Here is a 207,394-nt window from a genome sequence, read left to right as displayed (position 1 = left end):
ATCCTGCTTTCTCCCACCCCATTTACTCGTTTCATTACCTAAATTTTTCAACAAACTCGGTTTGCTGAACCGAATTTTTTTTTCTTGATATGATGTTGGGGGAGAGGGCAGTTTTCCTCAGGAATATTCCCTATTTCCATCTGATGGAACCAGATCTCCAATGGCCGAGCTTCTGAAAGGCACAGACCATCATGAAATCCTGATATATTGTCTTAAATAATTCATTATGAGGCCGGGCGCGATGGCTCACGCCTGTAATCCCAACACCTTGGGGGACCGAGGCGGGTGGATCACGCGGTCAGGAGTTCCAGACCAGCCTGGCCAACATAGTGAAACTCTGTCTCTACTAAAAATACAAAAGTAGGCCGGGCATAGTGGTGCGCGCCTGTAGTCCCAGTTACTCGGGAGACTGAGGCAGGAGAATCGCTTGAACCCAGGAGGTGGAGGTTGCGGTGAGCCGAGATCGCGCCACTGCACTCTAGCCTGGGCTAGACTAGAGACTATTACTGAGACTGGGCTAGACTAGAGACTATTATTGAGACTCTGTCTCAAATAATAATAATAATAATAATAATAATAATTCATTAAGAAAATCTGCGCAAGTCATCTCATTTTTATTAGATTTGAATACAAAACGGTGGTAGGCGGCAACAATTTAATAACATAGATGAGAGTAAATTTCAATATTGGGGAAATTCCATCCATTACATTTAAATATTTCTGTAAGTTTGAAAAAAGTATCATTATTTTGTTTCCTGGGCAGAACATCACAGTCCAGCTTTGCGATTTCAAAACCAAAGCATAGTTTGAGACGTAGGTGACAACTGATAATGAACCGATAACTAGACTTTATAAAACTGATGACCTCAGCCACCATGTCTCATATTCTTAAAGGCAAGTCCCAACAAGATGCAGAATAAATCTATCAGTAATGCAATTCTCCAGGGATCAAGTGGCAAATGCACTGTAGTTAAATTATGGTACAATAGAATGCCACGAAGCCACTAAAACTGATAAGCGTTTTAAAAAAATTGATATAGAAAAAAATTCCATTTATGTAGAATTGCGTCCGAGTATTTCTTTTGTTTTGTTTTGAGACGGAGTCTCTCTCTGTCACCCAGGCTGGAGTGCAGTGGCCAACATAGTGAAACCCCGTCTCTACTAAAAATACAAAAATTAGCCGGGCATGGTGGTGGTGGTGGGCTTTTCTTTTTTCTTTGTTTTTTTTTTTTTTTTCCCCAAGACGGAGTCTTGCTGTCACCCAAAGCTGGAGTGCAGTGGCACGATCTCAGCTCACTGCAACCTGCGCCTCCCAGGTTCAAGCAATTCTCCTGCCTTAGCCTCCCGAGTAGCTGGGATTGCAGGCACGTGCCACCACGCTGGGCTAATTTTTGTATTTTTAGTAGAGACAGGGGTTTCACCATGTTGGCCAGGCTGGTCTTGAACTTCTGACCTCCTGATCTGCCCTCCTCGGCCTCCCAAAGTGCTGGGATTACAGGTGTGAGCAACCGCCCGCAGCCGGTTGTGGGCTTCTGTAATTCCAGCTATTTGGGATCTGAGATAGGAGAATCGCTTGAACCCAGGCAGCAGAGGTTGCAGTGAGCCAAGATCATGCCATTGAACTCCAGCCTGGGTGAGGAGAAACTCCATCACACACACACACACAAAAGTAAGTTATTCCTCAAAAAAAAATTTTTTTTTAGAGATGGGGCATTATGTTGCCCAGGCTGGTTTCAAATTTCATGATTTTCTATATTGCTTAAGTATGTATGGAATGAAAAAAATCAATAAAGTTATCTTTATTAAGGAAAGAGGCCGGCCACGGTGGCTCATGCCTGTAACCCCAGCACTTTGGGAGGCTGAGGCGGGCGGATCACCTAAGGTCAGAAGTTCAAGACCAGCCTGACCAACGTGGTGAAATCCGGTCTGTGCTAAAAATAGAATTAGCCAGGCGTGGTGACACGTGCCTGCAATCCCAGCTACTAGGGAGGCTGAGGCAGGAGAATCGCTTGAACCGGGGAGGCGGAGGTTGCAGTGAGCCGGGATCATGCCATTGCACTCTAGCCTGGGCAACAAGAGTGAGACTCCGTCTCAAAAAATAAAAAGAAAAGAACTATGCCATTAACCCCAAGCCTTCAGAGAAATGAAAAATATTTAATTGAATTAAATGCATATCTTTTTTTTTTTTTTTTTGAGACAGAGTTTTGCTCTTGTTGCCCAAGCTGGAGTGCAGTGGCCAATCTCGGCTCACTGCAACCTCTGCCTCTCGGGTTCAAGCGATTCTCCTGCCTCAGCCTCCCATGACCTTGTGATCCGTCTACCTCGGCCTCCCAAAGTGCTGGGATTACAGGCCTGAGCCACCGTGCCTGGCCTCTTTTTTTTTTTTTTTTTTTTTTTTTAATGCAGAGTCTTGCTCTGTTGCCCAGGCTGGAGTGCAGTGGCATGATCTCAGCCCACTGCAATCTCCACCTCCCGGGTTCAAGGAATTCTCGTGTCTCAGCCTCCCTAGTAGCTGGGATTACTGGCGTGCACCACCACACCCGGCTAATTTTTGCATTTTTAGTAGAGATGGGGTTTCGCCATGTTGGCCAGGCTGCTCTCAAACTCCTGGCCTCAAGTGCTCTGCCCTACTTATCCTCTGCCCAACTCATCCTCCCAAAGTGCTGGGATTACGGGCTTGAGCCGCAATGCCTGCCCTATCCTTTCTTTATTTCCAAGACTTTAAGGGTCATCCAATGTTCTGTTTACATTGATTGTTCTCACCTTTGCTCCGGGACTATTGTCTTTTAACTGTGCCGGCAGGCGTGGCTCACACCTGTAATCTCAGCAGTTTGGGAGGCGGAGGCAAGAGAATCGCCTGAGCCCCGGAGTTTGAAACCAGCGTAGGCGACAAAGCGAGACCTCTTCTCTAAATAAATAAAGTTATAAAATAAAAAAAGCCGGGCGCTGTGGCTCACGCCTGTAATCCCAGTAGTTTGGGAGGCCGAGGAGTGCGGATCACCTGAGGTCGGGGGTTCGAAACCAGCCTGACCAACATGGTGAAACCTCGTCTCTACTAAAAATACAAAAAAAAAAAAAAAAAAAAAATCAGCTGGGCATGGTGGCGTGTGCCTGTAGTCCCAGCTACTCAGGGAGGCTGAAGCAGGAAAATCGTTTGAACCCAGGAGGCGGAGGTTGCAGTGAGCCGAGTTCATGCCACTGCACTCCAGCCTGGATGACAGAGGGAAACTCTATCTCAAAAAAAAAAAAACACTGTGCCTGCTAGAAGGGTAAAGGCCACCAGAACAATAGCTCCTTATTGGGTACGGGGTGTTCTCTCCAGGCTCCCTAAGGAATGTGAATATAACCTGAATATGGCTCCATTTATTCAGATGTGTATTAAAGTCTTGAGCAAGCAGGCATCAAACAATTCATGTGAACAGTAAGCTCAATGAGGTCCCAACTCTTTGACCTTTGAGGTGCTCTGACCACCGTTGTGATGAAATGTAGAGCTCTCAAGGTGGACTCACCACTATTACAGAGGCAGGATTCTGTTGGCCTTATAGCCAATATCAGGGAACTGGAACCCTCAGAGTTTATAGCTGGACACAGGACAGTTCAGAGGTTTAGCCTAGAGTATTATCCTGAAGGAAACAAGCTTCGGACTTGCTAGATTCTTTTTTTTTTTTTCTTATTAATTGTCTGTATGACAGATTTTTTTTTAAGAAAGATTCTTATACTCTTTTAATGCAAAAGTGAGGAGAGTCTCACATATTTTAAACAATGCATATATCTTGAATATCCCTGAGTTCACTAATGTGAGCCCATTCTAACGCTGTTATTTTTATTTTTATTATTTATTTTTGGTGACAGGGTCTCACTCTGTCACCCAGACTGGAGTTCAGTGGTGCCATCACGGCTCATTGCAGCCGCCACCTGCTGTGCTCAGGTGTTCCTCCTGCCTCAGCCTCCCAAGTAGCTGGGACCACAGGTGTTCACCACTACACCTGGCTAAATATATATATATATATTTGTAGAGATGGTGGGAGGGTGTCTCCCTATGTTGCCCAGGCTGGTCTCAAACTCGTAGGCTCAAGCGATCCTCCCGCTTTGGCCTTGTAAAGTGTTGGGATTACAGGTGTGAGCCACCATGCCCAGCCTCTAATGCCTGTTATACTAGCTAAAGCTAATAAGCTACTAATTTCACCTATGAAAACCCATTTCTGGCCTGGCACGGTGGCTCACACCTGTAACCCCACCACTTTGGAAGACTAAGGTGGGTGTATCACTTGACTCCAGGAGTTCGAGACCAGCCTGGGCAATATGGCAAAACCCCATCTCTGCAAAAAATACCAAAAAATTAGCTGGGTGTGGTGGTGCACGCCTGTAGTCCCAGTTATTTGGGAGGCTGAGGCAGGAGGATCACCTGAGCCTGGGAGGTGGAGGTTGCAGGGAGCCAGTATTGTGCCACTGCACTCCAGCCTGGGCGATAGAGTGAGACCCTGTCTAAAAAAAGAAAAAAGAAAACCCATTTCTTTTTTTTTTTTAGACGGAGTTTCGCTCTTGTTGCCCAGGCTGGAGTGCAATGGCGTGATCTTGGCTCACTGCAATCTCCGCCTTCTGGGTTCAAGCCATTCTCTTGCCTCAGCCTCCCAAGTAGCTGGAATTAGAGGCATGTGCCACCACGCCCAGCTAATTTTGTATTTTTAGTAAAGACGGGGTTTCTCCATGTTGGTCAGGCTGGTCTCGAACTCCTGACCTCAGGTGATCCGCCCGCCTCAGCTCCCAAAGTGCTGGTATTACAGGCGTGAGCCACTGCGCCTGGCAAGAAAACCCATTTCTAACCTTCATTTTGCTACTTAAGAAAGCCTCTGTTATTGGTTGAGCTATGGCTAACAGAAGCATCTGTAGTGGCTAGAATAGGAAATATGGACTCCTTGACTAATACTAGCTGACCACCCCTGGTGTATAAAGTCCTAAGTGGGATCATTTCCAGCTCTTAACACAACACACTCCTCCTCCACCTCTTCCTTCTCTATCTTTGCTGACAGTAAATTACAGGCCTCATCATACCCTATAATATGATCACAGATATTAACATATCTAAAAAAGCAATATGGGGCTGGGCATGGTGGCTCATGCCTGTAATCCTAGCACTTTGGGAGGCCGAGGCGGGCGGATCACCTGAGGTCGGGAGTTCGAGACCAGCCCGACCAACATGGAGAAACCCTGTCTCTACTAAAAATACAAAATTAGCTGGGCGTGGTGGCTACTAATCCCAGCTACTTGGGACGCTGAGGCAAGAGAATTGCTTGAGGCGGAGGTTGCAGTGAGCCGAGATCGGGCCACTGCACTCCAGCCTGGGTGACAGAGCAAAACTCCGTCTTGAAAAAAAAAAAAAAGAAGAAGCAATGTGGCTATAAGAAGAGTGGAAACCTAGAAACCTAGGGAGAGAGTAACGAAGGCCAGGCTGCCAAAGCCCATCTAAGCAATTTTTGGAAGACAAAGAATCTTGGTCAAAACGAGGACTTCAAAAATGATCATCCTATTTGTAAAGCTATCCTTTACGTGGGGATGGAGGCTCCAGTTATCCTAACACCTTTGATCAATGGGAATGGATTTGATTTCTTACCTAACCACCTTCCCATTGTAATTGTGCTTCCTACAATTGAAAGCAGGTCTGTGGTCTGACCACAGAGAGAGAATGTAGACGTGTACCTTTAAACTCCATGAGACACTTACATTTGCTCATTATTAATAAAGGGACATTTTGACTTTATTATTATTTTATTTACTTATTTATTTATTTTTTGAGACAGTTTCACTCTTGTTGCCCAGGCTACAGTGCAATGGCACAATCTCGGCTCGCTGCAATCTCCGTCTCCCGGGTTCAAGCGATTCTCCTGTCTCAGCCTCCCAAGTAGCTGGAATTACAGGCTCCCACCACCACACCCAGCCAATTTTTGTATTTTTAGTAGAGACGGGGTTTCACCATGTTGGGCAGGCTGGTCTCGAACTCATAACATTAGGTAATCCATCCACCTCAGCCTCCCAAAGTGCTGATTTACAGGCATGAGACACCACACCTGGCCATTATTATTTTTGAGACAGGGTCTCACTCTGTTGACCAGGCTGGAGTACAGTGACACGACCTTGGCTCGCTGCAACCTCCGCCTCCCAGGCTCAAGTGATCCTCTCATCTCAGCTTCCCAAGTAGCTGGGACTACAGGAGTGCACCACCATGCCTGGCTAATTTTTTGTATTTTTGGTAGAGATGGGGTTTCACCATGTTGCCTAGGCTGGTCTCAAACTCCTGAGCTCAAGCAATCCACCCACCTCGGCCTCCCAAAGTGCTGCGATTACAGGCATATTCGACTTTATATAGCAGGCCTGGTTAATGTGTACCTATCCCCTGACAGAGAGTGTACTCTGGGTGATCCCTCCAGGAAGCCCCACTGGTCCCAGGGTATCTTAATTGCCCGTGTTATGCACCCCTAGCATACTGTACTTCCCATACCAGGCCAGTCCCCACTCTTCAAGGCAGTGGTTTGTCTAATTGACTCTTTCCCCCAGCCAGATGGTAAACAAAGTGAGGGCAAGGACTGTGCCCATAAGACTCCTATATTCCCAGTGCCCAGCAGAATGCCAGGCACAGTCTGCACACGGTGGTTCACGCCTGTAATCCCAGCACTTTGGGAGGCCGAGGCAGACAGATCACTTGAGGTAAGGAGTTCAAGACCAGCCTGGCCAGCGTGTTGACACCCGCCTCTATCAAAAATACAAAAATTAGCCAGGCATAGTGGTGGGCGCCTGTAATCCCAGCTACTACGGAGGCTGAGGCAAGAGAATTGCTTGAACCCTGAAGGTGGAGGTTGCAGTGAGCCGAGATCGCGCCACTGCACTCCAGCCTGGGCGACAGAGCAAGACTCCACCAAAAAAAAAAAAAAAAAAAAAAAGCCAGGCACAGAGAAAGCTCTCCACACATACTTATTGAGAAAAACAGCCCCTGAATAGATAACTGCATTAATAAATCCATTTTCTGAATCTGTTCAGATGAGGACCAAACCTTCAATTCCCCAAGGTGATATCCTATCCCTTCTTGTGACATCTTGGAGAGTTTTCTGACAGCAATGTTCCTCTGCAACACTGTGTAGACCCTGCAGCAGCCAAGGGACCAAGGTCATCTCAGGATAAACTTGGTGGCAATAGAAAGTTTTCATTCATCAGTTAAACAGGAGCACTGTATTAGCCACTGGGCATACCTTGATTTAGAATAAGGGGCACCCAGGCCAACACTGAACACTCACATGTACAACAAACAATAAAGTAATTTATAAAATGGAGGTATTGCAGGGTAACCTCTTGAGGGTTATTTTCCACTGGTGGTGGGGAGGTTTAAGGATGGTTTAAGGTGACATCTGAGCTGTGTCTAAAGGATCAACAGAAGTTAAATTAGCCACACTAGTCTGACTTGTCCACCTCAGAGTACTTTCACACAAAGAAAAGCTCCTACTAACTTTTAAATCAGCCAAGAGTATTGTTTCATCAAAAGGGTTGAATTTCATGTTTGTTGCATACTATTGGGGTTGTAGGTAGTGAAAAAGAGTGTTTGCCTCTTCATAGAACAAAAAGCTTATTGTTTAATATGATTACACAATACCATCTTTCTGAGCTAACCCTGATTTTAGTCCTTGTAGGAATTTGGCCAGTTTCTGCATTTGCTATAGATGTCCACATTTCTGGCAGACACTGAAAGATTTAGAAAATGATTATACTTTATACACAGATCACTCAGGCATACTGATAGCAGGCTACGGAGTGTACTATTAGATTGGCGCACACCAGGGTGCCAGCTCTAGCAGAAAGAGGATTTTTAAAATAAAAACTCTTCTCATGTATGGACTATTGGGAGAGAGTATGTGCATTTCAAAAATTTGAATACGTATATTGCATATTTCAGAGTATTGGGATTCATTCATTTTGTTTTGATATACTTCCCCAAGTCTTGCCTATAATTATAGACTTCAAGGACATGGAAACAACATTCATGTATAGAGACAATGGAAAAGAAAAATACAAAATACAAATAGGTTTAGGCTTTATTGAAAATCACGGGGCCAGGCGTGGTAGCACATGTCTGTAATCCCAGCACTTTGGGAGTTCGAGGCAGGGGGATTGCTTGAGGCCAGGAGTTCAAGACCAGCCTGGGCAACATAGGGAGACCCCATCTCTACAAAAAATAAAAAATTAGCCTTAACCAAGTGTGGTGGTGTGCACCTGTAGTCACAGCTACTTGGGAGGCTGAGGCAGGAGGATTGTTTGAGCCTAGGAGGTTGAGGCTGCAGTGAGCTGTGATCATGCCAGTGCATTCCAGCCTGGGTGACAGAGTAAGACCCTGTCTCAAAACAAAACAATTTTTTTTTTGAGACGGAGTCTCGCTCTGTCACCTAGGCTAGAATGCAAAGTGAGACCCTGTCTCAAAACAATTAAAACAATTTTTTGTTTTGACAAACTGAGACCCTGTCTCAAAACAATTAAAACAATTTTTTTTTTGAGGCGGAGTCTTGCTCTGTCACCTAGGCTAAAGTGCAGTTGGCACGATCTCGGCTCAATGCAACCTCCGCCTCCCGGGTTCAAGTGATTCTCCTGCCTCAGCCTCCTGAGTAGCTGGGATTACAGGCACAAGCCACCATGCCCAGCTAATTTTTGTATTTTTAGTAGAGATGGGGGTTTCACCATGTTGGTCAGGCTGGTCTCAAACTCCGGACCTCGTGATCCACCCGCCTCGGCCTCCCAAAGTGCTGGGATCACAGGTGTGAGCCACTGCGCCCAGCCGAACAATTTTTTCAAGTTGGTTTTTTTTGTTTCGTTCATTTTGTTTTAAGAGACAGAATCTCTTTCTCTGTGTTACCCTGGCTGGAGTGTAGTGGTTTTCATCCCAGCCCACTACAGCCTCGAATTGGGCAACAGAGTAAGACCCTGTCTCAAAAAAAAAAAAAAAAAAAGAGAAAAGAAAAGGGCCGGGTTCGGTGGTTCACGCCTGTAATCCCAGCACTTTGGGAGGCCAAGGCAGGTGGATCACCTGAGGTCAGTAGTTCGAGACCAGCCTGGCCAACATGGTGAAACCTCATCTCTACTAAAAAGAAAACACAAAAATTAGGCCAGGCACGGTGGTTCATGCCTGTAATCCCAGCACTTTGGGAGGCCAAGGTAGGCAGATCACTTGAGGTTGGGAGTTCACGGCCAGGCTGACCAACATGGAGAAACCCCATTTCTACTTAAAAATACAAAATTAGCCGGCCGTGGTGGTGCGTGCCTGTAATCCCAACTACTCGGGCAGCTGAGGCAGGAGAATTGCTTGAACCCTGGAGGCGGAGATTGCGGTCAGCTGAGATCGCACCATTGTACTCCAACCTGGGCAATAAGAGTGAAACTCCGTCTCAAAAAAAAAAAAAATTAACTGGATGTGGGGGCGCGTGCCTGTAATCCCAGCTACTTGGGAGGCTGAGGCAGGGGAATTGCTTGAACCTGGGAAGCGGAGGTTGCAGTGAACTGAGATCGCACCACTGCACTCCAGCCTGGACGACAGAGCAAGAATCCGTCTCAAGAAAAAGAAAAAAGAGAAGAGAAGAGAAGAAAAGAGAAGAGAAAAGAAAGGGGAACCATCCTGGCCAACCTGGTGAAACCCTGTCTCTACTAAAAATACAAAAATTAGCCAGGCATAGTGGCGGGTGCCTGTAATCTCAGCTACTCGGGAGGCTGAGGCAGTAGAATCCCTTGAACCCAGGAGGCAGAGGTGGCAGTGAGCTGAGATTGTGCCACTGCACTCTATCCTGGGCGACAGAGTGAGACTCAAAAAAAAAAAAAGAAAAAAAGAAAAAAGAAAAAGGAAGAAATCAGCATCCAGTTTAAACCACTGTAATTCTGGATTTTTCTGTCACTTGCCATCAAGCTGATTCTGAAATCACAGAAAGATATATATAGATTTGCTTCTAGTGAAGAGGGTCTATGCTTTTTCACTCACAGTCACACACACACACACACACACACACACACACACACAGAGATGCTCACTTCCTCCCATCATCACCCTCTCGAAATGGTTGTTTTCATTTTGTTAATTTAATATCTTAATTTTTTTACATTATTTTCATGTAGATATTATTCACAACCTACTTGTATAGTATCCTATTAATAATTTCTTTTTTATGTTTCTTTTTTCTTTTTTTTTAATTGAGATAGGGTCTTGCTCTGTTGCCCAGGCTGGTCTCAAACTCCTGGACTCAAGTGATCCTCCCACGTCAGTGGGAGCCACAGTGCCCTGCTCCATGTTTCTTATCTTTTCTCTTCTATTTTCCTATATCCTGTTTTGCTACAGACAGTTCCAGGGTTACAATTTTTGATGTTGCGATGGTGCCAAAGTGATATGAATTTGACTTTGAGTACCCATACAACCATTCTGTTTTTCACTTTCAGTACAAGTATTCAATAAAGCACATGAGATATTCAACACTTTATTGTAAAACAGCTTTGTGTTTGATGATTTTGACCAACTGTAGGCTAATATAAGTATTATGAGCTTGGCCAGGCGTAGTGGCTCACGCCTGTAATCCCAGTACTTTGGGAGGCCGAGGTGGGCAGATCACCTGAGGTCAGGAGTTCGAGACAAACCTGGCTAACATGGTGAAACCCCATCTCTACTAAAATACAAAAATTAGCCGGGCATGGTGGCTGGCGCCTGCAATCCCAGCTACTTGGGAGGCTGAGGCAGGTGAATCACTTGAACCTGGGAGGCAGAGGTTGCAGTGAGCCGAGATCATGCCACTGCACTCCAGCCTGGGCGATAGAGCAAGACTCCGTCTCAAAAAAACAAACAAACAAAAGTATTACGAGCTTACGTTAAGGTAGGCTAGGCTAAGTTATGATGTTTGGTAGGTTAAGTGTATTTTTTTTTTTCCAGGACGGAGTCTTGCTCTGTCTTGCCCAAGCTGGAGTGCAGTGTCGCCATCTTGGCTCACTGAGGCCTCCGCCTCCCAGGTTCAAGCAATTCTTCTGTCTCAGCCTCCCGAGTAGCTGGGACTACAGGCATGTGCCACTACACCTGGCTAATTTTGTATTTTTAGTAGAGAAGGGGTTTCACCATGTTGGCCAGGCTGGTCTCGAACTCCTGACCTCAGGTGATCCACCCGCCTTGGCCTCCCAAAGTGCTGGGGTTACAGGCATGAGTCACTGCGCCCGGCCAGGTTAAGTGTATTAAATCCGTTTTCCACTTACGATATTTTCAACTTCTGATGGGTTTATTGGAACATAACACCATCATAAGTCAGGGAACATCTGTACTTTGTAGATGATCTCAACTTTGTCTTCTAATACTACTAATGAAGTTTTGATCAATGTCATTATATTTTATTTATTAATTTGTGAGACAAGTCTTGCTCTGTCACCGAGGCTGGAGTGCAGTGGTGTGATCATAGCTCACTGCAGCCTCTACCTCCAGGGCTCAAGTTGAGGCAGGAAAATAGGATCTGGAGGCAGGGAATATAAGGCCGATTCATACTTCAGCTATGACAGGAAATATCCTCTCCATAGGGTGTAGGCCAAGTAAATGATTGTAACTTTATCCTCTTCATTTACATAGGGCATACCTCAAGTAGAGGTTATTTTTAAACTCCCAAAAATTCTGAAACAGGGCCTTTGAGCTATGCTTGGGCCCGCTCGAACCCTGTGGAGTGTACTTCCATTTTCAATAAATCCCTTCATTCCTTCCTTGCTTTGTTTGTGCGTTTTGTTTAATTCTTTGCTCAAGACCCCAAGAACCTGGACACTCTTTCCCGGTAACAAAGTGATCCTCCCACCTCAGCCTCACGAATAGCTGGGACTAGAGGCATGCACCACCATGCCTGGCTAATTTTTATTTATTTATTTATTTCATTTTATCGGTAGAGACTTGGTGTTACTATGTTGCCCAGGCTGGTCTTGAACTCCTGGGCTCAAAGGATCCTCCCTCCTTGGCCTTCCAAAGTGCTGGGATTACAGGTGTGAGCCACTGCTCCGGTCTGCAGGACAATTCTTTTTTTTTTTGTTTTTGTTTTTGTTTTTGAGACGGAGTTTCGCTCTTGTTGCCCAGGCTGGAGTGCAATGGCCCCATCTTGGCTCACTGCAACCTCTGCCTCCTGGGGTCAAGCAATTCTCCTGCCTCAGCCTCCCAAGTAGTTGGGATTACAGGCATGCACCACCACCACGCTTGGCTAATTTTGTATTCTTAGTAGAGACAGGGTTTCACCATGTTGTTCAGGCTGGTCTCGAACTCCTGACATCAAGTGATCTGCCTGCGTTGGCATCCCAAAGTGCTGGGATTACAGGCGTGAGCCACCACGTCAGGCTGACAATTCTTGAAGAGTAAATACCTTTTCCCATCAAAAGGAATAAAGATTCCTTGAAGAGATGCCTGCTTCCAGGTCTGAGGAAAGGAAATGTAAATTATTACCGATTTTTCTTATTTTTTCTTACTATGTTAAGCACAGAAATTTCCAAAAACATAACCACAAATAGTTAAAAAAAAAAAAAAAAAAAAAAAAGATGGCCAAGCGCGGGTGGCTCACGTCTGTAATCCCAGCACTTTGGGAGGCCAAGGCAGGCAGATCACCTGAGGTCGGGAGTTTGAGACCAGCCTGACCAACATGGAGAAACCCCATCTCTACTAAAAATACAAAACTAGCCAGGTGTGGTGGCACAGGCCTGTAATCCCAGCTACTTGGGAGGCTGAGGCAGGAGAATCGCTTGAACCCGGGAGGCGGAGGTTGCGGAGAGCCAAGATCACGCCATTGCACTCCAGCCTGGGCAACAAGAGCGAAACTCCGTTTCAAAAAAAAAAAAAAAAGATATAGCCGCCATTTTGGTGTAAGCCTTCAGAGTCTTTTTTCTATGCATATGAGGCAGGAGAATAGGGTCTGGAAGCAGGGAACCTAAGGCCGATTCAAGCTGGCTTTCTAGAACTAAGTCAATGGCCGGGCGCGGTGGCACACGCCTGTCATCCCAGCACTTTGGGAGGCCGAGGCGGGCGGATCACCTGAGGTCCGGAGTTTGAGACCAGCCTGACCAATATGGAGAAACCCTGTCTCTACTAAAAATACAAAATTAGCCGGGCATGGTGGCGCATGCCTGTAATCCCAGCTACTCAGGAGGCTGAGGCAAGAGAAGTGCTTGAACCCGGGAGGCGGAGGTTGCGGTAAGCCGAGATCGTGCCATTGCACTCCAGCCTGGGCAGTAAGAGTGAACTCCGTCTCAAAATAAATAAATAAATAAAAGAACTAAGTCAAAAGGAACACCCCAACTTTCCACAGGTAAATAACAAAAGGATTGGAAGCTACTCCCTTTGCAAATCCACCCCCCCCACCCCATCTTTTCTGTGCGGCAGATGGAAAATTGAAAGCATTTCTGATTGGTTGCTTTCTTTCTTTTCTCTTTTTTTTTTTTGGGAAGGAGTCTACCTCTGTGGCCCAAGCTGGAGTGCAGTGGCACGATCTCGGCTCACTGCAATCTCTGCCTCCCAGGTTCAGGCGATTCTTGTGCCTCAGCCTCTCAAGTAGCTGGAATTACAGGCACGTGCCACCACGCCCAGCTAATTTTTGTATTTTTAGTAGAGATAATTCATCATGTTGGCCATGAAACTCCTGACCTCAGGTGATCCACCCGCCGTGGCCTCCCAAAGTGCCGGGGTTCCAAGCGTGAGCCACCACGCCCAGCCTGATTGGTTGCTTTCTGTAGCCAATCAGACGTTTGCATAGGAGTGAGTGTAACTTTGTAACTACACTTCATCCTCTGATTGGTTGCTTTCCACAACCAAACAGACTGATTGCAGGCCGCTATTTCATTTACATAGGGTGTACACCATGTAACCAATGGGAAACCTCTAGAGGGTATTTAAATCCCAGAAAACTTTGGGGCTCTTGAGCCCCTGTACTAGGCCTGCTCCAGCCTTGTGGAATGTACTTTTGTTTTCCGTAAATCTCTGCTTTTGTTGCTTCATTCTTTCCTTGTTTTGTGCGTTTTGTCCAACTCTTTGTTCAAAACGCCAAGAACCTGGACACCCTCCACCGGTAACACAAAAGCATGCCCAACACATACATACACGGGCATTTTTGGAAGAAAAAGTAATCGTATTAAATATTTTTGTAAATTGCCTTTTATATTTCATTTAACATTATATTGTGAACCTTCTCTTATGTCAAATGTAGCGCTTTGACGTCATTTTTTAAAGCATTCAAGAAATCCTTTATCTAAAGGAAATCACAGTCAGGGCATTGATGAACAAAACAAATTGGTTGAGTTTCCCGGGTGGACTCTGGACTGGGCCTTTTCCCTACCTTGCAGGCTGCAGCCATGCTTAGGAGCTACAGCATTAATCTAAAGGGCAATGACTCAGCTTCATTTGCATAACCATGGTGCACTGCATGCAATATATTTACAAGTTAAAAGCCGTAGGTGTCCTTTAAACCTATTGTTTTGAAGAATGATACTTTTCTTTACACATTCGCCTGAAAGAACTGCTGTATGTATTTGAGCTGAGCTTAATTTCACCCTAAGTGTACCAGAGGTGGCTGTTACCTGGCAATTGCCTTTCCAAGGTTGCTGTCGTTGTTTTTTCTTTTTAGATTACTGAAATTACTCACTTTTTTTTTTTTTGAATTTTATTATTAATTTATGAGGCAGGGTCTTGTTCTGTTATCCATGCTGGATTGCGGTAGTACAAATATGGCTCGCTGTAGCTTTGGCCTCCTGGGCTTAGACCATCCTCTTGCCACAGCCGTAAATGCCCAGCTAATTTTTTATTTTTACTTTTTATTTATTTGTTTGTTTTTTTTGAGACAGTGTCTCACTTTGTTGGTCAGGCTGGTCTCAAATTCCTCAACTCAAGTGATCCTCCCACGGTGGGGTTACAAGCATGAGCCACTGTGCCTGGCTTTGCCTTTTATTAAAGATTTAAGCAAAAATAAAATTAAGTAGAGTTTGTTGGGGGTTTTTTTGTTTGTTTTTTGAGACAGTCTTTGTTGGGTTTTTGTTTGTTTGTTTTTTAAGACAGTCGCCCAGTAACCCCGGCTGGAGTACAGTGGTGCAATCACAGCTCACTGCAACCTTGACCTCCCAGGCTCAAGTGATCCTCCCACCTCAGCCTCCCAAGTAGCTAGGACTACAAGTGCATGCCACCATGCCTGGTGAATTTTTTGTATTTTTATTAGAGATGGGGTCTCACTATGTTGCTCAGGCTAGTATAGAACTCCTGGGCTCAAGGGATCTGCTAGCCTTGGCCTCCCAAGGTGCTGGGATTATAGGCGTGAGCCACCAGGCCCAGTCAGTAGAGTTTTAACTGGGTGTTTTATTGAGGTATGTAATGTTGGGACCTGTCTTCTCCTTGTTTTATGTAGCTGTAGTTTCTTGATTTCTCTTATGCTATGTAATATCTGACTTTTATGGTAGCTGTTTCTTTTAGTTCTACTACATATGTAGTACAGTTGTACCTGTATTTGGAGTTTACATAGGTCTTCTCTCCAATCTTGCATTTTCTGTTTAACATTACATTTATGCGATTCATAGATTCACTCACAGCACTGTGCACAGCTGTTATTTTTTCGTGTTCTTGGCTCTTCGCTATGGTTATCACATTGTCATTATAATTCCATTCTACTGTTGATGCACATTTGGGTTGGGTGCAGCCTGAGGTCACTAGAACATCATCACTTTTATTGACAGTCGTGCATGTGCCACCTACTAGCACATGCCATATGATGTTTTTATCTTCCACTTTACTAAGTAATGGTAGTTATTTTCATAAGTGGTTAATACCATTTGGTACTCCCTAGGAGAGGAACTGCTTGCTGGGCAAAGAGAAGTACATATTCAACTTTTCATTGAAGTAATGCCAGTTTTGGCTTACTTCCAAAGAGATTGTGCCAGTGCATAGTTGCACCAATAGCATGTCGATGTTCCTGTTGTTTCACATGCTTACTAACTCTTGATGTTTTCAGACTTCTACTTTTTTTTTTTTGAGATAGGGTCTCACTCTGTCGCCCAGGTTGGAGTGCAGTGGCACGATCTTGGCTTACTGCAACCTCTGCCTCCCAGGTTCAAGTGGTTCTCCCACCACAGTCTCCCAAGCAGTTGGGACTACAAGCGCGCACCACCATGCCCAGCTAATTTTTGTATTTTAGTAGAGATAGGGTTTCATCATGTTGCCCAGGCTGGTCTTGAACTCCTGAGCTCAGGCAATCTGCCCACCTCAGCCTCCCAAAGTCTTAGGATTACAGGCGTGAGCCACTGCGCCCAGCCTTCAGACTTCTACATTTTTGATCATCTGGTGGGTGTAAAATGTATCACTTAAAATATTTGCACACAATTCCATCGTGTGGATGAACCATCATTTGTTCAAATCAAGATTCTGGTGTACGACATATAGTTACCTGCCAATTTTTCTATTGTATACTCAAAGTAGTGCTTGTCTAATTGCTTCCTTAGCATAAATTCCAAGAGTAGAAATGTCGGGTTAAATGTTCCTCACATTTAACATTTTGATGCTTATTACCCGACTGCCATTTGGAAAGATTTAACAATTTTACACTCCCATCTACAGTATTTTTATGCTTTTTCCCCATACCCATGTCAAAATTAGGTATTAAAAGAAATCTACAAAAATTAGCTGGGCATGGTGGCAGGTGCCTGTAATCCCAGCTACTTGAGAGGCTGAGACAGGAGAATCGCTTGAACCCTGGAGGCGGAGGTTGCAATGAGCGGAGATCGCACCACTGCACTCCAGCCTGGGTGACAGACCGAGACTACGTATCAAAAAAAGAAAAAAAAAAGTCTAAAGGATGCATGTCCTTAATTTTAGAAGTCAAATTACACAAGGCTTTTAAAACAACGGACACCCTTGACCAGTGCTTCTCTCTTTGTAACTACCCAGTGGGTTCATTTTGCCCACTGCCCAGATAGAGCCAATTTATCAAAACAAGGGAATTGCAATAGAGTTTAATACACACAGAGCTGGCTGAACAGGAGACCAGAGTTTTATTATTACTGTGAATAGAAAATATCTTGGGCCCCCAAAATCACTAAGCTAAAGGGAAAATTCAAGCTGGGAACTGCTCAAGGCAAACTTGCCTCCCATTCTATTCAAAGCCATCCATCTGCTCACTGAGATAAATGCATATCTGATTGCCTCCTTTGGAAAAGCTAATCAGAAACTCAATGCAACGGTTTGTCTCTCACCTACCTGTGACCTGAAAGCCCTCTCCCTGCTTCGAGCTGTCCCCTTTTGCTTCCAGTTGTCCCGCCTTTCCGGACCACACCAATGTTCATCTTACATATGTTGATTGGTGTCTCATGTCTCCCTAAAATGTATGACACCAAGCTGTGCTCTGACCACTTTGGGCACACGTTGTCAGGACCTCGTGAGGCTGTATCACGGGCACACATCCTCAACCTTGGCAAAATAAAGTTTCTAAATTAACTGAGGCCTGTATCAGATTTTTGGGGTTCACATTACTCAAATCAGTCTCCCTGAAGATTTGGAAACTGAGGTTTTTAAAGGATAATTTGGTGGGTAGGGGGCTAAGGAGTGGGGAGTGCTGATTGGTCAGGTCAGAGATGAAATCCTAGGAGGTCAGTCGAAGCTGTCCTCTAGCAATGAGTCGGTTCCTGGGTGAGGGCCACAACACCAGATGAGCCAGTTTATTGATCTGGGTGGCACCAGCTAATCCATGGACTGAAAAATATCTTCAGCACCTAATCTTAGGTTTTATGGTAGTGGGTAGTGATGTTATCCCTAGGAGCAATTGAGGAGGTTTAGAATCTTGTGGCCTCTAGCTGCAAGACTCCAGAACCATAATTTCTTTATTTTTTTTATTTTTTATTTTTATTTATTTATTTATTTTGAGACAGAGTTTCGCTCTTTTTGCCCAGGCTGGAGTGCAATGGCACGACCTCGGCTCGCTGCAACCTCTGCCTCCCGGGTTCAAGAGATTCTCCTGCCTCAGCCTCCTGAGTAGTTGGGATTACAGACACCTGCCACCGTATCTAGCTAATTTTTGTATTTTTAGTAGAGACAGGGTTTCACCATGTTGGCCAGGCTGGTCTCGAATTCCTGACCTCAGGTGATCCGCCCGCCTCAGCCTCCCAAAGTGCTGGGATTACAGGCATGAGCCACCGTGCCCAGGCTATTTTTCTTTTATTATTATTATTATTTTCTTTTTCTTTTTCTTTTTTTTTTGGACGGAGTCTCGCTCTGTTGCCCATGCTGGAGTGCAGTGGCGCGATCTCGGCTCACTGCAGCCTCCGCCTCCTGGGTTCACGCCATTCTCCTGCCTCAGCCTCCTGAGTAGCTGGGACTATAGGTGCCCGTCACCACGCCCGGCTAATTTTTTTTTTTTTTTTTTGTATATTTAGTAGAGATGGGGTTTCACCATGTAAACCAGGATGGTCTCGATCTTCTGACCTCGTGATCCGCCCGCCTCGGCCTCCCAAAGTGCTGGGATTACAGGTGTGAGCCACCACACCCGGCTATTTTTACTTTCTTGGGCTTTCCAGTAAAGACCAGAAAACCTGCTAGATAAATTCTAAAACAGCTGTGACACTAAACCATAATATTGTGGCTCATTTGTTAGTCCTACAAAGGCAGTCTGGTTCCCATGCGAGAGTGGGGTTTGTTTCAGGAAAGGGCTGTTACAATCTTTGTGTCAAAGTTAAAGTTCTTCCCAAAGTTAGTTTGGCCTATGCCCAGGAATGAACACAGAAGCAAGATGGAGTCAGTTAGGTCAGATCTACACACTGCCATAACTTTCTCACTGTTACACTTTTTGCAAAGGCCATTTCACATCCCCAATTCCCACTTCCCAGGAGCCATTTAAAACTTAGCAGTTTCGTCTGTTTGCGTCTATGTCTCATAACAATATGCTTACGCCACTTGCCCTTGATTTTCAGTTGTAGATTGTGGCAGACTGCAAATTGCCCACCCTGATATCAACTTTTCCTCAGCCGTCAGAGTTACTGCACCTCCAGAATTCCTGAGCATTTCCAGGCTTCTGAAGCATGAAAGTGTTCTTGTTATCACTTGGCTGTTGCTGGCCCTTCTGTTTTTGTCACTATGAATGTATAGCTTTTCTTTTCATTCCTTTACTGTCATTCAGTGGGGTTTGTGGATGGAGTGGCGATAAATGCATATATTTATGTGAGAACCTAAGATTCTCACATTTCAGAAAACTAAAAAACAAAACCCCACTTTGAAAACAGAACTAAAACAGTATTTATTTTACAAAGGCCTCTTTAAAAATAGGATGACATTTTAGACATAGGTTGTTAAAAAACGTGCAGTCCAACCCTTTCATTGTACTGATAAAGAAGCTGAGTGTGTCAGGCTGAGTATTTTCACCAAGTCTCCTGACTTTCCACTCACGTCTCTTTCCCCAGGCCCTGTGGTTCTCAATCTTAGCTGCTGTTACAAAGTCTGGAAGAGTTTCAAACAACCCTGTACCCTCAGGGTTACATCCCCGGCCAAATAAATCAGTATCTCTGCAGGGGAGCCTGGGCATCAGTAGCACCTGGACTTGCCAGGAAGTCCTATTGTGCGGCCACGCTTGAGGATGACTACCCGCTGCCAGGAGATTGACTGGTTTAGTCCATTTCTAAAAGCATGGTAATGTGGACATCAAGACATCCATCACAAGCTCATTATTATTTATTTATTCGTTTGTTTGAGACAGGGTCTGGCTCTGTCGCCCAGGCTGGAGTGCAGTGGCCTGATCGTGGCTCGCTGCAATCTCCTCCTCCCGGGCTCAAGCCATCCTCCCACCTCAGCCTCCTGAGTAGCTGGGACTCCAGGTGCCCGCCACCACGCATGGCTTTTTTTTTTTTTTTTTTTTTTTAAATTGAGACAGGCTTTCGCCCTGCTGCCCAGGCTGGTCTCAAACTCCTGGGTTCAAGTGATCCGCCCACCTTGGTCTCCCAAAGTGCTGGGATTACAGGTGTGAGCCTCTGTGCCTGGCCTATTTTTATTAATTACCTTTGTGTGTTATCCAGATTTTTTTTTTTTTTTCGAGACGGAGTCTTGCACTGTCACCTGGGCTGGAGTGTAATAGTGCGACCTCGGCTCACTGCAACCTCTGCCTCCCGGGTTCACACGATTCTCCTGCCTAAGCCTCCCAAGTAGCTGGGATTGCAGGTGCATACCACCACAGCCAGCTAATTTTTTGTAGTTTTAGTAGAGATGGGGTTTCACCATGTTGACCAGACTGGTCTCAAACTCCTGACCTTGTGATCCACCCACTTCGGCCTCCCAAAGTGCTGGGATTACAGGCGTGAGCCACCACACCTGGCCCCAGATTTTAAATAGTATCTATTTTCATGCCTCAATTTCACAAGCATGTATTCTGTTAATCCAATTAACAATGAACATTCAACAATTTTGTTAGCGGCATCAATATAGTGTTCTTGTGCCACACTCCTTTGATAGTGGCATATTATTTAGCTCAGTTCTCACATGCCACTTATACCCTAAAGTAAATCTCCATGAAACAGTTTAAAATTGCCGAGTGACATGGTCATTTTGCTATATCAGGATTTTTTCATTGTCTAAGTGCAGTAATGGCAGAGAACATTACGCACCTTATTGCTATTATGCTGATTATTGTTGGACACTGGATACTGTAGGAGTAGTCACTCAAAACCTCCATTATGATGAATTGATCTATTATCTCTATTTATTAGGTCATAGGAGCTGGTTAACGTCGCTGAGTTTTAGCTCTGGCTGGTAGAAAGCATAGTCACTGTTCATTATGGTTATCAGGGAAGAACAAGAAAAATCACTATATATTGTCACTCCTTGGGGGCAGGTGGCAGTGAAGGAAAAATCCCACAACAGCTTTGGAATACCAGAGCTCCTGACCGTGGGTTAGAATGGTCTATTATTATGAAGGACAACCCATTGAATTTGAGAAGTCTACAGTGAAAGCAAAATGTGTTCTTAAAATGCAATACTATCTCGAGGCAGTTTTAATTCTAACAATAGGAGCCTACATACCAGATGGCTTTGAAATATTTACAGGTCCTCTTTGCCTGAATTTTAGTTATCCAGGAACAACCATTATAACTTATACCTTGCCACTAAAAGTAAGGTTTATTTATTCAGAAAAAAAGGTAACATAATTTTTCATTTTGAAATAAATCAGGATGCACTGAATAAATGCTGTTTAAAAAGCCACACTTTTAACAACTGAAATCACAGGTGGCTTATCTAAGTAAATCCCTTAGTGTGAAGACCAGATAATTTGATGATTTGTGAGAAGTATATAACTGCATGTGATTAAAGCTTCATGTGTATTTGTCATGTCGTGACTCGGTAGTTTAGCCAATAGAAATAATCATTCATTAAAATGGCCCATCTTCCCCACAATAAAACTGATTATAAACCATATCAAAATTTCTGCCACTTTTGGCCAGGTGCAGTGGCTCACGCCTGTAATCCCAGCACTTTGGAAGGCCGAGGCAGATATATAACCTGAGCTCAGAAGTTCAAGACCAGCCTGAGCAACTTGTGGAGACACCCATCTCTACAAAAAATACAAAAATTAGCCAGGCATGGTGGTGCATGCCTGTGGTCCCAGCTACTCGGGAAGCTGAGGAGGGAGGATCCCTTAAGCCTGGGAGGTGGAGGCTGTAGTGAGCTGAGATCCCACCAAGGCACTCCAGCCTGAGTGACAGAGCGAGACCCTGTCTCAAAAAAAAAAAAAAAAAAAAACTACCACTTTTATTTTTAAAAGTTGAAAAACTGGCTGGGCATGGTGGCTCATGCCTGTAATCCCAGCACTTTGAGAGGCCGAGGTGGGTGGATCACCTGAGGCCAGGAGTTCGAGACCAGCCTGGCCAACATGGTGAAACCCTGTCTCTACTAAAAATACAAAAATTAGCCAGTTGTGGTGGCACACGCCTGTAATCCCAGCTACTCTGGAGGCTGAGGCAGGAGAATCACTTGAACCCAGGAGGCGGAGGTTGCAGCGAGCCGAGGTTGCCGCCACTGCACTCCAGCCAGGGCAACAGAGTGAGCCTCCATCTTAAAAAAAAAAAAAAAAAAAAAAAAGTTAAAAACCAAATTTGCTAAAATTAAATGTGCCTAATTTTCCTAATTAAAAAATGTTTATCTTTACTTAAAAATGGAGGGGGGTATCTATTACTAGAAAGAGTAACTATATAAAATTATTCAAATTATTGATGCACATTCAGAGTCCTGGTTTTTAATACCAAAAAGCCGTTAAGACTGGGTGCAGTGGCTCACGCCTGTAATCCCAGCACTTTGGGAGGCCCAGGCGGGCGGATCACCTGAGGTCGGGAGTTCAAGACCAGCCTGACCAACATGGCGAAACCCTGTCTCTACTAAAAATACAAAAATTAGCCGGGTGTGGTGGCGCAAGCCTGTAATCCCAGCTACTAGGGAGGCTGAGGCAGGAGAACTGCCTGAACCCGGGAGCCGGAGGTTGCAGTGAGCTGAGACTGCGCCATTGCATTCCAGCCCAGGCAACAGAGACTGTCTCAAAAAAAGAAAAAAGCCATCAAAGAGGCAAATAAAATACTGCAAGTCAGACATAATCATAAGATTTCTGCTGAAACCTTTTAAATGTCCTGAAATCCTATTTTTAACAATATTTTGATTAAAGCAATCATCTTGATTACAATAGTACATCTTAAATCACTGGGAGTACAAGTGTAATTGCTGCTTTATCTCTGAAACGATGTTTCTCTAGTTTTTTTTCAAAAATTACCAATTAAGGTCGTGGCTTACCCCTGTAATCCCAGCACTTTGGGAGGTCAAGGCGAGTGGATCATTTGAGATCAGGAGCTCGAGACCAGCCTGGCCAACACGGTGAAACCCCATCTCTGCTAAAAATACAAAATTAGCTGGGCATGGTGGCAGTTGCCTGTAATCCCAGCTACTCCGGAGGCTGAGGTGGGAGAATCGCTTGAACTTGGGAGGCGGAGGTTGCAGTGAGGTTAGATCAAGCCACTGCACTCCAGCCTGGGTGACAGAGCAAGACTATCTCCAAAAAAAAAAAAAAAAAAAAAGAAATGCCCGATTTACCAAGAATATTTCTCATCCCCCTAAAAACTTGCCGCCCCCCCCCCCTTTTTTGAAACAGGGTCTCTGTCACCCAGGCTGGAGTGCAGTGGCATGATCACGGCTCACTGCAGCCTGGATCTCCTGGGCTCAAGCGATCCTCCTGCCTCAGCCTTCCAAGTAGCTAGGACCACAGGTGTGGGCTACCACACCTGGCTCATTTGTATTTTTGTAGAGGCAGGGGTCTCCCTATGTTGCCCAGGCTGGTCTTGAACTCCTGAGCTCAAGCAATCTGCCTGCCTCAGCCTCCCAAAGTGCTGGGATTCCAGGTGTGAACCACCACGCCCAGCCCTTGGGTCTTTTTAATTTTGGTAGTATAGAAATAACTGGAACCTCAGAGGAGACACCTGTAATGCCAACTAGAAAAACACTGCTGCAAAGGACATCTAGTGGAAGGGTAAAAAGTAAAAAGCAGTAGAAACCTCAGCTTCCCTGAGAGCATATTAGACCAGTGCTTCCCAAACTGTAAATAAAGTCCATTCTCATCCCCTGGGGGTTCTTAGTAACATCAACTGGTCTGGGGTAGGCATTTCCAACATACTGCCAGGGCATGGCCAAGCTACACTGGTTCCTGAGCCACACTCTTTGAGTAGTGAGGCATAATCTCCATAGTGTGATGTTCATATTTTAGCATTTTATTAAGTTTTACAGGTTTTCATGCTTGGTATATCTTGTTGGCTAACCCCTAGGCATGTAATAAATACTTAGAAATTTTCCACCGAACATGGTGATACATTATTTTGCTCTTTAAAGGAATAACACTTCAGTTACCTATAATTTACTAAAGCAGAACATTTTACTCCTTGATGAATCCATAAAAATACAGCACAACTGTATTCTTACAGTATGTACAAAATCTTATTTTATCCTTTTATTTTCACAGGGCAATGCATAATTAGGTTGTTTTTAAATGAGATATTATGTAAAATTGATAGCAATAATTGTCACACACCTCTATTGTCATTGTAGGGTTTTTCTCTTTCTCTGATACTTTTTTATGTGTGTTTATTCAACATTTATCAATAAGAATGTTAGTGCATTCACTAAGAGCCAAGCACTGACACATCCTGATATGCTTCCATCTAGGACTTTTAGCTGCTTAAAAACATTTAACATGTTTCTTTTCCTCCAGCAAACTCTTAAAAAAAAAAAAATGAAACTCTTTCCTTCAATGAGATTATTTCAGAAGTTGCCAGTCATCTTGGAACCCAAACTCAGTAATAAGCAACTGTGGCACCACAAGTGGAAACCTTTTGATGATGGGCCCAGTGGTTTCATGGAATACACGGTTTACTGCTATAACCCAAGAGACTCCAGTTGAGACAGTCTGGCTCATTCAGACACATGCATCCGCAACTATGAACAGGAGTAATGCCTGGACCCATACCCAGTTCTCTTATTGACTATATCTTTGCCAAAGGACTACTGACTAGTTTTAATGGGGCCAAGAACACAAATATGTATATTTTTCTTATAAAGAAACATTTTAATTCTATTCCCCTTTATGTAATAAAGGCTTCTTGAAAAACATGAAAGGTTTGGGGAGCAAATGCTTAGGAGGTTTTCTGACATTAAACCACCTTGTTCGTTCGTTCATTCATTCATTTTTGAGATGGAATCTCTCACTCTGTCACCCAGGCTGGAGTGCAGTGGCGTGATCTCAGCGCACTGCAACCTCCACCTCCCAGGTTCAAGCGATTCTCCTGCCTCAGCCTCCTCACCCTGTTCTTTAAAAATAATCATATTCTATGAACATGTGTCTGCTGGTATAGCAGAAAGAGAAGGATTAATCAATAAAGTCCTAGAAGGTGAACTCGGAGGAACACAATTTTATGAAGACTCACAGTTTAAGACAAAGCTAAAACATTTATATGTGGTGATGATTAAAACAAGAACAACAGACTTTAAGGGGAATGGGCTTCTGAAGGTTATTATAATACAAAAAGTACGGAAGGTCCTACTTTGTATAAAAACTGTGATGTAAAATTTCTGGTATAGTTTAAAAAGAAAAGAAAGAAAAGGCCCCAGAGAAAAACAAGTATTTTCACGCAGCTTTTTTTTTTAATTTTTTTTGAGACTGAATCTCACTCTATCGCCCAGGCTGGAGTGCAGTGGCGCGATCTCAGCTCACTGCAACCTCTGCCTCCTGGGTTCAAGAGATTCTCCTGCCTCAGCCTCCCTAGTAGCTGGGATTACAGGTGCCCGCCACCATGCCCGGATAATTTTTGTATTTTTAGTAGAGACAGGGTTTCACTATGTTGGCAAGGCTGGTCTCGAACTCCTGATCTCCGGTGATTTGCCCACCTCGGCCTCCCAAAGTGCTGGGATTACAGGCATGAGCCACCACGCATGGCCTGCGCAGTATTTCTTAATGTAAAATTGTGTGATGCTTATATCATTAAAATCAACTTATTTATTTTATCTTTTGGCTTTCAGGTGGAATTTTAGAAAATACCTAGCAAGTGAATAGTTCTGAAAATGCTTCCTCTTAAGTTCTTTGGTATAATTTGGTCATTTTGATAGTAATCAACCCATTAAGTAGGTACTTTAACACCCTCATATCAATTAAAATGGAATGTGGAGTACAGATATTTACAAAACCATGACTGAGGAATAAATTATATTTTTGACCTCATGGAAAACAGAACTCTAAAATTTTACTTATGTTTCTGTGGCAAAGATAGCCATACTGCCTACGAAGACATCTCTAACTTTATATTAAAGAAATGTTCTACAAAACATCTCTTTCTGATTATTAGAAGTAACTGTCCTATATACTTTTTTAAAGTAGAAGAGGCAAGTTTCAACTTGAAAAAAGAATAATTTTGAATTTCATAAAATTATACTCTTTCATGCCTTCTGATTCAGTAAGTTAAGTGTCAACATCTAGAATTTAATGTCAGTTTGCAGACTGTTAAGGATTATTCTTCTATTTCAGGAACAGCTAATTTTCCTCTTGAAGCATTTTCTCTATTTCCTTATCCCAGTTTTCATCTCGTTTTTCAGATTCTGTCACCACTTCATATTCTTGAAGTTCCTGCTGCAGTTCTTTTTCCCAATCTGCAGAATCCTCTAAAAGAAACAAAGGAGAAGAAAAAGATTCTCTCTGAATTCATAATGCTGGTGTTCACAATTCGGTCCATCTCAATTACCTACCAAAGTCCTAGCTGCTGTAATTTTTAGTATCTCAGGCTTCACTACTATGTGTGCTCAGAAAAACTCAGTAAATTTTAACAGTGACCAAGGATAAATATGATTAGAAAGATAAATCTGTTAATGTAGACGCAAAGGCATCAGATGTCATCAATATATTTTGGGTGTTATTTTGCTTTCCCTATGCCTCTGCTTTTCCTTTTATTTAAACGGGTAATTGATAATTAATACTTGGTTGCAAGTTAATTTTTACCACTACCAATGATGATGATGGTAGCAAAAGCAGCTAATGTTTATTGAGCACTTACTGAGCTGGGCACTGGCCCAACTGCTTTCTATGTATCACGCTTTTCACCCTTGGAACAGTCCAGGGACAACGTATTACTATTTGCCACATCTTATAGATAGGGAAATGGAGACTTAGGAGAGGTTAAGCAACTTGTCCAAGATCACACACCGTTTGACAGCGATAGATATAAGGAAAGAACCACATCTGCAGGCTCCACAGTCTATGCTTAACCACTATACAGACAAAGAGCTGTCTCCTTAAGAGTGGAGACAGACACCGGGGTCTGAAGTCAGCCTGGACTTTCTCATAGTGTTCTGACTGGAGCTCTCACACTGGTCTTCCGCGTTGAGATTTAGAGCTGCAACTTTCTACATGAACACTCAATATACCTCTGTGTGTGTAGGATAATGAATCTGCTATGTAATGTTATAAAATGGTGAGAAAACAAACTGGCTATTTAAAAAGTAAAGCTAAGATTCATTTTTGTCTCTCTTTTTTGTTTTTTGAGACAGAGTCTCACTCTGTCGCCCAGGCTGGAGTGCAATGGTGTGGTCTCGGCTCACTGCAACCTCTGCCTCCCGGGTTCAAGCAATTCTCCTGCCTCAGCCTCCCAAGTAGCTGGGATTACAGGTGCCCGCCACCACACCTGGCTAATTTTTGTATTTATGGATTTTTTTTTGAGACGGAGTCTTGCTCTGTTGCCCAGGCTGGAGTGCAGTGGCATGATCTCGGGTCACTGCAAGCTCCGCTTCCTGGGTTCATGCCATTCTCCTGCCTCAGCCTCCCGAGTAGCTGGGACTACAGGCACCCGCCACCACGCCAGGCTAATTTTTTTTTTTGTATTTTTAGTAGAGACGGGGTTTCACCATGTTAGCCAGGATGGTCTCGATCTCCTGACCTCGTGATCCGCCTGCCTCAGCCTCCCAAAGTGCTGGGATTACAGACATGAGCCACCGCGCCCAGCCTGTCTTTAAAAATAAACCTTAAACTTAGCTATAGAGAAAACAAAAATGAAATGCTTTAATCGTTCTACAGCAGCAACCTCAAAGGAAAAGACACCCTGTGTTGTGCAGGAAGCCACCAATTTCACAAATATTTATTAGGGTGCTTACTGAGTGCTAAGTTCCACATTAGGTACTGTAGGGGAACAGAAAGACAATGTGTAACTGCCCTTGGGGAGCTTACAATTTAGTCCTGGAGCCAAGGCATATAATATATAAAAGACTATTGGGGCCAGGCATGTTGGCTCATGCCTGTAATCCCAGCACCTTGGGAGGCCAAGGCAGACAGATCACCTGAGGCCAGGAGTTCGAGACCAGCCTGCCAACATAGCGATACAAAACATACAAAAATTAGCCAGGTGTGGTGGTGCGTGCCTGTAGTCCCAGCTACCTGGGAGGCTGAGGCAGGAGAATCGCTTGAATCCAGGAGGTGGAGGTTGTAGTGAGCCGTGACTGCACCACTGTACTCCAGCCTGGGCAACAGGGTGAGACTCCACCTCAAAAAAAAAGACTGTTGGGGTGGTGGCACATACCTATAATACTAGCAGTTAGAGACACTGAGGTGGCAGGATTGCTTGAGCCCAAGAGTTCGAGATCAGCCTGGGCAATCTGACAAGACCCCACCTCTACAAAAAATTTTAAAAATTAGCCTGGTGTGGTGGCACACGTCTGTAGTCCCAGCTACACTGGAGCCTGAGGTGGGTGGATGGTGTGAGCCTAGGAGTTTGAGGCTGCAGTGAGCTATGACGGTACTATTGCACTTCAGCCTGGGTGACAGAATGAGACCCTATCTCAAAAAGAAAACTGGTTTTTAAAAGCAGCCTGCTCCTTCCCAGAGCAATGCTCTTTTGGCATGCAGCAGCTGGGAAAAGAATCCTCCATGTACATGTCTACAGTCAAGCAGAATGCCAGCTTTTAGAAATTTATTATTATTATTATTACATTATTATTATTTTGAGATGAAGTCTTGCTCTGTCACCCAGGCTGGAGTGCAGTGGCGTGATCTCGGCTCACTGCAACATCCGCCTCCCGGGTTCAAGTGATTGTCCTGCCTCAGCTTCCTCCCGAGTAGCTGGAATTATAGACGTGAGCCACTGCACCAGGGCCAAAAATTTATTATTTATTTATTTATTTATTTATTTATTTTTGAGGCGGAGTCTCGCTCTGTCGCCCAGGCTGGAGTGCAGTGATGCGATCTCGGCTCACTGCAAGCTCCGCCTCCCAGGTTCATGCCATTCTCCTGCCTCAGCCTCCCGAGTAGCTGGGACTACAGGCGCCCACCACCACGCCTGGCTAATTTTTTGTATTTTTAGTAGAGACGGGGTTTCACCGTGTTAGCCAGGATGGTCTCGATCTCCTGACCTCGTCATCTGCCCGCCTCGGCCTCCCAAAGTGCTGGGATTACAGGCGTGAGCCACCGCCTCTGGTGAGAATCAATTTTGATGCAAAATTTACAACACATTTTTGTGCACTGGCTTCAGAATAACAATTTTCTACAATTAGCTTTGGAATTAGGGAGATGAATATTTTCTTTGCTTTGATTTGTTTTGTTTTTTACCTTCCAGTACGGCTGTCTCCTCTTGCTTTTTGTCAAGCACTAGTTGCTCCATTTCTTTCCTTAGATCTTCCTGATTTAGGTTACATGCATCGAAGGCATCACTGACAAACTCAGAAACACCTGGGCTAGTAGAAATTTCTTCCTCATCCTGAAATGCACAAATGAGCTCTTGAAATGGTTTGCTAAGTGACATTTGTGTTATTCTGGTTTGCTATTGTCTCACAATTTAATGCCGTGCTATTTTTATTTCTTTTCTCTGCGAGCTGTAAGACAATGAGCACTGCTCTCCAACCTTCTAACTTGCAGTTGCTTGGTAACTACATGAGTTACCACCTGAGGCTATTATTCTCCTTCACAGTTTGAATCACTCCAACCGTTCTCTCCAACCCCTGATGAGCACATCTAGAATTACATATGCCAGTAAATCGTCCTCAAGTCTCAGCCGTAGTTCCTTGACTATTCAAGTACCAGATGCTGCTTCTTCCAAACCCATATCCATACATAGTTTTAAATGGTATCAGAAAGAGTTAACACAGTTACTTTATTTCCAGATATGAACTACTAGGTACAATGTAAAACTGGATTACCTCTTGAGTTTTAAGCTGAGATTTGATTACAACGGGTGGCGTTTTGGGCCGTACTGCCTCTAAGAAGTGAGAATAAGAGAGACAATAATTGCTTGGTTCAGTTCTGAATACATGTTATAATCACAGTAAAATATCCACAAGTATTATGATACTAAATAATTTTCAGAAATGAATTTTTTTGTTATGCTCTCAGCTTTTCTTAAGTTATAAGAAACAGCCATGGTGAAACCATCTCAACCTCTTACTTTGGGGATATTTTTATCTATCTATCTACCTACCTATCTATTCATTTATTTATTTTTAGACATGGGGTGTCACTATGTTGCCCAGGCTGGACTTGAACTTCTGGGCTCAAGTGATCCTCCTGCCTCAGCCTCCTCGGGATATTTTTAACATGTCATCATATTCAATACATATCCTTATATAAAATTTCCAGCAGGAAATAATTTTTAACTACAGTGTTAGCAAAATTCATTGAAGAATAGTTCTGTACTTTTTTAGAATAATGAGAATTAAGTTATTTATCAAGTTTGCCTGCTGATATGAGTGCTTGAAAAAGGCAGTCTTTATGGAATACTGTCATAAGTCCATTTTGTTAAACAAGGCAGTATTTGGCAAAATGGCATTTTCCAACAAAATTAACATAAATGCTAAAGAATGACAGACAATTGGCATGCATGTTAACATTGATATACAAAATGACAAATTTTCCCGCGTAGAGCAACTTCACTCCATTTCCCTGACACTAACAGCAGTGTCAGATCCTGTCCTAGTATTCTGTATAACCTGTACCTCAGGACATGCTGTTTTGCTTAATCATTTAAAATTCCGTGAATTAAATCACCCCGCTTCTTGTGGGATAAATGTCCAGTTGTAATGAGTACCTACTATACACAGCAGGTACTCACTAAAAATTTAAAATATGACACAAAATGTGTTTCTTATTTTAATTATTACAGATTTCAAACAGCTGCCCTTATTATAAAACACATTCCCACAACCAGGGGTAAGTTAGTGTCACAATGAGTCCAATGTTCATCAGTGCCTAGCTCAGAACTAGATAGATCCTTGTAACTTGGGAGTGGAATGGAGCTTTGTTCTGCTCTACAGACTACACACACTGGAGAAACATCAGGTTGAAACAAACAAAAAGGAGGCGGACTGAATCAGGGTGGAGGACAGAAGTATAAAGAATCACATGGTTAAGGGCCAAAAATGAGAGGTGGGGAAGATGATGGATGTTTGAGAGAGAAATAAAAAGAAAAAAAAAAACTCGCCAGGCACAGTGGCTCATGCCTGTAGTCCCAGCTACTTGGGAAGCTGAGGCAGGAGGATCGCTTGAGTCTAGGAGTTTGAGGACAGCCTGGGCAACATAGTGAGACCCGTGCTAAAAAAAAAACAAAAATAAAAACAAGGAATGAGAAAGGAGATAAGCAAAGTAAAGGAAAGCTTGGGGAAGACATGTGTGAGTTGGGTGAGAGAGAAGGCAGTAGGAGAAAAATGAAGATTTCCTCTGGGAGGAAAAGAATTTTTCCCTAAGGCAATGACATTTCTGGTATGTATAAGAGGTCAAGCTCATTTGAGTCTCTAAGAACAACTTCTTCTGTAGAGTGCTGTCTTCTACCCAGAATGTACCTGCCAGCGGCAAATCTTGCTCTCTGCCATTGCTCTTCTCCTCCTTCCCTGCGGCCTGCTGTTGGGCAGCCAGGGCCGTGAGCTGGGCTGACTGCTTAATCAGGGAGACGCGGTAAAAGTAGTTCCTCCAGAACACTTCTTCCTTCACACTTTTAAAGAAAGGCAAATTAGAACAGTGGAAAAAGGCAAAGTTAAAAATGAATAAAAAGCAGACAGACAAGAACACATTTGAGAACGCACACAGACAAGTGCACGCAGGGGTTATTTGTTGTAGAGGGGACTGGAGTAGATGATTTGCAAGAGCACTTTCAAAGCTGAGTGAGGTTCAGAGGGGGTTCATATTGGCTTTAACAATTTTTTTTTTTTTGACACGGAGTCTTGCTCTGTTGCCCAGGTTGGAGTGCAGTGGTGTGATCTCAGCTCACTGCAACCTCTGCCTCCTGGGTTCCAGCAATTCTCTTGCCTCAGCCTCCCGAGTAGCTGGGATTACAGATGCCCGCCACCATGCACAGCTAATTTTTGTATTTTTAGTAGAGACGGGGTTTCACCATGTTGGCCTGGCTGGTCTCAAACTCCTGACCTCATGATCTGCCCGCCTCGGCCTCCCAAAGTGCTGGGATTACAGGCGTGAGCCACCGCACCCAGCCCGTATTCACTTTAGAACTGAAAGCTAACAACAGGATAAACCTAACAGCTATCTTCCCGGTAGCAGCAAAATACAAGTTACAGAATACCAATGAAACCTCAGCATTTCTTGGTATCTTAATGATACCAATACTGCTCTCAGTAGAAGAAAACATGGCATTGTTGTGAAACTAGCATAATCAACCTGGGAAACCAGAAGCAGAGCCAGGACTCCACCAATCACTTGCTGTTTCTCAAGAGGATTAAATGCCTTCTAGCAGTGAGAAGCAAGCATTGTGGCTGTTGTTCCTTATGAAAGAGAATGTTTGGCAGCTTGCTAATAACTAGTAACCAGTAAGAGTTAGCAATGGGGTGGGAAATGCTTGATAAAAAGACTGAAGTGCAGTTCAACCTGAAAACTCTTGGTGGTTCTCAAACCTGGCTACCTATTAGAATCACCTGGTGTGATGTGTTGGTGCCCAAGTGGGTAAGTGTCCACACAGGGGGGTGGCCTGGAATGGAGAGTGAGAACCAAGCAGGGAGAGAAGGGTGTTTGAGCAGAGGAGTGAGTGGCAGCAAAAATGACAGATCAGCCACATGCATGGGGAATAAGTAAAAATATTAAAGATAGTAGAAATCAGGTTTCTCACCATCAGAGAGGAGAGTTACAAACATGAAAAGGGAAACAATGAAAATGACCCCCGTCATGAGGTAGCACTGTGAACACATGGTTTTCATTCCACACAGAAATGAGCACACACACATTCCCTGGCTGTGTCCACTGACAGCATGCAGAGCAATGGCACCCCAATGGCAATGAGCACACCTAGCATCCAGATCTTGCTTTCTAAATACCAAGATTTAGACTTTCCACTAAAAGGATCCAGAGCTCCGTGGGGAAATGGCTGATTCCAGGGTTAGAGCAGAGGAAGAACACTATCTTGTGCCAGAAAGCAAGGAAACGTGTGAAGAAATGATGGGGACAAGTTAGAAAGACACAAGTCAGCTTGAATAGTCTCCCACTGGCCAAATTGGTAATTATTATTATTATTATTTTTGAGACAGGGTCTCACTCTGTCATCCAGGCTGGAGTGCAGTGGCGTGAACATGGCTCACTGTAGCCTTGATCTCACCAGCCCAGGTGATGCTTCTGCCTCAGCCTCCCAGGTAGCTGAGACTACAGGCACATGCCACCATGCCTTGCTAATTTTTTTGTTTTGTTTTTTTTTTTGAGATGGAGTCTCACTCTGTCACCCAGGCTGGAGTGCAGTGGCGTGATCTTGGCTCACTGCAATTTCCGCCTCCCAGGTTCAAGCAATTCTCCTGCCTCAGCCTCCTGAGTAGCTGGGATCACAGGCGCCCACCACCACGTCCGGCTATGCCTGGCTAATTTTTTTTAGAGATGAGGTTTCACCATGTTGCCCAGGTTAGTCTTGAACTCCTGGGCTCAAGTGATCCTCCCAACTAGGCCTCCCAAAGTGCTGGGATTACAGGTGTAAGCCACCATGCCTGGCCTCAAATTGGTGACAATTTGAGCATCAAAATTACAGACCACTGCATGAGTCTGTACAAATATAAATACATGGAAAGTCTGATGAATAGAATATCCACAGTATCAAAGCACATCCCAGCAAAATACTAATTACATTCAAAGAGGAAAAGAGTAACTTTACAGTCAAGAAACCTGGCAAACACCACCTGCATCAAATGACCCAAGTATGAACAGTAATGGGACAAATGGCTGCATGTGCCACCAGACAGCATGCAACAGACAGAAGGAGACTGATGAGACATGAAAACCAAATGTAACCTGTGAGTGTGAACTGGGCTCTTTTGCTAAAAAGGACATTATTGGGATGGATGGAAAAACCTCAATAGGGTCTGAGAGTGAGATGGTAATAATGTATAAATGATCATTTCCTGATTTGGATGGGCGCACTGCGGTCATGTAGGAGAATGTCTGTAAAACACTACAGCATTTGGGAGTGATGCAACATTAGGTTTCAAGTGATTTGGAGAAAAGTTCTTTATGTTGTACCTCCAATTTTTCCGTAAGTTTGTGTTTCAAAATAATAATAATAATAATAATAATCCATTGATAACTGTGCTCGCTTCAGAGAAATTACATAAAAATCTTGAGGGTTGAATACAAAAAACAAAACTAAATAAAAGCAAAACGGGCCAGGCATGGTGGCCTACGTCTGTAATCCCAGTGCTTTGGGAGGCCAAGGCAGGAGGAATGCAAGGTCAGGAGTTTGAGACCAGCCTGGGCAATATGGTGAAATTGCATCTCTGCAAAAAATACAAAAATTAGCCGATGTGGTGGCATGTGCCAGTAGTCCCAGCTACTTGAGAGGCTGAGGCAGGAGAATTGCTTGAACCCAGCAGGTGGAAGGTGCGGTGAGGCAAGATCGCACCACTGCACTAAGCCTGGGCGACAGTAAGACTTTGTCTCAAAAAAAAAAAAAGGCCGGGTGCAGTGGCTCATGCCTGTAATCCCAGCACTTTGGGAAGCCAAGGTGGGCAGATCACCTGAGGTCAGGAGTTCAAGACCAGCCTGGCCAACATGGTGAAACCCCGTCTCTATGAAAAATACAAAAATTAGCTGGGTATAGCGCATGCTTGTAGTCCCAGCTACGCAGGAGACTGAGGCAGGAGAATCGCTTGAACCCAGGAGGCAGAGGTTGCAGTGAGCCAAGATTGTGCCATTGCACTCCAGCCTGGGCGACAATAGCAAAACTCCGTATCAAAAAAAAAAAAAAAAAAGAAAAGAAAAAAACATTAAAAAAACACATACACATGCACACAAACATGTACACACCCAAGGAATGGCTTTGGTGACCTGCAGGGTGTGTGAAATTGTATTTTTGTTTGTTTTTGCCTGGAAGAGTGGCTCATTTTATGTTCTAATTTTTATTGTTGTTGTTTTTTTTTTTGGCAAGTAGAAATGACAAAGGGTGGGAGAATGCCTCTTTATCCCCCCCGCCCCCCCCCCTTTTTTTTTTTTTGAGACAGAGTCTCGCTCTGTCACCCAGGCTGGAGTGCAGTGGCATGACCTTGATCTTGGCTCACTGCAAACTCCATCTCCTGGGTTCAAGCAATTCTCCTGCCTCAGCCTCCTGAGTAGCTGGGACTACAGGCACGTGCTACCATGCCCGGCTAATTTTGTATTTTTAGTAGAGACGGGGTTTCACTGTGTTAGCCAGGATGGTCTAGATCTCCTGACCTCGTGATCTGCCCGCCTCGGCCTCCCAAAGTGCTGGGATTACAGGCGTGAGCCACCACGCCCAGTCTATCCCCTGTTTTTTAGAAGGGATGCAAGGTTCTTAGAATGGGGGGAAAATTGAGAAGAAAGCCTGACAGAAAAAGACTTTGAAAGAACAGAATACGATCAGTGAGTGCTAGGTGCGGTGGCTCATGCCTGTAATCCCAGCACTTTGGGAGGCTAAGGCGGGCGGATTACCTGAGGTCAGGAGTTCGAGACCAGCCTGGGCAACATGGTGAAACCCCGTCTCTACTAAAAATACAAAATTAGCCGGGCATGGTGGTGCACACCTGTAATCGCAGCTACTTGGGAGGCTAATGCAGGAGAATCGCTTGAACTGGGGAGGCAGATGTTGCAGTGAGTCAAGATGGCGCCATCGCACTCCAGCCTGGGTGACAGAGTGAGACTCTGTCTCAAAAAAAAAAAAAAATCAGTGAGAACTAGCAGAGAACAATGAGACTCAGGCTTGTGAATCTGGACAGAGCTTATCTTACATGAGGCATCAGAATGCACAGTTGTCACACCTGTGAATGGAGAAGCTAGGCCTGGAAGCTAGCATGTAAGTGATAGAGGCAAAATGCACGATTACCTATACAAGCGAGTACAGGTAACAAGATGGAATTTGCTGCCAGACACAGCCCCACTTTTATTAATGCCACCAACATTTACCAGTGGAATTATGGTGCCATGTGCATCAGGCACTATGCTGGGTGCCGGGGGAATAAGACAAGTTGTCTGCCATCATAGATGGTCACAGGAATAATAACCTCTCACTTGTTAAGTTCTTACTACATGCCAAGCAGCATTTCCCAAACTCATGTGGCCACACAACTGTTGTAACATTTCTTGGAAGTAGTTCAGCAAGAGGGATATTGGGCTTCATAGCAATTCATAAGGGATTATAGTTGACCACGAGTTTAGCTGAGCAAACCACAGTATGCTACAGCTGCTAAAAGAGCTCATGAAATCTTAGGCTGCATCAAAAACATACAAGATATGCTATGGTGTGCTTTCTGCAATTAAGACAACGCATTATATTCACTACTGAGGACTCACTTCAACGATGACATTGACAAACCAAAGGGTATTTACAGGCAAAACACCTGGATGGTGAGGGATTATAGAGACTAAGACATTTGGGGGAACTAAGAACTGGGCCTGTTTGTCCTGATAAGTTCCAGGGTCTCAAGCCATAACACTCGAGCCAAACAAAAGTGAAATGAGCCTTCCCATGAGGTAGTGGGCTGCCTAAATATCTTTGAAATCACTTTTTTTTTGAGATGGAGTCTCCCTCTGTCACCCAGGCTGGAGTGCAGTGGCACAATCTCGGCTCACTGTAACCTCCGCCTCCTGTGTTCAAGTGATTCTGCCTCAGCCTCCCGAGTAGCTGGGATTACAAGCACACGCCACCACGCCCGGCTAATTTTTGTATTTTTAGTAGACACGGGGTTTCACCAGGTTGGCCAGGCTGGTCTCGAACTCCTGACCTCAGGTGATCCGCCCGCCTCGGCCTCCAAAAGTGATGGGATTACAGGTGTGAGCCATCGCGCTCCGCTTCAGCAAGCATTTCTAACAGATAAGGACTTATAAATAAAAACTATAATTTCTAAGTAATCCTCAACAAAATTAGTAGAAGGAAACTGGAGTCATATTGAAATATTTGATTGGCAGGTTGCCCTGTGACAAATTAGAAACACTAATTGCCAAATACCAATTCTCAGACGGTTTCAAAAAATCTAAAATTACTGTCAACAGTGAGAGGGGGCGGTCCACAATTGTAAAGAACCAAAACTGTGGACAGCTACATGCCTGCTATGAGCACCCCAGGCCACAGGCCTCAGGCTCCAGCCACTCAGGGCCTCTTGCTGGTCTTGAGAGCCACAGCAGGAGCCAAGCATGTGGCTCAGGGTGATTCAAAAGGTCTTCAAGTTGATGGAGGCTGCAAGTGTAAAGGGCACCTGCACCCCGGAGCTTGGGTACCCTTCCCTCAGAGTCAGTTACTCAGAACAGGTACAGCCTCAAATTCTGAGGGAAGAGCTTGAAACACACACACACACAAGCACATACGCATACAAATTATATATACAAACTCTTCAAAATTCAATTCTACCAGGAGCGTGGGTGGCTCTCGTCTATAACCTCAGCAACTTGAGAGGCTGAGGCAGGAAGACTGCTTCAGGCCAGGAGTTCAAAACCAGCCTGGGCAACATAGCAAGACCCTATCTCTAAAAAAGTTAAAAACAGTATTAGGCAGGCGTAGCGGCACAGGCCTCTGAGCTACTTGGGAAGCCGAGACAGGAAAATCACTTGAGTCCAGGAGGTCAAGGCTACAGCAAGCTATTGTGCCACTGCATTCCAGAGATCCTGTCTCTAAAAAATAATTTTTAAAATAAAAAAGTCAATTCCTATGATTTTGTGAACATATGTAGTAAAAAACAGATTAGATGGTACATTTTAAAAATATCCTTAACTAGGCTGGGTGCGGTGGCCTGTAATCTCAGCACTTTGGGAGGCCAAGGAGGGCAGATCACCTGAGGTCAGGAGTTCAAGACCAGCCTGGCCAACATGGCGAAACCCTGTCTCTACTAAAAATACAAAAAATAGCCAGGCGTGGTGGCATGCGTCTGTAATCCCAGCTACTCGGGAGGCTGAGGCAGGAGAATCGCTTGAACCTGGGAGGTGGGGAGGTGGTTACGATGAGCCGAGATCAAGCCATTGCACTCCAGCCTGGGTGACAAGAGTGAAACTCCGTCTCCAAAACAAAACACCTTAACTAAAAATATCCTTAACCACAGCTATTTTAGACAAAGTCTAGCTGGGCGCGGTGGCTCATGCCTGTAATCCCAGCACTTTGGGAGGCCGAGGTGGGTGGATCACCTGAGGTCAGGAGTTCGAGACCAGCCTGGCCAATCTGGTGAAACTCCGTCTCTACTAAAAATACAAAATTAGCCGGGTGTGGTGGCGGGCGCCTGTAATCCCAGCTACTCAGGAAGCTGAGGCAGCAGAATCACTTGAACCCAGGAGGCGGAGGTTGCAGTAAGCCGAGATCACGTAATTGCACTCCAGCCTGGGCGACAGAGTGAGATTCCATCTCAAAAAAAAAAAAAAAAAAAAAAAAAAAAAAGAAAGAAAGAAAGAAAAAAGACAAAGTCTAAAGATGAAATTTGTAATGAGATTTTTTTTTTTTTTTTTTGCCATAAAACATACTTTTCTTATGGGAGGGTTGGGGAGGGCTCTAGAAATTTACCACTAATATGTTAATAATTATGGAGGGAAGAGTTTCACTACAAAGAAAAAAAGATTCCATATAACTTTTATTCTGAGTCTGGAAGAACACTTCCAGAGTGGTGTTTTCACAGACAGAAAACCTGTGCTGCTGTGTGAACCAAAAGGCTAGCAAATATTTGTTAAAACCGCTCTGTGGCTGGGTAAGCATAGCAAAACAAACATGTGTTCATCTGTGCTCCCTCTGAAGATGCCAGGAAAGTAACAGAAAAGGAATTACATATGTAAAAACACAAGGACAAAGAGAATGAGAGAGGAGAGGACAGTGGAAGCTGTCAAGGGCAGTCAAGTGGAAAGCTGTCAAGTGGAAATGTCAAGGGCAGACAGTAATCTTTTTTTTTTTTTTTTTTTTTTTGGAGACAGAGTCTTACTCTGTCGCCCAGGTTGGAGTGCAAATGGCACGATCTCGGCACACCGCAACCTCCGTCTGCCGGGTTCAAGCAATTCTCCTGCCTCAGCCTCCCGAGTAGCTGAGATTACAGGCATGTGCAACCACACCAGGCTATTTTTTTGTATTTTTTTTTTTAAGTAGAAACAGGGTTTCACTATTTGCCCAGGCTGGTCTCGAACTCCTGAGCTCAGACAATCTGCCTGCCTTGGCCTTCCAAAGTCCTGGAATTACAGGCATGAGCAACCGCACCCGGCCTAGGCAAACAGCAGTCTACTTTGTTGACCAGAGAAAACTGTACTGAGTTGTCTGCAGCAAGGGTGGAAGCCCAGAGAGCCCCTGGGCCTCCCATCTTGCCCTGCCCTGCTCTGCCCATGTGGGGAGGGGAGCCAAGCTGCTCCACACTCAGGGACCAGTGGCACAGTTGAGACTGGGGGTGTGACATCAAGGTCAAGCCACAGGGGTCAAGGGATAGTCTGCCTATCAACTGGCTCTTCCCATTGTCTTGCCTGCAGCCAGGCAGGAGGCCAAGGAGTCCTCTGCGGGCAAGCTACCTTCCCACAGCTACTGAGCCTCTCCAGGCCAAAAGGCTTGTCCCCACATTCAGTGGCCATGTACCCTTTCAGTATGGCACTGCTAATGCGAAGGGACAGGTAAGGAGAGCCTGCCACATAAACGACAGATCCCCAAACAAACACAAGAGTCCCGAGGGAGGGAACAGCATAAAAAAAGGAGTCTGTCTTTTATTTGAGACAGGGTCTCACTCTGTTGCCCAGGCTGGAATGCCAGTGGCGTGATCATGGCTCATTGCAGTGTCGACCTCCCAGGCTCAGGTGATCCTCCCGCCTCAGCTTCCTGAGTAGCTAGGACTAAAGGTGCACACCACTACGCCCGGCTAATTCTTGATTTCTTTGTAAAGATGGTGGTCTTGCTATGTTGCCCAGGCTGGTCTCGAACTCGGCCTCACGTGATCCTCCCACCTCAGCTTCCTGAGTAGCTGGGACTAAAGGTGCACACCACCACGCCCAGCTAATTCTCGGTTTCTTTGTAAAGATGGTGGTCTTGCTATGTTGCCCAGGCTGGTCTCGAACTCAGCCTCACGTGATCCTCCCACCTCAGCCTCCCAAAGTGTTGAGATTACAGGCATTGGCCACTGCACCCAGCTGAAAAAGGAGTCTTTTGAGAGAACTGTAACTAATATACTCAGGGAACAGTAAGATACTGCACCCATATGACAAGGTTAAGAGAAAGGGAACACTGACAGAATAAGAAGGAACGCTGACTCCAAACATGCGACAGCTTCAATACAAGGGACTGGACTGGAGAAGGCACGGAAGAGCTTGAGACAGAACACCCAAGGGAGGCAGCAGCGGGGAAGGTGGCCACTGCTGGCCGCACCACCAAGGCAGGCTTCCAGAATGCATCATGCATGCGCTGGAGCCTACAGGACAAGCTGAGATTTGTGGAGCCCAGAGGAGCTGTTGGAGGAAAAGCCTTAGCAAAGAGAACAGGAACACTGCCACTGGAGGGCAGAGCCTGAATGGAAAACGCAGTCAGCTTGGAAAAAAGATCCCGATGAGCCTCAGAGACCAGAATGTGATTCAGGGTGATGCAGCATGTTTGTGGTTTCTGTAGGGAAATGTGTTCTACCTTGTAACTGGGATAGAAAAGCACATTTCATCTCTACCCTGTATTTCCTGCCAAGTCAGACCTTGGTTTTGATTCCAGGGTGCCCTGACCAGGGGAGCTGCCAAAGGGCTGTGGAGCCTGCTTTTATGAACAAATAGAGACCCTTTTGGCCCCTTCCATCATTATGTGCTGATACTGAGCACATAATGGAGGCCACGAGGAAACGCTGGAGAATACTCTGCTTACAGTTTAGGAACGAGGGCAAATCTCATCTTGCTTAGCAGTTCATCCTCCTGGAGCATGACCAGGGCCACGGGGTACATCTGATCAAAGTCGAAATTAAATTGCACGCCGGCCGGAGGGTCACGAAGGAAATTCCTCTTGTCCTTTGATAAAAACAGAAAAAAACACAGGGTATTCCACAAAATGTGATTAATATATAACAATTTTTTTTTTTTTGAGACGGGCTGTCGCCCAGGCTAGAGTGCAGTGGCGCAATCTCGGCTCACTGCAACCTCCACCTCCTGGGTTCAAGCAATTCTCCTGCCTCAGCTTCCCGAGTAGCTGGGATTATAGGCATCTACCACTGCGCCTGGCTAATTTTTGTATTTTTAGTAGAGATGGGGTTTCACCATCTTGGCCAGGCTGGTCTCAAACTCCTGACCTCGTGATCCACCTGCCTCGGCTTCCCAAAGTGCTGGGATTACAGGGGTGAGCCAATGCGCCCACTCTTTTTTTTTTTAATTTTATTTTTGTTTTGAGATGGAGTCTTGCTCTGTCGCCCAGGCTATAGTGCAGTGGTGCAATCTCAGCTCACTGCAACCTCTGCCCCCTGGGTTCAAGCAATTCTCCTGCCTCAGCCTCCCGAGTAGCTGGGATTACAGATGTGTGCTAGCACGCCTGGATAATTTTTGTATTTTTACTAGAGATGGGGTTTCGCCATGCTGGCCAGGCTGGTCTCGAACTCCTGACCTCAAGTGATCCACCCACCTCGGCCTCCCAAAGTGCTGGGATTACAGGTGTGAGCCACTGCACCTGGCCTACTACATAACAATTTATCATAGACTGGAGAAGTATTATATTCTTTCTTTATTTTGAGACAGTCTTGCTGTGTTGACCAGCAGGAGTGCAGTGAGACTCTCAAAAAAAAAAAAAAAAAAAAAAAAAAAAATAGAAGCGGGCAGAGTGTAGTCGGTCATGGCTATAATCCAGCACTTTGGGAAGTTGGGCAAGAGGATCACTTGAGGCCAGGAGTTCAAGACCAGCCTGGGAAACATAGTGAGAACCCATCTCTACAAAAAATTTTAAAAATTAGCTGGGCATGGTGGCTTACGCCTATCGTCCCAGATACTTGGAAGGCTAAGGCCGGAGGATCACTTGAGCCCAGTTCAAGGCTGCAGTGAGCCATAATTATGCCACTGTACTCTATCCTGGATGACCAATTGAGACTGTGTCTCTTAAAACAAAAACAAAACAAAACAAAAAAAATTAAATTAAAAATTTTGGCAGGGCATGGTGGCTCACACCTGTAATCCCAGCACTTTGGGAGGCCAAGGCAGATGGACTGCTTGAGGTCAGGAGCTCGAGACCAGCCTGGCCAACATGGTGAAACCCTGTCTCTACTGAAAACACAAAAATCAGGCTGAGTGTGGTAGCTCACGCCTATAATCCCAGCACTTTGGGAGGCTGAGGTGAGGGTGGATCATGAGATCAGGAGTTCGAGACCAGTCTGGCCAACATGGTGAAACCCCGTCTCTACTCAAAATACAAAAATTAGCAGGGCGTGGTGGCGGGCACCTATAATACCAGCTACTTGGGAGGGTGAGGCAAGAGAATCGCTTGAACCTGGGAGGAGAAGGTTGCAGTGAGCCGAGATCGTGCCACTGCGCTCCAGGCTGGGTGACAGAGCGAGACTTTGTCTCAAAAAAAAACAAAAACAAAAACAAAACACACACAAAAATTAACTGGGCATGGTGGTGCATGCCTGTAGTCCCAGCTACTCAGGAGGCTGAGGCAGGAGAATCATTTGAACCCGGGTGGTGGAGGTTGCAGTGAGCCAAGATTGCACCACTACACTCCAGCCGGGGTGACAGAGCAAGACTCCATCTCAAAAAAAAAAAAAAAAAAAAAAAAAAAAAAAAAAAAAAAAATTTATGTGTACATTTTGTTAATGTACACATCATGTGTTAATGTGTACATTCCTAACATCTCAAAATATTTTAAAAACTGTATAGAAAAATAAATTCTACTAAAGTCATATCAACAGAGATATATCATGACAGGAAGGAAGTATGTTCCATCTGGGGTACCACAAGATACTTACAGCTGATAAGGCCAAAATTTGTTGTTGAATTGTTTCTTCATCGTTAGTGTCAACCCATGGGGGCACAGCTGCTTCTATACAGTTTTTAACGGCAAAGAAGAAAAGAGAAAAAAATAGGTCATGATGGTTACACTGCAGTCTATGGTTTCAAAGCATGAAAGTTTCTGCATGACCACTAAAAGTAGCAATTTACCAATAAGTTCCAAATATGAACATGAACCCTAATAACCAGACTTATTATTATGAATTGTATGCACATATGCATTTGGTAAAAAAAAAAAACTCTACTTGAGGCCAGGCATGGTGGCTCACACCTGTAATCCCAGCACTTTGGGAGGCTGAGGTGGGTGGATTGCTTGAGCCCAGGAGTTGCAGACCAGCTTGGGCAACATGACGAAACCCTCTCTCTAAAAAAAATACAAAAGTTAGCCAGACGTTGTGGTGCATGCCTGTAGTCCCAGCTACTTGGGAGGCTGAGGTGGGAGGATCACCTGAACCCAGGAGTCGAGGCTGTAGTGAGCTGTGATTCCGCCATTGCATTTCAGCCTGGGTGACAGAGTTGAGACCCTGTCTCAGAAAAAAAACAAAAACCAAAAAACTCTACTTAAATGATACAGTGGAGAAACCGGACAACACCTTAATCAGGTGATCAAAATCAACAATGTGGGAGAGATGAACATCATGGCCCTCCAGATGTGGTATCTTGAGGAGGACATCATCACCTATGTAGTATTCTGGCTAAAAATGGACAATCTGAGTCTAGTTATGAGGAAATATCAGATAAAGCCTGAATGAGGAAGAATCTATTTAAAAAAAGGAAGAGAAGTATTCTTCAAAAACATTAATATCATAAAAGACAAAGAAAGGATGTTGGAATGTTCCTGATTAAAGAAGGCTAAGAGACATGACAAAGAATACAATACCTTATCCTCAACTGGATCCTATACTGAGGGGGACAAATGTTATAAAGGATATCACTGGGTCAACTAACAAAATTAACTGATGAACAGTAAAGTATTGCATCAAGGTGAAATTTCCTAATGCCGTTAACTATACTATGATTATGAAAGAGAATATCCCTAATTCTTAGGAAATGTGTACTGAACATTTGTGTACACACAAGGAAAAAAGGGCACACACACAGACAGCAAGAGCTGGAGAGAGGGCGTGAATAAGGCAAACAGAATAAAACTAGAGCAATTTAGGTACTGGTATATGGGTGTTCTCTGTACTATTTTTATTCTTGCAACTTTTCTGTAAATTGAAATTTTTTCCAAATAGAAAAATTTTTAGAAAGTTACTTAAAAAAATGAAAGAAAAATGGGTAAGTATATTTCTGGAGTAAAAAAAAAAGAAAGTTACTGTACTTGATTCATGATAAAAGGTGATGTTGTAAGGCAGGTGATTAGGAATAAAAAGAGGGTTTTCAGGAGCTAAAATAAAAAAAAAGAAAGAAATGGACAAGTTGGAGGCAGTAAACAATAGGGCTGGAATCAAATCCTCAATGAGCCGTTAGAAGCTAAATGCTGGGAATGCCAAGATCTAGCCCACGTTTTTCTGGGGCTCACAAGATAGAGGTGATTAGAATCCAGCACTGTAAGTGCCGTGCCAGCTGACAAATGACAACCCTCTGGAGAGGTGAGAACTACAAGATTTTCTGGTGACCTGGGAGCCCAATCTTGGACTAGGAAGAGGAGGTCAGTGGTGGATGGGGGTGGGGGTGTTTAGAGTGGAAACAAAAACAATGGCAAGCTCGTCTGAAGATCTCTCCCATGTAAGCAGCACGGAGCAGCTAGAGAGCAGAGTGAAGGCTGCAGATCTGCGTGATCGGCACAGAAGACACACAGGCAGGGGGCCCTTAATAGTCTCATTCAGCAACCCACAGCGGCAAGATTAGGATGGGAAGCAGAAGTCACAAAAATGTGGACTAATTCATAAGCCACTCAATCACTCCTGCTGCCTTAACACTAGATTCTAGCCCTACTGGTCTTGCAACACAAAGTGAAAAGGCAAATCTTGCAAAACGCATGGTGCTTCACAAAGTCAAAGTGACATGGGATAGCTGCCTGCATCACCACAAAGCAAACAATAAGGAGGACCTGGCAGTTAGGGCACCTATGCCTGAAGGAAACACAAGGCTGGTGACCCAGCAAGTGCTTTAAAAGAGAATGATTTGATCCCAGCTACTCGGAAGGCTGAAACAGGAGAATTGCTTGAACCCAGGGGGCAGAGGTTGCAGCGAGCTGAGAAGGTGCCACTGCATTCCAGCCTGGGCAACAGAGAGACTCCATTTCAAAAAAAAAAAAAAAAAAAAGAGAGAGAGAGAATGATTTGAAAACCAAAGGGGCAATTAAGGCAGGCCCTTGGAGAGCAAATGCTTTGCTGTCCTGGAATATTTTGGCAGAAATAGTCCCTTTACTATTATGCTCTGAGTCAGAGGGAAGACATATCATATCACGAGCCCATTGAGAGAAAAGTTACATGCATGTGTGGATGGACACAGGGATGGATAGGCAGATGAGCACATGCTTCATTCTTTGGCTTATCCCAAGTCAGCAAATGGTGGCAATTATAATCCAAATTCTATTAATGATAAGATAATCTAAACATATTTGCACATTTTAAAGAAAAAATTAGGGTAAAGCCCCCAAAACATTTTTTCTCGCACACTTTAGTCTCCATTCCAAGTCTCTTCACCTTGGGTAGTCTCTCCTGGTGCTATTTATGCTCAGATAATGAGGCCCTCCTAAGATACTTGTATGAGGAGATGCTCCCCACCCCAAGTTCCTGAAATTATTTTTTTAGAGTGACCAAAACCTCTTGGTTCTCCAACCCCAAGGACACTTCTTAGTTCTCTTCTCTCTAGGCCAGTTTCCTTATCTGGAAAACGGAGGTAACAGTAAGTACTTCATAGAGTTACTGTGATTATGAAGTGAAGAAATGCATGGAACACATTTCCAAGGTGCCCTTCTCATGGTCACTGTGAGTGGACCTCTTGGCCCTGCCTCCCATGGCTGACTGCTCTCCTGGAAACTCTCCCCTCTCTGGGCTTCTGCTACTTCTCTCTCCTAGTTGTCCACTCTCTTGGGTAAATGGGCACTGTTTTTATTTTCTTTTTTGAGATGGAGTCTTGCTCTGTTGCCCAGGCTGGAGTGCAGTGGTATGATCTTGGCTTGCTGTAACCTCTGCCTCCCAGGTTCAAGTGATTCTCCTGCCTCAGCCTCCCGAGGAGCTGGGATTACAGGCACATGCCACTAGGCCCAGCTAATTTTTGTATTTGGTTTTGAAGGCAAATTTCAGTTTCATCACTTACCAGCTGAGCGACCTTCCGCAAATTACTTACCCTTGCTGACTGCATCTTTATTATTTATTTATTGAGACAGAGTCTCACCCTATCACCCAGGCTGGAGTGTAGAGGCACAATCTCGGCTCCCTGCAACCTCCGCCTCCCAGGTTCAAGCAATTCTTGCGCCTCAGCCACCCAGACAGCTGGGATTACAGGTGTGTGCCACCACGCCTGGTTAATTTTTGCATTTTTAGTAGCGATGGGGTTTCGCCATGTTGGCCAGGCTGGTCTTGAACTCCTGGCCTCAAGTGATCTGCCCACCTCAGCCTCCCAAAGTGCTGGAATTACAGGCATGAAGCTACCACGCCTGGCCCTGACTGCATCTTGAAATGAGATATTATATATAAAATGCCTGCTGCTCAGCAGGCACTCAGTGATGTCAATTCCTTCCCCTCCTCCCCTCCCTAAACACTGTGGAGCTTCTGCTCATCTCCCTTCATGCTTGACACACTTTCATAGAGGAGCTCATCTACTCTCACGGTTTTTATGTGACTTGATAATAATCTATATCACTAGATTGAATTCTGCTTCATGCTTCAAACAGGAATAAACTGCTGCAGGAGCCTGCTTATTTAATTCAGAGCCACAATGAGCAAACGAACTTTCTGCAATGACAAAAATGTTCTGTATCTGCATTGTCCAGTGCGGAAGCCATTAGCCATATGTAGTTACTGGGGACCTGAAACGTGGCTGATGCAAAAAAAGAAGGAAATTTTCCCCAGATAAATCACTTGTGTTCCCTTTCCTGTCTTTCTACATGTTCCTATCTCCGGGATGTCTAACTCACTTCAAAACTGAAGTTGCCTCCAAACCTTCCATCTCCATGCCCTCACAGTTCGTATCTCAGAGGCATCAGCTCCTACAGCAAGTACCCAAGCCAGGATCACTTTTGCTGCTTCCAAATAATCACTAGTGATGGTAACTTGTATACCTCACTTGTCTAAAAGAGTTGCCTCATGCTTTTGAGTTTACCTAGGTGCAAGAATGCCTGATGGAAATTCACCATGGGATTAACTGTGGCACAACTCGAACTGAATTGTTTTCTACTACTTTTTTTGAGATAGGGTCTCACTCTGTAGTCCAGGCTGGAGTACAGTGGCATGATTATAGCTCATTGCAGCCTCAAACTCCCAAGCTCAAGTGATCCTCCTGTCTCAACCTCCCAAGTAGCTGGGACTACAGGTGTGCACCACCACACCCATCTGGCTAATTTTTTATTTTTATTTTTTTGTAGAGATAGGGTCTCACTATGTTGCCCAGGCTGGTCTCGAAGTTCAGGCTCAAGTGATCCTCCCGCCTTGGCCTGCCAAAGTGTTGGGATTACAGTTATACTACTTTTGCCAAATCTAAAGATACGAGGCTGGTTTTGTGTTTGGGTGCTACCAAATGGTAAGAGTAGGCATGCTGAGGCCTTATAACTTCAGAGGCATGTGTCAGCAGTAATGTATTGAGTACGTTCTCCAAACACCCGTGACTCTTTACGGCCCTCTGTCACTGCAGGTGCGGTCACTCGCCTCCCTCGGAAGCTCTTCCATTTTTTCTCCTGAAGACAGCAGGAAGGGAGCCACCACTTGCTAAATGCCGGTCATGTGCATACTGTGCACTGTGCTGGGCATGTGGTAGAAAGTCAGAACTGAGGCCAGGCGCGGTGGCTCATGCCTATAATCCCAGCACTTTGGGAGGCTAAGGCGGGCGGATCACGAGGTCAGGAGTTCGAGACCAGCCTGCCAACATGGTAAAACCCCATTTCTACTAAAAATACACACACACAAAAATAGCTGGGTGTGGTGGCTCGTGTCTGTAATCCCAGCTACTCGGGAGGCTGAGGCAGGAGAATTGCTTGAATCTGGGAGGCAGAGGTTGCAGTGAGCTGAGATCACGCCATTGCACTCCAGCCTGGGTGACAGAGCAAGACTCCATCTCGGTGGGGGAAAAAAAAAGAGTAAGTCAGAATTGGAAGCTTACTTGCCTCTTTCACAGCCAGCTCCCCAGTGGGGCCGGCACTGGCAGCCCTCACCCAGAAACAATCTAGTCCCTTCCTTTAAATCATGGAAGTTTATGGGTTTGTCTCCCTCACTAGTCTTTGTGCTACCCAAAGGATGGGGCCATTGCATATGCATTTTTGTGTTCTCAGACCCTCAGTGTGGTATCTAGCACATAACAGGTGCTCAATAAAACTTGGCAGGTTAATTAAGACAAACCTATACCATACCTGACTTCTTTGTATGTTGCTCTTCAACAAATTTTTTCTGTTCCTTGTGAAAATCTCCTATAATTGTCTGTTAAAAAAAATACATAGTCAAATTAAATAGCAATATATCTAAGGTTTAATTGATGACTTCCTTACTTCAAATATTTACCAACATAAACGAAATGCTATAGGCCCACTGCAAAAAACAAACTCACTCCTTAGAGTCTTAAAAGGGTTGTTCCTAATGGGCTAGAACCTTAGTCGCATGATGCAAAGGCATAAATATATCCTCAAACAGTTATAAAGTTAAACTCACAACATGAAAAGTTGGCCAGGCGTGGTGGCTCATGCCTGTAATCCCAGCACTTTGGGAGGGTGAGGCGGGTGGATCACTTGAGGCCAGGAGTTCGAGACCAGCTTGGCCAACATGGTGAAACCCCGTCTATACTAAAAATACAAAAATTAGCTGGGTGTGGTAGCGCATGCCTGTAATCCCAGCTACTTGGGAGGTTGAGGCAGGAGAGTTGCATGAACCCAGGAGGCAGAAGTTGCAGTAAGCTGAGATCACACCACCACACTCCAGCCTGGGTGACAGAGTGAGACTCCATCTCAAAACAAACAAACAAACAAACAACATGAAAAGTTTAGTATAACCCCCAAGTATCAATGTATTGATTGTAATATATTAAAATAAAAACAGCTATTTAAATCAAGTACTGTAATTTATATGATACTTACTTGTTATACAAAGAGAGGAAAAAACCAAAAATCTCAACAATTAACATTTTTGTCAGAATATGATATTCTACTTAGGTTAAAAAATGTTCATAAGAAGAAGAAACAATCAACAAGAGGAAACAATGAATTTCATACATTTCATACATTTCTACTTCCAAAAGATAATTGAATATACCTTGTCAATGATGCCATCTATTTTTCCTTCTTCTACGGATTTCTTTATTGTTTGTGCTGTTTCAGCAACTGATTCAGTTATCTTTTTTGTGGCAGCAGATGCAAAGTTAAATAAATAGTCTTTAAAGAATAAAAAGAATCTGTGGTTATTATGTTTGAGATTTTTCCCTTAAAGAGATCTTATGAGAATCTAAAGCATTAGGGCATGTTCCTTGTTCATAAGGAACTGAAACAAGGAATGAGAAGCACTGACAGTGTTGAAAAGCACCACTTTCTTGGTGGACTGGCCAACCATACTGGGCCTTTCATTCATCTCTTTTTTTGTTTGTTTTTTTTTTTTTTGAGACAGTCTCACCCTGTCACCCAGGCTGGAGTGCAGTGGCGTGATCTCAGCTCACTGCAACCTCTGCCTCCTAGGTTCAAGCGATTCTCCTGCCTCAGCCTCTCGAGTACCTGGGACTATAGACGCCTGCCACCATGCCCTGCTAATTTTTTTGGTATTTTTAGTAGAGACAGGGTTTCACCATGTTGGTCAGGCTGGTCTCGAACTCCTGGCCTCAAATGATCTGCCCGCCTCAGCCTCCCAAAGTGCTGGGATTACAGGCGTGAGCCACCATGCCTGGCCTCATTCATCTCTTTCAAAGACCCTTAGCATACTCTTCCCAGTAGCTGCTTCAAAATTTTCTTGCTCAAGTCTCTGGTTCTAATTTATCTCAGTAAATAATCTACCCTCCTACTTTGCCAGTAAGAACAAGGCTCCTTTATACTCTCCTTCCTTTCTAGATCTCATGTATGCCATCTTTATTTTCTCCTCCTTCCCTCCTGTGCAAAGAAAAAATGCCCCTCCTTTCTCAAATTAACATGTCCCATGATAAATCTGGGGGAATTTTAAATAAGAAATAGAAATCTTGGCAAGCCCTAGTAGAAACAGAAATCTTTTTTTTTTTTTTCTTTTTGAGATGAAGTCTCACTCTGTCACCCAGGCTGGAGTGCAGTGGCGTGATCTCAGATCTCAGTTCACTGCAACCTCCACCTCCCAGGTTTAAGTGATTCTCATGCCTCAGCCCTGCAAGTAGCTGGGATTACAGGCGCCCGCCACCACACCCGGCTAATTTTTGTATTTTTAGTAGAGATGGGGTTTCACCATGTTGGCCAGGCTGGTCTCAAACTCCTGGCCTCAGGTGATCCACCCGCCTCGGCCTCCCAAAGTGCTGGGATTACAAGCGTGAGCCACCAAGCCTGGACTAGAAATCATTCTTAATAATAATGAGCAAATAAGTAAAACAAGATTAAAAGTGGAACCCACAAAACTTCCAGTTTTTACAAAACAAAACCACAGAATTAGCTTTCTGGAAGACGTGAAAAGACATATGTGTCAAGGTTCTATTGCGCTATAAGGGCTCATTTGTTGTAATCCCAGCACTTTGGGAGGCCAAGGCGGGCGGATCAGGAGTTCGAGACCAGCCTGACCAACATGGTGAAACCCCGTCTCTACTAAAAATACAAAAAAATTAGCTGGGCATGGTGGCGTGCGCCTGTAATCCCAGCTACTCAGGAGGCTGAGGCAGCAGAATCGCTTGAACCCGGGAGGCAGAGACTGCAGTGAGCCGAGATTGCGCCACTGCACTCCAGCCTGGGCAACAGAGCGAGACTCCGTCTCAAAAAAAAAAACAAAACAAAACAAAAAAACGGCTAATTTGTAGACAAATATCATTTCAAAGTCCACATCCTACAGAATCCAGGCTGCTGAGAGACCTGAGGCAGGTCTTGAAGCTGGACCTGCTGGGGGATGCTCCCAGGCAGTTGACGTCCTCCTCTCGTGAGAAATAGCTGGCACATTAGGGCAGTCTTGCCTCTCTTACTTACACCTGTTGAAGGGGCAGGCAGGTGGAGAAGGTCCCATAAGAATGGCAAAGAGAGCTCTGCACAACAGATTCCATCCTCATTCTGTGGGTGGTATTACTTCCAGGAAACCAGCAGACTGTATAGGTGTCTGGGAGCCAGTAATATTATCACTCCATCTGAATGATCCTTTCACCAGCTTCCCATTTAACAATCTACTTCCTCCCATTGTGTCTGGTAGTGTTTATCTGTCAACCCCAACAAAATACCCCTAGGACATACCACAGGAAGCTACTTGCTACTTATCTCTGGTCTAGTTCTCATCTTTCTCCTTCTTCCCAGTCTACAGTCATATGATCACATGGAAATTCTTCACTACCTCCAAGGAGGCCTCCTTGGTTTGAAACATTTTTGTCTGCTCTCTCTTTATTTGGCTAACTCTCCATATGCTGTGTGTCTCCACTTAAATATCACTTCTCCTTAGGAAATATTCCCTTGACTACGATGGATGTCCTGAGATGTGTTCCCTCCGTACATCCCGTGTTTTGAAGACTGTTGCCTGATCAACAATCTTCAAAATACTCTACCGATTACTTGGTGAATGTCTTCTCAGCCAGACTGAAAGCCCATGCTGAGCCCCATGAGTGCAGGGACCTGGGCTGTCTGATACCCCACTGTATCCCCAGCGGATGACCAGTGACCAGTACGTACTTGTTGAATGGATGAATGGGGAGTAACAGAACAAATGCTGAGCTTGAGTGAAATCACTCGTTTCTCTTTAGTTATGACTACTCTACTTGTACAGAGTGGTATGATAAAATGGGTAGACAGCCACACTAGTTTGTAAAACTGTTGCAGGCCAGGTCTCACTAACATAGGCCTTCATCACAACTGTTTCAGTACTGACTGAGTGGTTAAGTTAAATATTAAAAGCCAGTGACTGGGCCGGGCGCGGTGGCTCACGCCTGTAATCCCAGCACTTTGGGAGGCCAAGGCGGGCAGATCACGAGGTCAGGAGATCGAGACCATCCTGGCTAACATGGTGAAACCCCGTCTCTACTAAAAATACAAAACATTAGCTGGGCGCCTGGGCGACAGAGCGAGACTCCGTCTCAAAAAAAAAAAAAAGCCAATGACCTTATGCAAAGGCTGGAATGTAACAAAAGCTCAAGAGTTTTGCCTAGGCCTTTCCTGAACCTTAAAGCATGACTAAACTATTTCACTACTGAAAATATATGAAAGAGTTCTAATTATTTGGCTCACAGAAAAATAAAAGTGCTTAAATACTTTAACAGAAAAAAAGAAAGACTAGTCAAATGCTTTTTCAAGTTTATATGACTTAAGTAAAATCTTTAATAAATAAGCTAGCTTTAAAAATTACTGGTAAAGTAATATCAGAAATGTCTTCAGAGTTGCCAGCATATATTTTTGTTTGCATTTATTGATCAAGCAATTTCATGCTTATCTCTGCCAAATACTATAAGGTATCAAAATTTGGCATAGAGGCTACAAAACGATAACTCAGCCCAAAACAGAGTGATCTTTGCTGTGTAATTTTTTTTTTTTTTTTTTTGAGACAGAGTTTTGCTCTTGTCGCCCAGGCTGGAGTGCAATGGCACAATCTTGGCTCACTGCAACCTCCGCCTCCTGAGTTCAAGTGGTTTTCCTGCCTCAGTCTCCTGAGTGGCTGGGATTACAGGTGTACGCCACCATGCTCAGCTAATTTTTGTATTTTTAGTGGAGACAGGGTTTCACCATGTTGGCCAGGCTAGTCTAGAACTCCTGACCTCAGATGTTCTGCCTGCCTCAGCCTCCCAAAGTGCTGGGATTACAGGTGTGAGCCACCGTGCCCGGCTGCTTGTGTAATTTTTAATAAATAAAACATTGATATTGGTTTAATAAAGATAGCTACATCTTGAATTATTTAGTAAAATACCCTAACTTCTGATCTTGTGGCCTTAGGCAGTCTAGTCCACAGACATAAAGGAAGTTTGTTCTGGGAAAGGATGGTTATCATCTTTGTTTCAAAGCTAAACTATAAACTAAGTTAATGAACACGAATAGCTTGGAGGTTAGAAGCAAGATGGAGTCAGTTACGGCAGATCACTTTCACTGTCTCAGTTATAATTTTGTAATGGCAGTCTCATAACTTTCAATGATGACTATTACAGTTTTCATAAATTAGGTAAATGATTAAAATAAATAATTAGATAAATGTAATGGGATACTCATAAACAAATGTCATAATTTTGAATCTAAAGTTATATTAAACAACAGATATTTCATTATTTGGGTATTTTCCAATAAAAATATATTGTAGGAAAACATTCTTTCTAAACATTGTGTCCTTTTTAAAGGGTAACTAATTTTTGTCTAACTCAAAGCTTATTTAAAGGTTATATATAAAACATGGTAAAAGAAACCAGGAAATAAGAGAGATATAAAGAAAGTTATAAAAATAAAGAGAGTTTTAAAGATTACTGGTGAAATAAAATATCTTCAAAATGTAAACATTTGGTCTAAATTATGCAGGTCAAATATTAGGTTTGCTAAATGCTTTGCGTCATAAACTGCTTCTTTGACTTAAACATTGTTTGATTTATTTTGGAGCACATTAGATTCTAGAAAAGGCCTGGAGACACGTGAAATTAGCCATGCCCCCTAGCTATGCAAAAGGTATTAAAGAAAAGAGATTTTATATAAGAAAGGATCTTGTATGGCAAATTCTTGTCCTAAAGTAAAGTAACTGGATGTTTAAAAAGAGGGATGTTTAGGACAAGTCAGAAAGTCAAGGTATGTCATAGCTTGTCTGTGTAAGTCGTGAAAGAATTTTTGAAAGGGAATTTATGCAACAAATATTGTACAATTTAAAGGTGATTAGGTCTCTTAAATGCTTTATAAAATGCCACTATGACTCTCAGCTATACAACTTGCCTGCTTTACAGCTAGATAAGGCCTGGGACACATGGAGTTAGATGCTGGAATAAGTCAGACTTTATCTGCACTTCTGTCTAGGTCTTAGGCTCCACACCTAGTACATAAAATTCCAAACTTACCAAGGTTTTCACCAAAAGTAAAGGTTGCTAAGAGTTAACAGTGTAACATGTATTTAAGATTACTGAAGAAACAGATTTTTTGTTTGTTCGTTTTTTTCTTTTTCTAAGACACAGTTTCACTCTTTCGCCCAGGCTGGAGTGCAATGGTGCGATCTTGGCTCACTGCAACCTCCACCTTCCGGTTTCAAGCGATTCTCCTGCCTCAGCCTCCCGAGTAGCTGGGATTATAGGCACCTGCCACCATGCCCAGTTAATTTTTGTATTTTTAGTAGAGACGGGGTTTTACCATGTTGGTCAGGCTGGTCTTGAACTCCTGACCTCGTGATCCGCCCGCCTTGGCCTCCCAAAGTTCTCGGATTACAGGTGTGAGCCACTGTGCCCAGCCTGAAGAAAGTTTTACATGGAAAAGTAAAATATGCATATTTACAAGGAAAGTAAAATATGCTTTTGGTAAAAAGATTATAAGGAGGCATGAGAATGTGGATTTTTGCCTAGATTAAAAGGTTAAAGGATTGTTTTAAGTTGGATAAAATAAAGATGAAGGTTTAAGCAAGTTGTGGAAGGTTGATCGTAAAGGAAATTCTGTGTGTAAACATACTGGCTAAAGTTAAAAGGGTATCATCCAGTTTTTATGTAAATTGACTATTAAAATAAAAGCACATAGGCTGGGTGCGGGGTGGTTCATGCCTGTAATCCCTGCACTTTGGGAGGCTGAGGTGGGCAGATCACAAGGTCAGGAGTTCAAGACCAGCCTGGCCAACATTGTGAAACCCCGTCTCTACTAAAAATACAAAAATTAGCTGGGCATGGTGGCATATGTCTGTAGTCCCAGCTACTTGGGAGGCTGAGACAGGAGAATTGCTTGAACCCAGGAGGCAGAGGTTGCAGTGAGTCGAGATCACAGCACTGCACTCCAGCCTGGGTGACAAAGCGAGACTCTGTCTCTAAAAAAAAAAAAAAATCAATAAAATCAATAAAATAAAAGCATAACAGGTTTCTTTGAAAGCACTAACCTGCTCTTTAACAAAAATTATAAAGGGTTATATAAGATGTATAAAAATATTACCTCATGGTCAAACATTAAAATTGGGTCAATATGTCTATGAGGTTTTAATAAGAATTGGGTTTAACATTAATAGTACACTAACGTAAAGGTGAAATTTGGCTTATTTAGTACCAAAAACCATACAGGAAGCATTGCCAAATATAAAATGGGGTTTGGCTTTCTTTGGGCCATATATGTGTAAATATCTTATTGGTATGTGTTCCAAAATCATGTGAAACTCCTATAATTCTAACAGTGTACATTTTATCAGTAATAATTACAATTATGTTAAATTATTGTGTGCCACAGAGGTAACAGATTTTGTCAATTGCGTCTTTTTTTTTCTTTTTTCTTTTTTTTTTTTGAGATAGATGCTCGCTCTTTTTGCCCAGGCTAAAGCGCAGTGGTGCGATCTCGGCTCACTGCAATCTCTGCCTCCCAGGTTCAAGCAATTCTCCTGCCTCAGCCTCCTGAGTAGCTGGGATTACAGGTGCACACCACCATGCCCAGCTAAATTTTTGTATTTTTAGTAGAGACGGGGTTTCACTGTGTTGCCTGGGGTGGTCACGAACTCCTGAGCTCAGGCAATCCACACACCTCAGCCTCCCAAAGTGCTAGGATTACAGGCGTGAGCCACCGTGCCCAGCCTCAATTGTGTCTTTATGGCTACCTGAAAACTTTTTGTCATCCATAAACAATTGTTGTCTTGTTTTGGTCCTCCTTTATTTTTTTTTTTTGAGGTAGAGTCTCACTCTGTTGCCCAGGTTGGGGTGCAATGGCATGATCTTGGCTCACTGCAACCTCCGCCTCCCGGGTTCAAGTGATTCTCCTGCCTCAGCCTCCCAAGTAGCTGGGATTACAGGCACCCGCCATAATGCCTAATTTTGTTTGTATTTTTGTAGAGATGAGGTTTCACCATGTTGGCCAGGCTGGTCTTGAACTCCTGACCTCAGGTGATCCACCTGCCTTGGCCTCCCAAAGTGCTGGGATTACAGGCATGAGCCACTGTGCCCGGCCGTTTTGGTCCTCTTTAGAAGTTGGTTTTATAATCAGCTATAAAGCTCTAACATGTGCTCTTGAATGCAGGTTTCTGATAACTTTGGAGATTGTGACATCAGAATAGAGGAAAAATGTTCAGGACTCCTGAAGAGCTAAAATGTTCATTAATATCAAGCAGGACAGGAATTAACTGCATGAACCAAATAGGAGACTGGAGTGATCTTTTTGAGTTTTTGCTTAAAATATTGCTAATCCTTTGTTTTGCTTTTCAGAGTCAAGGAAACTTTTCTTTTGAGCTACTGACAGCTTTTAACAATTTAGTATACTACCATGAACAAAATGTGGAGCATATTTGTTTCTCTCTACCCGATTTTCTCCAGAATTTGGAAACTATTTGTGAGTATTCTTAATTATGGCAATATAGTTATTTGCATAAGTTCAATAAGAATCTGTTTTCATTTGTAACAGGACACAACTGGAAAAACTGGTTATTTTACCAAGGCTTTGACTGGAATGGTGTGTTTTCCTTTAATGAATCAAAATTGACTTATGGAGCCAAGAAAACCCTTGGAGAACTGCCCTCATATTTTGTGTACACAGTCCCTGTACAGGGTTTCTGATCTGTGGTAAGAATGTCACCTTCTGACAGGCCGGGAACCTTAAGTTATCTTGGGACCTCAAGAGGAGAGGAATTCACTCAAGTCATAGGTATTTGATGGTACAAATCCACGGCTGGGCTTGGCCTTAAAAAGGTCTTATCTTGCCGGGTATGGTGGCTCATTTCTGTAATCCCAGCACTTTGGGAGGCCGAGGTGGGCGGATCACCTGAGGTCAGGAGTTCGAGACCAGCCTGACCAACATGGAGAAACCCCGTCTCTACTAAGAATACAAAATTAGCTGCACATGGTGGCGCATGCCTGTAATCCCAGCTACTTGAGAGGCTGAGGCAGAAGAATCACTTGAACCCGGGAGGCGGAGGCTGCGGTGAGCCGAGATCATGCCATTGCACTCCAGCCTGGGCAACAAGAGCAAAAAACTCTGTCTCAAAAAAAAAAAAAAAAAAAAAAGTCTTATCTCAGATTCCTTCTATGGAACAAAGTTCCATCAAAGCCTGTTTTTTTTTTTTTTAATTTTTAAAAAATATATTAAATAAAAAATTTTATTTTAAAAGAAAATAATTTTTCTTGCTGCACTTCATACAAATAATCTGGCCAAGTACAATAAAGCAAATTGGTCCTACCATGATTTGTCTTCTAATAAAAATAGGAAACTAGAGAGAGAAAAATTATGTTTCAAAAACTATAGTACACCTATTGTTAAATTCTAATCTTGCCTGATGTTTTTCAGTTTTTATTTTTTTCCACAGTTTGGATTAAATTCTAATTTTTCTGGCCACAGGTCTTCAAAATAATGTTTTCAATTTTTCCTTTTCCTTTTTCCCCATTTTTCCTAATTGGAAATCACTGAAACCTAAGCTGTGCTTTCTTAAAGCCCTGTGAACTTAAGACTAGACAACTTAAACTTCAGAAGAAAACAGCAATAACCTATTTATATGTGTTGCTGTTGCATACTATTATGTTTCAGCAGGTGCTGCCTCTAAGCCTCTGAAACAGAGAGTGCTACCGGGAACAAGTCGACCTCTTCTACTTCAGTGCTGCATTCAGTGCCCTATAATGATGAGCCCCTCTAAGCAAGAAGTAGCCAGAAAGATTATGATGCCCCATCTCCCTATGATTCTCATGATAAATAAATACACGAGCATGATAGAAATCATGCACAAATTGACAGTGGGGATTGTGGCAGGCCAGGTCTCACTAACATAGGCTTCCATCACAACTGTTTCAGTACTGACTGAGTGGTTAAGTTAAATATTAAAAGCCAGTGACCTTATACAAAGGCCGGAATGTAACAAAAGCCCAAGAGTTTTGCCTAGGACTTTCCTGAGCCTTAAAGCACGATTAAGTAAATTTTACTGGGGGTCTGAAGAGACTCCCCAGGCCTCCACAAACAAGTTGATTGGGAGTCTGAAGGAACTCCCCAAACCTCCATGATTTAGCTGGAGACAAGATAAGGGTAATCACCTCAGCAACTGGACCCAGTTAGATAAAGTAAATTTACTGAGGCTCCAGAGGAAGGTCTTCAGGACTCAGACCTTAGTTATAGATTAAAAGAAGTTAATCACTTATGTCTTTAGATGAGTGCACACTTAACACGTAGACATATAGCTTAGAATGTTTATAAGCTCTGGAAAACTTTGTAATTTTGAGTTGGTCTGGTGATAATTTCCAGGCCTTCTCCCTGTAACTGGTTACAGAAATAAAAACTCTCTTCCTTCCCAGTTGATCTGCATCTTGTTCTTGGGCCACGAGAAATAGCAGCCTGACCCTCAGTTTGGTCCAGGAACAAAACCATGCTTTGCAGTCAGAGAAACAAATCTAAAGTTTCGAAAGAAGAGGGTTCTTTTGGAAATAAATTCCTTTTATCCTTTCCTCAGAAACATATTTTGAATTCAAACAATGATTTTTATTCCAAGGGAGAACTGTCATTTAAAAACTGGTATTTTAGCATAATCATTTCATTCCTCAGATTTTAATGACTCCATGGGTGGAGTTTACTGAACACACTGAATATCTGAGAAAGCACAAGTTCTTGCCCTCGAGGAACGTCCATCTCTAAAGCAAAACAAATAAATAGAGAATCTCAAAGACAAAAAGAGGAACAAGATTATTCATTAAGCAGATGTGGCAGCATGGAGGGAGAACTGTCTCCAGAGAGTTATTAGAGTGGCCTGGGAGTGAGATGCAGAGCATGACAAGAGATTTTCAGGGAAGAAGTCCATAAAGACAAGGAGTGATTTATTAATTTTGCAAAGAGATCAGCTGACACCACGTTAAAGACAGTTTTTATTTTTATTTTTATTTTTTATAGAGATGGAGTCTCACTATGTTGCCCAGGCTGGTCTCAAACTCCTGGGCTCAAGCAACCCACCCGCCTTGGCCTCCCAAAGTTTTGGGATGACAACTGTAAGCCACCGCACCTGGCTAAAGACAGTTTTTATGAACTGGCTAGGAAAAAACTGAAACTAAGATAGGAGTTAACAGGAAGTAACAGGAGTACAATGTCCACTTCAGTCCATAAAGTGAGGGTCTGAAACGAAGTAGCGCCAAAGAAAAGGAAGTCAAATTCAAATGTATCTGAATATGACTTAGCGACCTCCTGGAAGGTGGGGGCCGACAGCTAACATTTAAAGTAGTTATTTTACTTTCATTTTAATTATGTCATTTTTTATTCTCATAACCTTCCTGGGACAAGGAGAAGGAATAATCTGCCCAGTTCAAAAAAAGGGAAGCTGAGGCTCACAGAGGAAAAATGATTTGTCCTATGTGATAGGGGCAGATCTTGCTGACTGCCCAGCCAGTAGCCCATCTCTTCTGCCTTGGCAAAACCACCCCAATTTTGATGGGTGCCCATGTGGCCAGCCCCAGAGAATGAATCTTGACAAGTCCACACCAACGAAGGTAATGGCACTACCTCTGTCAGGATCTCTGCCACATACTTGCTGAGAGTCCCGTGTAGCTTAGAAAAGCCATGTGACAGCTCCACCCCAAGAAATTTAAGGGGACACCTGCAAGGTGGCATCCAGAAAGATTTTCTTTCCTAATAAAAAGGGAGCTATGGGGAGTCCTCATCCTCCCTTTCTACTGCAGTTGCTGTCTTGTGAGCCTGAAGTGACCAGCCTGAGGATGGAAACCAACTCACTGTGAATGAAGGAGAGGAAGCGTGGAAGAGATTGGTTCCCTGATCACATCGTTGAGCCATGGAACCGACCCTGGGACCTCCCTCCCATCCCCACACTTCTTGGAGATTCTGCAGAAAAGCATTAACATGGCAGGCCTGAGACTGCTGTCCTTGGAAAGTCTTGCTTTCAAGGCTGGCCACTGGCTGGGTGTCCGGGAACTTAGATTTCGGGAGGGCTCCCACCATTTCTTAAACTGCTAAGAATGCCTCATTGTGGTTTATGCTGAACTTCCGCTTTCCTTGTGGGGGTCTGGAATTTGGATATGTGGCAGGCAGAGGATACCTATGCGACCAGTCCCCAGTAAAAGTCCTGGGCACCGAGTCTCTAATGAGCTTCCCTGGAAGACAGCATCTCACACGTGTTGTCACAACTCCTTGTTAGAGGAATTAAGCACGTCCTGTGTGACTCTACTGTGCCTGCTTACCCCTGGACTTCCACCCCATGTGCCTTTTTCCTTTCCTGATTTTATTCTTGTACTCTTTCATTGCAATACATCACGTCCATGAATACAACTATATGCTGAGTCCCATAAGTCTTCTTAGCCAATCATCAAACCTGGGGATGGTTCTTGGGGACTCCCTCACACAAAAATAAAGTTCCTTTCATTAAGCCTCTGATCACTGGACTTTCTGTAATTTGCAAATGATATAACAATAAAGACAGTAAGTAGTGTAGGGAACTCAAACACAGGCTATCTGCCTCTAAATCCCAAGCTCATGCTCCAATCCCACACTGCCTCAGGTCAGTTGAGCAAGTTGACAAGGGCTTGAAGAACTGAAAGGAATGGTAAGAATAAAGGAAAGTAGGAAGAGCTTCAAAGGTCAGAAAAAACATAAATTTGTTAAAGTAAACACAGAGCAAGGTAGAGTTTAAGGCTTGCCGCAAGAATAGGAAGAGAATAAGCATACAGTGGCAAAGTCTTAGGAAATTAATATTCTTATAAAGTAGTTGGTTAATTTTTCAAAGATACTATATTTCATACAATTTTAGAATTTCAGCATCTTAGTGTGGGAACGGACCTTCCTATCCAGGTAGCCCCACTTCCAGGGGTAGGGAGCACAGGACTTAGAAGGGCAGCCAGTAATTACTGTTACTCAACTCTAATCAGAAAATTCTTCTCACTTCTCTAGTCATTTCTACCTCACAGCCTCAGATCTATCCTCATAAGGAACATCTACAACTTCTTTTCTGCAAAAGACCTTTCAGATTTTCTGCAATGTCCCTAAGTTTCTTCTTCAAATCGAGATCCCCAATTTTAAAAAGTATTGTTCATAAGCCCTAGGATCCAAGCTATTGACTGTTTGCATTGTAAACCTGGGTGTGTTATCAGAACTCAATTAGATATTTTACTTCTACATCAAAGCAGGTACATAGTTACCTCTGTACACTCTAACTTTAGGAGTCCTCTTAGTTTGCAAGTTAGGCAGCTGGAACTTGAAATATACTTTCCCTACAGAAAAAAAAAGGAGGACCGTCTAACACAGTCCCACTGCAATACTAATAGCACTTTTCAAAGGAGGAGGAGGAGGTGGCCCTTTCCCCATTCCTAGGCATGGAGTAGTTTTAGGGACGGCTTAGAAAAAGCCAAAGATCACAAAGCTCATCTTTGGCCATCCTCCCACTGATGTAAACTGTGTGACTGATTCAGATATTTAACATTCTCAGAGGTACAGATTTTCTTTTTATTTATTTATTTATTTTAGAAAGAGTAGAGGCAAAGCTCTAATTTGGTTGACTTTAACAAAAACCAACCAACCAACTTAATGGCATGGGGCCTTGAGGGAGGTAGGGAGGAGCTCTTAAGTGAGTTCTCCTATAAATTGTTCCTTCCTTTGGAGACAGTGACAATAGGAGGTTGTAAGTTTATCAGGAGGGAGGGCCAAGAATCAGGAGACCAGGAGGTTTGGTTTTGAGTGAGGGAGTGGAATGCAGGCCTGGGTGTCCACCACTAACTGGTGAGTTGCCTAAATGTATAAATAGGTCACCAGGAACCAGGAAGTATTTAGTGTCCAGTCTTGAAGGTAGGCACTCAACAAATATATGCAGAACAAATGGGGCTCCCAGGAGATTTTTTTTTTTTTTGAGATTCAGTCTCGCTTTGTCACCTACGCTGGAGTGCAGTGGCGTGATCTCGGCTCACTGCAACCTCCGCCTCCCGGGTTCAAGCGATTCTCCCGCCTCAGCCTCTTGAGTAGCTGGGATTATAGGCGCGCACCACCACGCCCAGCTAATTTTTGTATTTTTAGCAGGGACAGGGTTTCACCACGTTGGTCAGGCTGGTCTTGATCTCCTGACCTCATGATCCGCCTGCCTCGGCCTCCCAAAGCTGCTAGGGTTACAGGCGTGAGCCACCGCACCCGGCTGATATTTTATGTAGATTTCAAAAGACTTAAGAAATGAATCTACTCTGGGAGTCAGGCTCACAGATGTTTAATTCCAGTTTTCGAAACATAAATGGGTCTTCTTAAAGACAATATACTTCTTAGGATCAATATGTAGAAATAAAAAAATATCTGATCATCTCTCTTGTCTCTCACAGTTTGTATATGAACTAGAACCTTTACGACTTTCTAAAATCGCATAAATTTCAGAAAGGGAAGAATTCTCATTTATTCTAAAGCTTTAAATTCACAATGTGTGTGTGTTTGTGGGTACTTTCATCTAACCTCAGCTTCCATAAATATCAAAAGAGAATCTGGTGGGCAGAAAGATGGCAGCATTAGCTCCAAAGTACACATCCATATGAAAAATGCAGTTATTAGAAAATATTCAGAGGGGCCAGGCGCAGTGGCTCACGCCTGTAATCCCACCACTTTGAGGCCAAGGTGGGTGAATCACTTGAGATCAGGAGTTTGTGACCAGCCTGACCAACATGGTGAAACCCTGTGTCTATTAAAAATGCAAAAAAAAAAAAAAAAAAAAAAATTAGCCAGGTGTGGCAGCGCGTGCCACACCTCCCAGCTACTCAGGAGGCTGAGGCAGGAGAATTGCTTGAACCCAGGAGGTGGAGGTTGCAGTGAGCCGAGATCGTGCCATTGCACTTCAGCCTGGGCGACAGAGCAAGACTATTCTATCTGGGGGCCTTGGGCTGAGATTATATACTGTCATGGTTTGAGATTATGTGTTTTCCCTGTCCTTTCATCCCACAGTAAACTTTTAAACGTTAGGGCCCAGCCTGCCCAACATCATGAAACCCCATCTCTACTAAAAATACAAAAATTAGCTGGGCGTGGTGGTGCATGCCTGTAATCCAAGCTACTGGAGAGGATAAGGTAGGAAGATCACTTGAACCCTGGAGGTGGAGATTGCAGTGAGCCAAGATCGTGCCACTGCACTCCAGCCTGGGCGACAGAGTGAGACCCTGTCTCAAGAAAAACTGTTAGGCCCTTTCTTACTCAAATATGTGCTTATCTACTCTCAGGCTGCTCTCCACCCCCATCCCCCCACCCCCATCTTTTAGTAGATTCTTCAAATGTTGCTGAACTTAGTATCTACCTTTGTTGCAGTTCTCTCACTTGTACTGCTGGGCTGCTTTAGGGCTCACCTCCTCAAAGATGCTTTTTTGTTTTGTTTTGTTTTTCTGAGATGGAGTCTTGCTCTGTCACCCAGGCTGGAGTGCAGTGGTGTGATCTCAGCTCACTGCAACCTCCACCTCCCCAGTTCAAGCGATTCTCCTACCTCAGCCTCCTGAGTAGCTGGGATTACAGGTGCCCGCCACCACGCCCGGCTATTTTTTTCTATTTTTAGTAGAGACGGGGTTACATCGTGTTGCCCAGGCTGGTCTCGAACTGCTGACCTCATGATCCGCCCACCTCAGCCTCTCAAAGTGCTGGGATTACAGGCGTGAGCCACCACATCCGGCCTCAAAGATGCTTTCTCTGATCATTGAAGCCCACCATGGTCTCTCCAGAAATGAGAATTACTACAGCATGTGTTTACTCCACGTCTATTATCACCCGTACCCCAACCCCTGTAGACTGTAAACTTGGAAAGAGCATGGGCTTTAAAATGAGACAGATCGAAGCTCAAATTCCACTTCTACCACTCACTATCAGTATAACTTTGGCCCCCAATAACTCTGGGCTTGTTCCCCCAACTCACTGGGGGTGTTTAACAGATGAAATGGGATATCTTTCACAAAGCATCTAGTACTGCAACTTGCGTATAGCAGACAGTTGGCATTTTCTCTCCCTCCTTAAGGAAAAAGGTCTCTGTACTTAAAAAGCATTTGACCAGGGGCAGACATTGACATTCAGTAACTGTCAGTTTACTTCAGACAACACGTTCTGACCTAGGGGCAAAAAAGTATTTTTTCAACCAATTCAAGCTCGCCAACGATCCCCGATCTGGGGGGTGTAAATGAAGGTTTTCGAGTTGAACAAAAAAGATTCCTTGTTAAACCTGAAGACGTCGGGTCACACTGCTTGACTGCATACCTGATTCCAATGTCCGCAAACTTTGTAGACTTGTCACCAGGAACTTCAGGGACAGGACCTGACTGCTAGATGAAGCTCTGGCCTCGTCCAGATCCTCACCAATCTCTCCCGACTCGGAGAGGACTGACCGACAGACACATCTTCCTCCCCTACCTTCCACCTCGGCCCCCTCATACCCCAGCCAGTCGGGCCCGCGCCCCAGGGGCGTCCCAGAGGAGGAATGCGTCCCCCCCCCCAACTTCCCGGTCCCAGGGCCAGGGTAGACTCACTGCCGAAGTCTTTGGCCTGGTGGAGGAGCTCCTGGTCTCCCGCTTGCTGCAGCTCCTCCTCCGCGGACTCAGCCACCGTCTCGGACGGCTGCTCGGATGCAGCATCTCCATTGGGCTGCCCACCGCCTGCCGCCGGCTGCTGCAAGCCCAACCAACTGCTCAAGCCCCGGAACATCCCGCCCGCGGGGCCGCCGCCGCGGTCCCGATCCCCAGAGACCGCAGCGAGCACTGGTGGCCTCTGACTCCACTCTGCACGACTCTCAGGGAGATGTCCGGAAGTCGGAGGAACACCGCAGCCGCCGCAGCCCCGCCTCTATGACGACTCCGCCGCGGCCGCGCAAGCGTCACTTCCGTCCAAAGGCTCCGCCCCGGTGACGTCAGTTGTGACAACTGTTTTGTGCGCGTGGATAGGGGACAAAGAGCTTTCCCAGCGTAGCCCCGCCTTCCCTCTTTTCCTCATTCGCCAGCTTTGTAGGTGACTGACCTAGTAGGCGTGTGGACGGTGTCTTTGTCACAGTCTTAGCAAGTCTCATTTTAAGATTGCCTCTAAGCAGCTTGGCTGGTGACTTAGCCTCGCCTTTTCAGGTCCCGCAGGGCTGCGTTCCCGCAGAATTGGATATCTTTAGCCGCCTCCTGAGCCCAGTTCAAAACTAACCCAAAGCCGCCAAGCCCAACAGGGAATAAGAGGATAGAATGAGGTGTTAAACAACACGATGGGATGCTGTCAGCAGAATCTAGACTATGAGAAGCCACAGGACAGACAACCTTGTTTCTTCAAATAAATTGCAAGGAAGAGGGGGGGTGTGGTGGGAACCTATAGATTAAAAAAGACTTAAGAGATGTAACCCATGGCCCCTTGTGCATTTTATTAGGACCCTAATTCAGCAAACACATTGAAAAAAATAGTATGATACTTATTATAAGAACTGGAAAGTTGGACACTGGGTAGTTGATAAAATTGAGGAATTGTGAAATTAAAAAATTTTAATTGTGGTAAAATACACAAAATTTACCATCTTAATATGATTTACCATCTTAACCATTTCTAAGTGTACAATTCAGTACTGTTAAGTACATTCACATTGTTGAGCAATCAATCTTCAGAACTCTTCATCTTGCAATTAAAAGAATGAAAAATAGGCCGGGCGCGGTGGCTCACGCCTGTAATCCCAGCACTTTGGGAGGCCGAGGTGGGAGGATCACAAAGTCAGGAGTTCGAGACCATCCTGGCTAACATGGTGAAACCCCGTCTCTACTGAAAATAGAAAAAAATTAGCCGGGCGTGGTGGCGGGCGCCTGTATCCCAGCTACTCGGGAGGCTGAGGCAGGAGAATGGCGTGAACCCGGGAGGCAGAGGTTGCAGACTCCATCTCAAAAAAAAAAAAAGGAAAATAGAAAGAACTTCATCTTGCAAAACTGAAACTACCTATTAAACAACTCCCCATTCCTGTCCTTGTCATCCCCCTCCTCCCCACATTCTACTTCTTGTCTCTATGGGTCTGACTAGATACCTTAATATAAGTGGAATCATTCAGTATTTGTCTGTAACTGGCTTCTTTCACTTAGTATAATGTCCTCAAGGCTGTGTCAATTTCTTTTTAAGATTGAGTAGTATTCCCTTGTATGTATACACCACGCTTTGTTTATCCATCTGTTTATCCACCGCACATATTGAGATTTTACCAGAGAAATGATACCATATCTGGGCCAGGCGCAGTGGCTCACACATGTAATCCCAGCGCTTTGGGAGGCCGAGACAGGTGGATCACCTGAGGTTAGGAGTTTGAGACTAGCCTGACCAAAATGGTGAAACCCCGTCTCTACTAAAAATACAAAAAATTAGCTGGGTGTGCTGGCGGGCGCCTGTAATCCCAGCTACTCAAGAGGCCGAGGCAGGAGAATCACTTGAACTCAGGAGGCAGAGGTTGCAGTGAGCTGAGATCCTGCCATTGCACTCCAGCCTGGGTGACAAGAGCAAAACTCCGTCTCAAAAAAAAAGAAATGATACCACTTCTGGAATTTGCTTCAAATTAATACAGGATGGGGGTGGGGGAATGGGTGGGGATATAGATGAAACAAGCCTGGCCATGGGTTGAAGCTGGGTAATTAAACATTTGCCTTTTCTATATTTTTAACTTTTCCCACAATAACATGTAAAACTAACAAAAAACTAGTGATGTGAATAACTACCCCTTCAGAGCAGGGAGTTCATGGACGCATTTCCCAAGCACAGTCTTCAGTCATTAATTGTGGAAGGACATCCATGATTCCTTGCTCCCCAGCTATTTTGAGAAGAGGAGGACAGTTCCGGTGACCTGAGGGAGTACATGAGGAATTGATTACAACTCTGATTTCCCTGCTGTCCAGTTTTCCAGCCTGACTTATATTTACATTTTATTCAGGTCCGGGATTTTAGGTTATCAAGCCCAACCTGTTTTTTTCTTTCCCTCAAACAGCTTTCTGAGATTTAAACAATTCACCTGTTTAAAGTGTACAATTCAATGGTATATATTTTTGGTATATTACACTATTAATATTTTAAATTGAAGTAAACATAAAATTTTTTTTAGTGTACAATTCAGTGGCATTGATGACATTCCAGCCTGTTTTTAGAGTCCAAGTATTGATTCAGCTTTGAAGTCAGGAGATGTCTTAGGATCAATGCCTTTCTAGGCTTTATTAAGTCAATGAGAACCTGAAAGTGGTTGAGACTTTCGGGAATAGGATATTTGCTTCAAGTATGATTGAACAGAGCCTGGAATTTGAGTGAGAAGCCTAGGATGGGCTTCTAATTCCACCATCTAGTAGGTGAATAAACTTGACTTTTTTTTTTTTAGACAGCGTCTCACTCTGTCTTGCCCAGGCTGAAGTGCAGTGGCACAATCTCGGCTCACTGTATCCTCTTCCTCCTGGTTCAAGCGATTCTTCTGCCTCAGCCTCCCAAATAGCTGGAATTACAGGCACCTGCCACCACACCTGGCTAATTTTGTATTTTTAGTAGAGACGGGGTTTCACCATGTTGGCCAGGCTGGTCTTGAACTCCTGATCTCAGTTGATCCACTCACCTTGGCCTCCCAAAGTGCTGGGATTACAGGAGTGAGCCACCGCACCTGGCCTAAACTTGACGTTTTACTCATCCTTTTGCTCCTCAAGTTCCCTCACTTGCAAAAGAAGTATAGTGCTGGTCCTTCCCACACAAGAGACAGGGCCCAGCCCTTTCAACCTTACTCTGCTTTATCTTAAGATACACTCAAAATCGTGGTGAACGCTGTGGTCAGCAAGGGATAGACAGTTTTACAACTCTTCTGAAAGGTAGAATTCTTAAAAATAAGAGATTAGGCTGGGCACAGTGGCTCATGCCTGTAATCCCAGCACTTTGTGAGGCCGAGGTGGGAGGATTGCTTGAGTCTAGGAGTTTGAGACCAGCCTGGGCAACATAATGAGACCTTGTCTATACAAAAAATAAAAAATGAGCTGGGTGTAGTGGCTTGCACCTGTCGTCTCAGCTACTCGGGAGGCTGAGGCAGGGGGATTGCTTGAGCCTGGGAGCTGGAGGCTGCAGTGAGCTGTGATCACGCCACTGCACTCCAGCCTGGGTGATAGAGCGAGACCCTGACTGAAAAAAAAGAAGAAAAAAAAAAAAGATTACAAAAGAAGAACATAAGCAATCAACTTAATGATGGGCTTCATTTTCATTTTTAAAAAATCATCTGGCACGGTGGCTCATGCCTGTAATCCCAGAACTTTGAGAGGCCAAGGCAGGTGGATCACCTGAGGTCAGGAGTTCGAGACCAGCCTGGCCAACATGGTAAAACCTTGTCTCTACTAAAAATACAAAAATTAGTCAGGCGTGGTGGTGGGCGCCTGTAATCCCAGCTACTCAGGAGGCTGAGGCAGGAGAATCACTTGAACCCGGGAGGTGGAGGTTGCAGTGAGCCGAGATCGTGCCATTGCACTCCAGCCTGGGCGACAAGAAGGAAACCCCATCTCAAAAAAAAAAAAAAAAAAAAAAATCATCTTGTGCGGATTCAGCAAAATGTTATGCTGGTGGTGGGCCATGAACTGACACTTGTTGAATGAGGATACATCCTTATCCCACACAATTCAGTCAATCCGCACCCTGTTATCAAATTTGTTTTCCAGCTCATTATTTTTCCCATTTGAGATTAATAATACAATAGTTATTATAATGAGCCCTTTGTATATACAGATTATCTTTTATCCATTAGCCTCATGGATGAATAGAATAGGACAATTGGATCAGGCCTCACATCATGTGGTGGAGTCTGGCTGTGCATTGATGTCCTGGCTTTGCCACTCATATTAACTAATGTACCCTTGGTCAAGACATTTCACATCTCTGAACCTCAGGTCCCTCATTCTAAAAAGGGGATCATAACAACTGTCCTGGTTGTAAAAAGATAATGAGAGATGGAACTGTGGAAGGAAACCTTACATATGCGGCAGGTATTAAGTATTAGCACCCATACCAACCCATTTCACAAACATTCTTTCCCCTGAGCCCTCTGGAAGACTTGTTTATGCCTCTAGCCTTTTGACAAGGTGGTTCCTTGTCCCTCCCCTGGACCCCCCCAACACCTATGGAGACCTGGATCTCCCCCAAGGATACCCTGTTGAGTGAAGCCTCTGCTTATTTTCCCAGAAATTGACATAATTATTCCAAGATCCTTACTGCTTCCTCCACAACACTGTTCTTTCATCCTTGGTGGGGAAAACTCCATTGCGTTTATTTTATTTTATTTTTTTTGAGATGGAGTTTCACTCTTGTCACCCAGGCTGGAGTGCAATGGTGCGATCTTGGCTCACTGCAACCTCCGCCTCCCGGGTTCGAGATTCTCCTGCTTCAGCCTCCTGAGTAGCTGGGACTACAGGCACATGCCACCACACCCGGCTAATTTTTTGTATTTTTAGCAGAGACAGGGTTTCACTGTGTTAACCAGGATGGTCTCGATCTCCTGATCTTGTGATCCACCCACCTCGGCTTCCCAAGGTGCTGGGATTACAGGCGTGAGCCACCATGACTGGTCGTGTTTATTTTTTAAATTAATTAATTGATTTTTTTTTTGAGACAAGGTCTCACTCTGTCATCCAGGCTGGAGTGCAGTGGCACGGTCATAGCTCATTGCAGCCTTGACCTCCTGGGCTCAGGCGATCTTCCCGCTTCAGCCTCCCCTGGGATGCACGCCAGCACACCTGATAATTTTTGTATTTTTTGTAGAGATGGGATTTTGCCATGTTGTCCAGGTGAGTCACCAACTCCTGGACTCAAATTATCTGCCTGCCTCAGCCTCTCAAAGTGTTGAGATTACAGGGGTGTGCCATGGCGCCAGGCCTCCATTGTGTCTTGAAAGGCACTGACATTTGTTCTGCAACCTTCTCCCTTTCCTTGTCACAGTCATCTATTAGTTTCAGGCTCACTACCCACCCCACAACCCCAGTTCTCTAAAGTTCCTTGACCTCGATTGACTCCTCCACCTCCTGCCATTCTTTTGGGACCCTTGATGTCCAACACACCAGCCTTGTGGGCACTAAACCCAAGGCCAGTGATGCCCATCTCACTTTTCTATTCCATTGTAGCTGCTACACCCCCAACTGTCTCATTTCCTGGAATATCCATTTGAAGGCCTGAACTCTAGCACCACACTCTCTGCTGCCAGTTTGCCAGTCCTCTCCTCAGAGGTCCTGGCCTTGGAGCCCTTCTCTCATCTGTCTCCCAGTCCGTCAGCTCCCCGCTGGTTTTATTAATAGTTCCTGTCCTCTAGGACTAGAGCTCTGGCCCATCACTGCAATCGCAGTCTTTCTGTGCCCTCCGCCTACTCACCCTCTTGTCCTTCTACTCTATGCAAGCAGGAAACTTGGGTTTCATAACTAAGAGCTATATTTCTGTAGATACCTTGCCAGATTATAGCTGGACACCACTACACGATGATGATTTCTAAACTCCGCTAGGTCTTCAGTGACTCTTGTCTAACTTGTCGCTCTAGCGTCTCACACTGGTTATGCAAAATTTCCACCACTTTCCTAAAACCTTCCATCTCACTTCAGACCCTTCTGTTGTCCATGTTAGCTTCCTTCAGTGGTTTGCTTCTTGCCTTCACCCAAAAAACCTCCTGTATCCGTTCCCAGCACCAATCATCCTCCAATACTTTTTTTTTTTTTTTTTTTTGAGACAAAGTCTCCTCTGTTGCCCAGGCTGGAGTGCAGTGGCCTGATCTCGGCTCACTGCAACCTCTGCCTCCCAGGTTCAAGCGATTCTCTCTGCCTCAGCCTTCGGAGTAGGTGGGATTACAGGCAGGTGCCACCACGCCCGGCTAATTTTGCATTTTTAGTAGAGACAGGGTTACACCACGTTGGCCAGGCTGGTCTCGAACTCCCGACCTCAGGTGATCCGCCTGCCTTGGCCTCCCAAAGTGCTGGGATTACAGGCGTGAGTCACCCGAAGAGTGACTTTTTAGAGTATTTGGGCGGGGTGCAGTGGCTCAAGCCTGTAATCCCAGCACTTTGGGAGGCCAAGGCAGGCGGATCACCTGAGGTCGGGAGTTCGAGACCAGCCTGGCCAACGTGATGTAACCCCGTTTCTGTTAAAAATGCAAAATTAGCCGAGCGTTGTGGCATCCGCCTGTAATCCCAGCTACTCCGGAGGCTGAGGCAGGGAGAATCGCTTGAACCCGGGAGGCGGAGGTTGCAGTGAGCCGAGATCGCGCCATTGCACTCCAGCCTGGGCAAAAAGGGCGAAACTCCGTCTCAAAAAAAAAAAAAAAAAAAAAAAAAAAAAAAGTCACTCTTGGAAGCCTTAATTGCCTTCCTCCCCTCACTGCACCCCCGCAGCTCTTTGCTGCAGAAGTATTGTTCTAGGGAACCTTACTGGTTCCAACAGACGGGTGGACTTCCCACCAGACTGTGACCTAGCTCCTCAAAGGCAGGCATTCTCTTTCCTTTTCCTTCTCTCCTGAGCGCTCCTGCAGTTCCTGGGGCGTAGTAGGGGATCCACAAGCGTTTGTGACCAGTGAAGTTCTTTACAAGGGTGAGATCTGCACGGGAGGACCCGAGCGAGGGTCTCGGCTTGCCAGGAAGCCGGGGTTCTCCGGGAAGCGTGGAGCTCACCCGCGCACTCGAAGTGCCTTTGCAAAGTGAGCCACGGGAGGGAGGAGCGGTCCCCGGGCTGGGCGAGGCCTGGGGCCCAGTGCGTCCAGAGCGGAGGGTGACGGGAGCTGCCTGTGCTGGAGGAATCACTTTTTAGGCGCTTGTTTTGGACCATTGCACAAACCTGGGTGCAAACCCCAAGCTCACCAGCGTGAGTCAGCTGGGCCAGCAGCAGGGAGGAGAGGGGAAGGTGGGCAAGGAGGGCGCCGCGCACCCCGAGGCCCGTGTGGGCGGTGGGAAGATCCCGGGGGGCGGCTTTGGACAGCCCCGGCAGCGACCCCTTCCCCAGCCCGACAGGTGAGCGCCAGGCCAGCCGCGGGGTGGAGCCCGCCGTGCCCACCGGCCACCCTCCCCGGCGCTACCACCACCGCGCAGGTAACTTCCCTTCTGGGCCTGTCCCAGACCCCCAGGGCCTCGGCGCCCGGGCCATCCCTCGTCCCCAGGGCCTCTCCGCCCTGCACCCCCAGCCCCGGTGCACTTGTGGGGCCGGGCTCCTTTGTCCGCTCTCTGATGGCGCCGGCTCCCTCCCCAGCGCTGAGTCGAGTCCGGCCGCCAGCTCCGCGCGTCCCGCACCCCGCGCTCGCAGACCTCGCCTGCCGGGTGTGGCGCGGCGACTAGGGGGAACGCTGGCCCGTGCCCAGTGCGGTCGGAGACTGTCCCGCGCGTCCCCGGGACGCGCTTCTTCCCGCCTCCGCCCGCGCCAGCGCCCGCACCCGGATCCCCACTTCTTCCGGCCCTCGGGAGCCAGGAGAGTCCTGAGATGGCGTTGGCGGAAGTGAAGCCCCGAGCGGGGGTCGGCGAGGCTGGTGATCAGCGCCGGTAACATGGCCTTTCTGTCCTCTCCCCGGTCCCAGTGCACCCCTTAAACAACGACCCCCGCGTTTTCCCCGTACTAGATGGTTAGGGCGCATAGTGCCGAACTACGCTGCTGCTACAAAATAGCTTTTTGGGGGCAACATAAAAAAGAATTGTATGTGTGGTTTATATACAACAAAATGTCCCATTTTCAGTGTGCAAATCGACGGGATTTGACAAATTATACACTCCTGTAACCATTATCCCAAAGTGAATATTGACCATTTCCTTCACCCTGCAAATTTCCCTGGTACCTCCTTTCTGTAAATTCGCCCCAGGCCCCGCACTCTACCCCAGTTCTGATTGTTATCATAGCTTAGCTTTGCCTGTTCTAGAACTTCATAGAACAAGATCATCAGGTAGGTACTCTTTTGTGTCTAACATTACTTTTTAAATGGCCATCACTGAGAAGGTGTCTCTGGGTGCTTCCGGTGCTCTAGGCCTGCCTGGTTTAATGTGGGAGCCACTGGTCACATGTGGTTATTGAATACTGGAAATGTGGCAAAATCCATACTGAGATGTGCTCTGAGTATAGGCACCTGATTTCTGAAAGCTTAGTACACAAAAAAGTTGTAAAATATCTCACTAATAAATTCTTACATTGTGCGTTAAAAGTGATAACATTTTTGGCTACATTGGGTTAAATAACATATATTAACATGAACTTCATTTGATTCTTTTTACTTTTTTAATACGGCTACTAGAAACTTAAAATTACGTACCTGGCTGTGTAATATTTTTTATTAGGTAGTGGAGACAGCACAGCTCTACACTGTGCTATCCTATAAACACTTGGTTCTGCTCACTGCATGTAAGAGTAAATGAAAAACTTGTCTTGACACCAGAAACCATCCTCAATGGAGGAAGTGATCTAAAACAGGGCCAGCCTTTCTCTGCACCTTTGAAACTTTGTTAAACTTACTTGTTTGCTTAAAAGAAGTAGAGGGCCGGGCATGGTGGCTCGTGCCTGTAATCCCAGCACTTTGGGAGGCCGAGGCGGGCGGATCTCGAGGTCAAGAGATCGAGACCATCCTGGACAACATGGTGAAACCCCGTCTCTACTAAAAATACAAAAATTAGCTGGGAATGGTGGCACGCACCTGTAGTCCCAGCTACTTGGGAGGCCGAGGCAGGAGAATTGCTTGAATCCAGGAGGCGGAGGTTGCAGTGAGCCCAGATCGTGCCATTACACTCCAGCCTGGTGACAGAGCGCGACTCCATCTCAAAACAACAACAACAACAACAACAACGAAGTAGAAAGAATTAGGTGTCTCCTTGGTATTAAGTTGCATTTTTACAAAAGGTCTCTAAAATATCCAAGGTGCTTTAAAAAGGTATCTTGTGTTTTTGAAAAAACAGAAAACGAGTAATTGCTTATGTAGGGGAGGAAAGAGCTGATATCATAAGGGTCATGGCTGACAGCCTTAAACAAGAGACAGATTAACAAGAGAGAAGCATAACAATTTATTGAATCATAGGTTTATGTGACATGGGAGCCTTTAGAAATGAAAACCCCTTAAAGATGCAAGGGAAATGATCTGATTTTATGCTTGGAGTCCATGAAACAGGAACAGATGAGCTGATGGAAATAGACTGAGTGGAGAAACCCAGCAAAGTCTGTCCACATTCTTCTTGGCCTCTCTGTTATAGCGTTTCTTCTTCCCTGGTATGGGGTAGGACCTCTTTGGAATGAGGGTCTTAATTTCTTTATGGCCAGCTGTTGTATAGAAAGGTGGCTGAGAGGAAGGTTAGAGTCATATTTTTTGGCTTTATGGCTGGCTTTGGGGGGAAAGGGGTTCTAGTTTCTATGACTTGCCTTGGGGGAGTATGAGGGGTGAGAGACAGGAGGGCAGGAGAAGGTCAGAGAGAAACTTTGCTTCTGAGGCCTTCATTTTGGGGTTTTGTTTTCTGAGCCCCAACACATACAACCTAATCACCTAACTATATTAAGACATAACATGGTGTATCTTTGACCAAATTAAGATAGAAATCTTTTTTTTTTTTTTTTTTTTTTTTTGAGACAGAGTCTCACTCTGTCACCAGGGTGGAGTGCAATGGCACTATCTTGGCTCATTGCAACCTTCACCTCCTGGGTTCGAGTGATTCTCCTGCCTCAGCCTCCCGAGTACCTGGGACTACAGGTGGGTGCCACCACGCCTGGCTCATTTTTGTATTTTTAGTAGAGACAAGGTTTCACCATGTTGGCCAGGATGGTCTTGATCTCTTGACCTTGTGATCCGCCCGCCTTGGCCTCCCAGAGTGTTGGGATTACAGGCGTGAGCCATTGCACCTGGCCATAAGATGGAAATCTTAATGGTGACAATTAAAATTTAGATCTTAGTTTAAAAAAACATAGTCAATAATATATTCAATTTTATAGTCTGCTCTCTCTTTTTCAGGTAACATAAGCATTTTCTTTCTTCCTTTTTTTTTTTTGAGACAGAGTTTTGCTTTGTTGCCCAGGTTGGAGGGCACTGGCACAATCTTGGCTCACTGCAACCTCCACCTCCCAGGTTCAAGCAAGTCTCCTGCCTCAGCCTCCCGAGTAGCTGGGATTACAGGTGCACGCCACCACACCTGGCTGATTTTTTGTATTTTAGTAGAGATGGGGTTTCCCCATGTTGCCCAGGCTGGTCTTGAACTCCAGAGCTCAGGCAATCCGCCCGTCTTGGCCTCCCAAAGTGCTGGGATTACAGGCGTGAGCCACCGTGCCCGGCCACATAAGCATTTTCTTTTTTTTAACTTTTTTTTTTTGAGACGAAGTCTCGCTCTTGTCCCCCAGGCTGGAGTGCAATGGTGCTATCTGGACTCACTGCAACCTCTGCCTCCCGGGTTCAAGCAATTCTCCTGCCTCAGCCTCCCAAGTAGTTGGGATTACAGGCGCTTGCCACCACGCCTGGCTACTTTTTGTATTTTTAGTAGAGACAGGGTTTCACCATGTTGGCCAGGCTGGTCTCAAACTCCTGACCTCAGGTGATCCACCTGCCTCAGCCTCCCAAAGAAGCATTTTCTTATATAAAAAATTATTAGGCATAATGTGACTTGTACGAATGTATGCCAGTTTTCTTCACCATACCTCTACGGCATTTTTCCATTTCGGTCACTTTTACAAAGAGAGTCATTTGAACAGTATAACAGTGCCAGAATAAGGTATAATTAAAGCACAGTTTATTTGCCCCTTAATCCTGCAGGAAAGGTGAAGTCCAGTGGAACATAGACCTTGTCTTTTTATCTCCATATTCCTAGGACTTGGAAATATGTCATGCATGTAATAGATATTCAAATAAACATTATATATGTAATATATGTATATATGTAATTTATTTATTTATTTATTTGAGACGGAGTCTCACTCTTTTGTCCAGACTGGAGTGCAATGGTGTGATCTTGGCTCTGGGTTTGGATTGAGAATGTTTTAAGCTATAAACATAGGTCAGATAGGTGGGTGCCCCGGTGACAAGTGAAGATGTGCAATGGCATTGAATGTGATCAACTGTGTTGTGTAGAGAAAGGTAGGCCCGGGGACTTAGGGAGGCCATCTGGGATGGAACATGTATATTTTGAATAGCTTCAGTTTACTCAGCCTGACCATGGTCAGCTAGTTCAAATGGAATTCACAGCTCTGATGTGTGATAACTTTAGTTAAGATAGTTTGTTTTGAAAGGTAAGCAGAGGAAACCACAAAATCAGAATGGGCATTCCTTTGAGGAGGACAAATAAGAAGTGGGTAACTGAAATTGTTCCTACCCGAATGCATTTGTGCTGAATTTCCAAGTACTTAAAAAAATTGTGAAATTATAAATGAAAGTGAAATTTATAGTTATTACCTTTTGTTAGCTTTTGTTAGTTACTGTCTCTCTCTCTCTCTCTTTTTTTTTTTTTTCTGGTACTGAGTCTCGCCCTATCGTCCAGGCTGGAGTGCAGTGGTGTGATCTCAGCTCACTGCAACCTCCGCCTCCCGGGTTCAAGTGATTCTTCTGCCTCAGCCTCCCATGCAGCTCGTGTGGCTGGGACCACAGGCGCACGCCACCACGCCCTGCTACTTTTTGTATTTTTGGTAGAGACATGGTTTCGCCACTTTGACCAGGCTGGTCTTGAACTCCTGACCTCAGGTGATCCGCCCGCCTTGGCTTCCCAAAGTGCTGGGATTACAGGCATGAGCCACCGCACCTGGTCTCTCTTTTTATTTTTGAGACAGGATCTTGCTTTGTCACCCAGGCTGGAGTGCAGTGGCACAATCACTTGGCTCACTGCAGCCTTGACTTCCTGGGCTCAAGCAATCCTCCTGCCTCAGCCTCCCCAGTAGCTGGGACTACAGGTGTGTGCCACCACACCTGGCTAATTTTTTATTTTTCTTTCGTAGAGAGGGAGTCTCACTATGTTGACCAGGTTGGTGTCGAACTTCTGACCTCAAGAGATCCTCCTGCCTCAGCCTTCCAAAGTGTTGGGATTACAGATGTGAGCCACCATGCCTGGCATTATTTTTCTTTTTCTATAACTGTAATTTTATATTGTGGTCCTACTCAGTTGCCCATTTGCCTGCCATGAGTACACAAATAATACTGTTTATGGTCTACTTTCACATACATGGTGAAATTACAAGAGCAGAAGGCCCCTGTACACACTCAAGGGAAAAACAACAGTACTCAAAGTAAAGAAAATCAAGAGTTATTGGGCTTCCTATAAAACAAAAGGGTTTGAATCAGAAAGCAGCAGAAAAGTCAAATAAATTTTCCTTATGACTGTCAACTTAAAAATCACAAGATCTATAAATTTAGAAAGGAGACTTTCTTAAAACATTTTCTTTTCTTTTCTTTCTTTTTTTTTTTTTTTTTTTGAGACAGAGTCTCACTCCAGGCTGCAGTGCAGTGGCGTGATCTCGGCTCACTGCAATCTCCGCCTCCCAGGTTCAAGTGATTCTCCTGCCTCAGCCTCCCGAGTAGCTGGGATTACAGGCGCATTTGAGATAGAGTTTCGTTCTTGTCACCCAGGCTGGAGTGCAATGGTGCGATCTCAGCTCACCGCAACCTCCTCCACCCAGGTTCAAGCAATTCTCCTGCCTGAGCCTCCTGAGTAGCTGGGATTACAAGTGCCCGCAACCACGCCCGGCTAATTTTTGTATTTTTAGAAGAGATGGGATTTCACCATGTTCACCAGGCTGGTCTTAAACTGCTGACCTCAGGTGATCCACCCGCCTTGGCCTCCCAAAGTGCTGGGATTACAGGTGTGAGCCACTATGCCCGGCCTAACTTTTGTATTTTTTGGTAGAGACAGGGTTTCATCATGTTGGCCAGGCTGGTCTCAAACTCCTGACCTCAGGTGTTCCGCCTGCCTCAGCCTCCCAAAGTGCTGGGATTACAGGCATGAGCCATTGCACCTGGCCAAAATTTTTCTTACCTTTCGAGTCGGAGTCTCACTCTGTTGCCCAGGCCGGAGTGCAGTGGCACGATCTGGGCTCACTGCAACCTCTGCCTCCCAGGTTCAAGTGATTCTCGTGTTTCAGCCCCTCAAGTAGCTGAGATTACAGGTGCCTGCCACCACACCCGGCTAATTTTTTATTTTTAGTAGAGACAGGGTTTCACCATGTTGGCCAGGCTGGTCTCGAACTCCTGACCTTAAGTGATCTGCCTGCATTGGCTGCCCAAAGTGCTGGGATTATAGGCGTGAGCCACTGTGCCTGGTGACTTTATTTCTTTTCTTTTCTTTCTTTCTCTTTTTTTTTTGAGACGGAGTCTTGCTCTGTCACCCAGGCTGGAGTGCAGTGGCACGATCTCGGCTCACTGCAACTTCCGCCTCCTGGGTTCAAGCCATTCTCCTGCCTCAGCCTCCCTAGTAGCCGGGATTACAGGTGTGCACCACCACGCCCAGCTAATTTTTGTATTTTTAGTAGAGACAGGGTTTCACCACGTTGGTGAGGCTGGTCTCTAACTCCTGACCTCGTGATCCACCTGCCTCGGCCTCCCAAAGTGCTGGGATTACAGGGGTGAGCCACTGCGCCTGGTTTACTTTATTTCTTTGCAGGCTCTAACAGCCTGCAAAGGGGCCATCCCACAGGCTGGGAAGCACACGTTTTAAAGAGACAGGGTCTCGCTATGTTGCCTAGGCTGTTCTCAAACTTCTGGCCTCAAGTGACCCTCCTACCTTGGCCTCCCAAAACCAGAGGCAGGCACTCTGAAGGAGGGTTCAGTTTTATGCTGAATGGGTTGGCTAAACATACATATTCAACAGGTTACAGGAGAAGCTACGAATATTCATGAAGGTGGTCCTGACTCATGTGTATTGAATAAACATGCAAATAGCATATGACCCCTGTTCACTTTGGGGTGGAGACTTAACATTTAAATGAATTTCAGTTAAGCCCTATGCATCGAAAGATCTTTCCAGGACATGAAGGCACGCAAGTCCACAGCCTCTGTAAACTGGCCAGAGCCAGTCCATGGTTGGTGGTCTTATCAGGAGAAAGTTACTGAAATCAGTCTCTTGTCCAATAAAAGCTGTAGTTTTGACTGGTGTAACAGGATTCAGTCAGTCAGCATCTGTGAGCTGGATGAGTTGTAATTGTTTTAATATTGCTTATTTAAAAACAGTTTTTATTTTTTATTTTTTTGAGACAGAGTCTCGCTCTGTTGCCCAGGCTGGAGTGCAGTGAGCCACTGCACCTGGCAAGACTTTTTTTTTTTTAGAGTAATTTTAGGCTCACAGCAAAACTAAGTGGAAAGTACAGAGTTCCCATACACCCTTTCCCCCACCGCTATGCCCAGCCTCCCTGACTATTAACATCCTGCACCTGCAGAGTGGTACATTTATTATAATCAGTGAACCTACATTGACGCATCATTTTTGCCTAAAGTTCATAGGTTTTTTGTTTTGTTTTTTGGAGACGGAGTTTTGCTCTCATTGCCCAGGCTGGAGTGCAATGGCGTGATCTTGGCTCACCGCAACCTCCGCCTCCCGAGTTCAAGCGATTCTCCTGCCTCAGCCTCCCAAGTAGCTGGGATTACAGGCATGCGCCACCACACCTGGCTAATTTTGTATTTTTAGTAGAGACGGGGTTTCTCCATGTTGGTCAGGCTGGTCTCGACCTCCCGACTTCAGGTGATCTGCCCGCCTCGGCCTCCCAAAGTGCTGGGATTACAGGTGTGAGCCACTGCGCCCGGCGGAAAGTCCGTAGTTTATTTACATCAGGGTTCGCTCTTCCTGTTGTCCATTCTATGGGTTTGGATAAATGTGTAATGACATGTATCCATCATTACAGTATTATACAGAATAGTTTCACTGCCCTAAAATTCCTTTGTATTCTGTCTGTTCATCCCTGTCTCCCTCCTACCCGCTGACAACCACTGATCTTTTTACTGTCTCTCTAGTTTTGCTTTTTCTAAAATGTCATATAGTTGGAGTCATACAGTATGTATCTTTTTCAGATTGGCTTCTTTCACTTGGTAACATGCACTTGAGATTCCTCCATGTTTTTTCGTGGCTTGGTAGCCCATTTTTTTTTTAAAACCAAATTATATTCCTAGAGATTGGTGTATTTTTTCCACTTTACAGATGAAGGAATAGGCACAGAAAGGATAAATAACTTGCCCAAGGCCAGACATGGTGGCTCACGCCTGTGATCCCAGCATTTGGGGAGGCTGAGGTGGGTGGTCACTTGAGACCAGGAGTTCGAGACCAGCCTGGCCAACATGGTGAAATCCCATTTCTACTAAAAATACAAAAATACAGGTGCACGCCTGTAATCCCAGCTCCTTGGGAGGCTGAGGCATGAGAATCATTTGGACCGGGGAGGTGGAGGTTGCAGTGAGCCGAGATTGTGTCACTGTACTCCAGCTTGGGCAACAGAGTGAGACCCTGTCAAAAAAAAAAAAAGAACTTGCCCAGGTACAGTTTGTACAGATCAGTCTGACACTGGAGTCTGAGCTCTTAAACATTTTAGCATGCCTGTGAATCCTAGAGAAATTTGGTTTATCATGATGAAGTTTGTTGCATGATAGAGTTGAGGTCTTTGGAAACCCAGGGCAACAGACCTAAGCACTTTGCTTGCAGAAGGTATCCACAGCTTTCTGTATAGTGACAACAATAAAAAGCCTAGAAGATAAGACTTTGTTTAAAAAAGTTCAAGTATTTAGTTTAGACAGAAAACTGCTGTGTGCTTTTGAAATTTTGGTGAGACGAAGCATGGTGGCTCACTTTTGTAATCACAGCATCTTGGGAGGCCAAGGCAAGAGGATTGCTTGAGCCCAGGAGTTTGAGACCAGCCAGGGCATCATAGTAAGAACCTGTCTTTACAAAAATGTTTTAAGAATTAGCTGGGAGAGGTGGCACGTGCCTGTAGTCCCAGCTACTCTGGAGCCTGAGGCAAGAGGATTGCTTGGGCCCAGAAGTTCAAGGTTGCAGTGAGCTATGAAAATGCCACTGCACTCCAGCCTGGGTGACATAGCGAGACACTGTCTCTTAAAAAAAAAATATTCTGAGCTAGGTGCGGTGGCTCATGCCTGTTATCCCAGCACTTTGGGAGGCTGAGGCAGGTGGATTGCTTGAGCTCAGGAGTTGGAGACCAGCGTGGGCAACATGGTGAAACTCCGTCTCTACAAAAAAACCACAAAAATTAGCAGGGCGTGGTGGTGCTCACCTATAGTCCCAGTTACTAGGATGCTGAGGTGGGAGGATCGCTTGAACCCAGTGAGCAGAGGTTACAGTGAGTCATGATTGTACCACTGCACTCCAGCCTGGGTGACAGTGAGACTATGTCTAAAAAAAAAAAAAAAACAAAAAACAAAATTAGTTCTGGTTGAATGCACTGTCTGCTTTACTAGTTTCAAATATTTCTCTTTACTTATCCATAATTTTATTGCCTTTCAGATTATATCTGGGTATTGGCACCCAGCCACTATTCTGCCAATGAAGTACATCCTGGTCACGGGTGGGGTCATCTCAGGCATTGGTAAAGGGATCATTGCCAGCAGCATTGGAACGATTCTAAAATCATGTGGACTCCGAGTTACTGCCATAAAAATCGACCCCTATATTAACATCGATGCTGGCACTTTTTCACCTTATGAACACGGTACGAAAGTGAACCACTTCCCCCTTATAGCACTAGGCTCAACTGCATTCTTTCTTCCATTTTGGGTAATTTCTTTAGGATGTAGTTCCAGATTTAGAGTGACTAGATCGTATGCTATGAATATGTGAATTTTCTCATGGTCATTGACACATTGTTCATACCTCTGATGACATTCCAAATTAATCATCCCTTTTGGAAACATAGTACCTTTTGCACTATGGATTCTGTTTTATTTTTATCATAAAGGTAGTGTGTTTCTCTTAACATTTCCCACTGCCTGGAGTAACTCTTATTAATGGTGACATTTTGATGTATGAGTATATTCGATTTATTTTTAAAATGGCATTAGCCCTTACATGCTATTTTTAAAAAACTTTTTATAAGACCTGGTGCGGTGGCTCACGCCTGTAATCCCAGCACTTTGGGAGGCTGAGGCGGGTGGATCACGAGGTCAGAAGATCGAGACCATCCTGGCTAACATGGTGAAACCCTGTCTCTACTAAAAATACAAAACATTAGCTGGGCGTGGTGGCACGTGTCTGTAGTCCCATCTACTCAGGAGGCTGAGACAGGAGAATCACTTGAACCTGGCAGGCGGAGGTTGCAGTGAGCCAAGATCGAGCCATTGCGCTCCAGCCTGGGCGACAGAGCGAGACTCTGTCTCAAAGAAAAAAACAAAAACAAACAAAAACAAAAAACCAACCCCAAAAAACACCTTTTTATATACAAGCAAAAAAGTGCATAAATCATAAGTGTACAGTTGGATGAATTTTCATTAAATGAACACACTGTGTAACCAGCCCCTGATCAAGAAACAGAAATGTTCATGTCCTGCCGGGCACGGTGGCTCATGCCTGTAATCCCAGCACTTTGGGAGGCCAAGGCGGGCGATCACCAGGTCAGGAGATCGAGACCGTCCTGGCTAACACGGTGAAACCCCGTCTCTACTAAAAATACAAAAATTAGCCTGGCGTGGTGGCGGGCGCCTGTAGTCCCAGCTACTCGGGAGGCTAAGGCAGGAGAATGGCGTGAACCCGGGAAGCGGAACTTGCAGTGAGCCGAGATTGCGCCACTGCACTCCAGCCTGGGTGACAGAGGGAGACTCCATCTCAAAAAAAAAAAAAAAAAAAAAGAAATGTTTATGTCCCTTGTTGCTATGCTGTCTTCCTGTTTTTGTTTTTTGAGACAGGGTCTCACACTATCACCCAGGCTGGAGTGCAGTGGCCAAGATCTCAGCTCAATGCAACCGCCACCTCCTGTGCTCAAGTGATCCTCCTGCTTCAGTCCCCTGGGTAGCTGGGATTACAGATGTGCACCACCACACCTGGCTAATTTATGTATTTTTTTATAGAGCTGGGATTTTGCCATTTACTCAGGCTAGTCTCGACCTCCTGGGCTCAAGCAATCCTCCTACCTCAGCCTCCCAAAGTGGTGGGATTACAGGCATGAGCCACTGCGCCAGGCCTTGAATATTTTGTTTTAAACTTTACTAACTTGAGAATAAAACAAACAAAAAGAGGGTATCTTATTGTTTTAATTTAGATTTCTTTGATTTTGATTTTGTTTGTGAATGACTTATTCAAGTCTGTGGTAGATTGTATTTTTGCTTCAAAATGTCACCCACCATCGCTCTGTGGAGTACATTTCCCTGCCCTTTGACCTTGGAGTTTGGCCACGTAGGATAGTTAACTTGTCCTGGTTTGTTTGGAACATTCCTGATTTTAAAACTGAAAGTCCTGTGTCCTGGGAGCCCTCTTAGTCCTGGGCAAACCAAGCAGGTTGGTCACTCTATTTGGCCATGTGATTTATTTTGTCCTATGGGATGTTAGGGAATATTAACATATGCCTTGTTGAAGCAGAAAATGTCAAATGCATCTGTGTGGTTTGGCTCAGTGTGTCTTGTACTTCTGCCCTCTACCATGAGAACAAGCTGGTTTTCAGAGATTTCTCGTTCAGTCTGGGTCCTGGAATGAGAAGACATAAAGAATAGACTCACAAGTGACTCACAGCCCGCATGTAACATGAGGGAGAAAAATAAATAAATGTTTTGTAAGTTGCAGAGATTTTGGGGTTGTTTGTTGTGTGGCACCATTGACTAATGCCATGTGTTACACCAAATTTTCTTTGGATTTTTTTTTAAATGATTTTTTTTTTTTTTTTTTTTGAGACAGAGTCTCACTCTGTCACCCAGGCTGGAGTGCAGTGGTGCGACCTCGGCTCACTGCAACCTCTGCCTCCCAAGTTCAAGCGATTCTTCTACCCAGCCTGACAAACATGGCGAAACTCTGTCTCTGTTTAAAAAAATAATAGGCCGGGCGCGGTGGCTCACGCCTGTAATCCCAGCATTTTGGGAGGCCGAAGCGGGTGGATCACGAGGTCAGGAGATGGAGACCATCCTGGCCAACATGGTAAAACCCTGTCTCTACTAAAAATACAAAGAAATTAGCTGGGCGTGGTGGTGCACACTTGTAATCCCAGCTACTCAGGAGGCTGAGGCAGGAGAATCGCTTGAACCAGGGAGTCAGAGGTTGCAGTGAGCCGAGATCACACCACTGTACTCCAGCCTGGCGATAGAGTGAGACCCTGTCTCAAAATAATAATAATAGTAATACAAAGATTAGCCAGGCGTGGTGGTACATGTCTGTAATCCCAGCTACTTGGGAAGCTGAGACATGAGAATTGCTTGGATCCAGGAGGCGGAGGTTGCAGTGAGCTGAGATCGCGCCACTGCACCCCAGCCTGGTTGACAGCGAAACTCTGTCTCAAAAAAAAAAAAAAAAAAAAAATTGAAAAAAAAGTATTGTGATATCAATTTGCTTTTTTCCTTAAAATTAATTTTCTAGACCACAGTTATGTACCTTAGAATGGATAAATAAATTAGGATATAAAAGGTTTCTGATTAAATTTGTAAGTTAATCAACCTTTTTTCCTGTGGACATCTAACAGCAGGAATAAATGATAGTTCCCTTAATAGGGGAAAGGTTCAATTCTTACAAGGTGGCTTTAGAAACATACTACTCTCAGTCCATGCCCTGAAGTGACAATAGAGATCTACAGAGGTGTCTAGTAGTTAAAGTGGGTACTCCTCTTGTGATGAAGTCTGCACCTGTCTTTTATGACAGTGCATTGTGCACGTAGCTTATGGCACACACAGGCTTTTTCCCTCACTTTCACCACGTTGCCTTATGGGTTAGCTGTGGCCTTGCTTTGTCATCTACTGTGTAATTATGGCTTTAATCAAGATGAGAATCAAGTAAAAGTTTCTTATCGCAGTTCCAGAGTCCAGGATACTGATGCTTTGAAGTAAAATGCTGTTTGTTTTTAAAATTTCTGTTTTCATGTCTTTTTTATGTGGCATATGTTGAGTTTGGAAAAGCTACATATTGAAGACAGAATTTCAGTAGATTAAAAAAAAAACCACAATAGAATACTATAAATAGAATTTTCTGATGCATTTTCTTGGATATAATTGAATTGTTAATATCTCCACCAAAAAGGAGATGGTGATAGAATATGGCTTAGAAATACATCTTTTACCAGCTTTTTAACAAAAATATGTCCATCTTTGAAAAATCTACTGGAAGCAAAGTTTTGATTTTTCCATTGCCTTTTTAATCCTAGGTGAAGTCTTCGTCTTAAATGATGGTGGAGAAGTTGATTTAGACCTTGGAAATTATGAAAGATTTTTGGATATTAATCTTTATAAAGACAACAATATCACCACGGGGAAGATATATCAGCATGTGATCAATAAAGAGAGGCGTGGTGATTACCTGGGGAAAACAGTGCAAGGTATTATATTCCACAGACATTATGGAGCCCTGTGTGCTGAATATCTTTGTGCTGCTCAAAAGTAGAACTGAAGGCCAGGCATGGTGGCTCACGCCTGTAATCCCAGCACTTTGGGAGGCCGAGGCCAGTGGATCACCTGAGGTCAGGAGTTCGAGACCAGCCTGACCAACATGGTGAAACCCCATCTCTGCTAAAAATACAAAAATTAGCCGGGCATGATGGCGCATGCCTGTAATCCCAGCTATTCGGGAGGCTGAGGCAGGAGAATCGCTTGAACCCAGGAGGCAGAGATTGCAGTGAGCCGAGATCGTGCCACTGCACTCCAGCCTGGGCGACAGAGTGAGACTCCATCTTAAAAAAAACAAAAAACAAAACCAAAAAAACCAAGTAGAACTGAAAATGTCACAGTCCCTGCGCTCTACAACTTGTAATTCTTTTAAAATTGTTGCGTTTTTTTCTTTTCATTTTCCAAAAATACGTCAGGGTAACTTGCCAGGTGACTTTCAGGTGGTTGGGGAGGCCTAAAGCACATTCTTTTCTTATGAGCATGGAATAAACTTTTGTATTAATACTTCTTTCTACAGTTGTCCCTCACATTACTGATGCTGTCCAGGAGTGGGTTATGAATCAAGCCAAGGTGCCGGTGGATGGTAATAAGGAAGAGCCCCAAATATGCGTTATTGAGGCAAGCATAGAACTTTCTTTATAAAATTATATCCTGCTGGGTCTTTGAGCATCTGATCTTCATTTATTTGACAAATACTTACACATGCCCTCCTGAGTGCTGGACACTGGGCTAGGAGGTGGGGTCACAGCAAGAAACAACATAGATGGCTTCTATCTTTGTGGTCACAAGTGAGTGGGCAAGATTGGCATTAGACAATCACACATACTCCTGGGTGGACGTGCAGTGATCTGCTTGTGGAGACTGATCAGCTGCTGAAAAAGTCAATGTGAGGGCCTCTTCTGTGCCCGGGCCTGGGATGGGCACAGTCTCTGCCCTTGGGGAGCTTGCAGACAACCCTGTCTACACACAACAGACTGCATTCTAGTGCATGCTATTTGAAAAGTATTTCCGAAGTGCTTTGGAAGTGTAAAGAGACACTGGGTTAGGGAAGTCAGATGGTAGAGGTGATAAGTGATTAGTATCAGCTGTTTAAAGAAAGAAGCCTAGTGGCTGCGCGAGGTGGCTCATGCCTGCAATTCTGGCATTTTCAGATGCCAGGGTGGGAGGATTGCTTGAGCCCATGAGTTTGAGACAGCCTGGGCAACATGGCGAAAACCCGTCTCTACAGAAACTACAAAGATTAGCTAGGCATGGTGGTACGCACCTGTAGTCCCAGCTACTTGAAAAGCTGAGATGGGGGATCTTTTGAGCCCGGGAGGTTGAGGCTGCAGAGAGCCGTGATTGCACCAGCACTTCAGCCTGGGTGATGGAGCCAGACCCTGTCTTAATTAAAAAAAAAAAAAAAAAGTAGTATTTGAACTTGCCACTTGTTTACTTCCTTCACTTTGTTCCTTTCCTCTCCACGTGCAGAATGACAATAACATCCATATCCTCCTCTAAATGTCAGTTGGCTTAATTGCCCGGCGAAAGAGCAGAATAATGACCAATTTGGTTCTTAGAGTCAGGTTGCCTCAGTTCGTATTTCTGCAGTGACCCCTGAGCCATGTATATAGCTCAGTGATTAAGAGTCTGGAGGCAAACTGTCTGGGTTTGTAGCCTAGCAAGGTCAGTTATGGGGAGGAAGGGGTGACCTTGGGCACGTTTGCTCAACCTCACTGTGCCTCTTTAACTCATTTAACTCGTTTGTAACTCATTGTTTTGAAGATTAAATAAGTCTCTACACTTAGTGCTTGGAATGGTGTCACAGATATAGTAAGTGCTTAAAAATTATTAGCTAGTATTAAGATGCCTGTATGACTTTTGGAAAATTCTCACAGTTTCAACATCCTCATTTGTAATAATGTGGTAATAATATAATATTGTAATAATAAGATAATAACAGGATTGTTTGGGGATTAAATGCAATGTATCAGAGCACTTTGCAATGTCTGGCATTTAGAAAGTGCTCAGTAAACATAAGTTAGCTATTATTATTGTCATCAATGTGTTAGCAGATATGATATGTAGAAGATCCATTTTGTTAATAGTAGAACTGATAAAGTTACTGGTTATTTATTTTTTATAGATAGGGTCTCGCTATGTTGCCTCGGGCTGGAGTGCAGTAGCTATCCACAGGTGCGATCAAAGCCCACTGTAGCCTCAAACTTCTGGGCTCAACCAATCATCTTGCCTCAGCCTCCCAAGTAGCTGGGACTACAGGTGTACCACCACTATGCCTGGCAAATTTTTAATTTTATTTCTTATTCTACCCTTGAATTGACTTGTTTGCCTTCACAATGATTAATTTAGCACTTAATATGTACTAGCCCTGATGATAGCTGCTAGGGATGTGAGGTTGAGTGTGATCTGACTCCTGCTCTCCAGGAGCTCATTGGCTGGATTTTAAATTTCATGGAAACAGGGAAACTGACAAACAGAACCCCTCCTCCGTTATAACCCTGATGTTTATATTTGCTTATTGGATACTAGTGGTCAACCATCCTCTTTGGTTGATTGTAAGTTGTGTTCAACAGTTGTGTCTGTGCACCATTTAAGCTTTTGAAGAAGGACTGCCAAAGCTGATTTTTAGTTTTAATCATAGAGGAGCTGTTGAAATGTCTTCAAAGCCATTTTTATGAGTGAGACCTCAACTTCTCAGACCAGTGGAGCTGACAGGTTTTATTTATATCAGTACAAGTTATCTTGGCATGAACCTGAAATAATTTATGCTTGTCTTAAAGGAATAACAGGTTTCTTTCTTTCTTCTTGTTTATTTTCCAAAAAAGAAGACTCAGCCAAGTGTGGTGGTGCAGGTCTGTAGTCCCAGCTACTTGGGAGGCTGAGGCGGGAGGATCACTTATACCCAGGAGTTGGAGGCCGCAGTGAGCCATGATCTCACCACTGCACTCCAGCCTGGGTGGCAGAGCGAGACCCTGTCTCTAAAAAAAATTAAAAAAGGGCCGGGCGTGGTGGCTCACGCCTGTAATCCCAGCACTTTGGGAGGCTGAGGCAGGTGGATCACGAGGTCAGGTGATCGAGACCATCCTGGCTAACACGGTGAAACCCCGTCTCTACTAAAAATACAAAAAATTAGCTGGGCGTGGTGGCGGGCGCCTATAGTCCCAGCTACTGGGGAGGCTGAGGCAGGAGAATGGCGTGAACCCGGGAGGCGGAGCTTGCAGTGAGCCGAGATTGCACCACTGCATTCCGGCCTGGATGACAGAGTGAGACTCCATCTAAAAAAAAATAAAATAAAATAAAAACAAATAAATAAATAAATAAAAATAAAAAAAGAAAAAAAAAAGACTCATTAAAGACAAAGGCAAAAACAACTTTGCACATCTCATAAATTTGCTGCTGCTTCCATTTCAGCATAAAGTATTGTTATGGGTGATATTTTCCCTTTTATTTGGGGCAACAGTTAACTTCAAATTATTCCAATAGTAATATTGAAGGTTTCTGAACACGATAATGATGGTGACCTAGAGGTATGGTAATGGGAACTTCTGAATTAGCAGAGAGAATGTAGTACCACTGCTGACCACGTGAGGGCAGAAGCGGATAATGTTTAAAGTTGGCCTCCTTTTCGCATTCACTATTATTGACCCCCCAGAGAATCCCCATCAAAACACAGGATGGAAGCATACGGTTTAGTTTAAGTGCAGACCTCTGTTTTTCCTTAGAAAAAATAAATAATTTTCAAAAATTAGATTTTGGTGCCTTGTATTTAGTGGATACTTACACTCACTTCACCCCTGCCAAGTTCCTAATTGCATGTGATGTTTTCATTTCGTTGTTGTTGTTGTTGTTTTTTAGAGAGACAGTGTCTTACTCTGTTCCCTAGGCTGGAGTGCAGTGGTATGATCATGAGTCACTGCAGCCTGGACTTCTCCAGGCTCAAGTGATCCTCCCACCTCAGCCTCCTGAGTGGCTGGGACCATAGGCGCCGTGCCACCATGCCCAGCTACTTTTTATGCTTTTGTGGAGGCAAGGTCTCACTTTGTTGCCCGTGCTGGTCTCAAACTCCTGCGCTCAAGTGATACACCTGCCTCCCAAAGTGTTGGGATTACAGGCATGAGCCACTGCACCCAGCCCTGGCTTTGGTTCTGCTGTAATTTTGGTAACAGGTACTAGAACACTGTTCCTTAGGGCTTATATTGAATTTCAGGACCTTTCTGTCCTGGCCTGACTACTAAACTAAACCTCCAGTGCTGCATGCAGGGTACTGGGCTCATGCCCTCATGGGGCTTACAGTCTAGTGGGATAGAGAGCCAGGAAACAAAGACGGAAATGAAATAGAGGCAACTTGTGCTGAGTTCCTAGGATGGGTACAGTGCTGTGACAAGGGCTAGTGGGATGTAGGCTGCTTTAGGTGGGGGGTCAGAGTCCGCCCTCCAAGGAGGATGCATCTCTCTTGGACTGGAGGATAAAGAGAGGTTGCTGTAGATGAAGAAGGAGGGTAGGAGGGCTTAAGGAGCAGGAAGGAAGAGCATGGAGTACCCAAGAGGCCAGCGGGGAGGGGACCAGATGGCATTGGAGACTCAGTGCAAGGGCCAGGTCCTGAGAGCCTTTTGTTGGCTGCATTAAGGAGATTTGATGCTAGTTTTTTGTTTTTTGTTTTTGTTTTTGTTTTTGTTTTTTTGAGACGGAGTCTCGCTCTGTCGCCCAGGCTGGAGTGCAATGGCGTGATCTCGACTCACCGCAACCTCTGCGGGTTCAAGCGATTCTCCTGCCTCAGCCTCCCAAGTAGCTGGGACTACAGGTGTGCACCACCACGTCCAGCTAATTTTTGTATTTTTAGTAGAGACAGGGTTTCACCACGTTGGCCAGGATGGTCTCGATCCCCTTACCTGTGATCCACCCGCCTCGGTCTCCCAAAGTGCTGGGATTACAAGCGTGAGCCACTGCGCCCGGCCTCATTGTTAGTTTTAATGAAGCAGTGGGCTACTGAAGAGTATACACGTGGAGAAATCTTTTATGAAGTTTTATTTTTTATTTTTATATTTTTTCAGAGAAACGGTCTCGCTCTGTCATCTAGGCTAGAATGCAGTGGCATGATCACGACTCACTGCAGCCTTGACCTCCTGGGCTCAAGTGATCCTCCTGCCTTGGCCTCCCAAAGCGCTGGGATCATAAGTGTGAGCCGCCACACCCAGCCACAATTTAGTGATTTTGAACGTATTTATAAACCTCTGTGTAACCATCAAACTTTAGTTCTCATGCTCGGTTTATTAAGAACTCTTTTTATTAGCTTGTGTACTGTGGGAGATGTGTGGTCATTTGTGTCTTTTTTTTGTTTGTTTTCCATTCCCAGCTGGGAGGCACCATTGGAGACATCGAAGGAATGCCGTTTGTGGAAGCATTTAGACAATTCCAGTTTAAGGCGAAAAGAGAGAATTTCTGTAATATCCACGTTAGCCTTGTCCCACAGGTGGGCTTTCCAGATAAGTATGTGGACAGCAACTTTGATAAGTTTTCCTATAATATTCTATGTGTCCTGCATTTGAAAGTGGGGCACCATTAATCATCCATAGGAGCTAGTGTCCAGTGTGCTGACGGGACCCCATTTTTTTTCAGCTCAGTGCTACCGGAGAACAAAAAACCAAACCCACCCAAAACAGCGTCCGCGCGCTGAGGGGGTTAGGCCTGTCTCCAGATCTGGTGAGTTGAGGACAGTGGGTAAGTCTATCCTGAAGGTCTCTGGGAGCAGGCCCTTCACTTCTTTTTTTTTTTTTTTTAATTTGAGACTGAGTCGTGCTCTGTCACCCAGGCTGGAGTGCAGTGGTGCAGTCTTGGCTCACTGCAACCTCTGCCTCCCGGGTTCAAGCGATTCTCCTGTCTCAGCCTCCAGAGTATCTGGACTACAGGCATATGCCACCACACCTGGATAATTTTGGTATTTTTAGTAGAGACAGAGTTTTGTCATGTTGGCTAGGCTGGTCTTGAATTCCTGACCTCAGGTGATCCGCCCGCCTCGGCCTCCCAGAGTGCTTGGGATTACAGCCAAGAGCCACTATGCCTGGCTGCCCTTCACTTCTTTATCTTTATCATCATCTAAGTCCTTTCTCATTCTCAAACGGCTCCTGTGACAATGAGGATTTTCTATCTGGGAGCCGGAAAAGGCTTATTCCCTTAGCCTCAAGTGTTGCTTCAATTTGTTCTTCCCTAGGCTCTCATTTGATGGGCCACATTGATAGTTGGGCAAGTGTGATGTCCTGTCATTTATATGATTCCTGGATTCTTTAGAATGAAGGTGAAACCTTGGGATTTTCCTGTGACCCTGCTATCAATGATAACCCTATGATGGGTTATCACTGCTCTTTTTTTCTTTTTGAGACGGGGTCTGGCTCTGTCGCCCAGGCTGGAGTGCAGTGGTGTGATATTGGCTCACTGCAACCTCTGCCTCCTGGGCTGAAGTGATTCTCCCACCTCAGCCTCTTGAGTAGCTGATACTAGAGGTGCATGCTACCACAGCACACTAATTTTTGTGTGTGGTGTGTGTGTGTGTGTGTTTGTAGAGACAGGGTTTTGCTATGTTACCCAGGCTGGTCTCGCACTCCTGGGTTCAACCAATCCTCCTGCCTTGGCCTCCTAAAGTGCTGCGATTGCATCACGCCCAGCCCACTGCTCTTATTTTTAGTCTAAACAGTGATGTGTCCTTATAGCAGGTGATCCAGTCATCACCAGTAGTCTCTGTCAGAGGTTGACAAATAACAGCCCACAACTTGCGTGCCTGTTTTTGTAAATAAAGTTTTGTTGGCATTGCAGTCACACCCATTCATTTACATATTGTCTGTAGCTGCTTTCACACTGCACCTCGATTGAGGATCAGGACAGTGACTGTGTGACCTGCAAACCTAAAATATTTCCCATTTGGCCCTTTTGAGAAAAAGTTTATTAACCCCGATCTAGCTCTTTTCTTGTAGTTAATGAAGCAACACTTGTGAGCCTGGACTCTGTTCACTAGAGACGTCTCGATGTTTCGAGTTCTTACTGATACACTTATGCTGAATTTGATTATACTTATATTAGTGCTCAGACCAATTTCTAATAGTCCAGTAGAATGTCCAAAGTGAACAAGTACATACTTGGCCAAGTTTCTTGTAAAAAGAAATGAATGTGGCATCCTGCTGAAAGTGAATCCTGTTTGCTGAAGCATAACTGGCTTTGACAGATTGTCTGCCGAAGTTCAACGCCCATTGAGATGGCCGTGAAGGAGAAGATTTCTATGTTTTGTCACGTGAACCCTGAACAGGTTGGTGCTGCTCTTTAGATTTTATTGTCTGGCAGGCACTTCTGCTGATGCCAGTGTTCTGTGCCTCTTCAATGATCATATTACTTTTCACGGCATTTATGCAAGCACTGGGGAACCCTGATCCAACCATGATTCCCTAACCCTTAAGTGAGATAGGATGCATGTTTCTTTGCATGATCACTCAACTTATGTCACAAAACCAGGGTGGGCTTTATTTCTTTTCTTGAGACAGAGTGTCACTCTGTCACCCAGGCTGGAGTGCAGTGGCACAATCTCAGCTCACTGCAACCTCTGCCTCCCAGGTTCAAGCAATTCTCTTATTTTAGCCTCCTAAGCAGCTGAGATTACAGGTGCCTGCCACCACGCCTGGCAAATTTTTTTGTATTTTTAGTAGAGATGGGGTTTCGCCATGTTGGCCAGGCTGGTCTCGAACTCCTGACCTCAGATGATCCACCCGCCTTGGCCTCCCATAGTGCTGGGATTACAGGCGTGAGCCACCGTGCCCAGTACCAGGGTGGGCGTTTAACCCACAGTCAAACCTCTAGAGAGAGAACCACATGAAGCCTTCTTATCATCTCTTTATCTTGTGTTTCCTTCTGTAACACTTACTGCTTTCACTCATTTCTCCTCTCTACCTGTGGCAGCTTAAGTCACCCCAAACACACGAGCACGTTGACATTCGCACTAGCTCTTCTGACTCCATCAGTGGGCTCAGTTGACTTCATTGGTACAGAAACTGTACTGTGATTTGGGCTTAGGTTCTCTGCTCTGTAGGGCTTTCCACCTTGGTATTCTGATAATTCGCTTTTCTTTTTTCTTTCCTTCTCTTATCTCTGTCTCTTGATTCCAATAAGGCTTGGGTATAAGGGATTGGAGTTGCCTATAGTTTAAAGAGAGTGATATAAATGGCGCTCAGGAAAAGGGTGAGGTTTGGCAGAAATCTTTTCTTCAGATTATAACTCTGGGTTCTCTGAAGTCTAAAAACGATCAAATTGAATTTTGGCATCTTGGAAAATAGTCTGATGGAGAGCCCCCTGCCTGATGCCTCAGAGTCATTGCCGAAGTCTGAACTACTTTGAAAAATGTGTTGGCAGATTGAAGGGACACTTCTGCATCTGTATGTTGGTATGTTGTCATGCCATTTTGTTTGCGTCCAATCTTTTTTTTTTTTTTTTTTTTTTGAGACAGAGTTTCACTATTGTCACCCAGGCTGGAATGCAGTGGTGCACTCTCGGCTCAGTGCAACCTGTGCCTCCTGGGTTCAAGCGATTCTCCTGCCTCAGCCTCCTGAGTAGCTGGGATTATAGGTGTGTGTCACCATGCCTGGCTAATTTTTGTATTTTTAGTAGAGATGGGGTTTCACCATGTTGGCCAGGCTGGTCTTGAACTCCTGACCTCAGATGATCCGCCTGCCTCAGCCTCCAAAAGTGCTGGAATTACAGGCGTGAGCCACCACACCTGACCTGTCCAATCGTTCTGTGTACACTTCTTTTTTTTTTTGAGATAGAGTCTTGCTCTGTCGCCCAGGCTGGTATGCAATGGTGCGATCTCGACTCACTGCAACCTCTGCCTCCTGGGTTCCAATGATTCTCCTGCGTCAGCCTCTTGAATTGCTGGGATTATAGGTGCATGTCGCCACGCCCAGCTAATTTTTGTATTTTTAATACAGGTAGGGTTTCACATGTTGGTCAGGCTAGTCTCGAACTCCTGACTTCAGGTGATCTGCCCGCCTCGGCCTCCCATAGTGCTGGGATTAGTTTTCTAATTAAATGAAGCTAACCTTGTGCAAATTCTGATGCTAGCTTTGGTTGCTGAGTTTTTGTGTGTGCGTGCGTGTGTGTGTGTGTGTGTGTTATATCAGTGTAAATAAACTGCCAGTCTCTGCTGAATTTTGTCTCATTCTTATGGTGGCATATTTGAGTAGATCCATCTAAGTATGGTGATTTCTCATCATCACTTAGGTCATATGTATCCATGATGTTTCTTCCACATACCGAGTTCCTGTGCTTTTGGAGGAACAAGGCATTGTGAAATATTTTAAGGAGAGATTGCATCTGCCCGTTGGTGATTCTGCAAGTAATTTGCTTTTTAAGTGGAGAAATATGGCTGACAGGTAAGCGAAAGGAATTACTTGTATAATCTTTAATAATTTTTGAGTTTGGGGGTAGAATTAAGACCTACTTGAAAGGGTAAGCATGTGTATTTGACATTTTGCATGTGCACATTTTGGTCTGGATACGTCTAAAGATGGAGCATACTGTTACGGTGCTTTGCTGTATTATTTGAAGATTTCTGGAGCCTTTGATTTTGTTATACATAAACCAAAGTGAATTAAAGGAATTCGAATTCTGGAAGGAATGTTTTTTTAACTCTGGAAGGATTTTGATTTATTTGACTTATTTACTAGTTCATTTTTTAGTTTCTGAATATTTTAAATGTTTTTTTTTTTTTTCTTTTTTGAGAGTCTCGCTCTGTCACCCAGGCTGGAGTGCAGTGGCACGATCTTGGCTCACTGCAACCTCCACCTCCTGGGCTCAAGTCATCCTCCCACTTCAGCCTCCTGAGTAGCTGAGACTAGAGGCACATACCACCACACCCGGCTAATATATGTATATTTTTTTTGTAGAGACGGGATTTTTCTGTGTTACCCACGCTGGTCTTGAACTCCTGGGCTCAAGCGATCTGCCCACCTTGGCCTCCCAAAGTGCTGGGATTATAGGCATGAGCCACCATGCCTGGCCTTAAACAGTTTTAAACATCGCAGGTTTTTTGTTTTGTTTTGCTTGTTTTTAAGATTTGGCTAACTTTTCCTAAAGAAAATCATTTTGGATGGGAACTTTTGGCTATGCTAATTTTTGTTTCATCCTGCATTCATTAACTGTTCAGCATAATTATTAAAACTCCTGATGGATTCTAACTTTCAGACAACCATATTATTTTAAGCAAAGTTTCTCTAATTTGAAGTTATATGAAAATTAAGCTGTATGCAGTGGCACTTACCTGTAGTCTCAGCTACTTGGGAGGCTGAGGTGAGAGGATCACTTGAGCCCAGGAGTTGGAGGCCAGCCTGAGCAACATAGCGAGACCCTGTATCTTAAAAAAAAAAAAGGGAAATTAAGTCCCTATCACTTGTTTTCTTTTTTTTTTTTGAGATGGAGTATCACTGTGTTGCCCAGGCTGGAGTGCAGTGGTGCGATCTCAGCTCACTACAACCTCTCCCTCCCGGGTTCACGCCATTCTCTTGCCTCAGCCTCCTGAGTAGCTGGGATTACAGGCGCCCGCCACCATGCCCAGCTAATTTTTTGTATTTTTAGTAGAGACGGGGTTTCACCATGTTTGCCAGGCTGGTCTCGAACTTCTGACCTCACGCGATTCACCTGCCTAGGCCTCCCAAAGTGCTGGGATTACAGGTGTGAGCCACCGTGCCCGGCCCTGTTTTCTTTTACTAAATGTAGTTGAGATGGGACTTCTTGGGCAGCTTAGGTGAGCGCCAGTAGGTGCAGCTGTTACATGTGTAGGTTCTGGACTCAGATCCTGGCTTCTTCTCTTACCAGGTGTGTGAGTTTGGGTGATTACTTAACCTCTCTAGGCTTGTTTTCCCTTCTGTATGTAATAAGGGGATACCAGTGCCTACCTAGTGGCAATTGTGAGAGGAAACCTTAAAGACTTAACATTGAGTCACGTACTATAATAAGTATCGGTTGCTGATGTTGGTAACCATAATTAAAATGATGGTGACAAAATTACTGACCCTTGGTAGATGACTAATCAGATTGAGGCTCTCTTGCTCTTTCATTTACAATTTTAAAAAATGCTTTAGATTTTCTGGGGCAAGTGGAATCAGGAAGGAAGAGCAGTTTCTGAGCTTAGATTCTCTGAAACCCTTGCTCTCTAGAGTGCTTAAAGTGCCAGTCATTTCATAGGAATTTTCTAAGTAGCCTGGGGCTGATACACTTTAAGCACTAGAAGTTTTAATATTTTAACTCTTTTTATTGGAAATAGCTCTAAATTATACTCTATGCATTTGTGCTTTTTTTTTTTCTTTTTCTTTTCTTTTCTTTTTTTTTTTTTGACACAGGGTGTTGCTCTGTTGCCCAGGCTGGAGTGCAGTGGTGCAATCTCAGCTCACTGCAGCCTCGATCTCCTGGGCTCAAGCGATCCTCCCGCCTCAGCATCCCCAGTAGCTGGGACCACAGGTGCGCTCCACCACGCCCAACTAATTTTTGTATTTTTAGTAGAGACGGGGTTTTGCCATCTTGCTCAAGTGATCTTCCTGCCTCGGCCTCCCAGAGTGTTGGGATTACAGGAATGAGCCATGTGCCTGGCGCTTCTGTGCTTTTTAAAGCCACATGTTTGGTCTTTGTATTAGCTTCCTGGAGGCTGCCATAACAATGACCACTAACTGGGCAGCTTAAAAAAACACAACAGGAATTTATTCTCTCACAGTCCTGGAGGTCAGAAGTGCAAAATCAATGCATCCACAGGGTTGGTTCCTTCTAGAAGCTCTGCAGGAGATTCTCTGCCACACCCCTTCTCTTGGCTTCTGGTGGCTGCCAGCAATCAGTGGTGTTCCTTGGCTTGTGGCCGCATCACTCCAATCGTGTCCTCCATCTTTTATTTCCTTTTTTTTTTTTTTGAGACGGAGTTTCACTCTGTCACCCAGGCTGGAGTGCAGTGGTGCAACCAGGGCTTAATGCAACCTTGAACTTCTGGGCTCAAGTGATCCTCCTGCCTCAGCCTCCCAGGTAGCTGGGACTATAGGTGCATGCCACCATGCTTGGCTAATTTTTGTGTTTTTTATAGAGACAGGGTTTCACCATGTTGCCCAGCCTGGTCTCAAACTCCTGAGCTCAAGCAATCCACCTGCTTTAGCCTCCTAATGTGTTGGGATTAAAGGCATGAGCCACCATGCCCAGCCTTTGGCCTCCGGGCCTCCATCTTCACATTACCTTCTCACTTGTGTCTTCTTCCCTTCTCTTCTTTTGTAAGGATGCTTGTCATTGGATGTAAGGCAGGCCCTTACATCCTGTTGCCCAGGATGATCTCATCTGGAGAGCCTTACTTATGTCTGCAAAGACCCTTTTTCCAAACAAGGTCACATTCACAGGTTTTGGGGACAAATTTCTTTGGGGGGCCACCATTCAACTCACTACAGCCTTTTTTATTTTTAATTTTTATGGGTACATAGTAGGTGTATATATTTGTGGGGTACATGAGATATTTGGTACAGGCATATAATGCGTTATAATCACATCATGGTAAATGGAGTATCCATCACCTCAAGCCTTTATCCTTTCTTTGTGATATAAACAATCCAAGTATACTCTTTTATTTATTTAAGAATGCACAATAAATTGTTGACAATTTTCAAGCAAGGAGATATTGTGCATGGGTGCCTCTGTAGCACTGGGCCTCCCTCTGCATCACATTGGTGGTGACATTGTTAATTGATGCAGAGTGTCCATTCTTTAGCTTTGGTCCTCTCAGTATAGCCTGTAGAGAGGTGCAAGGAGCCAAATGGAGGCCAAAGGAACAGCCTCTATCATGGAGGCCCAGTGCTGCTCAGAGGCCAGGGGTCCCTGATTAAACAGGGACAGCTTGCCTGGGACCCGAAGTCAAGGTGGGCACAATTCTCCACCTCCTCCACTTCATTGTCTTTTTTTTTTTTTTTTTTTTGAGACAGAGTCTCGTTGTGTCGCCCAGGCTGGAGTGCAGTGGCGCGATCTCGGCTCACTGCAAGCTCTGCCTCCTGGGTTCATGCCATTCTCCTGCCTCAGCCTCCCGAGTAGCTGGGACTACAGGTGCCCGCCACCATGCCCTGCTAATTTTTTTTTTGTATTTTTTTAGTAGAGATGGGGTTTCACCGTGTTAGCCAGGACAATCTTGATCTCCTGACCTCATGATCCGCCCACCTTGGCCTCCCAAATTGCTGGGATTACAGGCATGAGCCACCACACCCGGCCCTCTTCATCTCTCTTGAGACCCGACTCTTGGGGGTGGCCCTGCAAAGAGGACTCCCCTCCCCCTCCCACAGCAGCTTGAAGTAGTATCAGATGCTTGCCTCACATTCGGTGATGGCTGATGGCTGACTGGGGCACATGAGGGAGACCTTGGTTGCTCTCGGAAGTACAGGTCCAAGGGGGAATGAGAGCTCCCTGGTAGGTGTGACCCAGTGGACTCACCTGTACCACTTGCTGCCCAGTGACTCCTCCCCTGGGAAGACCAGCTGTGAGTGAGCCGAAGGAGGAACCTGTGATACTGACCCCAGTGCTGCTTCCTTCCGGGGGCAGAGCTGATGTTGTCTCTTCCGTCTATGGAGGAGGGAGAAGGGGATGAAGCCAAATCTGCTGTGCCCAAATGCGGCTGTGCCTGCCTGCCTCTGACTTCATCTCTGCTACTTGGTGTGCTGTCATCCTGCTTTCTGTTACCTGCATCCTTTTTTTTTTTTTTGGAGACGAAGTCTGGCTCTCTCGCCCAGGCTGGAGTGCAGTGGCGTGATCTCGGCTCACTGCAACCCCCGCCTCCTGGATTCAAGTGATTCTCCTTCCTCAGTCTCCTGAGTAGCTGGAACTACAGGCATGCACCACCATGCCAGCCTAATTTTTGTATTTTTAGTAGAGACAAGGTTTCACCATGTTGGCCAGGCTGGTCTGGAACTCCTGATCTCAAGTGATCCGCCTGCCTTGGCCTTCCAAAGTGTTGGGATTACAGGCGTGAGCCACCACGCCCGGCCTGTTACCTGCATACTTTACGGAGAAGTGGTGTGAGACTATGGAACCTCCAGAGCAACATAAAATAAAGTAGTGAGTTCAAGGGTTAGCAGTCTTGTCTCAGCTATTTTAGTCACCTTTCTAGAAAGTTACCTTCCATGTCAGTTTTGATTTCTTAGCTTTTTGTGCATTATTCCTACACATAGCCTGTTTGTGATCAAGTTTCTCTTGTACTCTTTACAGATATGTGTTCTTTTTGTTTTTGTTTTTTTTTTTGGAGACAGAGTCTCGCTCTGTGGGCTAGGCTGGAGGGCAGTCGTGCGATCTCAGCTCACTGCAACCTCCGCCTCCTGGGTTCAAGTAATTCTCCTGCCTCAGCCTCCTAAGTAGCTGGGATTACAGGTGCGTACCACCACGCCCAGCTAATTTTTGTATTTTTAGTAGAGACGAGGTTTCACCATGTTGGCCAGGCTGGTCTCGAACTCCTGACCTCAGGTGATCCACCTGCCTCGGCCTCTCAGAGTGCTGGGATTACAGGTGTGGGCCACCGTGCCCAGCCACTCTTTGCAGATGTTGATATTGAGGAGGGATATTCATCATCATGGTAACATTTTTCTAAGGTATTTGGGGAAGGGTTTGCTTCAAAGCCCTAAAACATCTTCAGCCCCAAGATGACATTTCCACATACCTAATACCAAACCAGATATTTTTCATGTTCTTTGAACACATTTCCTGACAAAAGCAACACTAAAAATTGTGTCTCTGATGGTAAAATGTGATTGAGTGTCTTCTGTAGAATGGAATTTTTCTCATAAAAATGATCTAAATGGCTAGTAATATTTTAAATCGTTCTCTCAGCACCATTCTTCAGGCATGCCATGAATAACCAGACTTTTGTGGGTCAGCTGGGAATGTAACCATTTTAAATGTAGACACTTTGAATGCATTTTCTTACACAATGTCGCCTTACAAAGTTAATATTGGAATGTTTCCTATTGACACGCAGAATGCATTTTCTGATACAATGTCACCTTATTAACCAATGTAAGAATAGCTCATGTTTATGAGATTGGGATAGCTTTTCAATTTTTACTTTTAATGCTTTTAACTTTTTCTCTGATATACTTGAATTTTTATCTGTACCTGCTTATGTAAAACAACGTTGGGATTTCTGTTTTTGTTTTATGAGATAATGTCTCACTGTGTCGCCCAGGCTGGAGTGCAGTGGTGTGATCATAGCTCACTGCAGCCTTGATCTCCTGGGCTCAAGTGATCCTCCAACCTCAGCCTCCTGAGTAGCTGGGACTATAGGCATGCCCCACCACGCCTGGCTAATTTTTGTATTTTTTTGTAGAGACGGGATCTAACTATGTTGCCCAGCCTGGTCTCAAACTCCTGGGCTTAAGTGATTCTCTCGCCTCAGCCTCCTGAGTAGCTAGGACTACAGCTGCTCCTAAGGTTTTAAAAAGTGCCTTGGAGTAAGAACAGCAGCTGCCATTGTTCTGTTTGTGATGTTCTGTTACGTGCATATAACCTTTGAGTTTGTTTTCTTTCCCAGGTATGAAAGGTTACAGAAAATATGCTCCATAGCCCTGGTTGGCAAATACACCAAGCTCAGAGACTGCTACACCTCTGTGTTCAAAGCCCTGGAACACTCAGCCCTGGCCATCAACCACAAGTTGAATCTGATGGTGAGTCCTGGCCTGGTCTTTTGGCTATCTCAGTAATTCATGCCAATAGCACATGTTCCAGAGGGGCAAGTTTTGTTAAAGGGTCCCTGAGATCACCTCCAGGACTTATGATTCACCAGAAGAACTCACAGGACTCATCATATAGTTATACTCATAGCTAAGATTTATTATAGCCAGACAATGCAAAGCAAAATCAGCCAGGGAAAAGTCGTGCAGGGTGAAGTCTGGGGGTAACCAGGTGCAAGCTTCTAAGTGCCCTCCCCTGGTAGAGTCCAGCGAGTTGTGGTAATACATGCAAACTGCCATCTACTAAGGAAGCTCATTGAAGACTTGAAGCCCAAGGTTTTTACTGGGGCTGGTCACATAGGCACCCTCTGCTTAGCACTTCCAAAATGCCAGCCTCCCAGAAGGAAAGCATGCAGCAGAAATCATGTTGTCTGTACAGACACTTTCAGTACAGTGAGCTTCTCCTCCTATCAGTTCTTGGAATGATGGGAACCCTCCCAAAATCAGAGTTTCCAGAAGCCAGTCAAGGCTCAATCTTGTAGCAGGCCTTTTCAAGGGCAGCAGCCAGGCTTGCTGTGTAAATGGTTTTCTTTTTTCCTTTTTTGAGACAGAGTCTCCCTCTGCCGCCCAGGCTGGAGTGCAGTGGCATGATCTCGGCCCACTGCAACCTCTGTCTTCACCGTTCCAGCAATTCTTGTGCCTCAGCCTCCTATCTGGGATTACAGGCTCCCGCCACCGGGCCCAGCTAATTTTTGTATTTTTAATAGAGACGGGGTTTCACCACGTTGGCCAGGCTGGTCTTGAACTCCTGATCTCAGGTGATCTGCCCGTCTTGGCCTCTCAAAGTGCTGGGATTACTGGCATGAGCCACTGCGCCTGGCCTGTGTAAGCTGTTTTCTACATGTAGGTTTAAGGCACATTTCTGAAATTAGGCTTTGCACATTCAGATGAATGAGCATGCTTGTCATGCTCATTTAAGTACGTCGTAATTGCCTAACAAGAAAATAATAGGACATTTTTTCCCTTTAGCATTGGAATGGAATCTAGATTTTTAAAATACTATATTCCCCTCTCTAACTTGGTGGAATGATAGCTAGCAAACAGTGATTATTTGTTTTGGAAACTCAGTATTGTGCAATAACAGAGGTGTAGTTATCTTATATAGCTTGAGTATATTCTTCCATATAAGAACGGAAGTAGTACATATTTAGAGTAAAACATTTAAACAAAGCATAAGCCAGGCGAAGTAGTTCATGCCTGTAATCCCAGCCCTTTGGGAGGCTGAGCCAGGTGGATTGCTTGAGCTCAGGAGTTGAAGACCAGCCTGGGCAACAATGGGAGACCTCATCTCTATAAAAAACTTAAAAAGTTAGCCGAGTGTGGTGGCATGCACCTGTAGCCTCAGCTAATTGGGAGGCTGAGGCAGGAAGATCACTTGAGCCCAGGAGTTTGATACTGCGGTGAGCTATAATTGCACCACTGCACTCCAGCCTGGGTGACAGATTGAGACCCTGTCTCCAAAAAACAAAACAAAACAAAATAAAGCATAAATCTAAAATGCAAAAAGCAGATTCCTCCTCCCTGAAATCCCACGTTACCAGTTGGATACGTATATTTATATATCTGTCTCACATTTATATTTAATGATATTCAGTATGAGTATATTATTGTTTAAGCAAGTCTTATCATCTTGACTTAAATGGCAAAAACTTTGTATAACGAGTAAAAAGATCCATTTATATGTTAAAGAAATTTAATGGCTTCCACTTTGACACCAGCTTAGGAGAACTAGCTACTGTTTCTCTCTCCTCTTTTTAGCCTCCTTCTTTCCTAATCACTTTTTAAAAATTTTATTTTATTATTTTTTAATTAATTATTTTTTAGACGGAGTTTTGCTCTTGTTGCCCAGGCTGGAGTACAGTGGCGCCATCTCTGCTCACCGCAACCTCTGCCTTCTGGGTTCAAGTGATTCTCCTGCCTCAGCCACCCAAATAGCTGGGATTACAGGCGTGCACCACCACACCCAGCTAATTTTTGTATTTTTAGTAGAGACGGAGTTTCTTCATGTTGGCCAGGCTGGTCTCGAACTCCTGACCTCAGGTGATCCACCTGCCTTGGCCTCCCAAAGTGTTGGGATTACAGGCGTGAGCCATTGTGCCTGGCCTATTTTTTAATTTTTATAGAGACGGGGTCTCGCTATGTTGCCCAGGCTGGTCTCCAACTCCTCAAGCAATTCCTCCTGCCTTGGCCTCCTAAAGTGCTAGGATTACAGGCGTGAGCCACCACGCCCAGCCCCTAATCACTTTTTATTTTTGGCTTTCTAAGGAATAGTTTACTTCCCATTCCTCCCACCCCTCCAAGTCACCTGCCCCGTTATATAAAAAAAGAGAATGGCAGTGGAAAAATTGCCATGACATATACATTTTATAAAGCCTTTAAAAGTTTGTATATTAAAGTTTATTTGGATAGTCTTTTTTTTTTTTCTTTTTTTTTTTTTTTGAGACAGGATCTCACTCTGTCTCCCAGGGTGGAGTGCAGTGGTATGATCTTGGCTCACTGCAACCTCCGCCTCCTGGGTTCAAGCAATTCTTGTGCCTTAGCCTCCCGAGTAGCTGGGATTACAGGTGCCTGCCACCACACCTAATTTTTGTATTTTTAGCAGAGACAGGGTTTTGCCATGTTGGCCAGGCTGGTCTTAAACTCCTGGCCTTAAGTGATCCACCTGCCTCAGCCTCCCAAAGTGCTGGGATTATAGACGTGAGCCACTGCGCTTGGCCAGGAGAGTCGTTTTTACAGAAGAAATACTAAACTAATATAGATAGAGAGAGACTGTTATATACATAAGAATTGGTGCACATGATGCTTCATCTGATAGGATTCATTGACATTAGCTTCTCCTAAGTACTATTTGAATCGTGGCCTTGTCATCTTCCTTCTAAGGTTGGGCTGCATCTGTCTATCTCTCCTGGTTTGCTGCAGCTGCAGCGGCTTCCGGGCTGGTTTTCAGCTTCCAGTCTTCCCTGCCTTTGCCACACTCTACCAGAGTGATCTTTGTAAAATCTTTCTCGGTTCTCTCTGTTCCTGTCATCCCTTTACTTAAGATCTTTCAGTGGTGTCTCAGTCTGTTCAGGCTGCTGTAACAAAGTACCATAGACCAGGTGGTTTACAAACAACTGCCATTTCTCTCTCACAGTTCTGGAGGCTGGAAGTCCAAGATTAGGGTGCCAGCATGTGGCCGGGTTCTGGTGAGGGCCCTCTTCTGGGTGCAGAGGACCAACCTCTGGTTATATCCCCATGTGTGGAAGGGGTGAGGGAGGTCTATGGGGCCTCTTTTATAGGGGCACTAATCCTATTCCTGTATGCTCTGCCTTCTTGACCTAATCATCTCTCAAAGACCCCACCCACCTCCTGATACCATTCCTTTGGGAGTTGGGATTTCAACATAGGAATTTTGGGGGAACACAGACATTCAAACCATTGCAAGTGGCTTCAAGTGTCAACTCTGTGTCATGGCTTCTCAGCCTCGTCCCTTGCCTTCCTCCAACCAATCAGGTCTGTCCTCTCGCTGGGTGGGGCTTTTTTTGAGGGTCCCAGAGTGGCTACCACTTTCTCTCTTTTTCCTCTGAGGTTTCATATAAGTGGTTCCTTTGCTGGAGATTTCTTTTTTTTTTTTTCTTTTTTATTTTTTGAGACGGAGTCTCACTCTGTTGCCCAGGCTTGAGTGCAGTGGCACAATCTAAGCTCACTGCAACCTCTGCCTCCTGGGTTCACGTGATTCTTCTGCCTCAGCCTCCCGAGTAGCTGAGATTACAGGCACCCGCCACCATGCCTGGCTAAATTTTATATTTTTAGTAGAGACGGGGTTTTGCCACGTTGGCCAGGCCGGTCTTGAATTCCTAACCTCAGATGATCTGCCCACCTTGGCCTCCCAAAGTGCTGGGATTACAGGCGTGAGCCAATGCGCCCGGCCTGCTGGAGATTTCATACCCTTCTCCCCTCCTCTCTTTGTCTCCTGCTGCCTCCCATCACACACGTGCTTATCTTGCTTCTGCTCTCCTCTCGGCTGGCTTCTTGAACATCACCTCCCCAGAGCTCTTCCTTGACGTCGATCCTTCCTGTCTTTCCTCCAGTGTTCAGTTCTAGTGACCTCCTAGTTGTTTTTTTTTTTTATTTTTTTTTTTGAGACAGGGTCTCACTTTGTCACTCAGGCTGGAATGCAGTGTCACGATCAGGGATCATTGCAGCCTGGACCTCCCAGGCTCAAAGGATCCTCCCACCTCAGCTTCCTGAGTAGCTGGGGCTACAGGCACGTGCCACCCCACGCAGTTGACCCCAAGTTACTTCTGCATCGTTCTCTTCTTTGTCTTTCATAGCCATTATCACAGTATAGTGTGGATGCCTGTTTATCTGGTTTTGTAATCTTTCTGAAAGATTATAAGAGCTGCAAAACAGAGACTGTTTTTCTATCCCTAGTGCCTAGTACAGTGTTTGCATAATAAGTAATTATTGAATAATGTGTCATAGTATTAGATGGCTGTAGTGTTTTTGAGTGTTTATTTTTCTTAAATACTCTTTTTATCTGTTGGATGTTTTTTAGTACATAGACTCCATTGATCTGGAGAAGATCACTGAAACCGAGGACCCTGTGAAATTTCATGAAGCTTGGCAGAAGCTATGCAAAGCTGAGTGAGTACTAGGGCCCATGCACAGCAGTTAGGATAGGACCACTGTATTTTTTCTGTAATGATTCAGTTTACCCTAATTGCTAATTTTCATGCATTTTGAAAGGTAGTTTGGAGTACTTGTGGTCTTTGCAGGTGGTTGTACCACGATCATACTGCATTGATTTGAAATGTGCCATGTTAATGCTGGTGGCATGTGCATAGAAATGGTTTTATTTGGGGAGGATGGGGATACTGTGGGAAAGTGTGTTGATTCTCCTGAAAGATGCAGAGGGAAAGTGTGTTGATTCTCCTGGAAGATGCAGAGATGAATCTTACATATACAAAGTTAAAGTACAAGAATGACAGCTTTTTTTTTTCTCTCTCTCTTTTTAAAAAGTGAAAGCAAGTTATTAGGAAAGTAAAGGAATTAAAGAATGGCTACTCCACAAGCAGAGCAGCCCTGAGGGCTGCTGGTTGCCCTTTTATGGTTATTTCTTGGTTATATTCTAAAGAAGGGATGAATTATACATGCCTCCCCCTTTTAGACCGTATAGGGTAACTTCCTGATGTTGCCATGGCATTTATAAACTGTCATGGCACTGGTGGGAGTGTAGCAGTGAGGATGACCAGAGGTCACTCTCATTGTCATCCTGGTTTTGGTGGCTTTTAGCTGGCTTCTTTATTGTAACCTGTTTTATCAGCAAAGTCTTTATGACCTGTATCTTTTGCTGACCTCCTGTCTCATCCTGTGACTTAGAATGCCTAACTATCTGGGAATGCAGCCCAGTAGGTCTCAGCCTTATTCTACCCAGCCCCTATTCAAGATGGAGTTGCTCTGGTTCAACATTTCCCCTCTCCCTTTTATAAGAGAACTCTTAATACTAAGGGTTGCAGAGGGACAAAGCTCCATCTTCTGTAACTTCTTCGTGTTGAATAGGGGCAATGACATTCCTCCCTAACTATTAGAGTCTCTTGTATTTGGGGTAGGGAAGAGGTCAGTCAGAAAGCGTCAGATGGTGAGGGCCATTCATAACTCTGAGTTCCAACAAAAGGTGATATCTGGAAGATTAATAAATGTTTAATTTAAGAAAACATTGAGTAAGCTTATTCTGCATTCCTACACGAAGAGTACAATAGCAATATATTCCACAACAGTAAAGCAAAAAATTATCCCAAGTAAACTAAATTAGAAGGCTTTCCATGAACTGGGCAACTGTTGGAACCAAGCTGATATGCAGTTGCTAGCTGATTTCAATACATGCCCAGAATTAGAATACTGATCCCAATTTTTACATTACCCATCCCTCTTGTTTTTTTTTTTTTTTTTTTCCGAGACAGAGTCTTGCTCTGTTGCCCAGGCTGGAGTGCAGTGGCGTGATCTCGGCTCACTGCAACCTCTGCCTCCCAGGTTCAAGCAATTCTTCTGCCTCAGCCTCCCAAGTAGCTGGGATTACAGGCACGCACTACCATGCCTGGCTAATTTTTGTATTCTTAGTAAAGACGGGTTTCACCATGTTGGCCAGGCTGGTCTTGAACTCTTGACCTCGTTATCCACCTGCCTTGGCCTCCCAAAGTGCTGGGATTACAGGCGTGAGCCACCACGCCCAGCCCTGCTCTTGTTTTTTTCTGAGCTGCAGTCACAGATCACTGATTGTTTCACAGGAATAAGCAGGGTCAGTCTAAATTGCAGAAAAAAACTTCAAAAACAACCTATAAGACTGGAATTTATAATAATAACAGTTAGACCATAGTTCTTGAAACATAATTTTTTCTCTCTCCAGTTTCCCATTTTCACTAAAGACAAATCATGGTAAGAACAATTTGCTTTATTATACTTGGCCTGATTATTTGTATAAAGTGCAGCAAGAATAATTATTTTTCAATAGGCTTTTAAAATTGGCTTTGATGAAATCTTATTCCATAAGGAATCTCAGATAAGACCTTTTTTAAAGCTGAGCCCAGCCATGGGTTTGTACCCTCAAATACCTATGAATTGGGTAAATTCCTCTCCTTTTGAGGTCCCAAGATAACTTGAGGCTCCTGGACCTGTCAGAAAGTGACATTCTTTAGTTACCACAGGTCAGAAACCCTGTATAGGGACTGTGTAGACAAGGTATGAGGCCAGTTTTCCCAAGGGGCTTGTATTGGCTTTACAATTCAAGTTTGATTCTTTACAGGAAAGCACACCATTCCAGTCAAAGCCTTGGTAATATAACCAGTTTCTCCCTCCAATTGTGTCCTGTTGCAAAATAAAAAAGATTCTTATTGCACGTATGCAAATAACTATATTGCTGTAAGTTAAGAATACTCAGAAATGGTTTCCAAATTCTGGACAAATCAGGTAGAGAGAAACAAACATGCTCCAAATTTTGTTCACAGGAGTATACTTTACTCAATTGTTACAAGCTGTATATAGCTCAAAAGAACAGTTTTCTTGACTCTGAAAAATAAAACAAAAAGGATCAGCAACATTTTAAGCAAAGTAAAAAGTATTAATTTTTTATTAGTTCATTCCATGGAGCTAACTCCTGTTCTACTTGATAGTCATGAACATTTCAGCTCTCCATGAGAGTCATGAAAGAGTTTCCTCTATTCTGCTGTCACAATCTCCAAAGTTATCAGAAACTTGCATTTAAGAACACCTGTTAGAGTTCTATAGTTGATTATTAACTACCTTCTAAAGAGGACCAAAACAATACAATTGTCTGTGGGTGACAAAATGTTTTAGGGCAGCCACTATTAAAGCCACAATTGACTAGGAATTTGTTACATCTGTGGCTTACAACAATTTTGCATAACAATGATAATTATTAATAACATACACGAAGTCATATTAGAATTATAGAAGTTTCTCATAATTTTGGAACATATACCAATAACATATTTATACAAATACAGCCCAAAGAAAGCCAAACACCATTTCATATTTGACAGTGCTTTTTGTATAATTTTTATACCAAATATGCCAAACTTCACCATTGCATTAGTGCATTAAATTGATGTCAAACCCAATTTTTAATAAAACCTTATAGATAAATCTATCCAATTTTAGTTTGACCATAAGGTAAGATTTTTACAAACCTTCTATAATCCTGTATAAGTTTTTTTTTTTTTTTTGAGACACAGTCTCTTGCTCTGTCACCCAGGCTGGAGTGCAGTGGCGTGATCTTGGCTCACTGCGACCTCTGCCTCATGGGTCCAAGCAATTATCCTGCTTCATCCTCCCGAGTAGCTGGGATTACAGGCACCCGCCATCATGCCTGACTAATTTTTTTTGCATTTTTGTAGAGATGGGGTTTCACCATGTTGGCCAGGCTGGTCTTGAACCCCTGACCTCAAGTGATTCGCCCACCTCAGCCTCCCAAAGTGCTGGGATTACAGGCATGAGCCACCATGCCTGGCTCCTTTAGAAGTTTTTGTTAAAGAACAGATCAGCACTCTAAGAGAAACCTGTTGTGTTTTTATTTCAGTGTTCAATTTATGGAAAACCTGAATACGCCTTTAACTTTAGCCAATGTCCACATGCATAATTTCTTTTTTTTTTTTTGAGATGGAGTCTCACCTTGTTGCCCAGGCTGGAGTGCAGTGGCTCAATCCCAGCTCACTGCAAGCTCTGCCTCCCGGGTTCATGTCATTCTCCTGCCTCAGCCTCCCGAGTAGCTGGGACTACAGGTGCCCGCCACCACGCCCGGCTAATTTTTTGTATTTTTAGTAGAGATGGGGTTTCACCGTGTTAGCCAGGATGGTCTCAATCTCCTGACCTCGTGATCCGCCTGCCTTGGCCTCCCAAAGTGCTGGGATTACAGGTGTGAGCCACCGCGCCCGGCCTGCATAATTTCTTTTATAAGATTAATCCTTTGCAAATCTACAACTTGCTCAAACTTTCAGCTTTATCTTATCTAACATAAAAGAACTCATTAGCTTGACGCGGTGGCTCACGCCTGTAATCCCAGCACTTTGGGAGGCCAAGGTGGGTGGATCACCTGAGGTCAGGAGTTCTAGACCAGCCTGACTAACATGGTGAAACCCCGTCTCTACTAAAAATACAAAATTAGCCAGGTGTGGTGGTGCATACCTGTAATCCAGCTACCTGGGAGGCTGAGGCAGGAGAATCGTTTGAACCCAGGAGGTGGAGGTTGCAGTGAGCCAAGATTGCACCATTGCACTCCAGCCTGGGCAACAAGAGTGAAACTTTGTCTAAAAACAAAAACAAAAAAGCAAAAAACAATCCTTTAACCTTTTAATCTAGGCAAAAAAAAAAAAAAAAAAAAAAAAAAAAAAAATCCACATTTTCATGCCTTCTTATAATCTTTTACTAAAAACACATTTCACTTTACTTATGCAACTTGCATGTAAAACTGTTTCTTCAGTAGTCTCAATTACAGATTACACTGTTAACTCTTAGGAACTTTTACTTTTGGTGAAAAACCTGGTTAGTAAGCAATTTTAATTATATACTAGGTATGGAGCCTAGGACACTAGATAAGGTCTGACCTTTTCCAGCATAGCTAGGGGGCATGGCTTTCAATATGTCCCCAGGCCTTATCTAGAATCTAATGCTCCAAAGTAGGTAAATTAAACAGTTTTCAAAAGTCAAAGCAGTTTATGACCTTAAAGCATTGAGAAAACCTAATATCTGACTTGACTAATTTAGACCAAATGTCTTTATTTTCCCAATAATCTTTAAAGCTGTTTTTATTACCCAAAGATTACTAAAGTTATGTGAACTAAAAGTCATTACAATTTTTACTTTTCTTACAAAATACTTGATTTAAGCCTTACTATTTTTAAACCAATTAAAGCTTTTTTTTTTTAACATCACACCCACAACACATATAAATGCACAGACAGAAAGAAGATCCAGTAGTTGTAAGCACCCAAATATCAATCAGAAAGGCTTATCCCCTAAACTAGGAATTGAACCCTGAACCCAGGTCACCATTGTGATGATGGAGACCAAGAGAAAGTACTGCCACATGGTTACAAGGTCAAGCTCCCAAGGACATGAAACAAGATGAGAGGGAACCCTTATCCAGTTTTTCTTCAGGGACCTACGGCAAAGTTTGTTATTGACCAGTTTGCTGGGATGGCTTGAACAGCAGGCTGACAGGGGTCCTAGGCCCACTTTCTATCCTAAGGTATCCCTCATTATGACAGAACAATACAGGAAGACACACAAAGCATACCAGATTCACTGTAGCTTAAGAGTAGCCTCACAAATCGTTTTTACCATTAATCAAAACTTTACACAGGAGACAAACAGTGATTTTTACCATTCATTCAACCAGTTTGCACAGAGAGAGAGAGAGAGGCCAGAAGTCTGACTGGTAAGAAATTCTTACCCTTTTGTCGGTATGCTAGGCTTCTGGGTTCCCTTTCCTTGAGCAGCCCTAGTGACCCGGCTGGCTGCACCACAGCCCTGAGGGCCAAGCTATAACACAAAGGAAGATTATCTTTTCCTGTTCTGGCCAGAGCAAAATATGTGTGACAAAACATAGACATTAGCCACTCTGCCTAGCACCCAATATCTTACTGGCAAGGCTCAAACTTGCCCCTGGTTGGGCCCCATCATCATTAATCCAACCTCTGACCAGGAGTTTCAACTTGTCTCTGGGCAAGATGGTCGCCTTGAGTAACAGGAAAGATAAGAAAAGGAAAGGAGAGAAAGGGAGAAAAGCATTGCCCGCAGCATTCTGGGGAAGGCAAAGAGCTCAGGGAGGCCAGAGAAAGACACACCCATTGCAGTGACACTGAAAAGTTCAGGTGGCCGCTTGTCGGTCGTGAAGGGATCTTTTCCAGGAGTCTCATCAACTCTCAAGTTTCCCCTTTTGGGGAGGAAAAAGCTCCCCATGTCCCATGGTCCTGTACATGCCTAGTTCTGTCACCCATAGCTATCAGCAAAGAGTGCAACGCAGAATAATCCAAAGAGAATAGCAATTAACATCCCATAGTGCCAAACCTATTCTTAGCAGAGAGGGACTTTACTGAGAGAGGCCTCTAACCCCCTAAACCTTAGGAAGGACTCTAACCTTCCTAAGTTGTGCCTCGAACCCAAGGTCAGTCAAACTTCCTTGCCTTTTATTGAGAGGAGCCTTTGACCCTCTCTGTCTTAGGAGAGACTCCCCTAAGTTGGGCCTCTAACCCAATCCCATCCTTTACCTGGATATATGCACCCCATTTACCCAAAGTCAGCCAATTGGTGCACACAAATGATTTTCCTTTGGGTCCGGGGTCTCTTCAGTATTATTCCTTCCGTGTTTCGCTAGAAAGATGTTACTGGAGGCTGGGCATGGTGGCTCACGCCTGTAATCCCAGCACTTTGGGAGGCTGAGGCGGGCTTATTGCCTGAGCTCAGGAGTTCGAGGCCAGCCTGGGTAACATGGTGAAACCTCATCTCTACTAAAATACAAAAGATTAGCCGGGCGTGGTGGTGTGTGCCTGTAATCCCAGCTACTCGGGAGGCTGAGGCAGGAGAATTGCTGGAACCCGGGAGGCGGAAGTTGGAGAGGGCCGACATCACGCCACTGCACTCCAGTCTGGGTGACAAGAGCAAGACTCTGTCTCAAAAAAAGAAAAGAAAGAAAGAAAGAAAAATGTTACTGGACCCCACCACGTACTCAGTATTGTCCCTTCTGTGGTCGCTAGAAAGATGTTACCAGAAACGGGTCCCAATCCAGACCCCAAGAGAGGGTTCTTGGATCTCAAGAAAGAATTCAGGGTGAGTCCATAGAGTAAAGTGAAAGCAAGTTTATTAGGAAAGTAAAGAAATAAAGAATAGCTACTCCATTGACAGAGCAGCCCTTTCTCTCTTGATTATATTTTCCACATATCTTAGATTTTAGGTTTTATTTTGTAAGTAATTGACAGAACTCTTGGGGGCAGCATTGCGTCATGAGGTTAGCATGATCCTCCTGGGTTTTCTGTTGAACTGTGTTGCTGCTGTGTTTGCCTAGGTCTGTAAAGTCTTCTAGCCAAGAAATTTTCATTTGCCACTACTTAATTAGCATTTGAAATCTTAGGCTGATTTTTCCAATTTAACTCTTTCTGATGATGTAAGAGATCTTAACATTTTTATGATAGTTCTTTGAAAGAACCTTAACCTATTTTCATTCAGTTTCTTTTCCCAGTGGCATTCTTAATTGAATTGGGTTTCTCAGTTAGTATGCTCTGATGCCACAAAGACTTATCATAAAATATATATTGAGGTCAGTTGTGAGAAATTGTCACAATTTCTTCATAACATTGGGAAGATTTGAGAAAAAAAGTTCAGGGTGTGAAGTCATATAATTGGTTCTGAAAATAGAGCTTGAGCATAGTCACTAGTGATCAGACCAAGCATTGCATGAATGGCTGAAAACACTAGTTTAAAAAAAAAAAAGGATAGTCAAGTTTACCTTCATTTTGTGTTGATTTCAGTGGTATTCTTGTGCCTGGAGGCTTTGGAATCAGAGGAACATTGGGAAAACTCCAGGCGATTTCCTGGGCAAGGACAAAGAAGATTCCTTTTCTGGGTAAAACTCATGTTTATTGACCCTAACTATGAGTTTATTAGATTTTTGACACCTAGGAAGGGTAACACTAAAGGTTTGTTATGGTAAAGGTGTGAACTCAGATTTGAAAGTTCAGGTGCCAAAATAGTCTGCTATAGGGTCAACAAACTATATTCTAAATTTGGCCCACAGCCTGTTTTTATGAATAAAGCTTTATTGGAAAACAGCAACACCAATTTGTTTACATATTGTCTATGGCTGCTTTTGTGGTCCAACGTCAGAGTTTCAGACCCTACGGCCTAGAAGCTTTACTATCTGAAAGAGGCTAGAATCTTTACTGTGTGACCCTTTACAGAAAACGTTTCTCATCCTAGGAGAACTTGCTGCTATTCTGGCTGGGTAGCAGAGGCTGGGAGAAGGCTCCATCTGCAACTGTGCTTACCTTCTCCAATTCCCACCTCAGTCTCCAGAGTAGCTGGGACTACAGGTACACACCACTGTGCCTGGCTAATTTTTGTGTGTGTGTGTGTGTGTGTTTTTTTTTAAGAGATGGGGTCTTGCTATGTTGCCCAGGCTGGCCTCAAACTCCTGGGCTCAAGCAGTCTGCCCACTTCAGACTCCCAAAGTGCAGGGATTACAGGCTTGAGCCACCATGCCCGGCTGAGTTGAGCCTTTTTAATGCTTTTTTTTCAAATTGCGAAGTACGGCTTCTGTACCAAGGAAACCAGAGGAATTGAGACCTTGATGCGGGCGAGGCAGCCCTGTAGCTGGGGACTCAGGCAGGAGGGGGAGTGCAGAGAGGCTGTGTTTCCCACTGTGCAGTGGACGGCTGGGTGGGTTTATGAGCCCATTGGACAGGCTTTTAGTGCCAGCAGACCATTTATGTCCCCCCATTACCTGCTCTTTGATTAGCTTCTTAGACTCTCTCCTCTTAGGATCCATTTTCAAAATAGAAGCCTGGAGTAGTTACCTGGATACCTTGTTTTCTTTTACTGGTCTAAGCTCATTGGGGGCCATTGTTTTTTTTTTTTGAAGTTTCTATCTAAATGTGGGTAATGTTCCTCAGATTATTTTAATGGTATGGAATGGTTTGCAGGTCTTTAGCTTTCCCTCTAGCATAGCATCTCTTTATGTCCCAGCCATATGGAACTTTCTGAAATCTCCCTCACCGCCACCCCCACCCCCCAGCACTCAGCTGTTTCCTGCTTATTGACTTCTGTTCTGGTGTCCCTGATGTATTGATTGCTCCCTTCTTTGTTTCCCCTGTGTACCTCTTAAGTATCTATCGGAGGAGCATCTGGGATGCTCTTTGGCATTTGTTTAGTGGAGAGAATTGGTGGACTGCAGTGAAGGTGGAGCTGGGTCTGGGAGCATCCCTGTGGCAACAGGCTTGGGCGACACAGGTCTGCCTTCCTTCATCACCGAGCACTCTGTTCAGGCCCATCGTGTCTCCTTCCCTGCTGCCCACCATGCTCAAGCCCACTGTGGAGTCTCCAACCCCCCCCTCCCACTGCTGCTTTTCCTTACAGTGAAGGTTATGGGGCTGTCCTGTGGGTTAGCAGCCTGACGTCCTGTAGGCGCTCACCCTCTGGCCAATCCTGTGTTTATGGCTCTGAAGTCACCATGAGAAGGAGTGGGAAATCTTAGCCCAGGAAACTCCCTCTGAGTTGGGGTGTTAGATGTTCTCTGAAGGAATCACGCACTGCAGCCCACTGAGATGCCTCAACTCAGGGACAAATCTAGAAGGTGGCAGATTTGTCTCATGGACCCTGCCTCTTTCTTTCTTTCTTTCTTTCTTTCCTTCCTTCCTTCCTTCCTTTCTTTCTCCCTTCCCTCCCCTTCCTTTTCCTTCTCCTTCCTTCCTTCTTTCTTCCTTCTTCCTTCCTTCCTTCCTTCCTCCCTTCTTCCTTCCTTCCCTCCTTCCTCTCTCTCTTTTTATTTTCTTTTTTTTTGAGACAGAGTCTCGCTCTGTCGCCCAGGCTGGAGTGCAGTGGTGCGATCTCTGCTCACTGTAAGCTCTGCCTCCCAGGTTCACGCCACTCCCCTGCCTCAGCCTCCCGAGTAGCTGGGACTACAGGCGCCCACCACCATGCCCAGCTAATTTTTTTTGTATTTTTTGTTTTTAGTAGAGACGGGGTTTCACCATGTTAGCCAGGATGGTCTCGATCTCCTGACCTCGTGATCCGCCCACCTTGGCCTCCCAAAGTGCTGGGATTATAGGCGTGAGCCACCGTACCCAGCCCCTCCTTCCTCTCTTTCTCTCTTTCTTCTATTTCTTCCCTTCCTTCTTTCTCACCCAGGCTGGAGTACAGTGGTGTGATCTAGGCTCACTGCAACCTCTGCCTCCCGGGCTCAAGTGATTCTCCTGCCTCAGCCTCCCAAGTAGCTGGCATTACAGGTGCACGCCACCACACCTGGCTAATTTTTGTATTTTTAGTAGAGGCATGGTTTCACCATTTTGGCCAGGCTGGTCTCGAACTCCTGACCTCAAGTAATCTGCTCACTTTGGCTTTCCAAAGTGGTAAGATTGCAGGCCTGAGCCATTGCGCCCGGTTGACCCTGAACTTTTCTGACCTCATGTTCCTTCTTTGTCAACTTTGGGACTTAGGCGGCTTCTTGATAGTCTAAGCCCCTGCCCTGCTCTCTGTCAGGGATTGTTCTGAGAAGACAGCAGGGAGCAAAACAGGCAGAGTCTTGCTCTCTGGGAGTCTGCATTCTAGATAGGGGAGACAGGCAGCCAACAAATGAACAGAAAATGTGAACAAATACAAAGTGAGTTCATTTGCTTTGCATATGTGCTTTTTAAAATAGGAGTTTGTCTTGGGATGCAACTAGCAGTGATAGAGTTTGCAAGAAACTGCCTTAACTTGAAAGGTAAGTTCGAGGTTTGCTAATGACCATTTATTTAAAAAATTTTCTCTCTTCAAATATTTTTCAGCACCATTGGTGAATTACTGAACTCTTTTCTTAATCTTCAGATGCTGATTCCACAGAATTTAGGCCAAATGCCCCAGTTCCTCTGGTAAGTGACTTGTTTATCTTTCTGGGTCCAGTCATTGTCACTTGGGTCCTGGCTCTTGCCTAAATTCATAAGGGGCTATTGGCTGGGTGCCGTGGCTCACCCCTGTAATCCCAGCACTTTGGGAGGTCAAGGCGGGTGGATCACTTGAGGTTAGGAGTTCAAGAGTAGCCTGGTCAACATGGTGAAACCCCTGTCTCTACTAAAAATACAAAAATTAGCTGGATGTGGTGGCAGATGCCTGTAATCTCAGCTACTCGGGAGGCTGAGGCAGGAGAATTGCTGGAACCCGGGAGGTGGAGGTTGCAGTGAGCTAAGATCGTGCCACCGCACTCCAGCCTGGGTGACAGAGTGAGACTCCCTCTCAAAAAAAAAAAAAAGGTGGGGGTGGGTCTATTATTATTTTTTCTTTACAGCACCAGAACATTTTAAATTATATTATTCTTATATTAAATTCCTTTGTTCTTGATAGTCCATCTTCTCAGCTATACCTTAAAGACAGTCACAATCCTGGACTAATTTCTCTTTGTCGCAGCTTTCAAGCTTAATGTTTAGGAAAGGATTAAATCGGCTGTGACAACAATTTATAACATCTACTATAAATAAATGAGCTGTCCTGTCTCCAGACTCATCGCCAGTCTGCCTATTTTCCACACTGGTGGTCATCTGTCTTTCTAAAACAAAAGTGACAGTGATTCTGCTGCCAGTCCTCATCTTCCATCAGTTTCTTTTCCCTTAAAATATTCAGTCCAGGATTCTGGGCTGGGTCCCAAAGCCATTGTGCTCTGTCACCTGCTGGTTTGCTGATTCATCCCATGGCATCCTGATTCCTCCCAGGCTTTGAGTTTTTTTCTTTTTTGTGTTTTTTTGAGGCAAGGTCTCACTCTGTCACACAGGCTGGAATGCAGTGGCATGATCACAGCTCACTGAAGCCTAGACCTCCTGGGGTCAAACAATCTTCCCACCTCATTTTTTGATTTATTTGTAGAGACAAGGTCTCACTATGCTGCCCAGGCTACATGCTTTGAGTTTTACGTTTGGACAGTCTGAACTAGTTTTTCAGATGCAGCCTGAGGTTCCCTATACCTGAGATGTCCACCTGCCTAAAATCCCTCTCCCTCTGGAATCTCAATAAAACCGTTGAAGAATTTAACAACAACTCAGTTACCAACAACTTCCTATTCATCTGAGGAAACCTTTCCTGACCCCTTTTCTTTACCTGCCTCTGCCTTCTGCCCCATGCTACTGTGCTCACCACTAACAGAGTGAGCTCTGCAAGATGATGGTTGGCCTCCAGTCAGCCTGTTTGCCAGCCACCCATGCACACCCAGTCGTATCCCTGCTGCTGGGCACCTACTTCTAATGGAACTCGCGCCTCACAATCGCGATTGGTTTTTTAAATAGCTCTATTGAGATATAATTCATATACCACAAAATTTAGCCATTTAAACTGTATAATCTGGCCAGATGCGGTGGCTCACGCCTGTAATCCCAACACTTTGGGAGGCCTAGGCAGGTCAATCACTTGAGGTCAGGAGTTCGAGACTAGACTGGCCAACAAGTTGAAACCCCATCTCTACTAAAAATACAAAAAATTAGCCGGTCGTGGTGGTGCATGCCTGTAATCCCAGCTGCTAGGGAGGCTGAGACAGGAAAATTGCTTGAACCCAGGAGGCGTTGGTTGCAGTGAGCTGAGATCGTGCCATTGCACTCCAGCCTGGGCAACAGAGTGAGACTTTGTCTCAAAAAACAAACAAACAAACAAAAAAACTGTATAATCCAATGGTTTTTAGCATATTCACAGATCTGTGCCACTCTCATTACAAGCAATTTTGGGCCATTTTCATTACTCCGAAAAGAAACCCCACACGCCTTAGCTGACACCCCCAAGCCTCCTATCCCCAACAGCCCCAGGCAACCATTAGTCTACCTTCTGTCTTCATAGATTTGCCTATTTGAATCATTTAATATAAATGGAATCATCCAATATGTAGCCTTTTGTGACTGGTTGCTTTTACTTAGGATAATGTTTTCAAAGTCTGCCTATGTTGTAACACATATCAGTACTTTGTTTCTTTTTATTGCTGATTAATATTTCATTATATGGACATGCAACATTTTATTTATCCATTGATGAATATCTGCATTGTTTCTACTTTTTGGCATTGTGACTAATGCTGCTGTGAACATTCATGTGCAAGTTTTTGTGTGGACATATGTTTTCATTTCACCAGGAGTGGAATTTCTGAGTCATATGGTAATTCTGTGTTTAACCCTTTGAGGAACTGTAGGACTGTTTTCCAAAGTGGCTGCAACATTTTAATTTCCTGCCAGCAACGTATGAGGGTCCTAATTTGTCCATATCCATGTGAACATTTGTTATTTCTGTCTTTTTGATGATAGCCATCCTAGTGGATGTGAAGTGGTGTCTCATTGTGGCTTTGATTTGCAGTTGCCTGATGGCTAAGGATGTTGAGCATCTTTTCATGTGTTTATTGGCCACTTGTATGTCTTCCCTGGAGAAATGTTCATTCACATCCTTTGTCTATTTTAAAATTGGGGTATTTGTATTTTTATTATTGAGTTGTAACAGTTCTTTTTATATTCTAGATATAAGTTCGTTATATATAATCTGTGCTATCGACATTTGGGGACACATCATTCTTTGTTGTGTGTGGGAGTGTCTGCCCACTAGGTGCCAGTATCACTCCCTAACCCCTGCCCAATTGTGACACTAAAAGTACCTCCAGATATTGTCAAATATCTCTTGGGGGCAGGGGCAGAATCACCCTGGTTGAGAACCACTGATTTAGAGAAATCTAGTTCTATTTCTGTCCCCTGTAGCCTGTTCACTCCCTTCCCTTATGACAAGCATTCATTCTTTTTTTTCTTGGTTTATCTTCCCATTTTTTAGATATAAGTAAAGCTGTATGTCTTTGTAATCCACTTCCCTTCTTAGGGAAATGGTAGCATACTCTGCACAGTTTTTCCTGGCTTGCATTTTTCGCTTAACACTGTATGCTGGAGATCACCCCACAGAAGCACATAGAAGCATTCTTCACTCTTTTTTTATAGCTTGTAACTCAAACCATAATGAACCATAACTTACCAGCCAGATGGTACTTTTTAGTCTTATGCTTAGAAGGCCTAATATCAATGAAGGGTTCCTTATGAGCCTTTAATATAAACATATTTCCTGACTAACAGCTGAAATGGCTGTGCCAGGAAAACTATGGATTTTCTTTTCTAAGATATACTTTGGGATAGGAAGTGATTTCACCAGTAGGTGCCACTGTTAGATAGTGTTGGCAAGGTTAATTCTTTGATGATTATTCTTTACTGGGGGTGTGTGTATGTGCATTAAAAAATTTTTACACACGGCCGGGTGCGGTGGCTCACGCCTGTAATCCCAACACTTTGGGAGGCCAAGGTGGGTATATCACAAGGTCAGGAGATCAAGACCATCCCGGCTAACACGGTGAAACCCTGTCTCTACTAAAAATACAAAGAAATTAGCCGGGCGTGGTAGCACGCGCCTGTAGTCCCAGCTACTCGGGAGGCTGAGGCAGGAGAATGGCATGAACCCAGGAGGCGGAGCTTCCAGTGAGCTGAGATTGCGCCACTGCACTCCAGCCTGGGCAACAGAGCAAGACTTTGCCTCAAAAAAAAAAAAAAAAAATTTTTTTTTTATACACAGGGTAAAAAAGTTAAGCCCTGCAGAAAAGGTACAGAACTGTCTCTCCTTTGCCCCCACCTCACTTCAGTTCCCTTCCCCAGTGGCAACTACTATGATCCATTTCTTTCTTTTTTTTTTTTTTTAATTATTATTATACTTTAAGTTTTAGGGTACATGTGCACAATGTGCAGGTTAGTTACATATGTATACATGTGCCATGCTGGTGTGCTGCACCCACTAACTCATCATCTAGCATTAGGTATATCTCCCAATGCTATCCCTCCCCCCTTCCCCCACCCCACAACAGTCCCCAGAGTGTGATGTTCCCCTTCCTGTGTCCATGTGTTCTCATTGTTCAATTCCCACCTATGAGTGAGAACATGCAGTATTTGGTTTTTTTGTCCTTGTGATAGTTTACTGAGAATGATGATTTCCAGTTTCATCCATGTCCCTACAAAGGACATGAACTCATCATTTTTTATGGCTGCATAGTATTCCATGGTGTATATGTGCCACATTTTCTTAATCTAGTCTATCATTGTTGGACATTTGGGTTGGTTCCAAGTCTTTGCTATTGTGAATAGTGCCTCAATAAACATACGTGTGCATGTGTCTTTATAGCAGCATGATTTATAGTCCTTTGGGTATATACCCAGTAATGGGATGGCTGGGTCAAATGGTATTTCTAGTTCTAGATCCCTGAGGAATCGCCACACTGACTTCCACAATGGTTGAACTAGTTTACAGTCCCACCAACAGTGTAAAAGTGTTCCTGTTTCTCCACATCCTCTCCAGCACCTGTTGTTTCCTGACTTTTGAATGATTGCCATTCTAACTGGTGTGAGATGGTATCTCATTGTGGTTTTGATTTGCATTTCTCTGATGGCCAGTGATGATGAGCATTTTTTCATGTGTCTTTTGGCTGCGTAAATGTCTTCTTTTGAGAAGTGTCTGTTCATATCCTTCGCCCACTTTTTGATGGGGTGGTTTTTTTTTTCTTGTAAATTTGTTGGAGTTCATTGTAGATTCTGGATATTAGCCCTTTGTCAGATGAGTAGGTTGTGAAAATTTTCTTCCATTTTGTAGGTTGCCTGTTCACTCTGATGGTAGTTTCTTTTGCTGTGCAGAAGCTCTTTAGTTTAATTAGATCCCATTTATCAATTTTGGCTTTTGTTGCCATTGCTTTTGGTGTTTTAGATATGAAGTCCTTGCCCATGCCTGTGTCCTGAATGGTAATGCCTAGGTTTTCTTCTAGGGTTTTTATGGTTTTAGGTCTAACGTTTAAGTCTTTAATCCATCTTGAATTAATTTTTGTATAAGGTGTAAGGAAGGGATCCAGTTTCAGCTTTCCACATATGGCTAGCCAGTTTTCCCAGCACCATTTATTAAATAGGGAAACCTTTCCCCATTGCTTGTTTTTCTCAGGTTTGTGAAAGATCAGATAGTTGTAGATATGTGATGATCCATTTCTTTCTTTCTTTTTTTCTTTTTAAAGAGATGGGCCGTCTCACTATGTTGCCCAGGCTGGATATTCACAGATATGATCATAGCGCACTACAGCCTCGAACTCCTGAGCTCAAGTTATTTTCCCACCTCAACTTCCCAAGTAGCTGAAACTACTGGAGCTCAGCTGATGCATTTCTTTAGTTATTTCAGAGATTTGTGTGTGTGTTTGTGTGTGTGTGTACCCACTTAGCCACACACGTATGAATATGTATTGCCCTTAAAAAAATCTTGGCTGGATGCAGTGTCTCATACCTGTAATCCCTGCTCTTTGGGAGGCTGAGGCGGGAAGACTGCTTGAGTCTTGGAGTTTGAGAGCAGCCTGGGCAACATAGTTACACCTTGCCTCTACAATAAATAAATAAAATTACCTGGGCATGGTGGCATGCACCTATAGTCCTAGCTACTCGGGAGACTGAGGGGGAGGATTGCTTGAGCCTGGGGGGGTTGAGCTGCAGTGAGCTGTGATCGCACCGCTGCAATCCAGCCTGGGTGACAGAGCGAGACCCTGTCTCAAAACAAAACCAAACAAAACAACTTCGTAGCATGCTCCAGACACTGTTCCCACCTTGCTTTATAAACTGGTCACTCCACATCAATGTGCAGGGATGTCTTCGGTGTGCTTGCTCTGCTGTATGCTATATGGCTGCATCCTTGTTTATTTAACCAGTCTCATATTTAGTTTGTGTCCATTATTTTGCTGCTTTAAATTATGCTGCAAATTAGTATCCATGTACATATATCCTTGCACCCACGCGCGAACATATCTGCAGGGATAAATTCCTAGAAGGGGAGTTGCTAAGTCAGAGGATGTGTGCATTTTACATTTTGATGGCTCCTATACACATAAGTGAGATGAGAACAATAAAAGCTAATTGCTATTGAACATCTTTATGGCCTGCAATCAGTTTGTTGGAGAAAAATAGCCTTAAGAGCTAGCATTTGTATCGATGTGAGAAGTCTTATTAAAAAAAATAAAAGACTAAGGAGATAGAATCATAAGGCAGCAAGCACCATGAAGCCTGCAGAGTTACTTAAGCTTGAGCAAATAACAGTTACTTTGTGGGGATTGGTCATTCTGGCTCTTCTAGCTAGGAAAGTAAACAATTTGGAAACCTGGAGCCTTCTATAGGGAATATTTACTCCTAAAATCTGTTCATAGGTCATCATGACCCTCCTTTGGCATGCATGATTAGTGCTATGGCTGATGATGAAATCAATAGAGACACTGGCATCCAGAACAGTTCAAGAGAAGGTGTCTCTTATACACATAAAAAGAGAAACAGATTTTTCCCTAAGGGTTAAGGTAGACTCTTTCTGCATCTCAGAGTGCCCAGGAGAGAATGAGTAAAATTTATTTTATTGTGTCATTTCTCTGCTTAATCTACAAGGTGAAATTGAAGGCTCTGGGACTTTGCAGAATACTTAGGGTTCTATAGCAACTCTGGTTTTTTGCCCTGCTTCAAAGTAGTCTCAGCTGCCTTCTAGATGGTACATAACCAGGAGCATAGCTGTTGCTGACTTATATTTTAACCCTATATCAATCACATGGCTGCTGCTGATATCCTTGACCTTGAATTTGGCTTCAGATCTCTCCAGTTCATCTGCAGGGTAGTTCACAGCACTTTGGACTTTATATTTTGAATATTTTCAGCTTTTGAGGCATATATATATATATATATAAATGAACAATCTCAATCTAATGTGTAGGCATGTGAATGTGCTTAACTCTAAGCATTTCTTTTCTGTTTGTTGAAAAAGGTAACTAAAAATTCTGAATTTACATAAGATATTACACCCTGAAGACAGAATTCATGTTCCACCTTCAAAAGACATCAGCACACACATGCACACTTGGATGGTGGTATTGGAAAGGAACAGGGAGAAATTCAAAGCATTTTAACAAGATGCAAATGGATATTTGAGATTTTGGTATTTGATATTATTTCAGTTTTCATTATTTATCGTAGGTATGATGTCATTTATCCCTTTTTGATCCAGGAATTTTCAGGGTTAAGTGAATTTTACATCTACCGTAGTAGATTTGTGGAACAGTCACATAATTAAAAGCTGATTTGGGTGAAAGTTGATTTTTGTTATACATTAAGTATAATTGATTAATGCATAACATTTTCCTGCCTTTAGTTGAAGCCCTGTTTAAAATATTTTCCTCATCTGTATTATTTTTCAACAACTTCATATGGAATGCAAATTAAGAGGTGTTGAAAAAAACCCACATGGCCCACTTACAGTTATCTTTTAGGCAATTTTGATTACTTTGAGGATTTGCTTGCATTTAGAGTATTGAAGTAAGCATCTCCTGACTATTACAAAGATCATATAGAAATCACTTGGAGGTTAGTTAGGGCTAAAAATCCTTTTTCCCATAAAAGTAGTCATTAGGAATACAGCTATAGCCTGGGTGTGGTGGCTCACACCTGTAATCCCAGCACTTTGGGAGGCTGAGGCTGGTGGATCGCCTGAGGTCAGGAGTTTGAGACCAGCCTGGCCAACATAGTGAAACCCCGTCTCTACTAAAAATACAAAAAATTAGCTGAGCGTGGTAGCGGGTGCCTGTAATCCCAGCTACTGGGAGGCTGAGGCAGGAGAATCACTTGAACCCGGGAGGTGGAGGTTGCAGTGAGCCAAGATCGCGCCATTGCACTCCAGCCTGGGCAACAAGAGTGAAACTCTGTCTCAAAAAAAAAAAAAAAAAATGCAGCTATAATATGGGTTAAATAGCTTTTTACAGACCACTCTGGGAGCCTAATACTCCTTTGATACTGTCTCTGTGTGGATAGTAGGTTTAGAGTTGACATCAGACTGTTGGCTGAGGTAACTTTTTTCTACTCAGAGAAAGAAAAGTTCTTGCCTGGGCACGGTGGCTCACACCTGTAATCTAAGTACTTTGGGCAGCCAAGGTGAGAGGATTGCTTAAGCCCAGGAGTTCAAGACCAGCCTGGTCAACATGGTGATACCTCGTGTCTACAAAAAAATAAAAAAGTAATCCTGGCACTTTGGGAAGCTGAGGCAGGTGGATCACGAGGTCAGGAGATTGAGACCATCCTGGCCAACATGGTGAAACCCTGTCTCTACTAAAAACAAAAAAGTTAGCCGGGCATGGTGGCACATGCCTGTAGTTCCAGCTACTCAGGAGGCTGAGGCAGGGGAATCGCTTGAACCCGGGAGGTGGAGGTTGCAGTGAGCTGAGATTGCGTCACTGCACTCCAGCCTGGTGACAGAGCAAGACTGTCTCAAAAAATAATAAATAAATAATAAAAAATAAATTAAAAAGTTAGCCGGGTGTGCTGGTGTGTACCTGTAGTCCCAGCTACTCAGGATGCTGAGATGGGAGGATCAGCTGAGCCTGAGGAGGTCGAGGCTGCAGTGAGCCATGATCATGCCACTGTACTCCAGCCTGGGTGACAGAGTAAGACCTTGTCTAAAAAAAAAAAAAAGAAAGAAAAATTCTCCTGAAAGTGAACCCTTGCACACTCTTGGTGGGAATGTAAATTGGCATTACTATTATGGAAAATAGTGTGGAGATGCCTCAAAAAATTAAAAATAGAACTACCATATGATCCACCTACCCCACTACTGGGTATATATCCAAAAGATATGAAATTATTGTGTTCAAGAGGTATCTGCACTCATGTTTGTTGCAGCATTATTCATAATAGCCAAGATACAGAATCAACCTAAGTGTTCACTGATAGATGAATAGATAAAGAAAATGGAAAATGTGGGGTGTGTGGGAGAAATGGGGAGATGTTGGTCAAAGGGCACAAACTTGCAGTTATAAGATGAGTAAGTTCTGGAGATCTAATGTACAGCATGGGGACCATAGTTAATAATACTGTAATCCCAGCACTTTGGGAGGCTGAAATTTGCTAAGAGAGTGGATCTTCATTGCTGTCACCAGACACACACAACAGTAACTACGTGAAGTGATGAATATGTTAGCTTGCTTGTGGTAATCATTCCACAGTGTATATACATAGATGAAAACATCTTGTCGTACACCTTGAATATATACAATTTTTTTTTTTTTGTCATTCTGTGACTCCTACACCTTCTTACTCCCTTTGTGACCAAAGACTTTCATGATCTGAAGCGGGTGTGCCCTCTTCATTCCTCATACTTGACATTCCACCCCAAACATGGTGTGCACATTCTTTAAATGGCCTTGCATTTGGGCATGATGTGTTTGCTTGGGCTATTTTCTCTCTTTCTGAATGCCCACTGCTGCCCCTTTCCTGCATGCTCCCCTCAAGGTTCTTTCTACAGAGCCCAGTTGAGATGCTACTTTTTTGATGAATCCTTCCCCTGACCTGGTCCCAAACTTACTGACTTAGAATCTCAGAGGTCTGGAAATTTGTATCTCTCATGGCATCTTGTATAGTGCCTTGCCCATAATAAGTACTTTATATATGTTGGAGTTGAAATAGATAATGTATATTAACTCTGCCAGGGGCTAATTGATACCTAGAACGAACATAGGCTAAAATGAGAAGCTAGCATGAGCTAGATATCAGAACTGAACAAAACACACACCACAAATAATAAAGACTCAAACCATAGACTAACATTGGTTAGGAATGAAGATGTGAAAAATCTCAGATAAAATATTCGAACATCCAATTTAACAGCATTAAAGAATGATCATGACTGGGTAGTGTGTTTATCCTGGGAATTAAATTAACACATTATATTGATTGAACGAAAGAGAGAAACCGTGTAGCACCATATATGCTCAACATCGAAACCTGGTGCTCACAGTCTCATAATGAACTGGGAAGACACCAGTACTTCTTAAACAAGAAGAAGAATATCTTCCACAAAGCAGTAGCCAACAGTAAAGTTCATGGTGAAATAGTAAGGGATTCTTATTACAACCAGCAACAAATAAAAAATGTGCACCATCGTGAACAAAACAGTTGTTAAAATGAGACCAGCAAATGCTCTCTGGGGAGTGGAGCTGGCGTTCTCCTTCCTGCCTGTAGAGTTATGAATCCATACAACCTTTTGGGAAATCAGTTAGATGGTCTGTTTGACAAACCATACAAATATCCATACCCTCTGACTCAGACATTTACTTCTCAGAAATTCTCCTAAGGAAATCGGAAATGTTGACAGAAATATGAATATGTACTCATTACATTTAGAAGAATTAGAAATGACAACAATCTACTCATCGTAACATTTGGAAGAATCGGAAATGACAACAATCTAAATGCCCCACAATGGGGAAATAGTTAAGACTATTATGGGGTATCTGTACAGTGGAATGTAATGAGTCGTTAGAAATGTTTAAGAGTTTTAATACCATGAGAATGCTCTTGTGTTGAATTAGAATGATACAAATTGTATTTAAATGGTCCCTCAACTGTTTGTAAAAATCTCCTCTGTTTCTTGGTGGGTTAGAAATCACCTTTTTTTTTTTTTGAGATAGAGTCTTGCTCTGTCACCTAGGCTGGACTGGAGTGCAATGGCACAATCTTGGCTCACTGCAACCTCTGCCTCCCGGGCTCAGATAATCCTCCTGCCTCAGCCTCCCGAGTAACTGGGATTGTAGGTGTGCACCACTATGCCTGGCTAATTTTTGTATTTTTTGTAGAGACAGGGTTTCGCCATGCTGCCCAGGCTAGTCTTGAACTATTAGACTCAAGCGATCCACCTGCCTCAGTCTCCCAAAGTGGTGGGATTACAGGCGTGAGCCACTGCGCCCAGCCACCTTTCTATTTTTCTGGTTAACTTTCTAAATGTTTGAAATGGCTTCCAATGAATTTCATTTTATTATTGGGGGAAACTTCCATACTTATTTTCTTTCTTCCCAAATCTCCGCAAGTATACTCTCCTCCCAAAATTTAGATAGTTGTATTTTTCTGATTATTCCAAATAAGAGTGCTGAGAGGCTAATCACAAAGAGCAGCAGCCGGAGATTTACAAAGTGTTCTCTTACTATTGAACATTTTCATTTATTATTTTTGATAGGACACACGTCCACATGGCTCAGAAATCAAAATGTCCAAGAATTTGTCAAGTGAATAGTGGCTCTCTTATTCCTGCCCCCGCATCTGCCCAGTCCTCTTGAAGCACGTAACCAATGATAATAATTTCTACTGTGCACTTTCAGAGATTTTCCAGGAAATTTCAAGCACCTTGCCTTCCAGCTACTCATCTCGTGCCCAGTTCACTTTGGTCACCCTGTCCCCACCATCCCTGTGCTTACATCAGCCGGTGCTTCTCTCTCTCTGAGCTCAAACATCCCAGAGAGAAGCCTGGCTCTGCCCAGCGTTTTATGGGTAGATGAGGTGGGATCATGGGTGTGTGTTCCTCTGCCCACCTCGGAGAGTCATCCAGCTTCTGGAAAAATGACAACAGCCAACTTGACAGAAGAACCCAGCGTACACATTCAAGTTCATTGGATTGAAAAAAAAAAAAAAGGCTGGGCATGGTGGCTTATGCCTGTAATCCCAGCACTTTGGGAGACGAAGGTGGGTGGATTGCTTGAGCCCATGAGTTTGAGACCAGCCTGGGCAACACAGGGAGACCCCTGTCTCTACAAAAAGTAAAAAAAAAAAAATTAGCCAGGCATGGTGGCACATGCCTGTAGTCCCAGCTACTTGGGAGACTGAGGTAGGAGGATCGCTTGAGCCCAGGAGGTCAAGACTGCAGTGAGCCCTGAAAGTGCCAATGCACTCCAGCCTGGGCTACCGAGCAAGACCCTATCTCAAAAACAAAACAACAACAACCAAAAAAAACACAAAAAACCCCTAAAACTAAAAATAAGTCAAAGGCAGTACTTTGCTGGCAGTGATTTTCAGCTTGAGGGTAGAGCCGTATAGCAGAATCTTGGAGAGGGCTTATGTAGTTTGAAACACCTTCAGTATCGTCATTTTCTACACTTTGAAAGTGGAAATGGGCCGGGCGTGGTGGCTCATGCCTGTAATCCCAGCACTTTGGGAGGCCGAGGTGGGCAGATCACAAGGTCAGGAGATCGAGACCCTCCTGGCTAACACGGTGAAACCCTGTCTCTACTAAAAATACAAAAAAAAAATTAGCTGGGCGTGGTGGCAGGCGCCTGTAGTCCCAGCTACTCGGGAGGCTGAGGCAGGAGAATGGTGTGAACCCGGGAGGCAGAGGTTGCACTGAGCTGAGATGGCACCACTGCACTCCAGCCTAGGCGACAGAGCGAGACTCCATCTCAAAAAAAAAAAAAGAAAAAAAAAAGAAAGTGGAAATGATCCCATATCTTTCTGATGTTAACTACAGAAAGTATAGTGTGGCAGTCTGGGCGCTAGAGCACGAGGTAAAAATAATAAACGGCTTGAAGAACATTGTTCAAAGGCATATCACGTACAATTGGGTTTTTGGTGGGGAGGGCAGCAGTGGGGCTAAAAAAAAATCTTCATGTCTAAAGCACAGATATGCACACAGCACATAAACAGATGCACAAGACATCTCTGGAGTTAAAATTTCCTGGGGAGTGGCGATTAGAGACAAGTGTTTAACAAGGCTCCTTAGGAGGGTGATAATGGCTTAAGAAAGGTTGAGAGAGGCCAGGTGTGACCTGTAATCCTAGCACTTTGGGAGGCTGAGGCGGGTGGGTCACCTGAGATTGGGAGTTTGAGACCAGCCTGGCCAACATGGTGAAACCCCGTCTCTACTAAAAATACAAAAATTAGCTGGATGTGGGGGTGCACGCCTGTAATCCCAGCTACTTGGGAGGCTGAGGCAGGAGAATTGCTTGAGCCCAGGAAGCGGAGGTTGCAGTGAGCCAAGTTCGTGCAACTGCACTCTAGCCTGGGTGACAGAGCAAGACTCTGTCTCAAAGAAAAAAAAAAAGAAAAAAAGAAAGGTTGAGAGAGACTGTTCAAATGCAATGGGACCCAGTACTGATACTTTGATACTTCATGGGTGTTTTGCAGAGGAGAGTTGTGAAGATAAAGAAGAAATAAAAATCTAGCTTCCGGGGCACTGCTGTGACCAGGCTATTAGGGTCAGCTTGAGCCATTGGTAACTTGGACAAACTTGAACGTTAACATTTGAACTCTTATCTGGTAAGGGGTAGCAGAAAGTTCCCTTCCCTCCTCTGCACTTCTTGCCTCCATATTCCCCACTGTCGTCACTTTACCCCCTGCATCCCCCAGCTGGACGCAAAAAGTGGAACTTGAACTTGAGGGCTGGCTGTTTTCTCAGAATACAGGATGCCAAGAGTTGAGAGGGCCCAAGGTCTTCCTGTGATCTTTTATATTACACGTCACATGCCAGTATCATGGCGTTAGGTTGGTAGACCCGAGGCCACCCGGTCAGTGATGAGTGGGGCCGCTTCTAGGTCCTGTGTTCCTTCTGTTCCCCGTCGAGGGCCATTCATTAAGAAAGCACAGTGAGTGCTGGGAGATAGCATGACGTCAAGTGTCTGTTTGTAAAGTGTTTTTCTTGCTCGCTAGTGGATAGTGTGAGATCAGAGTGGAAAATTGGAGATGACCCGAGCACTGAGGAGTTAAGGAAGGAGAGCAAGCAACAGGGTGATTCTGGTGGAAAAGTGGAGCAAGGGAGTTGGTTTGGCATTTCTGGATTCTTTTCAGGTCTCCCACACCATCTTTGTAGTTTTGGGCAGGATCACAGAGCTATCTTGGCCGTCACTTTTTTTTTTTTAGATGGGGTCTCCCTCTGTAGTCCAGGCTGGAGTGCCTTCCTGCCTCAGCCTCCCTCTCTCTCTCTCTTTTTTAAATCTATAGAATTAGTTGAATCAGACTAAGGTTACTTTCAAGTCTATTATGTTATGAGGGTCAGTACTTAACAAAGTAAGGTATGTCTAACAATTTCTTTATTAATAATAACTGAACCTCACAGCCAGATCATTATAATTGCAAAGAATTAAACCAGAGTCTTTGGGGGATTCCACATAGGATAAGACCACAGCACAGGCGCTCTTCCTCCAGTGCTCAGGGTTCTATTTTGTTTTCTCCTTCACTGGGATATCTTTTTTACTAATACTTGGAATTCTTCAAAACTAACTTCTCCGTCTCCATTCTTGTCCAGTTCTTGAAAGAGATCATCTAGGGTATTTGGACCCTGTTTTAGATAAAAAAGGATGGGAGAAGGGAGGGGAGAAAAAATGAATCAGTTACTGCTACACGTTCTCAGAAATTAGAGGCCTTGGGTCTGTGTGCCAAGAAGGCAGCCCAGGTTTCCAGTGACATGCATCTAATAGCTAACAGAGAGAAATCAGCTTTAGCTGTTGTATTGCTCTGTGTCATAGAACTGGCTACCTTTTTGTCCTCCATATCACACATTAGTTACTTTAATACAATGTGTATTTTAATACAGTTGTTTTCTTATGTGATCTTGGGTCTTTTTCTTTATGCCTCTAAAAACATTCTTCTGAGAAGGGATCTGTGGGCTTCACTGGATTGCCCACGGCACACAAACTGTTGAGGACCCCTGCCCCAAGGTTTTCCTGGGAGCTGGGTTTGTCTCCTGCTCCAGGACTAGGGCTGACATATTACATGAGGCAGCAGGCTGGGAGGGCTCCTTCTGTAATCCTTCCAATCACCCTATGAGGGAGATCTACTTTACAGGTGGGGAAACAGGCTCAGAGACAATCAGTCACTTACTTGAGGGTCCACAGCTGGTTAACAGAGGGGTTGGGGTCCACACATTGACTCCAGAGCTCAACCCCTTAACTAACCACCGCCCAGTTTTTCCCAAACGTTGAGCTATGCAAAATGACTTTGGCTCAATGGTTCCCATGCTTTAGCATGCATCAGAATCACACGATGGACTTGCTGACCTTAGTAAGTACAGACTGCCAGCCCCACCTCCAGAGTTTCTGATTCACTAGGCCTGGCGTGGGGCCTGAGAATCTGTACACAAGGTCTTGCTCTGTCACCCAGGCTGGAGTGCAGTGGCATGATCACAGCTCACTGCTGCTTCCACCTCCTGGGCTCAAATGATCCTCCTGCCTCAGCCTCCCGAGTAGCTGGGACTAAAGGCGTGTGCCACCACACCCGGCTAATTTTTTAAAATTTTTAATAGAGACAAGGTCTTGCTGTGTTGTTCAAGCTGGAGAATCTATATTTTCAACAGCTTCCCAGGTGGTGCCAGTGCTGCTGCTCTGGGACCACACTTGGAGAACCACTGCTTGAGATGTCATGTGAGATCGTGTGCAGGCTTTTTGACTACTGAACTTCCTGCAGTGTCTTAAGCGGACTTAATTTTTGTCTCTACCATAAAACTCTAATCTTAAAGCCATTACTACTTGGACTTTCAGGTACTTGGACTTTCAGGTAGGAGTCTATCTGTGCAAAATACTACTTAGAAAACCGATTGAAATAACAGTTCAGTTTGTCAGTTTCAAATTAGACTATATTATATATATATATGTATATATAAATTGTGGTAAAAAACACATAACATTGAATTTACGCTCTTAATCATTTTTAAGCATACAGTTCAGTAGTGCTAAGTAGATTCACAATTTTGTGCAACACATCTCTATGGAAGATATATTTTAACCCCTAAGATTCCTATAAAAACACTTAGCACTTTGCTTTAATTACAAGACCAAACTGTAAGTTACTTATTCAGCCTTTGATTTATGAATATGAAACACTGTTTTCCTGAAGCCTTACTAGATTCTAAACCATACATGGTGATGATATATGTAAACAGAGTATGGCAGAAAACCTTAGTAATGGAAACCTTATGGAAATATAATCAGGTACATGTAAGCAGACTTTCAGAACTTACCATTAGTCTTCCTACCTTCTTCCAGATTATGTCTTACATACTTTTTGTAGGAAAGACATAAAGTATAGAAAAAGTTACCCATGTTACCTTTTGAAACAACTTGTTTGAGTACATGGCCTAGGTTTTCCTGTTAGATGATTATTTTTCTTCCTTTTAGAAAAAATAAAGGGCTTTTTAAAATTTTAAATTTTTTCACTAACTTGTTTTGCTTTTTAATTAAAAAGTCCCTTTTTCTGCTAGTGACTTTAACTGTTTTTACAAGTTCTTCTATATTTCAACTATAAGAAAATGAGAAAATATCAGATTATGTGGTCATTGAATTCAGCTTTTTTTCTTTTTTAGTATTAAAAACAGAAGTCTTTCCAATTGTCATATTGGCAGAAGGGACATTTCTGGTTAAAATCTGGAGAGCTGGTTAAAATATTTGAAGAAATGTTCTCTCCTGAAGTTAGAGCTAAATAGTGACTGAGTCATACGAAATAATTGCATAGTCACTTCTGTTGTGAAGATGGTTTTTAATTGCAAAATGACAATGACTCTCTCCTTTGAGTCCTCTGCTTGACTAGGCCCGACCTTGGGCTTCCCTCTCTGTCCTTGTATCTGACTACCCTTAATATTTGATCACCTGGCCTGCCTTCAGCTAGAATCCTGTTAAGGCAATTTAGCCAGAATCTCCTTATCCTGGATATTTCCTTGGTAATTTTCCATCCACTGGCCCCCCATCCTGCTCCATGGTCATAAACCCCCACTTGTCCTTTTTGGAGTTGAGCCCACTCTCTCTCCCCATGGCAAGAACCCGTTTCAGTGGTCCCTATATGGATCGCCATGGCCCTCCTGGAGTAAGTTGCCTTACCATCTTTAGCAAGTGTCCTGAGTCAGTTTTTCCTTTAGCAAAAGGAAAGGAAGTACTGTATATTGGAGCGAGGAGGATCAGCTCTTCTCTGCACTCTGTTGCCTTGAATGCATTTTGATTTTGACAACTCTGGGGTGATTTTGATGTGAAACTTTATGGCCCAGGAAATTTACTCCTTTCTTGAAAGTTGTTTAGAAATGCATGGTTGCCTCATTAACACAAATTTAAGTGATGAAAACAAATTTAAATGCTTTTGAAATATAAATGAGTGCTGACAAGGCAATTTGTCAGTGGGTTTTCCTAACAGACTGCTAAGTGTTGGTCTTGTTGAGGGATTTTACATATAGAAATGAAGCCTGTCCAAGGCCAGCTAACACTATTTTGCAGTCTTCTTTGTTTTCCTAAAGCCTGGCACAGAAGTACTGAATCCATGCTGAAGGCCTTAGTGGGTTTGCTTGGTGACTTGTGGGTCTTCCAGGCATAGCTTGGCATTGCTTCCATTTATCATGGCTAGTCCTGCAGAGTCCTGTGCTGAGGTTGCAGGAGGGATAGAAGGCTTGGCCCTTGTTTTCTGAGAGCTTGCCTTCTGAAATGTGGCCTGACTTAAGGGGAAGAAACCCCACCTGCATGTGTCCTCCCTCAAGCGACGGTCCCTATAAGGCTCTACCAGAGTCCTCTCCCCTCCCTCCCCTCCCACCATCAGTCCCATTAAGCGGGCTCTGCGGATGGCCACTTACTTTGAGTAAACTGGGGAATTCAGCCTGAATCAATAGCTTCAGTTCATCCTTTGACAACTGGTCTGGATCACCTTCTTTGGCTGCATATTTTTCAAAAATCCTCTTTAGTTCCTCAGGAGACTTTTTAGTACTCATTCTGGTGTCCTATAAATTGTGAAGAAAATAAACTTACCAAAAAGCTGAAGTAGAGTTTTGTGCTGAGGGTTGTCTGCAGGATTTTGGTGCCATTGGGCCATTTCCTTGGCATAAATGGGGGAGAATAAGGAAAAGAGAATGTCGGGGTTGGAACGGCACCAGTAACTACCAACATGTTTTAAAAATAAGCATCTTAGGCCGGGCACGGTAGCTCATGCCTGTAATCCCAGCACTTTGGGAGGCTGAGGAGGGTGGATCACTTGAGGTCAGGAGTTCGAGACCGTGGAAGCCTGGCCAACATGGTGAGACCCGGTCTCTATACAAAAATTAGCCGGGCATGGTGGTGCATGCCTATAGTCCCAGCTACTTGGAAGACTGAGGCAGGAGAATCGCTTGAACCCGGGAGGCAGAGGTTGCAGTGAGTGCGATGCCACTGCACTCCAGCCTGGGCGACAGAGTGAGCCAATGTTGCAAAAAAAAAAAAAAAAAAAAAAAAGACATCTTAGATAGTATGTTAAATGTCTGTTCTTAGAGTACATCTGTTAGGAGATGGTCCCTGGAGCCAAACATTTTTATTAGTAATTAAAAACATTCTACACTTTTTATGTACCTGATCTGCACTCTGCAGGCTGTGGTCTTGAAGAATACTTGACCACAGCTTCTAGCTTCTAAGTTACAGGGAATATCTCCAGATGGCATAAACTCACATTCTCTCCAGACCATTATCTTTCACACCATTCTAAAAAGAAGCAGAGTATTAATGCAAACAGAAGGAGCTCTAGGTAGTACCAAAATCACACTAACCTGGTCACCCAATAGTGAAACAGCTAGAAGAATCAAAGAAGAGTTTGAAAAGCTGAGCAGAATCATGACACTTTTATAGTCTTTACGGGCACACCACCCTGATTATGAAAATTTCCTTTTGTTGGCCACTTAAGGGTAATTATTAATGGTTTTTGAAACCCAGGTTTAAGACTGCATGAACCCTATAATTAAGGGCAAGATCCAGTAAAGGTCCATCTCGACAGTTGCTTCATGGTTCAGAGTCCTAAGCTTGGATTTTTTTCCCCTGAGATTATATTTTCCCTCCAATGTAGAATTATATTTGCTCACAGTTCACATTTCATAAAGCTTAGATATAGAGGATTATTTTCAATTTAGTTGCATATTTAGGCTTTAAAAAATAACTTTCTTCATATCCAGAAAAAAAAATGCTGCCCTGTGCGGTAGCTCATGCCTGTAATCCCAGCACTTTGGGAGGCCGAGGCAGGAGGATTGCTTGAGGTGAGGAGTTTGATACCAGCCTGGTCAACACAGCAAGACATTTCTACTGAAAAATTTAAAAAATCAGCCAGGTGTGGTGGTACATGCCTGTAGTCCCAGCTACTGTAGAGGCTGAGGTGGGAGGATTCCTTGAGCCTGGGAGGTTGAGGCAACAGTGAGCCATGATTGTGCCACTGTACTCCAGCCTGGGTGACAGAGTGAGATCCTGTCTGTAAAAAAGAAAAAATGCTGTCATAGAAGGACAATATTACATAGTTTAAAAAATTACAGTATGGCCATTGAAGTCCTTCTGATGTCTTTACATATTAGCAGCTTAAATATTTGAATACATGAATGAATGAATGGAAATATTGCTTCAGAAGTAGGTTTAAGAAGTGGAAAGAAGATACTCAGTAATTTGTGGTTTTATTTGGCAAATCAATATTGAGTAACATGGTCATTTTTTCAGCTCTTTCATTATTTGTTGGTCCTGTGTCTGCTTTTTATTTCTCATTATCCTTTTCCTTACCAAATATATTTTGTTATCATTCACAAAACTTGTGAAAACACTCGACTTACTCTTCTTGTTCAGTTGGAAATACTTCAAACTTTTTGGAACTGCCATGAGTTAAAATTGCCAAGGAAATTGATTTCTACTGGAAAGAATTCCATGAAATAAGTAGGACATTTCCAAGGGACATTGATCTAATGCTGATTGTAACTCACAGGAAGGGGTTCCAGGTGGATTTTAAGACCACTTTACAGCTTTGAAACACTTGTACACTTCCACACTTACAGAATTTTCTCTGACTCTGCCTTATATCACCTACAAACTAAGGACTGAACTATTGGGACTGTATTTCTCCCTGATGTTTCTCAGCTCTAAAATTCTAGGGCCTTATTTACATTGGAGAACAAATGGGAAATCTAATAGAATTCCTTAAAAGCTTCCCGCCAGTCTTGAGCATTTATCATTCCATGTGTCTTTGCTGTCTTGTATATATTCTTCTTGTTTTTATTATGGATTCTTTGACTTTGCTATGCACCAATATAGAATATGTATTAACTCACTGGTTGGAGTAAAGACAGGCATTTTATTTTTAGTTATAAGATTTTACAAAAATATTCTGATTTTGGCAATGCATTTTAATCAAGATTTTAGAAAATTGCCAGTGTTTTTACACATATGTTCTGTTTTCCTGGGAGGAAGTAGGCTTTTGTGCTTAATCATAACAAGAACTATCTTTTTAAAACATCCTTTAAAAAATATTTCAGATCTACAGAAAAGTGGCAAGAATAGTGCAATGAACACCAGTCTGCTTTTCGACTAGATTCACTAATTGCGAACATCTCCACATTTGCTTTCTCTTTCTCTGGACAGATACTTTCCTCCACCCCTGAGTCATTTGAGAATCAATTACAAACATCCAGATGCTTCCCCCCGAACACCTCAGCATCTGTCTCCTAAGGACAAAGACATTCTCCTACGTAACCACAATGCCATTATCATAGCCCAGGTCAAATCTCTCCAATTGTTGAATAGCATCTTAAATCATCTTTTCTCTCAAATTACCACTTGTGAGCTAAAATCAAATGGGATGTTTATTATATTTTGCATCTGGTTTTTTTGTTTGTTTTTTTGAGGCAGGTTGGATTGCAGTGGCGTGAACACAGCTCACTGCAGCCTCAACCTCCGTGGGCTCAGGTGATCCTCCTACCTCAGCCTCCCGAGTAGCTGGGACTACAGGCATGTGACACCATGCCCGGATATATATATATATATTTTGTATTTCTTGTAGAAAAATACAACATGGGTTTTGCCATGTTGCCCAGGATGGTCTCCAACTCCTGGGCTCAAATGATCTGCCCGCTTCAGTCTCCCAAAGTGCTGGGATTACAGGCGTGAGCCACTGCACCTGGCCTATTTTTTGCATCTGTATTGAAGAAATGATTTTAATAACTATATGTCATCTTAGTAACGATATAGGATGAAAGATAACATGTTCTATATATACACCCATATATTACATATGACGTGTGTATGTATATATAAAAATTATCTCTAATAAAAACTTTTGGAGCAGTATTTGGTTAATAGTCTTTTAGGCTACAAATCTCTTCTTTCAAGGGACAAGTTCTGATTAGAATCAGCCCAATGTGGCCGGGCGCGGTGGTTCATGCCTGTAATCCCAGCACTTTGGGAGGCCGCGGTGGGCGGATCACCTGAGGTCAGGAGTTCGAGACCAGCCTGACCAACATGGAGAAACCCCATCTCTACTAAAAATACAAAAATTAGCCAGGCGTGGTGGTGCATATTTGTAATCCCAGCTACTCGGGAAGCTGAGGCAGGAGAATTGCTTGAACCCGGGAGGTGGAAGTTGCGTTGAGCTGAGATCCTGCCATTACACTCCAGCCTGGGCAACAAGAGTGAAATTTTGTCTCAAAAAAAAGAAAGAATGGGCCCAATGCTGCCTATTGTCAGAATTTATACTTGTAGTGAATGCTAGCAAAACTTGAACTTGAAAAACAGCCTGTGGGGCTTCTTAAGTTTTTACTTGCTCACTTCTACCAGTCATATCTCTTGTCTCTTATTTTTCTCTTTACCCATAGACTTAAAAACATGAGGGTAAACTTGCACTTGGAAACATGAAAAATCCACTAATAGATACTCTTGTGAAACATTAACTAAAAATATATGGAGACAAGTGATAAATACAGGGTGTGTTCACAAGAGTGCGTTTTGAAACTAGAGAAGGGGGAAATGACAGGCACAAGGGTGGTAATGGAAAAATGGAGAGGCAAAGGTTATTTATCACCTCACTGTTCAATTGTTTGATCTTTGGACAGACTTAACTTTTCCTAGGAAAGCCAAGAGTAACATATTTTAAGAGCTCTGGGCACCACAGGCTTCTATGGGTTATTCTGCTTGAAGGTGACAGCATGGAATGTCTTAAAAAGCACCTTCAGGAAGAGGGTACAGTGTTAGTACCTGGTCCCTGCAAAACAAAATGGGTGTGAAATGCTATCCATGGGTTCTTATTATCTTTGATCCTGAAGTTTAAAAGAGACCTTGAATACTCAAATGCTACTTTCCCAGAAAGTATAGCTTGCTTGTCACCTGACCTGGTATCTACCTTCCCTGGACCTTCAGACAAAGTTCACTTCCAACCTTTGCCTGGGCTGTGAGGCTCACTGTCTTTTGGGTCAGCCTGTGCTCACCTTCAGCAGTTGAGTTCCCAGAGGTCTCCTGACCATAGCCTGTGCTTCTTGAGGGCGTATTTTTACCATGGGCAGTGTGCTGACCTAGGCACCCAACTCCCACAGCCTCCTTAAATCCTTGCTGCAACTTTATGAAGTGGATGCTGTTGGTCCCCCCAGTCTGTAGAGACATCCAAGGACCTGCTCAAGGTCACATTGCTGGTCAGTAGTAGAGCTGGGATTCAAGTTCAGGCCCAGCCTGCACCCTCAACCACCGTGCCACATGCCCCTCCCAGGAGAAGGGCTTCTCTGAGGACAACCATTGTATATTAACATTAGGACCACAGGTAGTATCACACTTAAGTGTTATGTTTACATCTGGAGGTATAAGAAGGTTCTTTTTCTGAGGTGTAAGAAAGTTCTTTTCCTGATGAAAATGATATAGGCCTTTGTCTGTTTTGCACTGTTATAACAGAGTACCTGAGACTGGCTAATTTATAAAGAAGATAAATTTATTTCCTCACAGTTCTGGAGGGTGGCTGGGAAGTCCCAGATCAAGGTGCTGGCATCTGGTGAGGGCCTTCTTGCTGTGTCATCACGTGGTGGAAGGCATCAAATGGGTGAGAGAGAGGGAAGGGGACTGAACTCATCCTTTTACCAGGAACCCATTCCCATGATAACTAACCCATTCCAATGATAATGGCATTAATCCATTCATGGGGGCAGAGCCCTTATAACTTAATTGCTTCTTAAAGGTTCCACCTCTCAACACTGTTGCACTGAGGATTAAGCTTGCAACACATCAACTTTGGGGAATGCATTCAAACCATAGCAGCTTTCTTTTACTGGTGGGGAAAAAAACAAGTTTAAAAGACTGGAAAAATACATATGTACTTATGGGACTGCTCATTGATTTCCTCATTGTAGATTCCATTCTCACACTACTTGGTGACACAGCAGCGCAGGTTGGAAGCCAGAAATGGGAAATAAACTGCTTCAGGTTAGAGGCAGGACTCTGTCAGGCAGGACTCGGCATAGTGTGTACTCAGCCTCTGAGTAGGGCACTACCCCTCCCTTCCCGTCTGCTGAAGAGACTCACCTGCAACTTGGGACATCCCTGAGTATCTCAGACACCCCTCTGCTACTCTGTGGCCCACTGACCCGTCTCTTAGTCTCCTCTGTTAGTTTTTAATACACTTAAAACACTGGGAGATTCCAGGCCGGGTACAGTGGCTCCCGCCTGTAATCCTAGCACTTTGGGAGGCTGAGGCGGGTGGATCACGAGGTCAGGAGATAGAGACCATCCTGGCTAACATGGTGAAACCCCGTCTCTACTAAAAATACAAAAAAAAAAAAAAAAAAAATTAGCTGGGTGTGGTGGCGGGTGCCTGTAGTCCCAGCTACTCAGGAGGCTGAGGCAGGAGAATGGTGTGAACCCGGGAGGCGGAGCTTGCAGTGAGCCGAGATCGTGCCACTGCACTCCAGCCTGTGCGACAGAGCGAGACTCTGTCTCAAAAAAAAAAAGAAAAAAAAAAAACACTGAGAGATTCGATTATTGAGTACTTGATCTGAACTTGACACTGTGTCGAATTCCTCAGTGGAGACGGAAAATAAAAAGATCTAATCCTTGTGCTTGATGAGCCTACACTTAATTTATGAGAGGAGATGCATTTATGAAATAATACAGGAAGTTAAAGCTGTTTTTAGTAAATAACGGTATTAGATTCCTATGGCTGTTGTAACAAATTACCACAAACACAGTGGCTTGAAACACATATACATTTCTTCTGGAAGTCAGAGATATAAAGTGGGTTGGCAGGGCAGTGTTCCTTCTGGAGGGTGTAGGAGAGAATCCATTTCCTTGCTTTTTCCAGCTTCTAGAGGCCACTTGCCCATGGCCATCCTCCATCTTCAAAGCCAGCAGCATAGCATCTTCCAGTCTCTCTGATCTCTGCTTTGTGGTCATATCCCCTTTTCTGACCCTGACCCTTCTGCCTTCCTCTTTTAAGAGCCTTTGTGGTTACACTGGGCCCACCCTGATAATCCAGAATCTCCCCTTCTCAAGAGCCTCAATTTACGGGCTGGGCATGGTGGCTAATTCCTGTAATCCCAGCACTTTGGGAGGGCAAGGCTGGAGGATCATTTGAAGCCAGGAGTTCCAGACCAGCCTGGGCAACATGGCGAAACCCCATCTCTACAAAAAAATACCAAAAAATTAGCTGGGCATGGTGGCATGCACCTGTGGCCCCAGCTACTTGGAAGGCTGAGGTGGGAGGATCACTTGAAGCCAGGAGTCAGAGGCTGTAATGAGCTGTGATCATGCCACTGCACCCCAGCCTTGGAGACAGAGTGAGATCCTGTCTCAAAAAAAAAAAAAAAAAAAAGATCCTCAACTTAATCACATCTGCAAAGTCCCTTTTGCCACAGATTCATAGGTTTCAGGGACTAGGATGTGGATATCTTTAGGGTGGGGTAGGCGTTATTCAGTCTCCTACAGTGAGTTAGTGAAAATGAATTGATAATGTATAGGTTATTTATTTGGTAGGCTGAGCATAACAATGGCATTAATTATAAGGCAGTAAGGGGAACTGGAGGGGGCCCCTAAAGCATGAGGAATGGGAGGGAGAAGGTATCTTGGGAAAAGTAGAGAAGGAGGCGGTCTGTGTATAGTATGGTGATGGGTAGGAGAGTGCAGGTGCCATTGACAATGGCCCCAGCTAGCTGAGGTAGAAGCTACAGGTTTGATTACATGAGGAGGGCATGGCTAGTCTGGGTTCCTGTATGAGGTAGGACCTGAGAGCCACCTAGAAGAGTTTAGGTTTAGTCTGTAGTGATGGAGGCTGCTGGAGCTAGCAGTGTAACCCAACATTAGGGAAAGTAATGCTGATGTAAAACTGCTTGATACTTTATGTACAATTTGAATATGACTTAGAATCAAAATCAGAATCAGGCTTGAAAACCTAATGAGCAGTAGGAAAGGAATGAATTGGAGAATACTTGTAAAGAATACTAGAGGAGGCTGGGCGTGGTGGCTCATGCCTATAATCCCAGCACTTTGGGAGGCTGAGGTGGGCGGATTGCTTCAGCCCAGGAATTCAAGAACAGCCTGGGCAACATGATGAAACCCCGATGCTACAAAGTGGAAAAAAAAATGGTAGAGGAAATTGCTGTGTGTTGCCTAAGACTCTGGAAATAGAAATAGCTGCTGGTGAGTAGGCTTTCCCTTTGTCTCCAGGTGAAATATTCAAAGATGAGGAACAAAAGGAAAGCTGGGCTTACCAGGGTAGGTCAGGTAGGTCCAGTCAGGAATTTCACTGTTGCTAAGAGAACCTAACTCCTGTAGACTTTGTTGTTTAAGGCACTTGGGATGCTGTAAAGTCTTGAACTCATTACACTTTTATTATGGGCTGCAGAAAACATCAGTAAAGGTTAATTAGTGCCATATTTATCCTTACATGCTGATTTTACATCTCCTAAAGCTTTATCACTTATTGATCCTTTTTTATTTTTCTCATGCTATATGGCTTAGTTCCAAGAGAGGACAGATCTGGGGATCAGATGACAGCCAGTATTTAGGCTGAATTAGAGGAAGCAAAGGCAATCCTTTTGCAATGGAAGATGCGTTTTCCTTTCAGATGCAAAAATCTAGAGTATTTTGGAAATGTTGGTGTTAAATCTAAAGCATATTTGAGATATTTTCTTTAACCACCCCAGTAATGATAAAATAGATATGTTTTGAAACTGTGATGTTCTCCTGTCTGTCAGGCTTTTAGTGGAAGGAATGCAAGGAACAAAGACATTTTTGTTAATTTTTGCTGCTGAATCAGGTTGCTTATAACCCAAGAGGCAGCCACCCATCAACATCTTGTAGGATCATCTGATAACTCTGCAAGGCAGCTGGTGTGTCAGGCTTGGGCACCATAGTCTCTGCCTTGCCCTGACCTTCCGCTTCCTGAGTGTTGGGGCTCCACCAGCTGGTGCCTGGCAGCGTTCTTTGCCTGAGTATGCGATGGTGATTCCCAGATGAGACCTCCTAAGCTAGGCCCACACAGAACCCTCCTGTTCCCTCCCTCCATCAGCGACTTGCCTGTCAATTCTCTTCCTGCTTTTCTCCTTTCACTGATGTTCAGGGCAACATTTGGTACTGGAGACCTATTTTCACCTGCTTCCCACCTCTTCTCTAGCATTTTTTGCCTTCTCCACTGGTTCCTACGCTAGCATGTTTTAATCAGAGGATCACAGTGGCGTTTATACCTTGGATTTTCTTTCTGTGCTATCATTTCAGGAGAAGGAAGTGTTTATTACTTCTGAAAACAGCAGGGATAATGTGAACTAATACCCTAGTGTAAGGCCTAAATATTACATTTTACTCACGATGACTTAAACTTGTATTTTCATTAGTAAAATACTATGTGCAAAGTTTAAAAAGCCAACAGTTCTGAAAAGCCTATAATGACAAAGTCATTAATCCTCACTCCCTCTGTCCCACTCTTTAGCTTCTTCTAGCTCTTTCTCCTGGTGTTTGTCTCCATGTTGCTAAATAATCTCATAGTATTCTTTGAGGACTTTTTAGACTTCTCCCACTTTGTTGAAGGAGTTTTTAATGCTCTTAGGCAGCCCCTATGCCCACTGCATTTTCCTTCTCTCCCCACCTTCCACCCCTACACTTGACTTTTGGAAATATTTTCTGGTCTTCAAGTGTTTGTCAAGTTCATCCCAAGTAAGCAGTAAGGCAGATTTCTTGTTCTTTTTCTTTCCTTTTCTTTACATTTTTGAGACAAGGTCTTGCTCTGTCGTCCAGGCTGGAGTGCAGTGGTGTGATCATAGCTCACTGCAACCTCCGCCTCCTAGGCTCAAGCAATCTTTCCACCTCAGCCTCCTGAATAGCTGGGACTGCAGCCTGTGCCACCACACCCAGCTAATTTTTGTATTTTTTGTAGAGACCATATTGTCTGGGCTGGTCTCCAACTTCTGGCTCAAGTGATCTGTCTGCCTTGGTCTCCCAAAGTGTTAGGATTGCAGTCGTGAGCCACTGCACCTGGCCTCCTGTTCTTAGTTGGCTAATTTTACTCTAATCTCAATGCTTCATACCAGAATATTTCTTGAATACCAACCTTGCCAGTAACTGAACAAACTACATGTAAAGACTCTTCTTGGGTATTGGGTATTGGGACCCAACACAGTGAGGAAGACTGAAGAGTCGTAGTGCACTTCTATCAAGAAATTAGGGGAGGTTATCCCTGTAGTCTGCCTAGATGGTTCAGGTTGTCTGAAACTTAAATGGAAGTTGAGGCTCTGAATACACATAGGACTTCTGAATCTGTGGCAGATGGTGCAGTCTTACCTGATATAGAGAATACATAGAGAGGCCAGGCATCTATGTGCAACTCAGCTTCATCAACCAAAAGCGAATGCCCTCTCTCAACTCACTCCAGTAATACTTAACCTAGCCATAATTAGCCAACCAAAGATAGGAACAAGATGCCAAGGCCAAGAGCACTTGAGAATTGAGCAAGAGAATTGAGCAGTCCATCTAACAAGGGAGGTCATTGAGTTTCTTCACCCTTTCCCTGAAGTAACTCTTGGAGTGAGCTTGGGACACTGGGTTCAGATGGCTTGGAAAGTTCTGGGGCACTGATAAGATCAGACATTTTCTTGGGAATTTTTTACCTCAGAAAATTCCAGTTGTCAAAGATTCCTGTAGAGCAATATGTGGCAATTACAGTATGGGGAAAAACAACAACAACAAATGAAAGGTTTTATGAGAGGGAAGCTCAAGCAATTCCATTAGAACAGGTTGACTCACCCAACTGTAGTCTGTTCTAACAACTTTAAAAAAGAAGATGAAATGAAACCATGAGATCGTAGTGAACAGAACTGAGAAAACAGATGAATTACGAGACTCACCAGGATAGGCTTTTCATAAAAATCACCTGTTTCTCAATTTCTGCAGTGTGATTGTGATCATAAACATAAAGCCACTCCGGCTCTCAAAGATTGACTGTCTCTTCCACAAAGCACTCACCAGACACAAACTGAGAGAAAGGCAGGGATGGGGAAGAACCTCGTTCTGTGAGGGCACAGAGAGAGGAGGACCCTGACTCGGCTATGGCTCCCAGAAATACCAACTCCTGGAGTGGCTGATGTTGGATAGTGGAGCTAAGATTTCAGGGTTAAGGATGGTTTCATTTAGGAAAAGAGGGCAGAGGAATGGGAGGAGATTGTCCAGGCAGAGGGCGCAGCGTGGGCCAAGTCGCCATGGCGGGAGGAAAGGAGATGCAGTTGAAAAACTCAAAGAACCAGCACTCAGGGTGAGAGGGCCAGGGAATATAAGATAAGGCTGGACGGTTAGGCTGGCCTGATACCATGAGGTCAAGGGTTTCAAGCAGGAAAAATGCCGCACTAAGATTTGCTGTGTGAATAGACCACTCTGCCTGCAGTAGGTGGGGTGTGCTGGGGCCATGGGAATGTTGAGTGGCCAGTGAGTGAGCCATTGCTCTAGCCTGGGAGAGGGCTGGAGAGAAGTGGATGGATGTGGGAATTCTGGAGGGGATAAATCCACAGGACTTGACAGAGTGGCTATGAGGGAGAGGGAGCGATCAAGGGTGCCACTTAAGTTTCTGACCTACAGAGTGTGCTAGACTGGATGATACTTCTTTTCTTTTCTTTTTTCTTTCTTTCTCTTTCTTTCCCTTTCTTTCTTCCTTCCTTCCTTCCTTCCTTCCTTCCTTCTTCCTTCCTTCCTTCCTTCCTTCCTTCCTTCCTATCCCTCTAATGGTTTTCTATAAATAGGTTCTTTTGGTATACCTTTCCACAGTACAAGTAGTGATAGATTTGCTTATGGAAAATCTTTAGGGAATGCACTGGGCAGTGGGAAGAGGGTTATCATGAAAGATGTGAACACCGAAGTGGGAGGCCTCAGCAATCCAGATCTTGAAGTGTGAGGACTACTTGGAACTGACGGTTTGAGTAATGGCAGGAGGGACATCATCAAGATGCTCCTGATACATTGTTTTATAAGTGATATAAATGAAAGATGAGAAGCAGATGGAAAGGAAGTACAATGTGCGGTGTGTCTGTGTCATGCCTGTATTTGAACATGATTGTTGGAAAGACTGATCAAATGTTATAGTTTAGGGACCATGCTTACCCAATGATCATTCCTTTAAACGTAAAGCTTGAAATTTGGGAAATGACATTTTTACAAGATGGCAAAACTGGACTTGTTTTGTTTTCTAAGGTGATTGATATGCCTGAGCACAACCCTGGCAATTTGGGAGGAACAATGAGACTGGGAATAAGAAGAACTGTTTTCAAAACTGAAAATTCAATATTAAGTAAGTTTCCCATATTGTTTATTTTACAAGATGTCGGATGTCGCTCATGTGACTGCAGGTGCCCAGCACTCTGGGTGGTGGAGACTCACCCCTGCCCCTTCCAGCATCCTCGGAGGGCCCTGATTCTTCCTCTTCCCATCTCCCCTGCCCTCACTGACCCTCTGCTCTGGGCATTCCTCTCCCTAGTAAGCTTGTCCCTTGGGCTGGCCTCAGTAGAACACACTGAATGCCCCTCCGCATTTGATCTGCGTGACTCCCTGTTCATTGGGCTGTTTTGTGAGTTACTGATGCTCCTGGAGATGAACTTGGACTGGGAGAGAGAGCCCTGATTCACACTCAGTTCTTTTGAATCCACGGTTCTCTCCATTACATTTGAACTGGTTCCCTGTTTAATATCTGTTTGCCTGGTCTTAGTGACTCACAAATGAACTTCCGAGTAGGACGGCAGTTGTGCACCTCAGACGCGTATTTCTCTGTTCCCTGGCAGCCCCAGTGTGGGGAGATGGCTCACCATTTGATATTTGCTGATCTTTCCACTCCCCATAAGGTTAATTCTAATTTCTGTGGAACTTTTTTCATAAATTAGCATATTATATAAGAATAACTTATTGTTTAAAACAAACTAAAGCCTTTAATTCAATTTAATAAATGTATCTTGAGTGCCCACTCTGTGCCATGCGCAGATATAATAGTGACCAGGACAGATACCAGCCCTGCCCTCCTAGGGCCTCAAAACAAGCAGAAGAAATGTGACAAAAGGGGAATGCAGATTGCTAAGGGGACCGGATGCAGAGAGGGAGCTCAGGAATTGTGAGTGTTCAGTGTCATTTTCGTGAAATTATAAGAATCCCTTAGAATCCTCTGAAGTTATAAGAATTCTTTTTTTTTTTTTTGAGGCAGAGTCTCGCTCTGTTGCCCAGGCTGGAGTGCAGTGGCACGATCTCGGCTCACTGCAAGCTCCGTCTCCCGGGTTCATGCCATTCTCCTGCCTCAGCCTCCTGAGTAGCTGGGACTACAGGCGCCCGCCACCACGCCCAGCTAATTTTTTGTATTTTTAGTAGAGATGGGGTTTCACCGTGTTAGCCAGGATGGTCTCTATCTCCTGACCTCGTGATCTGCCCGCCTCGGCCTCCCAAAGTGCTGGGATTACAGGCGTGAGTCACCGCACCCAGCAAGAATTCTTTAGAAAAATGCCTTCTTAACTCAAGAAAGAGTAAGACCAGAAATATGAGCTTCTCCTTTAAAGATGAATATAAACCTTCTAAGGAATAGAAAGCTTCCTAGCCAGAATGAAATTTAAAAAGGAAAGGCTTCAAAGTGAATACAGTTTCCTTCTTTCTCTGCATAAAAAGTCATTGTTCTCTAAGTCACTAACATTTTTCCTTACAAATACTATATAAGAACTTTTTTTCTTCATGAATGTTAGCAATTCTGTAGCTTTCAGGTGTCTTCAGATAACTATGAAACTTTGTTCAAATAATTGCCTACGTGACAAAAAATGGTTGGTGAAAAATTAATGTCCTAAAATTATATCTATTGAGAAAGATTCAGTGATAATTGTACTAAGTTTTTAAGAAGAGCATTGTACTCAATATAGTTAAAAATTTGATAGATGTAAGTCTGATTTAGGATTTTTCTTGGCCAGTCACACTGGCTCACACCAGCACTTTGGGAGGCTGTGGCCAGCAGATTGCTTGAGCCCAGGAATTCAAGACCAGCCTTGGCAACATGGGGAGACCCTGCCTCTACAAAAAATACAAAAATTAGCCTGGCATGGTGGCTCATGCCTGTGGTCCCAGCCACTTGGGAGGCTGAAGCGGGATGATCACCTGAGCCCAAGAGGTTGAGGCTGCAGTGAGCTGTGATGGTGCCACTGCACTCCAGCCTGGGTAAAAAAGATTTGTTTTTCTTAGTGCTTGAGCCCAGGAGTCGGAGACCAGCCTGGGCAACATAGTGAGATTCCGTCTCAATTTAAAAAGTAAAATTTGTTTTTCTTGACAGTAGACATAAAAATATTGATGATTTGATGATTTTCATGAATCTTAAACACAGCAGCAAAGCTTGTTTTGAAAAATTTTGAAAACAACTTTATTGAGATATAATTCATCATATAATTCATTTATTAGTAGTGTACAATTCACTGATTTTTTTTTTTTTTTTTTGAGATGGAGTCTCACTCTGTCGCCCAGGCTGGGGTGCAGTGGCGCAATCTCGGCTCACTGCAAGCTCTGCCTCCCAGGTTCACGCCATTCTTCTCCCTCAGCCTCCCGAGTAGCTGGGACTACAGGCGCCTGCCGGCTATTTTTTTTTGTATTTTTAGTAGAGATGGGGTTTTACCATGTTAGCCGGGATAGTCTTGATCTCCTGAGCTCGTGATCTGCCCGCCTCGGCCTTCCAAAGTGCTGGAATTACAGGCATGAGCCACCGTGCCCGGCCCAATTCACTGATTTTTTAGTGCATTCACAGAGTTGTGCAACCATCACCACAATTTTAGGACATTTTCATCACCTCCTGTAGAAACCCTGTACCCATTAGCTGTCACCATCCCTACTTCCCGCCAGCCCCTGGCAACCACTAATCTACTTTCTGTCTATAGGTTTGCCCATTATGGACATTTCATGTAAATGGAACCAGATGATTTGCGGTCTTTTGTGTCTGGCTTCTTTCTTTCTTTTTTCTTTTTTTGAGATAGTCTCACTCTGTCACCCAGGCTGGAGTGCAGTGGCACGATCTCGGCTCACTGCACCCTTCACCTCCCAGGTTTAAGCGATTCTCCTGCCTCAGCCTCCTGAGTAGCTGGGATTACAGGCACCTACTACCACGCCTGGCTAATTTTTGTATTTTTAGTAGAGACGGGGTTTCGTTGGTCACGCTGGTCTTGAACTCCTGACCTCAGGTGATCTGCCCACCTTGGCCTCCCGAAGTGTTGGGATTACAGGCGTGAGCCACCACGCCTGGTCTGTCTCCTTTCTTCTAGCATAATGTTTTTTTGCTACATCCACATTGTAGCATGTATCAGTACTTCATTCCTTTTAATGGCCAAATAATATTCCATTGTATGGATAGACCACATTTTGTTTATCCATTCATCAGCTGGTGGACATTTGGGTTGTTTCCAGGCAACAATTTCTTTAATTTTTTCTCCTTAATTTTTTAAAAAGTCCTTTTTCTAAAGGGAAAGAAAAGTATGTTGCCTTAAATTTAAGTTGTGCTTCATAGTTTCCAAGAAGCATGTGATATGTGAACTTGTGCCCTCCCACTTGTGCAGCACTGTCTTCCACAGGTCTCCAAAAAAGGCTGTGCCAGAGATAAGAATGTGACCACTGTGCGAGGCTCTGCTGAGTGGCATACAAATATCAAAACATATAGCATAATAGTGTTTTTTTTGTTTTCGTTTTTTTTTGTGACGGAGTTTCACTCTTGTTGCCCAGACTTGAGTGCAGTTGCGCGATCTCGCCTCACTGCAACCTCCGTCTCCCAGGTTCAAGTGATTCTCCTGCCTCAGCCTCCCAAGTAGCTGAGATTACAGGCATGCGCCACCACGCCCGGCTAATTTTATGTATTTTTAGTAGAGACGGGGTTTCTCCATGTTTGTCAGGCTGGTCTCGAACCCCCAACCTCAAGTGATCTACCCACCTCGGCCTCCCAAAGTGCTGAGATTACAGGCATGAGCTGCCGTGCCCGGCCGATAGTGTTTTATGGACCTTTTGTTTTCTCCTAGTCAACATATTTCTTTTGTAGAATTTTATGTATTTATTTATGTTTTTATAAGCTGGTACATTTCTTTTGTAGGATTCCCCCATTCCGTATTGGCATATTTCTTTTGTAGACTTTTTTCCAAGTCAGCACATTTTTGCAAGAATGCTATGAACAAAATACATTTGCCTACATTGCCTGTGAAAACAGTTAACAATTTTGATAGAAAGCATTGAAATGCTATTCATTTTTTTCATTTAAATTTGACTTACAGGCCAGTAGTTACAATGCTTGGATTAAATAGAAAAACAGGAAAGTAAAGAGTCCTCTAGTAAAAAATAATGCCTTGAAATAGGGTCACAGCCTAAAGATATTGATAGCCGCAGTGGATGGATGACTAGAGTGAGCCTTTTTTTTTTTTTTTTTCTTTTTGAGACAGAGTTTTGCTCTTGTCGCCCAGGCTGGAATGCAGTGACACCATCTCGGCTCACTGCAACCTCCACCTCCCAGGTTCAAGCGATTCTCCTGCCTCAGCCTCTTGAGTAGCCGAGAGTAGAGGCATGCGCTACTATGCCTGGCTAATTTTTTGTATTTTATTTGAGGTGAGGTTTCACCACGTTGGCCAGGCTAGTCTGGAATTCCTGACTTAGGGTGATCCTCCTGCCTCGGCCTCCCAAGGTGCTGGGATTATGGGCGTGAGCTACTGCACCCAGCCGAGCCTAACATTTATATTCAAGAACAATTCCTCTTTTTTTCTTAATAACCTGTTAATTCCTTAAGGGTTATGAAAACTATGAATTTACTTTTTCTGAAGTGGAGATTATAGGTTTGAATTGATTTGGACAAAAGTACTGGTAATGATTATTTGCCCTGCTTATAAGCAGTGTGTTCCTAGAAGTTCCCTTCCTGTGTTCTATGTGTTGTCTTCATCTGCAAAGGCCTTTTCCTATAAAAGGGCTAATGACAGTGTGTGTAGAATTATCAAAGCTGATTCAAGGGTCCTTAGAAATGAGACATTTTGAGGAAGATGGAGAGATTTGTTAAAGGATTCAAAATAATTACCCTGATTTGATCACTATACATTATATGTATTGAAACATCACTATGTGCCCCATAAATATGTACAATTATTGTCAATTAAAAAAAGAAGATTTTTTCTAAACTATATTATCTATAATCCTGTACCTGAGTATTAATTGCATATCCATGGTCTTTTCCAGACTTCATCAAGATTAGTTTTTATGTAGTCTTTTCTGGTAGCGTCACTTTTTCCTGTATCTGGTCTTCCTGTCTATGATCTGTGCATATAGTATTTAATTGCGTTAAGGAGCCATATTCTGCTGATTCATTTCCTACTGATAAAACACGTCACATGGTTTCTGGCATTTTGTTAGAAAAATGCTGAATTGAACATCTTGACACAGTGTTTTCGTTCTTTTGAATATTTCCTTAGGATAGATTTCCAGGAGTTGGATTATTAGGTCAAAGGGTATGAACACTTTTATGACTGATAATTCTGCTAGACTGTTGGAAAGAAGGGCTGAGCAAGGTCATAATGACATTCACTGTACTTGTGTTCCTGCTTTCTCTAGTCTTTTTGGTAGGATTATTTTTCTTCTTGCTCTATTAACGGAAACAAAAAGAGCCCTATTTCTGTTCATTGCTAAAAAGTGAAAACGTTTTCTACTTCGAATGTTGATTTACTTGTGTATATAGTGCCCAGGTCTGAAGTCTTTATTAGGACTTAATTATGGGTTGGTAAACTTTTTCAATAAAGGGCCAGTTAGTAAATATTTTTGGCTTTGTAGCCATTGTGGTGTGAAAACAGCTACAGGCAAATATGTGAGTGAACGAGCTCGGCTGTGTCCCAGCAAAACTTTATCTATGGGCGCTGAAAGTTGATTCCATATCATTTTCATGTGGCATGAAATAATAATGTTTGATTTAATTTTTTCAACCAATTTAAAATGTAAAAACCATTCTTAGTTCAAGGGCCAAACAGAAACAGTCAGGGGGATCCCATGACTGTGGACTGGGCCATAGTCTGTTGAATCCTGGTCCAAACAAGAATCTTTCAGCCTGGGCAACATAGTGAGACCCTGTCTCTACAAAAAAATTTTAAAAAATCAGCCAGGTGTGGTGGCACACACCTGTAGTCCCAGCTACTCAGGAGGCTGAAGCAGGAGGATTGCTTGAGCCCAGGGAGTTGAGGCTGCACTGAGCCATGATTGTACCACTGCACTCCAGTCTGAGCAACAGAGTGAGACCCTGTCTCAAAAAAAAAAAAAAAAAAAAAAAAGAAAAAGAAAAAGAACTCCACGGATGAGGCAGTGAGCTACTCCTATCCTAGGCAGTTGAAGGACATCATCTCCCCACTTCTCTTCTGGCTTGCATACATATCCTATTTTATGACAGAGAATAGGACTAAGGGGGCTTTCAGAAGCCGTTTGATCTAACCTCCTTATTTTTCAGAGGGCTGAGAGATGAAGTGGCACACAGTTGGGAGAGTCAGAACCAGGGCTTGGACCCTCTTCCCACGTTATTTTCTAGTCTTCTAATAAAACATGCTGTCCTGGCTCCCCCATCTAGTGTTATAATCACTCTCCAAAATGTAACTCTTGGCCAGACATGGTGGCTCATGCCTGTAATCCCAGCACTTTGGGAGGCCAAGGCGGCCAGATCACTTGAGGTCAGGAGTTTGAGACCAGCCTGGCTATCATGGTGAAACCTTGTCTCTACTAAAAATACAAAAATTAGCCGGGCATGGTGTGGTGTGTGCCTGTAGTCCCAGTTACTCAAGAGGCTGAGGCAGGAGAATAGCTTGAACCCGGGAGGCGGAGGTTGCAGTGAGCCGAGATCATGCCACTGTACTCCAGCCTAGGTGACAGAGCGAGACTCTGTCTCAAAAAAAAAAAAAAGAAAGAAAAAAAAGGTAACTCTTGAAACACCCAATTGTTAGACTCCTTGATGCTCTACCTTCAGGTCTGTATATTTAGTTGCATGTAAATTATACCTCGATTTTTAAAAAACTCATTTTTCTCCTTTTTAAAAAGTTTTTAATTTTAAAAAATAGAGACAGGGTTTCTCTTTGTTGCCCAGGCTGGCCTTTAACTCCTGGCCTCAAGCAATCCTCCTGCCTCAGCCTCCCAAAGTGCTGGGATTACAGGCATGAGTCACTGTGTCTGGCCTTAAAAAAGCTTATACTATCTGGAAAGTTAGATAGTAGGGCTTGTCTCCTTATAGTGATGCTATTAGTTGATTAATTAACTCATTAGACGATTTTTGAAAAACAGGGAGAAGTGGCACAGTGTGGGTAAGTCTTAAGTGGGGTACTTTGAAAAGTAAGAAATGTAGAATGAGGAGTGGCTAAAGATGGAGGGATCAGGCTCAGGTGAGAGGGGAGCCAGGGGAACACTGAGGAACTAAGTTAATAGACGGTTTTAAGACTCCAAAAATAAACTTTATTGTTTTGCTTGTGGCTCTCAACTGAGAGCACAAGAGATGGGAACATAATAAAGCACAAAGAAATTCAGATAAGGTTCAGAGCTCATTCAGGGATGGCCAACAACTTGATAGTGTCTCTAAAATATTACAAGACCCTGGCCTTAATTTGCTTGGTCAAGTCCCAGATGTGTTGCCAAGACATCCAGCGAGGGAGGCAAGACTTTGTCTTTGTTGAATGTGGTTTCCAAACCAAACTGCCACCTACTAGAAAGAACATGTTTTTCAGACCATTTCAGTTCACGTGTTTGAATACTGCACAATCTGGTGTGTGTGCATTTAGTAGGAATGCTAGCCCCAAACTTATTTATTTATTTCTTTATTTTAGAGACAGGATTTCGCTGTGTTGTCCAGGCTGAAGTGCAGTGGTGTGATTGTAGCTCGCTGCAGCCTCAACCTCCTGGGCCCAAGCAGTCCTCCTGCCTCAGCCTCCCGAGTAGTTGGGACTACAGCCACATGCCACCACGCCTGACTAATTTCTAATTTTTTTTTTTTGTTTTGAGGCAGAGTCTTGCTCTGTTGCCCAGGCTGGAGTGCAGTGGCATGATCTTGGCTCACTGCAACCTCCACCTCCCGGGTTCAAGCAATTCTCCTATCTCAGCCACCCGAGTAGCTGGGACTACAGGCCCCCGCCACCACGCCTGGCTAATTTTTGTATTTTTAGTAGAGACGGGTTTCACCATATTGGTCAGGCTGGTCTCAAACTTCTGACCTCAGGTCATCCGCCCACCTCGGCCTCCTGAAGTGTTGAGATTACAGGCATGAGCCACTGTGCCTGGCCTAAAATTTTTGTAGAGATGGGGTCTCTTTGTTGCCCAAGCTGGTCTCAAACTCTTGGCCTCAAGAGATCCTCAATGGCCTTTTGTACACTTTTTCAATAAGGGACCAGATAGTAAATATTTTTGGCTTTGCAGCCATTGTGGTGTGAAAGCAGCTACAGACAAATATGTGAGTGAATGAGCATGGCTGTGTCCCAACAGAGTTTTATTTATGGGTGCTGAAAGTTGATTTCATATCATTTTCACGTGGCATGAGATGTTATTCTTCATTTTGTCCAGCCATCAACCTAATTTAAAGCTCCCAAATTCTCTATGCCCTCCAAACCAGCACCCAAACAGTTAGGGAGCACTTACCCTTAGAAGCAGGGGAATGCCACAAGGTGGAAGGGTGCAGAGAAGACCCGCAGGCTCGAGGAGAGAGAGGCGGGAAGAGGTGGGCCTTGAGCACGGGGTTGTACTGTGGGCTCCCTATAGGGAGGTGTATCTGGTCCGGTTAATAATGCAACACAACATAGGGCCGGGCGCAGTGGCTCACGCCTGTAATCCCAGCACTTTGGGAGGCCGAGGTGGGCGGATCACCTGAGGTTGGGAGTTTGAGACCATCCTGACTTACCTCGAGAAACCCCGTCTCTACTAAAAATACAAAATTAGCCGGGCGTGGTGGCGCATGCCTGTAACCCCAGCAACTCGGGAGGCTGAGGCAAGAGAATTGCTGGAACCTGGGAGGCAGAGGTTGCAGTGAGCCGAGATCGCGCTATTGCACTCCAGCCTGGCTAACAAGAGCAAAACTCCATCTCAAAAAAAAAAAAAAAAAAAAGAATGCAACACAACAAACTTGAAGGAATTAGGAGCCCAGGGCAGTGCAGTTTATATAACTGGAGACTAGGACCTGGTGATTTCCAGAGTTCTGTGAAGCTGGCCCTCATCCTCAGAGCAGATGACATGGGGACAGTGAGGTTTGATGCAGGCAGATAACAGCTGGCAGAGGAGACCAGGGAGAGCTCCTCAGGTTGATGCCGGCGGGAGCATGACACGACTCTGGCATGCAAGACACCAGTGAAGCCTTCTGGACCCGGCAGGTGGAAATGGAATGCTTTAAGAAAAGGCTTCATTCCTTTCAGGGACCTTCTCTGCATTTCCTCATATTAAAGAAGAAGAACTTGACTAAAACGACCAGTTCTGCTTTAATGTAAGGGAAAAAGGGTTTTGTTTGGAAAGAACAGAGGCACGAGGCCCATTAAAAAGATATTGAATGAGACCCAGTGCTGGGAGTCCCGGTACAGTTTATGGCATTGCAAATGCAGAGTGGTTAAATCTAAAATTTGAAAGAGCTGAAAGAAATGGGTAGAAGTTTTCAGGGACTAGAAAAATGGCTTTTGCTTTCTTGTCTCTTATCAAAGCATTGATATGGAAAAACAGCTTCTGGCTCCTGGTGTGGTTAGATTAGGAAGTTTAAAAATTAAAACCAAAGCCAACACTGAACGTTCGTGAAACATTAGAGCAGGGGAAAAAAAAGAAAAACCATGTAAAAAAAAAAATCCTCGACTGAGTTAATGAGGTAATTTACATAACAGTTTAAAAGAGGTCGCCAGAGATTTAGGGACCCTGAGTCCATGCCTTGGTAATTTGTCATTGTGTTGAGACACAAATTCCAGAAGAGCGTGGCAGGGCTTCGTGAGAGCTGCATACCACTTGGCGAGCCTCCCCGCCTGCCCCCAGAGCCCAGGTCCACACTGCAGGGTGGCTGTCTTCTTACTGCTTCTTGCCTTTTACTGGGGAAACCATTCGCTAAAGTGTGTTTGTTAATATGGAGGTTCATAGGTCTGGGACATAGCACCTTTAATCCTAACAACAGATGGCATTGCTGCCCCCTCTCTAGATAAGCACTTGTCCTCGTCACTTCACCGAAGGGAACTAGTGGAGTGGTTAAGAACCCAGCCCTTGGAGCCACTGCTCACCAGAGGCCCGTTGGGCCTCAGCTCTCAGTCTCTGGCTGTGTGGAGCTACTTACCTGCACCACGCCTCAGTTTCTGCATCTGAAAGACAGAGATAAGAGCGCCGCCTCATGGGGTTCTTGTGAGGGTTAAATAAATGATATGCAGGAGCCCTTAGAACAGTGCCTGGCACAAAAAAGGCACTGTTTAAGTGTGGCTGATGTTTGAGAGCATTGACCTGTGATCTTCTCAAAACTTGGGGCAAATGTCGGTTAGTGACCTGGCATTAAGAATGAGGTCCCACTAGGGGAGTGGGAGGGAAGAATAGGCTTTCCCTTGCTCTTGCAAGGTTATTTCTATTCTGTCTTTCTTGGCTGCTAGCTCCCCACTTGCCAATGCATAAGATCTAAGAAAAGAGACGCCAAGAATGAGATAAGAATACTAAATAGAAAACAAGTGAAAGTGATGAAAGGTGGGGTGTGGTGGCTTACGTCTGTAATCCCAGCATTTTGGGAGGCCGAGGTGGGTGAATCACTTGAGGTCAGGAGTTTGAGACCAGCCTGGCCAACATGGAGAAACCCTGTCTCTACTAAAACTACAAAAATTGGCCAGGCGTGGTGGTGCATGCCTGTAATCCCAGCTACTTGAGAGGCTGAGGCAGGAGAATCACTTGAACCCAGGAAGTGGAGGTTGCAGTGAGCCGAGATCGCACCACTGTACTCCAGCCTGGGCGACAGAGTGAGACTCCGTCTTAAAAAACAAAACAAAAACAACAACAAAAAAAGTGATGAAAAAGAACGTAATGCTATCATATAGAGTTAAAAGCAAAGACACATTTTTCAACTCAGATGTTTTATACTAGAAAATTGAGATAAAAGCAGATCAGGAAGATAAAATTAGGGAAGGGGGAGGAGTTTAGATACTAAAAGAAATGAAATATTTTATAAAAATTGGAGAAATGACATTCTAAAATCCAAAAGTAAGAAATAAAGGAGAAATATAGGAGAAAGTAAAGGAGAAATAAAGGAGCCAGCTGTGGCTGGCTGCAACTTGATGCTTTCTGAGCACCAGTAATTAAGACATTGCTCTCATCACCCCTAGGACCCAGCCACCATTTTGCACAAAAGAAAGGAATCTTAGCAAAGTTAAGTCACTCATCCAGGTCACTTGTTAGAAAGTCATTGAGCTGACTCTTTGACCACCTCACTGTACCAAACGGCTGGACCTTAATCAAAGAGGAGGCAGAAAAACCCAAACAGCTCCCAGAGCTGAATGCTGCCCTCACTGAGAATCCTGAGAAAAGGTTTTGCAGGTTTCAGGGGTGTCTTGTGGGTGGAGAGCAGGGGGTGCAGAAAGCGAAGACCCTACCCCAGGCCTCTTCTGAAAGCCAGTCTGAAACCACGGGTTTAGCTTAAGGATAGACACAAGCACTGAGTCAGTTTTGCACTGAGTCAGTTTTGCACTGAGCATCTGGGCCAGTAGGGCATGCAGACAGGCGGGTCTGAGAAATGCCACAGCTTAAGCTCAACAATCAGCAGCAGCTACACTGAGCCTTAGAGTTAGAGAGGCAGTAAGGGGTGGTAGGGACTGTGGCAAATCAGCAAGCATGTGCCCCATCAAAGAAGCGACTTCCACAGCTGATAGTTGTATCAAGAACTGTGGATTCACTGCTGCCAGTCTTCTAAATTTTCAAGAGAATCTGGAAATCTGGAGTTTTATGTAAAATCTCCTGACGTGTAAATGTTGGCAACTTATTTACATTTTTACGATATTGTGTGTTTGCCAGCACTCTGCAAGTGAAATACAACAAATATCTGCACCCTGGGCAGCCTCTTAGGATCTTTGAATTAGATAAGCACTGAATTAGATAAGCATCAGCAAATTCTTGCACATACGAGAGGGCTCTGATCCTTAAAATGCCTAATTAGCAGAAGGCATGGTTGCGGGTAGTCTTAAAAGTGAAGTAAATTAAGACACTGGTGCAAAAAAGACATTGTGTAAAAGCAAGGCAGTTCTACCAAGAAAAGAGGTAATGAAGCCCAGCAGGTAGTGGTTTTACTTTTTTATTAGGTTGGTGCAAAAGTAATTGCGGTTTTTGCCGTCGAAAATAATGGCAAAAACTGCAGTTACTTTTGTACTAACGTATTAGATGCTGTGGGTGATTGCCTTTAGCCCCCTGGAAATAGGAGATATGGCACCAGGGGAAAGATAAGGATCAGAAGGTATAGAATGGGAGTGGACAGCTGTGTGGGTGATAGCTTCCAGGGGAGTGAATATGGGAGAAGAAAAGAGGGTACAGTCTTGAGCAGGGGTCCCCAGTTGAGGATGACGAACAGGTAGATGGGGCAAAAAGTGCCTAGAGGAGCAGAGGTCACAGAAGGGGAAGGGTGGCAGCTGAAGAGAGACCTGCTGGATTTTAGAGAGCAGTTCTGTAAAGTCACAGGAACATAAGCCAGGTTGCAAAGGGTGGGAGTGGGAGGTTTGAATAAAGGGTGAGTCAGAGCAAGAGGGCATCATAGACAAGAGTGGGGCTGGATGATTTTTGTTTTTTATTTAAAAAATTTTTAATTGTGGTAAAATATACATAACATAAAATGTACCATCTTAACCATTTCCTAGTGTACAGTTCAATTGTGTTAAGTACATTACATTGTTGTACAGTCTCCAGAACTCTTCTCATCTTGCAAAACTGGAAACTATACCCATTAAACAGCAACTCCCCCTTCCCCTGGCCCCTGGCAACCACCATTCTATTTTCTTTCTTTTTTCTTTTTTCTTTTTTTTTTTTTTGAGACAGAGTCTCACTTTGTTGTCCAGGCTGGAGTGCAGTGGCATGATCTTCACTCAGCGCAACCTCTGCCTCCAGGTTCAAGTGATTCTCCTGCCTCAGCCTCCCACGTAGCTGGGATTACAGGCGTCCGCCACCACGCCCAGCTAATTTTTGTATATTTAGTAGAGATGGAGTTTCACCATGTTGGCCAGCCTGGTCTCGAACTCCTGACCTCAAGTGATCTGCCCCCCTTGGCCTCCCAAAGTGCTGGGATTACAGGCATGAGCCACTATGCCTGGCCTCTATTTTCTGCCTCTTTGGGTTTGACTACTCTAGATGATATGGACAGGAGACCGGGAAATACTGGACAGAAGAGGGCGATTCTCTAGCAAAGGCCCGACCCTCAAGCCTGGAAACCTGTGGCCCTAAATAAGAACAAGCATTCCTGTTTTCACACCCAAATGTTGCCTTTTGGCCCGCCATGCCCCCTATCCTGTACTATATAAACCCCAAACCCCAGGCTCCATGAGCAGAAGAGTGGTGTGACAGAGAAGGAGAGAAGAGAAGGAGAGGAGTTCGGCTGGGGACCATTGGAGAGGAGATCGGCCGCTGGACCACCAAACTCCAGGGGAAGATCATCTTCCCACTCCATCTCCTTTCCTCCTCCCCATCCATCCCACTGAGAGCCACCTCCACCACTCAATAAAATCCCCGCATTCACCATCCTTCAAGCCCATGTGTGACCTGATTCTTTCTGAATTCCGGACAAGAACCCAGGCACCAAGAAGGCACTGAGCTGGTTAACACTTAAGCCATCTATGGACGGCAGAGCTAAAAGAGCACTGTAGCAAGCCCACTGGAGTTTCCGGAGTCACAGGCACCCACTCCTAGACACTACTCTGCGGCCGGAGCCCAAAAGTGTTTGCCCTGGATCCTGCACCTGCCCGTCTGTGTGCTCCCCCTCCCATAAGGGATTTGAGTGCACACAGTGGCTGAACAGATGAGCCACACCTCTGTTGCACATCCTGTGAGGGGGGTCAGGGAACTCTCTCGTTTTATCGATACCTCCTTTAAGTGGAATCGTACAGTATTTGTCCTTTTATGAGTGTCTTATTTCACTTAACATATTGTCTTCAAGGTTCATCCATATTGTAGCATGGGACAGGATTTCCTTCCTTTCGAATGCAGAATAATATTCCATTGTGTGGATAGATATGCACATTTTGTTTATCCATTCATCCCTCAGTGAACATTTGGGTTGCTTCCACCTTTTAACTTGTGTATCTTTTTTGGGGGGATATTTTGGCTCTCAAAAGGACAAAGGAAAAAATTAGGTTCAGTTGCTAGGATTACTCACATGAGGGTAGGCATGGGCAGGACCATTAAAGGGGTAAAAATATATTATGTATGAGGCAGTATCTACCCAGTAGCAAATTAGAGAAAGAGATGGTATAATTTGGAAAGGTGGTTTTTGTTTCTGATAACCCTTTTATCCACATTTTTGGTGTCTTTCTGCCTGCATTGGGAGTGCTTTATAGGTCCTAAGACTTTTGTTGGTTTTCTTTCTCTAAAGCTTTGCTGACATTTACTTCTTAAGTGAACATTTTATTTTGTCTCTAAAAAGACTAGGACAGAAAGAAAGATTGAGTCACTTTGTTGTTGAGATTTTCCCCCATTCCTAGGATCATTGCATGGCACCTGTGACAGAGGACTGCTCTTAAGAACGTGGTGTGTATACCTCTCAGTTTCTGACTCTTCTCCTAGATACATTTTACATTCAGCAGTATCTAGCATTTTGCCTTGTCATGGAATGTTCTTATACTGCACTTTCAATGATGGTGTAGATTAGTTGATTCTAACCAGAAATGCACGTCAGGGTGACTTGTGGTGCGTTTTTAAAACCCACGTGGCCAGACACTCTCCTGAGAGTAATCAAATCAGAATCGACGGTACTGGGGTACCCGGGCTCCAGATGAGTATTCTTAGTTTTATTTTGTTTTCAGGATGTTCTCAAATAGAATTTCATTGGTAGCATTCTGAACTGATTCTCAACATAGAGTTTTTAAGGAAATTTTAATTTTTCCTTTTTCACAGGTATAGCAATGGATTAATTTTGTAAATTCATTTCTGATAGATTTGTAAGCAATGAAGAAAGATTTTGAATGCACAAAATAAAATTTCCAAAGTTCTGAAAACATGTTTCATTGTATATCGTGTCTGTTGTATGTTGATTTCATTCAACAATTCGTTATAGAGTACCTGCTTATGTGCTAGGTGCTGGTCTTAAGAATTGAGGGGATGGGCCAGGCGCAGTGGCTCACGCCTGTAATCCTAAGGTGGGTGGATCACGAGGTCAGGAGATAGAGACCATCCTGGCTAACACGGTGAAACCCCGTCTCTACTAAAAATACAAAAAATTAGCCGGGCATGGTGGCATACACCTGTAGTCCCAGCTACTTGGGAGGCTGAGGCAGGAGAATTGCCTCAACCTGGGAGGTGAAGGTTGCAGTGAGCTGAGATTGTACCATTGCACTCCAGCCTGGCGACGGAGTGAGACTTCGTCTCGGGAAAAAAAAAAAAAAAAAAAAAAGAATTGAGGGGATGACTGCTGGGTATATACCCAAAAGGAAGGAAGTCAGTATATCAAAGAGATATCGCAGACCCATGTTTGTTGCAGCACCAGTCACAGTAGCCAAGATTTAGAAGTGACCTAAGTGTCCATCAACAGATGAATGGATAAAGAAAATGTACTTTTACACAATGGAGTACTATTCAGCCATAGAAAAGAATGAGATCCTGTCATTTGCAACAGCACAGATGGAACTGGAGATCATTATGTTAAGTGAAACAAGCCAGGCACAGAAAGACAAACATCGCATGTTCTCACTTACTTGTGGGATCTAAAAATCAAAACAATTGAACCCATGGAGATAGCAGAAGGATGGTTGCCAGGGGCTGAGAAGGGTAGTGGGGGGCTGGTAGGGAGCTGGGGATTGTTAATGAGTTCAAAAAGTAGAAAGAATGAATAAGACCTACTATTTGATAGCACAACAGGGTGACTACAGTCAGTAATAATTTAATTGTACATTTAAAAATAACTTTAAGAGAGAGTAATTGGATTGTTTGTAACTGAAAGGATAAATGCTTGAGGGGATGGATACCCCATTCACCATCATGTGATTATTACGCATTGCATGCCTGTATCAAAACATCTCATGTACCCCCTAAATATATATACCTACTGTGTACCCACAAAAATTTAAAGTAAAAGATTTAAAAAAATAATTGAAGGGTCAGGTCCCTATTTTGTCTGTTACCTTGTATAGCTTATGTTCTAGTTCCATTCATTTGGATTTTATTGTCTGGAGATAACAATATCAATCACTGAAATGGTTCGCTTTCTGTTCTCAGTGCTTCCCATACTTTGATTTATTTAATCCTTACAACTCTATGAAGTAGGAACTATCATAATCCCTATTTTATAGATGAGGAAACTGAGGTAGAGAGGTTAAATAATATGCCCAAGCCACACATCCATTAAATAGTAGAGTGGAATTTAAAGCCAGGAAGTCTGACTTCAGAGTCACTACACTCCCCTACCCCTTTCTGTCACCTCTGAGATATCTTAGCAAATACAGAGTCTGCCTTAAGCCAGGCAGCAGTCAGAAACCATGCAGTTTCAAACGTTCTCATGATATCCTGCTAGTCCCCTTGACTCGAAGATACGATTCCTTATATCCTAATTTGGAGATTTGTGCCATTTTCCCCATCATCTCGAGAAATGTTGGCAGACTCTAGTATTGGATTTACAAATCACCTATTGTAATGAAGGGAACAGAAAAGAAATTTTGGACTAAAGGAGGAAAAGATCAATGTCAAAGTCAGAGGTCATAGGACACTTAGTATCCTCTGAAGCAACTTCCTGATGCTTCTACGTTTTCTTTCTTTTTTTTTTTTTTTTGAGACAGCACCTCGCTCTGTCACCCAGGTTGGCAGGTTGGAGTGCAGTGGTGACATCTTGGCTTACTGCAACCTCAGCCTTCCAGGTTCAAGTGATTCTCATGCCCCAGCCTCCTGAGTAGCTGGGATTACAGGTGCGCACCACCACCCTGGGCTAATTTTTGTTTAGTAGAGATGGGGTTTCACCATGTTGGCCAGGCTGGTCTTGAACTCCTGACCTTAAGTGATCCTCCCCCTCTCAGCCTCCCAAAGTGCTGGGATTATAGGTGTGAGCCATCGTGCCTGGCCTTCCTGATGCTTCTGTGTTTTCTAACTGTATGTTATTGTGCTTTATTTCCCATTTTTCTTTTAATTTTTATGAAGCAATTGTTTTAGTTTAGGCTGTCCTGAATGACCCCTGCCAGTGGTATGTTGGCATTCTCTCAAAGGAACTCCCTGCCCCCACTATTCCCCTTTTTCTAAAATACATACCTTAAATATTCACTATCATTCATATCGTCACCAGGGAGCTCAGTCTATATGGACAGAATTGCAAATAGAAGTTCAGCTGTGATCATTGATCGTACAAAGTTATATGAGAATACAACCCATTTGTGTTTGCTTGATCCAAGTCAAAAGCTCAAACAAGACACAAAGAAAGCATTTATTTGGTTTTTCTTGGTTGAAACATCCTGTTCCAGCCTCATGATGTCTTTGAGAGTCTGATAATTCCCTGCCTGTTGAACTGAGCATGGCTCCCGATTCTGTTGGAGTTTGAGCATGACTTCCAGCACTGTTATCTTCTTAACCCTTGGCTGTGTACCTGGGATCTACGTTTTGAGGGCTGGTGCTGTAGGAAGAGTCTCTGGCCCGCTCAGACTGCTCCAGTGCTGGAACCCACTTGGTCCCTGGACCATCCTGCTTCTCCACATGCTCCAATAGGGGCATTCTTTTTATTATTATTATTATTATTATACTTTAAGTTCTAGGGTACATGTGCACAACGTGCAGGTTTGTTACATAGGTATACATGTGCCATGTTGGTTTGCTGCACCCATCAACTCATCATTTACATTAGGTATTTCTCCTAATGCTATCCCTCCCCCAACCCCCTACCCACCGACAAGCCCCGGTGTGTGATGTTCCCAATGGGGGCATTCTTGAGAGGTGTTTGGTGATGGATCCGACTCCTATTCACCTGACAATGAAGTCACTAGGCAGCTCGTTGATCGCCGTGCCCATCGCCACACTGGTCATGCCCAGGGTGCTGTGCTTAGCTGCAGTGCCTCAGCTACGTAGGCATGTTTATGCAGCTCCCCAGATGATTCTCAGCCACACACCCCTGGTTAAGAGCTGTTGGCATAGATGTGCTATCATTTAATCCACCAGTTCGTCTATTCTTGATGCTCAGCTTGCTTCCAATTGTTTGCTATTAAATAATTCAGCAGTGCACATCTTTGTGGTTAAGTCTTTGTCCTCATTTCTATTTTCTGGAATAAATTCTGAGAAGTCCAACTGTAGGATCATAGGATAGGTACATTTTTAAGGTGGGGTACATTTTGAATGTGGCCAGTACGGTGTGAAAATCTGGAGGCAGCTGGTGGAGTGGAGATAGCATTGGGCCAGGTGTGAGGAAGCCTGGGCTCAAGAACAGGCTCCTCTGCCCAGCAAGGCAGGGCTTTGGGCAAGTCCCTTCCCTGCCCCTGGTTTTGTTTTCTTCCTTTGTAAATGAGCCTCATTACAAATCTGCACTGAAGCGATAGTGCAGCATAGCCGTCTCTTGGTCCTGCAGGCAGGCGTATATAAGGAGGGCAGATCTGCTGGATTCCGTGGTGGACTTGTGTAGCATCTGGCTTCCTTTTATGCAATGGTGATGGCTTACTTGAGAATTGCTTCAGGGTTTCAAAGAAGCTATCGTCATCTTCTGTTAGAAAAGAAGAAAATCTAGATGACTATGCGGAGGCTATTGTTCATTTTTAGTCCTCTGATAGCGATCCAAGCACCTTCCTCCACAAAGCGTCATGGATGTGCTTGTAAAGCTGCTTACTCTAATATTAATCTCACTCTTGTATCTTTACAGGGAAACTTTATGGTGATGTTCCTTTTATAGAAGAAAGACACAGACATCGGTTCGAGGTACGGCTTTCATGCTGAATTATTGGGGAATATGGGTGCTTAGTGTGAGGAACCCAGTGATTACAAGCTGAGCCTCTGGAAAAGGTGTCCAGCCTGGTGGTATTCACAGGGCTCAGAGAGGACCATATTTCCCACAGTCTCCCATTTCCAGAGGAGATGGGCGGCAAGGGGACAGGGGTGGGGAGTGGGGGGTGGAGGCTGTCATCTTTTTGGCTTTCCAAAGGCAAAATCTTTACGTACCTGCACACGGGGCCTATCAATCCCCTTTGTTACTCTAACTGCCATCTTCTAGATCATGATAAGGCCATCATTTCTTATCCTTAGCTCCCACCCTTTATTTTGCCAGGTTTGTGGAAAAGAGGACTTGAATCTTCTGAGAAGGAACCAAGTGCCTTTTGGGATGGGGGTGCATCCCTGGGTATCAGGGGGTGATTGGTTTGAGAACCTCTTTGGAAATTTACATTAAGCTTGAGGCTTAGCGTCACATGACTAAAAGGAGTTAATTGTTGAGGTTGCCACATGAGAAACATAGATTTCTCGAAATGTAGATCATCTATGCCAGGATTAATGAGTGTGTCAATTACGATGCATTTGACTGTGAAGAACAGAAATCCCTGCTCGTTATCACTCAAACCAGCCTAAACATTAAGGAAATTTGTTATCTCAGGCACCAGGTTGTCCAGAGGCTGGACAGGCTCCAGGCATGGCACAACCAGGGCTCCTGTTGTCTCTGTGGTTATCTCAGCCCTACCCTTGTCTGTGTCTGCTTCTTCCTTTAGCTGGTCTCCCTCATAGTTCCCAGGTGGCTGCCAGCAGCATCTGGGACAAGAGGCATCTCTCCAGACAGGGAAATCAACTTAGATTACCTGCCCACCTGTGAACTAGTAGCCATTTTCAGGGCAATGCTGAACATCAGTGGGCTTAAACCTGGGTTCTTGCAATATTCATCTTCCAAGAGGGCTGGGTTTATTATGTTTGGCTTAGACCAGTTAGAACCAGTTTCTGGAATGGGACAGATGGAGTTTCCTGGTTCATATAGGGGTGGAGTGGTTACCAGGACAAGCCTAGGGCTCTGTTTTGAAGGAGGACTTGTGGGAATCAATGCTGAGTAGGCAATGAACAGTGTCACTATGACCAAGGAACATAATTTGGTACATGTAGGACATTTTTGGTCTTATTTCCATTGGGAACGGGCCCAACTGGTGGGATAAATATTATTGAGCTGCTTTGCCTAAGTGGCAATGAGAAGGTGCAAGAACTGCTACGTACGCAATAGCGTAGCTATTCATTCATTCACACCTATTTTGCATCTGGTATGCATTGGAGATGGAAAGGGGAAAGACAGACATGGTCTCCCTCTTGTTAGGGAGCTTATATTCTAATGGAGAGGACAAAAAATAAGATAACATGATAATTACAGATTAAATCCTGTATTGGATAAGGGACTTGTATCTAAAATATATGAAGAGCTCTTACAACTCAATAATGAATAATTGCAAATGATATGAATAGATATTTCTTCAAAGAAGGTGTACAAATGACTAATAAGCACATGAAAAGATGCCCAACAATCATTAGTGATCAGGGAAATGCGTATTGAAACCACAAAAAGATACCACATCACACCCACTAAGCTGGCTATAATCAAACACAGACAATAATAACAAATAGTGGAGAGGATGTGGGGTAACTGGAACCTTCATGCATTGCTGGTTGGAATGGAATATATTGCAGCCCCTTTGGAAAACCATCTGGAAGTTTCTCAAAAGGCTAAACATAAGAATTACCATATGACCCAGCAGTTCCACTCCTAGATATATACCCAAGAGAAATGAAAATGTATGTCCACACAAAAACTTTTATCTGAATGATCATAGCAGCAATATTCATAACAGCCAAAAAGGCAGAAACAACTCAAATGTCTACCAGCTGGTGAATAGATAAGCAAAATGTGGTGTATTCATTCAATGGAGTATTATTCAGTCATAGAAGGAAATGAAGTACTGATTTATGCTACAACATAGATAAACCTTGAAAACATCATGCTGAGTGAAAGAAGCCAGATACAAAAGCCCACATATTGCATGATTCTATTAATATAAAATGACCAGAATAGGCAAATCTATAGATGTGGGATATAGATTAGTGATTGCCAGGGGATCGGGTCAGGGTGATGGGGGGTTGGGGGATGAGGTTAAAGGGTACAGGGTTTGTTTTTCAGTTGGTTGTGGTAATGGTTGTACACCTCTGAATATACGAAAAATAATTTGTGTATTTCAAATGGGTGAATTGTATGGTATGTGAATTATGTCTTAAAGCTGTTAAGGAAGGAAAAATAATGACAAAATACGAGAACTGGTATAATTTTAAAATGTAGAATAAAAGCTCTGAGGTTAAGATTGCAAAGAATAGGTGAGACTCCACCTTAATTTTAGACAGGGAAGCACTTTCACTGAAGGAGAGGCTGAAAAGGAGTCCTTAGGTTTGGGAAAGGGCTAAGGTGAGATGGGGGCCAGAAAGGGCCACAAGCGAGGTCATCAAGTTGCCATCTATTATGATATTTTAGTAGAAAACTTGCTCCAAGCTTCTCTTTAGAGCTTTTATGTAACTGCATGTAAAGAAAGCATTGGGGTTAGTCACAAGGGAAATAGGATAGTTTTAATCCTCAAGCAAAATTGTGATTTGGGGAGAGATAGGTAAGTACACGTAAGGGAAGAAGCAAACATGGAAATGGCTATAAATAACTAGTCTCAAGGTTCCAAGTCAGAATGTCTGGGTCACAGGGCCTACTTTTTGAATCTCACCTTTGGGTAATAGAAGACACTTCCTAGATTTAGGTGCTGTGGTTACATTTTATATCTCAGGTTCATCATGAGTTTAAAATTGGCTTTGAGCATTGAATATAGACATTAACTACTAGTTAGAGGATCACTGAAATGGAAAACCCACCCAACTGATGAAGGACCTGGTATGGCAGCTGGTATTGCACTGTGGCCCATAAACACTTAATTTCTTGTTTTGCAGGTAAACCCTAACCTGATCAAACAATTTGAGCAGAATGACTTAAGTTTTGTAGGTCAGGATGTTGATGGAGACAGGATGGAAATCATTGAACTGGCAAGTAAGTGGCCTCTTCATTTTTGAAAAGCTTCCTGATAACTTGCCTTTTTGTGGACTACAGACTAATTTGAGACCCAGTTTTTTTGCATTCTTTCTTTTCTTCTCTCCTTTGAAACAAATATGTAAATACAAAGTACATGAAAAAAACAGACTGCTGGCTGGGCATGGTGGCTCACGCCTGTAATCCCAGCACTTTGGGAGGCTGAGTTTGGTGAATCACCTGAGGTCAAGAGTTTGAGACTAGGTTGGCCCACATGGTGATACCCCATCTCTACTAAAAATACAAAAATTAGCCAGGCGTGGTGGCGTGCACCTGTAGTCCCAGCTACTCAGGAGACTGAGGCAGGAGAGTCGCTTGAACCCAGGATGTGGAGGTTGCAGTGAGCCGAGATTGCATCACTGCACTCCAGCCTGGGTGACAGAGTGAGACTTTGTCTCAGAAAAACAGACTGCTTATAATCCTGATCATTTTGGAGCCTATTAGTCTGACTCCACCATAAAATGATGTATTATTCCAAGTCTACCAGTTCTACAAGTAATATGCTTCCTTACCAACTCCTCTCTTTCTGAGGCTACTTCTTTGTGCCAGCCTCTAGGTTAGGTGCTCTGGGAAAGGCAGAGTGGCACTGTTGAGTGGCACCCTGCCTGCTCTCCTCTTTTGAGAAACAATAGCCAAGTGCCATCTCATTTTTGGTGACTGATGTTGATGTCTGTTGCATGAGGGACCTGGCTCCTCTCCTGTCTTTCTCCACTGTGCTGGGTGGTCAAGCACGGGTCAGTCATTTGACTTCTGAACACTAATCACTGCCCCCAGAGTTGTTTTTAAGAGCAAACAGAACAGAAATAAAGGCATCAGAATTGAGGAAGAACACCGAAGTTGTTGTTAGTAACCAGGCTGGAACACCCGTGAGCACATAGGCACAAACTACACATTTACTATTGATGAGACAGAAGGCAGTGTTCTTCTCAGTCAGCTTTGCAAGGACATGGTAAGCTCATGGTCACAGCTGGTCTAAGCTCTTTGTCTTGATGTTCTAGCCCAGGGGTTGGCAAACTACTGCCTATGCACCACGTCCAGCCTGCTGTTTACAGCCAGCTTAGGAGCTGAGAATGATTCTTACATTTTTTAATGGTTAAAAAAATTAAAAAAAGAATACTGTCTGTGACATGTGAAAAGTATATGCCATTCGAATTTGCATCCATAAATAAAGTTTTATTGGAACACAGTTTAGGGGTAGAAAGGTGTTATCTGTGACCTTCTCACCCATCATAAGGGTCTTGACCAACAACTCTATAACAAGACAGGTTGACAAGAGAAAAGCATAACAAATTTATTTAATCAAAGTTTTATGTGACACTTTAGTCTTCAGGAATGAAGACCCAAATACTTGGGGAAAACTTCATTTTTATGCTTAGGTTCGATGAACAGTGGACAGCCAGTAGCAATGTGATTGGGCAAAAGGGCATACTCTAATGGTAATAGACTGACAGGGAAACCCAGAAAGGCCTGTCTGCTCAGATTCTTCTTGGCCTTTTTGTGTAGCATCCCATTCCCCCAGGTCTAGAGCAGGACTCATCTGGAATGAGGGTCTTATGACCTACTTTCAGGAAAGGTAGGTCAGATAATTTCTTTATAGCCAGCTTTCACATGGAAAGGCGGGGGAAACATCAGAGTGACCTTCTTGCTTTGGAGGTCTTCCCAGTCACCTTCAGTTCAAACTACTTTACGGTAGTGTTTTCTGAGCTCCGACAACAGCAACACTCATTCATTTATGTTTTGTCTATGGCTGCTTTTAATTTTTATTTTTTTTGAGACAGGGTCTAGCTCTGTCACCCAGGCTGGAGTGCAGTACCATGATCATGGCTTAGTGCAGCCTTGACCTCTTGGGCACAAGCAGTCCTCCCACCTCAGCCTCCCAAGGAGCTGGGACTGCAGGTGTGTGTCACCCTGCCTGGCTACTTTTTTTTGTTTTTGAGACGGAGTCTTACTCTGTTGCCCAAGCTGGAGTGCAGTGGCACGATCTTGGCTCACTGTAACCACCACCTCTCAGGTTCAAGCAATTCTCCTGCCTCACCCTCCCGAGTAGCTGGGACTACAGGCATGTTCCACCATGCCCGGCTAATTTTTGTATTTTTTGGTAGAGACGGGGTTTCACTATGTTGGCCAGGCTGGTCTTGAACTCCTGACCTCGTGATCTGCCTGCCTCGGCCTCTCAAAGTGCTGGGATTACAGGCATGAGCCACCGCGCGCAGCCAATTTTTAAATTTTTTTTGTAGCGGCAGGGTTTTGCCATGTTGCTCAGGCTGGTCTCACCTGGGCTCAAGGCCTCTTCCCTCCTCAGCCTCCCAAAGTGCTGAGATTACAGGCATGAGCAACTGTACCTGGCCCCTGGCTGTTTTTTATGCTACCATGGCAGAGATGAGTAGTTAAGAAAGAGACCTTATGGCTCACAAAGCCTGAAATATTTACCTTTTACAGAATATTGGCCCTTTACAGAAACATTTGCTAACTCCTGGGCTAGACTCACACATATACACTTCATTTAACTAAGTTGAATTTAACATTTTCACGTGCCTCCTTGACCTGTTTGTGTATTTGGATGTTGTGTTGACACTTCCATCTCAACTTATTTAAAACTAAATTTACATGCTCTCCCAATTAGTTCATTCTCCTGTTTCTGTTAAGATATCATCAATATCCTTGTCCAGGGTTTCTCAGCCTTGCCACTATTGATTGACATTTGGAGTGGAATAATTCTTTGTCGTGGAGGCTGTCCTGTGCACTGTATAGCAAGCTTGTCCAACCCACGGTCCGTGGGCTGCATGCGGCCCAGGATGGCTTTGAATGTGGCCCGACACAAATTCGTAAACTTTCTTAAAACATTAGGAGATTTTTTTGCAATTTTTTTTTAAGCTCATTAGCTATCATTAGTGTTAGTGTATTTTATGTATGGCCCAAGACAATTCATCTTCTTCCAGTGTGGCCCACGGAAGCCAAAAGATTGGACACCCCTGTTGTAGAGTGTTTGGCAGCATTCCTAGCCTCTACTCACTGCCAGTATCATCCCTACCTCCCATGTTGTGACAACCCAAAATATCTCCAGACATCATCAAATGCCCCTGGAGAGCCAGGTGCAGTGGCTCACGCCTGTAATCCCAACGCTTTGGGAGGCGAAGGTCGGAAGATCACTTGAAGCCAGAAGTTCGAGACCAGCGTGGGCAACATAGCGAGATCCTGTCTCAACAAAAAACTAAATAATTAGCTGGGCATAGTGGTTCGTGCCTGTGGTCCCAGCTACTCGGGAGGCTGAGGTAGGAGGTTGAGCCTGGGAAGTTGAGGCTGCAGTGAGCCATGATCATGCCACTGCACTCCAGCCTGGGTGACAGAGCAAGACCCTATCTTAAAAAAAAAAAAAAAAAGTAAGTCCCTGGGGGGCATATTTGGTGGAGAACCATTCTCCTAGACTATCAGGGTAGGAATTTCACATATTAGCTCCTCTTCCCCTTCAGATCCCAACTAGCAGTGAGTTGTCAAGTCCTGCAGATTCTGCCTCTGGAAAGAAAGCTTGTGTTTAGAATTGCATTGCCGTCCCTAGAACAGTAGTCCCAGTGCATGCCAACTCCAGCTCACACTTGTCCTCAATCTCCTTCCTGCTTCCAAGCCATCCCTTTTCCAATACCTCCTAACAAGAACAGAACCCTGCAGTGTGTGACACTAATTTGTTGGATAAACTACTCACATATATTGAGTACTAAGGGTGTGCAGGATACTGTAAAAATGGTACCGTGATGTTCCAGAACCTGCATTTCCAGCCTATATGCTTTAGGCTCCAGATAAATTGGATTGCCTATGCGTCTTCTAACCTCCCTCTTCTTTCTCCATCTTAGCTCATGTCACTATTCTCCATTTCAAATGCCTTTTCTCTGTCTCTTTTCCTTTTTGTCTCTAATCTGTTCAAGTACTTCCAGAGTCCCGAGCAGAGGGGAGAATTGAAGTCTAAGAAGGCTCCTTTGAACATTGTAGCATTTTACCTAGACCTGAAAGAAGGAAAGCAATGGACATTTAGTGTGCACTTACTGGATGCTTGTCACTAGACCTCTTGCTAGAGACTTTGCATACCTTACGTAACTAACAAAGCAGATGATGCTATTCCCACTTTACAGAGGAGACCGGAGTGCAAAGAGGTTAAATGTCATGCCCAGGGCCATCCAGCTAGTCCTTTGCGGCAAGAGCAAACCCAGTTGGTTACCTCCTTCTGCCACCACTGCTATGGGATTTCATTGTTTCTCTTGTTTTCACATTCTACCTAAGATGATCAATTCATGCCTAGAGTTTTGAATTAGAATAGTAAGTACGCATTTCCAGGAGTCTTTCTGATGGAAATGCCCGTCATTTAGAATTAAAGTGTGGATCGCTGTTGGTATTGAAGCCTCTTAAATCTTCCTAGCATGTGAGAAGGCAGAAAATTTCTTAAGCAAATTACTATTTGTTTACTTTGTTTAAGTACTTATTCACTTTTAATTCTTCTGGTTCTCATTATTGTCATCAAATACTTAGAAGGCTCTTTCATCATAAGGATGTAGATTCCCATTGGGGCTTTCACATTTCATGTGGATTGAAAAGGAAATGAGAGCTGCTGTAAAACCTTGCAGTTTTTAAAAGCGGACTGCAAGCAGTTATTAAGGAAAATTCCCCAGAAGATTTTGATCTTAGATACCCCTTGGAAACATATCCACGAATCTCCACTGTTCCTGAAGGGTTCTGAGAGGAACAACAAAGCTTGAGATTAATATTATATAATGTCAGAATTTGGTTTAAAGCAATCAACAGCATTATTTTAAAGATAATTTTATCTAACTGATAGAACATCATCAAAATAAAAACTTTTTACTTTCTCCTCATATTGGCATAGAGGATTTTTTGGATAAAGTGATTCAGAGCAATGAGCCATTCATTCACATATTCTGTCCCTGGCTATTACATGATTACATTGCTTAGCATCTGTCTGTAGTGATACAAAAGCACAGTTACTGTCTGCTTTTTTTTCCAAAGATGTCCCTAGATGTTATGCCGTAAGATTTATTGTCTCTTAAATTTAAAGCTACATTGCTTAATTTCTTCTCTAAGTGTGGATGATTTCTCTGCGTTTCTTGAGGGAATACATTCCTGGGAGAAGGTGGCATTCCCCTTATCAGGCTTTCTTACCTGCATATTCCTCTAATTCAAGGAGGTTTCTTCTTAGATGTAGAGGATTTCTACACTGGATTTTTCTGGGATCAGAGCTGTCCTATAGAACTCACTGCAATGATAGAACTAGTCCACCCTATCCAATATGGTAGCCACTAGCCACATGTAACTTTGAGCATGTTTCAAATGCTCAATTAATTTTAATGAATTTAAGTAGCTGCATGTGGCTAGTGGCTACCATTTTCTATAGCAGAGCTTTTTTTTTTAAATAATTTCAACTTTTATTTTGGATGCAGGGAGTACATGCACAGTTTTTTTTTTTATTGAGATAGGGTCTCACCCTGTCACCCAGGCTGGAGTGCAGTGGTATCATCATGGCTCATGGCAACCTCCACCTCCTGGGCTGAAGCAATCCTCCCACCCCAGCCTCCCAAGTAGCTAGAACCACAGGTGCACGCCACCACGCCCAGCTAATTTTTGTATTTTTTGTACAGACAGGGTTTCACCATATTGCCCCGGCTGGTCTCGAGCTCCTAGGCTCAAGAAATCTGCCCACCTTGGCCTCCCAGAGTGCTGGGATTACAGGCATGAGTTACTGTGCTTGGCCCATGTGCAGATTTGTTACATGGGTATATTGTGTGATGCTAAGGTTTGGGGTATGGATCCCATCACCCAAGTACTGACTAGAGTACCCAACAGATAGTTTTTCAACTCTTGCACTCCCCTCTCCTTCCTCCCTCTGGTAGTTCCCAGTGTCTATTGTTCCCATCTTTATGTCCATGAGTACCCAATGTTTAGCTCCCATTTACAAGTGAGAACATGCAGTATTTGGTTTTCCGTTTCCGTGTTAATTCATTCAGAATAATGGCCCCCAGCTGCATCCACGTTGCTGCAAAGGACATGGTTTCATTTTTATGGCTGCATACTATTCCATGGTATATATGTACCACATTTTCTTTATCCATTCCACCGTTGATAGTCATCTAGTTGATTCCATGTCTTTGCTATTGTGAATACTGCTGCCATGAACATGTAAGTGCATGTGTCTCTTTTGTAGAATGATTTATTTTCCTTTGGGTATATAGCCAGTAATGGGATTACTGAGTTGAATGATAATTCTGGTTTAAGTTCTTTGAGAAATCTCCAAACTGCTTTCCACAGTGGCTGAAATAACTTACATTCCCACCAACAGTATGTTTTCTTTTCTCCACAGCCTTGCCAGCATCTGCTGTTTTTCGACTTTTTAATAATAGCTATTCTAGCAGGGCTTTAAATGATTACCTTAAGAAAGTAGACATTTGCATTCAATCATCATTTCCTTATTACTGTAGTAGTAGCTTTGGATCTTTGCTGGTAAGTGATGGGAATTTGTGATTTTGAATTCCATACTAGATTTTAGATCATTTGATAAAGCACCTCATTGAAAGCTTTAAAGTTATATTTACTTCCCCCTCTTAAACTTATTATATTTTATTATCTTTAGTTTGAGTCATAGCCAGGGACAGGATATTTGAATGAATGGATCATTGCTCTGAATCAGTTTGTTCAAAAAATGCTCAGTTTTATGGTGCTATGAGTAATACCCAACTTAAAGCTGTGACTAGAAAAGCAATTGTCCTCGTTGGGTTCCCAAGGGTAGCCCAATGGGTTGACATTGTGCTGGTTTATCCCAGGGGACCCTTACCCTGGGAAAGGAGAAGACCTTGCAGGAAATGGCCTGAAGCCACCTACAAGAAAGAAAGACCCAGGGTTAGCCTAAAGTCCAAGGGAAATTGAACCAACATAAATCTACAAAGTGCCTTCAAAAAGCAGGCAGATTTGGGGAAAGTGGAATTCTTCTTGCCATTCAAAAATTTTTGTTTGACTTTGCTCACTCTGACACCTTCCGCACGTAAAATTTCCAAGATGTGTTTTACAATTTGAAATTCCACGCAGGAATGGATGGATAGTGAAAGTAACTGACTGTAATGATAACAGGTTAAAGAATCATCTTACCATTTAATGGGTTTTCACATTCAAAGATAAGAAGATCTTTAAAGCAGTTCTCCTGTTTGTCTGCTTTAATCGCATTGTGATTGTTCTAATTTCAGATCATCCTTATTTCGTTGGTGTCCAGTTCCATCCTGAGTTTTCTTCTAGGCCGATGAAGCCTTCCCCTCCGTATCTGGGGCTGTTACTTGCGGCAACTGGGAACCTGAATGCCTACTTGCAACAGGGTTGCAAACTATCTTCCAGGTAACCAGCTTACTGCTCTTAGCAATAAACCAAGATGCATAGTTATTAATGTCTTAGGGTTTCTTACAAAAATTAATACCGTTATAGAATTTTTAAATGTGAAGAATCAGTTTTTTTCTCTTAAACATAATTTTTTTCTCTTCGTGAAAATGATTTAATCACACCTACGGTAGTAATGTGTCAGCTTTCCAAATCTTGATGACACTGGTATTATTTTAGAAATTTTTTTCATTTTGATAAGTGAAAAGATTTTCTTTTGTTGATTCTTCGATTAATATATGTGAATTTTTATATGTTTATTGGCTGTTTGTTTTATGAATAGCTTGTTCATATCTTTTCTTCATTTTGGTATTGTATTATTTTCCTTACTGATTGGTAAGCTCTTTATGTATAAAGGTCATTAATCCTTTGTTAGTCTGCAAATATTTTTCAAAGTGATTTTGCTTTCCTTCTAAATTGTTGATGGTAGTTTTGTTCTCCCTAAAGAGTTTAGTCCTTTTTTATGTTTTTTAAAAATGTATGTAGTCAAATATTTTACTTTTGTGGCTCTGCCTTTAGTCTCATGCCTAACATCTTTCCTTATGGAAAGATTATATAAATAATAACCCCTGTGGTTTCCTCTAGCATTTTTATGGTTTCAATTTCATAGTTTAAATCTATAATCTATATGGATATTATTTTCAGTGAAACCTGTGAGGTTGGGATTTGGCTCCCTACTTCCCCGCCAAATTGTCAATGAGTTGAGTAATTTGACTTTGTTTCAGGGATTTCTATTTTGTTCCATTGATGATTTTATCTCTTACAGCTGAACCTTTACCATTCTTTTCATTTTCATAGCATTATTGTAAATCAGGACCTTATCGATCCTACTCCCACCATTATTAACATTTTTAATGTATTTTGCTATTCCTCCAGGCAAACTGTTATTTATTTATTATTTTCTTAGAGACAAGGTCTGGCTCTGTCACCCAGGCTGGAGTGCAGTGGCACAATCATAGCTCACTGCAGCCTTGAACTCCTAGGCTCAAGAAATCCTCCTGCCTCAGTCTCCCAATTAGCTAGGACTACAGGCACACACCACCATGCCTGGCTAATTTTTTAAATTTATTATTTTGGTAGAGACAAGGTCTCACTATATTGTCCAGGCTGGTCTTGAATTCTTGACCTCAAGCAATCCTCCTGCCTTGGCCTCCCAAAGTGCTGGCATTGTAGGTATGAGCTACCATGCCCAGCCTGTACAATGCTTTTTAAAAATCAAGTTTGAATAAAAAATTCCTTAGGGATTTTTAAATTTAATTAAATTAATTAATTTATTTATTTAGGGACAGGGTCTTGCTCTGTTGCTCAGGCTGGAGTGCAGTGGAGCAATCTCAGCTCACTGCAACCTCCACCTCCCAGGTTCAAGAGATTCTCCTGCCTCAGCCTCCCAAGTAGCCGGGACTACAGTTGTGCGCCACCATGCCTGGCTAATTTTTGTATTTTTAGTAGAGACAGGATTTCACCATGTTGGCCAGGCTGGTCTCGAACTCCTGACCTTAAAGTGATTTGCTTGCTTTGGCCTCCCAAAGTGCTGGGATTGTAGGCATGAGCCTCCATGTCCCGCCAAAATTTCATTACATTTAAATACTAGTTTGGGGAGAGTTTATTTTTCTTTCTTCTCATCCAAGAATATTGTACCTAATAACTTGAAAAGCAGAAGTAACCATCCAGAATATCTTAGACTTTGGTAAGGGTTATTACCACAATAACCAGATATATGTTGTTCAGAAGATTACCACTGCCAACCCTCATTCTGGCAAACAACCCTTGCAGTGTTGCTGTTGAGGGCTGGCAGGATCTGTGTGTGGTGTGCATGTGTGTGCTTGTTACACAACCCTACTTATTTGTGTCATTACCTGCTAGGAGAAGCTCACAGCTCTCTAGCATTTCCTTTCACCATGTGTTCATATGGGAACAGCTTCACATAATTTGCACTTTGGGCATCTTACTGTATTAGTGTTCACCCCTTTCAGTGCACTGACTTTCAAACTGTGCCCTCGGAGCTGGAGTCTGGGCTGCTGCGGGAGCAGGCCATGGGGGCTCCGGGCTCTTTCCTGCTTCAGCTGAGCAGCTCCACTTTATCTGGCTCATGTGCCATGGTTCTGCAAGAGAAATTTCATCTGAAGAAGAGCTTCCTGTGTTCTGAGACTGCACGGCTTATGCCACTGATTGGACATCCTAATGTGGTACCATGTCAGACGTGGGCTGTGACCCTTTGCAGCCGTTTTACAATTCCTGTTATTTTAGATTCTCACATGGAAAGGAAGGTGATAGTGGGACAAGTTAGATGGCTGGGAGAAATAATTCACTTGTAACTATCTGGCTGTTTGCCAATACCAACTAATATACAAATCCCGTCTGGCTCGTGTGGACTGCCCACCTGTGTGTTGTATGGCCTGCCAATTCCCGCATGGCAGGTGGTGGTCTCTGGGTAGAGCTTCCAGCGGGGTGTGGTGGCTCATGCCTGTAATCCCAGCATTTTGGGAGGCCAAGGTGGGCAGATCACCTGAGGTCAGGAGTTCGAGACCAGCCTGGCCAACATGGTGAAACCCTGTATCTTCAAAATGTACAAAAATTAGCCAGACATGGTGGCACACACCTGTAGTCCCAGCTACTAGGGAGGCTGAGGCAGGAGGATTGCTTGAACCCGGGAGGCAGAGGTTACAGTGAGCTGAGATTGCACCACTGCACTCCAGCTTGGGCAACAGAGGGAGACCCTGTCTCAAAAAAAAAAAACAAAACAAAAAAAAAACTTCCTAGTAGTTTCTGAAAAAACTGACTGATTGCTAGTGACTCCTGAGTGAGATATAGTATGTCTCAGAGAGAAGGAAAGACCTCTTAAACAAACTGATGCTGGCATTGGAATTATAGCTGACTAGTAGGCTTCCATGACACTGAGGGAATTCCTATGTGTATCAACCACAAACTGGTACATTCCTTAAGGCCAGCCAGTATCTTATTTATCTTTATCTCCCTGGCTCCCTTACATGCAGGGGTTGTTTATTACCCATTAAAGTAATGAATGCAGGTAGCAGGGGAGTCTAATCTTGACACATTTCAGAGAGTTTTCCGACTAAGGATGGTGACTATGAATTAATCCAGTGACAGACACCAGGATTCCAGAGGAACCTTGCACTTCAACTCTTCTCTGCCCAGCTCCATGGGATTAGTGAGCTTTGAAAAGCAAATGACTGCTCTGATGCCAGGCTCTAAAGTGAGCTGAGTTGGGGCTGTATTTCTGTCAAACAAGATTACTGCTTGTAATCAACCCTAAACAAATGTGACAAGGAATATGAACACTAGAATAATGACTTCCTTTCCCAGAAGTTGGCGCTGATGATATTCAGCTGTATGGCACGTGTACGGCCAATGTCTTTAAAGCATGGAGTGTAAAAATCCTTGCCTTTGAGTTAAGTGTACCTGAGCTGTAACCTCTGCATTCTGCCTAGCGGAGAACATTTATCTTTTAGGGCCTGGGAAGTTGCAGTAAGACTATTATTTTGGGATTTACAGCTAGTGAGCTAAATTCTCAGCTACTTCATTATCTACAGAATGGCAGCAGTTAGGAAGACCAATTTCTCCTGGTTTTAGGCTTGTAGTGGTCAGTTCAAGGGCACAATAGCTTCAGGACAGTATTTTTTAGGTTTTTATGAGCTATTTAAAAATACATGCAAAATCAAAATAAGAGTCTTGTTTAGGGGGTCCCCCCAAGACTGCCCACACTTTGGTGATTTGCTGAAAGTAATCAGAATATAGCTGTACTCATAGCTAATATTTATTTATTTATTTATTTAGAGATGGAGTTTCACTCTGGTTGCCCAGGCTGGAGTACAATCGTGTGGTCTTGGCTCACTGCAAGCTCCACCTCCCGGGTTCAAGCAATTCTCGTGCCTCAGCCTCCCGAGTAGCTGGGATTACAGGAGCCCACCACCATGCCCAGCTAATTTTTGTATTTTTAGTAGAGATGGGGTTTCACCATGTTGGCCAAGCTGGGCTTGAACTCCTGACGTCCGGTGATCCGCATGCCTCGGCCTCCCAAAGTGCTGGGATTACAGGTGTGAGCCACTGCACCCAGCCTTATAGCTAATATTTATTATGGTGGCAAAGTAAACATACACCGCAAGATCAGTAATGGGAAAGATAAGTGGAGTCTGGAGAAATTCATTTGCACGTTTCCTGTGCTCTCTCTCCTGTGATAAGTCACATCGAGTTCGCCTTCCTTCCAGCAGTGAAAATGCAACTATGCCTATGTGATGTTTCTGCCCAGATGAGCCAGTTTGAGGCTCAGAGTTTAGGGATATTTCGAGGGCTGGTCACATAGGCATTTTCTACCTAGCAAGCACCAAAATTCCAGACTGCCAGAGGGAAAGCAGGTGTTCACCATAGATCACATTGTTTGTATAAACAGCCTAAGCCCAGCAAAATGACCTTATCAGTTAGTAATGGAGCACACATTCCGAAAGCCATGTTCCCAGACACCAGCCAAGAACTAACCCTGCAAGCAGGCCCTTTGAAAGATAGCAGCCTCAGGCCTGCTGTTAACTCTTTTTTTACACGAGTCTAACTAACAAACCATTTTGAAAATAAATAAATCAAATGGGAAATAATGGTCCATTAAGTAAATCATTGCAATTCTTTGCTGATTTCTCTCCTCTGGTGTCTAAACAATTTGTCTCACGTATAAAAGGCAACCACAAATTTGCATGGTCTTGCTGACACATAATGTAAAAGAATGAGACTGCTTCATGTAATTATAAGAAATACATTTCAGGAGAATATATGAAGGTGCTTGTAATTGCAAGTTTTGTTTGTTTGTTTGTTTAAATCTAGAAACAGAGCATCTAATCTCTTTCTGGAATTCCTTTTTTTTTGTTTCTCAGGCTGGTCTCAAGCTCCTGGGCGCAAGCAATCCACCCACCTTGGCCTCCCAAAGTGCTGAGGTTACAGGCATGAGCCAATGTGCCTGGCCTGAGGCCTAGAATTCCATTTTTAAGTAATGAGAGAAGGATCAGAGTCTAAAGTTCATAGATTGTTTTCTGGCATGTGTGTCTCTGTGGCTGCCTGCAAGGCTCTTGGGAGCAATCACTACACACCAAGTTTAGGCACAACTTCCAGTTTTTATTTGTCAGATCAGAGTAAAACTTCCTTGGACAGTGCTTGATGTATATCAGAAAGCAAAAACTTAGATGGGGTTCAGTTTGCAGTTCACAGAAATGCAGCTTTTTGGGAAACATATTTTTAAGTATAAAACCAGAATCTTGAGTCATTTGAGTGGCATTTTATTCTAGTTTTGGAACTTTGGATTCCATGTCTCCATCCAGCAATTACTGTCTCTTGTGCAGATAAATCATCTTTTTGTGGCAAAACAGGAAGCAGGGTGGTACAAAAACAACAGGAGGGAAAGGTACTCAGTGATTCACTGTATTTGCTTGACTGTTTCAGACCAAACCCAAAAGCCGAAACTACTTTGTAATAAGAGAGTCTTTAAAGGAAGTACACACCTGAAGTCGGTTCCTTCCGTTTCTTCTTTCCTTTGTGTGCCCCTAGGATCTAAGTCCATTCTCTCCTCTGTGCTTAGCCCTTCCCTCTATATTTGTTGAGTCCTGGCAACAGTCAGGGTGAGAAGGAACCCATTTCATTCACCATTGTCTCTGGTCTCTCTTCTGTGACAATATATAGGGGTTTTCCTGCTAAGTAACATGCTGACTTCTAGCCTGGGATGGTTTTGTTTTCTGTTGACTTCTACATGTAGCATTACAGAAAATTTAGAAAAGAGAGAAAAAAAAAAAAAAGCACCCACAAACCCACCAGCCTAACATAATTACTGTGCTCATTTTCAAATATTTCCTATGGGCCTATACCTGTATATGATTCTTTCTGTGGCTGTAATAATAATAGTGAGTGTATCTATCTATCTATATAGATATATATACACATACACCCAAACTCTTTTATTTTGAAAACTTGCAAACCTACAGAAAAGATGAAAGAGTGATACAGTGACGGTCTGGAGATCTCCTTTGCAAAGGAACATTTTTCTCCATTTTGGTTTTATTTATTTATTTATTTATTTATTTATTTATTTATTTTTGAGACAAGTCTCCCTCTGTCGCCCAGGCTGGAGTGCAGTGTTGTGATCTCAGCTCACTGCAGTCTCTGCCTCCTGGGTTCAAGCAGTTCTCTGCCTCAGCCTCCCGAGTGGCTGGGATTACAGGTGCCCGCCACCATGCCCGGCTAATTTTTCTGTATTTTTAGTAGAGATGGGGTTTTACCATCTTGGCCAGGCTGGTCTTGAACTCCTGACCTCGTGATCCACCCGCCTCAGCCTCCCAGAGTGCTGGGATTACAGGCGTGAGCCACCGCGCCGAGCCATTTTGGTTTTTAAATACCAAAAATTTGAAATGAACTAGGGCTCCTGGAAGTAATGGTTGATTCCAGGACTGGGGCAGGAAAAGTACAAGATGAACCTGGAACATATTGCTGTATTTAAAGCAAGGAACAGCTGAAAATGAATGGGGTATGAGTTTTCCAAGGTCAAAGAAGCCAGCTTGAAAGGGCTCCCACTGGCCTTATTTTGGACAATTTGAACATCAAAAAGAACAATGACAGTATTAGATTATAACACATTTCATTTTCTGAAATTCCATGAGTCCATAATAATACTAAGAAAATATAAAAGCAAAGAAAAAAGAAAAGCCAATTAAAAATGTAGACATCATCTCTGATGTAATAATAGATTCAAATAAAGATCATCAGTGGATGCTAAAGCCACTGGGTGAAATTTGTAAGAAACAGAATATTCATATGTTTTCAGAATAGCACCATAAATTCTTTATTAATTACAGAAGTTTGTATTTTGAACGTAACACTTCATATGCATTTTTCCAAGTTGCATGAAGTTCATTTTTAATGGCTGCACACTTCACCATTCACTCAACACACTCCCTATGTTAAAGCTTATTCTATCCCAGCCGCTGTGCAGGGTGCTTGAATAAGTGCTTAAATAAGAACATGTTCCCTGACCTGGGGACTCATCAGGTAGTATAACTGTTCTCTAAATTTTGGGAGGTGACAGACTTCCGAGATTGTGATCAAAGCTGTGGGCCTACTTCCTGGAAAACTGCCCAAACGTACCACTTTGTAGTTTCCTTACATTCATACCCGCAATGCTACCCCCGTGCCCTGCATCCATAGACTTTCTTCTAGGGGTCTTCAGCTACAGACCTTCCCATCCAGGAAAGGGCACAGACCTGCAAGCGCACAGTCCCAGCAGTGTGGGAAATGCTGGCATTAGAGCTTGTTCTCTCTTTTGTGGTTGTACCCAGGGAATGCTCCTAGGTTGCCAGGATTAACTAACATTAAGATTAATATCTTCCTACAAGTGGTACCATCACCCACACAGTGTGACCTGGCTGGACTCCCCTGGGGAAGCTCAGATTCCTCCTCCCTCATCGCCATTGCTCATAGTCAGCAGGTGCTGGCAATTCCTGTTGTTGGAATTCACTCCATCTTTTGTCTATTTTCTGCCATGCTGCAAGGGAGTGTGGCCCGGAGTCAGGACTCTAGCTGAGTCAACTGAGTTCAAACTGGCTCTTTTACTTCCCAGCTGGCTGTGACCTTGCTCTTCTGTGCATCACTTTCTTTATAAAAAGGGGATGGTAATAGTCCCCACTTGACATGGCAGAAATGAAGATTAAGTTTCACACTAAATGTAAAGCACTGAGCGTAGTGCCTGGTCTATGGTAGGAACTTAAATGGGAATTATTATGATGATGCTATTATTATTACTTTTCCTTTAGTTCCAGTATCTATCTCTTGCCTACTGCAAAGCCTCCTACTTGGTCTCTCTGCCTCCAGCTTGCTTCCTCCCAATCCATCTTCTGCTGTTGGAATGATCTCCCCACATTATTTTGGAACTTAAAACTCCCCGATGGCTTCCCTTGGTTTATAGGATAAAATGCACACAAATCCATATGGAATAGCTTGCAGTTCCCTGAACTCCCCAGAGGGTTTTGCCTGTTGCGTCTTGATACACATTCCTGACCTGCTTAGTGAGAGGGGAATAGGGATCTATATCCTATTAGAATGGTTGTTCACGGAATCGTTAGGTGAGCAAGGTGAATCGGAGGTGACAAGGTGGCGAATCGGAGGTGAATTATTAGGTGAATTGCAGGTGAGAGTGGCTCCTCCATTGTTCACAGAGGGTGCATTTCACTCTCCCAGGCATGCTTCTCTTACGTTGGGTGGCTCTGCTGTCTCTTGGACTTGGAGAGTAAGGTACTCTTTTCCCTTGCACAAATCTGACATTCTGTTTCCAGCACTGTTTGAAACTTGGAATCACTTTGCTTTTTGACTTTGAGTTGCATGGTTGATGTTGCCAGGGGCCATTCTTGCACCATGTGGTGCAAAAATATTTTATTTCTGTGGGGACAGTATTGACAAGTAGGGTAGATGCTATGGATTTTGCTTCTGCGTCTGCTGCTTATTGAGTAATTTTGTCCAAGTCACTACTCCTAAACCTCCTGATTCTCCTCCTTAGGGCCGCTGTGAGGGACAGTTGAGGTGGTGCTTTATAAACTCAACTGCTATCAAAATGCCACTTTCCCGGCTTTGTTACACTTCAAACAAAAGTGAGCTGAAATTAACAAAAGATTCTATTTTGCTTTCTTTTGAACAGTTGTTTTAAACATTTTAAAAAACTGTTCACCCCTGTGATTGTTTGACTTCAACTCCATACCTTGAGATAATTTTTAGGGTAAATTATTGTTAATGAACCACATTTGAGTACACCTTCCCTTGGGGCGGGATAAATGTTGGTTAAAAGGTGCTCCTTTTAACCAGATCATGGTGCACTGCAGTGTGGATGGTGTGGTGCCAGACACGAATGGAATTAATAGTACCACAGACTACCGTGTGCTTTTACCACCCTGCCTGGGTGGTATTCTACTGAAGTTTACTATGAAATATAAAACTTATTCAAAGCAGACTAAGTTTTTGTTCCATTGCTCTTATATGTTATGGCTTCCAGGGGCCCTTTGTGAAGGAAATAAGTATAGTAGTAATACTGCTTTGGGGAAAACTGTGTGCATGACAACCTGTTTTTAAAACATGCTGTTTCACAAGAAACGGATTTTAATATAAAGTATTGTAAGGAACTCATGCATGCTGGGAATCCTAACTATGCCATTAAAATCTTTAAATCCCAACCACCTCTTTCTGTTAATGGAGAAGAAATGGTTTAACAGCTGCCTTGGGGTAGCGTAAAGGTGGGCTATATGAGGCATTGCTATACCCTTTTCCCTAGCACCTTGGAATATCTGTTTTCTTATGTTGGGAATTTATTGGGAACCAGAAGTCCTTGACAAGCAAACTTCACTATGACAAACCTTTCGTTTGTCAAGAGCCACATGTTGGCTGGGCACAGTGGGTCTGTAATCCCAGCACTTTGGGAAGCTGAGGCGGGCGGATCACTTGAGGTCAGGAGTTCAAGACCAGCCTGGCCAACATGGCGAAACCCTGTCTCTACTAAAAATACAAAAATTAGCTGGGCATGGTGGTGCATTCCTGTAATCCCAGCTACTTGGGTGGCTGAGGCACGAGAATCACTTGAACCTGGGAGGCAGAGGTTGCAGTGAGCCAAGGTCACACCACTGTGCTCTAGCCTCCGTGTCAGAGTGAGACTCTGTCTTAAAAGAAAAAAAAAAGCGGGGGGCGGGGGGGCTGGGTGCGGTGGCTCACGCCTGTAATTCCAGCGCTTTGGGAGGCCGAGGTGGGCGGATCACCTGAGTTTGGGAGTTTGAGACCAGCCTGACCAACATGGAGAAACCCTGTCTCTACTAAAAATACAAAATTAGCTGGGCGTGGTGGCGCATGCCTGTAATCCCAGCTACTCGGGAGGCTGAGGCAGGAGAATCGCTTGAACCCAGGAGGTGAAGATTGTGGTGAGCTGAGATTGCGCCATTGCACTCCAGCCTGGGCAACAAGAGCAAAACTCTGTCTCAAAAAAAAAAAAAAGAAAAAGAAAAGAACTACATGTTGACCATTGTGGTAAAGTCTTGTCAGTATAGTGATTCCTCTGTGTTGCTGCTAGTGATTTTGGTTTTGTCTTGCAAAAAATGGTACCATAAAATACTTTTTAAAAAGAGAGTTTTCATGATTTGGGAGGCACATGCATGCATAAGTGATATTTGCTGTGATTTTCATTAATGGTAGATAGACCTTTAAAAAAAACTTTTGGCGAGGCGTGGTGGCTCACACCTGTAATCCCAGTACTTTGAGAGGCTGAGGTGGGAGTATTGCTTCAGTCCAGGAGTTTTAGGCCAGCCTGGGCAACATAGTGAGACCCCATTCCTACAAAAAATAAAAATAAAAGGTTAGCTGGGCATGGTGGCATGTGCCTGTAGTCCCAGCTACTCGGGAGGCTGAGGTGGGAGGATCGCTTGAGCCCAGAGGTGGAGGCTGCAGTAAGCTGTGATCGTGCCACTGCACTCCAGCCTGGGTGACAGAGCAAGACCCTGTCTCAAAAAAAATTTTTTTTAAGGAAATGACAAGGACCATTGCATGGTGACTGTAGTTTGCTTTTTAAAAATCATTATTCATTTGTTTTTAAATCAGTACTATCCAATATAACTTTCTACACTGATAGAAATGTTCTATAATCTGCACTATCATATATGGTAGGCACTAGGCACACATGGCTACTGAGCACTTGCAGTGTGACAGGTGCAAGTGAGGAATGGAATTTTAAATTTTATTTCGTTTTAACTGATTTAAATTTAGATAGCCACTGTGGCTTGTGGCTACCATATTGGACAGTGCAGTTTAAAAATTTTCCCCTCTTCTTGGGAGGCCGAAGCGGGCAGATCACTTGAGGTCAGGAGTTTGAGACCAGCCTGGCCAACATGGAGACCCCGTCTCTACTAAAAATATAAAAAATTAGCTGGGCGTGGTGATGGGTGTCTGTAATCCTAGTTACTCAGGAGGCTGAGACAGGAGAATTGCTTGAACCTGGGAGGCGGAGGTTGCAGTGAGCCCAAATCATGCCACTGCACTCCAGCCTGGGTGACAGAGTGAGACACTATCTTAAATAAATTAATTAATTAAAAATTTCCTCTCTTCAAATGTAACAAGACACATTGGGACATGTCTGTATTTTATGCCACTTCATAAAATTTAACATGCAAGACTCTAATATATGATAATTCTTCCCTGTGAGAAACGTGTGTGTGTGTGTGTTTGTGTGTATAAAAGATTGCTTAAAAAGATAGGTTAGTCCTAAGATAGAGCTGGATATCTTGAATTAAATGAAAATATACCCAGATACATCTAGCTTATGACTTAAGTTTGTTCTGTGTGAAACAGAAATGAACCCGGCATAGAGTAGCGCTCACCGCACATATGCAGCACAGAGTGCACTCACATTTTATTGCATGTGCAAGAGCCACTGTTGGTCTGCATTCAGATGACCCACATTTTATTTCTAGCAGTTGTTTTTTATTGGCAGATGAATGTCCTAAAATCAGCAAGTTCAGCAGTAACGTATATTTTGATAATTCTGTTCTTGAGTGTCATGGTTTATTTTATTGTCCTACCCCCAGTCTCTGAACATATATGAAAGACAATTAGTGAACCCAGTCATTAACCTTGGAGATGAATAAATTCAAGCTGAACTTCATTTTGTTAAACTCAGCCTGTGCCATTTGGATGTGTTGGCAGAGCTTAGGGCAGACAGCCATCAGATAGGAAATGAGAGCTGTTAGATTAGAAACAGGCCTGCCCAAGTCCACTTGCTAATGTTGGTAGGAAATTATACTTGGCATAGGAAACAATTCTGAAAATCATACACTTAGCAGTTTTTATTGGTTCTTTATGTTTCCATGACTTTTTGAGGAGATACCAAGTTATGAATATATAACCCCTATCAATAGCAACATCTTATATTTTTATATAGTTTTCAGAGCAAGTTTATACAGTTTCTTTTGACTCTCAAAACATTTTGGTGAGTTTGGAGGTATTATTGCCACTTTTTCTAGACTCAGAAGTCAATGACTTGTCCAAAGGTATGTGGCTCATAAATAGTATAACCAGGAGTGTGGGGGGAAGATATGAGCCCACTGTATTCTTCCCCAGGCTTAGAGATGGGGAAGGAAGTGGGTGTAAAATCTGGCACCCAAGGAAATGAAGTTCCCTCAGTCCTTTGGCCCTTGTCACTTGCGTTAGGGGACATGCCCTAGTGGGTCCTGCTGCCCTACCTACGGCACAGCTTAAACCCCACCCTGTGCCCTGAGCTAGTATAATGGGGATTCTGGCTTCACGTTGAAGGATCTATGTGCCAAGTAAGTCACTTGAACGTCCTTGACCTTCATGTCATCTCAGATAGGGAGTTGAGTGCAACTTCCAAATCCCCTTTCTTGGCTAATTCTATGACACAAAATGTTGCATAGAACCAGGAAGGATTCTCCATTTGAGCAGGGAGAGTGCATGGATAGGATGTATCAGCTTTTTTGGCTGTTTTTTTTTTCCCCAAATATTCTTCAGTTATTCCTACGTACCAGTAGAAGGGATTTCTCTGAACTAAAGTCTAAGTAGGAGATATCTTTCTACTTGATTGGTTTTAAGGATGTGTTGTTTTATATGTTTATCTAACATATGTTGTCTTTTCTGCCAATTCTGAATCTTCTATCTCCTCTCCTTATTCTAGTGCTCCCCCCGCCCCCGCCACCACCTACGCTGTTTTTGTTCAAAAGTCAGAGAAGGAAGTGAGCATGCAAATCAGGAAACAGATTGTCTTTTTGCCTATACAGATTTGTCTGTGATTTTGTTTATTTATTAATATTCACTTAGTATGTTTAGAGTAAAATCTTTCTTTTCTAGTCTATCAGCATAGGGTTTCTCCAATTGTTTCGTTTCCTCAAAAAAAAAAAAAAAAAAAAGTAGAATTTCACCTGTTAGGGAATTCAGACTTTTTTTTTTTTTTTTTTTTTGAGACAGAGTCTTGCTGTGTCGCCCAGGCTGGAGTGCAGTGGTGCGATCTCGGCTCATTGCAAGCTCCGCCTCCCGGGTTCACGCCATTCTCCTGCCTCAGCCTCCCGAGTAGCTGGGACTACAGGTGCCCACCACCACACCCGGCTAATTTTTTGTATTTTTAGTAGAGTTGGGGTTTCACCGTGTTAGCCAGGATGGTCTCGATCTCCTGACCTCGTGAGCTGCCCACCTTGGCCTCCCAAAGTGCTGGGATTACAGGCGTGAGCCACTGCACCCGGCCGGGAATTCAGACTTTTATTGCTATAAATCAGCAAAAGTTTGGCCAAGGCTGGGGATGGGTCGGGCATGAAACATTTGCTTGTAATATCATCTCCATAGATCAGTACAACTCTAGCGGAGTGGATCAGTGTGCTGATTTATTTGGAACTGAGTAAGAGGAACCACAAACAGAGCCCACAGCTCAGAGTGAAAGTTGAGTTGCAGAGCTATCTCATCGGGAAGGGGTATTTCTAAGGCAACCCAACCTGGTGATATTTGTCAATAATTGGTCCTATTTTGAATACTATCTGTGACTCAAGGTAATCAGGGCATTCCATATATTTCTAATTTTGAAATTTGCATAATTGTGAAAATTATTTCTCCAACTCTTGGACCTGTGAGAATGTTGGAAGGGAAAACTTTCATGCTGCTGACCTAAAATCATAATGAAAACATGATCTGAAGGAGATAACATTTCAAGGCAAGTGTAGAGAGTGCATTAACATTTTTTATGTCACTGCAGGGTGTTTTCTGGGTCTTGAGCCAATATGCATGTCTTAGTCCTCATGACCACCAAGTTCAAGCTCCTGTGCAATTTGCTGATCGTAGATGACTAGTTCCTCTGTAATGAGGAGGCGCTGTGATTCTCAAGCATGGAGGCCAGCACAGATCTGGATCTAGGGAGGTGCTGTGGTCCTTAAAACACAGAGCCAAAAGCCAAACTGCAGCTGAAAAGAATTATAGCATTTGGCTAATGTAATCAGGGATACGCAGCTGTGTTCACTGTTCTCTAGTCTCTTTCATGTTGCTAGAGGGGAGAAAAGATAGTTTTTCCTCTACCCATCATAGGTTCATGGCCAAGGCCCTGATAACAAAAAAAAAACCAGATTAACAAGCAAAAAGCATACAGTTGGGCACAGCAGCAGGTGCCTATAATCCCAGTTACTTGGAAGTCTGAGGTAGGAGGATCCCTTGAGGCCAGGAGTTGGAGACTAGCCTGGGCAACAGTGAGGCACCACCTCCCCACAGTCACACACACACACACTCCGGCACCATTTCTAAAAAAGTAAAAAGAGAAAAGCATACAAATTTATTTAATGTAAGTATTATGAGAACCTTCATAAGGAAATGAAGACTCAAAGAAACAGGTAAACTCTGGTCTTTCTAAAACAGACCTGATAAAGACTAGAGAGTCATGGAGAGTTATAATAGAGCAAAAAGAGTGTGATCTCATGGTAATATAGTAGGGGAACTTAGCAAGGCCTCTTTATTCAGATTCTTCACTGGGATCCAGTGTCTTCAGAGATAAGGATACTCATTTCCTCTGGGTATGGGGGTTGGGGGTACCTCTCACCTGAGGGCCTTTTGACCTGCTTGGAGAAGGTCAGAAAATCCTTCCTGGGTGTTATGACCTGCTTCAGTGGGGGAAGGTCAGAGGAAGGTCAGAGAGAACTTCTTGCACATGCTGTCTCAAATTCCTTCCACTTCATGCAATGTGTATGTGGGGGCTGTTATGGTTAGAGTCATAATAGTCTAGGTCAGGGGTTGACAGACTTTTTCTGTAAGGTTAGAGAGTAAATATGTTAGGCTTATGAGCCATATGCAATATGCCAAGATGCCATATTTTGGGGTAGTGTGTCCTGAACTCCCTCATTGCCAAAGGAAACAGTTGTCATCAGAAGAATGAAGAATGAAAAAAACAAACTGAAGATCCAGGTAATATCGTATGCTATGTTATTACATTGAAGAACAAATTGACATCAGTAGGAGTAGGACTAAGTGATGCTCAACCTCAGATGGACTGAGGTTTAGGCCCTAGTATGACAAGAGTAGATTCACAGAAAATAAATGGGTCCATCAACTCAGGCTTTCATTTTAAATCAGTTTGTTAATATAACACCTCAGTAGAAAGCAAGCAATAGTTAAGGTGGCAGGAAGGCAATCTACTTTCAAGGCTTTTATTAAAATTTAGAAATGATCAGTGGTCTTCAGAAGATTATAAATTTCAGTCTAAACTGAAATGCGTTTTAAAATTTTCTGAATAAGTAACTTCCAGTTTACGATGAAAATAAGTGATCAGTTTCTCTGACCAAAGAAAGAGGCCATTGCATGTGATTGGACTGACCTCTTCCTGTGGTGACTAGAAAGTGCTAAAAGAATATTCTTTAGTATTTCTCTCATACTAACGGGTTAATATGGAATGTGTTTGAAATTGCAAATTGAATAATTGTCCAGGTTTTTTTTTTATACCTTGCTAAATTAGTTCCTCTTTTAATCTAGTGATAGATACAGTGATGCCAGTGATGACAGCTTTTCAGAGCCAAGGATAGCTGAGTTGGAAATAAGCTGAAACGAATACATGACTGGGAATAATGGGGACTGCCTGTGAGGGTAAGATGGAATCTTCGAGGATTGTTCATTTCTCTCATGGACAAGCTGTCATCTTGGTATAGAGGGGGGTATTATAGGACTTGCCTCACAGGATCTTGCCCCTTTGAGATACTCCCATTTGACTGGCACAGTTAGCAGGACAGGCATGACAGCCCATGACAGAGTTAGTGTTTGGGGAAAATAGAATGCACCTTGGGCCAGGAAAAAAAATATATAAGTACACCTATAAATGTATATGTGGGGGCTGTTGTGGTTAGAGTCATAATAGTCTAGGCCAGGGGTTGACAGACTTTTTCTGTAAGGTCAGAGAGTAAATATCTTAGGCTTATGAGCCATGCAGTTCCTGCGGCAACTACTCAATTCTGCTATTGTAGCAGGAAAGCAACCATAGACAATATGTAAGTGAACAGGCATGGCTGTGTTCCAATAAAATTTTATTTACAAAAACAGTCTAGGCCACTCATAGAAGAGCAGATTTCCTTGGATTTGTATAAAATAAAATAAAATAAAATAAAATAAAATATAAAATAATAAAATATAAAATAAATAAAATAAAATAAAATAAAATAGTATTTGATTTCTTTGTAGGGAGATGCAAGAGACAGGCTTAGTGTCCAAGGGCAGCTTATTTTTCCATTGCTCTATTATGCACTATTAGAGAGAATACCAGCCTGGATAGCTTCAGTAAATTTATGCTCAGTGGCAGATAGTGCCTGGATTGCCCTAGGCATTATGGCAGGCCTTGACTTGTATAAGCTGTTCTTTAGCAGAGACAGCAGCTTTTGGAAGACTTGTAAAGAGTTCATTGCTTTCCTGTGAGATCTCTTCATGTTCATCAGGGAAGATGCAAAGCTGTGTCTATTTAGTTTTGCCTCAAACATGGAGACCTTTTGGAGCAAGCCAAAATGGTGCAAATGTTAGCTGGAAATATTGAAAGACTTGTATTATTCAGTTCCTGGTGTTGCTAATATTTATATTCTTTTCCTTTAAGCCTCTGAAATAATTGAAGGCAAGATGAAGCAACTATCTGAAGAAATCACTACACTCTTAGAGAATCCCTCTGTTCTCCAGCAAACATGGGATGTAAAGCCTCGCAGGGAATCTGATAATACATACTTTTGTCAACTAGAACCAGAGGGATAGTTTTCTTTTCCCTCCAGAGGCAGCCTTTGGTACTTAAAATATCTGTAGCTGATTAAATTTTTCCCAACAACCTCACTGGGGAGAAAGTGTGTTCATGTTTTGTCCAGCGGATCAGGATGTTAGGATGACGAGCAAGAGTCCAGGTCACTGTGCCTTTGCTGTGTTGTATGGAAAGGATGGCAGGGAACATGCTGTAAGTAATTTTGAGTAAGAAAATGAGTCACTGTGTTACCTGGAACTCAGCCACAGATTTGTGTGTGGTCCAAGATCATTTCAGTTTCTCACCCTGTTTATTTCCTGGTAAAAGTAAAATTGAATAGGTCCAAGACTTGGGGGTGGCAAGTAAGCTTTGCCTCAGGCACAAAATTTAAGGGGGCTCCAAAAAACTCAGGAATCAAGATCAGTAATACAGTTTGAGTATCCCTTATGTGAAATGCTTGGGGCTGGAAGTGTTTTGAATTTCAGATTTTGGAATATTTGCATATACATGAGATATCTTGGGGATGAGACTCAAGACTAAACATGAAATTCATTTATGCTTCATATACACCTTATATACATAGCCTAAAGGTAATTTGATACAATATTTTAAATAATTTTGTGCATGAAACAAAGTTTCGACTGCATTTTGACTGTGATTTCTGACATGAGATCAGTTATGGAATTTTCCACTTCTAGCGTCATGTTGGCATTCAGAAATTTTGAAATTTTGGAGCATTTTGGATTTTCAGATTAGGGATGCTCAACCTGTATATATATTTTTTAATCGACGTGAAATTCACGTAACATAGAATTAACCATTTTGAAGTGAACAATTTGGTTGCATTCACTGATGTTGAGTAACCACCACCTTTAACTATTTCCAAAACATTTTCATCACTCCAAAATAAATGCCTGTACACACTAGCAGTCACTGCCTATCTTCCCCTCCACCTGTCCGCTGGCAACCACTGATCTCCTTTTTATTTCTGTGGCTTTTTCTATTCTGGATATTTCATATAAGTGGAATTATACAATATATGTGGTCTTTTGTGTCTGGCTTCTTCTGAGACAGTAGGAAGGGGGCTTGGCTTTGGCTCACCCCCACTAGAGCATTTTTTCATGCATTCCCACTGATCACAAAACCCATACTACTACCTCATTGACACCATACCTGCTAACCTCAAGGCTTTAGTCATACAAAGAAAATGGCCTTTCTATATTGTTCTTCTGTGCTCTCATAATGCTTAACCATGTCTTTTACTTAAACAATTCCAGGAACTGGCCTTAGGAGATCCAAATAGGGAACCAAGATTGCAGAGTGTCCCATCTTGGGAGGGAATGCTGAATAATTAATTGATTTACAGCCTTGTTGCTGCTGGCCAGACCACCAGGTGGCCCATTACTCGAGATGATCATCACAACCAGATGATGCTAACCTGTATCCTCTACCTTTCGCGTGCTTTGTCTGGGAAAAGTCTTTTGGCCCCATGTCAATTTCTATTGCATTGAGAGCCCAAGAGCCCCTGGTCAGTCAGGCTTCCATTTAGCATGATGTTTGCAAGGTTTACCCATGTTGTAGCATGTGTCAGAACTTCATTCCTTTCTATGGCTGAATAAAATTCCATTGTATGAATATACCACAATTTGTTTCCACCTTTTGGTTATTGTGAATAATACTATGAACAATCACATACAAATGTTTGCTGGAGTGCCTGTTTTTAATTCTTTTGGGGTGTATGCCTAGGAGTGGAATTGCTGTGTCATATGTAATTCTCTTTAACTTCTGAAGAAGGATCAGTCATATTTTAATGTAATATTATTTTAAAAAATCAAAATTAGGCCAGGTGCGGTGGCTCACACCTGTAATCCCAGCACTTTAGGAGGCCAAGACGGGCGGATCATGAAGTCGGGAATTCGAGACCAGCCTGTCCAACATGGTGAAACCCTGTCTCTACCTAAAATACAAAAATTAGCCGGGCATGGTGGCCTGTGCCTGTAATCCCAGCTACTCGGGAGGCTGAGACAGGAGAATTGCCTGAGCCTGGGAGGTGGAGGTTGCAGTGAGCCGAGATCACACCATTGCACTCCAGCCTGAGTGACAAGAGCAAGACTCCATCTCAAAAAAAAAAAAAAAAAAAAAAAATCAAAATGAAATAATTCACATTTGAACACAATATCAAATTTTCAAATAAAGACAGGATCCAGCTCTGCGCCTCCTTCACCTCCCCGAGTCCTTGCCCCATTCTCTGACATTCTTATCTAGTATGTTTTCTACTTTTTTCTGTTGAATGTGCTTGAGATGACTTAGTTGTTGCCTACATTTAAGCTTTCTAATACTAATTTAAATATTTTAATTGTTCAGTTAATTTTTTTGTGGTGGTTTTGCTCCCCCCCAGCTTTTTTTTAATGCCATAAGGTATTATGGCCTTATTTTGTAAGATGCCACAGAAAATTCATCTACCAAGCACATACAAAAATGAAATGAGTAATTCTGGTAAACAAAAAAATTAAAGAGCTTTAGGGCCCTGCTTGTGAAAATTACAGCTTGAAGATGACAAGAGGCTCCAAATGAAAAGCCCGCACGCACGGTAGGTTAAAAGCTGGAATAGGCCTCATAGAGAGGGGGTTGGAAGCTCAGAGGCAACACTTTTAACATCACAAAGGGGTAGTCTGGCTTAAATAGAAGTTTTCAATTTTAATGATTGTGATTTCTAAAGTCACTTGTAACAGAGTGCTTTCCTGTGGGCTAATGATGCATGTAAACAGGACCAGAAAGACAAGCACTTAAGAAACAATAAACCATCCTGTCCCCTTGAACTTGGAATGTAGGGCAGCACAGAAGGACAGTAGCATGGCTGCTTAGCATACAGGTACTGGAACAAGAGTGAGACATGAGCACATAGAAAGTTACTATAAATCATTACTCAACAAATGTTTCTTGAGCCAGGCATGGTGATAGGGGTCCCAGTCCAGACCCCAAAAGAGGGTTCTTGGATCTTGCGCAAGAAAGAATTTGGGGCAAATCCATAGAATAAAGTTTATTAGAGAAGTAAAAGAGACAAGAGAATGGCTACTCCATAGACACAGCAGCGGCACGAGCTGCCGACTGGGTATACTTATGGTTATTTCTTGATCATATGCTAAATAAAGGGTAGATCATTCATGAGTTTTCTGGAAAAGGGGTGGGGAATTCCTGGAACTGAGTGTTCCTCCCCTTTTTAGACTATATAGGGTAACTTCTGAACACTGCCATGGCATTTGTAAGCTGTCATGGTGTTAGTGGAAATTTCTTTAAGCATGCTAATGCATTATAATTTGAGTATAATGAGCAGTGAGGATGACTAGAGGTCACTTTTCTCACCATCTTGGTTTTGGCTGGCTTCTATACCACATCTTGTTTTATGGTCAGAGTTTTTATGACCTGTATCTTGTGATACCAGTCCTGCCAACCTCCTATCTCATCCTGTGACTAAGAATGCCTAACCTCCTGGGAATGCAGCCCAGTAGGTCTCAGCTTCATTTTACCCAGCCCCTATTCAAGATGGAGTCACTCTGGTTCAAATGCCTCTCACAATGTCAGGTGCCGGGGGTGCAGTGGGGAGTAACCTCAGATAGAATAGAAAAGGAACTCAGTTCCTTTTTCACATTTTTTTTTCTTCTTTTCTTGTCTCACTGATCACAAGACCCACACCACTGCCTTGCTGACAATTGGTTTTAGATAAGGCTTCAGGCTTACAAAGAAAATAGCCATTCTTCTGTGCGCTCATAATGTTTAATCATGCCTTTTACTTAAAAGAATTCCAGGAACTGGCCTTAGGAAATCTAAACATCAAACCGAGGTTTCAGAATGTCCCATCATGGGAAGGGAAGGAACCCTGAACAATTGATTTTCAGCCTTGTTACTGCTGGCCAGACCCCCAGGTGGCCCATTACTCAAGATAACCATCACAACTAGACATGCTAACCAGCATCCCCTACCCGTCACGTGCTTTGCCTAGGCCAGCCTGCATACCCTACCCATGATACCAATTCCTGTGTTTGCCTAATAAAAAAAATCCCTACCACCTTTTCAGGGAGTCAGCTTGAGGGTCCTTGTACCTCTGGTGTCTCCCCTGCACTCGAGCACAAGCCCCAAGATAAAAGCCTTTTCTGGAAATCTGCTTGTCCTCATGTTAATTTTTATTACATTATGGGCCCAAGAGCCTGTCATCTGTAACAAACCTGCCTTCAGACCTGACCATCTCTTGGGGGAAGGCAGGCTTTAAACAAATCTATAGGGAAATAAGTATTTAATTATATTAATAATTGTGATATGTTTAGAGGCTATGACACTATCAAAGAACAAGGACAAGGGGGCTTGAGAGTATAAAATGGGGTCCTATCAGAAACTAGAGAGCCAAGGACAGCCTCCTCAACAAAGCAGGTAAATATTTTACCTGGTTTTGTGTGTGGTCACACAGTGCAAAGACAATGAGCCAAGAGCTCCGAGACCCAGTGGGGATGTGCTTTTCCTGACTGACAGGACAGTTGGGTGAGTGGTGGCACTGTTTCAATGGTATCTTCATCTGCTTGATATCAGCCTATAAATGTCAATGAAGTGAAAGTGTAGGCTAAGTGACAATTAAGAATGGAGTTAGGGCTGGGCATGGTAGCTCATGACTATAATCCCAACATTTTGGGAGGCTCAGGCGGGAGGATCGCTTCAGCCCAGGAATTGAAGACTGGCTTGGGCAATATAGTGAGACCCTGTCTCCATGAAAAATAAAAAAAAATTAGCTGGGCATGGTGGTGCATGCCTATACTTCCAGCTACTCGAGAGGCTAAGGTGGGAGGATCACTTGAGCCTGGGAGGTCAAGGCTGAGGTGAGCTGTGATGGCGCCACTGCACCCCAGCCTGGGAGACAGAGTGAGGCCGTCTCAAAAAAAAAAAAAAAAAAAAAGCTAGATAGCTTATGGAGAAAACAAACAAAACAAGAATGGGTTTCTTCCAATCTAATTGTCACTTTTGTTGCTGTATTTCTTTCTTGAACTTTCTATTTTGTTAAAATAAGTACTATTTACATACACATCTGTACTCTGTTAAAGTCAGTGCCAGGCATTGGCCCTCACCACCATTTCTCCTACAGCTAAGGTTCTGCAACCCAAAGGTGCCATAGAAAATCAGGTAAGATACTTAGAAATGGGTAGGGGAGGGCCAGGTGTGGTGGCTCACGCCTGTAGTCTCAGCACTTTGGGAGGCCAAGGCGGGCGGATCACAAGGTCAGGAGTTCAAGACCAGCCTGGCCAACATGGTGAAACCCTGTCTCTACTAAAAATACAAAAAAATTAGCCGGGTGTGGTGGCACGTGCCTGTAGTCCCAGCTAGTCGGGAGGCTGAGGCAGGATAATTGCTTAAACTGGGAGGCAGAGGTTGCAGTGAGCCAAGACCATGCCATTGCACTCGAGCCTGGTCAACAGACTGAGACTCTGTCTCAAAAAAAAAAAAAAAAAAGTGTAGGGGAGGAAAAATATTTTTTTATCTACCCATTCTAAGTTCATGGCTGGGGCCCTATAACAGAAGACAGATTAATGAGAGAAAAGTGTACAAATTTTTTAAAGTTTTATGTGACACATGAACCTTCATAAGAAAATGAAGACCTGAAGAAACAGTTAAAGCTGAGTGTTTTTTATAGTAGGTTTGGTGAAGAGTGGAGATTGTGAATCCCGAAAATCTGAGACACGTCTCAGTTAATTTAGAAAGCTTATTTTGCCAAGATTGAGGACGTGCACCCATAATATGGCCTCAGGAGATCCTGATGACATGTGCCTAAGGTGGTCAGAGCACAGCTTGGTTTTATACATTTTAGGAAGACATGAGACATCAATCAATATGTGTTAAGATGTACATTGGTTCAGTCCGGAAAGGTGGGACAACTCGAGGCAAAGGCGTGTGAACCCAGATAATTTGAGATAGGTCCCAGTTAATTTAGAAAGTTTATTTTGCCAGGGTAGAGGATGTGCTCATGACATGTGCCCAAGGTGGTAGGGGCACAGTTTAGTTTTATACATTTTAGGGAGACATGAGACATCAATCAATATATGTAAGAAGTACATTGGTTTGGTCTGGAAAGGTGGGACAGCTTGAAGCAAAGGCAGGAAGACTCAAAGCAGGGACTGGGCTTCCAGGTCACAGATAGGTGAGAGATGAAACATTGCATTCTTTTGAGTTTCTGCTTAGCCTTTCCAAAGGAGGCAATCAGATAGCATCTATCTCAGTGAGCAGAGGGGTGACTGTGAATAGAATGAGAGGATGGTTGGCCCTAAGCAGTTCCCAGTTTGACTCTTCCCTTTAGCTTAGTGATTTGGGGGCCCCAAGATTTATTTTCCTTTCACAGGCGGGACAACTCAAAGTGGGGAGGGGGCTTCCAGGTCATAGGTAGATAAGAGACAAATGGTTGCATTCTTTTGAGTTTCTGGTTAGCTTCTCCAAATGAGGCAGTCAGATATGCATTTATCTCAGTGAGCAGAGAGGTGACTTTGAATAGAATGGGAGGCAGGTTGGCCCTAAGCAGTTCCCAGCTTGACTTTTCCCTTTAGCTTAGTGATGTTGGGGCCCCAAGATTTATTTTCCATTCATATTTTCCCCCTTTTTAAAAATCTTTTGGAGAAAGCATTTTAGGAGAAAATGAGTCTCTGGTCTCAGGTTTCACTTGATCTCTCATGGCTAGGATGGTTTATTCCTAGACGGGTAGGTCCCCAGTTATTAGGAAAGTTCATTTTTAGCAGGTTGTGAAGTCTCATGTCCTATGAAGAGAAAATGGGGGAGGAAGGGATAAAAACAACAAACAGAAGAACAATCCTGGAAAATCGATATAGGCCACATCACTCTGAAGTTTATATATCAGTAGGCAGGGATGAAAGTGCCTTATGTATGTAAGCAGGTTGCTGTTATTTTCTTCTAAAGTTTAAGTTGTCTGGCTTCAGTTCGCAGGGTTTACAAAAGCACAGCTTAGTTTTCAGTAACTCCAAATTAGGAAAAATGGAGGAAAAAAGAAGGAAAAAACTTGAAAACATTATTTTGAAGACTTGTAGCCAAGAAAAATTAGAATTCAGTCCAAACTGTAAAAAATAATAACAATTGAAAAACATTAGGCAAGGCTAGAGTCTAACAACAGGTGTACTATAGTTTCTGAAACATAATTTTTCTCTCTGCGGTTTCCCATTTCCACTAAAGAGAAATCATGGTAGGACCGATTTGCTTTGTTATACTTGGCATGATTATTTCTATAAAGTGCAGCAAGAATAATTATTTTTTTACATAGGCTTTTAAATTGGCTTTGATGGAAATTTATTCCATAGAAGGAATCTCGGATAAGACTTTTTAAAAGCCAAGCTCAGCCATGGATTTGTACCATCAAATACGTATGAGTTGGGTGAATTCCTCTCCTCTTGAGGTTCCAATATAAACTTGGGGTTCCTGGGCCTGTCAGAAAGTGACATGCTTCACTTACCACAGGTCAGGAACCCTATACAGGGACTGTGTAGACTAGGTATGAGGCCAGTATTTCCAAGGGGCTTTTATTGGCTCCATAAGTCAAGTTTGGTTTTTTAAAGGAAAGCACACCATTCCAGTCAAAGCCTTGGCAAAATAACCAGTTTCTCCAATTGTGTCTGAAAACAGATTCTTATTGCACTTATGCAAATAACTGTGTTGCCATAAATTAAGAATATTCACAAATAGTTTCCAAATTCTGGAGAAATCAGGTAGAGAGAAACAAATATATTTTAAATTTTGTTCATAGGAGTATACTAAATTGTTAAAAGCTGTCAATAGCACAAAAGAAAAGTTTCCTGACTCTGAAAAAACAAAACAAAGGATCAGCAACATTTTAAGCAAAAAGTCAAAAAGATTACCTCAGTCTTGTATTAGTTCTGTTCATGCAGTTAATTCCTGTTCTGCCTGATGTTCATGAACATTTAACTTCTCCATGAGTCCTAAAAGTTTTTTCTATTCTGATGTCACAATCTCCAAAGTTATCAGAAACTTGTACTCAAGAGCACCTGTTAGAGTTTTATAAGATGATTATAAAACCACCTTCTAAAGAGGACCAAAACAAGACAATAATTGTCTATGGATGACAAAAAGTTTAAGGGCAGCCATAGTCAAGGACACAATTGACAAGGAAATTCGTTACCTCTGCGGCACACAATAACTTAACATAACAGTTATAATTATTACTGATAATGTACACTAAGCATATTAGAATTATAGTCCCATATATCCATATTTATACAAATACAGCCCAAAAACACCCAAACACCAGTTCATATTTGACAATGTTTTCTGTATAATTTTTACACCAAATAAGCCAAATTATGTTATTTTTGGACTTTAGGGAACCTAATATCTTAAAGGATTAATTAGGTCAGAAAAAGACATAATTTATAATTTGATTTTGGAAAGTTTGTCAAATATCAAAGGTTTAAAACACTTGATGTCACAGGTCATTGTAAAATAAGTCATTCCTTTGACCAAAGTGATAACTCAAGGACTTCAAAAAAAGGAGAAAACCTTCATTCTTTGATAGGAGACTTAATTTTCCAAACAATAAGCCCTAATAGAAACATCATAAAGCCAATCTGTTTTTCAAAATTTTATAAACAATGTATAAAATTTTTAATCTTGACCATAAGATATGACTTCCATAAGACTTTTATAACCTTTATAACCTTTATTAAGCAGTCGGTTAATGCTTCAAGAAAACCTTGTTAATTTGACATAGGGGCACATATGCTGGTCTTGCATCAGTGTGTCTTTGACATTAATGATTAATTTATAGAGGAACTGAACTTATTTTATCTCTCAAAATCGGCCCTTACAATCTCACATGTCCATGTCTTCTGCGATAGTCCCTGGGCCTTGAGGAGTTGAATAGCTTTAATTTCTGGCCCTGTGTCTCAGGAATGCAGGTTATTTTGATTGACATCTTCTACCACGCCTGAGGATGAAGCTATAATTGCTGTCAGTGTTTAAGATTTAGCAGGACTTGGTATCCTTTTTAGACCCAGGAGTCAAAGCCCTGTAACTCAATGTCACAAATACTTTAAGAAGCACATACATCTTTCTAGATATACAGATGTAATAACCTTAATTTAAAAAAAGTTTAATCTCAGTTTTTTCCCTAAGCAAACCAAAACTTAATTGTCAGGTCTCTGAGCCCAAGCCTGCACGTATACATTCAGATGGCCTGAAGTAACTGAAGAATCACAAAAGAAGTGAAAATGGCCAATTCCTGCCTTAACTGATGACATTATCTTGTGAAATTCCTTCTCCTGGCTCAGAAGCTCCCCCACTGAGCACCTTGTGACCCCTGCCCCTGCCCACCAGAGAGCAACCCCCTTTGACTGTAATTTTCCACTACCTACCCAAATCCTATAAAACGGCCCCACCCCTATCTCCCTTGGCTGACTCTTTTCGGACTCAGCCCATCTGCACCCAGGTGATTAAAAAGCTTTATTGTTCACACAAAGCCTGTTTGGTGGTCTCTTCACACGGACGTGTATGACAATAATAATGGCATAGGAATTGTTTCAATAAAATGTAAAGTCTGTTAGGCCAGTTACCAAAAGGCAAAAGAAAAGGTCTGCACTGCACAGAATATTATGTTGGAAGAAAACATTTCCTTTAGACCTTTAAGAAAAATTGTTAGCAGTAGTCCACAACAAACAGAACTTAAGGAAAAAACTTTTATGAGCTGAAAATGAGTTGAAGGAGAGCTTTACTGTTTTGCACCTTAAAAGGGGAGAGAAAACAGAAAATGGTGAGATGCAATAAAGTTGAACTTTATTGCTTCTAACCTCCAAGCTGTCCTTGTTTATTCCTGGGCATAGGCCGAACTAACTTAGGGAGGAACTTAGTTTATAGTTTAGCTTTGAAACAAAGACAATAACAATCCCTTCCCAAGACAAACCTTACTTGCCTGTGGACTAGATTGCCTAAAGCCACACAATTAGAAGTCATGGTAATCTTACTAAATCTAAGATGTAGCTATTTTTATTTAAACCAATATCAATGTCTTATTTATTAAAGTTTACACAAGCAAAAATTATTCTGTTTTAGGCTGGGTTTATAGTTTTGTAACCCTTATGCCAAATTTTGGTAACTTATAGTATTTGGCAGGGATAAGTATGAAATTGCTTGATTAATAAATGCAAACGAAAATGTATGCTGGCAATTCTTAAGACATTTCTACTATTACTTTACCAATAATTTTAAAGCTAGCTTATTTATTAAAGATTTTACTTAAGTTACATAAACTTGAAAAAGCATTTGACTAGTGTTTTCTTTTTTCCTTATAAAGCATTTGATTCAAGCGCTTTATTTTTTTAAGCCAATTAATTAGAGCTCTTTAATTATCTTCAGTAAACACTGTGTATGCAACACGAATACATGGACGTATTAGGTATGCTGATAGAAATAGATGTTACAGATTCATAAAAACCTTTTTTTCCCCATCTTAGACTTTCAAATTCTTGATAACCTGTTTTATTACCCTAGGCAGTTGTCAGCTAAATAGCTTTAAATTTGCATATTAAAGAAAACAACTCAGGTGAAAATCAAAAAGCAAAATTTACATCCTAAGGTATGGAGAGAGAAAGTCTGGTGTGCTAGAGGGAAATTAAAATGGATTTAATTGCTAATTAAACATAAAATTATAGAAATTATAAAGGCCTTTCAAATACACACACACACACAAAGATCCTGTAGCTTTTACTTCAGAACTTTAACCATGAGAACTTTAGCCATGAGATAAATACAAATTCACGGGCTTGCAAAAAAAACCTGTTTGATCCAAACAGTGGTTTTCATCTTAATAGAAAAATAACAGCAGATTTAAAGTAGGCAGAAAAGAAAAATAGAGAAAAAGAGAACTTAGGAACTCTATAGTTTGCAGGTCAACCTTAGGGCTCTTTTTCCTTAATGTAAATGAGCACAAAAACTATATTACTTCTATTTTACATAAACTCTGCCAAGTAGAGGTGCCATAAAACCTAAGGAGTGCTCGAAAGGGGGTCATTCTCTTTGTTTTCTCCTCAATTTTAGATTGTCTCCCACATTTTTTTTTCTTAAAAGGAAGAACTGAGCTGTGGCCTAGGGGTTTTGTGTGGTGGATCAATGCGTGCTGCTTGTGGGCAGGACTCCACAGTGTGTCACCACTGAGTTGCTTCCACCCTCTTACATGTCTCAGTTTCTCTCTCCAGAGGTCTGTGACCTTGGAGAGGGCTCAAAATGCCTGGTGATCAACTCTTATGTGTGTTTCCTGGATGAGCCTTTTTTAAAAATTAATTTTTGTTGGGGATTTCCCTGTGGGGCTACTGCCACTGGGGTTAACCCCCCAGACACTCCCATGAAGCCCCTGGTCACCCGGGGCACGTTTTGGCTGGGAGAAACAAATGTCCTTTCTTTTTGGAGCTGAGAAAACTCAGTCTTTCACTTACCTATGAAAACAATAGCTCAGTTCCTCACGCAAATGAGCACAGACAAGCTGAATTGAGATTAATTTTGGGAGAAAAAGCAATAGAGAAGACCCCTTAGAATGCATGCCTGAACTAGAATTAAGATCCTTAACAAGTTCCCAGGAGAGAAAAAAAAAACAACGTGCTCAGCCACCCCTACTTTGTAGCTCTTGTCCGCCGTTACACACACCAAGGTCAAATCTTCTCACGGTACATGGTAATCCCTGGTACCTCCAAAGCCAAAGAGGTCAGGTCAGGCAATACAGGAAAACAGAGCTTTCATCCTAAGAAGAATCTGTCCATGACTCTTGAAACTCCACAAAGAAAACAGAACACCCCCTACAAAGAGGTAAGTGGCACCTTTGTTCTGAATTCTTTAAAGGAGTTCAAGTCATTAGAAGCCTCCTCTAGAAGGGAAGGAGGTGTAGGGTGGAAGAAAAGTAAATGAAAGAACTTTTTTTTTTAAGACAGGAAGCAAACACAGAAACCAAGGGCATCGTTTTTTGTTTTTGTTGTTGTTTTCTTTTTTTTCCTCTTTTGCAGCTGCAAGGAATTTGGGCCAAATTAGAGAGGCTTTGTTACCCACAATTTGGAATTCTCACTCGGATTTGACCAAGTCAGGTAGAGTTGGTCAAATCTGATGGGAGAAAGACCGGAATAAACAACAATAACAAAAAACCCCCAACATGATCACTGAGCGCTCTAACGGTAAAGAGAAATTAAGACCAGCTGGTAGTTAAACTTTAACCAAGACAAAACTCCAATTCAGCTACTTACCTAGGGATGGGTCTCAGGCTGAAGACTGCTTTCTACCATCCTAGAAGCAGGAAAAAAACCCTCAAACTCATCTTCCTTGCTGGGAGTGAGCTCAAACTCTATAAAGTAGTTACCTGCCTTCCACTGTCATGGAAACAGGAAATCCTACCTTCCTTGTTGGAAGCAAGGAAAACTCCAAAAAAAAAAAAAAAAAAAAAAAGGAGTTGTATAGCAAAGTAAACTTTTGATCTCAAGCAAATTTTGGGGATTCTGTGGAGGGGGTGCTTCCAGACCTCAGCAAATTGTCCTATTGGTTTGAGCCATAAAGTTAGCTCAGGCTGGTACCAAGCACTGACAGGAGATTTGCCTAAGGTCAGGGGCATCTCCACATATAATCCCTTCGTGGTTGCCAAAATATGAACCCCCAAAGTCTGAGACAGGTCTCAGTTAATTTAGAAAGTTTATCTTGCCAAAGTTGAGGACATGTGCCCATGACACAGCCTCAGGAGGTCCTGACAACATGTGCCTAAGGTGGTAGGGGCACAGCTTGGTTTTATACATTTTAGGGAGACATGAGACATCAGTCAACATGTGTCCAGAATTGGTGGGTTCTTGGTCTCACTGACTTTAAGAATGAAGCCACGGACCCTCGCGGTGAGTGTTACAGCTCTTAAGGTGGCGCGTCTGGAGTTTGTTCCTTCTGACGTTCGGATGTGTTCGGAGTTTCTTCCTTCTGGTGGGGTCGTGGTTTTGCTGGCTCAGGAGTGAAGCTGCAGACCTTCGTGGTGAGTGCTACAGCTCATAAAGGCAGTGTGGGCCCAAAGAGTGAGCAGCAGCAGGATTTATTGCAAAGAGCAAAAGAACAAAACTTCCACAACGCGGAAGGGGACCTGAAGGGGTTGCCACTGCTGGCTTGGGCAGCCTGCTTTTTATTTGCTTATCTGGCCCCACCCACATCCTGCTGATTGGTAGAGCAGAGTGGTCTGTTTTGACAGGGCGCTGATTGGTGCATTTACAATCCCTGAGCTAGACACAAAGGTTCTCCAGGCCCCACCAGATTAGCTAGATACAGAGTGTGGACACAAACCAGATTAGCTAGATACAGAGTGTGGACACAAAGGTTCTCCAAGGCCCCACCAGAGTAGCTAGATACAGAGTGTCGATTGGTGCATTCACAAACCCTGAGCTAGACACAGGGTGCTGATTGGTGTGTTTACAAACCTTGAGCTAGATACAGAGTGCGATTGATGTATTTACAATCCCTGAGCTAGACATGAAGGTTCTCCAAGGCCCCACCAGAGTAGCTAGATACAGAGTGTCCATTGGTGCATTCACAAACCCTGAGCTAGACACAGGGTGCTGATTGGTGCATTTACAATCCCTTAGCTAGACATAAAGGTTCTGCACCTCCCCAGCAGTCCCAGGAGCCCAACTGGCTTCACCCAGTGGATCCTCCAGTGGGGCTGCAGGTGGAGCTGCCTGCCAGTCCCGCGCCGTGCACCCGCACTCCTCAGCCCTTGGGTGGTCGATGGTACTGGGCGCCGTGGAGCAGGGGGCGGCACTCGTCGGGGAGGCTCGGGCCGCACAGGAGCCCACGGAGGCGGGGGAGGCTCAGGCATGGTGAACTGCAGGTCCCGAGCCCTGCCCCGCGGGAAGGCAGCTAAGGCCTGGCGAGAAATCGAGCGCAGCGCCAGTGGGCCGGCACTGCTGGGGGACCCAGTACACCCTCCGCAGCCGCCGGCCCGGGTGCTAAGCCCCTCATTGCCCTGGGCGGCAGGGCCGGCCGGCTGCTCCGAGTGCCGGCCCGCAAAGCTCACGCCCACCCGGAACTCCAGCGGGCCCGCAAGCGCCACGCGCAGCCCCAGTTCCCGCTCGCGCCTCTCCCTCCACACCTCCCTGCAAGCTGAGGGAGCCGGCTCCGGCCTTGGCCAGCCCAGAAAGGGGCTCCCACAGTGCAGTGGTGGGCTGAAGGGCTCCTCAAGTGCCGCCAAAGTGGGAGCCCAGGCAGAGGAGGCGCCGAGAGCGAGCGAGGACTGTGAGGACTACCAGCACGCTGTCACCTCTCAAACATATGTAAAATGAGCATTGGTTCAATCTGGAAAGGCAGGACAACTGGAAATGGAGAGGAGGCTTCCAGGTCACAGGTAGGTGAGAAACAAATGGTTGCATTCTTTTAAGTTTCTGATTAGCCTTTCCAAAGGAGGCAATCAGATATGCATTTATCTCAATGAGCAGAGGGATGACTTTGAATATAACAGAAGTCAGGTTGGCTCTAAGCAGTTCCCAGCTTGACTTTTCCCGTTAGCTTAGTGATTTTGAGGCACCAAGATTTATTTTCCTGTCACAAGATTAATGGAGAAATATGATAGGGCAAAGAGTATGATCTGGGGTAATGAACTGGGGGAACTTAGCAAGGCTTGTTCATTCACATTCTTCTCTGTGTCCCTGTGTCTTCAGAGATAAGAATGCTCCTTTGCTCCAGCTCTAGGGACGACACCTCTCACCTAGGGTCTTATGACCTCCGTCAGAGGAGAAGGGCAGGGAAAGCTCAGAGAGACCTTCCTGCTATTGTGGTTTCCTCAAATTTCTTCAGCTTCAAATACTTGATACGCTAAAGTGACATATTTTGGGGTAGTGTGTCCTGAGCCCCATCACAAGCAGCTTTTTTAAAAAAATAATTTCAACTTTTAGTTTAGATTTGGGGGTATATGTGCGGGTTTGTTACTTGGGTATATTCCATGATGCTGAGATTTGGGGTACAAATGATCCCATCACCCAGGCAGTGAGCATAGTACCCAATTGGTAGTTTTTCTGTGCTTTCTCCCACACTCTCTCCCCAGTCTAATGGTCCCCAGTATCTATTGTTCCCATCTATTTTCATGTGTACTCAATACAAGTAGCTTCTGTTCTTTGAGACTGATGTCCCTGAATATCACTAAAAGATGATGGCAAATTCCATGGACGTCATTCAGTTTCATTGCTCCTGAGTGAGGCCCACTTTC

The 207,394-nt window shown here is 43.6% G+C and overlaps 3 protein-coding genes and 1 non-coding gene across 9 annotated transcripts; 1 reads left to right on the top strand and 3 right to left on the bottom strand.

Annotated features, from left to right (window-relative positions):
- Positions 1-18,545: 18,545 nt before the first annotated feature.
- Positions 18,546-18,607, bottom strand: LOC129025529 (U7 small nuclear RNA). The gene has a single exon (XR_008497279.1). It is a non-coding gene; the product is annotated as a U7 small nuclear RNA (small nuclear RNA).
- Positions 18,608-23,748: 5,141 nt separating this feature from the next.
- SYAP1 (synapse associated protein 1) lies at positions 23,749-65,128 on the bottom strand. The gene is made up of 9 exons (XM_054471500.2): positions 64,767-65,128; positions 49,322-49,440; positions 48,430-48,496; positions 42,872-42,945; positions 40,795-40,934; positions 31,358-31,506; positions 29,723-29,781; positions 29,136-29,283; positions 23,749-26,206 (listed from the first exon to the last, which is right to left on the bottom strand). The coding sequence occupies exons 1-9, from the start codon at positions 64,939-64,941 to the stop codon at positions 26,079-26,081; spliced, it is 1,059 nt and encodes a 352-aa protein (XP_054327475.1). The 5' UTR covers positions 64,942-65,128; the 3' UTR covers positions 23,749-26,078.
- A 6,531-nt stretch (positions 65,129-71,659) lies between these two features.
- CTPS2 (CTP synthase 2) lies at positions 71,660-193,783 on the top strand. Of its 6 annotated transcripts, none has more exons than XM_054472120.2 (19): positions 71,660-71,917; positions 81,648-81,852; positions 85,474-85,644; positions 86,229-86,329; positions 91,065-91,181; positions 91,328-91,411; positions 92,925-93,005; positions 94,967-95,118; positions 101,274-101,406; positions 106,010-106,098; positions 113,493-113,587; positions 116,378-116,440; positions 116,545-116,588; positions 145,949-146,045; positions 164,745-164,800; positions 167,825-167,921; positions 175,199-175,343; positions 190,905-191,015; positions 192,007-193,783. In XM_054472120.2, the coding sequence occupies exons 2-18, from the start codon at positions 81,687-81,689 to the stop codon at positions 190,972-190,974; spliced, it is 1,761 nt and encodes a 586-aa protein (XP_054328095.1). In that variant the 5' UTR covers positions 71,660-71,917; positions 81,648-81,686; the 3' UTR covers positions 190,975-191,015; positions 192,007-193,783. The 6 variants fall into 6 exon arrangements, with proteins under 6 accessions (XP_054328095.1, XP_054328094.1, XP_054328097.1 ...); XM_054472119.2 differs by having other exon boundaries at positions 71,663-72,081; XM_054472122.2 differs by lacking the exon at positions 71,660-71,917 and adding an exon at positions 71,935-72,120.
- On the bottom strand, positions 130,741-135,083 carry S100G (S100 calcium binding protein G). The gene is made up of 3 exons (XM_054472124.1): positions 135,052-135,083; positions 134,113-134,256; positions 130,741-130,845 (listed from the first exon to the last, which is right to left on the bottom strand). Exons 2-3 carry the CDS (start codon positions 134,245-134,247, stop codon positions 130,741-130,743), a joined length of 240 nt encoding a protein of 79 aa, XP_054328099.1. The 5' UTR covers positions 134,248-134,256; positions 135,052-135,083.
- Positions 193,784-207,394: the final 13,611 nt, after the last annotated feature.

The sequence above is a fragment of the Pongo pygmaeus genome, chromosome X (genome assembly GCF_028885625.2).
Source record: "Pongo pygmaeus isolate AG05252 chromosome X, NHGRI_mPonPyg2-v2.0_pri, whole genome shotgun sequence".
NCBI classification, from domain to species: domain Eukaryota; kingdom Metazoa; phylum Chordata; class Mammalia; order Primates; family Hominidae; genus Pongo; species Pongo pygmaeus.
Note: the sequence above shows the minus strand (reverse complement) of the source record. Positions and strands in the feature narration are given on the sequence as shown.

Coding starts and splice junctions, on each gene's coding strand:
- SYAP1 (XM_054471500.2), bottom strand. CDS start 64,941: ATGTTCCGGGGCTTGAGCAGTTGGTTGGGCTTGCAGCAGCCGGCGGCA. Junction 49,441..64,766: donor CCAGGCCAAAGACTTCGGCA/GTGAGTCTACCC, acceptor TATTCTTTAAAG/ACTATTTATTTAACTTTGCA. Junction 29,284..29,722: donor CTCAGCTTAAAACTCAAGAG/GTAATCCAGTTT, acceptor TGTGCATTTCAG/GATGAGGAAGAAATTTCTAC.
- CTPS2 (XM_054472120.2), top strand. CDS start 81,687: ATGAAGTACATCCTGGTCACGGGTGGGGTCATCTCAGGCATTGGTAAA. Junction 85,645..86,228: donor CCTGGGGAAAACAGTGCAAG/GTATTATATTCC, acceptor TTCTTTCTACAG/TTGTCCCTCACATTACTGAT. Junction 93,006..94,966: donor GTCACGTGAACCCTGAACAG/GTTGGTGCTGCT, acceptor ATCATCACTTAG/GTCATATGTATCCATGATGT.
- S100G (XM_054472124.1), bottom strand. CDS start 134,247: ATGAGTACTAAAAAGTCTCCTGAGGAACTAAAGAGGATTTTTGAAAAA. Junction 130,846..134,112: donor AATTCCCCAGTTTACTCAAA/GTAAGTGGCCAT, acceptor TATCTAAAACAG/GGTCCAAATACCCTAGATGA.